This window comes from Bos mutus, chromosome 13, assembly GCF_027580195.1.
Source record: "Bos mutus isolate GX-2022 chromosome 13, NWIPB_WYAK_1.1, whole genome shotgun sequence".
NCBI lineage: Eukaryota > Metazoa > Chordata > Mammalia > Artiodactyla > Bovidae > Bos > Bos mutus.
Window position 1 is genome coordinate 42,470,620 of NC_091629.1, and position 288,358 is coordinate 42,758,977.

At 45.5% G+C, this 288,358-nt stretch overlaps 4 protein-coding genes across 21 annotated transcripts; 2 read left to right on the plus strand and 2 right to left on the minus strand.

Annotated features, from left to right (window-relative positions):
• Positions 1 to 20,522: 20,522 nt before the first annotated feature.
• On the minus strand, positions 20,523 to 73,993 carry RAB22A (RAB22A, member RAS oncogene family). The gene is made up of 7 exons (XM_070381494.1): positions 73,675 to 73,993; positions 72,601 to 72,680; positions 41,267 to 41,348; positions 32,607 to 32,678; positions 32,408 to 32,514; positions 31,751 to 31,860; positions 20,523 to 27,574 (listed from the first exon to the last, which is right to left on the minus strand). Exons 1-7 carry the CDS (start codon positions 73,708 to 73,710, stop codon positions 27,477 to 27,479), a joined length of 585 nt encoding a protein of 194 aa, XP_070237595.1. The 5' UTR covers positions 73,711 to 73,993; the 3' UTR covers positions 20,523 to 27,476.
• A 151-nt stretch (positions 73,994 to 74,144) lies between these two features.
• LOC102274620 (serine/threonine-protein phosphatase 4 regulatory subunit 1-like) lies at positions 74,145 to 148,297 on the plus strand. Of its 18 annotated transcripts, XR_011466556.1 has the most exons (13): positions 74,145 to 74,357; positions 74,638 to 74,848; positions 98,724 to 98,862; positions 106,991 to 107,093; positions 109,393 to 109,535; positions 113,761 to 113,865; positions 115,744 to 115,892; positions 118,770 to 119,150; positions 127,360 to 127,455; positions 131,824 to 131,908; positions 134,947 to 135,140; positions 143,836 to 143,944; positions 147,757 to 148,297. XR_011466556.1 is itself a non-coding variant. In XM_070381498.1 (12 exons), exons 5-7 carry the CDS (start codon positions 109,503 to 109,505, stop codon positions 118,917 to 118,919), a joined length of 288 nt encoding a protein of 95 aa, XP_070237599.1. In that variant the 5' UTR covers positions 74,145 to 74,357; positions 74,638 to 74,848; positions 98,724 to 98,862; positions 106,991 to 107,093; positions 109,393 to 109,502; the 3' UTR covers positions 118,920 to 119,150; positions 127,360 to 127,455; positions 131,824 to 131,908; positions 134,947 to 135,140; positions 143,836 to 143,944; positions 147,757 to 148,297. The 18 variants fall into 18 exon arrangements, 6 of the variants coding, with proteins under 6 accessions (XP_070237599.1, XP_070237596.1, XP_070237597.1 ...); XM_070381498.1 differs by lacking the exon at positions 115,744 to 115,892; XR_011466553.1 differs by lacking the exons at positions 113,761 to 113,865; positions 131,824 to 131,908.
• A 2,551-nt stretch (positions 148,298 to 150,848) lies between these two features.
• ANKRD60 (ankyrin repeat domain 60) lies at positions 150,849 to 161,360 on the plus strand. Its single transcript, XM_005887988.2, has 4 exons — positions 150,849 to 151,281; positions 156,122 to 156,252; positions 157,975 to 158,140; positions 161,059 to 161,360. Exons 1-4 carry the CDS (start codon positions 150,849 to 150,851, stop codon positions 161,358 to 161,360), a joined length of 1,032 nt encoding a protein of 343 aa, XP_005888050.2.
• A 29,552-nt stretch (positions 161,361 to 190,912) lies between these two features.
• Positions 190,913 to 212,664, minus strand: CIMIP1 (ciliary microtubule inner protein 1). The gene is made up of 4 exons (XM_005887981.2): positions 212,449 to 212,664; positions 205,210 to 205,291; positions 203,703 to 203,804; positions 190,913 to 197,356 (listed from the first exon to the last, which is right to left on the minus strand). The coding sequence occupies exons 1-4, from the start codon at positions 212,514 to 212,516 to the stop codon at positions 197,195 to 197,197; spliced, it is 414 nt and encodes a 137-aa protein (XP_005888043.1). The 5' UTR covers positions 212,517 to 212,664; the 3' UTR covers positions 190,913 to 197,194.
• Between the last annotated feature and the right edge of the window lie 75,694 nt (positions 212,665 to 288,358).

Here is a 288,358-nt window from a genome sequence, read left to right on the forward strand (position 1 = left end):
ACCCAGAATTGAGGACCATCATCCTGAAGATTATTTATTTAGGCAGGGCGCATGGGAGGCAGACTTTGTGTTAAGTGCTTTAGTCAATAATTAATAAAAATGAACTTCCACTTCTCCTTGCTAATGTGCCAGGCACTTAGAGATTTTGAATAATAATGAAAGTACGATTTATTCTTATAAACATGATGTTTGTGAGTGAATGATGTGTGTTAGACACGGTGATATGTGGTAAGCAATAAATATAAATTTAGTAAGCTACCAATTATTGCTTGCTTATTTTGTGCCACTCTGCTGAACGCTTCACATAACAACAGCATCGATTATAATAAAGAAAAGCTACCCTACTTTAAATGTTTACTATGTAACAAGCACTGTGCTGAATCCTGTACTGCTAAATGCAACAAATATTTAGAAATACAATGATCAGAAAAATTGACCTGGTTCCTACTTCTCACTAGAGGCGATAGATGAGACAGCCTTTGAATAAATAACCACCCACACAAACAAATACACTTTTTAAAAATTACTGAGAACCTATATCCATTTGGTTTTAAAGTGAACACTCTACCTCATTATCTCATTATTGACATTTAAACTTTACTTCATTATGTAGTGTGTACTACCTGAAATATGTGTTATTAATATTTTCCTTGTCATATATAAAGGAAAATAGCAAATAGCTAACATTGACTCTACATGACAGACATATAGGTATTCTTTGTACTGTTCTTCGACTTCCCAATTTGAAATTTTTCGTAATTTAAAAAAAATGTGTTTTTTTAAAGATAATCTTTGTCTTTTAACTACAGCATTTGGTCCATTTATACTTATTATATTGATGATATATATGGCTGTATTTCTACCATCTTATTTTGTGCCTTCTGTTGGTCACATTTGTTTTTTTCTTTTTCCTTTCCTTTTTGCATTTTTAGAGCTGATTTTTTTCTCATTCCACTTTTCTTCCTCTTATATACTCTATTTTGTTTCAGTGATTACTCTTTACTTTGCTCCCTGAAAATAAAAGGACTTAAGTGTACTTTTAATAGCCCATCCTCTAAATTATATGCCTTAATTATACTATATTTTAAGTTTAATCTTTTCCTTTTTCACCCTGTGAGCCATTACTAAGTTATTTTATACAGTCAATATTAATTTAGACTCAACCACACAGTTCTTTGCTCATCTTTTCTCCCTGCATCTCAGAATTTATAATCAGGATCATTTTCCTCATGCCTGAATCTTTAAATTCTGTTTCAGTAAGTTTGTTGGAGCAAATGCTGTTGGATTTTGTTCTTCTAAAATTGACTTTATTTTTCTCCTGTTCTTGCAAGATATTTTGGCTGGTTTACTAGAGGGACAATGGTTTTCTCTCAGAGCTGTAGGATGCCACCACTGACTTCCAGCTCCCATTGTTACTGCTGAGGTTTCAGATGACAATCTCCTCATTATTCCTTCAGAAATGTTCTGTTTCTTCCCATTGTCCTGGGGTTCTGCAGTTTTATCGCAATGTATCTTCTAATTTATTTGTCTTAGCTCATTCAAGCTGCTTTAGCAAAATACCATATAGACTAGATGGCTTAGATAACAACGTTTATTTCTCACAGTTCTGGGACCTGAAATTTCAAGACTGAAGCACCAGCACATTCTATGCCAGGCGAGAGCCCACTTTCTGGTTCATAGTCAGCTGTTTTCTTGCTCTCTGGAGTCATTTTTATAAGGGCACTAATCCTATTCATGAGGTTTCCCCACACATGACCTTATCACTCCCAAAGACCCCATCTCCTAATACTGTCATTCAGGAATTGGATTTTGGCATATGAATTTTGGGGAGGATACAAATGCTCAGTCTGTAGCATTTATACTGTTTGAATACTCAAGAGTTTCTGAATTTGTTGACTGGAATCTTTCATCATTCTGGAAAATTCTCAGCATTTTGAAATTTTTAAAAATTGTTGTAAAATAGACATATGATTTACCATCTTAATCATTTTAAGTGTATAGTTCAATAATATTGAATACACTTACACTGTTGTGCAACCATGACCACTATCCATCTCCAGAACTCCTTCATATTGCAACTCCATACCCAATAAATAACACCCTCTCTTTATTTTAAAAAAAATTATTTATTTGGCTGCACTGGGGCTTAGTTAAAGCACACATGTGGAATCTAGTTCCCTGACCAGGGATCAAACCCAGGTCCCCTGCTCCCATGCAGTCTTAGCCACTGGATCATCAGAGAAGTCCTAATAGTTATCTCTTTTAAATGTTACCTTAGCTCCATCCTCTCACTCTTTTCTCCTAGATATCTGACTAGTAGTTTATTCAAACTAGATTTTTCAAGCTGTAGGTTGTTTCCCAAAGGTGACTTATAAAATCAATTTGGTAGGTTGTTACCAGCACTGAGAGAGAAAATGAACAGAAAATGAACAGAAAATATCAGAGTGTATTAAATATTTTCATGAAAATTTTGTTTCATTGTGTTCATTAACATGCTACTGCTGCTAAGTCACTTCAGTCGTGTCCAACTCTGTGTGACCCCATAGACGGCAGCCCACCAGGCTCCCCTGTCCCTGGGATTCTCCAGGCAAGAACACTGGAGTGGGTTGCCATTTCCTTCTCCAATGCATGAAAGTGAAAAGTGAAAGTGAAGTCGCTCAGTCGTGTCCGACTCTTTGCAACCCCACAGATTGCAGCCCACCAGGCTCCTCTGTCCATGGGATTTTCCAGGCAAGAGTACTGGAGTGGGGTGCTATTGCCTACATAAAACTGTAGTGAGTTACAGATAAAACCCATTCATTAGACCTTCTCACACCATTCTCCCTCTCTCCTTGCCTCTCTGTCAGGGCTTCATCTCTCATCTCTGTATCCCATATTGTGGGTATGTCTTCAGATCTTTCAGTCTGTAATTGTCCCTGAGGCTGCAGATAAACCTATTCCAGGAGTTTTTCATTTCAGTTATTTTTTTAAGCCTCTACGTTCCATTTGGGCTTCCCTGGTTGCTCAGTTCCTTCATACAACAAAGGATCACACAGGCAGGTCTCTAACACTGGCTCCAGCCACGCCCCACCCCACTGAGGGGTTTTGGTGTTGGTCTCCACTGCTGTCACTTTAGGCAGTGGCCAGGTCATCTTGATGGGGGTAAGTCTGTGTTCTTGGGCCCATGCAGAGCTTCTACACCTGCCTCCAAGGGCACTTTAAAATAAACTCAGCATGTAAGCAATGGCTGAGGGGCCCAGAATGAGTCACCCTGTCCACTGGACTATTACTGAGTCACTGATGCCTAGGTGGGCATTCACAAGGGACACTGTGAACACCTTCACATTGTGCCCATCCCAGGGGGCACCCCCATAACCCTTCCCACATTTCCTTCTCACGAAATTCAATTCTGCTGTATCTGTTCCTAGCCGCCCACTACCGACCGGTCAGTGTACATCTGTGCTTCTGGTCGTCTCTCAGCCAGATAATCATCTGAATGGACGTCTCGAGATTCTGGAAAATCAATGGATTCTCTTTATGTTGTAATTCTGCAACCTGACCAATTAAGTTTGGGGTAAGTGTGCATGCTAAGTCACTTCAATTGTGTTCAACTCTTTGCGACCCCATGGACTGTAGCCTGCCAGGCTCCTCTGTCCATGGGATTCTCCAGCCAAGAATACTGGAGTGGGTTGCCATGCCTTCCTCCAGGGGATCTTCCCAACCCACGGGTCAAACATGAGCCTCTTATATCTCCTGCATTGGCAGGAAGGTTCTTTAACACTTGTGCCACCTGGGAAGAACCAATTTGGGGTACGGTTTTCAGCAAGGTCAAAAACCTATAGCTGCAAGAAAGAAAGGATTATTTTAGGGCTCCATGGAATCCCTCTGGCTTTCCCACTGGGACTTAACTGAATGTTTAGAGAGCTTGTCATTTTCTTTCCATAATAGCTCCAGGGAACTCAGACACAGCTACTACCCCACAGTCCCGGGATCATCATTGCGACATCAGGGCAGTGGCCACAGGATTCTCCCGGGTCCTTGTGGTTGTGGGTGCTACGTCACCCTCAGAGGCAGATGCGAAGGCAAGTAGTAGGTGCCACTGCATATACTTGGAGATTACTTGTAACCCGTGCTCAATGCTAAACTGACTCTCTGGGGTAAAAGTAACTCTGAGCTATAGTTTTTGCAGATTTCTGTGGTGCGAACACTCACCCCATGAGTAATTTTAAGTGACCTGGAGGTCATTGCTGAACACAGAATTAAAAGAGGAGTGCACCATTGGCTCCTGAGAGCTAGTCTGAGCCCACACACCCCTGCCTCTATTCCACTCCCTGTGGACACCTCAGTCAGGCGTGAGAATGTGGACTGGTCAGACTGCATCCTGTCTTTGAGGGTCCATCTCCTGGGACCACTCTTGCTACTACCAGTCCAGGTCCAGCCAGGAAAGCAGAACTTACACCAGTTATTTGTACAAAGATAACTTAGCATGAAGAAATGGTTAATGGGGTGATGGGGAACTGTAAAAGCAAAAAGTCGAAGACACCAAGGTGTCTTGTGGGTAGGGGAGCAGGGGGCGCCAAGAGACACAGGCAAGATATTGGGTCATTAGGACCCAGGAGCTCAGAAGATGGGCTTCTTTCAGGTAGGAGCAGAATTCTTCTTCCTCTTTTTTAATACTTATTTGGCCCATGCTGGGTCTTAGTTGTAGCACGTGAAATCTTAAATGCTGCGTGTGGGATCTAGTTGCCTGACCAGGGATCGAACCCAGGCCCCACCCCTGCACTGGGAGTTCAGAGTCTCAGCCACTGGACCGCCACAGATGTCCCAGATAGGAGCAGATTTCTGAGGAAGGGGTGCAGACTGGCCAGTGCCCAGGCCCCTGAGGGGATGCAGTGAGGCTGCCTCTGGGCTAACCCCCCCAAAAGCTGCAGACTGCTGCCAAGGTGAAGGGTGGCTACTCAGACGACACTGAAAGCAGACGGGAGGAGCAAGACCCCCTTCTTAGTCCTCGGGTCTCCCCCAGTTGCCTAAACTGAGGAAAGTACCTGAGGAGAAAGAAGTAGAGGGAGCCGCAGCCCCCGCACCTCAGGGCAGACAGCAGAGGGTTGATGCAGAGACCAGGGGAAACGGATTCCTAATGCCTTCACCCTCTGTGACTTCTTTAAACACTGAAGGCACACTTCTGTTTCCAGCCTACTCAGTTGCTGAAGTGTGTGCCATTTCGAATTACAGTTCCTGCTGGCTCAGGGCGCACTGTTTCCCTGTGTGTTTTATGATCTATCAACCTATTTAGGGGAATTCTTTGAGGCCTGGTGTTGCCATCACCTATCACCACTAGCTAGTCACTCCAAAGTCCAGTGCTTCAGACATCAACAATTCACATCGTCGGTCTCCCTCAAGGGCATGGGGGTTGCCTGGGCTCTTGTGGGGCAACAGGAGGAGAGTGGCTAGAGCCGGGCAGGGAGTTTAGGTGCCCCCAGCCCCTGAGGGCACCCTCATTTCCAACATCAACAGCTAAGACTCTGCTCTCCCAATGCAGACGGCCCTGGTTCAATCTCTGATCAGGGAACTCAGATAAGAAGAGGCGCTCCTAAAACCACCCTCCAGTGTGACAATTCAATAAGAGGTCTCACAGAACTCATGGAATTGCTATACTCATGGTTTTGGTTTATTACAGGCAAAGGATGCAGATTCACACCAGACAAGGGAAGAAGCACACGGGGAAGACGATTCTAAACACGGAGCTCCCATCACCCTCTCCCTGTGGAGTTGGGATGTATCACTCTTCAAGGTCAGTGTGTGACAGTGTTCGAAGAGGATCACCACCCTCTTCCTTGCAACTTTTTTGTAACTCCAAATCTATTTTAAATTTAAAAGTCTATTTCAAATATTTTTATTGGATTCTCAATCTTCTGAATTGGCATTCTCTGCAGTGCAATCAGTTATTATTACTCTCTGGCATTCAAATTCTGTGATAACCAGGATGCAGGCAGGGGGCTGAACCACATTGAATGGATAAGAAAGCTGTGGTACATATACACAGTGGAATATTACTCAGCTATTAAAAAGAATGCATTTGAATCAGTTCTAATAAGGTGGATGAAACTGGAGCCTATTATACAGAGCTAAGTAAGTCAGAAAGAAAAACACCAATACAGTATATTAACGCATATATATATGGAATTGAGAAAGGTGGTAATGATGACCCTATATGTGAGACAGCAAAAGAGACATAGATGTAAACAACAGACTTTTGGACTCTGTAGGAGAAGGCAAGGGTGGGATGATTTGAGAGAATAGCATTGAAACATGTATATTATCATATGTGAAATAGATTGCCAGTCCAGGTTCAATGCATAAGACAGGGTGCTAAGGGCTGGTGCACTGGGATGACCCTGAGGGGTGGGATGGGGAGGGAGGGGGAGGGAGGGTCAGGATGGGGAACACATGTACACCCATGGCTGATTCATGTCAATGTATGGCAAAAACCACTACAATATTGTAAAGTAGCCTCCAATTAAAATAAATTGTTAAACAATTAAAATTTTAAAAAAAGAAAAGAAAAAATGGGTGGCTTTGTGGAATTGGTGTCTCACCCCTTTTCTCGCTTCAGAAATGCTCCTGGTTGTCCAAATCCCACCCATCCTCCCTGGCATCACTCACTCACTCATTCATTCTCTCTCTCATTCATTCGCTCATCCAAGTGGCATTTCCTAAGGACCTGCTGCATCAGCATCCCACAGTGGATGGATTTAACCCTGGGTCAAAGGACCTTACTGTCTGGTGAGGGGAGTTAAAAAACAACAACAACAACAACAAAACCCACCAAAATTGTTACAATCTGTGATAAACACTAAAATAGATGAGAAGAAAGCTACTAAGAGAGACTTTCCCAATGGTCTAATGGCTAAGACTCTGCACTCCCAATGCAAAGAGCCCTGGTTCAATCTCTGATCAGGGAACTAGGATCCTACGTGCAGCAACTAAGAGCTTGCTGCTGTTGCTGCTGCTGCTAAGTCGCTTCAGTCGTATCCGACTCTGTGAGACCCCATAGACAGCAGCCCACCAGGCTCCACCGTCCCTGGGATTCTCCAGGCAAGAACACTGGAGTGGGTTGCCATTTCCTTCTCCAATGCATGAAACTGAAAAGTGAAAGTGAAGTCGTGCAGTCGTGTCCAACTCTTCGAGACCGCATGGACTGCAGCCTACCAGGCTCCTCCGTCCATGGGATTTTCCAGGCAAGAGTACTGGAGTGGGGTGCCATTGCCTTCTCTGGACAAACAAATAAATAAATATTTAAAAAAGAAAGCTACCAAGAGACAATGAACTTTACTCTGGGGGCTGGAAGAAAACTTAAAAGCTCATATGGTATTAGAGAATAATCTTGGAAAAATAGAAAGATCTTGCCAGACAGAAAAGAGAAGGAAGAGTTCTCCAAGTGGAGGGAAAGCAAATGCAAAGGCCCCAGGGCACATGCCTACTGGGGCTGATCTGGAGGAAAGGCAAGGAGGAATAATACTTTCTCAGGGGATCTCTCTGGAGATCCAGTGGTTAAGATGCTATGCTTCCAAAGCAAGGAGCACAGTTTCGATCCCTGGTTGGGAAGCTAAGATCCAACATCACACAGCACAGCCAAAAAATAAGTAAGTAAAAAATTTTAAAACTTATAATATTTTCTCACATTTATTTAGCTCCTGTTCTGTGTCAGGCAGTAGATTAGCATATGTTTTCATTTGCTATGGTTCTGTAACAAATGACCCACAAAAGTTCTGGAGGTTGAAAGTCTGAAATTGGCTCTTACGAGGCTAAAATCCATCTGCGTTCTGTGGTCTGCAGGCTCCTTGCCTTTTCTAGCTCCTGGAGCTTGGCCAGAGACCTTGGCTCCATGCCCCTTCCTTCATCTACAAAGCCGGCAATATAGCATCTTCGATCTTAATCTCACTTGGACCTCTAATTCCATCATATCAAGTGTATAACTGTGGGCCAGATACTGCACCAAGGGCTTTGTTTATGTTATCTAATTTAATCCTCCCATGTCAAGAGGATCATTTATCCCCACTTTACAGATGAGGAGACCAAGGCTCTGAGAGGTGTACCAGGATGGCCCAGGGGTGATGAGCCTTCTGTTGTGCTATACAGTCTAGCTGTCATGGTTGGATGCCCTTGGTTGTCCTAGAGGACATTCTATTCAGATGAGTAACATCACCAAACGCAGTGGTTCTTTGTGTGTGTGTGTGTGTGTGTGTGTGTGTGTTCTGTTAGTTTGCGTTGTTAAATTTTTTAATTTTTGTTTTTTTAAATGTATTGTGTTTGCTTATTTTTAAATTGAAGGATAGTTGATTTACAATGTTTCAGGTGTACAGCGTAGTGATTCAGTTATACATATCGAACGTACTGTTTTTCAGAAATAGATCCACAGACATAGAAAACAAATTTATGGCTACCAAGGGGGCAAGGGGGGAGGGATAAATTAGGAGTTTGGGATTAACATATACACATTGTTGTTGTCTAGTTGCTAAATTGTGTCCATTTTTTGCTGACCCCATGGACTGTAGCCTGCCAGGCTCCTCTGTCCATTGGATTTCCCAGGCAAGAATACTGGAGTGGGTTGCTATTTCCTTCCCCAGGGGATCTTCCTGACTCAAGGATGGAACCCGAATCTCCTGCACTGGCAAGCACATTCTTTACCACCGAGTCACCAGGGAAACCCCAACATATAGACGTTCAGTTCGGTTCAGTCGTTCAGTCATTTAGTCGTGTCTGCCTCTTTGCGACCCCATGGACTGCAGTACACCAGGCCTCCCTGTCCATCACCAACTCTTGGAGTTTACTCAAACTCATGCCCATTGAGTCAGAGATGCCATCCAACCATCTCATCCTCTGTCATCCCCTTCTCCTCCCGCCTTCAATCTTTCCCAGTGTCAGGGTCTTTTCCAATGAGTCAGCTCTTCGCATCAGGTGGCCAAAGTATGGGAGTTTCAGCTTCAACATCAGTCCTTCCAATGAATATTCAGGACTGATTTCCTTTAGGATGGATCTCCTTGCAGTCCAAGGGACTCTCAAGAATCTTCTCCAACACCACAGTTCAAAGGCATCAATTCTTCAGTGCTCAGCTTTCTTTACAGCCTAATTTTCACACCCATACATGACTACTGGAAAAACCATAGCCTTGACTAGACAGACCTTTGAGGCAAAGTAATGTCTCTGCTTTTTAATATGCTGTTTAGGTTGGTCATAACTTTTTTTCCAAGGAGTAAGCGTCTTTTAATTTCATGGCTACAGTCACCATCTACAGTGATTTTGGAGCCCCCAAAAATAAAGTCTGCCCCTGTTTCCACTGTTTCTCCATCTATTTGCCATGAAGTGATGGGGCTGGATGCCATGATCTTTGTTTTCTGAATGTTGAGCTTTAAGCCAACTTTTTCACACTCCTCTTTCACTTTCATCAAGAGACTCTTTAGTTATTCTTCTCTTTCTGCCATAAGGGTAGTGTCATCTGCATATCTGAGGTTATTGATTACTATACATAAAATAGATAACTAATAAAGACCTACTGTATAACACAGGGAACTATACTCAGTAATAACCTATGAGGGAAAAGAATCTGAAAAAGAATATATTTATGTATGCTGCTAAGTCTCTTCAGTCGTGTCTGACTCTGTGCGACCCCATAGACGGCAGCCCACCAGGCTCCCCCATCCCTGGGATTCTCCAGGCAAGAACACTGGAGTGGGTTGCCATTGCCTTCTCCAATATATTTATGTATACATACATATATATCGGAGAAGGCAATGGCAACCCACTCCAGTACTCTTGCCTGGGAAATCCCATGGACAGAGGAGCCTCGTAGGCTACAGTCCATGGGGTTGCTAAGAGTTGGACACGACTGAGCGACTTCACTTTCACTTTTCACTTTCATTCATTGAAGAAGGAAATGGCAACCCACTCCAGTGTTCTTGCCTGGAGAATCCCAGGGACAGAGGAGCCTGGTGGTGGGGTCGCACAGAATCGGACACGACTGATGCGACTTAGCAGCAGCAGCAGCAGCACACACACACACACACACACACACATATATATATACACCTATATATATATAACTGAATCCCTTTTCTTTACATCTGAAAGTAACACAACATTGTAAGTCTACTATAGTTCAATAAAAAACAAAATAAATAAACAAAACCATTCCAATAATCAGTTCAGTCAGTTCACTCCCTCAGTCATGTCCGACTCTTTGTGACCCCATGGACTGCAGCACGCCAGGCCTCCCTATCCATCACCAGCTCCTGGAACTTGCTCAAACTTATGGCCATCGAGTTGGTGATGCCATCCAACCATCTCATCTCCTCCTGCTTTCAATCTTTCTGACTATTCCAATAGTCAGAAAGCCTTAAAAATACACAAAATGTTTAAAACAAAAAATAAAATGTATTATTTTAAAATAAACTCTTAATCTTGCAACCATTGTAGACTTACAGAGGAGTTACACAAGCGGTCTGGAGGGTTTCTTCTACTTCTTACCCAGTTTTCCCCGTGTTATCATTTTACACAACTGCGGTGGCAACATTGGAACATTATCACTGTAAACTCCAGACTGTTTTCGGATGTCACCAGTGTTTCCACAAATGTCCTTTTTCTTTTCCCGGATCCAGTCCAGGATACCACATTGCATTTAATCAGTTTGCTTTCCACAGAGATGCCCTGGAAGCTGACTGGGGGACAGATTGATGTCAACAACAACCATAGCCTCTGAGAACCAAGTGCCACGTGCCTGGCACCATCCTGAGAAGCACGTGAGTTTCTCTATGCTCTCACAACGATGACAGGTGACATCACTTCCTCCGGCTTGAGGCTGAGAAAACCAAGGCACAGGGAAGTTCAGACACTCACCCAAGAGGAGTGAGAAATCGGAGATGGAGGATGAAGACCTGGATGAAAGGGACCATGGGGTGGGGGAGGGGAGCATCTCAGAAGTGGGGGTCGTGGTGAGGGTTGGGGGTGACCGAAGAATACCAGTGGCCTTTCCCCAGGCCCCTGCAGTGGCTGTTCCTGCTCCTGCAGTGGTCTTCCCAGGGCTACCTGACATCGCCACTGTCATCCGATCACTTCCCGATCACCTGCTGTATGTTGGGCACCTTGCTAAGTCCTGGGCACAAGTGGAGACAGGTGCATACAGGTGAAAAGGAACCTCTGGGGGGTGGTATGAAGAAAACATGGCTAGAAGGCTGTTCCATGAGGCTTCTGGGACGCCAGCTTGTCAGTCAGGCTTTTCCTTCCCAGCACTTTGGCGACGTGCAATCACTTATTTATCTGTGGCCTGTCTCCCCACTTGGAGAAGGCAATGGCAACCCACTTCAGTACTCTTGCCTGGAAAATCCCATGGACGGAGGAACCTGGTAGGCTGCAGTCCATGGGGTCGCAAAGAGTCAGACACGACTAAGCGACTTCACTTTCACTTTTCACTTTCATGCATTGGAGAAGGAAATGGCAACCCACTCCAGTGTTCTTGCCTGGAGAATCCCAGGGATGGGGGAGCCTGGTGGGCTGCCGTCTATGGGGTCGCACAGAGTCAGACACGACTGAAGTGACTTAGCAGCAGTCTCCCCACTAAGACACGAGTTTCATGGATGATCCATCCCTGATTTGAGCTTCTAGCAAAGGCCTGAAGCAATCCGTAGAGGGATGAGTGGAGGAAAGAAGGAAGGAATGGAGGAAGGCAGGGCGAAAGGGAGAGAGAGAGGAAGATCCAGGGTCACCAGGCGTTGAAGTTTCAAAACTAGCTCATACAGGGTTGTTGTTTGGTTGCTAAGTCATGTCCAAATCTTTTGCAACCCATGGACTGTAGCCTACCAGATTCCTCTGTCCATGGGATTTCCCATGCAAGAATACTAGAGTAAGTTGTCATTTCCTTCTCCAGGGGATCTTCCAGACCCAGGGATTGAACCCATGTCTCCTGCATTGGCAGGAGGGTTCTTTACCATTGACCCACTAGGTAGGCCCAGCTCATACATAGGACTTGTTAAAACTCATGTACCTCCAAACTGGCCTGGATGGAGGTAGGGGTCATACTCAGAGTTGCCCCACATCTTTGCAAACAGGAGTATGGCCTAACCCTTATCCAAAGAAGTGGACCCTCCAGGCTTAGGCAGGAGGATTCAGGAGGGGTTGTCTGCTCAGGGAATGGGGTGGTTGTTGGGAGGTGCAGAGGAAGGAAACCAATGTTTTTCTCCCTTTGCCCCCATAAGCAAACTCGCCCCTCCACCCTGAACTCCCTTGGTCTCTCATTCCTAACTGGGAGCAATCAAAGAGGAGATGGATTCATGGTCCCCATCTCTGTGCCTGGCACATAAAAGGTGCTCGTTACATGTTTGATGAATGAATAAAATAATGTAATTAAAAATTTGAAGGGAGGTGGGGGAGAAAGTCTTTTCCATCCTTAGGCCATGTCCCCAAGCACCCAGAAGGCCACATTTGCATACAAATAATTGATATTCTAATTACAAATCATTTGTATTGATTTATTAACAGATCCCCAAAGGATTTCTAGAAGATAATTAGATTCCAAGCTCCTTAGGGGTTAGGAAGGCATATTTACCTCGCTGCTCCCCCTGGGCCGTGCGAGGAGCGGAGCTACCTGATAAATGTTTGATGAGGACAGGAGTAAGCCTGGTCTTCTTGTGGGGAGAGGCAATAGCCGCCCCACAGACAATTTCCAGTGTGTCTGGGGTTCTGTGGCGGGGGGAAGACGATGCATTCACTTGTATGTGTGTGTTCGTCTGTGTGTGTGTGTGCGCTTAAAATGTGCAAAGCTTGCTAGTCTCTAAGCCCCAGTGATTTTTCACTGTGTATGCAGCTTTCCCTCCGGAGTCCTTGCCAGGGGGTGGCAGGGGGCTGGGGGTGTTAGACCTTTCTCATCATCTCTATGGGCCTCTCCCCAAGACACCCCAAATAAATAACATTAGTACATTAAGAAAAAAAAAGCAACTAGCGAAGGAAGGCATCAATAGAAAACTTGACAGTTTTCATTGATCTGATGAAAAACTCTGCTTGCTCTCTGAATGCAGTTTCGAGTCCCCCCCCTCTACTGTCTTGCTGAACCACTGGCCACTCCCCAGGGCCCTCTGAGAACAGAAACTGTGCTGCAGCCCCGGACACCAGGCTCAGAAGAGGAGGATGAGTTCCTGCAGCCTGACTGCCCCCCCTACCCCAGAACGTGGTGGCAAAGCCAGTGGAGCAGGGGCCCCAAGGGGAGGGTCGAGGGAGGCAGAGCTGATGGGGTGGAGGTGTTTGAGATTTGGCTTCTCCATTTTCTTGTTCCTGCGATAGCTCCCAGGAATCCTTAGGGCCATGGATTCTCAAGTGACTGTCATGACTCTGCGTTTTTATCTGGGGGAAAAAAACAAAACAAGTGATTGCAATATGTAAAGCGAATGCAGTGTTCTCAGGAAATCTGAATGGTTGCCATAAATACCATCCTTTCACGCTGGGAAAGGTGTGATCCTATGTGGGGCAGTGGAGCCTGCTACCTAGGCCAGACCCCAGTTGAGCAGCTCTGAGAGGTGCTAGGTGTGTGACCTCTGGCAGGTTCCTAAGCTGTGGGCAATGCCCTCCAGCCAATGCTCCGAGAACACAGCTGTAAAGGAATGCATGCATGAGTGCTCAGTCATGCCTGACCCTTTGTAACTCCATGGACTGAAGCCCACCATGCTCCTCTGTCCATTGAATTTTTCAGGCAAGAATACTGGAGTGGCTTGCCATTTCCTCCTGCAGGGAATGTTCTTGACCCAGAGATTGAACCTGTGTCTCCTGTGTTTCCTGCATTAAAGGTAGATTCTTTACCGCTGAGGCACCTGGGTGGCCACTGTAGAGGAATGAGGTGGGGTTATTACTCTCTGTGGCAGGGAGGAGGGAGCTTGCAGAACACCTGAAGGACTGGAGGAAGTAGGGTTTCGCTCGGGGTTAGATGCCACCTGGCATGCTACAGTCCATGGGGCTGCAGAGTCAGACGCGACTGAGTGACTGAACAACAAAAAAATGCTGCCAGGAAGGGGTGATTCCATGATCTGGTGGGGATCCAGAGGGGGCAGACCAGAGCCAGCCTCCAAGTATGAGCAACTGGCAAAGCAGCAGCCTGCCCACCACTCAGGTTAGCTGCGAGAGGTCAATTTGGGTGGGGTTAGACAGTTTTCTTGTCTGGGCTTAGAATGATGACTGGAGTAGATTCTTGTTATTGTCTGGACTCTCTCTGGTCATGGAGTGGCCTGTGTGATGCTGGTGTCCTGTGGAATTCTGCTCAATAAGAGAGAGAGCATCAGGACCCACTGTGAGTGCCTGGCCAGTTCCTGGCCACCATGAGTGGCTTTTCCTTCCCTGTCCATGCCCCATCTGTAAGGTGTGTGCATGATCAGTTGATCAGTTGCTCAGGCGTGTCTGACTCTTATGAGCCTGCCAGGCTCCTCTGTTCATGGAATTCTTCAGTCAAGAATTCTGGAGTGGGTTGCCATTCCCTTCTCCAGGGGATCTTCCTGACACAGGAATCAAATCTGCGTTGATTTGAACACAGGGCCTTCTGCTTTGCAGGTGGATTCTTTACCATCTGAGCCAATCTGTAAGGTGGGGTACAGTCAGTTTCTCTTGCTAAGGTTTGGGGAGGATGCAATGAATCAGTGCCAGGAAAGTCCTTAGTGCCCTGTGCTGGGCACATGGTAAATCCTCAATGAAGTATATCTATGACCACGAGGGTGGCATTTCAAAGAGCTCCCCTGGTCTCTTGTGTTACATCTGGGAGGCTTGTATGCTGTGTGGGGTTGGGAGCAGTGATGTTCCTGGAGATTTTAGTTATTTCAGGGCGGGTTTGTTTTTTGGTAATTTGTAAAGGAAATGAGCAAATACGTCTCACTCCAAGTACAGCATATCCAGGAAACAGCATGAAAAACCGGCTCTTCACGATCAGTGTGTAACTTGGTGAAGACATCCCCTATCCACCCATCTTTTATTCAACACAAGCAAGCTATTCTTTATTTGCAACAATTAGAAAAGGGGGCATGTAGTAAATGCCTTCTGTTATTTCCTCCCATGGGAAAGGTATCAGAAAGAACCAGCTTTATCTCTTAGAAGATTAATTCCCTCATGGGGTCCTCATGTATTTGTGTTGTGATAACGCATGGTGTGTGATAGGGGTCATAAAACCTTGTGATTTTTCATCTACTTATTCCTCCCTGTCCAAGATGTAGGGCTTTGCAGTGGCAGGAAAGTTTTAACATTGGACGGTATTAGTAACAAATGATGATGGATCAACCTCTGAAAGCTGGTACCTGGGAGGGCAGGGAGTGGCATTTATCTTGCTGTGGCCGTGGGCATCAGTGCCTTTGGGCACAGCCACTTTGTCATTTCAGCTGTTCTTGTCCACTTCCATCTCCTCTGTGCTCCCTCCTCACGGCCTCAAAGCTCTCTGGTCCAAACCCTTCTCATTCTGTGCCGTTCTCCGGAGACTGGGGCTATAAGACCGCTTCTTTTTTTTTCATTTTACTTTGCCATTTAAGTCGTTGGCTTTGCTTCATTTTGTGTGAGCCTGTGTACTCAGAGGCATGTGTGGGTGTGTATTTTTATTTAAACTACAGCATTATGAAAAGCAAAGACAAACTTTTATATTTTTTAGGCTGTAATATAGAAACAAGCAAAGAGTCCCTAAAGGGACCATGGTGGGAAAAAAGCAGGCGCTGACCCTGTGTGGTTTTGTAACAGGCTATCAGATGCCAGAGCTAATAATAGAATTTGTATGTTTATTGTTGATGCAATTAATAATATTGATTTATGGAGCTTGAGTTCTTGCCATCATTAGCTATTCACAGTAGCCCCATGAAGTTGGCATCACTATCATTTAGCAAATAAAATCACACGCTGCCTTGCAGAGGAGGTAGCCAGAGTTGAAGCAGTCACTGAGTTGGCAAAATACTAAATGTCTTCGGGTTGGCCTTGGAACCCCCTTCGAAAAACGAGCCCCGAGTCATTCATCTCAGAGAACAGCTCAAGGAAACGTAATCTTATTCCATGTCTTGAAATGCTCTCTTCAAGATTACTGGATCCCAAAGCCTGCACATCATTTTAATCCAATTAATGCCAAAGAGTCTTTCCAGGTTGTCTTTCCTTCAAGGTGGCCTGAGGTTTCTTTTTTTTGGGGGGGGGGGGCGGGTAATGTGATACACACAACAATCGTCACCGTATTCGTATTCGTACCATAAGAGGCTGTCCTTTCAGCACCTTGAGGTCATTAACAGGCCATCTATAAAAACTGCCATTTGGCTGCCCACGTTCCCATCTCCTGTTACATTCAGAAGCAGATTTGTCTGGCGAGGAGTAATTTAAGACCAGGGAAAAGAAAACCCACAGAGACTCTACTTCTTTAATATGGGGCTATCACAGTGGAAATATCAAACATAAAAATAAAATTAAAAAAATTCAAATACCCTCATTGTTCAGCCACCAAGTCATGTCTGACTCTTTGCAACCCCATGGGCTGTAGCACTCCAGGCCTCCCTGTCCATCACCATCTCCTGGAGTTTGCCCGAGTTCATGTCCACTGAATCAGCAATGCCATGCAACCGTCTCATCCTCTGTCACCCCCTTCTCCTTCTGCCCTCAGTCTTTCCCAGCATCAGGGTCTTTTCCATTGAGTCAGCTCTTTGCATCAGGTGGCCAAAGTACTGGACCTTCAGCTTCAGCATCAGTGCTTCCAGTGAATATTCAGTGTGGATTTCCTTTAGGATTGACTGGTTTGATCTCCTTGCTGTCTCAGGAGCTCTCGAGTCTTCTTAGTGGCATCTTTTATGATTTTATGGCTCCAGGTATTCGTAGCTGGTAATTCAGGCAGGCCTTCTATTGCCTTGCTGGTAAACAGCACCCAGGTCATTGCTATCACATCTGCTTATTTTTCCCTTTTCCATTTTTCCAAAAAATTACGATGTGTTCTCATTTATATGCAAAGAAAGAGGTGACCTGACCTGGTTGCTGGAGTGGGTGACTGAAATTCCAATGTTGATGATGGTATATCGTGGGCACAGATTTTGTGCCCAAATACCAAGCATTATCCTCACATTTTCATTCATGACCCTACAATTTTCTTCTTAAAAGTGACCTTTCTCTAATGGAGTGGAGCCTTGGTAGCTTTCCCGTTATGTTTTCCATATATTTTATTTAACAGAGGCCTGAAGGTAATAATATTCTACACTGAGTCTTAATAAAGAGAATTCTGACCCTCCTGTCCTGTTTCCCACCTCTTTAACAGTGATACCTGTGGTTGGGTCAGCATGACGCACACATCTTAAAAGATGATCTGCATTCTTACACTGTTTCCTGGAAGATGCTGAGAGGTTATACTGAAAATAAAAAACCTGAGTGACCAGAGGTCTGATTAAAATTATTAACACAGTGATTCATTTTGACAAGGTGTTGGCTGTAAAGTCTTTCTTTTTTCCCCTTCTCCCTTACAAGGGCTTCCCTGGTAGCTTAGTTGGTAAAGAATCTGCCTGCAATGCAGGAGACCCCGGTTGGATTCCTGGGTCAGGAAGATCCGCTGGAGAAGGGATAGGCTACCCACTCCAGTATTCTTGGGCTTCCCTTGTGGCTCAGCTGGTAAAGAATCCGCCTGCGATGCGGGAGACCTGGGTTCGATCCCTGGGTTGGGAAGATCCCCTGGAGAAGGGAAAGGCTACCCACTCCAGTATTCCGGCCTGGAGAATTCTACGGACTGTATAGTCCATGGGGTTGCAAAGAATCGGACATGACTGAGTGACTTTCACTTTACTCCCTTTCAAGCTCCAACAGTGGTCTCTCAGAAACAGTATAAAAAGGAGTGGTTGTTTAATATTCCTGGTAAATTCTAGAAGCCTGGTGATGCTTTACTTTTCAACCAACACTGACATTTTCAGTGGAGAATCATGTTTTTGGCTAAGCCAAACAACTGAAAAGTTTTAAAGGTTTTGCATTTTAGATTTATAATTTACCATCTTAATGGAAATGTAGTTCTAAAGTTTTAGTGGGAAAAGAAAAATCTGCAATAAACATTAAAATTGCTTAGAAACCTGGGTCCGTGATTTAGTTCCTATACGTTCTAAGGCAATAGCCAGTTGCTTGTGGAAAAATAAAGCACAGTTGCTTTGTGCATGCGTTCAAAACATCCTTGTTTCGGGTGGGTGCTCATTTGCTGCTTCCCCTTTGGCACGGAGTTTTCTCTTTCTTGCATCTATAAATGAGACTGGCTTGCATAAGGGCACTATTTTGACAGGTGTAACAGCCTAATATGTGGGCTTCCAGGTTGTGCTACTGGTAAAGAACCTGCCTCCTAATGCAGGAGACATGAGACATGGGTTTGATCCCTAGATTGGGAAGATCCCCTGGAGGAGGAAATGGCAACCCATTCCAATATTCTTGCCTGGAAAATCCCATGGACAAAGGAGCTTGGCGGGCTACAGACCATAGGGTATACACGTGTACATGTGTGTAATTTGTTTTATATAGTCATACGCTATACATCCTGCTATTTTTCACTCAGCAATACACACCTTTCCACGTTAATTTGTATGTGACAGTTTATTCCTTTCTGCTCCTTTTCCAGAAACTATGTATAAGGCTGCAAAGACTATTCTATTGTTTGTGTGAATTCTTCCGCAGTATCTCCAGGGGGTGGTGCCTTCAGATGAGGACTGAGGGGTGGGGCATTCTCCTCTAAGAGGCTGGACTGTGTTTCCTTTTCACCAACAGGCCAAACACTAGTTCACCAGCTTGGATGTGCATTAGTGTAGTTTAATACTCTGTAACTTGTTAATTTGCTACTTGTATTTTTGTGTGAATTGTTTTCTCATGTTATGGGTCCTTTCATTTCCCTTTTGGAGGGTGGTTCTTTCTGCATCCTGGACACTCTTCGTTCACTACAGATAGTCATTCATTCTCTCATATATGCAGCAAGCATTCCCCAACCAGGTTCTGGTTCCCCTTTCAACTCCGTCTATTGTCTGTTCTGGTGTATCTGAACAGACTAAGGACCTGTGAGTCGAGCCTGGGTCTGGGGCTCCCCACACATGCAGCTCTAGCTGTGGGTGTAGTATCACCTGCAGCGCTGGAGGATGTGGACTAAAGAACACACATTGAATGCGAAAATGCAAATTCCACTGTAAGATACCACTACTCCCCTGCCAGAATGGCTAAAGTGGAAAAGAACATACCAAGTGTTGGCAAGGATGCTGAGCAACTGGAGCTTCCTGTCTCAAAAAATTGGAAGAAATGAAAAAACCCAAACTAATGACAAACAGCTATTTTAACTGAAACAGATGAAGACGATCAGGGAGATGAATTTTCAAACAAATTACATGCGAGGACGTACTCTTTGTTAACACTGTGCTGAATGCCAGTTATACGAGCATCTCCCCCCAACAGTCAAGTGTGCTTGGCTCCCTTTCACCTTCTCATTTTACGGATGCAGGCCACAAAACTCAGAGAGGGTAGGAACTTTGTCTAAGGCCACATAGCCCAGGAAGGGCTAAGTTGAAGCACAAACTCCAGTCTGTCCATCTGCAGGCTTCTCTGCTCTCTCAGGTTCCCTCAGGTGAACACATCTGCTGTCAACACAAACTCAGCATGAAGCCAACTCTGCTTCTATCTCAGAGGGAGGTCAGAGAGAAAACCAGTGTGTGAAGCTGTGCTTCTGTGGGCACGGCATGGCACCGAGGACATCCAGGCTGAAGTCCACTGTGAATGGCAGTGCTGGCATCTTTGATGAAACCAACCGGATATCAGAAGATGGTATAAAACTTTTTGCTCATGAACCTGAGTTAGTGAGAAAACAGTGTTCCCTCAAAATGCTTGCTGGAGGCTTTGCGGGCCTGCCTCCAGCAAGGTTCCCCCATCTGAACCCTGGAAGGACATGGACAGGAAGGAGGAGGTGACTAACGGAGAGATGCTGGGAGCTGGGTTGATGGATACAAATACCATGCTGCTCACCAGACACCACAGCTACCAAAGTTCTGGTATTTCAGTTTTCAAAAATCATTTTTAAATGACTTCAGGAGATTTAGTTAAGAAAAACACATGATGAAGGACTGGAATGATGCTAAAAAGCTGTAACTCCAGTACTTTGGCCATCTTATGCAAAGAGTTTGACTCACTGGAAAAGACTCTGATGCTGGGAGGGATTGGGGGCAGGAGGAGAAGGGGACGACAGAGGATGAGATGGCTGGATGGCATCACCGACTCAATGGACGTGAGTCTGAGTGAACTCCGGGAGTTGGTGATGGACAGGGAGGCCTGGCATGCTGCAATTCATGGGGTCGCAAAGAGTCGGACACGACTGAGCGACTGAACTGAACTGAAGGACTTCCCTGGTGGTTCAGTGGTTAAGACTCTGTGCTTCCATAGTGGGTGAGATCCCTGGCTGGGGAACTAAAATCACACATGTCCCAAGACACAGTCAAAAAAAAAAAAAAAGGAAAAAGAAAAATGTGTGATGAAGACTATCACAAAGAGAAACCAGTTGAAGGGCAAATATGTTATCTGTAAACATAGCACTTTATTAACAAAATGTTTACACTCGCCTTACAATACAACAAATTTTGTAGTGACTTAGCATGTTATACTCTATAAAAGTTTAGTATAGAATATTCAAGCTGAAACAATACAGTTTAGAAGTATGCCAAATCAACCACCATTTGCAAATGATCTACTACCAGCCTAAACATAAAAAGAAAAATCTTACAACAAAAATCAAAAGATCAAGTTTTCTTTCGTCAGCATCTACAAACAATACAGACACCATGTGGTTTATATATAGACTTAGGTCCAGCCCAAGGTTATGACTGCAAAAATAAAGTCTTCAAACATTCATACAAGCTTGGCAAACCATCATTACAATATTTCATCACAGGTAGTCAAGCAACGCATCATGCAGGGGAGCCATGGCTATGAATCTGGGCTGCTTATAGTGCAACAAGGCGGTCTAAACTGTAAGCAACTTGATTTTTTTTTTTCCCATAATAGACACTATTAGAAAAAGGCACAAATATCTTACTCCTTGCATCAGGTCTTGAAAAGGCATGACATTCTTAGAAGAAATAAGAATTGCTGGTACATCGGCTTAGCTTAATTTTTTAAAATGTCTAGGCTCGTCTATCTCCATATCTCTTTTCAAGACTTTAGGCTTAGGGTTTTCCAAAATTTAACAAATGTTCTAGTACAAACTAAGTGATAGTTCTGACACTTAACCTGCCTTGTTGCCAGCGGTCGAAAACATTGTGTGACGCGGTCATATTGCCACTGTAAACCAGTACCGCCCATCTCCTCTCTGGAAATACTGGACTTTTGCCCCTAAATTAGTCTGTGTGTTGTCCGACATCACTGATTGCCATTGCCTCTTGCTTTTTCCCCCCCGCCGTGGGACAAGGTGGGCAAATCTCATTGCTGTGACCAACTAAGGCAGTACAGGAGGGCACGTCGCACACACTGAGGTGGTGGTGGGTGCCCTGCGTCTTTAAGGGAGAGCCCGCAGCAAAAAGCGAAGGAGAAATAAGGCAAGAATCACGGCCTCGATCACAAGGAAGTCAAGATGCCAACTCTTAAGAAGGTCAGAGGCGTGATGGACCATTGTGTGAGTGACTCGTAACGTGGGATGATGGAGAGACTGAGCTGCTGGAGGAGAGTGAAAGAAAGAAATCTTTCCCAGGGCCATAAAACTCTGTCTACAAGACACAACAAATGGTTTAAAAACAGAGGCACCCATCGGTGGCTCTGACCAACCAGATGCTGGTAACTCTCCCCATGCTGGATTGACCTGACATTACGCGCATAATCCATTATTAAGAAAAAGTGTCCTAAACTGTGTAATAACCTCATGGGCAAAGTAAGCGGAGGTATACAAATTTAAGCCCTGCTTTCAAGGTTTTTCCAGTGGGGGTGTGTGTGTGTGTGTGTGTCAAACTGACAATTCAAGTATAAATTTCATGAAAAATTAATTAATTAAGCGTTAAGCTCCAATGTGAAATCATGGGCTGCTGGGTGCTGACTATTTCTGAAGTAGGAGGGGGAGTGTTGCCTGCAGCCCTGACCTGCCCCATGGCAGCTGGGTGCTCAGTGTGGGCTCTGGCCTTGCCTTGTGGAAGAAGGGGTGGTGGGCTTGTCTCTGTGACCTGAAAGGTGGGCACTTCCTGAACAATTTCAATTCTGAGTGAAGATTACTGGCTCTGTGAGTGAAATGCTGTTTTAAAGATGGATTTCTTCTTTAGTATTGCATTAAACCATTCGCTTCCGGAAACAAGAAGTTCCCAAATCAAGAAGTTGCATCAAACCAGTGTGTTTTGTTTCTTTTGCAGGATTAACTAGATGACTAAGGTCTACACTTTAAAACTGCCAACTTAGAGAAGGCACTTTCAAAAAGCAATCAGTACTATCTGAGGATTTTCCATTAATTAGCTGAATTCTTGGCAATTGAATTCCCGCTCATGGAAAGCTACCCAGAATTTTATTTGTTTCCATTATGAAGCATTTTGATGAGGCACTGGACGCCAGGACCATCCACACTGATGTGAAAATGAACTGGCAATGAATTAAAAAAAAAAAACAACTCGGTTAAATTTGTTAAGATTCCATGGTTTTAACTCTACTATTGATGAAAAATTCTAATCTTGCTATCTACCTAAAATGTTGAAGGTAATAAAAGGAAAAGATGGAAGATTCCAGATTTTTCTTTTTATTAAACTTCTGAATCCTTTTGTTTGGAAGCCACACGTATTCTAACCTATCTAGAATTGATTATGCTCTAAGAGGAAAGAACACAGACATTAGTTATTTCTGATGGTACAGACCAAAAATTAAAGTTGATCTATGACACTGTAAGTCCTTCTAGATTTGGAGGGTAAATCATTTTCCTTATATGCTATGAGAATCCTGAAGGACAAACTGAGAAATAAGGAGATTCTTGGTTCTATTTATTCCCTTTCTTCATTATGTCTATGAAACTTCATCGTAACAGGTCACTCACTTGTCATTCTCTTGGACTGAAAAAGTGGAGGCTCCTGAAAAATGTAACACCTTCCTAATTTTTTTTTTGAACTTTCATTTGCACATAAAACAGGACAAATGCCCCAGAATTTCACTAATGTTTCTTGCAAATCGGATGATCACATTGCCTGGATTTCTATTACTGGAAGTTGAGACAAGTAACCTTGCTGTCAAGAGAAATGGGCAGAGGTCATTTCTTTTAGTTCAAGGTCAGCCAAATTCTACCCCCACCTCCCTCTGCTAAAACCATACAGCATCATGTTTATATCCTGGATAATTCTGTTGCTTGGACTGTTTTTTAATCACAGTACCATAGGAGTTAGAACACATCTCCTAAATATTACTCTGAATCATTGAAACATTTTTGATGGACCACGTGTAAGTGAGAGCAGGTCTACAGTCACTGCCCGACCCCTGAAGGTACATCCTGTTTCTTCTTTTAAAAAATACTAACTTTAAAGAGGGAGACGATCTCCTGCAAACAAACAAGTCATGCTGCTGGTCCCTTTACAACAAATTTAAATAAGGAAGGATTTTCACAGGTTTCCACTCTCCAGCTTATCACTGTCGTTTAACTTTCATTACGGAGATGGGGGAGAACGTTTGCAGCCTAATGAGTTGAGAGAGGAAAGGCAGCCTGAATCTGTGGGCTGTCATTACCCCAAGATGTTCTACAGTGGGTCCCTGGTATAGATGAGAGTGAAAGGAATTCCAGTGACTTTTCCCTAGAAGGAAAAGTTTCCTCACTGCTTATACAGGTTCTTGCAGAGACATCTGAACGTTATGGGGGGTCTCGTCTGTCACATATATAACATGCTGCACACGTTATTTCTTATACACTAAGGGGCCATGAATCATGTTCTCAGCGTGTTCTGGAAAAAAAAAAAAAAAAGAGTGAAAAGATGCTTGTAAGAATTTATATAACCTCTTTTGAAACGTACTCTCAGACCATAAAGGATGCATTTAACAGTGAACAAATGCCTTTTCAAGCTCCGAGGCTGACAGGCCAATTAGCGTACTGCTGTCTCAATTAAACTTGCCCATTTTAACGTGATGCCGTAAAAGTTTGGATACGCTGGTCTGACGTCTCCAGGAAAGCCATGGAATGTCATCTGAGGATGTTTTCATTGCTCTGTCAGGGTTTAATTTAGAAGGTCTTGCAGACCTATGTTCCTTCTTGAGAGCAGAAAAGAAATAAATACAAAAACATAAAGAGAAGTTCTGGAAGTAAATGTGGTTTTCTTTCCCTTTCTACACATTTAGAAATAACAAAAGCTGATAGCCTCAAGAAGGACACCGGCCCACTGAAGAGATGGAGCCTCTGGCACAAAGGGTCCAGTCCTCTCAGATGCAAGGAGGCACCCAGGAAGTGTGTATATAATGGGGGGCAGGCACTTCCCACAATATCATACATGGGTGACAAGGAAGTGAGTTATTTTAAAGGAACCAAACCTTTCTGTTGCAACGTGTAGCACTTGGGCCTGACTGTGGCTGAAGAGCAGGTGATGGAGGTTTCATTTAGAACCAGAAGGACTTGCAGTAGGTACTTCTCCCTAATAACTTCTTAAAAGGAGTTTAAGATGAAGGACACTTAATCATACTCCCCCTTTATGTTCTTTTAATCACCAAATGGTAATTAATGAGTTATCACAGAATCAGAAAAACACTTGTGTGAAAGGAGAGTTCTGGAGATCACTGGTTCCTAGGACTGGACGCCAGCAAAGACCTGATTTTCATTTCTCTGAGAGGAATCAACAGACACTCAGAGCTAATGAACAGCTTTTCTCTTTTCAGTCCCCCAAGTTTTTAAAGATGGCCCTGCGTCATAAGAGAACCGAAAGCAGATTTTTATAGATGGGCTGTGTCTCAATTCCTTCACAGCTTTTTCTCATGATAAGAGGAATAAAGGATGTATGAAACATGTATTAAATCCCTGTTTACTCAGGTGAATAATCCAAAGTGGGCTCAAAATAAAACACTGCTTCTGATGTTAATATCCATCCTTGTGCTTCAGAAGCAAACAAGGTACCGGAAAACATCCTTTCCCCTGTTCTCATCGAGTATGGATTATGGATTCTGAGAGCAAGGTGCAGTTGTTACTGCTGAGTATTAAGAAGACATCATGTGAGGTACAGAGCCACGTTAATTTCTGAGACAGACTGAGGAAAATGAGGGCAAGAGAGGCCCCCAAACTGTGTGGGGAGCATGTGGAGAGGACCACGAGGATCAGGAGAAGGCGGCTGCGGGGGCGGAAGGATGGATCGTGCTGGGCTCTGTGCAGCCCACGTCACAATCGGGTGAGAGGTGTTTGGAGGGGAGGCCTCACCCACCAGAGAGGCATGGAAGCGCTCTGCCCACCCTTCCCTGTGCACCCAGACACCATGAAACCAGCCATGCTGATGGACAGCTGTGGTGGAAAAACTGTGAAGGTCAGAGATCAGATCCGTGTCATCTTTTGCTGAAATAAGGGCCACACACGCCTCACCTCTTGGTAAGTCGAGTGTTTTTATTTTGCTGTCATGGAGACAGAGGCCTAGTGGGGGGAATGTCAGGGACCCACCAGGGCAGTGGCCTGATGGCCAGTCCATTTGGATGTATATGAAGTGAAGCCTACCGACCCTGAAGTGTGAAGTGCCTGGCCCTGGAATCACGCACGCTGTCCAAATCCTGCTAATCTCACACTGGGGAGGAAAGCTTGATGCCAGGGGAGGAGAGCGTCCATGCACACTTTAAACAAAGCAACATGAGAATGTTCACTACCTACATTCCTTCTCTATGATTTCAATAAGAGAATAAACAATTCCAAATGCTCAAGATATACACTATGGGGAAAGGAATTGTTTTTCACTTAATCTGAGTTATAATTTTCCCATTAAAATCGAACCATATCAAGTGGGGGGCATGAAGAAATAACCATTATTTTTAAAAGTTTTGACTGTTCAGTTTAAGGGTAGCTCTGAAAACACAATTTGGTTTGAAATTCAAGCTGTTTCATTTCCTATTTAATCTTGTAAATTTCCTTCCCTTACAATACTCAGGTTGGAAGGGTGCCAGATTAGACCAGGAACAAATTTTCACCAACTTCACTTCAGTGCTTTATTTTTAGATTATATTAAAAAGCTCATTAGGCTCCCTGAGGGAAAAGAGTGTTAACCACTAAGAGAGGTAGGGGAAAATAAGGGAAAGAGACGCGGAATTGTTAACAAGAGAAGCGCTCTTCAAACAGTTGGTCTGAGGCTGCTGTGAAAGCTAGAAGCAGCTTATTTCCAAGACCAGGTAAATGACATGGGCTCAGGAGCTTGGTCTTGTACCCCGAGGCTAGGAGGGACTCGTCAGGCTTCTCCAAGTGGCATCTGTCTGCACGGTGGCTTCCAGATGGGACTGTAGGGGAGGTGTGGTGGGAGGGAAGGCAGAGAAACCCTTGCCAACCCAGAGCCACATGCTCTATGCTTCTGCACCACGTAAAACGTGCTTCAAAGAACTTCCGTGCACGGACTGAGAAACGGGGGGCGCGCGCCAGGCCGGTGCAAGAGTGAATGGAGTGGTAAACAAAACGTAGAATTTATTAATGTATTTACATAATTTATAATCTGTAAGCAGTGGTCTCATAAATATATGACTACAACTTTACATGTGCTAAGCAAGCTGCAGATAACTGTTTCCCCCACCAAGACAGCTCGGTTAAATAAAAAACGGACAGCATTTACTCCACTTTCTGGGCTTCCTCTCTTCTTTTGGAAAACATGGCTAGTCAGTTTAAACTGAATCTGCAATTCAACATGTTCCAGGCAGCCTCTCTACCACCACCATCTCAATCATCAGAGCTTACCTAAAAAGGTGCGAGTGACGTGCCTGGGGACACGCATGCGACAGGGTCCTGGGCTGCTGCGCCCAATGGAAAGTGCGTCAGAGACGGCAGGGGTGGGTGCTTCTCCATCAGCCCCAGAAACAACCCACGTCAGCTTCAGACGATCATAACTGCCATCTCTCCACGGTGGTAAGTGCACACATTCTAAATGCTACCATTCCCTCTAACAGTGGCAACGGGAAACCAAGGGAAGGAATGTCTCCACAAGGCTGTTTTTTTTTTCCTCAAGAACCACGAAAGTGCTAATTTTCCCTTTACAAATGTGACATAGAATCTTGACTACAAAGCTACTCAATGATCTTATCCTACCATCCACACAACTGTACACTCCTTCTCAGCAAGATCAGGAGCCAACAATGCAGTCCCTGTGTACACAGAGATTCTTTACAGGACGGAAGTCCACAGACTGACGTATTATTGCTGCAGTCTCCAAAGAGGAGACGAAACCGGTCAATTCCTGTGAATCCTTGTTGCCCGAAGAAGATCCAAGACTGGCAGGTGACCCCTGGAGGCGGGGCCCAGCCCTCCCGAGACCTGTCAGGACCACCTACTTCATCGGGAAGCCCGGGGGGCCGAGGCCCGGTCAGCAGCAGCTCCGCTTTGGCTCCGAAGGCTGTCTGCGGAGTTTGAAGCCCTTTCCGCCAGAAGGTGGGCTAGCGTCAGTGGATGGAATTCTTCGACCTAAACCGAGAGGACAGGAGGGAGGGCAGTGAGCATTCACTTTCTCAGGCTTCATTCTCATACATGACCATTCTATACCTGCAGTTTGACAGGTCTCACTAAAATTAAGAAAAGGTAATAAACTTCTAACTTTGGGAGACGTTTAGAAGAGCTGCAAAGGTAACATGCTGCAAAGACGTTTAGAAGAGACATACAGAAGAGCTGCAAAGGTAACATGCAGCACTGCTGGGTCCCCTCACCCAGCCTCCCCCGGTTTGGGGACTTCATGGGATGACCGTGGGACTTGGCAAAAATGAAGAACTTGACACTGGAACATCACTATTCACCCAACTCCAGACTTTGGGTTGCCATCAGTTTTCCCACTAATATCCTGTCATTTTTTTTTTTGGTCCCAGGGTCCAAAGAAGAGTATCACCTGGCATTTAGTACACATTTTTTAAATGAAAAAGATTTAACATGTTAAAACTGCATCAGAACGTCCCTATCCTTCTGTCTTGTAGCAGAGGCCACCTTTCAGAGAGAGGTGTGCGCAGACGTGCACAGAACACACACGCACCCGTCCCTGTTCTTAAAACCCAGGCAAAAGCACAGACTGCTCTCACGTCATGCATCCTGGGCACTGCCCAAGCAGAGTTCATCTACAGGCTCTGTGATGCTGCGTCTGTGGATGTCCTGCCATTGATCCCCAATTCACAGATAGTTAGCTTGTTTCCAGTATTCTGATGTCATTAACAACAATGCAAAGACTATCTTGGTGTAGGACAAATGGACCAGCTGGGAAGAGCTGGGTCACGCAGTTCCACTCATGGGTGTTCGTCTGATACAGACACTGTACTCCCAGGGTCTATCCAGCACAAACGCAGGAACGATGTGCAATTTAAATTTTGACAGATGCTGCCAAATTGCTCTCTGAAGAGGCTGCACCACTTTATTCTCCTACCAACAGTGCATGAGAATGAATGGGTTTCACTTTACTGCTCTGTGAAGCATAGTGTCAATTTTGAGAGAAGCCTTAAATCACCCAGTCACCCACCCTCCCTGATAACTTCAGGGCTGCTCCCAGTACCAGGAGCAGTTCCTAACTCTGTCTAGCACCTTGACGCTCACATTAGTCAGGAGCCAGAAGCCCATTATTACATGCTTGTTCAGGCAGCGATCTCCTCTCTCCCTTGAATGGGGCCCCAAGCTCTTGGAGGAAAGCAGCATGTCTCTAGCTTTATGTTTCCAGTGTCCATTCAACACACCACCTGGTGCTGAGATACTTTGAAACCATGGGACGAACTGACACCCACATGTTTGGCAAACTGGGGGGCGGGGTGGGGGGGAGGGCAGCATGGCGTAGCATGGTGCCTACGAGGCAAGGAAGCACCCCTAGTAAGTCCTACAAGCATTTTCAAATGCCTGCATGCACTGTTATGACCACAACACAAATTTACTTATAAGTTCTACTGACTCTTGTCATCATTTATTTCTCAATAAATGGATGCTGAAAACACAGCTGGTATTACAGAGCCATCTCTGAAATACTTTTAGAAGAAAGCAGAGAACACCTTTGTGACCTGGGAATAGGGAAGGATTTCTTAAGCAGGAGCTAACTGCAAGGGAAAGCAAGGACAAAGTGGATACATTAAGATTTAAAGCTCCAGTTCACGGAAGGAGTTGATCCAAAAATGAAAGTCAAGGTGCAGAGCAGAGCTTTCCAACAGACATGATCAACAATGGACTCATAGCCAAAATAAACTATAAACATTAAGACAAAGGCAGATAAATCCAACAGGAAAACAGGCAAAACTACACAGAAGAGGCTATCTAAATATTATAAAAATGTAAACAAATGCCGGCAAGGTGCTTGACTTCATTCACTGTCAAAGTGGCGGGTCACGACCCTGCCGGCCCAACATGGAGTGACTGGGGTTCTCAGATCCCACTGGTGTCCGCGTTGATGGGTGTGACCACCCTGAAGGCTGCTGGGCAGCAAACCTGTACTCAATGTGCGCATACCTGATGACACGGCAAATCATCTCCTGGGTATCAATAGACCCCAACAAAAACGTGCACACGTCGTGCACACTGGACACGAAGCAGAACGCTCACAGAGGTTCTACTTGTCACAGCTCGAAACTGGGGACAACCACCAGATGCCTATCCATGTGGCGGTAACTGCCCCGTGGAGGTGGCCCGCCCTGACACACACTCCACGGCAATGACAATGAGTCACGTGCTCATGGGGACCTATCTACCAGATGTGATGTAGAGTCAAACACACCAGACACACGTGAGCAAATCCAGTTTGTTTTAAAAAGCATAAAGTCTAAAAACAGGTAAAACAAGAAGAGCTGGTCATCAGGATGGGGGCTCCCTGTGGGAGGGGGAGGGGTGAGGTTCTTGTCAAGGCCTCAGGGTCTTGACATGGGTGCTGATCCAGGAGTCTACTCAGTCTGTGAACACCCCTGGAGGTTTATACTTCTGATGGGAGCACTCTGCAGCATGTATATTAGACTTCAATAAAAAGCCAGCAAACCAAGGCCCCATGCTAACTCGATCTTACAATGCCCAGTAAATAATAAACTCAATTTACATCTCTCTAAGTTTTTCTAATCTTTTGGAACATATTTTTTTTTATTCTTCACAGTTAAAATCAGTATGTACAGGCTAGTTTTTATATAGGGATTTTCACTGCTGGTAGGCTTCACTACCTTCCTATTCTTAATACTGCTATAGAACACTTTATAAAAACAGTGATAATTATGATACCACATACCTAGATATTTTAGCTTGAACTAAACTGTGAAAAATTCCCGACTACCTTTACACACTGCCTTTTAGGAATGCATCTGAGTAACTGCTATTTACAATCTAGGAAGACGATAAATATTATTGCTTTTTAATGCTGGAAGGAAGGGGCTGGACTAGGGCTCACACACCAGTGTCCACCAGCTGTTCCAGGCAGCACATGGGCCCAGCAGGCCTGCATGGTACTCTGAAAATATTTCAGGAAGTGGCCAGATTTAAAAAGTGTGACATGTTACATAAAATGCAGATCTCTGAACAAACTAAAAACATCAAAAATTAAAAATAAAACCAAAAGTAACCCCAGTAATGGGGTAGCCAGGTAGCCAGAGGCCTACCTGCCACTGTCGTCCACTTGCTGGAGCTGGGCCTGCCCTGGCCAGTTGTCAGGGTCACCAGGGCTTCCTGCAGCCCCCAGGTCCTGGTGTGCCCCTAGGTCTGCTTCCCTGGGGGCCGTCCCAGCCTGGCCCTGCTGGCCCTTCCTCTACATGCTGGCCAAGCACCCTTCTACTTTCAGATCTCCCCAAAGGGTGGATCTCAGTGTGGCTTTCTCCTGTCCTTCTTGTGCTTGTTCAGTTAACATGAACCTCAGGGCTCTGCACATCTGCTCTGTCAGGGTCTGGCTCTAATAGTGCATCCTCAGAGAAGCCTTCCCTGACCACCTGCACAAACTCTTTCCTTTCAGTCTATCTTATATACTTTGTATTCCTGCTCATCATCAGAAAGGGTCTTGCTTCCCTGTGTGCTGTCTCTCCCCCAGTGGACCGCAGAGGCTGCCCCGTCACGCTTGCTGCTGTCTCCCCCGAGTCTGGAACAGGTCTCAGTGAACATTCTGATGAATTGGAATGAAATGAATGAACAGATACGATCCATGGACGGTCCCAGAGGTATGCAGCAGACTCTCCCATTGAGTGTCATCACTGTAACACTTCTGGAAAGGGAAAGAGGAGGGGAGGGGAGAGTGTCTTAACCTCTCACTGGCAAGAGCCTCATATTAATTTCTGAGGACTTTCTTGTGGGGGAATTACACACACATTTCATGTCCCTTTATTTATCTTATTCACATTCGACGACTTTGGATGACTAACTGAAACACATTTAAAGAGACAGAGGACAATGACAGCTTCCAGGACCCCAAGGCCTTGCACATTACTGATTCAGGAGCAACACTCCTCCTAGAAAGAAGGGCCAGTCATCAGGCAGCAGCTCTCCAGCAATTACAGCCCGATATGAAAACCCGCTGTCACTCTTCAATTCTCAAATCTCATTCCACTGAGAACACCACCAGTCTAGACTGCTCTGTGTAGGGAGGAAGTTCCCCCTGGCCAGATAAAGCTGTACTAAGTTGCTCCGCACAAAAGAAATGCATGAGGTACAAATACTCACTAATTTCTATAAAGAGTTCATTTATGTTTATCGCGTTCTTTGCACTTGTCTCTACAAAGACTGCATGGATGGAGTCGGCGTAGTCCTTGGCATCTCTCTCCATGACCTCTCTGGAAAACAATAAACTGTAGATCACAAACTCTATCTGTCAGGAGCTTAATGTGATCCCCATCTAATCCAGTAATTAACCAGATTTATGATGATCAGAACGGAACCTGGAACCACTAGCAATGCATCTAATGGAATGGTCAGAGAATCACCATGGTTTCTCCCCCCCCCTCCCCCACTACAGCCCTTGCTTGGAGGATCATGGAAGTGGTCCAGAAAAACCGCCAATCAACGTGCTTTCCTTCAAATGTCCTTTCTCCATTCGAGTACCCTGTGCCATGGGAGCTGAGGCTACATCAATCTCAGATCATGTTCAAGTGTGCTGCAACTGACGTTTAAATAAATTACACACCTGTCTCGATACATAGTCTAATGAGGTCCGAGTGTCTGAACTCTCAATTTTAGTTTGAAACTTCAGGACCCCAACCAAACAACAAAAAGGAAGTTTTCAATGTCAGAGATAAAACAGAAGCTAGGTTCTTCTACTGGATACTGCTCTGTTAGAAGAACACACAATCAGCACTGGTATCGCCTGCACTAATAACTTACCTTACATCGATAAGATCACACTTATTTCCTGCAATGGCAACTACAATATTGGGTGGGCCGTGCTGCCGAAGCTCTTTTACCCAATTCTTTAATGTTGAAAATGTCTCCTGTAACACAAAGGAGGAAAGCAACTGGAGACTGAAGCGACCTAAACAGAGTTTTCAGAATAGTCTCAAGAAGATGGTATGTCAGGCCTTACTTCTTTTGTGATGTCGTAAACAATTATAGCTGCAGCCGAGCCTCGGTAGTACATTGGCGCTAAGGCACGAAACTGCAGAGAAGAGGGAAAAATAAACAACAAAATCGGGAAAACTGGTTAAATATGTTTCTTACTAGACTTTGAAGCCCATTATTCCCACACAGAAGGTAATCTTTCTCTTAAGCCAAGAAAGATGACATGATGCTTTAAAGCAAATGAACCAGTAATTACCAAAGGCAAAAACTTCAAATCTAACACTGAAATGCCGCTCAGAAGGTACTTTAGAATACACTTTTATGGGAATTAAATACGTGCTATAAACAATTGTTTCAGTTGAAAAGGCTAATTGCACTCAATGTTATAATTTCCAAATTCATTTGTTCAGTAGTCCTTTAAACTTTCGCTCCCCAAACAAGGAGATAAAAATAATGCTGTAAATAGTTCTCCAGAGAAGTGCCTGCATTTGGGTGTCGTAAAGATAACCTGCAATCTAAATGCTGATTGTGCTACAGAAATGAGTATACATTTACATTCATGGCCTGGATGAGCTTGTAACTCGCTTTTTTGATATCGTCCACATACATGGCAATTCCCCAAAGCGGTACATATCTTATTCCATTTACATGCATTTAACTCTGTGTACAGGGTTTCTTCCCACCAATCCTCCTCCAGCTCTCCCCCTCCCCCCAACACAACAGGGAAGAGAAGGAAGGACAATCTAAATAGTGAGACTGATTTAGCGGGCCATTTGTTTTGATAAGGTGTCAGATGGAAAATGGGATGTGCCCACCCCAGTCAACCCTGGTTTCTGGGCATGTGTGTGTTGGTCAAGCCTCCCGCTCAGTGAATGTGAGGTCAGTGTATGAGACAAGACATTGACTTGTGCTTGATTGATCTCTGTTGTATCCCCTGACTTTGAAACCTGACCCCTACACGCGATGTGAGAAGTACTATGGGACTCCCCTCCTGCTCTCTGTTCTGTGGCTCCCCTTCAAAACACAGGACACTGTTATCAGAAGTGAGTACCTAAGAACTGTTTAGGTGCAGGGTGATGTCAAAATAAGTGCTAGCCTCAAACATCCATCCAGGTTCAGTTCAGTTGCTCAGTTGTACCTGACTCTTTGCGAGCCCATGAACCACAGTATGCCAGGCCCCCCTGTCCATCACCAACTCCTGGAATCTACCCAAACCCATGTCCATCGAGTTGGTGATACCATACAGGTTAAGCGTTACTAGTCTCAGGGAGAAAGATCCCTGCCTCTGGGGTCAAAGTCGGAAAACTTCCAATAAAATGTTAAGTTTTAGAGAGAAAAAAAACTTGTAAGAAACTAAGGAAACCAGATGATTAGGTGGGAAAGACTCTGAATTGCCCTCCCCAGGATGACAGAGAAGCAATCAGATGGCACAAAGGCTATGGTACTAGCTTTCACTTTTGATGCATGATTCCAGCAACTTCCTTTACAAGGCTGTTGGATTTTGTGTGTGTGTGGTATTTAAATTTGTAAAGTAAGATTCATTTAGAGAAGTGCAAAGATTTTAAGGCTGATAAAAGGTCTTAATTTTGATAAAATTACAAATGTGTATATATACATTCATCCTGTCCCATCCCAAGATAGAAAATGTCTTTATCAACATGAAAAGTTCCCCAATGCTATTCTTTTCAAGCCCCTTCTTTATTCTTGATGGTAACCCTTCTCTTCAAGTCTATTTACTGCTATAGATATAAAAACTAGTTTTCTCTTGCTTATGGTCTGCACAGAATATCCACTTCCATTCTCTTATTTTCACATGATCTCTAGGTTTCTGTGTAAGGTAATCCCTTCTATAACCAGCATATTGTTTGATTTTGACTTTTGATCCAATCTGAAAACCTTTGCCTTTTAAGTGGAATATTTAGTTCCTTTACACTAAGATCAGATCAGATCAGTCGCTCAGTCGTGTCCGACTCTTTGCAACCCCATGAATCGCAGCACGCCAGGCCTCCCTATCCATCACCAACTCCCGGAGTTCACTGAGACTCACGCCCATCGAGTCAGTGATGCCATCCAGCCATCTCATCCTCTGTCGTCCCCTTCTCCTCTTGCCCCCAATCCCTCCCAGCATCAGAGTCTTTTCCAATGAGTCAACTCTTCTCATGAGGTGGCCAAAGTACTGGAGTTTCAATTTTAGCACTTAATATACTTCCTGATATATTTGTTTTTTACTGATATTAGGACTATCATTTTGCTACTTGCTTTATATTTTGTTACATTAAAACAAAATAAAACCCTGTTCTTCCCTTCCTCCCTTCTTCTGCATTAACTGTTTTTTACTGTTTACTTTTAATGTAGTAATTAGTCCATTGGTTTTTTAGTTATGCCTCCCTGTATTACTCTTTTAGGTAGCTGCTCTCGTAACTACAATGTGTGTCTCTCATAGCTGACTTAGAGTTTAAAATGCACCACCTTATGTGAAAGATCAGAACCATGCAAGATTTCTTATCCCACTGTCCTCTGTGCCGCTGTCAAATATTTTAAATCTATACGATAATGCACATAATTCAATATTATAATTTTTACATTAAATAGCCAATAATTTTTTTTTTAATAAAAAGAAAAATCCCCAGATTTTTATATTAACTGTTCCAAGTGGTTCTTGTTTCTTCCTTGGATCTCAAATACTATCTGGCGTCATCCCCTCTAGCCTAAGAACCTTTCTGAGACCACTGCTGCTAAATCCTCTCTGCTTTTCTTCTTCTAAACATGTCATGACTTTGAATTCATATCTGAAAGATAATTTGGTAAGTGGGTAATTCTGACTCTTTGAAACGGCTCCATTGTCTTCTGGCCTCCACTGACTATGGAAGCTGCATGTGCCTATGGTATTATCTCTGGCTGCTTTCAAGATTTTCCTCTTTAACTTTGATTTTTAGCAATTTGACCATGATAGACTTAGACACAGACTTCTTAGTATCTGTGAGTCTGCTAAACTTTTGGATTTGTGAGTTAATTCCACCAAAATATGGAAAAATTTCAGCCACTGTTTCTCGAAACATCTTTTCTGTCCGCCCCCCCCCCCCGCTTTTTTTTCTTTTTAACAACTTCTGGGTCTCCAGTCACACATACGTTTGATCATTTGAATTTGTCTCTAGGTACCATGTTCCTGTATTTCTACTCTCTGTTCTTCTGATTTGTTAATTTGTCACTTATCTGGTGGATTTTTCATTTTAGATCTTACAGTTTTCAGTTTTAGCATTTTCATTTATCAGTTGCCATTTTGTGTGAGACTCCCCATCTGTAGTTACATATTTAAAATATCTGGTTTCCGTTATCTTCTCTGAAGTGTTAGAATACTGGCATATCACCCTTAGATGGTTTTACACGTGGTTAGGGTGAGTCTATGTGGGTCTCTACTCCTAAGACATGGCCCTTTGGCAGTTTCTGGGGGATCCTAGGGTATTGATTAAGCCTTACGTAACAGGCAGGACTGGATTCTAAACCCTGCTTATTCTCACGAGCAGCAGCAGGACCTCTGCTCAGTCCCGTCATGGCCTCTCCAGCTGTTGGCTTCTGTTGAAGCCCTTAGTGTCACTCCCGTGCTTTCACAATTTGAGGGTTAAGCAAAGCCAGGAAAGGGATTTATAAGCTGATTTTCAGGGCTTCCTGCCTTGTGGGATTCATCTTTTCTGGGATGTGCCTCCTCTTTTCCCAGCTGCTCTAGCAACCTTGACCTCTGCCCTCAAATACTGTGAGCTATGAAGACAGCCCCCCACTTGAGTTCTGGCTACCCTGTGCTGCATGGTCGTGGGTGTGCCTTCTGGGGGAAAATCCATGAAAACGTGAGTCTCATTTGATGTCATTCCCCTTTCAGTCCCTGACTGTATCTGGCGGCTCCAAAGGACCTTCGGAGTTGTTTTTTAATGCTTTGCCCAGTGTTTATACATAACTGTTATCTGTGTGAGGGTTAGCCTGTTACAAGCTACTCCTCCATGACTGACACTGAAACTCTTTCTATATACCGTACTTGTGGTATAAAAAAAGAAGGCAGCAGCTTACAAAGAGACTCAAAGGATGTGAGCATAGTTCTGCTCCCAATCAGGCCCTAAATCGGGGGATGGACAGCTTTTTCTGGAAGAGGCCAGTGGTAAACACGTTAGGCTTTGTGGATCACGTGATCTCTGCCGCAACTCCTCAACTCTACCATGGAAGCAAGAGAGCAGCCACAGACAGCAAGTTAACAAATAAACACAGCTGTGCTCTGAAAAAACAGGAAGTAAGCTGGATCTGGCCTGAGAGCCACAGTGTGGACCCTGGTCATAGATGTTAAGCGATGTGTACACGTTTTCCTGATTTCAAACTTGAGTATATCCCTTATGTGACTCCTGTGACAACAAATGACTCCAAGTCTTCCTGGCACTCTGACCTCTAGAAATGGTCGTCAGGAGAAACCACATTAAGATTCAGGGACATAAATCTTCAAGACTGGATGCAGTGTCTATTAGACTTCGGTTAAGAACCTTTTTTTTTTACATGATCACACGCAGATGGCAAGTATTTGAAATACTGCTGCTACAGTTACGGAGCACTTCTGACATGGATGTGAGGTACACGTTTGCGCAACAGCTAGGTCTGTCGCTATGCTTCTGGAGGACTCCTTGTTGGTGAAGGAAGATTGGTGGGGAAAGATCATTTTAAATTAATTCATTTAGGGATGAAAAGGTCTGAAAAGGCTCTGTCTTGAGAAAAAAATTATGAAAACAAGTTTTATTTTATCTGATATTAGAAAAAACTTTGGCTTATTATTGCAGCCAGTTTCTTGAATGAACACTGAGTCAAAGTTGATTGATAAATGGACCATGATTCTTCTGATAGGATCATGTTGTTCTTGTTCAGTCACTAAGTCACGTCCGACTCTTTGCAACCCTGTGAACTGGAGCACACCAAGCTCCCGTGAACCACATGCTGGCACAACATGGAATCTATTTTTCATTTCGTGTTTGCCCTTCCTAGTCCTGTCACAGGAAGGGAACTTTTACAAAATATCTGAGGACTCCCATCGGTTTTCCCTAGGCCTTTTGATACACACATCATTATCTTCTGAGGCACTTATGTCATCACTTTGATCAGTAGCTTTCTCTTCACTTAATTTAAGAAGCTCCCTACCATCAATGGCTTCATATAACATCTGTGGAATTCTCCAAATCACTTTCACTGACTTAATGAAATTACTTTGCAATCAGTTGTGACTGGACCATCAAGGATAATCCATCTGTAAAGACGTGAGGGTCAAATGGGAAGGATGTCCGAATGGTCAGTTCATCATGAATGGCTACATCTTAGGATGACTTCTGATTCCATGATAAATCTCATTACAGAGAACTGAATAACAAATACATAGATATTAGAAATGCCTCATTTGAGGCATGCACTGCTCACATGACAAAAGTAGGGGGAGGATCTGGGCCTGCTTCCCTGTGCCAGAGTAGGGCTCGCAATTAAATGACATAAATCCACCGGTATCAGTGCTGAGCACCAGGGGTTGAGCACATAGATGTGAGGACAGCCCCTGCCCCCAAGGAGCTAACAGAAGATAAACAGGCAAGGAGACGGGGTACAACCTGGGGGTTGTGGGCAATCACAAGGATGGTTCAGAATACAAAGAAATACACTGAAGAGTCTACCTGCTAATTGGTCTACCTGATACCAGAGCACCAGGTCAGGCCCTGTGCTAGGCCCTGGGACCATAACCCCGTGGGCCTGGTTCTCAGTTTCTCGTCTGTGGGGAGAGCCTGTCAGGAGAGGTGTGTGGACAGGTAGCTACTTACAACTTGGAATGAGGGTCCTGAGGGAAATGAATAGAGCACATGAGTCTGAGCGAACTCCGGGGGTTGGTGATGGACAGGGAGGCCTGGTGTGCTGTGATTCATGGGGTCGCAAAGAGTCGGACACGACTGAGCGACTGAACTGAACTGATGTACAACGAGCTGGGGTGGTGCTGAGGTGCAGAGGGATGAGGGGAAACAGGAGGGTGTGATGCTGAACCTGGGACGGAAAGGCTGGTAAGGAGCCAGATGGCCATGCCCTGCGTGAAGGGACAGTCTTCTGGTGCAAGGAATGCTATGTGTGAAGGCCGACTCTGGTGTGTCTGAGGACATGAACGGAGGCCCCTGGGCTGGAACTCAGAAGGTGAGGGGAGGCTGGACAGGAGGCCCTGGAGAGCAAGCGGCGCAGGCCATGAGGGCTCCGCACACCCCTGGACAGGGTGCGGCTCCCAGGAGAGGGGCAGCCGGCAGTTCCTGAGGAGCTGAGCAGGAGGGTTAACAGAGTCTGATTCAGGTTTTCATAAGGGAACCCTAGGTCCTGTGAGGAGAACAGACACAGGGTGACGGGGCTGGGAGGAGGGAAGGCAGGGAGACCAGTAATCCAAGAGAGGAACTCTTGGGTGAGAGTGAGAGGTGGCAGGCCACTGATAGTGGACACAGGGAGAAGTGAGTAGACTTAGAAGCTACAGCTGTCAGGACAGCTAAAGGGGAGACAGCACCTCCAGACTCACACCTGAACGAGGTGGGCCTGTGGCAAACTGAGGAAGGCAGGGGTGGTGGGGAAAGCCCCCTGAAAGCAACATGGGATGAGAGTTTTGAAGGCTGAACACGCATTCTCCAGGCTAACGCTGGGAGGGAGGGTGTTCCAAGCAGAGGGAATGACGGGACATGGGTGTGAGGCAGGCACTGGCCTGGTGACGGCAGATCTGAAAGGTTTGGTCGGTCTTGGAGGATGAACTGGTGGGAGGAGGTGACAATGGAGAGTCTGGCGGAGGCTGGCACCATCCAGGCCCAAAAGGCTGTGTCTGGGACAAACAAGCAGGAAAGGCTCACAGAGGCGCCCTGGAGGATTTTCACAGCATTTCTGATTCGCTGTTGATGTTGAGCTCTTCTTAAACCCTATGATTTGGCAACGACCAGCTGGAGTGGGGGTGCACGGCCAGCGTCCCTCTCCTGATAGTCTCCACGGCGCGGGGCTCTGCTGGGCAGGCCTCCTGGGCCCAGCTGCCTCATCTGTATTCCCAGCGCGAGCCTTTGGCTGGCTCAGTGATCGAGCTCCAGGTAGGGGTGAGGGACATTTGCATCTCAGAGCAATGACTCCTGGTGCAGAATCAATTAGAGGTGGGGAAACAAGAGGCAGGCAGACCAGCTAATTACAAAACTTAACAGAATTCTGCTATCATGGCAACAGCAAGAGAGACGCATAAACCCTCGTGTTATTCTTTTTTTACGTTCTGAAAAAAAAAGAGATGTTATACATCACTGTGTCTATGAAGACAGGCTCTGATTCAAGGCATAATGGAATCTATATTATAGTAGGATGCTTTATGATGAGGGCTTTGCTGTCTCATCAAATATATGGGAGGGGTAACTGAGATGTGGGATTCACTGAAAGGGTACATATATTACTGGTATGAAGAGCCATGAGTTTGTGGCTAATAGGCTGGATGCCAGGGCTATGTCTGTGGACATACTCAGGGAGGCTCTGTGGGAGGCGGCCCTTCTGAAGGATGGGCGAGTGATGCTTGGCCAAGGCCCACCCACCTCAGCACACATGGCCCAGACAACGCAGGAGCCATGGGGACTGGAGACCAAGCAGACACATCTCGATGAGGAAGTGGACATAGGTGTGACATCCAGTGGTTTAAAAAAATAACACAGAACAGAAGAAACCAAACAGAACGAACTTGAGATGTGAAATCTGTACGAATGTGCAATGTCTACACCAGGACAAAAGGAACGCCTTGCTGTGCCCTCCTCCATTTGTCTGTGATGATGCTTGTCAGGTTTTACACCATTTGAAGCATCTATGCTGTCTCAGATAAGACTGTGGGGACAGACTATTTCTCCTGATTACTTCCGCTATACTTTTAAGAGCTTTAAGATAGCACAGCGCATCCATCATATGTTCTGTTTTGATAACACTGTTTGAAAACAAAATTAAACAGGAGCTGAATAATGGGGCAGCTGCCAGACACACCTCAACAGGGAACTCAACACAGGGAAGAATGGGGCGGCAGCAGCAGCCAGACCCTTCCCCACTTTCCTGTCCCGTCCCATTTGGGTGGGCTTTGTCAAATCCTCTTCTGCACCGAGGTACCATGGCCCTGGCCCCACTTCTGGCCCAGGCCCTCCCAAGGCAGACAGCCATCCAGGACAACTTTATCATCAGGCGTTTAATAAGCACTATTGCATGGCACAGTGTTAGCTCATCCATTTCACTTAAAGTCTCAAACTTTATATGCTGTTAAAGTTCCCTCTTTAGCTCTTAAAAGGCGGCTATAATGAGATGTGCTTCACTCTCCCTTCCTACCACTAATTCTTTTATATCTCTGCTCAAGGATAGAGCCCCAAAATTACACACCATGCTCTGAGCGGGGTTTCATCAGGCCTGTTAGTCAGCATTTACTTGAAGACACTAAAATATATATAAATGCCCTCAGTGCCCACGGGCACTTTCTCCATCTGTGGACTTCGTGGTTCTAGTTGAGCAGGAAAGGGCTGGCCGCGCAAATGGGAACGTGTGTGTCTCCGGTGCAGAGAAGGGCAGTGAGTGACGTGAAGCGACGGGACCCAGCATTGCACTGGTGCTTTCACCTGGGCCTCAGGAAAACACATAGTGATGCAAAGGGTGACTTACTCGTTCTTGTCCAGCTGTGTCCCAGATGAGGAATTTATGTAGTTCATTTTGGTACTGGACAGTCTTGGTCATAAAAGATGCCCTACAAAGAGAGACCTAAACGATCAGAACACAGGTATTTAAACCACGTCACCAGCCCGAGTTGGAAACATTGCTTAGACCCCACAGTTCTCACACTCCTGCTCCACACTACATTCTGACTGTGGTCCTCTTTGGAGTATGAATGAGACACTCAGATGCTGGCTGCATGCTCTAAGATGGAAGGGTTCTTTGGCTTGTGGCTGCCTAAACTGTGTGACATCAAAAGAACCATGAGATAATTTGATAATCCAGACATTAGCCTCCCTTGTAATATACTCAAGCTGTTCTTCAGAAAGATGGCACCATGGGAAAACTTTTGTGAAAACCTGTGTGTCCAGGAAATGAGTGTACTAGTAATGAGCAGTAGGTCATTTGGCTTTGTCCTCAGCCCATTCCTAAACCAAAGGATCATGTGAAGAGCTAGTGTTAGACTAGGGTTAATAAAACTAAAATACCAACAAGAAGCACAAAGACTCCCAATCACCACCTCTGTGTTTCAGTAACAGATCGGCCCCCCACTGGTTGTCCTGCTAGGCCACCCCAGTCCTGGGTGGAGAAGGAATGCTCCTGTACAGGTTTTCCTGCTCTCTGCGAGGGACTGCTCCATGCAGGGGCCTCTGAAGGCAGGGCCAGGGGCTTGTGCTTTTGGGACAACCTGTGAGGAACTGTGGAACACGTGCCTAGACCCTCTGGAGGCTCCTGGATGAAGATTCTAGAGGCCTGTCCCAGGCCAGCGCTAGCTCCAATGCTACCTTCTACTCTCCCAACCCACCAGAAAGCTCCCTGCTGGGAAGTCCTTTGTCTCCCAGCCTCCTCCGGGCATCCCAGTCTGGCAGAAGAACCCAGGGATGATTATGTCTTCTTTCCCACTGAATAAACCTTATGGGGCTGAGGGTCAAGCTGTGCTCTTGGAATCACACCCTCATCATCCTAATCAGGACAATGAACTCAATGGCTAGACATTTTCACATATTCTGAATCTGAAATATCTTTGAAGAGATTCAAGTAGCAGTTACATAATTTTCAAGAAAGTGCAAGCTGAAATCAATAGAATGACTTTCTGAAGCATTACTGAGCTTAGGTAAGTATCAGAATCCTTAGTTAAAAAACTTTTTACACTTGCCATGGTTAAATCAGGATGTGTACCAGGACTTCTCACTTTAAGGAAGATCTAAGCCTTCACACGGAACACAGCCTTGTCTGACTCAATGAAACTAAGCCATGCTGTGTGGGGCCACCCCAGACAGGTGGGTCATGGTGGAGAGGTCTGACAGAATGTGGTCCTCTGGAGAAGGGAATGGCAAACCACTTCAGTATTCATGCCTTGAGAACCCCATGAACAGTATGAAAAGGCAAGATGATAGGATACTGAAAGAGAAACTCCCCAGGTCAGTAGGTGCCCAATATGCTACTGGAGATCAGTGGAGAAATAACTCCAGAAAGAATGAAGGGATGGAGCCAAAGCAAAAACAATACCCAGTTGTGGATGTGACTGGTAACAGAAGCAAGGTCTGATGCTGTAAAGAGCAATATTGCATAGGAACCTGGAATGTGAGGTCCATGAATCAAGGCAAATTGGAAGTGGTCAAACAAGACATGGCAAGAGTGAAAGTCGACATTCTAGGAATCAGTGAACTAAAATGCACTGGAATGGTTAATTTAACTCAGATGACCATTATATCTACTACTATGGGCAGGAATCCCTTAGAAGAAATGGAGTGGCCATCATGGTCAACAAGCGAGTCTGAAATGCAGTACCTGGATGCAATCTCAAAAATGACAGAATGATCTCTGTTCATTTCCAAGGCAAACCATTCAATATCACAGTAATCCAAGCCGATGCCCCACCCAGTAACGGCGAAGAAGCTGAAGTTGAACGGTTCTATGAAGACCTATAAGACCTTTTAGAACACGCAAAAAAGATGTCCTTTTCATTATAGGGGACTGGAATGTAAAAGTAGGAAGTTAAGAAACACCTGGAGTAACAGGCAAATATGGCCTTGGAATACAGATTGAAGCAGGGCAAAGGCTAATAGAGTTTTGCCAAGAGAATGCGCTGCTCATAGCAAACACCCACTTCCAACAACACAAGAGAAGACTCTATACATGGAAATCACTAGATGGTCAACACTGAAATCAGACTGATTATATTCTTTGCAGCCAAAGATGGAGAAGCTCTATACAGTCAGCAAAAACAAAACCGGGAGCTGACTGTGGCTCAGATCATGAACTCCTTATTGCCAAATTCAGACTTAAATTGAAGAAAGTAGGAAAACCACTAGACCACTCAGGTATGACCTAAATCAAATCCCTTATGATTATACAGTGGAAGTGAGAAATAGATGTAAGGGACTAGATCTGATAGATAGAGTGCCTGATGAACTTGTGACATTGTACAGGAGACAAGAATCAAGACCATCCCCATGGAAAAGAAATGCAAAAAAGCAAAATGGCTGTCTGGGGAGGCCTTACAAATAGCTGTGAAAACAAGAGAAGTCAAAAGCAAAGGAGAAAAGGATATAAGCATCTGAATGCAGAGTTCCAAAGAATAGCAAGGAGAGATAGGAACGCCTTCCTCAGGGATCAATGCAAAGAAATAAGAGGAAAACAACAGAATGGAAAACACTAGAGATCTCTTCAAGAAAATTAGAGATACCAAGGGAACATTTTATGCAAAGATGGGCTCAATAAAGGACAGAAAATGGTATGGACATAACAGAAATAGAAGATATTAAGAAGAGGTGGCAAGAATACACAGAAGAACTGTACAAAAAAGATCTTCACGACCAAGATAATCACGATGGTATGATCACTCACCTAGAGCCAGACATCCTGGAATGTGAAGTCAAGTGGGCCTTAGAAAGCATCACTACGAACATTATTTCAAATCCTGAAAGATGATGCTGTGAAAATGCTGCACTCAATATGCCAGCAAATTTGGAAAACTCAGCAGTGGCCACAGGACTGGAAAAGGTCAGTTTTCATTCCAATACCAAAGAAAGGCAATGCCAAAGAATGTTCAAACTACCGCACAACTGCACTCATCTCACACGCTAGTAAAGTAATGCTCAAAATTTTCCAAGGCAGGCTACAGCAATACGTGAACCATGAACTTCCAGATGTTCAAGTTGGATTTAGAAAAGGCAGAGGAACCTGAGATCAAATTGCCAACATCCGCTGGATCATGGAAAAAGCAAGAGAGTTCCAGAAAAACATCTATTTCTGCTTTATTGACTATGCCAAAGCCCTTGACTGCATGGATCACAATCAATTGTGGAAAATTCTGAAAGAGATGGGAATACCAGACCACCTGATCTGCCTCTTGAGAAACCTGTATGTAGGTCAGGAAGCAACAGTTAGAACTGGACATGGAACAACAGACTGGTTCCAAATAGGAAAAGGAGTACGTCAAGGCTGTATATTGTTACTGTGCTTATTTAACTTATATGCAGAGTACATCATGAGAAACGCAGGGCTGGAAGAAACACAAGCTGGAATCAAGATTGCCAGGAGAAATATCAATAACCTCAGATACGCAGATGACACCACCCTTATGGCAGAAAGTGAAGAAAAAAGTCTCTTGATGAAAGTGAAAGAGGAGACTGAAAAAGTTGGCTTAAAGCTCAACATTCAGAAAACTAAGATCACGGCATCTGGTCCCATCACTTCATGGGAAATAGATGTGGAAACAGTGTCAGACTTTATTTTTTGGGGCACCAAAATCACTGCAGATGGTGACTGCTGCCATGAAATTAAAAGACACTTATTCCTTGGAAGGAACGTTATGACCAACCTAGGGAGCATATTTGGAGAAGGAAACGGTAACCCACTCCAGTGTTCTTGCCTGGAGAATCCCAGGGACAGGGGAGCCTGGTGGGCTGCCGTCTATGGGGTCGCACAGAGTCGGACACGACTGAAGCGACTTAGCAGCAGCAGCAGATAGCATATTAAAAAACAGAGACATTACTTTGCCAACAAAGGTCCATCTAGTCAAGGCTATGGTTTTTCCAGTAGTCATGTATGGATGTGAGAGTTGGACTGTGAAGAAAGCTGAACACCGAAGAATTGATGCTTTTGAACTATGGTGTTGGAGAAGACTCTCAAGAGTCCCTTGGACTGCAAAGAGATCCAACCAGTCCATTCTAAAGGAGACCAGTCCTGGGTGTACTTTGGAAGGACTGATGCTAAAGCTGAAACTCCAATACTCTGGCCACCTCATGCAAAGAGTTGACTCATTGGAAAAGACTCTGATGCTGGGAGGGATTGGGGGCACGAGGAGAAGGGGACGACAGAGGATGAGACGGCTAGATGGCATCACTGACTCAATGGACATGAGTTTGAGTAAACTCCGAGAGCTGGTGATGGACAGGGAGGCCTGGTGTGCTGCGATTCATGGGGTTGCAAAGAGTCAGACACGACTGAGCAACTGAACTGAACTGAAGCCTTCAAAAAGCCTTAGTTATTGTGAAGATGAAATGATATGATATAGTGAAAATGCTCTGCAAATTATAAAGTACTGTCTCTAAACAAGGTATTATTATTGTTATTACTATTAAAGGCAGCACCAGGAAATGTCTTAGTTTAGACTTTGCTATATTAGTCCTAAGCGCTTGCAACTCAGTCCTCCATCAATTATGGCTGTGCTGTCAGAGGTACAACAGGCACCGGGCCTATAAACGGAGCCAGAGCATCCAGCATGCCCAAACTAGCTGCTCAGAGGGCAAGAGGAGAAATATGCTTCACGGAGACAAAAGCTGAGAGAGTTACACGCAACGTTAAAAGGAAGTGTTTCGCTTCTGGGATCAGAATTCACTGAGGTCCAAACTACCTGCCAACCATCTCCCTTTTACTGAGAGTATAGATTCATGACTCAGACAAGTGGCAGCTACTATGAATGTAAGGATCTTATGGGATAAAACCCAACTTCCGGTCTGTGACCTTAGACCACCCATCCCTTCTCTCCCGTGGATGCTCTCAACACAACTCCTTCACAACTCCTTGTCATGCCTCCACATCTATTGGTCTCTTGTCCTTGTATTGCCAGTGTCACTGGCCAAACTGCCAATTCTTTAGGGGTCTTATCTGTCCTGTCTCAACCACCCAGGACAGCCTCTCTCCCTGCTTATTCTGCACACAGGTGGAGTGGCTGTCCCGCTGGACGAAAAGTCCCCAAGCCAGGACTGGTGTGGGGACGATCCTATGTCAGCTGGGCCCACCCCAGGCCTCTTCTTCCACCCAGCAACAATCCCACACTCCTATGACTGACTGTTTTCCAGCCCCCAGCCACTGCCTGCCACCCCTTGTTCCCAGGCCAGCAGCTCGTTTCTTCCTTCTCAGAGAAGACAGAGGTTATAAGCCCAAGCTCCGCAACATAGTCCCCAGTCAACCCTCCCACTTGACAATGAACTCATTTCGTTCACACCAGCTGTAACCCCCACTTTTCTGATTCTGCTTGTCTTTATTCACCTATCACCTCGGCCCTGACCATGAGCCCAGCACAACCCGCCTAGGCCACTGCAGACATCAAGCCGGTCTCCTTCCCCCAGACTTGAATCCTTCTAATTGTTGCTGCTTCTGACTTCACGCTGACGGTTCCTTTTCTGTGAATACTTTCCCCTCTGGCCAAACGCTTCTCAGGCTTTAGGTCTTAGCTCAACTGCCAAGTCACAGAAATGTGTGTGGTCCACCCAAGCCAGGTGGCTTCACATCTCAACTTCACCCTGCAACACACACCATCCCATTTTGTCCTCAGCGTGTCTGCCACAAGGCCTGTACAATGTCTGCCTGGCTTATTTGTCTATTTTTAAATTTATCTGTTAAATGCCAGGAAGTATGGACCTTGCGGTTCAGGTCTTCTTCTGTAACAGGGGCATCTTCCTCACCTCCCTGCTGGCTACCCTGGAATTCTGACAAAACATCTACTATGTTGCTATAAGCCACCTGGCCTTCCATGATGTCCACAGTTTCAGGGAGTCTCAGCCAAGCGCTCCCCGGAGCACACAATGAGAAGTACTTTTGAAGCGCAGAGACAGCTGAGATTAGAGGCAACTCGGGGGGCTCTTGAGCCAGGAGTGTGGCCTCTAGGGGGTGGGGTGGGGTGCCACCAGCAGGGCTGACCACGCCCAGGGACATCCTCACGACCTGCTCCCGCTCAGCCATTAGGCCAGCTCCCAGGCATCTTGCCGGAGATGGGTTCTCAGAACCCTGCTAAGGAAGCGGCAGCGATGCTGGACGGGGCCCAGCGCAAGTGGTGGTGATGGGACAACCAAACCCCTCCTCCCCGCGCCCCCGAAGCCTCTCACTGCAACAGGCATCTCTATGGATTTCTGAGAACCAGAGGGCTTGGCCTGTCACACCAGTAAGGACCACCTCTTCCCCATCGGCACTTGGATTCGGCTGGACTGATCTAGAGTGATGACGCTGGGGCTTGGGGTAGGCATGGGGCGAGAGGCGCACTAGGCAGAAGGCCTCCAGCATGGCCCACGCTTCAGGGTTTCATCTGCGGAGGACATGCTCTCCTGAATCTGACTGACTGCAGCTCTGCTCCACCGTCGGGACACTTCATCCCTGTCCCCACACTAAAGGCAGTGAAGACAGGGCTTAATTTCACTCCACCCTCACAGCAGTCTGTCTCCAGTTCTGAGTTCTCAATCAGAACGTGGTGTCGGCCTTCCATGGAAACATTGGTCTGCAGCTCTTCTTTGTTACTTTCATCCACTCTGAGAGAACTGTCTGGCTCTCCATTTTATATTTAATCTACACTTGAACTTTAGTCCCTGAGGTAAATTCAAAATTGGACCCTCATCTTCAAGCGGGACCACTACAATTTCTCCCTCCCAGCGTCACTCCATCCCAGGATCACTCCTTTAATGCTCAAGTTAAATGACACGGACAGTAGGATAAGTTCATATCTGGCTCTCTGAAAAACAGGCAATGGCTTCCTGCCATCCAAATGACACATTTTTATTTTCCAGCCTGCCATTTACCTGTCTGACACCCTTATTTTTCACTACTAAACCATCTCTCTTCACTCTCTCTAGGCAGATCTTATTACCTCTTTAATCTAAAATCCCTACTAGCATTATTTCCTAAAGCTAGATTGCCTTTCATAAACTTCTCCATTTTTTCCAGACATTCCACATCACCACAATCTTTGGTGGGAGCAGGAGTTCCCAATCGAAGTACTTGCTACAAGGGGTTTTAAAAACGCCTTTCCTTTACCTGCAGTGGACTCGCTGGGCTTCTGCAAAACACAGGTATGACCTGGCTCACAGTCTAGTACCCCTGAGCCCTTTTCTTGGAATGACACACAGATGCTGTCATCCTCATGATGGTGAAAGTGAAAGGTGCTCAGGCGTGTGCCACTCTTTGCAACTCTATGGACTCTACAGCCCATGGAATTCTCCAGGCCAGAATACTGGAGTGGGCAGCCGTTCCCTTCTCTAGGGGATCTTCCCAACCCAGGGATCGAACCCAGGTCTCCTGCATTGCAGGTGGATTATTTACCAGCTAAGCCACCAGGGAAACCCCCTCATAACGGTATGTGGTGCCTTTTAATGAGTGTCCATAACCTCAGCTCTGTATGCAAGTTCCAGAATCTCATGTACCTTTAAACTCTACCGTTTCTCAGACTCACGAGATCTACCATTTCTCAGACTCATGAGGTCTAAGGGCTGACGTGCCATTTCGTACCACCCTGCAGAGGGCCCCCTCCTGGGCAGCTCCACCCACCTGCACCAGAGCTGTGGGTGCACACGAGATGGTTGAATCCGCAGGCTCATTCACGGGTCACCCTGAGCAAATTCTCCAGGACCTTTTACACTGCTGTCATTCTAAGACTGTTTGTGAAAATATTTAAACTCAATGAAGACACTACTCTAAACCTAAAGATAATTAAATTTAACAATGAAGAGTTCAGCATCTCTTTTCCTAAGTTTGTTAAGAATAAGTTAACCCAACAGGAAAACCATTTGCATCACATACAGTAAAATCAACAGTCACAGGAAGGAATGAGCTGCCCCGACTGGGTGGTCATAATGGTGAGTGCTCTTCTCGTCCACCATACGTGTGGCCCCACTGAGTCCTTCATGTGAGCCTCCGGGGCAGATCTGATTTGTCAGCACCAGTTTGTAGACAAGGCGTGGAGGGGACGGAGAAGGACAGCAGCACAGCTAGGACCCTCGTCAGGCAAGACCTCGAGCCTGGTCTTGGAACCATAGCACCACAGGACCGTAGTGCGCCTGGGGGGTGACTCCCTCAAACACATGCGAGCAGGAATCCCAGGCAGGCAGAGTGAGTGCAGCCTCATCCCTGTCCCCAGGAGGCTCACAGGTAAAGCCACACCTGAGTCCCTAGGGCAGCAGTGACTCCAGGTGTGGGAGGCTGGATGACCACCCCACCCCTCCACTCCCACCCTAGAGGATGGCCACATTCCAACCCTAGAACCTGTGAATATGTTACTTCCCACTGCAAAAGGGGCACCTTACAGATACAATTAGGTTAAAAATCTCATGTTGGGGTAAGGATCCTGGATTAATGAGACAGTCCAACATAATCACAACAGTCCTTAGAAGGAGACCAGAAGTTGGAGCCAGAGATGGTGATGGAACATGGAAGGAGAGAGCAGGACTGTGTGCCCTGAAGATGGGTGAAGGGCATCTTCCGGGGTGCTGCTCCCTTCCCCTGTGTTGTGAGGAGCTCTCTTGCACTGGAGCTTGTTCTCCAGAGGGTGCTGGGCCTGAAGTGACCAGGGGCCCACCACCTGGCCTGGTTTCAGGGCCCTGGTGTTGGGGGAGGAGAGCCATGCCCTGCTTCTCCCCCCAGCCTTCTGGTTTGTTACTATTCTGCACTCTTAACACCTGACAATAAACATTGTCCATGCCAACAGAGGCTGGACGACAGGACGCCCCTGGAAGCTGGAGGTCAAGGAAGCCAGTTCCCTCCTCACAACCTCAGGGTAACCAGCTCTGTCAAGACCCCGGCTTTAGCCAGCGAAACTGATTTTGGACTTCCAGAACTGTAAGATGATAAATTTGCTATATTTTGTGACAGCAGCAAACAGAAACTACTACACCAGGGAGGACTTCATGAGAAGGGCTGAAGTTTGAGCTGAACCCAGAAGTTTAAGGGGGGTGTCTGCCCAGCAGAGGCCCAGCAACAAGACCCGAGAGGGGGTGGGGACACATTCTACAAGAGAAAAGGCAGGAAGAGAAGCAGAGAATGATGAAAATGTGCAAGAATGCCAGTGGTTCTGCAGGGCGAGCCTGGTGAGGCAGGGCTGGGGTGGTAACCACATGAAAGGCTCCGGGTAGGGTGGGGGCAGATGGGGGGTGAAGGTCTACAAGATGCTGCACCTTCACACTGATAAGCCTCGGCTCTGTGAGGCCCTGTTTCCTGTTCATCAGGATCTCCCAAAGGCCAGGGTGTCACCATCACCATTTCTGCCATATTCGTGCTCCAGTGCTCTTACTTACTGCTGAATGGTGTAAAAAAATTCATTCTTCTATTTTTTTTTTTAACTTAAACTTGTCTGAGCATTAATACTGGTAAAATTAAAATCCCACAGGATTCAGGGACTAGTTTTGTATTTTCTAACACACAATGAAATACTTCACAGTATAAATTTAAAACTTCCACCTGTGCACTGTGTGGAGTCATCCGAAGGGTGATGTTCTGGGAGAGACAGCTGAGAGTGCGAGGAGCCCCAAGGGGAGGAAGGGATGGTGTCACCAGATCTGTTTGAAAGCTGAATTCTGGAAGTGCGCAACAGATACCTTCCGCCAGATACCAAGCCCTTAATAATCCATGGGTGAGTGAGATGGAAGTCTATTTTTAAAGACCTTACGGGGCAGAAGTGGAGATGGAATTCTAGGCAAAACCCAGGGAAACTGAGCATCGCTGAGTGCTCGAACAAGACGGACAGAAATGGAGGTGAGCTCTGAGGCCATGAGAGGGTCCTGAAGAAAGATGGGGTTGGCTTGATGGGTGTGAAGGGATACCATGAGGCTGACACCCTAAAGCCACAGGTGTGGGCTGCTGAGAGGGACAGTTCTAAGAAGTTTGAGGCAGGCTTCTGGCTTAGGCAGCGGTGTGTGTGATGTGTGATTCAGGTATTTCCAAACCGTAGTCTGCGCCTTGATTTTCAGAACAGGCAACATGCTCACGGGCTTCATGACCCACAGTGCATACAGCGGGTGCGCTGGACTGAACTCTCCTGCACATCCTTCTCTCCAGCCACTCAACTCCTCGCCCTGGAAACTATCTCATCTGCTTCTCAGGTTGCCTTTCTGATACGCCCATGGTTTACACAGAATATGTGTATGCAGTTTCCCCCGCAACCTTCTTTATTAGCACAGATGGTAGAACATAAAACACACTTTTGATTCTTTCATCCTGTGCTACAACCTAGGAGGTCATCCAGTGTAAGTACAAGAGGTTTTCTCAAGCTGGCCTTTCCCCCTGTATCACATTCTATCGAGTGATTATACTACAAATTATATAATCAGATACCTACTAATCAAGTGCTGCAATTACTAACCTTGGACAGTTACTGCCCTTGTTGTCTGAAACTTACGTGAGGAAGTTTATCTGAAGGATAAAGTCCTAGAAGTAGGATTTCTGGGCAAGGATATGAGACAAGAGCATTCTCACTAAGCATGCGGGCTTTTTAGACAGACTACCCGCTCTGCTTATTAGTTTTGCCACCAACTGGGCAAGTCAATTAACCTCTCTTTGCCTCAGTTCTCTCATTTGAAAACTAGGAATAACTTCAGTACCTAAAACACAGGAATTTAAAACGCTTTAAATTTTACCCAAGTAATATTAATGAACAATAACATGCAGTATAGGGTTTGATGTTTCACATTCTCGTGTAACTACTGTCTAAAACAAGATACAGAACATTTCCCTAAGCCCAGAAAGTTTCCTTATGCCCTTTTCTAGCTAAGTCTTATACCTACCTCAGGCAAACCATTTTTGACCTCTACTTCACAGATGATTTTTGATTGGCCTTTGGTTTCCTATAAATGGACTACCAGGGAAGTCCTCTCCTGACCTGACTTTAAATTTAAATTTTATTAGATGAGCTTAGTGGCTAACTGGATGCAGTGGAGGAAGGATCAGTAAATGTGATCACAATTTTGAGGAGTTATCTTGGCTTTCCAGTTCCCCGCCTGGACCCTTTGCCCTGGTTACAGTCACCCAATGTCCAGCGAAGATGGGGACTCCCTCAGAGAGGTTTCTCTGGGCTCGCCTGTGGCCTCAAGTCTCCACAGCTGAGAGCCCACGGGCCCGTCTCCAGCAGCTCCCCCAACTCCTGTCTCTGCAGAGATGGACAGCAGCCAGGGGTCCCTTCTCTCTTATGAGTGGCTTGTCACTGTCTCAAGTTGCATTCATTTAGGTTTCTTTGTGAGCTCAGATGTCTAGTGTGCTTTTAAAAATTAATTTTGCTTGTTTTATTTTTTGGACGAGAATCTTCTGACTTCTTATATCTGAACTGTGAGTGCACAGGGCTGTTTTAAGAGTTAAGTGACCACATGTGAAGAATGGAATATGATACACATTATCACTATTACTTGCGGCATGGAGTGCTTGTACCAATTTCCACTCAGTGGTGGACTCACTGACAAGGCAGCTGAGGCCTCTGGGACGAGAGGGTCGGGAGAGGAGGTCAGAGGCAGACACGTGGTGTCCAGAGTGTGTCTGTAGTGACACAGCAGGGATACACAGTCACTGGAGAAAGGGGATCTTCTTAAAGCTGTGAGTGTGAATGAAGTCACCTGGGAAGACCCAGGACCATGGCAGAAACCCTCCCTGCTTCCACATTTCAGGAGTGGATGCCAAGGCCAAGAAACAGAAAAAAGAGGACCATCCCATGAGGTAGGAAGGAGGAGAATCAGAACTGTATGCCAGGTAACAAGAGGCTCTGCAGTGAAAAAAGTACGCCAAATATTTCTAGAGAGGACAAATACAATAAAATGGCCATTCATGAGTTGATGTTACACTCAGAAACAGTGGTTTCAGTGAAATAACAGGGCAGAAGATGATAAAGAGGAGGATCTGAAATGAATCAGATTGGTAAAGAGAGATGATGGCTGTATTCAACTATAAAAATCTTATAATTAAAGAAAATTTTTTTTTACTGCACAAATAATTAAGGGCTAGGCACTGAGGATACACCAGTGGTTATTTTGGATAAGGTTCCCCTTCTCATAGAACTATGGAGTGGTGGGGTCAGACAACAAGTAAGTAAATAAATAGAAAAATGACTATAGTTTTCAATATTTACTATGAAGATAACAAAACATTGTATCATAACAGTGATTAGTATGGTAATTTCAGCAAAACAAACAAACAAACAAAAGGTACACTAACAAAAAATCAACAGTATTCTAGAACTTTAGAAAAATAATAACTGAAATGAAGAACTTCATAGATAGGTTTAAAATGAGATTAGAATTAGTTGAAAAAGTGATTAATAAACTGGATGAAGGGCCAGGAGAAAATACCTAGTCTAAGGCATGGAGGGAAAAAAAAGGAAAATATAGAAAAGAATGGAAGAGGCACATACACAAATTCTAAACTATATGTAATAGCAGTCTGAGAATGTGAGGAGAGAAAATGGAACAATATTGAAGAGATAATGGTTGAGAATTTTCCAACTTGAAAGGCATCAAACCACAGGTTCAAGACATCCTATGAACCCAAGCAGAATGAATAAAACAAAAATCTCACCTAGGCATATCAAAGATAAGACTGCTGGAACCTAAGGCCAAAAAGGAAATCTCAAAGGCTCCCAAGAAGAAAATGACACGTTAATATTGAGACAGCAACAAGACTAACACCTGACTTCAATCAAAACAGATGAAGTCATATGAAAATGGGATACATTATATTCAAAGGCCTGCGAGGCAATAACTGAAAACCGAGAATTCTGTATCTAATGAAAAGAGGCCTCAAAACATGATTGTAATCTGCCAAAATAGCTAAAATTAAAAACAACTGATGAAAATGTGGAGCCAACGGACTTTTCATGTAGTGCCGGTAGGAACGGAGAAGAGTATGTAAGCACTATGGAAAACAGCAAGTTCTTATAAACATGCCTTAAAACCTACTGCGGTGCCAGCGTTCAAGACGGCCCTACGGGTGCCCGTGGTGCGGATGTCCTTGTGTGTCCCCGCCCACAGCGAGTGAAGCTGTCCCCTGTAACCAGGAGGATATCACGGAAATGAAGGTGAGGTCACAGACATTGTGGCTTCCACCTCGGGCTCCAGTGTTGGGAGGACACTCAGGCAGCCCTATGGAGGGGTCAGTATGGCAAGAGTCAGAATAGCCAGCTAAGCTGCTCCTGATTTCTAACCTTCAAAATGTGAGACAGTACAAATTCATTGTTGTTTTAAGCTGCTAAGCTTAGGGTAATCTGTTATACAATGATAAGAAATATGCTCAAAAGTATATGCTCTTCAGGTATATGCTCAAAAGTAATGTGTACAATGCAAAGAAATAGAGGAAAACAACAGAATGGGAAAGACTAGAGATCTCTTCAAGAAAATCAGAGATACCAAGGGAACATTTCATGCAAAGATGGGCATAATAAAGGACAGAAATGGTATGGACCTAACAGAAGCAGAAGATATTAAGAAGAGGTGGCAAGAATACACAGAAGAACTGTACAAAAAAGATCTTCATGACCAAGATAATCACAATGGTGTTATCACTCACCTAGAGCCAGACATCCTGGAATGCAAAGTCAAGTGGGCCTTAGGAAGCATCACTACAAATAAAGCTAGTGGAGGTGTTGGAATTCCAGTTGAGCTATTTCAAATCCTGAAAGATGATGCTGTGAAAGTGCTGCACTCAATATGTCAGCAAATTTGGAAAACTCAGCAGTGGCCACAGGACTGGAAAAGGTCAGTTTGCATTCCAATCCCAAAGAAAGGCAATGCCAAAGAATGTTCAAACTACCACACAATTGCACTCATCTCACATGCTAGTAAAGTAATGCTCAATATTCTCCAAGGCAGGCTTCAGCAATATGTGAACTGTGAACTTCCAGATGTTCAAGTTGGATTTAGAAAAGGCAGAGGAACCAGAGATCAAATTGCCAACATCTGCTGGATCATGGAAAAAGCAAGAGAGTTCCAGAAAAACATCTATTTCTGCTTTATTGACTATGCCAAAGGCTTTGACTATATGGATCACAATAAACTGTGGAAAATTCTGCAAGAGATGGGAATACCAGACCACCTGACTTGTCTCTTGAGAAACCTGTATGCAGGTCAGGAAGCAACAGTTAGAACTGGACATGGAACAACAGACTGGTTCCAAATAGCAAAAGGAGTACGTCAAGGCTGTATATTGTTACCCTGCTTATTTAACTTATATGTAGAGTACATAAGCCCAGCGTTGGGCTGGATGAAGCACAAGCTGGAATCAAGATTGCTGGGAGAAATATCAATAACCTCAGATATGCAGATGACACCATCCTTATGGCAGAAAGCAAAAAAGAACTACAGAGCCTCTTGAAGAAAGTGAAAGAGGAGAGTGAAAAAGTTGGCTTACAACTCAACATTCAGAAAACGAAGATCATGGCATCTGGGTCCCTTCACTTCATGGCAAATAGATGGAAACAGTGACAGACTTTATTTTGGGGGGCTCCAAAATCACTGCAAATGGTGACTGCAGCCATGAAATTCAAAGAAGCTTTCTCCTTGGAAGAAAAGTTATGACCAACCTAGACAGCATATTAAAAAGCAGAGACATTACTTTGCCAACAAAGGTCTATCTAGTCAAAGCTATGGTTTTTCCAGTGGTCATGTATGGATGTGAGAGTTGGACTGTGAAGAAAGCTGAGTGCTGAAGAATTGATAACTTTTGAACTGTGGTGCTGGAGAAGACTCTTGAGAGTCCCTTGGACTGCAAGGAGATCCAATCAGTCCATCCTAAAAGAAATCAGTCCTGAATATTCATTGGAAGGACTGATGCTGAAGCGGAAACTCCAATACTCTGGCCACCTGATGGGAAGAACTGACTCATTTGAAAAGACTCTGATGCTGGGAAAGATTGAAGGTAGGAGGAGAAAGGACACAAGTCTGAGTAAACTCCAGGAGTTTACTCCACACACACACAAATGTATACAATTATTCAAAGCATCTTTATTTATAAGAGCTTAAAACTGGACTCCATTTAAATGTCCATCAACAGGAGACTGGATAAACAAATTGTGGTATATTCATACAATACAACTGAGCAATAAAAAGGAACAAACTCCCGATACATGCAAAAACATGGATGAATCTCAAAAACAGTATTGTGAGCAAAAGAAGGCAGCACAAATGAGTACATATAGTAAGATTCCATTTATATAAAGTTTAAATATATTTACTCTACCGTGATAGAAGTCAGATGGCAGTTAGGTTGGCGAGGCAAGGGTGGATACAGCAGGAAGGGAGCTTTCTGGGGTAAGAGAAATGTCCTATAGCTTGGTGGCACTTGAACACAACATAAAGACTAGCTAAATTATATTTTATTGTATGTAAATAAAAGCTCAATTTAAAAAAGATGACATAAAGACATTTTCAAACAACAACAACAACAAAACCAGCACCAGAAGAGTACAGTAAAGGAGATATGAAATGGTGTTTCTTCAGAATGAAGTAAATAACCCCAGATGGAAGGCCAGAAATGCAGGCAGGAATGTAAAGCAACAGGAAAAGTAACGTGAAAAAAAGGGACAGGAATGGTGCCTGTGTAGCAATAATAAAGATCCTGCGAGGTCTGGAATTAGCGAGGTAAGAGCATACAACCCAGGAGACAGAGAAATTAGACTTGAGATTCTTGCGTTGTTGGAATGTGGTGAAAGGAACTTACATTAGACTGGGATAAGGCGAGGATACATAAGATGATGGCAAGAGTAAAGAGTTAAAGCACAACTAATGAATGTATTTAGTTGTTCTTTAACAACTAAATGGCATCACCATTTAACAGCATCACTGACTCAATGGACATGAGTCTGAGAAAACTCTGGGAGACCATGAAGGATAGGGACGTCTGGTGTGCTGCAGTCCATGTGGTTGCAAAGAGTCAGACATGACTGAGAGACTGAACAAGAATGTGTAAGTACCAAGATAACTAACAGTTCAGAAACATGGCATTAAAACCAAAACAAAATTCAATCCAAAGAACACAGGACCAGGTAAATAAGAAGCAAAGTGTAAAACTGCTGTATTTAAACACAGATACACCAGTAATTATCTTAAAAGCAAAATTAAATATTCAAATTAAAAGTCAAAGTTGAGAGCTCTGGAGTCCAGACTTGGTGGTGGTACCTGCATGGGGAGGACCCTCCCCAACTGATCAAGCAGAAAACCGCTGGCTGGACGACGGGGTCTGGGGCTACCACTGTGCTGGAGAGGGAGAGGGGGTGCCCTGGGAGGAAGATGCTCCAAAGGGAGCCTCAGATGCACACATCAAATCCGCTCAAATCCAGAGTCACTTTACAACCACTCACACATGGCGGTGGAAGGGGGGGGGGGAGGGGGTGGGCTGCAAGGACAGCAAGAGTGGAATACTGTAAAAGCCAAGCAGAGATTTCAGCGGCTGCCAACTGCAGGACAGGAAGAGTTGGGAGTTTTGATCCTTAGGCCACATTTCAGAAGTAAAGACCGTGCCCCCAGAATAAGGATATGCCATGAGGCTAAATACTCCAATGGAACCATCCTAACAGAGTGTAAAACCAAACCTGAACAAGTTCAAGGGGATACTTAGCACTCCTTAGCAAAAGATAATATAAAATCCCCACAACAACATATCTTTTGCAGCAGTCAGTATACAACAATAATTAAAGAAAAACTACTACAATTGCAAAGAAATGTGATCCAAGGTCAAGAGAAAAAAAAAAGAGTAAACACCAATAGATCATGAGCTGATCCAGATGTTGGCACTAGTAGACATATGCTTTAAAAGCTGTTATAAAGGATTTAAAGAAAAGGAGTCATATTGAGTGAACAGATAAGCTTACAAAATATGAAAAAAAACACCAAATAAAGATTCTAGAATTAAAGACAGTATCTGAAGTGAAAAAAATATACAGGATGTGCTTAAAGGCAGTAGAAGGATCAACTGAACTTAAAGACAGATCAACAGAAATAATGTGATCCTAAGAATAGAGAGAAAAAGATGGAGAAACAGAGTGAAACAAAACCTAGGCCTCAGTCACCTGTTTGAATAATACTGAACGGTTTAACACACAGATAACTGGCATCCTACAGGCAGAGCAAGAGAATGGGGTAGACAAAATATTTAAAGAAATGATGGTTGAAAATGTCCCAAGCCATCGTATTTCTGATCCAAGCAACTCAGTCACCCCAGAGGATAACAAGCACCTAGTACACAACAGTGAACAGCGGGAAGACAAAAGACAGTGAGACCCCAGAGCATACAAAGACCTCTGGAGAGCACAGAGGACTCTGTCCCGTGCTCTCCTATGACCTACATGGGGAAAGAACCTAAAAGAGTGGATCTATGCATAGGTATAACTGATTCACTTTGCTGTAAAGCAGAAAATAACACAACATTATAAATCAACTACACTGCACCAAAAATTAATTTAAAAAAATAGAGATCTTAAAGCAGCCAAGTAATAAAAAGATGTGTTACATACAGAGGAACAATGCTAAGGATGATGACAAGCCACTCAGCACAAACCATGGAGGCCATAACACAGCAGAATACCATTTTCAAAATGCTAGAAGAAAAAAACCTGTACATTACACCTCCAGGACCTATTTATTGTATAACTGGAAGTAGGTACGTCTGACACCTTCACTGACTTCACCCATGTAATATACAGCATGGTGACTACAGCTAATAATACCATACTGTACATTTGGAAGTTGCTGAGTAAACCTTGAATGTTCTCATCCCAAGGAAAAAAAAATTTCTAACAATGTGTGGTGACTGGATGTTAACTAAAGTTATTATGTTACTACTTCACAATACCTTCTAATATCAAATCATTATGCTGTACAAAACAAAATACAAAAAGGGGGAAAATTCCAGAAATCTTTACCTAGCAAAAATATCCTTTAAAAGTGAGGATGCAATACAGATCTTTTCAGAGCAACAAAAACTGAGGGATCTGTTACCAGTAGCCCTGAGAATAACATGAAATGCTGAAACAGTTCTTTAGGCAGAAGGGAAATGACATCAGATGAAAAGTCAACTCTAGAAAGGAATGAAAGGACATGGAAACAGGTAATATGTATGTCAATAAAATGAAATGAGTTTTGCACTTCCTTTTTTTCCCCTACCCTGAATAATTACTCAATCTCAGAGTCACTGTTAGGTGGGCCAAGCAGGGAGGTACATGTGGCCAAGGGGTGGGTTGGCCCAGCCTCATGGAGCCAGCATGAGGGCATCAACAGCTCAATGTTACACTCTTTTATACCAAGCAATCAGTTGTCTTTTAATGACACTAGAGAGATAACAGTTGGTTGTCTCTTAATGCCTTTATTTACAGTAAAATAGCCATCATTAAAAAACACTGAAACAGTCTCTAATTTAGAGAAAAGTTACAAATACAGAATTTACTTATCCTGAGCCATTTGAGAGTAAGTTGCCTCATTACCTCTGAACATTAGTGGACATTTCCTACAAACAAGATTATCTTTCCTACAAACATAAGCAGAATAAGATAATCAAAACTGTGAAATTAACACCAACACATTACTACCATCTAGTCCTCAGAGCCCATTTGAGTTTTATCAGTTGTTTTAATAATATCCTTTGTGGTTCAAAACACATGCTGTATTTAGCTGTCATGACTCTTGAGTCTCCTTCAGTCTGGGTCCACTTTTCAGTCTTTCCTTGACTTTTTAAACTTTGAGACTTTTGAGGATTATACACCTGTCATTCTGAGAACAGTTTCTCAATCTGGATTTGTCTAATGTTTACACATGATATGATTATACAGTAATAATGATTAATGTAAATTAAATTCAATTAATAGGATTCTGGTGTTATAATAAAGTATGTTCATTTTTTTACTTTTGATACTCCTTCAAGACTGGAGCTTAATTCTGTACCCTGTGAGTTTGGAATGGGCTTATTAGTAACTTCCTTCCAAGGGGTCATAAAACTACCTCAGATTCTTCTTTGCTCTCTACTGGGTCACTTGCCTGGGGAAAGTTAGCTGCCCTGCTGTGAAGACACTCATGCAGCCCACTGGAGAGGCCCACATGGTGAAGATCTCAGAAACTGAGGCCTCCAGCCAACAAGCTATGTGAGTGCACCATCTTGGAAGCAGATTCTGAACCCCAGGCCAAGCTTTCAAATGACTGAAGCTCTGATTTGACTGGGACATCTTGACTGCAACACCACAAAAGGCCCTGAGTCAGAACCATGCCAGATAAGCCACTCTGATTCCTGATTCACAGAAAATGTGGATTAAAGTTTGTTGTTTCAAGTGGCTAAGTATTGGGATAATCTAAGTATTGGGATAATTAGTTACTTAGCAATTGATAATGAGCACAGTTATCCACCACATTCACAGAAAAATGGTGGTAAGAAGCCATATCATCATCTAAAAAGATGCAGAAAAGTATTAAGACAAAATTCAAGACCCATTCTTGATTTAAAAACAAACAAACAAACTTTCAGCAAACCAGAAAAAGAAGAAAGTTTTCTTATCTTAACAATGAGCACCCTACAGTGGACATCATACTTAAGGGTATAATGTCAAATGCTTTCTCACTAAGACTGGGAAAAGGCAAGGATATTGCTCACTAGTTTTACTGAACATGGTAGGAGGTTCTAGACAATGCAGCATGGTATTGAAAAAATTAAAAGGAAAAGAAGTCAAACTGACTTTATTCTCAGACAACATAATCATGGATGTAAAAAACTGTAAGGACTCTACAAAACAGTTATCAGAAAAAAGTGAATTTAACAGTATTAAAGTATACAAGGTAAACATGTGAAATTCAATGGTGTTTCTACAAAAAACTGCAGATAAAAATACTACAATTCCATTTACAGTAGTTTAAAAAACATTAATACTGAGGCAAGATTTTTCAACAAGAACATTTTTTTTAAGACTCCTGCATTGAATACAAAATGATGCAGAGACAAACTAAAGGAGACCTAAGTAAATGGAGAAAGACACCATGTTCATGGATCAGAAGACTCAATATTATGATTTATTAAGATGCCAAGGCTACTCAATGGGGATAGAAAGGCTTTCAACAAATGATGCTGGGACAACTGGATAATTACATCAGAAAATAATGAATCTTACCTCTACTTCACAGAATACAGAAAAATTAATCTGAGATGGATCAAAGAACTGAAAGTAAAGCTAAAACTATGATGAAACAGGAGAACATCTTTGAGAACTTACGGCGAGCAGTGCTTGTTTAGAGGACCAAAAAAAGCATGAACCCAGGAAGACCAACTGACAATATGGACTTCGTTAAAATTAAAACTCCTCATTAGAAGACATCAGTAAGAAAATGAAGACAAGCCATGGAATGCAAGAAAATATTCGCAATAAATATATCTGACAAGAGTTCTATTTGTAACATGTAAAGAATTTTTACACGTCTGTAAGAAATAAGGCAAAAACTAAGAAAAAATGGGCAAAAGACTTGAGTAGTGACTTCATAGTGAATGACAAAGAAACACATGCAAAGGTGCTTAATATTACTAGTCATCTGGGAAATGCAGATTAAAGTACAATGAGAGACCACTTTATATCCACCAGAAAAACTGAAGTTAAAAAGACAAGTACTGGTGCGGATGCAGGGCAACTGGACTTCTATACACTGCAGGTGGGAGGGTAAAATGATACAACCAAGTTGGCAAATTCATACTAAGTTATATAAATGCACCTTTCCTATGAACTAGAAATTCTATTCCCAGTTATTTACCCAAAGGAAATGAAAACCTATGACTATAAAGAGAGTTGTAGAAGAATGATCACAGTATCTTTATTCATAATAGCCCCAAACTGGAAACAACCTGGACGTCCATAACCAGGAGAATGGGTAAACAAACAGTTACCTGTTCACATAGAAGAGTATCAGTCACCAATTAAAAAAAAGATTATGATATATACAACAATATGGCTGAATCTCTGAAACATTGTTTTATGGGGAAGAAATAGGACACCAAAGAGTGCTTTTTGTATTATTTCATTTACGTGAAATTCAAGAACAGGCAAATTAATCCACAGTGACTGAAGTCAGCACAGTTGCCACTTATGGGGAGTGGGACTCACAGAAACAAACTTCTGAGATGATGGAAATGTCTGGATCTTGATTAGGGGTAGTTACATGGAATATATATAATATTATCAAATTCAAATCATAAGCTGCTTACAAGAAACCCACCTTAAGTAAAAGATACAGAAAGGTTAAAAAACAAAAAGAGACAAAATACGCCACGCAAATACTGACCACAGGAAATACTGCTGTTATATTAACAGCCACAATTAGACCTCAAGGCAAAGTGCATTGCCAGAGCTAAAGAGGACAGTTCAGATGGCAGAAGGTTTGTATTGTAGTAAGATGTAGGATTCTAGATTTGTTAAGTACTTAATGCAGCTGCAAAACAGATAAAGTATGCCATCTTTTCAAACACATATGAAACACTTACCAAAATCAACATATGCCAGGCAAACTGCAAATTATATCAGTAATAAAGGATTTAAATATGTTCGCTAATTTCAATGTAATTATGCAGTAATCACTAAAAATATTAACTAGAAAATTTCCCTATATTTGGAATTCAACAAACACATCTAAATGATGTTTGGATCAAAGATGAAATCATAATAGAAACTTGAAAATATTCTGAAATGAATGATTGAAATTATATTTTATAAAAACTAGTTTGATCTGGTAAAAGCCATGACTAAAGTTTTAAAACAAGGAATACAACTGAAAATAAGGAGTGAAAATCAATTATATAACTATCTATCTCAAGAAGTTAGAAAAAATTAGCATACTGAACAGGACAGAAACTCTAAAAAATAGGCGCATGGATGGATTAATGAAATAAAGAAGAAAGATTGCAGAGTTCATCAAAGGCAAAACCAGTATCAGAAATGTAAAAGGGGTATGTGTAAAATGTAAACAGAATAAAGTGTTAACATCTTTTTGCCAATAAATTGAGGGAAGTATATGAAAATAATCAAAATCCTTAAACAAACAAACCACAATCTATCAAAATCAATGCAAGAAATGGAAAACCTGAAAATGAACAATCTTACAACTGTGAACGAAATTGACTTCTTAAACCCTATCACACAGGGACAACTCAAAGCCCACATGCATTTTGCTAATCATTTAAAAAAGTCATAGCAGCTTTTTTTTTTTTTTTTACAAACTCTTCCATAAAAGAGCTTCTCAACTATTAATAGTTTCATCTGGGAAGCAAAACTTTCATACCAAACCTGACATGTACATTACAGAAAGGGATACTTTATGACAATCTTACTCATAAACATACATGGAAGTTCTAAAAAAGAGTAAACTAAAGCCAGTGATATGCAAAAAGAATAATATATCACAATATAAGTGGATTTATTCCATGAAAATTCAACAATTTACCACATTAATAGCATAAAAGAATATACAACCAAGGCAATCGAATAAAAATCTCCATCCACACTTCACACTTAAAAAAAACAAAAACAAAAAACTCCAGCATATGATAAAAAAAGACACTCTGTAATATGCTAAGGTGTGTGTACAAAAACCCTACAGCAAACATATTTAGTGGCATAATAGCGAAAGCTTTCCTGCTAAGATTAGAATATCCAGCATGATCATTTCTATTCAAAACTGAACTAGAGATCCTACTCAACTCAATAAAAGATACAACAAGTTTAAGGATTAGAAATAAAGATTTCAAAGCAATACCATTTAGCACAAGAACAGCAGAAAACTACATTGAAACATCAAACCAGCTGGATAAAATCTGACGAAAGATGTACCAGTCCACTAAACAGAAAAGCAGAAAAAATGCTCAGGAAAAATAAAAAAAAAGCCTAACAAATGGAAAAATACATTTCTATATTCACATATTAGAGATGCAATATCATATAGATGTCATTTCTCTCCAAACCAATCTATAAATTCAATGAAACGTCAATCAAAAACACAACAGGAATTAGTGTCTTGGTATGAAAAAAGAGAACGCTAATGTTCACATGGAAATGTAACAGGCCAAGAATAGCCAAGAAGTTATTGAAGAATAACACAGAAGTACTCATGCCACTGGACAGAGAGACTTATTACACAGATAGAGGAATTAAACTGTGACACTGGCACAGGGCCAAAAAAAAAGGACTAATAGTTTCTTTCAAAGATCACTGACTAAGGCAAAAAAACCCCAAAAAACAAAAAAACAACTGTACTATGGATTTTATAAGATGCAGAAGCAAAATATATGACAATAATAACACTACGGATAAGCAAGGAGAAATGAAAGCATACTCCTGTAAGGTTCTTATACTATATGTAAAACTGTCCATTATTTGAAGAAAGAATGATAAAGAAGTATATTGTAAATCAAAGCACAACCACTAAAACAACAGAATAGGTACAGCTAAAAAGCCAGTAGCAGAGATAAAATGGAACCATTAATATAAGGGGTGAGTAGAAAAATACAGCAAGACGGTAGATTTAAGCCAAACAATATTGATAGCTATAAAAAATAAAAATGGTCTAAACCAGTCCTGTACAACAGAGCCTTCTACAAGGAGAACTTGAATGGTAGCTAGTGTGACCAAGGAACTCAAGTTAAAATTTTAACTTAAGTTCAGATAGCCACATGCAGCTACCTACAACTGTATTAGACAGCTGGTGCAACTACTCCAATTAAAACACGAGACCCATAATGCTGTCTGTCTGCAAAAACTCACTTTAGATATAAAGATAGAAATAGGTTAAATGTAAGTGGATGGGAAAAGATATGCAAACACTAATCAACATGGAGCTGAAGAGCATGTATTCATATAAGAGCGAGAAAAATTCAGAATCAGGACTGTTACCAGGGAAAAAGAGGGACATTTCATGGTAGCAAAAGGGTCACGCTATCAAGAATAAAAACAATAAAATGTATTAATAGATATGTTCAATAGTAAGAGCTTCAAAACATATCAACCAAAATTGATTAAACTAAAAACAGAACTAGACAAGTCTTCAATCAGGGTTGGATTTCAAACACTCTTTTCACTGCAAATGAGGGGGAAAAAATCAGTTAAGTATACAGAAGAAAGGAACAGTGCTATTAGTCAAGCTGATTGTTTAACATTTATAGAACACATTTACAGCAGCAGAACATATTCTTTTCTGCTAAACATGGAACATTCATGAAGACCACATGCTAGGCCATAAAATAAGCGTTAAATGTAAAAAGGTCTGAAATATTCAATGAGTTATATCCTTTGATCCAATGGATTTAAACCACAAATCATAGTAGTTGAAAATTTGTGGAAAATCCCCAAATAATTGGAAGTTAGAAAACATACTTCCAAACAACTAATAACTCACAAGGGAAAGAAATACTTTGAACTAAATGAAAATGAAAATACAATCATCAAAATCTCTGATATTTCACCCAAACCAGTACTTACAAATTTATAGTTCTAATTGCATACATGTAAAAAAGCCTTAAAAGTCAATATTCTAAACTTTCACTTTAAAAAACTAAAAAGGAAGAAATTAAGTCCAAATAAAAGGAAGGAAAAAAATGAAGATAAAAGCAAAAATCAATGAAAAAGAAAAGTGGGGAAAAACAGTGAAACATTAATAAAATGAAAAACTGGTTCTTTGAGAAGACCATTAAAATAGCTAGACAGATTCTAATGACATTAAAATGATAGTAGAGGAATATTATGAACAACTTTATGCCAATAAATTAAAAGACCAAAACAATGGACAAATTCTTTGCAATACACAAACTATTCATACCAAAGCTTACTCAGGAAGAAATGAATAGGCGTATAACTATTAAAGGAACTGAAATGGTAGCTAAATTTTGCTGACACAACTCCTTGCTCAGATGGCTTCACTCGTGAATTAAACCAAACCTTTAAGGAAGAAATAATACCAATTTTACATGGAATCTTCCAAAAAACAGAAGATGAAAAAATACTTCCCAACTTATTTTATGAGGTCCTGATACCAAAACTAGAGAAAGGTATTATTACAGAAAACTACAGATCAATATCGGTCATGAACATGGAGGCAAAAACTTTTAGCAAAAATGTTAGTAAATCCAATTCAGTACTGTATTAAAAAAATACATAATAACCAAGTGAAATTTATCTGAGGAATGAAACAGCACTTTGTTATTTTAGTATTGATTGTTATAATTCACTATTTTAAGACTGAAAATGATAGTGTTAAGAACAGTTCAAAAAATAAAAAACCCACCTGGCAAAATTCACACAATCCTTGATAAAAAAAAAATTCTCATGTATTTAGGGATAGAAGAGAATATTCTCAACCTGATAGTGGGCACCTATAAAAAAACCTAAGAGCCTAGACATCCAGCTTAATGGAAACGACCAAATACTTTCCCCTCAAGACTAGGATGGAGAAGGCAATGGCACCCCACTCCAGTACTCTTGCCTGGAAAATCCCATGGACGGAGGAGCCTGGTGGGTGCAGTCCATGGGGTTGCGAAGAGTAGGACACGACTGAGCGACTTCATTTTCACTTTTCACTTTCATGCATTGGAGAAGGAAATGGCAACCCACTCCAGTGTTCTTGCCTGGAGAATCCCAGGGACGGGGGAGCCTGGTAGGCTGCCGTCTATGGGGTTGCACAGAGTCGGACACTACAGAAGCGACTTACCAGCAGCAAGACTAGGAATGAGGGAAGGATTTTGACTGTTACCACTTATCTTAAGTACTGGAGGTCTTAGCTCAGGTGACAGGCCAAGTAAAAGAAATAAAAGGCATGTAGATTGGAAAGAAGGAAAGAAAACTGCCTGTTACAGATGACATGACGGTACACCTAAGAAAATCTCAAGGAATCTATTAGAAAGATGTCTGAACTAATTGAATTTAGCCAAGTCACATGACACAAGGTCAACTTTATGTTTGCACGCGAAGAACAAACAACTGAAACTTTAAATTCCATATAATCTGTAGAGACAGAAAGCTTATCAGTGGTTGCCTGGAGCCTGTGGTAGGGATTGGGATAAATACAGGTTGGGGCAAAAGGGGACAGGCTGGAGTGATGGAAGCGTTCTACATCTGGACTGTAGTGATGAGCTCACGGATGTATACATACAAGTACACGTATGCTGCGTGCTAAGTTGCTTCAGTCGTGTCCAACTCTGTGACCCCATGGACTGTAGCCAGCCAGGCTCCTCTGTCCATGGGATTCTCCAGGCAAAAATACTGGAGTGGGTTGCCATTTCCTTCCCCAATTTGTCAGAATTCATCAAAATGTTCACTAAAAATGGGTGCATTTTATTGTATGTAAACTATACTTTAGTGAGTCAATTAAAAACACAGATCGGGTCTTACCTGGTGGCTCAGCAGCTAAGACTCTGAGAGCCAATGCAGGAGATAAGAGTTCAATCCCTGGTCAGGGAAGAGCCCACATGCCACCCACCAACTAAGCCCGTGTACCACAGCTACTGAGCCTGTGCTCTACAGCCAGGGAACCGCAACTCATGAGCCCAGGTTCTGCAACTACTGAAGCCCGCACACCCCAGAGCCTGTGCTCCACAACAATAGAAGCCACTGCAACGAGAGCCTGTGCATCGCAACTGGAAGAGTAGTCCTTGCCTGCTGGAACTAGAGAAATGCCCAGGCGGCAACGAAGATCCAGCACAGTCAGAAATGAAAACAAATAAATAAAATTATAAAAAAACTAAAACACAGATCAATGGGATACAATAAAAAAAATCCATAAAAAGTGCACTATAAATACAGATGATCAATTTTTGACAATCACAGCTCTCAGTACACAACAGTGAATTATGGATAATCTTAAAAAAAAAGTGAGATGTAAATCTCTGCTGGAATTAAAAAAAAAAGACAATCCCCCACAACTTAATTTTACTTTTCATACAGAAATTAATTCTAGGTAAAAATTAAATCTAAATCTGAGAAGCAAAACAAAATTTCTATAGGATAACAGGAGTGTATTTTCATGATTTTGGTAAATCAAAGTTTATTAAAAGGACATAAAAAGCACTAACATAATATCTTTCATTGAAAGACTGATCAAATGGATATATTAAAAGTAACAACCCTTCATTAAAAGATCCAGAGAGTGAAAAGGATAGTCACAGAGTGCGAGAAAGTATCTGCAATAGTCAGATGCAACAAATGACTACAGAATTTATAATATCCAGAATACATACATCACACCTGTAAGTCAATGAGAATATGACTAACAACTCAATAGAAAAATGAACAAGATTCTCAAACAGGCAACGTATCCAGATGACCAATAAAGATATGAAAATGTGTTCAGTAGCTGTAGTCATATGGGAAACAGGAATTAAAACCAGAATAAGGCAGTACCACCAATCCTCCAACACAGCTAAAATTTGAGACTGATGACATCTAATGTTGTAGGAGATATGAAGCAACCAGAACTCCCAAACACTGCTGGCAGGAACATTAACTGACACAATACTTCAGAAGACATCTACTAGAGTTAAGATACATATTCCTTCTGAGCCAGGAATTTCCCTGCCAATTCCCAAACCCTGACTAGAAACAACCACAATTCCAACAGTAGAATAAACTGTGGTGTATTTATCCAATGGGATACTTATTGTACAGAGATGAAAAAGAATAAACCATCATTACATGAAATGACATAGATGAACCTCACAAAGTATGAATCGAATAAGCAGATACAAAACAATATCTACCAATTCCATTTAAATACAGTTTAAAAAACCTATAGTGTTAGAAGTTTATCAAAAAATATCAGTTGCTAAGAAATAACATATGCTTACCATATGAAAGTACCATTCTAAGTAATTTTTTACGTATTTTAACTTGATTTTCACAACTCTGTAATTAGAGGCAACCAATTATCCCAAATGTGCAAATTTAGTCACAAAGAGGTTAAATACTTTGCTCAAGGCCACAGAGCAACTACGTGTTAGACCTGGGATGTGAAGGCAGCTAGACTGGCTGGAGACCTTGCAGTCTAAACGCTACATTGCCGCTCAGTGGTAGAGCTTTAATGGAAACACAGAGGAGGAGGGCAAATGAAGCAGGGAGAGGTAAGAGAAGCAGGATTAATAAGTTCCCATCTCCCAAGAAAACAAGCACTAGATAATGCCTCAAATTGGGGGATGGGGTGGGGGAGAAGAGAAAGGATCAAGAATTAGCAGTACATGCGTGTTAACGAAAAAATCTGGAGGACAGATCAGAAAAAAACAGCTAAAACCATCACAAAAGTAGAAACCTCTAGGGAGTGAGTCAGAGTGGACCAGGGAACTGTTAATACTTAACTATTAAGAAAAAATACTTAGCTATTACAGAAAAAAACCACACACACATTGCTTTGGTAAAAGTAATTTTGAAAGGTTTTAATAAGATCTAAATATTTTAAAAACGCTATCATGTATTGAGCCCCAGTGTCCCTGGCACTTAGCTGAACATTTGAAAAGGAGTATCTCATATGGAGTTGGTGCCAGTTATTACTACGATTTTGCTGATGGGGAAACAGATTCAGAGTTAACCAGCTGGCAGGTGGCAGTGTCCATGTCTGGACCACCACCAGGGAAGATGAAGGTCTAGAAGTCAACAAAGCAGCAGGGATGAAAGGATATTCAGGAGTCCTGGACAGAAGCAAGTGACTCATGTTGGCTTCAGGGAGAAGGGACAGTAGGAGGGGGATCTGGAATGGATGCCCAGGATTCTGGCTTGAGTACCTGAGGACACGTTGGTCCTTTTCTCTACCACAAGGTCCATGGAAAGAGGAGCAGCGGGCCAGGCCTCTGACAGGGAGCTCCTGAGCTTAGTCACAGATATGCGGAGCTCCAGTATGTTTGGGAAAGGCACAGAGGAGTCAGGCAGGATGCACGAGGAAGACCTATGGGTGTGAACTCAGCAGAGGAGGGGCAGGCAGAAGACTGAAGAGCATGCAAAGACACAGGGAGAGAAAGAACACCCGTGGCCTGGGCCCGCAGCCTGTCCAGCCTCTGGGCCACCCGTCCAACATGCCCTGTCCCCCATGCGACTCACTGCCCTAAACATCGCCAATAGCTCCCTTTCACTCTTCAAAAACTTTTGTCTCTAGACTATCTTCTGAAATATAATCTACTCATTTATCAATATTGAGATGTCAGGGCTTCTAAGTGCCTCATATTTTCACCGTGAGGTACCTTGGGAACTGGCAGAGCCCTGGGCCAGGGTCAGGCCCTGGCTACATGCTCTCACCAGGCCTCCACATTCCTCCTTCGGAGCACAGAAAATGGCCAAAGAACTCATTTTCTGTGCTTTGGTTACACAGTATGTCTCTCTCCGTCTTGGAAGGTACCTGAGGGCAGGAGGGGCTTTTCAACTTTTCCTGAAAAGCTCTAAATAATACTCTGGGCTTTGTGGGCCATGGGGTCTCAGTCACAGCTATACAACTCTGCCCTTGAGCCGGAAAGCAGTGGAGACCACGTATAAATGAACAGGTATGCTGTGTTTCGGTAAGGCTTTACCTTTGAATTGAGAGGTGGACCAAAAGGCCATGGTCTGCTGAGCCCTGCTCCGAATCACCAGCACCCAGGCTAGCATCTGGCATACAGCCGGCACTGGATGAGCAATAATGAAAGGAAACAGCCCTTGGCTTTGTCAGTGAGACGGAAGCAGGTCCTGAGGGAAGGTGATTTCAGCAGAGCAGGGGGGTGGGATGGTTGGCAGAAGGCTGAAGAAGCAGTAAGCTCTTGTTCCAGAGCCCCCAGTTTGCCCAGCAGGCCTGGGGAATGGCCCTGTCTAAGGGGAGCAGGGCTGGGGAAGGAGTTGGGGGTTGCTCCCGAGCTCAGGCGTGTGTGGGGCTGATTGTGAAGGAGGAACACATGTGCCAAGGATAGAGAAACGGGAGGGTGGAGGAGATGACGGGAAAGCCTCAAATCGCTCTTTCTGTGAGACATTCACCCAGACTAAATGGGGAAGACAGCTGGGCTTAGGGACTGGGTGCGCGGCCAAACAGGGAGGCCTGGCCGCCCAGGACAGGGCCACAGACCTCCTTGTCAGCCCCCCTCTTCCCTGGCGAGGCGGCACCTCTAACCGAGCTGGCGGTGGGGCTTGAGGCGCTGACTAGTGTGAGGAGTGTCGCTCCCTGAGGCAGCAGCAGGGCCTACTGGCACTTCCTGTCCCTTCACTTTCCCACGCAGGTAGTGACAGGCAGGCCTAGAGGAAGATGAGTTCACACATCAAACTTGCAGACATGCCCAGTCCTTTCCTGAAGAACATTCAAAGTCACTCGAACTTCAGAGAGTCAGTGGTGGTTTCATCTTAACGCCTTCAAATGTGGACGTGCACGCTGTGAATTATGTCCCCATTAGGCAGAACAGAATTTTTCTTTAAGTGGAAACAACCAATTGGGTGAGGCTTTGCATAGCAGCTACCTAGTTTTATAAGCTTAACAAGAGTATTAAAAGACACAAAACACAACTTCTTACAGAGGAAGTATTAACAGTACGAAGTTTAAACAGCCTGAAAAATTTAGAGTCAAAAACCTATAGCCAGTCAGTTTCACTTTTCCTATGAACCAGGTACCTCCAAAAGGCTTACATTTTGATATTACTCTGTTAATTCATCACAGCTACTGGAATGTGCAGCCATAGTGCTGAAATGTGTAAGAAGGGTTCAGACTTCAAACTATTTTTCAGGAAGAGCTAAAGCCATCTAAAGTATCTTTTAGTTGACATGCCAGAGGAAAAAAGCATTAAGATCTATTTCTTCTGCCTTATTTCAAGGTGAAATCTGCTGTTCCTATTCACAGATTGAAGGCTCTATGTATATTCTAATAAGTAAAACTTTAATTCCATACTTTCACTCTCAAGTTCTCACTCCTCACAAGTTAAAAGATGATTTTCCTAAAACACATCAATCCTTGCTCTACTGTTTCAAGTTCTTCTCGAGATGATGGTAATCACTGTCTCCAAATTCACTAGCTTTTAGAACGGGGATGCCTACCCTTGTAACACACCTTTGTTTGAAAGGACTTATCAGTACACCTTTAGATGCATTTTCAGTAAACATAACCTCTTACCCTATTGTTGGGTTGATGTTCGGATCAAAACTGTCTTCCACGAACCGCCACACAATGCTTGATTTACCCACACCTGTATCCTGAAATACAACGAGAGAGGTGAAGAAGAAGAAGTTACTTGCTGGCACATACCAAAAACTGCCTTGTGCCCCAAGTTCAGGATTTTGGAAAAATCATCCTGGATAGGTGAATTTTAAAGAAACGCAAAGGAGGTTTTCATAAAAATTCAGCGGAGTAATGATAAGATTTCAAAATGTATTGTAGGAGAGGATATCTGAGTTTACAAAAGATGTGAGGATCTTCTGAAAGACCCCAAGTTTCTGCGTAGTGTGCAAAGTGACAAACCCAATTGATCTCTAACAAGTCTACGTTAAGAATGAACTCTTGAACTACTTCTGAGTAATTCCTGATACATCCCAGCCCCACCCAATATGGGAAGGGGTAAGACTAAGTTATTGAAATCTTTCTCAGTCTTTAAAGCGGCAACTCTGGTAAGAGAGCATCAACTTCAGAAAGTATGCTCTGAAATCGCAAAGTTGCCTTGACAAGTTAGGCAGCTGAAGCTTCAAACCAGTTTTGGGGGCTTTTTGATTTGAATGTCCCACTCCCACCCCAGGAAGGTAAATCTGCGTTAAGTATCAGGGATATTCCACAAGTTCAAAAACACCAAGCAGACAGGAAAGCAGACTAATGCTGCTTGTAAAACAAAAGACCTGTTACTAGTCTTACTTTGCAAACCTTGGCCAACTCCTAACTAGTACCTAGGAAAACTATTTAAGACTGCTCTTAACCCAGAAGCAATGGAAGGGCAGGGAGGACTCTTTACCCTTTGGGGGGCAGGAAGAGTCCCTGGGCACCAGGGAGGGGCAAGGGTGAACCCTACCGACAGCAAAATCCTTCAGGAGGGTGCGGCCAGGTGGGCGGGATGGCCCAGGGGGCAGAAGCGAGGCTCCGGACAGGTAGGCGGTGTCCCGCACCCAGTCTGGGGCAAGGGGCGGAGGGGACGTGGGCACGCCCTGGTCTGCGGCCCGCCCGGCCTCCCGCGGCCCTCCCGGTCGGCTCGCCGCCACTCACCCCCAGCAGACACACTTTGAGCTCCCTCAGCGCCATGGCCTGGGAGCCAGGGGCGCGGGCCCGCCGCCGCCCTAAGTTAAGAAGGGAGAGGCCCGGCCCAGCACAAGCATCCCCCGGCGCCGCCGCCGCACGGCCTAGCCCCGGCCGCGGGGCGCGCAGAGGCGGCGGCCGCCCGTTCGCTGGCCCTCGGCCCGGCCCGTCCGTCGCCAGCCGCGCGGGGTCCGTCTCAGCAGCCCGGACGGTGCCGCGGGTTCCCGGGGGCCACCGCAGCCGCCATCTTGAGACGCCGGCCGGGTCACCTGACCTCCCCGCCCACTTCGGCAGCCACCTTCGCCGAGAGGGCGGGGCCGGCCGGCGCAGCGAGGCTTGCGGGGAGGCCCGGGCTCGAGGGCGGGGCTGGCAGTGAGGGGGCGGAACACTAAGCCATATGCCCCGCCCCTATCACTCAGGCCCCGCCCCTCAGGCGCCGGCCCCGCCTCCAGGTCATCCCAAGATGGCGGGTGAATGGGGTCCAGCTCCTGGGGCGCCCCCTCCCCTTCAGCCGGAACAACCCCCGAGGCCCGAGGACCCCCACAACAATCCCTGAGCCCACCTGCCGCAGCCCCCTCGTAACTCCTTGTGTGTCTCTTGGTTTTCAGAGATGTCCCTGTACTTTGTGGACTTGCAGGATGACTTGGACGATTGTAAGTAACAGTTGGGGCATCCCGCCCCTCCCTGGGAACTTCTCGCAGAATTAGGGGTGCACAGAAGGCGGATGTGGGATCTACAGGCTGGGCTCTTCGTGTTGGAACCAGAATAGGGGGACCCCCAATTGCCTTGATCACTTGTGGCGGTCCCTCCTCACTGGGCGGGGGCGGTAGAGGACCGGGAGCCCTCCCCGCAGTGGGGAGGATTTTTGTTGGAAAACTTCTGACTTTCTCTTACTTTCTTTCTCTTCCTCCTCCTCCTGCGGTGGCCCGGGAGAGCTAGTGCTTCGTTCATCCTGGCGATTCCCGGCGGGAGGAGGCGTGGCCCCCTCCGGGGTCGGGGGTCTTCCAGCCAGGGTCTCCAATTGTCCCCCAGGACTTTTCAGAATGCCGGGGAGTTTGGGAGGTCCGGCTCTACGTGTGGCCGGCCACAGACTCGCACAGACTTCTCCAGTGTCTTGGCCACAAGCCCATTGAGGAGCCCACAGGTACCTGCCTTTCTCCGATGGGTCTCCCTCCTGTACCTTCCTGCCCTTTCCTTTAGAATCACTTTAAAGACTGATGGGTGGAGAAGATGTACCTGTTTAGGCAAGTTCGCACTGGTGGTGAATGAAGCATTTCTTTTCCATTCAGCAAACTTTTCTTGAGGACCTCCTGTTTCTGGGCCAGGCCATGTGCCGATCCCAGAACCTACAAAGATGAACCTGAGACTGTGACGGCTCTCACAGGCCTGGAAGAGAGCCAACTTGTAAACAGATAATTACCAAACCCTGGGTGCTTGCTGATGAAGGAAGCCTGTACAAACCATCACAGTAACCAACATCAATGGGGCTTACTGTGTTCTTTCCTTCTGCATCTACAAGTTTCCTACTAACCAGAACTAGGGTTTACTGAAAATACCATAGGTCAGGCACATTTATTTATAGACATATTTCTGAAAGAATACACATTTCCTTGCTGAATACACATATTCTTTCAAAAACATGTGTAATTTATACACTATTTCTTTCAGAAGGCGGCAACTTTATTAAAGTAAAATGACCCTTGAAGGGGCCAGTGGTTGTGGGTTCTGGAGTCAGATGGCCAGAGGGTGAAGTCCTGAGCCACTCTTTACTGGCTGTGTGATCCTGGCCAAGTCACTGTACCTCTCTGAGCTTCATTGGCTTCATCTGTAGAATGGGCATAATAATGGTCCACCTCAGAGGGCTTTAGTAGAGGTTAACTAATAAAAGGTTTAGGAACTTCTTTGGTGGTCCAGAGGCTAAGACTCTGTGCTTCTAATGCAGGGGGCCCAGGTTCAATCCCTGGTGGGGGAACTAGATCTCACATGCCATAACTGAGAGTTTGCATGCCGTAACTCAAGATCCTACATACTGCAGTTAGAAGGTCCTGCATGCCTTGATGACGATCAGAGATCCTGTGTGCTGCAGCTAAGATCTGGCACAGCCAAATAAATATATAAAAAATAAAAGGTTTAGCATGAAGTCTTGTACATAAGAAACAGTAAATATTACCTGCCATTATTATTGATGTGATCATTATTCATAATTATTGAATACTGTGGAGCAAGGTACAATGTGGGCCGTGGGTTTACAAAATGTTTCAGTCAATGGGTGTCTTTAAATGGAAGGAATGTAGCATTGCTCTTGATAAGCAACAGTAAGCTGCTGTTAAGGCACCTCTCATTCATAGATTTAGTATTTGGCCTGTCTGGAAAAGCTGTTTTTTGGCTATTTTTCAGTTATCTAACAAACTACCTGAACACTTAGTGGTTTAAATCAACAGCATAACAATTCTGTGCATTGACTGGGTGATACAGAAGCCTCATGTGTTCTCTGGAACTCTGGGGAGATGGGAGGGTTCAAAATGGCTTTCCTCACCTGACTGTTGGCAAGGAAATCTGCTGGAACTGTAGATCAGGGTCTCAGTTCCACAGTTGCTTCTTCCCCTTGGCTAGCTTGGACTTTCAAAGGGTGGTGGTGGCAGGCAATTGGATCTCTTCTGGCAGGTAACTTCCTTTTGTCTTTTCTGTATATGTATACAGAAAGGAATTAAGAGATTATATAGGAAAATAATTCTGATTTTGGCTCTATTTGTACATATGTTAGGTGACACTTACTGTTTAGGAGACTGCTGAAGACTTGTCCCGGTAAGGAAGGAAACCAGCATCATGGCTCTGAACACACCCAGGCCATGGGTAGGGCCACTCGGGGAGCCTCCCAAGGCTTCCTTATTGCACAGATGTGGAGTCTTCAGGATGCTGTATCTATGAAATTACAATATAATTGGTCTAATTAATAGCCATAATAAGAGGGCCTTTCCCCCCCAGTAACTTATGCTGCCCTGGGTCCCACCTTTACACTTTACTGTGGTAGTATTTGGGAGGCATTATTACACTGTGATTATGGCAAAAACCCTGAGGTCCGGTGACCCACTTCCTGTCTTTAGTTGAGTCAGCGTGAGCCGATCACTCACCTTTGTTCACTTTCTTCATCTGGAAGACCTGACAACTGGAGATGCTTCATAGGACTGATACAAGGATTAGATGAAACAGAAGACACAAAATGTTTTAGGGACTTCTTGGTGGTCCAGTGGCTAAGACTTAACACTCCCAAAGTAGGGGGCCTGGGTTCGATCCTTGGTCAGGGAATTAGATCTCACATTATCCAACCAAGAGTTTGAATGCTGCACCTAAAAAAATCACACATGCCTCATCAAAGATTGAAGATCCCAAAAGCTGTAACTAAGACCCAGCAAATAATTAATTAATAAAGTATTTAAAAAAAGACATCTTAGCCCAGTGCCTGGCATAGAGTATTCCATTCATTGATTATTACTGTTATTATTTTAGCTGTCATCATTACTACTAGGCATTCATGTAAGATTTTCTGTTCCTGTGTTAAGGGTTGCTACTGTGTGGTAGGCGGGATTGTTCCTGTTTTATAAATGATGAAACAGAATCAGAGAGGTTAAGTGACTTATTCAGTATGGCATAGGTCATAAATGATAGAACTAGCAAAACTAGCAATCAGACTAGTTTGACTAGTTCTGACTCTTCCTCTTTTTATTCCATCACAGAGATCAATCTCACAAATATTCTTAAGCTAATGGGAGGGCACAGTTTGTTGGTTTGGGTGGGTTCTGCATCTGTTGTCTTCCTTGGACTTTTTTTTGGTCTAATTGACGGGATAGCCATTTCATCTAGGCTCTAAGTCTCCTTGGCCAGGGACACTGGTCATCCTTTTTATAACCTAGTGTCCTCCCTCCATGATCTAGGTGTTCAGTTAATGTCATTACTGGTAACCAAGATGGATTACGAGGCTTGTCTGATTTACTTTGTGATTTCTTCATTAAATTGGCTCACTTCAAAAAGAAGCCATCAGGAAAGATTGCCGTGTTTTTTCAAAATCATTCAGTCTCCGGGCCATCGGAGCACAAAAAAGACAATTTTAGTGAATTAGCCTGCTGAAGCAACCTAAATTCCTTCTCTTGAGAGCAAAAAGAGTGTGAGATGGCCAGACACAGTGGTCCTGGTGGTAGACTGCACACGGAAGGTGGAGCTGGGTGCATCTCTGCCTCAAGGGCTTATAGGCCTGTCAGCGGCTGGGTTGATTAAAGCTTGTGGGGGCTAAGAGGTGTCACTCCTGGTAAGGCTTGCTTGACCAATTAGAATTTAAATGTGTACTAGTGGTGGGTGGAAAAAAGTGAGGGGACTCTGTTGCAGATATAAAGAGACCTATCAACAAAGTATAATATATGGTCATATGTGGATCCTTAGTTGAACAAATGAGCTATAAAAAGACATTATTGAGACAGTGGGGAAAATTAAACTTGACCCAGGTATTAGGTTATATGAAGAATTATTATTAATCTTGTCAGATGTGATAGTGGTGTCACAGTTTTGTTTGACGGCGAAGGACCTTATTTAACAGAAGCAAATAGGCATTTGTGGGTGAAACAATATGATCTGTGAGGTCTGCTTTTAAAATACTGCAGCAAACAGTAAATAATCAACAAGTTGGAAAGAAAGATGAGTGGGAAAAGTTGGCAGACTATTTGTTGAAACTGGCTGGTTAAGGGTGTGGGGGTTTATTATAGTATTATGTTTTTGCATATGTTTGAAAATTTCCTTAATAAAAAGTTTTTAAAAATGAGATGAAAGTTTCATATATGATCAAACGTCTATATGAAGGGTTTAATGCTGGATTTCAGTTCTGAATTCAGCTGCCATGTTATTGTAAGATATATTTAGCTTCAAAACACAGACTTGGAAAATGTATTAGTATTTGCGGGACAGTGTATTTCTTTCCAAATGTTCAGGTTTCAAGAGGTAGCTATGAAAGAAGTTGGAAAAAGGTATACTTCTATTGATGAAGAAAACTAGGTGCCATCAAATGATGTGTGTTTCTTTGTTAGAAATAGGATTAGCTAAGTTTGAGGACTACAGATAGACTCTTGGAATAGAAGGAGTGGAGTATGTTCAAGCTTGAATAAAAGGCACCCTCCAGAGCAGGAAGCATTCTGTTTCACCTGCCCACTTTGGTCAGGTTTGTAACAATGTTCTGCTCAAGGACCACAACCAGGCGGAGAAACTATATTAATTTGATCCCTAAACCAAACCACTGAAATTTTTCTCTGAACTATTACATAAACTTGAATCAAAGATTGTCAAAAAAATTAAGTAAAAACCTCCCTGTTGAGTGAACTAGTTTGAACAGGAACTTGAGTATATTAACAGTTGGGAAATACAATGAAATCCAGCCATTAGATTGTTCTCTAAATCAGAGATGGGCAATTTTTTTTTTCCCCATAAAGGATCAGACAGTAAACATTTTAGACTTTGCTGGCCCGAAGTCCTAATGCAAGCACTCAAGTCTGCCGTTGTAGTCTAGTAGCGCTCGATGCTGCTGCTGTAGCAGCTAAGTTGCTTCAGTCGTGTCTGACTCTGTGTGACCCCATAGACGGCAGCCCACCAGGCTCCTCTGTCCCTGGGATTCTCCAGGCAAGAATACGGGAGTGGGTTGGCATTTCCTTCTCCAATCCATGTATGCATGCTAAGTCGCTTCAGACGTGTCTGACTCTGTGCGACCCTATGGACAGCAGCCCACCAGGCTCCTCTGTCCATGCGATTCTCTAGGCAAGAATACTGGAGTGGGTTGCTATTTCCTTCTCCAAGTAGCACTCACAGATATACATAAATGAATGGACATAGTTGTTTGCTAATAAAGTTTTATTTACAAACACAGGCAGTGGGCTGGATTTGGCCTTCTGTTCTAAATCAAACTTGATTCTATTTTTACCCCCCTTTTTTGAGGGGGTGGTTTATTTGAAGTGTAATTTACAACATTGTGTTAGGTTCATGTGTACAGCAAAGTGATTCAGTTATATATGTATTATGTATGTATATAAATCTTTTAAATTATGTATTTATTTTTTATATATTATTTTTTCAGATTCTTTCCCATTATAGGCTATTGCAAGATATTGAGTATAGTTCTCTGTGCTATACAATAGATCCTTGTTGGTTGGTTACCTATTTTATATATAGTAGTGTGTATATGTTAATCCCAAGCTCCTAATTTATCTTTCCCCACTTCCCCTTTGATAACCATAAATTTGTTTTCTAGTCCGTGAGTCTGTTTTATAAATAAGTTCGTTTGTGTCATTTTTTAAAGATTCCATCTGTAAGCTATATCACATGATATTTGTCTTTCTCTGAAACTTGATTTTGTCCCATCAGAGCCCCGGTCCATCGATTAGCTGAGCCAGCCCAGAGGCTGCCTTTCCCAAGGTGCTCAGTCCGAAGAGCTGACTTCTGCTGGCACAAGCCCTGCCCTGTTGGGTAGCCCTCGAAAAGCCACTCAGACTTCACGTCTCACTTTTCCTGTTGGTGTTTGGGGATTAGAAGCATGTACCTATCTCCTTCCAACAGGATGAGGGTGGCAAGGAACAGAAGAGTCAGTGTGGTGGGAGCCGAGTCAGCCTTGCTTCCTGTCTGATAATCGTAATGCGTTTTACTCTAGTTGTTCTGTATTTTCCATTTCCTGTGAGAGAAACAGGTGAACACCAGAGATTCCCTGGAATCGTCTCTGTTTAAAAAGAGTTTTATATGGCTTTCTACACCACAAATTAAGATTTTTTTTTTTTAAGCAGAAATTTCTGCAACAAAGTCTAGCTAATGAAAGAGGAAGCAATTCTGAGCTTCAGAACATCACTTAGCCTTAACCTGATTGGAGAAAAAAAAATTAGAGATGAGGGCAGGTGCTCACTTTCCCTGTTTGGAAAATCATCTGGGTAATAGATGTTCTTCCGGTGCCTCCCAGGCACCAGCCTGTGGGAGGTGCTGGGGGAAGAGGGATGAAGAATCCCTGGGCCCCATCCCAGAGCTGCTCCCACCTAGAGGACAGGCGAGAGTAGCAATGGCGCAGATGGGAGGTGCCGGTTGATTTGGCTCAAGCCCAGGAGGGCCATGGGCGAATGACCTCAGTGAGAACTTCTCCTATGAAGCCAAGGAGCAGAAGCCAGGCCAGAATGAGTTGGGAAGGCTGCAGGGGTTGAGGCAGTGTTGCCTGCAGTCCTGTAGCTCAGTGGTCCTGCATTGAGCACCCACTGTATTCCAGATGCTGGCTGGCCTTTGGGCATTTTGAGGAATGGTCACTGCTTTGGGGCGGAGAAGGCAATGGCACCCCACTCCGGTACTCTTGCCTGGGAAATCCCATGGTTGGACGAGCCTGGTAGGCTACAGTCCATGGGGCCTCTAAAAGTCGGATACGACTGAGTGACTTCATTTTCACTTCTCACATTCATGCATTGGAGAAGGAAATGGCAACCCACTCCTCTGTTCTTGCCTGGAGAATCCCGGGGATAGAGGAGCCTGGTGGGCTTCTGTCTATGGGATCTCACAGAGTCGGACACGACTGACTTGACTTAGCAGCACTGCTTTGGGGAGCTCCCAGTCTAGCAGGGAAAACAGACCCTTTCCAGAAGAAGCAGCTTGAGAGGTTGGAGGGGTTGAAATCACTTGCTTTGCTTCTTAGATAGAAGAGCCCAGAACAGATTTGCGTTATTTGTATCTACTCTGAGAACCTTAAAAAAAAAAAAAAAAAAAGATGGACTCAACAGTTCCATGCCTGGTTATTTGCCCAACAAAATGTGAACACATGTTTTCAAAAAGTCATGGTCAGAACTTCCCTGGTGGCCCAATGGCTAAGACTCCGCTCTCCAGATGCAGGGGGTCCCTGTGCAATCCCTAATCAGGGAACTAGATCCCACATGCCACAACTAAGAATTCACATGCTGAAACAAGATTCTACGTGCCAGAATGACCCAGCAGAGCCAATAATGGAAAGAAGACAGGGTCGTAGTTGAAAACTATGTTCTTAATAGTTCTTAACTATTCTTAATCGTTGAAAACTAGAACCCACACACATGTCCTCATTGAGTACAATGGATTATAAAGTGTAGTTATGTTTACACAGTAGAAAACAATGCAGCTCTAAGAGTGAGTGATCTCCAGCTCCACTCAGTAATACAGATGAACATCACATAGTGGTCAGTGAAGGAAGCCATATACAAAAGGTAGAGACTGCGTGACTCTTTACACAGAGCGCAGAAATGGCACGGCAATCTCCGTGATCTGATGAAGAAGGCAGGAGAGTGTGCCCCGACTCCCCCAACACATGTAAGGCAGAAGGTGGGAGGGAGCATGGATGGTGGGGGGCGGGTTTGGAGAAGCTAGAAAGATTCTTTCTTGAGCTGAGTATATTCAGTTTAAAAGTTTGTCATGTGGATCACTTACTATCTATACACTTTTCTGAAAAGCATTGCTTTTTAAGATGGAGGCACAAGGGAGAGCATAGCCATGGGTTGGGGGGACGGGGTCAGTGCAAGAGGAAGATGGTGGAGAGCAAGCGGGGCAGGTGAGGGCAGGGTGGGACGTGTGAGCCGGGCATGGGACTCATGCATCCAAATGCGTGTCCGAACTAGCACATCCTCAGAGGAGTGTGCTTCTTTCCACAAGGAGAAAGGTGACCCTCCTGGCAACGTGGCCAAGGTGATTGTTAGAATAGTGGTGTAATGTCGGCCTGCATTGCTTGATTGCCTCAAGTATCTTGAGCAGCAAGAAAATAGAGCCAAGACTCCGCCTGCCAGTGCAGGAGACAGAAGAGATTTGGGTTGGATCCCTGGATCAGGAAGATCCCCTGGGGGAGGGCGTGGCAACCCGCTCTGGTATTCTTGCCTAGAGAATCCCATGGACAGAGGAGCCTGGTGGGCTGCAGTTCAGAGTCACAAATAGTTGGACACAACTGAAGTGACTCGGCACACACATGCACCCACACATAACACTCACCCCAGCGGCTGTTGGTTTTCTTTTCCAACCTTTTTTCCTTTTCGAATCTTCCTCATGTCTGGGGGGGAAATCACTGCATTTTCTAGCAGAACTCTTGTACTCATTAACGCTGTGTAGACTCAGGCCCCCTCACCCCCACCTCCTCCAGTTCTATCCCCAGCCAGGTGTGTCGGCAGGAAAATTGAGATGTGTAATATCACCGTGGAGCCCATGGCAGCTGGGAGCTAAAGATGGCTTGCCTATCAGGTAACCCGAGTCAGTGTGTCCCCTTGACCGTCAGTATAAAAGTCAGACTCATAAATAATGACCAAGTTTTGGAAGCTGTGATTAAAGCCACAAATCAAAGAGGAATTTCCATGTATGCAAGGTGTAGAAAGGCCAGCGTCTTGTGAGTTGGGTCGGTCTGTTCAGCCAACCCATAGTGCTAGTAGTAACAACCATCAGTAGCCCTCCAAGATTTGTGATAGAGAATATTATGCATCAGACGGATCCGCTCATACAGGAGCTAATAAATCTGTGTGGGTCTTGTTAGAGAATGGCATTTATACAGAGGAAGTTTGCCTGAGCAACTTGCTGTTGAAATTTAGTTAAGTCAACAAGGACCTGCAGCGTTCAGGGGTCGGTCCTTCTCCCTTCTTCCACAAAGCCAGTGAAGAATCAAGAATGCTCTTTCTTTTTCAGATGGGTTGGGTTTGTCTGGTCTAGCTTTTAGAAATAGTTCCAATTTAAGAATTCGCATTAGTATTTATAAGCCTGTTAGCAAGAAGGATGAAGCCACTTTAAATAATACATTAATGGATGGTTTACTCTCATCTCCCCCCAAATCATTTAAGGCCTTGCAGAGACTTAGTTATTGTTCATTGAAGAGTGGCTAATGAGAAGCGCAGGAATTATCAATTATGCAAGTTCTACATTAATACAGTTTTCTCACTCTCTCTCCCCTTTTTTTTAAGTGCACATTTTGCAAATAAGGCTAGACTCCTTGTCGGCTGTCATCAACCAGTCTTCTCATATTTTGAAACGGACACAGACGGGGGCCCATCTGTCATCTTCTCTCAACCAGCGTCCCCGAGTGCTGTGTTAAAGAGTGGAAAATTGAGATTGGGTGGCTAATTGGGCTGGCCCAGGGTGGCCTGTCTTACTGAGTCATAGTGACAAGATGGCATGTTGAACGGAGAACCCTAAATTCCGGGCATGTCTGGAGAAGGAACGCTTAATGAAAACACTTACTGGGGTAGTCATGCTCTAATATCCTGCCTCCATTTCTACCCCTGTTCATGTCTGGGCCAATAAACGTATCTCTCTGGGCATGTTTTACTATGTTTATTTTTTCTCACCTTTCTGCTTCCAACCAGTTCTGTGGTGGCTGCTCAGCCAGGGCTTGGTGGCTTCGTGGGAAGTTTCTGGCTTCCCGAGCCACTCCGAGGCAGCAACAGCCTTTCTTTTTCCCCTGCTGTGCTCTTCCCTTCATCCAGAATGGTCTCTTTCCCTTTCCCAGACCCCCTCTCTCTTCCTCTGTGGTGGACTCCTACTCAATCTTCAAAGTCCAACTCAAATACCCTTCTGTCCTAGGGAAACACCTCCTTTCACCTCCTTCTGTAAGCAGAACCAGTCTCCTCCCTGCTTTGTTTATACCTGAACTCCATGGCTCTTGTCACAGGGGGATTGTGTGTTGTTATGTGTGGGAAGGTCTTTGTTCCCTGGGGGGCCTTGAGTCTGGGGACCATGCCTTTGTCATCTGAATCTCCAGTACTCTGTTGAATTATGGTATACTGTCATCTCCTGAAGTCAACCACGGTGGATAGAGCAGAGGGTGGTTGCCATGAGTCTGCTGTGAACACACCTTCTGTTTTTTTGTAGTGGATCCTCTAATCCTTTTCTTGATGGAAAATGATGTGTAACATTTCTTTTCTTTCCCTCTTTTTATTAGCTTGTTATCTAAGGTGCTTTGAACCTATACATCACATCCACCTAACATTATATTTGAAGTGTTAGTTCATACTCAGCCTGTTTTAAGACAGATTGGTGTCTTATGAAAAGCACTGGTGTGCACACAGATGTCCACTGTGTGTTTTGGCCAGAGCAGCCTCATCCAATGTATTCTTTGCCCCAGCCTGTTTTAAAAGATGAGTATACTGACAGTGTGCATTATTTTTGGTAGATAACCCTTGAGTAACCAGTTAGTATAGAAGAGGCTATCAACCCTTTTTCCCACCCCACCCCCCAGGTTTATAACTTCCAGAAATATAGTTAACAAGAAAAGAGTTTTGTTTGTTATTTCTACTTAGTCACCTAGCATCAGGGTCAAAGGGTAATAGTGCCATTATAATTTGTAAACTGACCGGGACCTCGCTGAAGAGGAGCCAACCTCATCTTTGGTTGTGTGAGCTTAAGACTACTGCTTCATAACCACTCTGGCTTTGGTTGGATGAGCATTGTATCTCTTAGTTGGTCAGCTGGGTTTTTAAACTTGGACGGTTCCACTGGAGGGCAGGTAGCCACCACAGCTACTGGCTGATATGCACCACAGTCATGGGAACATGGACCCTATAGTTCAGGAACTATGTGGACATGGAGATGTGCAGTGGCGGACAGGGTGCTGAGCAGAAGGTGTGGTGCGAGGGGGCCCTCACCCCTACAAGGCAAAGAGCACTTCTTAGCTCTTCAGCCTTTGTCATTATTCGTCATTTTTGGTAAGAAATCAGTGAAGGTGTTAGCCGCTCAGTCGTGTCCAACTCCATGTAACCCCCCATGGACTGTAGCCCACCAGGCTCCTCTGTCCATGGCATTCTGCAGTCAGGAATACTGGAGTGGGTTGCCATTCCCTCCAGGGGATCTTCCTGACCCAGGCATTGAACCTGCGTCTCCTGCATTGCAGGCAGACTCTTTTCCGTCTGAGCCACCAGCAATCAGAGCCCAAGGAGTCAATGTGGTCCTGTGTAGACTTGCCAATGAATCTAACCCGTGGCACAAACTTAGCAGCTGCTGCTTGAAAGTCATTGCATAGATGGCAAATGAAGCCAGTCATGATCAGTATTGTTTTTTAAATGTTTTACATGGGACCAAGAAGCCTTGAAGGTATTAGAGACTATTTTCTTAAGAAGTCTTTGCTTTTCCATAGTATTTTAAGCTTTCATGAATGGGGTAGGTAACTTTTTTTTTTTTTTTTCAAATGTGAGAGAGTATAATGAAAAAATTTGAACAAATTCATACCCGACTTCATATTTCATTTCTAGCTTGAATGCTTGAGATTCCCGATGTTTCTGGGTGACCTGGACTCGTGGGGCTTCAGAATAATCAGTTGCTCCTGGTGTCACCGTGTCCATTAGACCTTTACTCCTTATTCCTGTGAACAGTTGCCAGACAGTTTGCTCTATGGGCAGTGGCTAGAAATGTACATCCTAGAAAATTCTTTCTGAGAGCAGGAGCCATTTTGTGTGTTACTGGCACTGTCAGGAAGGCACAGCAGGCTAGCTCGACAGTTCTTTACCATGTATGCATTCGTTCATTCAGCAGCTTCTACTGATTGCCAGCTGTGTGCCAGGCATATCGAAGAGTCAGTGACAGATTTTTGCCCTGGGTGCAGCGGCGGCGGTGCGGGGGTGGACCCACCGTAAGCAGTAGATGCAGGAGGAGAATGTTCTCCGTGTCAGAAGGTGATCCAGTCCCTGAAAAAAGAGAGAAGTGGATCAGGGTAGGGTGGGGCATAGGCGGGAGGCGTGCAGTTTCAAAATCAGGTGGTCAGGGCGGACCTCAGTGAGAAGATGAGGGAGCAGAGATTTAACTGAGAAGAAGGACGTTATCAAAGAGGATACCTTGGGAAGCAGACCTCTGGGCAGAGGGAAGCCCCGGGTCGTGTAATGACCCCCCCACACCAGGGAAGTGACCAGAGTCCTGGGGGAACAGTGAGGAGCTGCGTGGTTGGAGGACAGGGTGGGTGGGGGGTGGGGGCAGGAGTAGTGGGAGGTGAGGTCTGAGAGGCCAAGGAGGGCCAAGGGGGCATTCCTGCTGACCTGAGGCCCCTTCCTTTATGGGACCATCCGCTCAACCAGGGGCTGCCCAGGTAACGACACCTGCCACGTCTTTCTTTTTCACAGTGGTTCTCAACTAGGGACCCGTGGCAATGTCTGGAGACGTTCTTATTTTCAGAGTGGGGACAGGATGCTCCTGGCCACCTGTGAGTTGAGGCCAGGAAAGCTGCGGGGTGTCCTGTGACATACAGAGCAGCCCCACAACCGAGACTGACCACGCCACTCCTGCCGGGGCTAAGAAACCCTGCTGTTATTACATAGTTCATCGGCTGTTGATTGATTTTGTTTGTCTTTGAAGACTTAAATAAAAAAAAAATTAAAATATCATAGTGACTGGGGTCGCAAAGAGTCGCACACAACTGAGTGACCTCACTTTCACTTTTATGCATTGGAGAAGGAAATGGCAACCCACTCCGGTGTTCTTGCCTGGAGAATCCCAGGGACGGGGGAGCCTGGTGGGCTGCTGTCTATGGGGTCGCACAGAGTCAGACATGACTGGGGTGACTTAGTAGCAGTAGCAGCAGCAGCACTGTAGCCCACCAGGCTCCTCTGTCCATGGAATTCTCCAGGCCAGAATACCGGAGTGGGTAGCCATTCCCTTCTCCAGGGCATCTTCCCAACCCAGGGATCAAACCCAGGTTTCCTGCATTGTAGGCAGATTCTTTACCCTCTGAGCCACCAGGGAAGCCCTAAAATGTCATAGGAAGAAGTTATTAATCCCAGTGTCTGGTCAGAATGCCATCAGAGTTGAACCTGAACCTGCTGGCTATTTTCATTCCCTTTATGGGAAGTGGTTCCACTTCGGCCTTGCATGTTCTTTTCAGTAAACTCTGCTGCTTTTATGGAGTAGTTAAACAATTTTAATACATTATTTACAAGTAAATAGTAATACTCTCATTGATATGGTTTCAAGTAGGATTTTGGAAAGGGCCAGGATGTTGATCCACACAAAGGAAAATGTTCACCTACATTTAGAATTTGGAATAAAAGACACTATTGTTTGCATACGAATGTGATCCTATTAGTGGGAATATTTTCCCTGGATTACACAAATACAGTAATTTTCAGGAGTCGGTCATTTATGTACCACTTTTCTTATTTCTGCTTTATCTATATACCACCTGTAATTGTCTTTATATCAACTAATTTCTTTTGTTTAAAAACATGTTGAGAAACTTGTGGGAGTCCTACACTTTGTGACCCCATGGACTGTAGCCTGCCAGGCTCCTCTGTCCATGGGATTTTCCAGGCAAGAATACTGGAGTGGGTTGCTTTTTCCTTCTCCAGGGGATCTTTCCTACCCAGAGATCAAGCCTGCATCTCCTGCACTGTGGGTAGATTCTTTACAAACTGAGCCATCAGGGAATAAGACAGAAGTAAAATCACATGATAAAATTCTAGATAGACAAAGTTGTCTGGTAAAGATCTGAGTGTGAGATCTGGTCTGTATTCAAAAAGAAGATGAGCCAGTTCAAGAGAGACCAGTGTGAAAGGAAGCTTTCTTTCTTTCTTTTCTTTTTTTAAATTGTTTTTTGCCATATCGTGAGACATGTGGGATCCTAGTTTCCTGACCAGGGATTGAACCTGCACCCCCTGCATTAAGGCACAGTCTTTTTTTTTTTTTTTTTTTGGCCTGATAATCTCTTTATTTCTCTTTCTTTTTTTAAAAAAAGCTTTTTGTTTTATATTGGAGTATAGCCGACTAACAGTGTTGTGATAGTTTCAAGTGGACAGCAAAGGGACTCAGCCATACATATGCATATATCCATTCTCTCGCAAACTCCTCTCCCATCCAGGCTGCCATATAACATTAAGCAGAGTTCCCTGTGCTGTACAGTAGGACCTTCTTGGTTATCCGTTTAAAAGATAGCATTGTGAAAATTGTAAATTCTATGATACCAAGTTATAATGTTTGGTTTGTATTGCTTTTAAACCATCATGTATATTTTGAAGATATTAGGCAGAAGAATAGTTTTTGAAACTTCTACCCATATATATACCGTTCCCAGCTCTCTAGATTCCTTCTGGGTAAAGTTTCCAGGTGATCCCATTCTTTTTCAGCCTACAGAACTTCATCAAGTGTTTCTTGTAGTCTGCGTTAGCTGGCAATGTTTAAGAGGATGTATTAAATAAATTCTTAGTGTGTGTGCTTTTTTCTGTTTCTTGTCTGTTGGTGTCTTTGTTTCATCTTCCTCCCTGAAGGATGTGTCACTGGATGTCGAGTTCTGGATTGATGTTTTCTCTTTTGGTGCCTCAGCGGTTTACTTCCATGGTCTTCTCCCTCCACTGTTTCTGGTTGAGGAGTCAGGAGACACCCCAACCATTACTCCTTGTATGCCATTTTTTGTTTTTTCTTGGCTGCTTTCAAGATTCTCTTTGGTTATCAGCATTTTGACTGTGATGTGTCTAGCTATAGTTTTCTGAGTACAATTGACCCTCAGAGAACTTGGATTGGAGCTGTGCAGGTGCACTTATAGGCAGGTTTTTCTCAGTAGTAAATACTTCAGGGCTCCATGGTCTGTGGCTGGTTGAATCTGTGGATGCAGAGGAACCTCCCATTTGGAGGACAGACTCTTACATTCTATTTGGATTAACCCCGACGTGTTCAGGGGCCAACTGTATTTATCTTCTTGATGTTGCTGAGATCCTTGAATTTATGTCCTTATTTATTTCATTGAATTTGGGGAATTCTTGGACATTATTTAGTCATCTTTATCCTGTTAAGTCTGCTAGTAAATTTTTGAATTTGAGATACTGTTTCAATTTTAGACTTTTATTTGGTGTCTTTTTATAGTAGACATTTCTTTGCTGAGATTTATTGCTTTTTCAGTCATTATAGGCATATTTTCTTCTCATTTGTTAAAAAAATTGTGTTTATTTGGCTGCTTCAGGTCTTAGTGGTTGGACGAGGGCTCATTCTTTAGTTGTGGCATGTGAAATCTAGCTCCCTGACCAGGGATTGAACCTGGTTCTGCTGCGTTGGGAGCCCGAATCTTGACCACTGGACCACCAGGGACATCCTTAAAGGCATATTTTCTTTTACATCCATAAGCGTTTTATAATAGTTGTTTTAAAATCTTTGTCTGTAATTCCAACATTTGGATCCTTTCAACCTGCTTTGACTTTTTTCTCTTTTAGCTAGTTTATGTTTTCATTGTTTATTGAGTAACTTTGGATTGTACCCTGGGTATAGTGAATAGCCTGTACTGTAAAAAAGTCCCTGGATTCTGCTGTATGCCTCCAAAGAGTATTGATTTCTTTGTTTTGTTTTATTTCATTAGGCATTCAGATTGACAGGTCCACCTGTTCCCATTGTCTCTCCAGTAATGGAGAGTACCCCCAATCTCAGTGTGGTTCCCTTAGTCTTAGCTGTGCTGGAGCTTGCCACACAAATGTATGGTTTAGGGGCCAAGCCAGAGTTTAATGCGAGGGCTTCCCCTTTATGACGTTTTCCTTTCTGGTTCTCCCCACCCCCAACTCCCACCACACACACACACTTTCTGGTGGCTGTGGTTGCCCTAAACTGTAGAGGTAGAAGCATAAACAATATCAGTAATATAGTGTGTGCAGTAATTTAGTAATAATAATAGCAGCTGCCATTTTCAAAGTGTGTATGTGTGTCATATGCTATGTAACTGTATCTAACTATCTACTACCGTCTTTTAATCTGCACTGCAACAGTCATCACTGGTAGGCATCCATTTTATTAGAGTAAGAAACTGTGCATCAGACAGGGAGCTGTTTATCTGGAGTATGGACCTTCTAAGAGGCAGAGCTAGGTTTCAGATCAGGTATTTTGACTCATTCTCCTATTGAGCATACATTATGCCTCTGATGTCTATTAAGTGAGAGGCCCAGGATTTAATCTTTAATTTTTTCCTCTGTTTTCTTCGGATGGCTTTCTTGGCCATTGGTGTTCTACATGGCTTCTAAGTAAGGATTTGTTATTAATCATTCAGTTCAGGATCTGTAGTACTTCAAATTGAATATTCCCTTTACCCGTCCCCCCCCCCCCACCCCCCGCAATTCTGGAAGGTTGTTAGCCATTATCTCTTTGATTATTGCCTCTCCCTATTTTCACTAATCTTTCCTGGAATTCCTCTTGGGCTTATCTTAGACCTGAGCATTCCATTCTTCATGTGCCTTAATTGCTGTCCCAGATTTCCAAGTCTTTAGTTCTCTGTGCAGAGTTCTGGGTGATTTGTCAGCTCAATCTTCCAGCTCACTAACTCTCTCTTGAGCTGTGTCTAAACTGCTATTTAAGCCAGCTACTGAATTTTTAATTAAATTGTCTATATTTTTCATCTCCACTTTGTTCTTTTTCAAACGTGCCTGCTCCTCCCACCCCTCACTCTCCTCTTTTATCATTATGATATCTACTTTAAAATCCTGTTCATTCTATGCATAATTATTTTGATAGTCTATTTCAGATTTTTTTCCCTCATATTTCTCATCTTGGGGTGCAAGTTCTCATTCGTTGTATCTGCTCTCTCTTCCTCTGGGTGGTAGTTTGAAGAATTTTTTTTTTATTGCATATTTATCTTCAGCAAGAATCATGTGATGAAGGCACATGCTTACTGGATTGTGAAAGTCTCTTTAGAACAGCTTGGGTGCTTCTGCAGACATGCTTGGAGTTGGAATAATTCTGGACAGTGAGCCTCCCAATTGCTCAGTGAGAGAGGCTCCTGTGCTCTTTAGGCCCAGGTCGGTCTGGTCTCTGCTCCCATGGGTCATGCGAGGCTGTGGTTTTGATTTCTCAGGAGTGACTGTCCTTTACCTTGCTCCCACCTTAACTGTATCCTCTTTCCACAGCTGTCTTCAGGGGGCTTGGCTTCAAATTCACCACCCATCTCTTTTATCCCCAGAAGTCTACTGCCTTAGACCTACCTATGTGTAGGTCTTAAATGTTGACTGTAGGGTGTCAGCTTCTGCTAAGCAGTTGTTTCCTAGCAACGCACAAATAGTTATCGTCCAGGGGGCTGCTTTGCTGGTCTCTGCGGCTTCCTCCCTTCCCCAGCCTCCTCACACTTCCTGCTCGGTGGCTGGGAACCCTCTAGGCAGTCAGCCGCTGCCCCCCTGGGCACAAACGAGGAGAGAGAGATCTTCTCTGAGGTATCCTGGAACTGGGCTGCTTGTTGTCCAGCACCTGAAAACTTTGCTTTGATTGATTCCCCCCACCCCCTGCTTTCTGCTTGTGTTAACCTGGCAGGTCTTTTTACCTTCCTGCTGGAAGCAGTCTTTTCTCTCCTTGCTTCAGTCGCCTCAGAAGCCGTGACCCTTCCCTTTGGCTTTGTTGTTCTGTCAGCCTTCATCTCTGTAGGTTTTTCTGCTCATCTCTTGAAATAACACTGGGCTGGAATGCAAAACATTTAGGTTCTAAGAATCCCAGTTTTTGCTGCTGGCAATGGGGGCCCTGAATCTTAAATGGGGGAATTTATCAAGGCATGTTCTAAGGACCCTTCTTGCTTCTTTATGATTCCATATTGTAACGTTCTTTTTTTTTTTTAATATTTGTTTCATTCAAGTTTCTTTTGGTGTTTCTTAATTTCAGTACTTTTTATTGAGCACCTGTTAGTTGTCAGGTCGCATACTGGGTGCTGGGGTGACAGCCCCTCCATGGAGCGGGCGGAGCTACTGGAGGATGAACACAAGCAGTCACAGAACCTGGTGCCAGCAGCTTTCTTGGGATGAGGGGTCAGGACAGGAGAGCTGCAGCTCCAGGAGGGGCTGCTGCAGGAGATTGGCCTTCCCCTAGAGGCCGGGGTACCCTTGCCTGGAAAATCCCTTGGATGGAGGAGCCTGGTAGGCTGCAGTCCATGGGGTCGCTGAGGGTCAGACACGACTGAGCGACTTCACTTTCACTTTTCACTTTCATTCATTGGAGAAGGAAATGGCAACCCACTCCAGTGTTATTGCCTGGAGAATCCCAGGGACGGGGAAGCCTGGTGGGCTGCCGTCTATGGGGTTGTACAGAGTCGGACACGACTGAAGCGACTTAGCAGCAGCAGCCCAGGCTTGGGTAGGGCGTAGGGATTAAGAAGCAATAGTTTCTCAGGCAGTGGGACAAAATCATTGAGATGAAACCTTTGGTGCATTTGAAGAACTAAGGGAAGGCCTCAGTGGCTGAATCCCAGATAGGGAGGAGGGAGGGTCTTCTTTGAAAATTAAAATTAAGATTTTGGTTTCCTCTCTGGTAGTACAACATAGTGCAGTGTCTAGGGTCTGACTGAGTTCAAATTCTGACTCGGTCACTCTCTACCTGTGTGACTTTTGGCAACTTTTTTAGCCTTGCTGAGCTTCAGTTCCCTTAACAAAACTAATACAGTATTGTCAGTGTTCAGTGAACTACTGCTCTACAGAAAGCTCTTAGCACAGTTCCTGGCTTACAGGAAGTAACCAATAAAATTTAGTTATTATCTGATATTTTGTGGCTTATGGCTTTTACTGATGCATATAATTTGTGTAGTTTTATATAGTTAGTATAGTAGAATCATTAATATTCTCTAATAACTATTCTTTTGTGGAACTAATTGCTAGGTTCTCTAGGTCTCTGATAAATAGAGTTTTCTGAAGAAAGCCGAGATATTGTCTGTTACTTTTAAAACAGGAGTTCTTAACCCATTAAGTACACAATTGGGCCTTAGAGAATCTTTTGAAACCTGATCCTTATGAAAAGTTGTGTTTGAAAAGAGTGTGTGTGTCTGTGAACATCATCCGATCCCAAAGCTTTCTGCTTTAAACTCAGTGTCTTGAATCCCACAGCAGGCCGAGTCCGCAGTGCTCTGTAAACGCCTGTGGGACACAGGCTGGCATGTTTCTCCTGGTCCCTGAAATGCACTGAAAAAAGCTCATGCAAAGCACCTGTGTTTGGGGGGGCTGGTCTTCCCCATCAGGGATCCTGCAGAGAAATGACATAGTTGGTGGTGTCACACACATTATTTCTGCAAACCTGTAATTCTTTAATAGAGTGCTCAGGGTCACTGTTACACAGTGTGAATTTTTAATAGGCTCTAACTACTAGCTTCGGAGAAGGCAATGGCACCCCACTCCAGTACTCTTGCCTAGAAAATCCCATGGACGAAGGAGCCTGGAAGGCTGCAATCCATGGGGTCGCTGAGGGTCGGACATGACTGAGCGACTTCACTTTCACTTTTCAGTTTCATTCATTGGAGAAGGAAATGGCAACCCACTCCAGTGTTCTTGCCTGGAGAATCCCAGGGATGAGGGAGCCTGGTGGGCTGCCGTCTGTGGGGTTGCACAGAGTCGGACACGACTGAAGTGACTTAGCAACTACTAGCCTAAAAGATTTAGTTCAGAAAAAATGTGATTAATGTTTCAAAGAGGGACTTCCCTGGTGGTCCAGTGGTTGGCACTTGGCCTGCCAATGCAGGTTGTGTGAGTTTGATCCCTGGTCAAGGGAGCTAAGATCCCCTGTACCTCCCCGTCAAAAAAGATCAGATCAGATCAGATCAGATCAGTCGCTCAGTCGTGTCCGACTCTTTGCGACCCCATGAATCGCAGCACGCCAGACCTCCCTGTCCATCACCAACTCCTGGAGTTCACTGAGACTCACGTCCATCGAGTCAGTGATGCCATCCAGCCATCTCACCCTCTGTTGTCCCCTTCTCCTCTTGCCCCCAATCCCTCCCAGCATCAGAGTCTTTTCCAATGAGTCAACTCTTCGCATGAGGTGGCCAAAGTACTGGAGTTTCAGCTTTAGCATCATTCCTTCCAAAGAAATCCCAGGGCTGATCTCCTTCAGAATGGACTGTTTGGATCTCCTTGCCGTCCAAGGGACTCTCAAGAGTCTTCTCCAACACCACAGTTCAAAAGCATCAATTCTTCGGTGCTCAGCCTTCTTCACAGTCCAACTCTCACATCCATACACGACCACAGGAAAAACCATAGCCTTGACTAGATGAACCTTTGTTGGCAAAGTAATGTCTCTGCTTTTGAATATGCTATCTAGGTTGGTCATAACTTTCCTTCCAAGGAGTAAGCGTCTTTTAATTTCATGGCTGCAGTCACCATCTGCAGTGATTTTGGAGCCCCCCAAAATAAAGTCTGACACTGTTTCCACTGTTTCCCCATCTATTTCCCATGAAGTGATGGGACCGGATGCCATGATCTTCGTTTTCTGAATGTTAAGCTTTAAGCCAACTTTTTCACTCTCCACTTTCACTTTCATCAAGAGGCTTTTGAGTTCCTCTTCACTTTCTGCCATAAGGGTGGTGTCATCTGCATATCTGAGGTTATTGATATTTCTCCTGGCAATCTTGATTCCAGCTTGTGTTTCTTCCAGTCCAGCGTTTCTCATGATGTACTCTGCATATAAGTTAAATAAACAGGGTGACAATATACAGCCTTGATGTACTCCTTTTCCTATTCGGAACCAGTCTGTTGTTCCATGTCCAGTTCTAACTGTTGCTTCCTGACCTGCATACAGGTTTCTCAAGAGACAAGTCAGGTGGTCTGGTATTCCCATCTCTTTCAGAATTTCCCACAGTTTATTGTGATCCACACAATCAAAGGCTTTGGCATAGTTAATAAGGCAGAAATAGATGTTTTTCTGGAACTCTCTTGCTTTTTCCATGATCCAGCGGATGTTGGCAATTTGATCTCTGGTTCCTCTGCCTTTTCTAAAACCAGCTTGAACATCTGGAAGTTCACAGTTCACGTATTGCTGAAGCCTGGCTTGGAGAATTTTGAGCATTACTTTACTAGCGTGTGAGATGAGTGTAATTGTGTGGTAGTTTGAGCATTCTTTGGCATTGCCTTTCTTTGGGATTGGAATGCAAACTGACCTTTTCCAGTCCTGTGGCCACTGCTGAGTTTTCCAAATTTGCTGGCATATTGAGTGCAGCACTTTCACAGCATCATCTTTCAGGATTTGGAACAGCTCAACTGGAATTCTGTCACTTCCACTAGCTTTGTTCGTAGTGATGCTTTCTAAGGCCCATTTGACTTCACATTCCAGGATGTTTGGCTCTAGGTCAGTGATCACACCATCGTGATTATCTGGGTCATGAAGATCTTTTTTGTACAATTCTTCTGTGTATTCTTGCCACCTCTTCTTAATATCTTCTGCTTCTGTTAGGTCCATACCATTTCTGTCCTTTATCGAGCCTATCTTTGCATGAAATGTTCCTTTGGTATCTCTGATTTTCTTGAAGAGATCTCTAGTCTTTCCCATTCTGTTGTTTTCCTCTATTTCTTTGCATTGATCGCTGAAGAAGGCTTTCTTATCTCTTCTTGCTATTCTTTGGAACTCTGCATTCAGATGTTTATATCTTTCCTTTTCTCCTTTGCTTTTTGCATCTCTTCTTTTCACAGCTATTTGTAAGGCCTCCTCAGACAGCCATTTTGCTGTTTTGCATTTCTTTTCCATGGGGATGGTCTTGATCCCTGTCTCCTGTACAATGTCACAAACCTCATTCCATAGTTCATCAGGCACTCTATCTATCAGATCTAGGCCCTTAAATCTATTTCTCACTTCCACTGTATAATCATAAGGGATTTGATTTAGGTCATACCTGAATGGTCTAGTGGTTTTCCTACTTTCTTCAATTTAAGTCTGAATTTGGCAATAAGGAGTTCATGGTCTGAGCCACAGTCAGCTCCTGGTCTTGTTTTTGCTGACTGTATAGAGCTTCTCCATCTTTGGCTGCAAAGAATATAATCAGTCTGATTTCGGTGTTGACCATCTGGTGATGTCCATGTATAGAGTCTTCTCTTGTGTTGTTGGAAGAGGGTGTTTGTTATGACCAGTGCATTTTCTTGGCAAAACCCTATTAGCCTTTGCCCTGCTTCATTCCGTATTCCAAGGCCAAATTTGCCTGTTACTCCAGGTGTTTCTTGACTTTCTACTTTTGCATTCCAGTCCCCTATAATGAAAAGGACATCTTTTTTGGGTGTTAGTTCTAAAAGGTCTTGTAGGTCTTCATAGAAGCGTTCAACTTCAGCTTCTTCAGTTTTACTGGTTGGGGCATAGACTTGGATTACTGTGATATTGAATGGTTTGCCTTGGAGACGAACAGAGATCATTCTGTCGTTTTTGAGATTGCATCCAGGTACTGCATTTCGGACTCTTCTGTTGACCATGATGGCCACTCCATTTCTTCTGAGGGATTCCTGCCTGCAGTAGTAGATATAATGGTCATCTGAGTTAAATTCACCGATTCCAGTCCATTTCAGTTCGCTGATTCCTAGAATGTCGACTTTCACTCTTGCCATCTCTTGTTTGACCACTTCCAATTTGCCCTGATTTATGGACCTGACATTCCAGGTTCCTATGCAATATTGCTCTTTACAGCATCAGACCTTGCTTCTATCACCAGTCACATCCACAGCTGGGTATTCTTTTTGCTTTGGCTCCATCCCTTCATTCTTTCTGGAGTTATTTCTCCACTGATCTCCAGTAGCATATGGGGCACCTAACTGACCTGGGGAGTTTCTCTTTCAGTATCCTATCATTTTGCCTTTTCATACTGCTCATGGGATTCTCAAGGCAAGAATTCTGAAGTGGTTTGCCATTCCCTTCTCCAGTGGACCACATTCTGTCAGATCTCTCCACCATGACCCACCCATCTTGGGTTGCCCCACGGGCATGGCTTAGTTTCATTGAGTTAGACAAGGCTGTGGTCCTAGTGTGATTAGATTGACTACAGAAATAGTACTGTAACAAATTAAAGACTTTGGAAATGGTCCACATATAAAAATCTTTAAGAAAAAAAAAATGTTTCAAAGAACAGTAAGCACCTAGGCACAAACTTGTCATCTCTTGTTCTCAAGTCTGATCAGTTATTGCCTAAATTAACCATGGTTTCTCTGTCTTCTGGGTAGGAACCCCCTGCTTTTCTGCTCCAATGGTGCTTCTTACTCAGCTGCTGCTGTGCTGGGGAAGGGAAGGAAGCCTTTCCACCCCTGAAGCATGGGTTCGTAGAGGTTGGTAGCCAGGCTCAACGCTGGACCCTGAGGGACCAGATCTCACCATCTTGACACTCATGAACTCACTTGTTCCAGCATCCGGACAGGGCCAGGGTAGGGTGTAACACCCACCCTGCATATTAGAACATGGGAATGTAGACAGGCTGTCACTCTGGTCACACTGCTGATGCATAGTAGTTGGTGGATTCGTTCTGTTCCAGGGACGTTTGGTTCAAGAGCCCCTGAGTTCAGCCACCCTGCTACATTGGAGGGAGGGGGTACCTGCCCTCAGCTGAGGGGACAAGGGGGCGTAGGCTTGAAGAGGAAGAGTCAGCGTGACAGTGGGCTTCTCCTGGAGGAGGGCATGGCAACCCACTTCAGTATTCTTGCCTGGAGAATCCCCATGGACAGAGGAACCTGTCAGGCTACAGTCTATGGGGTCGCAAAGAGTCAGACACAACTGAGTGACTGAGCATGCATGCATAGGCTCCTTTTTGACCAGGGTGAGCTGGAGGCACCGTTGACATCCATGTAAGGGGGTCTGGTTGGGGGCTGCCAGGCCAGGGCTTGCTTGATGGGGATCGATGTCACGGGGTGGGAAAAGCTGAGTGGTGGGACATTCAGACCGAGAGAAGATATGGTGCTGTGGACTTGCTGTCAGATTCTTGCTTAGGTGTCAGACTTCTTTCTCTTTTGACTGTTTTAAACCATCATGTTTGTGTAGAGCTCCATGGCCAGTTTTCACAGGGGCGAGTACTTTGTGAATGAACATCCTCTGCATCCCAGATGGCAGGGAGGGTCCCCTCCACGGTGGTGACAGGCGACTTGACATCAGACCCACAGCCCAGAGGGGTGGCGTCCGGCTCTGCGCCATGGCTGTGGTCTCACCACCTTCTTCTGGGTTAGACACCTGCCCATGTCATCCCCCACGAATTGTCAGTGGCTTCAGCTGGAAAGACCCGCGAGAGCAGAAGGCATGTGAGTGGCCACATCTTACCCAGGTGTGACCCGTCCAGTCATGCGAACTTACAGTGCAGTCCCCTTCTTCCCCTCCAGATGGATTTGAGGACTATGGCCCTCAAAAACTGCAATGGCATGAGGGTGACAGCCTTCTTGGACACTCCAGGCCAGGACAACCTGCCTTCCCTCGCTCGTCTGCAGAAGTATGCTTTTTCAGCAGTCACATCTTCAACTGGTAAGCTGTGCCCAGCCTCCGCACGGTTAGGTGGCCACAGGCGGCATGTGTCTGGGACAGCCTCACGGGAGCATGTGGAGGAAGAGGGCTATAGGCTGTTCCCTGGATGCTGGGACTCTTGTTATTAGGCTTTCCCATTATTCTTGTCTCTGTCTTACTGACCACCTGGTAAGCCAGGAAAGGAGATAGTGATGAAACGTAATGGGGTTTAAACAACCAGGAAGGGGGAAGCATCGGTGGGCATGCCGCTCACCTGCCTCGTGTCCTGACGGCACCAGGCTTCTGGGACCCTTGTGCTGCTTGTCCTGCACACTCCACTGTCACTCCTCACGGTGCTGGCAGGACCCTCCCCCGGGCTCAGCCCATGCCTCTTCCCTTCAGCAGCTGACCCTGACTGTTGTATCAGAAAGCTGAGACATGGCTTGTCAGTTCACCATCCGCCCAAACCTGCGTCTCCCAGCACTGCCCCCACCTCAGAGGAGGGTGTGCTCAGGTTCCTGGCATCAGCTCTGTGCCCCGGCTCCTGTCTCCTCCTTCTCACCCTCCTACCAGCCCTTTCCTTCCACTTCTCTCACTCGGAACAGTCCTCTGGGTCCACCTGGGCCTCCCGCATCTTCCCTGAAGGACAGGTTCTGTCAAGACTGGTTCCTACTCAGTTCACTGAGTGTCTTTTCTTACTTCCGCTACTCTTTAAAAAATTATATTCTCTGCTTTTACATCTATTAAATGATAGAAGGCTCGCAGCAATTGCCACAATTATTATCCCAATTTTACAGATGAGAAAATGAGGGTAGTCTGAGCCTTGTCTTTGATGAGCCGCTCTTCATTGAAATGTGGTCCACGATTCAACAGCTTTTTCTTTTAGCGTTGCTGCTCTTCACATCCCGTGTAAGGCACTAACGTATTTTCTCACCCTGTCTTCCTGAAATTTTATCGTTTCCCTTTCACCACCGGATCCACCGTCCACCTTTAGTTGCTCTTCTTGTTCCTGTCTGATTCGAGGAGGGAGCCAAGTTTCATTTCCCTCTACAGTCTCCGGTTAATCCAGTGCCCTTTCTTGAAAGTGCCTTGCTCACTGAGCCCTGCTGCTTGCCCCCTTTGCCTTCCGTCAGGTGTCCCTTTCTGGACTCCCTCGTCAGTTGCATTGGGCCGTTTATCTGTGCTCACAGCAGGAGCACGCTGTCTTCATCACTGCAGCTTTGTCATCCCAGTCTTGGTATCAGGTAGAGGAAGTCCTTCATGGAAGGACAAGATTGTCCTGACTGCTCTTGGCCCTTTGCATTTCCAAATGTATCTTAGTACCAGTTTGTCAATTTTAGAAAACAAAACAAAAAATGTGCTGCAATTTTCATCTCATTGCATTGCATCTGTAGATCAATATGTAGAGAATTAACATCTTTACCATACTTAGTTTTCTATTTCTTCCATTTTTTAAGATTTTCTTCAATTTCTCTTTGTGTGTATGCATACATGTATATACACATATGTATAACACATACACATAAGTAACTATAAAACTATAATATATAGTTTTCTGTTATAGAGATCTTTCATATCTTGTTCAATAGGTGTTTGATCTTTTATGCTAATGTAAATTGTATCATTTCTTAGAAGTTATAATTCTTGCTGACCTATGAAAATGGAGTTGATTTTTATATTTTGATTTTGTCTCCATTGATTATGCTAAGTTCACTTATTAACTTTGAGAACTTCCCTGTGGATTCTCTGGGTTTTTTACATATTACAGTGCTGTTTGTGAAAAATGATGGTTTTATTTCTTCCTTTCCTATCTTGTTTTATTTCTTTATTAGCTGCCTTTCATCAGCGTAAGAACATTTGTATTTCTGATTTGTGTCTCTTTATATTCCTGTTTTGCCAGGAGATTATTTTTAAAGTTTTAAAGATAACCTCACACTTTTAGGAAAGTTTCACGAACAGTAGAAAGAATTCTTGTGTAACTTTTACCCAGATTTGTCATCTGTTAACACTTGGCCACATTTGATTCATATCTCTGTCTTTCCTTTCTGTCTCTCAGCTGTGTAAGAATAAGTTGTACACTTTGTGCTGCTTCTCCTTTAAATCCTTCAGTCTGCATTTTTCCAACAAGGACATTCATCACTCACTTACATAATCCTAGTACAGTTATCAAAATCAGAAAATTTAAGTTTGATATAGTACTGTCTTCTAGTGAGTAGACAAAGGAGTTTTTCGTGTGTTCTGGATTTCAGCCCTCTCTCACTCATGTACGGCAGACATCTTCGTGCATTCTGTGACTTCCGTTATGGTGTTCTTTTGGTGACCAGAAGTTATTCCTTTTAATGTAGTTAAATTTATCGTTTTCTTTTATCCTTAATGCACTTTGACGTGTCCTTAAAATGTCTTCCTTTACCCGAAGATCATAAGCATGTTCTTTCATATTGCTTAAAAGTCTCTAGTTTTTTTTTTTCTTTTCTTTCACATTTAGGTCTGAAAATGTGAAAGAGTCTCATTTTCCTAATTGTCACAATTTATTGTTTTTCAGTCCCTGAGTTGTGTCTGACTCTTTTTTGACCCCATGGACTATAGCTCTCCAGGCTTCCCTGTCCTTCACTGTCTCCCAGAGTTTGCTCAAACTCATGTGCTTTGAGTTGGTGATGCCATACAACCATCTTAGCCTCTGTCGTCCCCTTCTCTTAAATCTTTCCCAGCATCAGGGTCTTTTCCAATGAGTTGGCTCTTTGCATCAGGTGGCCAAAGTATTGGAGCTTCAGCTTCAGCATCAGTCCTTCCAGTGAATACTCAGGGTTGATTTCCTTTAGGATTGACTGATTTGATCTCCTTGCAGTCCAAGGGACCCTTGAGAGTCTTCTCCAGCACCACAGTTCGAAAGCATCAATTGTTTTGTGACTTCTTTTCAGTCCACCTCTCATATCTGTATATGACTACTGGAAAAACCATAGCTTTGACTATATACTTTTGTCAGCAAAGTGATATCTCTGCTTTTTAATACACTTTTAAGGTTTGTTATAGCTTTCCTTCCAATGAGTAGCATCTTTTAATTTTATGGCTGCAATCACCGTCTGTGGTGATTCTGGAGCCGGAGAAAATAAAGTCTGTCACTGTTTATACTTTTCCCCCTTCTGTTTGCCATGAAGTGATGGCACCAGATGCCATGATCTTTAGTTTTTGAAAGTTGAGTTTTAAGCCAGCTTTTTCACTCTCCTCTTTCATCCTCCTCACGAAGCTCTTTGGTTCGTCTTAACTTGTCACAGTACCACTTTATACTTCCTCTCCCCAGTGCCACCTGTTATGATCCAGTGTCTGTTCATGACTGTCTGGACTGTCTCCTTTCCCAGTGGTCCATTTGTCTCCCCTGCAACCAGAACCACACCGTCTTGATTACTATAGATTTGTAGTAAGTCTTTATATTTGATAGAGAAAGAATTCTCACCTTGTCTTTCTTCTTTGACATAACTTGTTAATCTTGGTCCTTTGCATTTCCAAAATCAGCTCATCAGTTTCTAATAGAGCAAAACAAAAATAACACCTATTAGACTTTTGATTGGGTTCACATTGAATCTTTGTTGATTTGGGGAGAATTGCCCTCAATACAGTACAATATTTAGACTTCCAATCCATAAACATGTTATATCTTTCCATTTACTTAGGTTTGCTGTAAAAATTTGATCATTTTTCTGTAGAACTTTTATGTTCTTTTGCTAGTGGTTTAGTTACTATGCAGTGTCTGACTCTTGGGATTCCATGTATGGTAGCCCACCAGGCTCCTCTGTCCTTGGAATTTTTCAGTGTATTTTAAAGCAAATCTAAGATATTATATAATTTTATCCAATTAAAGATATAAATTTAACTTCAATATCATTATCTATCATTATCACAGTCCACAAAATTAACAATAATGCATCCCAATTTCCCCTGACTGTCTCAAAACGCCTTTTAATGGTTGGTTGATTTGAATCCTGATCCAAATAAAGTCCACACATTTCATTACATAGATGTCGTCTCTCAAGTCTTTTTTTTTTGTTTATAGTTTTTTTTTTCTTTTGATATTAAATCTCTTTTACCCTCTCATTGATTCTCCCTCTCATCTTCCCCCTACATCACTTATTTGTTGAAGGGATTATTGGTCTTGCAGAATTTTTCACATTCTGGATTTGTGATCATTATTCTCATGGTGTAATTTAACGTGTTCCTTTGTTTTCTGTATTTTCTGTAAACCGAAAATTAAACCTGGAGACTTGATTAGATTCTGCTTCAATTTTTTTTTTTTAAACAATACTGCGTATGTTTTTTTGTGTATATCTTATTAGAAAACACCGTGAGACGGGGCCCCACTCTCAGAGCTGTTAATATTGAGCAGTGGGTGCAGGTGTTCTTTGTTACAAAATTCCCCACCAACCTTTCTTCTAATGATTTCAGTGGTCACAGATAATCATTGCTTACATCTGTTATTTCATTGTCTGTTGGAAATTGGTAATTTTCTTTCTATTGTCTACGAAATCTGTAGTATAGCCCCATTTTCCATCCTGTTGTTGGCTCTTGTTGCCTTTTCTCTTTGCTTTTCCCAGATAATTCTTTCCAGAGGATTATCCATTTTATTAGTTGTTTTTAAGAATCAACTTTTGCCTTTGAATTTCTCTGTTGTATGTTCATTTTCTAGTTTTGTAATTTTTGCTCTAATCTGTGTTATTTTCTTCCTTGGAGTTTTTTTTTGATGGGGATTTAACTGCCATTCTTTTTCTTACTTCGTCTGAGGGATGCTTAACATTTTGCTTTTATGGTCTTTCTTTTATAGCATTTGCATTTTACATTAAGTACTGTATTAAGTATTATGAATACTTAAGTATTGTATTAATTGTGTCCTCAAGTTCTTATAATATTTTCATTTCCTTTCAGTATAAAGTATTTTTAACATCCATAATGATTTCTCCTTTGACCAATGAGTTATTTAGAAATATGTGGATTAATTTTGAAATATTTGAGAATTTTTCAGGCGTCTTTCTGTTACTTGATTCTGAGTGTAAGTCTTTTGTGGTCAGAGAACAAACTTTGTGTGATTTCTGTTCTTTAAAACTGTTGAGACTTGTTTTATGGTTCAGTGTCTACTCTTACTTGTTGAATCCTTCACATGTGCCTGAAAAGAATGTGCAATATTTTGAGGTAGAGTTATCCTATCAACGTCAACTGGGAAAGTTTGTTGAAAAGATTATTCAGGTCTTATATATCCTTATCTATTTTTGTTTTCTTGTCCTGTCAGTTACTGAGAGGGATCTTGGGATCTGTGACTTCCTGACGTTTCCTAAATGAGCGTATGTGTATGTGAGTGTTTTTGTGTACATGTGTTGTACATCTGGTGAATCCCATGGACAGAGGAGCCTGGTAGGCTACATTCCATGGGATCACAAAGAGCTGGACAAGACTGAGTGACTAACACATACACACACACACATTGCACATTGATGTATAAACATTTTTTTGTTAATAAATGGGTTCATACTATATGTTATGAAAATAATATAGTTCATACTATATTATTTTTCTTGTTTTTTCTTTTTATATATCATGGGCAGCTTTCTAACTCAGTGCATTTCTATAGGTACCTTTAATAATGATTGTATAGTATGCCAGTGTATAGCCACATCCTAATTTATTTTAGCTTCCCTCTTCTGATAGGCACTTTGATTGCAATTCTTTGCTATATAATACTGATTGATGGCTGACTTGCTAGAGGGCTCAGCGAAAGCCAAATGCCAGACTGAGCTTCATGGACACAATCTCAAGATTTCATTTAAGCTTCCTCACACTTTTCTGAGGCACACAATTGTCCTGTGTTCTTTCAGGTCATCAGCACAACAAGCAGTGAGAAGTCTTGAGGTTTATGCCCATCCACTGTGACCTCGCTAGGTCATTCCAATATCAAGCAGCCAGGTTCTCCAAAGTGCTGGTGCCAGAGCACCGGTCTGTTTGTGTCTTTACTCACTCACATTCTGTATTCACCGCAAGGTCTGTGTCTCTGCTCCAGGGCCCTCTCTTACTGCTTTCCTGGCTCCCCTTAAGAGGGCAGGGCCCCTGGGACCACTTAAGGCTGGAGGCACTGCTGTATATCCATTCGGTGGCCCTACAAGCAGATTGGCGATCTTAGCTGCTTAATTTCCCAGGGGAGGCTGCCATCAATGTGGTCCAGTGGAATGTAATCAGGGGCTTGACTGTCTGTTTCGGCTTCCCCAAAAGTCCCAGCTGCCAGATCTTGGCCTTGCATCCTGGGGGCGGGGGATTGTGGGGGTGCTGTACACCTCTCCCTGGACAGGCCTATTCAGGTGAAATTTCCTCCCGGACTGCCTCTTTGCATTCCACATTTCCATCATCTTTTTCTGAATATTCTGGTAGGTTTTTGACTTTCCCTGTTCTCCAGTGCATGGCCGGAAATGAATCAGAGACAAGTATTATTTCTAGGCTGTCAGGGACCCAGAGGAGCAGGCAGAGACTCCTTTCCATTTGCTCAAAGACACCTCACAGGGAGTCCAGGCCCTCCTCTCAGGCATCCCATGGCCTCCGGGCCACCATTAGCCACTGCTGATTGCATTGACTTCTCTCATCAGTGTCTTTCTTTAAAATGCCTTTATCAAGGCATACTTTTCATGCAATAGAACCCACTCACTTAAAGCGTCCCCTGCAGTGAGTTTGGGGTAAATGTGTGCACTCACGTCGTGCGCACCCATGGTCAAGGGTGAATATTTCCATCCTCCTTGTGTCCTTGTTTGTTTCTGCTATCCATCTCCCCTGTCTCACCACCGCTGACCCAAGCAACCACTGATCTGATTTTTGATGCTAAGGTTTTGCCAGGTTTTGCCTTTTTAAGAATTTCCTGTAAATGGAATCACATGGTATGTAGTCTTCTCTGTCTGGCTTCTTTCACTTAACAGAATGCATTTGAGATTCTTTCTTGTTGTCCCCAGTAGTTCTCTCCTTTTTTTTACTGAGTTGTGTTCCATCGAATGGATACTCTGTGTTTTGACGGACATGGAGATTTTTTCATTCTGTGACTATTGTGAATGCTGCTAATGTGAACACTGGCATACAAGTCTTTGTGTGGACATATGTTTTCATTTCATTTGGGTAAATACCTAAGAGGGAATCTCTGTGTTGAATGATAAGTGTGTATTTAACTTTTTGAGAAACTGCCAGATTGTTTTCTGAATAACCTGTGCTGTTTTGCATTCCCACCAAATCTGTTTCTATGGTCCCTATCTTTGCCCAGCACTAGGTATTATTATTATAATTTTAGTTCTTCTCGAGGGAGTATTGTTACCTCATTGTTACCTCATTGCGGCTTTTTCTGGTCTTTGTGTTTTGTCTTTAAACCTTCTTGTGAAGTAAGTTTAGATTCATAGGATTGTTGTCAACGTCATAGAGAGCCAGCATCCTTTAAGACGGTGGTTCTCAAACCAGGGTGGGATTTTGCCCCCGATAGGCATTTGACAATATCTAGATGCTGATGCTGGGAAAGACTGAGGGCAGGAGGGAGAAGGGGACAGCAGAGGATGAGATGGTTGGATGGCATCACCAAGTCAATGGACATGAGTTTGAGCAAACTCTGGGAGAAGATGAAGGACCGGGGGGCCTCATGTGCTGCAGTTCATGGGGTTGCAGAGTCAGACATGACTGAGAGAGTGAACAACAGCAACAATAGCCATTTTTGATTGTCACATCCTGGGGAGGGGCAGCCAGGGGGCAGTACTGACACTCAGGGGGAGGCCATTTGAGATTGAGGTGGCTATCAGATGTCCCTTTGGACCTTTTCCTTCTGCATTTGCTGGTCACCTAATTCCCTCCTGCTGTCATGGGACCTCTTTTCCAAGTCTATCTAGGCCTGAAGAATCTGTTGGAGAAGGAGAAAAAGGTTTTCTTTTGTGCCCGTGGACAGTTTTGACCTCCAGAGACTGCCGGCCTGGAGGATATGGGTCCCCTTGCTAGAGGATGTGGACCCATGTTGAATGACCGCCTTCAGACATCCCTTGATGGGGTTTTCTCCCTCTGGATGTAGGTGCACCCTGATTGCTTTACCTGCTCGGAATACATGCCGGAGTGAGCACATGTAACTGTGTGGACCCTTTCTCATCTCCACTGACAGGTTATGGCCCAAGGGCTCCTTGATATCTTCATGGACTTCAGTAACAATGAAGAAGACTTCCTAACAGTAATGGGGATCATGGTCAGATTGTCAGAAGACTCAGGTTTGTACAAGGACTGGATGCGTCTACTTTTACCATGTGCTTTTCCAAGAAATTGTGTATGAGTTTTGGTAGCTAATTTAAAGTAAAACCTGTTTATTAATTGGGAAACTATACACAATGTCTAACCATGAGTAGATTTTTGTCACGAAGAATGGCCTCTTAGTTGGCATCAGATTATCCTTATTTTTAGAAAATCAGAATGACTAAGGACATGGAACAACAGACTGGTTCCAAATCAGGAAAGGAGTATGTAAGGCTGTATATTGTCACCCTGCTTATTTAACTTATATGCAGAGTACATCACGCAAAATGCCAGGCTGGATGAAGCACAAGCTGGAATCAGGATTGCTGGGAGAAATATCAGTAACCTCAGACTTGCAGATGACACCACCCTTATGGCAGAAAGTGAAGAACTTAAGAGCCTCCTGATGAAAGTGAAAGATGAGAGTGAAAAAGTTGGCTTAAAACTCAACATTCAGAAAACTAAGATCATGGCATCCAGTCCCATCACTTCATGGTAAATAGATGGAGAAACAGTGGAAAGAGTGGCAGACTTTATTTTTGGGGGCTCAAAATCTCTGCAGATGGTGACTGCAGCCATGAAATTAAAAGACACTTGCTCCTTGGAAAAAAAGCTATGACCAACCTAGACAGCATATTAAAAAGCAGAGACATTACTTTGCCAACAAAGGTCTGTCTAGTCAAAGATATGGTTTTTCCAGTGGTCATGTATGGATGTGAGAGTTGGACTATAAAGAAAGCTGAGCACTGAAGAATTGATGCTTTTGAACTGTGGTGTTGGAGAAGACTCTTGAGAGTCCCTTGGACTGCAAGGAGATCCAACCAGTCCATCCTAAAGGAAATCAGTCCTGAATATTCATTGGAAGGACTGATGCTGAAGCTGAAACTCCAGTACTTTGGCCACCTGATGGGAAGAACTAGCTCATTTGAAAAGACTCTGACGCTGGGAAAGATTGAAGGCGGAGGAGAAGGGGATGACAGAGGATGAGATGGTTGGATGGCATCACTGACTCGATGGGCATGAGTTTGAGCAAGCTCTGGGAGTTGGTGATGGACAGGGAAGCCTGGGGTGCTGCAGTCCATGGGTCGCAAAGAGTCGGACACGACTGAGCGACTGAACTGAACTGAATTGAACTAAAGGACTCTGAATGCTGTTTATCCTGGCAGTTAGGACTTACTGTATTTTGTGAGTTTTGCCAGACTACCGGTTGCTAAGAAATACCAAGTCAAAAGAGGTCCTTTGGATTAGAACAATCCGAATCATTAGTTTCCCTCACGATCTTTGTAGGCTAATCTTGATTTTTCTTTCTCTTTGTACCTCTCCATAATTGCTAGCTTGGAAGAAAAGCACACTGCCTTATGGTAGATACTAACATTGTCCATCTACCCCGCCCCCCACCCCACCGTCTCAAACACACAGAGTTGCGATTAGTAAAATGAGCGACTAGTAGTAAGATGAGCGACTAGTGGAGTTCTAGTCGCTCATCTTACTGCCAGTACTGACGGCTGTTCTGTACCCCCACTTGTCCTCTGAATGGATAATGACCGGTGAACAGCTTCAGAAAGTTTCCAAAATCTTAGGCTTGCTCTAGATTTTGATCCTTTTACTAGAAAATAGAAAAATAAGCCTTTCATATAGTTCTCATATTAGTTTAAAATATTCATATATTTTAATGTGATACAATGCTTTTAAAAAGGCCCAAGTGGATGTTTTGAGTCCTTAAATGGATTCTCTTTGTAAATGAGTCACCATTTACAGTGCTGAAGCAATTATACATTTGTGTTAAATTTAATGTGTTATATTGGAGCTGGAGCTGCTCTTTTGTTTAATGCTGTGCCGCCGAAGTAATTGGGATGCGTGGATTGTGGGGGAGCACATTTATGAAAGGATTGTTTATAATGTATACATTCTGGCTAGAATTTAAATAAGCACAACCCATAGGTCTGGCATATATGCCATTAGTTGTAATGGGTTTTGGACGCTGGCCCGGCACGCAGACCTCCTGTTCCCACCTCGATTTATATACGGCTTGTTATAATAGAGTTGTCATTCTCTCTTTTTATGTTTTTATATCGCCCTATAGCTTACTAGCTTTTTAAGCTTGTCTGTAGCATAAGCACTCTAAATGGGAAGTGATTTTTAAACTGCATTTGTCTAATTTCCTTGATGAAGTATTTTAGTAAGAAAAGCTTAGAAACTATCAGTATATACTGTATAAGATGCTTGGCTTATTCTTATATAATTCTTTTGCTCATTTTTTTTTTTTTATTGCTGCAGAGCCCACAGTGCGGACTGAGCTGATGGAGCAGATTCCTCCTCTTGCCATTTTTCTATAAGAAAACAGATCAGATTTTCCAGTTGTGCTCTCTGAATGCCTCATACCCATCATGGTGCGGTACCTCACAGATCCAGACAATCAGGTGTGAAAAATTACAACCTGAAGGTCTCTGCAGCAAATTCTCTTTCGTCTTACTTTAGCTGATATTCATAACTCAGAAAACAGCTACTTAGGATTTAGTGACTCTGGAACAAAAGGTCTGTTTTTGCTCAGTTTCTTTAATCACATAGGAAAATAGAAGGCATGCATTCTTATTATCATGAGCTATTTCTCTTTAAAAAAAAACAAAAACTTTTTATTATGGAAAATTTCAACCACATCCAGTAGTCCGAGAGGTATTAAAATGAATGTCCACGTACTCTCCACCCAGCTCCAAATGTCATTAACATTTGACCAATTTTTCTTCATTTTTCTTACCCAGATAAAAGCAGTCCCCAGACGTTTCAACTATACATGCATTAGTATTGCTCCCTAAGAAATACAGACACTTAAAAAACTCCCATAATGACAGCAGCATTATCACAAGTATAAAAATTTTCAGTGGTTCCTTAATAATATCATCTAATATCTAGTCCTGTTCAGATTTTCCCAGTTTTCTCCTACAGCTGCTTTTTGCAGATATTCTGTTCAAATCGGAATCAGAAGTTTCATGTGCTGTTGTTGTGTCTTTCAAATCTCCTTTAATCCGTAGTGGTTCTTCCTCCCCTGCTGTTTATTTGTTTAGGATACTAGGTTATCAGTCCTATAGGGTTTCCTGCATTTGGGATCTGGCTGATTGCATTTCCAGTGCCATTTGAGAAGTTCCTATATTCCCAGTGTTCCCTCCAAATTGGTGAAGTCTAGAGGCTCAGTCAGACTCAGATTTTTGTATAGGGTAGTGAGAACACTTTTTAGATGTTGCTGTGTTTTCTTGCTGCGTCAAATCAGGAAGCACAAAAGCCATGTGGTCACTGGATTAGGTTCTGTCAGCCTTAGCTGTTTATTATAAAGTTCCTCATCAGCCTCTAAGCAGCCACTAGTGAGCCTTGCCCAGATCTAGGATTCTGTTAGAGGTTGCAAAATTGCGATGCTCTAATTCCATCATTCCTTCTTTTATTTTTAATTTTTATTGAAGTCCAGTTGATTTACAATGTTGTGTTAGTTTCAGGCGTACAGCCAAGCGATTCGGTTATACGTGCATGTGTATATATATAAATGCACTATATATTCTTTTTCAGATTCTTTTCCCCTATAGGTTATTGCAGAATGTTGTGCGCAGTTCCCTGTGCTATACAGTAGGTCCTTGTTGGTTATCTATTTTATATATAGTACTGTGTATCTGTTACTATCATTCCTTCTTAATTTAATAGCTGGAATACTTCTGTAACGAACTTCCCCGCAGCTATTTGGTAACCCTAAAGAACTGTCTAGGGGAGACAAGTTAAATGCATCACTCTCCCCCTTTATCTGCCAGTTTTTAGAAGAATTAGTTGGTGTTCTTATAACCTTCAAGGTTACCAATTAGGTTTTGAAAATTTATTTTGAGCATTATTATGAACTCCTGTACCTTAACATATTGCTGCTGCTGCTGCTGCTAAGTTGCTTCAGTCATGTCCGACTCTGTGTGACCCCATAGATGGCAGCCCACCAGGCTCCCCCGTCCCTGGGATTCTCCAGGCAAGAATACTGGAGTGGGTTGCCATTTCCTTCTCCAATGCATGAAAGTGAAAAGTGAAAGTGAAGTCGCTCAGTCGTGTCTGACTCTGAGCGACCCCATGGACTGCAGCCTACCAGGCTTCTCTGTCTATGGGATTTTTCCAGGCAAGAGTACTGGAGTGGGGTGCCATTGCCTTCTCCATCTTAACGTATTAGGTATGTCTTAATCCACCGTATTTGTTATTCTTTTTGATAATCAAATTGTCTTAGTTTGACCAGTGGTGGAACCCTTCCAGGTGGCTCCTGAATCTTCTTAATGTGACCCAGTAGACTTTGCTACTAGCTCACTTCTACCTGGAATCAGCCATTTCTCCAAGGAACCCTGGTTCCTTTATGAGGGAAATGATAATACGAAGCCAGAATGCGGATACCAGAGGTACTCGCTATTACAAGATTGGTCATGGCTTTTAGTGACAGGGCGATTTATATTCTTAAAAAATAAAAATTCCTCATGAGTTTATATTGATATTTCCTACTCAAATTTAGGATTATAGGGCTTTTGTACATGTGTGCTAAGTTGCTTCAGTCATGTCCAACTCTTTGTGACCCCACGGACTGTAGCCTTCCAGGCTCCTCTGTCCATGGGATTCTCCAGGCAAGAATGCTGTGCTATGCCCTCCTCCAGGGGATCTTCTCGACCCAGGTATCGAACCTGGGTCTCCTCCATCTTCTGCATTGCAGTCAGATTCTTTACCACTAAGCCACCGAGGAAGCCCTATAAGAGCTTTTACTTACTTAATTTTATATTTGTATTTTTTTATTTGATTGTTTTTTTTACACAATATAAATCTGTCTTCTTAATGGTATTTATGTGTATATGGTGTATGTGTATCTAAAATAAAAATAGCAGCATTATTACTAACAGCCTGGTAGAATTACCGAGTATAGTTTATGATTTCTTTGCAGTTCTTTTTGCTTTCAGGCTCTTTCCTGCTGGAGATGCACAGGCATATCAGCGTGCTTTAAAGTCACTTGCACTAACACTTCTTTTTGTGGTTAAGCTGCCATCTTGATACACAGTTAGGCTCATTTGTTTTCATTTATTTTTCATTTTTAGGGATTGCTTTGGCTTTTACATGTTGATTTAATTTAGATGTGTAATTATTTAAAATGTTTTTACATGATTCTAAAGTCAAAACTGTAAAAGAAAGTACATTTAGAGAAATCTGATTTCCACTCCTGCCTCCCTCACCATCCCCTCTCTCTCTCCCTGCCACGGACGGCCATTTTTATTAGGTTTTGGTTTATCCTCGCCTTTAAAAAAATTACCCCCCCACACAGCTCATAGCAAACGCGCATGCGTCCATGTGCCCTGTGCCGCCTCGCTCCTTTCTTAGGCGTGAGCAGGGTACTGTGCCTGGCACTCTGCCCATGGCCTTCCCCATTGTCGTGGGGTCCCGAGGTTAGCCCGGGGTCGGCTGGGGAAGGCGTCCCAACGCTTTCTCGTCATCACAGGGCTCCACTGTGCTTTACCCTAGACCTGCTGCTGCGCCTGCCCTTTGACATGTTAAAATTGTTGCAGCAAGTAACTTTGTGTCATTTCTATTTCTGTCAGTTTATTTGGGGGATGGATTTCCACAAAGGCTAAATGTATTTGCAGTTTTTTACATGCCAAGTTTTTTTTTTTTTGGTTACTGTCATCGCCAAGAAATTATGCATTAAAAAAAAAATTGGTTTTATTTATTTTATCTGGCTGCGCTGGGCATTCATTGCGGCCCATGGGCTTCTCCAGCTGCAAGGGTAGTGCTGAGTTGCCCTGAGGCACGTGGGATCTTAGTTCCCCGACCAGGGATCAAACCATGTCCCCTGCACTGTGGATTCTTAACCACTGGACCACCATCGAAGTCCCAAGAAATTCTGCAGTTTTGACTTGTATTTCTTCCTTTGATCCAAGCATTTTTAAAGAGCAAATAGTCCCCTCTAACTATTAGACAATGTGCTAGGATTAGGCATAGTTTTTAAATAAGTAAAGAAGTCATCCTGCCTGCACTCTCCTAACATCAGTATTTTGATTATTTTTGCATTTTCTCCTCCAAGGGCTTACTTTTTTTTTTTTAATCCTCCTGCATGGGTCTAATCATAATGGGATGCAGTTTCCTCCATCCGTTCATTTGTTCAGACAGCTTCTGAGTGCCTATTATGCGCCAAGCCTGGCGCTGCGTGCTGGGGATGAAGAGATGAGCAGGACAGGTTTTCTACCTGAGGAAGCTCATCTGCGTGTCACAGACATTATATGTCTTCATCATCTCCATATTTTTAATTTTGTTTTGAATGCTTAGCTTTCTTTCAGCTTTTTTCTTGTCCTGTAGATGCAGTGAGCCTCATAAAAGGTGCAGTTTCATTTTTCTCTTGTTTTCCCTTTGGATGCATTCTTAAAAATGAGGTTCTGCTGGGTTGGGGGGAGTTTGACAGTCTTGTTGGCCTTTATTCCGTGTCATGGTCACATATTTGACTCCAGAGCAGGGAGTCAGGGACTGTGTTTCGGTTGTTTTTTTTTTAAGATATTTATTTATTTTTGGCTGTGCTGGGCCTTCTCCAGTGCGGGCGAGCAGGGGCTGCTTTCTAGTTGCGGTGTATAGGCTTTTTGCAGAGTGCCTTTTCTCTTGTTGCAGAACATGGACTCTAGAGCGCAGGATCAGTGGCACAGGCTTATTCACCCCATGGTATGTGGGATCTTCCCGGACCAGGGGTCGAACCAGTGTTCCCTGCATTGGCAGGTGGGTTCTTAACGACTGGACCACCAGGGAAGCCCAGGGACTGTAGTTTTGATCCTAGGCTCGAGTGTGGTTCCTGACACTCAGCCTGTGTCTCCTGAGGAGTCATGTCCCTGGCCAAGAGTGAGCACTACTTGCTGTCAGCCTGTGCTGCTCATACACCCCCACTGCCCTGGGTCACTGCCCCCGCCCTGCCCCAGGGGCCCCACAACTGCCTTCCCAAATGGAGATGCCATCCACTCTCTCACTGTGACTTCCCACCACCCTGAGCTTGCCCGCCCTGGAGACCTCTGTCTCCCGACTCCCTCCAACCCTGCCTTTACTTCCTGTTGTTCCTCAGCTGCTCCCTCTCTCAGCCCACCTGCCCTTTCGGCCTGTCTCCACCATCACTCTCCATTTTTTCCCTGTGGGCTCTGCTCCCATGCTCGCAGCTCTGCCCGCCCCTCCCCAGCCCGTTGCTTCTTCCATCCCGGTTGCCGATGGTGCGTTGATTGGTGCCATTGCAAATATATGGGCTCCAGTTGGCACTGCAATTGCGGTGCTGCCCAGCAGCCTGCTTGTCCCTCCTCAGCTGCTTTCCACATCACTGTGGCAGCTCTTTCAGACCTTCACCACTTCCATCAAGCCTCCTCCACTCGCCCTGCCTCACCCCTGGCCCCTGACCTTGCCTTCCCCTTCCCAGAGAAGACAGTGGCCTGTGGTCTTCATCTGCTTTCGTGAGGAAGGGAACCACTGTCCACTTTATTCAGTCCCCTAGAACCACACCTGGGGATCGTCCACATCCTTCCTCCTCTCTCCTCCCAGGTCTAGTCGGACCCAAGTCTCCTTTGTTTCTGTGACAAATACAAAACCCCGTGAGGACACTCCTCTGCTCCCGCCTGTCATCTTTAAACACAGAAATGAGATGCAGTCACAACTTACTAAATAGTCTTCAGCCTCCTTACAGCTCTGAGGCACAACCCCGCCTCCTCCATGGGCCGTCCATCCCCAGCACACTGTGGACACCGCAGGCAGCCAGTCCCCCACTTCTGCTCATGCTGACCTCCCTGCTCCTTCCACACCCCTCTCTGCTCCCCACAGCAGATACTACTCCCCGCCCCATGCCACAGCCACCCCGTGGGCAGGCCCGCAGGTCCCTGAGGAGGCAAAGACGCAGGTTTTGCTGCATGCGTCAGGGGGCATGCCAGCTCCCATCCGGCCTCTGCGTTTTGGGCCTGCCTGCGGTTCTCTGTTCCTCATCAGGTACTTTTCATGGCCACTGAACATGCAGTGACTCCTGTGAGGTATGAAATTCACAAAATTGGGCATGATAGCAGTATTATCACCATGACTGCTGCGATTGCCAAGAGCTTCAATTTCTTGAGCTCTCACCGTGTGATGTACACGGTCTGGTTTCCCCTTCCTACCCACCCCAGGGAGAACGGGCCCTCTGGGAGTTCATCCTCGCTTTAGAGGTGAGGAGGCCAGGGTGCTGAAGTGTGCACTCATGTGTGTTGGGAGTCTGGGCTCCTGAGGCCCATCTGGTGGAGGACGACTCTGGGATCTCCCATGGTACTGGATATCCTAACCAGTAGTTTCTTTCCCCGGAGAAGGCAATGGCACCCCACTCCAGTACTCTTGCCTGGAAAATCCCGTAGACAGAGGAGCCTGGTAGGCTGCAGCCCATGGGGTCGTTAAGAGTCGGACACGACTGAGCGACTTCACTTTCACTTTTCACTTTCATGCATTGGAGAAGGAAATGGCAACCCACTCCAGTGTTCTTGCCTGGAGAATCCCAGGGACGGGGAGCCTGTTGGGCTGCCGTCTATGGGGTCGCACAGAGTTGGACACGACTGAAGCGACTTAGCAGCAGCAGTAGCAGCAGTTTCTCTCCCATCCTAGGCTCTGAGCCCCTGATACCAGCATCTGGATCATCTTTATCTCTGTGACTGGGCACAGGGCCTGATAGCTGGTGGATTTTCAGAACTGTGTTGGCTACGAACTCTCCCTTTGGTGATGTAGCTGTCCTGGGCTACTTGTCTCTGCTCACGGTAAGAGACGACCCACCCCCCTTTCCGGTCTGATGTCTTCCTTCCCCTCTTTGGTCCCGTCTCTTGTTCATAGCTTTTCAGTCTCTCCCGTTGACTTTTCTCTTCTGCTTATAATCATGCTTAAGGCTCCCTCCTTTTTGTGGTCTTGACTCCCGAGTGGGTGCACCATCACTCCTTTTCCAAGCGTCTGTGCTGCAGCCGGGCCCCCCAAGGGGGCTCCTGTTTAAGGCTCTGCTCTGTGGCTGGTGGTGCCTAAGCCAGTGAGAGGTCTCTTCCCATGGACTCAATGAATCTCATTCTGAAATCTAAGGTTTTTACTTTATTTCAAAAACAGTTTTAATTTTTTTTTAATGTTATAAAATATTTTAATCATGTGGGAGGATTACGTTGTAAACACCCATATACTCACTGCTCATATTCAGCAAATGTTAACATTTTGGAGTTTTGCTTTAGACCTTTTTGTTTTTGTTATAGGTCACAGATATGGTGAGAACCACAGTGGGCCCTCCTTCACCCCGGTCTCCCTCTAATGTAGGAGACGCTGCCCTGGCTTGGGGTGTCCCTCCCACGCAGGGCGTTATGGTCGCACCGCACGTGTCAGAATCCCTGAATAAGAGAGTGCATGTGGACACCTGGACGCTGCTTATCAGCAGGTCCCTGACCTTGCCCTTCCCAAGCTCAGTGACTGGCTTTCCCTAGACGTGCCCCGTACAATGTGGAACTCAAATGCTCCAGCGCCCAAACCTATTCTCTTCACCTTCGGTCTTATCTCTCCTGTTTTCTCCATCTTGGGCAGAGAGCCTGAGTCCTCTTTGGGTTTCTGGGACCACGTGCATACAGGGGCACCTTCTCCTCTCTGTCCACCACCCCTGAGTCCAGGCCTGGTCAGAGTTAGAAGCGTCACTGCCCAGCAGCCCCTCACCTGCTCTCAGCATCTAGAACCCTTGGGGTTTCTGCACTTTCACCCTCACTGAGGCTGAGAGGATCTTGTCACGCCTCTGCTTTTCCTCCCTGGACTCCCTGCCACACCTGAGTGACCACCACAAATACCAGTGGGACCCTGGAAACCTTACCCATCTGATTTCCCTGGCCCTTCAGCCTTCGCTTTGCCATCCGGCCGCCGCCCCCGTGCTGTTCTCCGGGACTTCTCTGCCGGGCTCATTTCTGCACATGAGTGTGCTGTCCTCCCCCCCTCTTCTTGCTTGATGGTTTCCTGGGGCTACCTGAGGACTGTGTTGCAGACTGGGTGGCTTAGAACAACAGAAGTTTATCCTCTCATAGTCCTGGAGGCCAGAGACCAAGATCCTGGTGTGGTCCAGGTCATGCCTGCTCCGGAGGCTCCAGGGGCTCCATTTCTGCCTCTTCCAGCCCCCTGGCAGCTGCTGGCTTTCTTGGCTTGTGGCCGAGTCACTCCAGGCTTGGACTCCATCTTCACACAGCCTCTCTCCTCTTGCGTCTCTCTCCTCCCATCTTTCTCTTCTGGAAACACTTGCGGTTCAGGTGATGACATGCCCACCCTGATGACCTTGGGTGACAGCGGGATCATCAGCTTAGTCACATCAACAAAGAGCCTTTCCCCAAAGGTCACCTTCAGAGATTCCAAGGTTTGATAGGGACAGAACCTTGGGGGCATCACCCTTCACCCTGCCACTCTGGCAGGCTTCTCAGTGCCTTTGACGTGTGGCTCCACCCTTGCTTGGGGCCTCCCCCTGAGACCCCGGCTGCTGCCTCTGGCCTCTCTGCTGCCATGTGGGACTGTGGCGGGTCGGGTACTTCTGCTTTGTGGTCTCTCCTGTCCCCACTCTTGGCAGGTGCTAGACACTCAGTAACTGTGTGACACCTCAGAGTGATTGACGGCTTTCCGTGCCTGTAGTCAGATACTGAGTACTGTCACGGGTGCTGAGTAATACTGCTGGGGGTTCCCTCCCCGCCCCCACCCACTCCCCCTGGCTTGTTGCAGTGGCCGCCTTGCTGACCTTCCCGCCCCAGCCTTTCATCGCCGCCACTGCTGGAATGATGTTTCTAAAACACTGTTTTCATCCTGTCACCTGCTCAGGAACTTGGATGTTGCAGCCTCCGGGGCTTCAGTCTCTCAGGCTTGCCCCGAACCCCCACCTTATAATCACCTGCGACTCTGCCTGGCACGTTTCTGGGTCCCGTTGCTGTTTTCCTGCTCTCTATCACTGCAATGAGCTGCCTGTTTCATTACTTGCTTCACAAATTGGAGCTTCCTGTGCTTTCACGTCTCCAAAAAATTCTCTCTCCAGCTTCTTAGGAACCCTCTGAGCTCTGGTGTCTGCTCACCTGGTGCAGAGGACAAGGGGCAGGTAGCACCCCCCCCCCGCACCCCAGGTTTCCCTTCTCTGGCCTGAGGAGCCTTTATGCTTGTGTCCTGCCCCAAGGGGCAGATCCTCCTGGCCCTCGCTTTACAGAGTGTCTGGGGATGGTGCTGCCTTTCCACCCCCTTGCCTGCATGGTACCCACCCCCAACCTACCCACTACTGGTTCACTCTCTGTAGTGGGAAGACAGGCAGCAACGTGTCATCGTACAGGGAAAATGCGTGTGTGCGTGTGTGTAGAACTCTTGTGTAGGAGATGTGAAGGCGGAGTGGGGCCTGGTTAGGCCATTAGAGTACAGCTGGGGAACCTGACCCACACGGGGAGGTGACATGTGACCTGAGCACTGAGGAGCAGCAGGCTGCCAATTAGTTGGCAGCCTAATTAATCTAAGGCCTCAGGGAGGAAGGGGGACCGAAGGAGACCTGCGAGCTGCAGGGGAGCAAGAAGGGGCCGGCTCGGCACTCGGTTTAGGGAATCTGGTCTTGATCCTGGAAGCGCTTGGGCTCACACTGTGCTGCTCCTTTTCATCTCTTCCAGGTTAGAAAGTCAAGGCAGGAGGTGCTGTTGATGCTGCTGGAGCAAGGGCTCATCTTTCACGACATTGAAAGCAAAGCGTGCCCAGTGCTGCTGGTGCTGTTGGCCCCTAGTGGTAACGATGAGTACAAAGCAGAAGGCCATGAACGTTAGTCTGTGTGGGAACAGCAGCCCCATGTCTCTGCCAACTGTCCCAGAACTTGGCGTGAGTGTGACTTAGAGTGCCCTGTGCATACAGTGGTGACCAGCACTGTTCCCATAAACAAGGAAGCTGGCAACGCGGACTTCGTCAGAGAAAGTTCACAGTTCAGATCCAAGTGATTATCCTTATACCCAGTTGTTTCACGAAGGCAAAATTTGGGACTCAGCGTGATTCTGGCAGAGGTAGGCAGCTGGCTAGGTGCTGAGGTTTCTAGGTAAATCCTTAAGCCACCTGGGATCATGGGCCCCTTTTCCCAAAGTGAGGACCCGAGGTGGTATGGGAGATGCTTTTAGGTGCTACTTGGACAATTTTTAAAAATGGAATAGACGTGGATATCTGTTTTATAAAGTAAGATGAGATTGAACTGGGCATGTCAGCAAATAAGAAAGAGTCTGGAGAAGGCAGGGTCCTGTTCATCTCAGTTTGGGAAACACCGTGATATCTGTGCTTTTACCAGTAAAGGTATACAATGAAAGGATGAGTATAAGCACTGACCGTCTTCTGCTTTTAGTAGCGAAGTTTATGGTATCCTTGGGTTTGTAGGATTCTATACCCATTATGAAGTGATTATATAAGCAAGGACTTTCTCCTTGCTTCCAGAGCCCTTATTCACAAATGAGCTGCTGAGGAGGCAGTGCTGGCCTTCACTGGCCACCCTTGGACTAAGAGCCCAGCTTGTCCCTGCGCTTATCCTTCACAGCTCAGGGGAAGGTCATCCAAGACCACCATGTGTTCTGTAGCTGCTGCTCCCTCCCCAGGGACTCTGGTAGGTGGTGCTGCACAGTCCACCCCTTTCTGTTGGCATCACAGAACTAAGGGTGGTGCTAGAGATAAAGAACCCACTTGCCAGTGCAGGAGAATCAAGAGATGTGGGTTCAGTCCCTGTGTTGGGAAGATCGCCTGGAAGAAAGCATGGCAACCCACTCCAATACTCTTGCCTGGAGCCCGGCGGGCTACAGTCCATAGGGTTGCAAAGAGTGGGACACAACTGAAGCATATACACACAGCATAGAAGTAAATAGCTCCAGGATTATTCCAGCATTTTGAGGGAAATGCACAAGGATTTTAAAAAATCTTAAGCCTTAATTATGAGTACAATAAGATACAGTTGTTTCCTTGGTGGCAAAAGAATGATGTTCAAGAAAGGAATTCTGGTGTGGAAACATTACACATCATGGAGCTAAAAATTTGTAATACAGCATCAGAACATTCGATCATTATTCTTCATTTATGTAAAAGTTGTTCTCAACTATGAGTTAAAGGTCCGGCTTTTTAAACTAATTTAATTTTTTGCATAATCCATATGTTTATAAGATGAATCAGGCTGAAGAATAATTGATTATTAAAATTCAAATTCTCCACGGTTCTTTTATAAATTTCAAGTTTCCCTGTAAGAAATTAAATTTATTTTGCAAAGTGAACCTAGATAATATCATTTAGTTGGGATATCTGGCAGCTGAGTGGTGAACTTTGCCAATTAGATCTTCGTTTTCGTTTGAAAGTTGGCTAGGCGAGTTTCCAAGGCTACAACTGACAACCAAATACCATATCCCTAAAGACTGATAATAGCATGACAAATAATTCTAAAGGCATTTTTGCATGATTTTTATTTTGTTTTGTTTCCAGCCACTCCATTCTTGTCAGCAGTATTCTTCTATTTTTTTTTATTTTTGGCGAAAATATTTGGAAAATATAATGTCTTCAAAAAGCTCTCTTCACATGTCACTTGCACAACAAATAGTTCACATAAATTGTATTTTTCATTCAAAGTGGGTTGCCGATTTCATAACTTGAAATGTGCAGGCTTTTAAACGTGGCTGCAAAAAGCAAAAATGATCTTGACCTGTGCCCAGGTGGAGGCATATCTGCATTTTAGAGGACTTCTGGAAGGCTACCCCTTCTCTTCCCTTGGAGCCCAAGGAAAGCAGGACTTGGGGTGCCTTGCCTGGCCTGTGTATACTCGGGTTGGACTCAGAAGCTCCCTCCCTTGTTCCTTGGAGGCCAAGAGTCTAGGAGCAGTCTCACTCCTTGGGACCCCAGAGCCCTGGAGCACAGAGATGCTGTTCTCTCTTTAGCGAGGAAATAACAGTAGGATAGGAGTGGATTTCATTCTTCAAGGAACAGAGACCACGTGTGTGATTGGCAGAGCTCCCTCGGGAAGACAGGTTCTCATTTAGCCAGTCTGAGTGACACCTTGAACACCGTGGCTATCGATGTGTATTTGTGAGGAGGTGATAGGAGAGAAAAGAAGCAAATTGCAGTGCTCCGATGTTCTTGTGTTTTGGGCTTTCTTTGCAGCCACGTGGTGTGAATATTGCTACATCCGCATGTTCACAAACACATGCACTCTTGGAACAGTGCTGTTTTGAAAAGATTGCTTCTGCTCCGAGGCACCTGCACGCCTCCATAGACAAAGGCGTGTGTCTATTCATTAGACTTTACATTCTCTCTGGAAGTTACAATCAGTTGATTCTGATGCCAGCAACCGTAGTGTACACATGACTGGGGGTATTAGAGCTCGCCAACAGGCCGCGTCCTGGGCATTTAAAACTGAGTTATGCAGTGCAGATTATGTGTACTGTGCGGTGGTTTCCTATGTCCTGGTTTCTCGCATAAACGCGGTTGTTTTGTGAAGTCTGTCTAATATGCCAAGTGACTTTAGCTACTCCCTCCTTCACAGTCAGAAGACTGGGTTCCTATCTGTCTTGTGTCATTTAGCAATCGAATCGTAAACGTCATTTGTTTGTTTATTTCTCCTTCGAAATGGTGCACTTTAAACACAGGTAGCTTTCTATCACTGGCACCCAGCACAGTGCCAGGCCCAGAGTCAGCACTAAATAAATGTTAGTTGTTGAATGAATGAATTGGTAAAACCTGGAAGCGCCGTATCCTGTAATTATATCTCGACAGCATAAACAGGCCACCGGAGACCAATTACAATTCCTCTTGTTTGCAGGAAGGCCATTAGCATTCTGAGATTATAACTAATTGTCAGAAGCCTATTTTTCTCTCCCAACACGTTTTTGCATTAAGGCTTCCTCATTTTTTGTTGTCATTCCTATTTTTAAGCTCATTTTTATTTGTGCATTCATTTAAAAGGAACGTTGTGGTTCCCTACTGTAAAGAATAGCTGGGTCCCAGCAAAAACGTGAAGGTGGTCATTCCACACATGTGGTTCCCAGGGCCAAGGGAATGTCATGGCTCGTCACGCGGTGTGCTGACTTTCTAATGATTGTGAATTTGTTTTGTATGGGCAGTAATAAGGTCCTGTGGGTGTGGCCAATGGAGAGAGTGGATGGAGATGCCGGCCTGTTGCCCGTTACCCTGGATACGGAGCCTCGTGTCTCATTTCTGTGGCTGTCACTCCGTGCAGCTCTGCCGAGCACCAGATCAGCAATACGTGTCTCCTCAGTCCTGAAGACACAGCCTTCTCCTTATTTGAGTTGTGGGGCGAGTTCCCTCTCCCCGCCTCCCTCCACCCCATTTGCTTCTCTTTTCCCTCTTGTCTGCTGGGTGCAGATTCCAAATAGAATAGCTGGTGAACTGCTAACCAGGAGCTTGCTTGGCTGTAAAATACATAAATAAATAAAGGCAGTGCTGTGCAGTGGGCAGAGCAAATGAGTGATGGGAAGCCCTTCCTTCTTTCTTCTTCCCCTTTTCTTTTCTTCTTTTATTTTGAGGAGGATGGGGGAGTTCTTTAAACATTTTTTGGAATAATTTTTCATTCTGTCTTAATTTCAAACTTGTAGAAGAGCTGCAGGAGTGAACTGCTGTATACCCTTTGTCCTACTTCACCCGTGGTTTATATTTATCTCTGTTTGTTTAATCACATCCTCTTTCTTTACACATGTGCACACACACACATCTCTCTCTCTCTATATATATGTATATATATATATACATATATACATGCGCATATGTGTGTATATTTTTCTGAGCCACTTGAGAGTAAATTGGAGACACTGTTGCCCCTTTACTCCTAAATACTTAAGTGGATATTTCCTAAAAACAAGGAAATTTTCTCTTAAACATCCACAGTACATCGATCAAAATCAGGCAGTTTAACCCTGATGCAATACTAATACGTCATCCACGGTTCATGTTCCAGTGTTGCCGTTTGTCCAGGATCACCCCTGGTACTGAATGGCTGCACGTCCTTTGTCTCCTTGGGCCTGGGATGGATGTGGAGTCCTTCTCTGAATTTTGTAACATGAACATGTGGGAAAGGGACAGGGCAGTGCTTCCAGTGAAAGAAGAAAAAGTGAAAGTGTTAGTCGCTCAGTGATGTCTTGACTCTTTGCAACCCTATGGACTGTAGCCCGCTGGGCTCCTTTGTTCATGGGATTTTCCAGGCAAGAATACTGGAGTGGGTAGCCATTTCCTTCTCCAGGGAATCTGCCTGGCCCAGGGATCGAACCTGCATCACTCACGTTGCAGGCAGATTCTTTACCATCTGAGCCACCAGTCTCGCAGTTTAGGCTCATCTGACATTTCCTGGTGACTGTGGAGTCCAGCTCAGCGTTCCTGGTGGGAAATGGAGGGTTGTGCTCTTGTGTATCACATCAGGGGGCCCAGGACTTCGGTTTGACCTGATACTGGCGGTGTGAACTCTGGTGACTTAGACGGAGGTGGTGTCTGCCCAGCTCCTCTGCGCTTCTTTTCCCCTCTGAATATAATAAGGGGAGTTACTTTGCAGCCACACGAGTTTGTTGTTCATCAGACTTTTACCGACTCCTGTTAGCGCCCATCGATAATTCCAGCTAACATTGCTGTGAAGTGTCCTGTCTCCATTATTTGCTAACATTTTGTTGAGATTTTCACATCTATATTCAAGAAGACTATTGTAGGCAATTTTCTTTTCCCATTATGTTTTTGTCAGGTTTTAAAATCAGGGTTATTCCAGCTTCAAAAAAATGAGTTGGGAAGTATTCCCTGCTCTTCTATTTTCTGAAAGATTTTGTTTAAGATTGGTGTTATTTTTCCCTTAAATATTTGTTAGAATCCCCCCAGTAAAACTTCTGGCTCTAAGGTTTTCTGAGATGGTTTTTGATGACAGATTCAACACAAATATGGCCTGTTCACATCTGTTATTTCATCTGTGTCACTGGGTAAGTTGTGTATTTTCAGGAACTTATTAATTTCATCTGAGTTGTTAATTTATTGGGATAAAGTTGCTTACAATATTCCCTTATTCCTTTACTCCCTGGGAAGATCTGCAGAATTATCCCTTCCATTTATGATAGTGGTAATTTCTGATGTTTATTATTTCCTTCCTTCTACTTACCTGAGTTCAGTTTGCTTGTAGTTTTCCGGTTTCTTAAGGATAAAGCTTAATTTTTCTCAATCTAGCTTCTTTTCTACTTTAAGGGTTTAAACCTACACATTTAACATTAGTGTCTTTGTCATGTATTGGCTTTTACTAAAAAGTGACTTTCTCTATCACTGGTAGTAATCTGTATCTTGCAGTCCACTGAGATAGTACGATTAATAAATATAACCACTCCAGCATTCTCGTGCTTACTGCCCATCACAGTATATCAGTTTACATCTGTTTACTCATATGTCTGTATATGTCTTTACATTGAAAATGTTCTTCCTTTAGTTGGCACAGAGTTTGGTCTTGCTTTTATATCCAATCTGATAGTTTCTGCCTTTTAATTGGCATGTTTATTGCACTTATGTTTAATGGAATTATTGATATATTTGAATTTAATTCTGCCACTTTGTTTGTTTTCTATTGGTCTCATTTGTTCTTCTGTTAATTTTTTCCTGCCTTCCTTGGGCTAATTGACTATTTTTGTAGTATTGCATTTTAATTTCTCTATTGAGAATTTTCAAAAAATATAGTACCTTGCTGCAACACAGTTCCCTCAGCCCCCTCCTCTGTGCTGCTGTTTTCACATACATTATGACGTGTACATTACATGACAATCCCGGTAATATGACATTACAATTTTTGATTTGAACAATTCTAAGTTTTAGAGCAAGTAAAAAAAAGAGAAAAAAAATGAATCTCCTTTTATACCCACATTTTTACCATTTTTGATGCTTTTGTTTCCTTTCCTTGGTCTGAGTGTCCATCTAATGTCATTTCCCTTCAGCCTGAAGAACTTACTTTAGTACTGTTTTTAGTTTGGTTGGCTGCTGATGCAATCTCTGTTTTCATCTGAAAATGTCTTTTTTTTTTTTTGCCTTCAATTTTGAATGATGCTTTACTGGATATAGAATTGAGGTTTGTTCTTGTTTTTCCTTGCAGCACTTTAAAGATAGCATCCTGCTGTCTTCTGGAGAGGTCAGCTGTCATTCATATCATAGCGCTGTGTAGAATATCCTCTTTCCTCTGTCAGCTCTTGAGATTGTTCTCTGTGTCTTTGTAGAGTGGGTGTTTTTCCTGCTTTCTGTTTCTTAAACTCCTTGGATTTGTGTGTTGATGCCCTTCAGTTAATTTGGGCAGTTTTTGGCTGTTGTTCCTTTAAGTGCTTTTTAAAATCTCTTTTTTCTTTCAGTCCAGGACTTGGATTACATAAAATTGGAACCCTTGATATTGTCCCGTTAGGTGTTTGGGTTTCTATTTTTGTTTATTTTTTTAAAGTAATTTTTCTGATGCTCAGATTTGGTGATTTTAATTGCTTTTTTTTAAGTTCAGTGACTTTTTGTCACCTCCAGTCTGCTGTTAGGCCTCTCCATTGCATTTTTTTTTTAACCAGAGTTATTATGGTTTTTAGTGCTGGAGCTTCCATTTTTTACCTTTTTTGTAGTTGACATATCTCTATGATGTAGATTCCCTGTATGTTCTTTATGCTTATATTTTATTTTAATCCTTGAATATATTTATAAAAGCTCCCTGAAAGTCCTTGTCTGGTGCTTGCAACATTTGGATCATCTTGGTGTTGATTTTTGTTGACTGTTTTTTTCTTTACTATGGGTCCCTTTTTCCTGTTAACACATAATTAGTTTTAATTGAATGTTGTTGTTGTTGTCTGACCAAGCTACTGTGTCTTGGTCAAAAGTCTTGATTCTTCTGACCAAGCTACTGTGTCTTGGTCAGAAGTCTTGATTCTTTTTTATAGTTCCTATTTCTTTGATGAGATTTCCTATCTCTTCATTTGTTATGAGTATTTTTCTTTTAGTTAATAGCTCTTTAAAGTCCTTTTAAAGTTCACTACTTCTAACATCTGGATCTTCTGTGGATTTGTTTCTACTGACTGAGGTTTTCCTTGAATGTAAGTCACATTTCCCCATTTGTTCTCATGTCTATAAATTTTTATTATCTAATGTGTCTTCTTGACGAAACAGTGCAGAAACTCTGGACTCTGTGTTTTTCCTCTGAAGAGTGTTGACTTTGTTCTAGAGTCTGCTCTCTCTTCAGCCCTCAGCAGCTGAAACCACACAGCTCCTTCTGCCTTCCAGCTATTGCTTCACTCTGTGAACCTTACCCCCTCTCCAGTGCCCACATGGTGCCGAGATCAGCTGAGAGTTAGAGTAAGGTTTAATCTCAGGCAGGTGGGGGCTTTCCCTTGTCTAGCTCTCTTCCAGGATTTCTTCCTCACTTTCCAGCTGCTCTGGTCACCTCTGTCTCTGTCCTCTGACTTCTCAAGCCAGTAAAACAGTAGCTTTTACTTTAAGTTCAGCTACCCTGCATGCTGGTGCAGAATAAGGGGTGCCCTGGGCAGAAAGACAGCAGCAGGGCATGTTGTATCCAAGGTCTGCTCCCTTTTAGTCTTGCCAGTGTTTGGTAAGTCTTTGGTGATGGCCTGCAAGCCAGCTATTCCTATATATCCCACTTCACCAATATTTGGTTTGGGTAACAGGAGTTCCCCTCTTTGAGTGTTAGTTTCCTCATCTGGAAAAATGAAGATGAATGATACTTATGTCGTAGGTTTTGAGGAACATGAAAGAGGGGATGTTCATAAGTGCTTCATGCATGTGTCGGGCACACAGTAGGCATCTGGTAAGTGGTAACTCTCAGGCTTTAGACCTGATCATGTCTGTGCTCAGTCGTGTCCAACTCTTTGCGACCCTGTGGACTGTAGCCCACCAGGCTCCTCCGTCCATGGGATTCTCCAGGCAAGAATACTGGAGTGGGTTGCTATTTCCTTCTCCACGGGATCGTCCCAACCCAGGGATCGAACCCAGGTCTCCCGTGTTGCAGGCAGACGCTTTAACCTCTCAGCCACCAGGGAAGCCCTTCTGAGTAAGATGAAAACTGTTGGCCTTCTATTGATATAACTTGACAAAATGCAAAAGAAGGTGTTCTCTGTTTTGACTCCTGGGGTGTTCTGGCAATATTTTGAATATTAGCTTTCAGAATCTAGTTAGTGATCCATGTGAGATCTGTGCTGTGGTATCTCAAGTGACCTGGGTTTTTTCTTGTTATTTGTAATCTGCAAGCTGTCATCAGTGCTGAGCAAGAGCACAGTTGAACGCCTGCTGTTCCCTCGATTCTGTGAACTGTGTGGCTACGGGAAGCTCTTTCAAGTTCAGAAGGTGGGATCATGTGGTTTCAAAACTCAGAAAGTTAAAACATTCAAGATCGATTCCTTTAAAGTGCCTGGATTTCCTCAGTAGACACAGTCTGGATGAAAAAGTGCGGCCAGAGTAAACTGTGTAAGACCCAGTGAATACCGCTGCCCTTTCTCCCTGCCACTCAGGCCGTGGCGATTCGGGGAGGCACAGGAGGGAGGGACCTGCTGAGACCTGTTGGCTTGTGCTTAGACACCGGGCCAGGTGTGCAGGGCCTCTCACTGTGTGGGCTGAGGGGCTCTAGGACCCTCTTAGCTTTGCCGTCCGTTCTGACTGCACTCCCTGCTCTGCCCTCCCCTTTTATGGCTGGTCACTTGGCTGTCAGAGTCTTCCTTCTGAAGGCCATTGCCTCCCCACCCCCTCCCCGTCCCCAGCAGCCTCCCCCTCTGCCTTGCTGTGCAACTGCTCATCTTCTCTATGGCCTCTCCTCATGACACGATGTGGAGCCAAGTAGACAGGGCTCATTTACCATGCAGAGAATATTAAGGGTCTCTTTTGCTCTATTGCTAACCAAATGCATTATGTATTGAGACAATTAGGAGCCAGAACGTCCTAGCATGTGGTGCTCAGCTGTAAATCTTCTGTTTCCAATGCAGCAAAGGCACCTGGGTGGTGCTGAGTGGGCGCCGGACTCAGTAAGTGCTTGTTAGCTGCCTGACCAGTGGAGTAATTGCTCTCAAGCTTCCTGCTTGTTGGTTTTCACAATTTGTTAAGACAAAAAGAAATCTGAGAATAATGAGCATGCGTTTTGCCTCTTTAAGGTGCGTGCTACAAATTTTGGTGATATTTGTCACGCTGTCAGACAAGAAGGCCCTGAACAATTTTTGGTACATGACATTTTGCAAATTGTAATTGCCGACGCACATCTTTTGAAATTAGTGGTAAAGTTTTGTCTTTATGAGCCTGTTACTTTGGAACGGCAGCTCAATTTTGCATTCATCAGTTTCAGGTTTCTTGACTCCAGGAGCTGAGGTTTCTCTTAAGCACCAGGTGGCTGGTTGCGGGGTTGAGCAGGAGCAGCCCCCGCCTCTTTCCTGGGGGCTCCTGCTGTAGCTTCCTCCCTGGTCACTTCCCCCAGTCTCTTCTTGTTGTCTAAGCCACCCGCTCTGTTCCTTCATGACTGCTCTTTCTGTAACACTGTTCCACCACCTCACTGCTGGGCTTCAGTACCTGTGGGACTTTTCTTGGTTTACAGATTAAAATCCAGACTCCCATTTGCTCCTCCTCTGCCCGGGTCCCTTCACAGGTGCCTTTCCTGTCTCACCTCCACCACCTCCCTCAGGTCTGATTGCTGCTCTAACCATTGGTCATGCATGTGAATCACGGGGAAGGCGAAAGGGGGTATTTTTGATAAAGTCCCTGGTGATTCTTGGCACAGCAGGGTGGAGAACCATGTCACCCTTTGGCTGGGGGGCTTTTCAGGGCCTCAAGGCTTTCTGCTCTTGCATACCGCCTCTCTCCCCGACTTCCCTGCTCATTAGTACCCACCTCCCTCTAGAGGCTTCCCTGCCTGGGGGGACCCTGCTCACAGTTCACACCCAGCTTGCAGGTGCGTTTGCTTTCTCCCTGTCCGGACTCACCTGCCGCTGTGTCAGAGTTAGTTTCTCCCTTCTTGGCCTTCTGTAGCATTCTGTTCAGGGTGTGTCCCTCACACTTGTGTGTCCCTCACATGCCTCTTTACAGTGTCACTGATGGGGGACCTTCACCTAGTCATGTTGGTCTGCTTCTCCACTGCCCACTGAGCACCAGGTCCCCAGAGAACTGTGCTGAGTAAGCACTTGCCACTTTTATGTGACAGGGCGTAATACCTGGATGGTTTGAATTAACCTCAAAAAGTATCATCTTTAAGTTGATTTTTAAATTTAAGTTTAGAAGCTCATTTTGTTCTATTTAAACTGTAGCCATTCAACATAATTCTGAAATAATTTTTAGTGGGCTGTTGCCATGAACACACAACGTTATCTCCTATAGCAGACAGGAGAAGAGCAGTGACCAACATACTAATCCTTCTGTAAGTGGAAATTTCCACGATCGTATGTTTCTATTTGTGAAGCATTTTGGCTAATTATTTTACCTAAGGATATTAAAAACAAAGCCTTATTTTTAAAGGGTAAATTTAAAAAGAGGTCATAATCATGACCGCCATACAGATATAAGATGAACACAGGTCAGAGCGTTTATTGACTACATCGATTAGTGAAGGAACCAGTAAGATCCAACAACTAGCTTAACTGAAGTGCCATATATTCACAGTCACACTGAGGAGGACCGACGTGAACTTGTAAATTGACTCACCACCATCCATATCCAGGGTGATGATAACCCATTGCATTCCATCACTCCCAGCTTGCCTTCTATGAACAGGAACAGTTTGCATTACTATCAGGTTTTAACAGTCTGCCCTCTATGACTAAAAGGAAGACTGTGGCTCAGACATAAAAAAAAAAAAAAAAAAAAAAAAACCTGCCTGCAATGCAGGTAAACCCGGGTTTGATCCTTGGGTGGGGAAGATCCCCTGGAGAAGGGAATGGCAACCCACTCCAGTATTCTTGCCTGTAAAATTCCATGGACAGAGGAGCCTGGTGGGCTATAGTCTATGGGGGTTGCAAGGAGTCGGACGTGACTGAGCGACTAACACTTTCACTTATGACTAAAACATCCCCAAAGACCATCTTACCTTGGTGGATGTGCTGCTTGGGGAATCCAGAACTTCAAAGCCATCCACAATTGTTCTCTATAATTCATATAACAGATACCAGTCATTCAGCCTTTGGGAGCTTTTCTGTATTTATCTTGTTGGATTTAACCAGGTCATTTGCTAGAATTAAGGGGTAAAGGAAGTTACTTCTCATTATTTCTGTTTGTTTCCGATGCTTCCTTTTGGACTCATATCTGGTTCCCTTTTCTGCACCCTTAACTTACAGCTCTGCCTCCACGGCATCACTGAGTCAGGCCTGCCCTTGCTCAGGATGGCTGAGTCAGAGCAGCACGGTTCTGTTGGCTTTGGTAGCTCCCGAAGTTTTTTGAGCTCTGCACGGACAGCATGTGGGGGATGCGCAAAGCCTGTGCTGAGTGCTTCCTGGCTGTGGCCCACAACACGTCCCCTGAGGTCTGCAGGTCCAGACTCTGGCCCCTTTTCATCACACTGATCAGTGACCCCTGCCGATGGGTGAGTGTGGCCACTCTGAGGCCTCAGCATGGCCTCTGGACTTGTCACTGTGTCCTGTGTCTTTTCAGTAATGGACCAGCTTATTTAGACTTTGTGAGGATTATTAGGGTACCTGACATCTCAGAAGGCTGGAGTGTTGGTAGCAAACAAATATTCCAGAAATGAAAATGAGGAGAAAACTGTAACCGCCAAGTTACCTTTTCTGTTACAGTCATAAACATGCCCACAGTGATTAATAAGTGCTGTTCACATGCTTTACAAAGTCTGGAATTATTTGATATGGAATTAATATTCTGGAAGCATACAAACTGCATGATGGTACGACAGTTTTCCTGATTTTCTATTGAAAAATAGTTTATTTGGAACTGAGGGACTGCTTTTAGAAAGCAAAACACCTGCTGAGACATGATTTGGTGGACAGCGAGTTGTCTGGTGGTTAGCCATCTGTCCCACCTGGAATCAAGTGAATCAGACCCCGTACCCGCTGAGCCCTCTCTGGCTGCAGGTGCTCCAGGCTGCCTTCCAGTCCCTGGGCCCCTTCATGTCCACTTTGCCAAACAGCCCTCCAGGGCTGGCCTCTATATTCAGGAAGATGGTACCTTGAACATCTGACCACTGGCTCCAGGTTCGGACTCAGACATCAGCCTGGGCTACCAGGTGCAGGCGGCTGTGGGGACACAGCCTCCGCCTGGTGAGTTTCAGCTGGATAATTATCAGGGTCCCCGATTCACCTCAAGCGTCCACCTAAAATTCTAGCAATTATCTCGTCTGGAGTTTTAGTAACAGTGACCTTCTGGGCAAGATGGAATATTAGAGCTTTAATTATGTAAAGAAGCAAAAAGTAATTGCAATAATGATTTTGAAACATGACTACTGGGTTATAAATAATGAAGCTACTGTCTCCTAAATTTAGATAAAATATTCATTGAGAGTAGTGATTAAATAACCTATAAAGAAAATTTTCTTTTACCATTTGATTAATGAAGTTCTTTGGACAATTCACACAGGGAAAATGTGAAGTCTCCCAAATAGACTTTTGTGCCATAGGATTTTACATGCACATGAAGGGGACATTCCTGACCCTCTGTTTGTCGGCCCTACACTGTATTTCTTGTATATTCTAGTGATTGATCTTGGGTTTTTTTTTTGTCTTCCCTCTGAAGATGATGGATACACTCTAAGCAGACCATTCGAGATGGTTCACAAGCATCTCTCCAGTGTTAATGTTACTCAGCAGTGTGAGAGGAGGTAACTCACATCTCAGGTAGTATGGATGCTCTGTAGGGATGGTGGATCCTTCCTTCCACCTTTCTTCACCAAGATTCACTGAGTTCTTGCTGAAGGTCAGGCCTGGGGCGCCATGTCTTCCTCATCAAGACTTTCCAACTGGCTCATGAGTAGCCAGGTCTTACCAGCTCCCACACCTTTTATTTTCTAACGCCTGCCCCCTGGTGGAGGGACTGATGAGCAGTAAGTGCAAGAAGTCTTGCCATGCCAAGGGGTGCCAGCGCACCGAAGCCAGGGCTCATGCACCACTTGGGCACGGTGGAGGGGTTGGCTGCACCTTCCTGTGCCTTTTTCAGTGCACAAAGTACCCCCCGTGGGTCCGAGGGTACTGACTGGGCCTCTTGTTCTCTGTGAGGTTAGTATCTTCTGGCCCCAGGAGACCTGAGAGGTTGGGTTTCCAGGTAGATGGGAGGACTGGCTTGTGAGGACGTGGGCCTCACCTTTTCCCAATTTCCTTCCAGTCTGTTGTTGTTTGTTGTTCAGTTGCTCAGTCGTGTCCAATTCTTCGCGTCCCCATGGACTGCAGTGCACCAGGCTTCCCTGTCCCTCACTATCTCCCAGAGCTTGCTTAAACTCATGTCCATTAAGTCGATGATGCCATCCAACCATCTCATCCTCTGTCACCCCCTTCTCCTCATGCCCTCAATCTCCAGTCTGTTGTACGGCGCTAAAAACTTGCTTCCCTCAATTTAACGTACTTCAGCACAGCCAGGCCAGACAGAGCCAGCTCTGCCCAGAGAACTCTGTCTTTGCCTGTCCACAGACACCAACACCTTCCCACGTGTCAGTAGCTCCTCTGGTGGCCTGGTGGAGAACTCTGTCTTGGCTGGAGCCGAGCTGACCAGTCTTCCCCCAGAGGCCACAAAGCTCCCCAGTGTTAACAACCTCCCCATCCATGGCCCTCCTCGACCGGATTCCTGGGCCTACCCAGAGTGTCCTGAAGATGCTTTCAATAATTTCCTTTTATTGGCAAACTCCTCTCCCTGACACAAGCAAGGACTTAGAGCTGCTGCTGAGTGAGGCTGGCCACGGGAGGAAGGTGGGATTTCACCCGGGGCCATGCACAGGGGCTATGTGGCCAGGAGCGGAATCCAGAGAGTTCTGGATAGCTTGCAAGAGCACATGATGCATGATCCAGGCATTCAAGATAACTGTTGTCCATCGTGATGAGAGAAAACTGCATCTTTCTCTGTTTGTGCGTTCCCTTATGTCCCCCCCGGGGAGGGTAGTGCAGGGGGAGCCTGGCTCAGTCTTTCCTCACTGCCGTCACCCCGGGGATCCCACTGTGCAGGTCCCAGCAGGGGTTTCACCTCCTTGCTTTTCAGCCATGCCTGCAAAACTGGAGCCGGCTTTCAGGTAAAAGCAGGCAGTTCTCAGGCACGTCCTAAGCAGTGGAAATTTCATTAGCTCCTTGGACCCGGTTCTGTCACTTCCTGTGTGACAATGCCCTTTCTAGTTATGAACAGCTAAGGACAGTGCCCCTTTCAGAGCCTGTTAACTCAGCCCTCCCCTAAAGCTGAAGATGTTTGCCTTTGTGCAGCCAGGAAAAGTACAACTTCTTCTCTGGGGTATTTTTCATGCCGTGACTAGTGTTCCCACAGAGTGTCTGATCTGGGAGCCAGGCCCTGCGGTCCATATCCATCATCACGCCTCTTCTTTCTCTAAACACGGCTAGATTTGTATTCTTCCCTGAGTTGGGGAAACTGGAAAAAAAAAACAACACTTGCTGCTGTTGCCAGGCAAAGATTTGTGAAGCCTTTCGGGAAAGGAAATGTGAAAATCCAGTTAGCCCTGTGATTATTCTGTGTCTTTAAATTCATAAAGGAAATTAACTCAGCGTTTGCTGAAGGATCAAGCACATGTAACATATCGCTCCTAATAGTTATAGACAAAGGTCTGTTCTTGGAAAATGCATTTCTAAAGCTGAGTTATTCAGTGCCTGGACCTGGACTGGGTGCTGAGGCTGTGATGACAGACACACAAGGCCCTTATGGCCTGGTTGAGGGGATTGTGGATACAATCCCCTGCATAGGGAGTGTCAGGGGCTGGGGCAGGGGCGGGTGCACAGGCCAGGAAGCCATCCCTCCTGGGGGCAGAGGAAGGGTCTGGGAGAAGACCTGGCAGAGCAGCTGACATGTGAGGCGGGCTGTAGGCAATGGCCAGGAGTCTATCATCTCGAGAAGTCAGGGATGAGTTCAGAGGTTTCCTCCAGTTTCCCCAAAGCATTTGTGAAATCCTGCATGCAGATGCGGACTTAATCTCTTTGTGAGAAAGGACCCACAACTTTCATCAGTGCTCAAAGGGATCTGGGACCCCAAAGATTCAGAAAGAAACCCCACGTTGAGGATTCGTGCTCTAGCCATGGCGGGGTGTGGTCTTTGCAAGCTCCAAATATTTCATTGACTGTCTGGGATTTCACTGGTGGAAAACAGGATGCAGGGAGTGCTATGTGTGTGGAGCCGGGGCCTTGGAAACATGAGTTGGTTTTTATAGAAAGGCACGTGAAATATGTCATCTTCACTGTTAGGATAGCCTCAAGTTGTCAAGTCGAGGATAGAAAGAGCGAGTAGCCCTGGGGGCTTGGGAGCGAGGTCTTCAGCCATCCATGAAGATCGCCTCAGCTCATGCATGTGCATGTGTGTGTGGCAGGGCCAGCAGCTGTCCACTTTATAAATGGGGGACCCCCGCCCACTGTGCTTCTGGGCCTCCCAGACAGCGGTGTTCAGGACACTGTGTTGTCTTTCTGTGAAAGATGATGAAGTTAAACTCTGATTTTCCCAGTTGAGGCTTTTCGACTTCAGGTTTGATGCTCTGTGCATGGCTGGTGTTTAGCTGGAATAAAGTTAATGTCTGTAAACCTCAGCATCTCAGCGAGAGCTCGTGCGGGGGCCGGGAGGCGGGATGGGGGTGCTGTGCTTGTGCAGCACGTTTGCATCCAGCCTGTCTTATTGTAAAGCCAAATCCAGTTATTAAAATTCTCGAAACTTCTCTTCCTGCAGCTCAAGTTCAGGGATTATCAGCTGCACAGAGAGCTGCCCAGCCTGACTCTGTGAACAAGGCCTAGCACCAGCCAAGAGAAGGGCCAAGTGAAGTGTCCATGACAGGTCCCATCCCTGCCCCTGACAGCCAGGGCCCCCAGCTGACCTCACCACCGTGGGGCGAGCTTTCCGCAGCCAGGATATTAGCAAGCACGGTAAGTCTCTGCTCTGTCCCTCTGTCACTGAGGATGTGACAGAAATCACAAAGCCGCATTTTCTTTTATTAATATATCCTGGCAGAGATGATAAATGGCAAATTTAATTTTATTCTTAAGGTCATGTGTTGGATAACTAGACAACCAATCAATGGGGTGATTGATAACACTGACTCTCCTCCACAAAACAGAGGTGGGAGACCAAAAAGCGCCTTCCCCCCTCCCCAGAGATGACGAGACCTGCTTCTTTGGGGGGAATTAAATGTCTAAAGGCTCCATCTCACCGCTGACCGACATTCACATCTTTCAGTGATGAGAGGAAGTTGAGTTCATGCAGCTCCTAGAATGTAAAGTTGACAGCGGCCTTCAAGCTGTGTGTCACCTCCAGCCTGTCCTGTGGGCCTCCTTTCACACCTGGCTGCTCAGGATGGGTGGTGGATGCTGTTTCTTGGGGGAGAGATTTTGAAAAGCCAGTAGCTCATCACTTTTTCTCCTCTAGTCTGAAGCCAGCCCAGGTGAGACCTGGACTCCACGTCTAGGGCAAGGAGGAAGCCCAGCACTTCTTTCTTTAAAAAAAAAAAAAAAAATTATTGGCCTGGTAGCTCAGGTGGTAAAGAATCTGCCTGCAATGCAGGAGACCCAGGTTCGATTCCTGGGTTGTGAAGATCCCCTGGAGAAGGCAACCTACTCCAGTATTCTTGCCTAGAGAATTCCATGGACAGAGGAGTCTGGTGGGCTACAGTCCATGAGGGTCACAAAGAGTAGGAAATGAATGAGCAGCTAACATAGTTGCTGTGCAGTGTGTTAGTTTCAGATGTACAGCAAAGTGAAGCGGTTTCACATATAGGCATATCCGCTAGTTTTTAGATTCTTTTCCCACGTAGGCCATTAGAGAGTACTGAGTCGAGCTCCCTGAGTTACACAGCGGATCGTCGCTAGTTACCTATAGTAGTGTGTCTATATCAACCCCAGTCTCCCAGTTTACCCCTCCCCCTGCCTTGTCTCCTGGCCACCCTATGTTTGTTTTCTACATCCATGACTCTACTTCCGTTTTGTAAAGAGGTTCATTTGTACCTTTTTGTTTAAATTCTACACATAAACTATATCATATGATTTGGCGTTTATTTCTCACCTTAAGTTTCTCCAGCCTTCCAGCTTGCTTGTGGTTCGAGGCTCTGATGCCTTCCTAATTCCTACTAAGCTTGCACGCGGACCCCCTTGAGCTGGGGCCCTTCCCAGGTAATGGTAAGCCTATCGAATTAAAATCAGCGAGGAATCTGTGCTCATAAAGTCATGGCGTGTTGGTACTCTTTCATGTGTATGGGCTGTGATGGGCAATCTTCAAAATTGTGGTCTCCAGGGCCAGAGTACCAATTGTTTGTCCATTCTCACAGTTTATATTTTGGTTTTCATGATTAAACTAACTTACCACCTCCCTTTACCCCCATTGGTTCACTCCAGTAAAGCAAAACAAAAGACGAATGACAACAGTCCAAATCCTAAATGTTTAAGAATTCGTTAAGGTTGCCTTTGACTAGTAAGGGATGAGATGATATCCTGTTTTGCTGATTGGTTTCAAAAAATAGGCAAGAAAGCTCATATTGTTACCCTTGTTGCCTGGAGTATAAAAACCATCTGTGTTAAGTGGAAAGGTGTGGTCATGTATATCTTGGTGGGAGACGTGGTACTCTTTGGGCTTCTTTGTCATACATGGGCATGAAAACAGAAACGAAAGAACAGACACTTCCAAGCTGGTGTTCTTGAGTGATGGATCTTGAAGGGTCTGCATAGCTGGGCTTTTGGTTTATCCTGAGGTATGTCAGGCAGCTTGAACTTGACCCTTGGTTTCCTAAGGGGTCAGTCAGGATGCTTCTAGTTGCAAAAGAAGAAAAAACAAACAAACAAAAAACCTCAAAGAGCTTAAGTAATGAGGCAGAAGAGGAGGTGAAGCTGGGAGACTGGTTCCCTCAGCCCTTGTGTTGACCCTGGTCCAGCTCCCCTTTCTACCATCTTTGTGCACCGACTCAATCCAGAGCTGTCCCGGGGAAAGAGGGTCTTGTTCTTCCCACTTGTCTCTTTTGACTGCCTGGTGATTTTCTGGGGAAATGACCTCCCAGCTCCTTCTGGGGTTGCTTTGACTTGGAGTGGTTTACTTAAACCTTAACTTGGCTCCAGGAGTAAGTTCTGTGTGTAATGATGGCACTGAAGACTTGGGAATAAAATTAATTCCTGGAGGAAGAGAAATGATCTATTATTTATTAATCTCTGTGAATTTATTAACTTGGAGAAATTGAGGTCTTAGGTTATCACATCAAAATATTTTCTGTTTTATCATGTCCCTCTATTAAGATGAGCGGTACATTTCAGTGAAAACCTTGGGAATTGAAGGTTCTGGTAGTATGCCTCAGAGCAAGCGAAGCATCTATCGGTGTATTAATCGACTTTCCCGGATCATATATTGAGCTGATTTGTCAGAATCCATTAAGCTAGTCGACAGTATGACATTTCAAGTGCAAGTAGGAAAATCCATGTTATGGTTGAAGGAGAAGGTCAGGTCCATCTCAGTTAATCAATGATCAGAGACCAATATGTCACCGCCGGACGGTCCTGCTCATTTTAATTGTTAACCTAATGTAAAGGTTCATCAGCAAACATTAGAGGTGTTTGTACATGTGAAAATTGAGAACAGTTTCCTAAGTAAATACTCTTTTATCAGCCGTGTCTTTTCACTCAGATTAAATGGGTCCTCCCCTTCACTGTCCACGCTCTCTCTCTGGAGTCCAGCCGGGAGGCACTCTCCCATTCCTGAGAAACGCTGGGGGTACTGATCACCATTTCCTACAAACCTTGTTCTGCCTTCTGGAGTGGTCTATGCTTTAAACGTGTGACTGTTGATCAGTTAGCCATCCCGGGGATCCTGGGGCTTAAAGAAGGGTGAATGCAGACTCAGGTTGTTGGTACCCACCAACGGGAGCCTGTCTTTTGTAAGAGCCTCAAGCAGCCTTGAATGTAAGATGCACCTTCAGTGAGTGACCTGTGCGATATCAAATATGAGCTTGCAAATGTATTTTTTTGCATCTAGAGACATGCCACTGACTTCAGGGGGAGCTCTGGCCTTGGTTTGCAGAAGTCATTTCTGGCCTTGAAAGAGGGTTCTTTGAAGGGGCAGCAGTAGGGCGGCTTCCTCCTTTGGACTGTGTTGCTAACCTGCCCACTCTGTCTGCAGGGTCCAGGCAGACCTGGCAGTGGGGTGATGGGCCCCAGTCCCTTCGAAGAGAATAAATCTAAATTACAGGTTTGTTCCTTGACAAGAAAAGCAACTCAAAATTTTACATTATCTGGAAGTTAAATTTAAGAATGGCTGTTGGAGCCAAATGTTTTTCTTCCATCAATATTAATGACATATCTTAGTTCATAATCTCTGTTGCTAATATTTCCTCTCCAACTGAAAAAAAAGTAAATTCTCAAGTAGTGTTTAAAGTATTCTGAACAATCTAGAATGGTATCTTAATAAAACAAAATGAAGTATGAGAAAAGAATTTGACACGTATACATTAATGTTTAATGTCTATTTATGCAAACCATTTAAGTCCTTTTTTTTTCGGTCTGAAAACTTTTTGACAACTTCCTTTGTTGAACCATGTTTGGTTTTGTTCTACCTCATGGCTAGTTTCTTGTGCTATGGAAGTTCTCTTAAAGGTTTGTAATCACTGAATCCCATTGTCCTTATAGAGAAAAGGTGAGTGGGTAATGTCTTAAGAAGGCAGCGTTCCATCCATTGGAAAAAGGTAGTAGTGAGCAGAGTGAGGGCCTCGAGCCATAGAGGCTGGGGCAGTTATAGGAGAAGAGGAGAGGGTTTGCATTCTCCGGAGCTTCCTGGACCAGTCTAACCAGACGTGGATGTTTTCGACTGTGCTCTGTGACATGGTGCTGGACCAGTTTGGAAACGACCCTGCTTTAACTTGCGTCCAGGTTGAAAACTCACCCCCCTGCAAAACCAGAAGTCGGTCCAGGCCTCTCCTCCCTCTTACGTCTCTGCTTGGCTGTTTTCACATTTAAGTTCCAACCACCTTGTCTTTCGTGAGTATTCTCCCTCTCTCCTACAAGCACGATGGTTTCCTTTCTCTCCCATTTCCCAGGACATAAAACCTCAGCCCCTGCTAGATCAGTGTGTGTCCATGACCGACCCAGCAGCACAGACCGTCAATACCAACATAGCCTAACACTGCTCCTGCAGCCTGCCTGGGGGTGGCGCTCACCCTGGGCCGGCAGAACTGGCACTGCCTGAAAGGTACATATAAGACGCTGGCCTCCGACGTGCAGGTAAAAGGAGCCTTTGCAGAGGCTGGCACAGAACAGCTAATTAGGAGACGGGGAAGCTGCGGCCAGGCCCACTGACCTGTGCTTTTTGTGGCCGACGTTGGCGTGTTTACTGGCCTCTGATGAAATAGAGCCTTAAGTGGTCAGCACTTGGCAGTATCAGTTTTGCTCCAGAAATGCCACCTACTCTCTTGATAACACTGAGTTCTGCTTGCCTTCTGTGGTCCACCCCGTGGAAAGTCCAGTGCACCCTGGCCTTCTCTTTCCACGAGCTTGCTGTGATCTTTGGGGATCAGTTAACAGCAGCCCACCTGCTACCCGTCTTCAATGGATTTCTAAAGGACCTGGATGAAGTATGAATAGGAGTCCTCAAACACCTGTATGATTTTCTAAAGGTAGGGAGAAGGGTTAAAACAATAAACAAACCTCCCCTCTTCAATACAATTTTTTAAAACCCTGGGTAGGTATAGATTCAGTTAAAAAAAAAAAAAAGCAGCTGTCTGGGTTTCTTCAGTTGAAACGTATCATCCACAGTCTTAAAGTGGGCATTCTTTCAGTGGTGGGTAAATATTTTTCTGTCTTTCCTCCTAATCCCCCTGTCCCTTAGAGTTCTAATGCCATAGAGAATTACACTCCGGGAAAGGAGAAGCTGGGCTGCCGGGGCGTGTGCCTTGCCCGGGGTCATCTAAGGGAAGAGCCCGGCTGAAATCCAATCTCAGTTCTGCATGAAGAGGTTTTTCTTGCAAGATGGTGCTGATTGCCTCCTTGCCTTTTTTTTTCTCCCCTCCTAAAGGAATGATGAGTGTAAAACTGAGAGTTTAAAAATGACCTCAAGAAACTAATTAGTCGCATCCAGACGACCGGGAGCTGCCCTTGACAGAGCTGGGCGCCTGCTGCTTGGCTGGTGTGGGCACAGAGCGCGCGAGCAGCGCCTCCTCCCTGGGAAGCAGCGTGGCATTATCTCCCGAGCACACACAGGCCTGGGTTTTTTGTTGTTGTTTTTTTTCTTCCAGGCTGGAAATTGTGAAAGATGGAAGAGTGGAGGGCGTGTAGAAACACACAAGCACATACACGAAACGGGGGGGAAAGGTTGGAAGCAGTCAGGGAGGCACTGTCCGTGTGTTCACAGCAAAGCTAATTCACAGCCACTCTGGGTAATGGAGACACAGGCGTCAGGGAGACATACGGCTATGGCCAGGGACAGATGTATAACCTGAAGTTTATAAGAAAACAGAGTATTGGGGGGCATTCTGGAGGATTATATATTCTTATTTATATGTAAATTTTTAAAAACTAGTTGCTTCATGAAGACAAGAGGAGAGAATATCTTTATCAGCTTCAAGAATTTGTAGTGACCGATAACAACAGGAATTGGAGGTTTCCATATGAACTAGCAGAGTAAGTAAAACCTGTTCGGGGATATGAGAAGGCAAATTAGATGGAATAATTCTTAATTTCCCTACCTTATAATTGATTTCTAAAGTAGCAGTAAGAGTCTTCTTCTGGATAAAGAGATTATGTTTTTATTAAGGGATAAACTGAATTCCAAAGCTCTAAGTTACAAATACCACAGTCTCCGGGGAGACATTCATTTTCAGAGGCAGACAGGGCGAGAGTCACTTTGGAATTAGAGTGTTCTGCTGTTCTATAAGGCAATTTATTCGAACCAAATAAAAGATGAATCACTCGCTCTTCAATATTCTCCTATTAATCGGAGCAGTTTTTGCCAAAGCTTTCTTGAACATTCTGAGTGTAACCCTCTGTTTAAGGACACAGCGTGGTTTATACACTTCAGCTCCTAAAGAAAATTATGCTACAGTGAGAGAGATGAGAAAGTCTAACCCAGATGAGGTGATTATTGAATAAAAACGTCCCCCAAGGTGGCTCATTTTGTGTGTGAAGGAGTTATTTAACTCCATTGTGTGCCGGCAAGAAGAATGTTCAAGGTCTTGGTGATTGCAGAAGAGTGAAATTGTCCCCTTAAATAATTCTCCTTCCTGGGGTGTAGAATGTGCTTTCCGCAGTATTGAGTAGATTTGTTTGTGGTGGTGTTGTTTGGGTGTTAGTTTTCACCTCCTCAAGATTTATTTCTGTAATCTCTTGTTTTCATTTTTCTTGCCCTCAACTAGAAATCTCTCAAATAATTGTCTTCCCTGTAGAAATCCATCAGGATTTTGCAGCTCTTCGGGATAAGATTTGGCCGATGCCAGGGGCAAACGAAAAGATTTTCTCTTCGCTGTGATCCTTAATCATTATGCTTAATTTGAGAGATTGAGGTTTGAGTCATTATGCCTTGTTCCCGGCGCATTTTCTGAGAAAAACAGGCCCACGTTTTTTTCCGTGAAGGCATCGCGCCCTCTAGCGGCCGATGCGGAAACTCGGCGCGGCCCGCCTCAGGCTGGGCTGAACCGTCTCCCCCGGGTCGGGGGCGCCGATGGGGATGCGAGGACCGAGACCCCGGGTGGGGTTGGGGCCCGAGGCCGGCAGGAACCGGGAACGGGGGGCCGGAGACCAAGGATGGAGTCGGGACGAGGGACCGGCTGATCCACCTCCCGGGGCCGGCGATCCAGGGAGGGCACGGTGTGGACCCGGTGCTGGTGCCGGTGCTGGCTGCGAGGACCCGTTTCCCGGGCCGGGCCGAGCCGACTAGCCTCGCCCGACGGCGTTATTGCCAACATCTGTGCGGTGGTTATTGAAGCCGAAGCCCACCGATATAAATTGTGTGTTCCGTGCCCACGATACTGGTATCATTTTTCTGAAAACAGTGCTTTTTTTTTTTTTTTTTGATATGAAAGTATTCATCGGCACCCCTGGCTTCTGGTTCTAACTTCCACGCAATCACTCTTTAATTTCGTTTCCTTTGCCAGGGTGGAAATCATGCCGTTTGTTTCTGTTCCCCTCTCCCCTTCCCCACTTGGAGAGAGCTCTCTGGCGGTGGCTTGTTCCCGCCGGCGGGTGATGGATTTTCCCGGGAGCGCGGAGCCCGGCTCGGTTCTCCCAAAGCGGACCTCGTGCGAGCGCTCGAGCCGAGAGCTCAGGCAGAGCAGTTAGTCTGCAGCGTCGGGGCTGCGGCGACCGGGAAACCTCGTTTGGTTTCCCCTTGATCTGCTGATCTTCGGGAACTTCAGCGTCCTGGCTATTTTTATGTTATCTGATATTTAAAAGTTTTATGTGTTTTCGAAATGATAACCTAAAGTTGAAAGATTAAAGCCCTTATTCATAAATTTCTCAACCTCTGTTTTACAAAGTCTAACTTATTTTCTTTTGGTTTGATTTGTGTGCGTGAGAGAGATGAAGAATTAAGATTTCTTTGTTTTTCTTCACTTTTCTTTGCGTAGCCATTTTCCCTCAGCTTCCGTTGATCTCACGCCCGGCTATTTTTGTCTGTAAGATGAAATGAGAGTAAAGAGATAAATAATGTTTTTCACATTTCATAATTTATTTTCTTTTTAATTTCAGACAGTTGATACTGATTTTGGAACTCCATAATCCCAATTATGTTTATGATCATTTAATGCACATTGCCTTAAAGTTGTGTGCAGATAAAGTTTCTGAGGTTCAGTGAATCTCCTTCAAATTAGTCAGGAATCATGGCCTTTTTTGTTTATGATTTTTAGAAAAAGGAATATTTATGTTTCTTCCATTTTAACTCCTGTATTTTATCTGGGCTTAATTTGTCCATTTACTCATGAAAGCAGCTTTTATTTTAAAATTAGAAACTGTATTATAGTTTTATTAATATAAAGTTAGCTCTTTGGTTTAACTGTGTGCCTGAGTATGAAAATCGTAGGTAAATTACTTTATGTATCACACCCTTTAAACAGTGGCTTAGTGTTTTCTTCTAAACATAGATTGGGTTGATTCTCTAACACGGTTTTATTAAAAAAAGTAGTTAGTAAGTAGATTCCAGCGAAGAAAAGATGAGCCTGTTTTATGTGAGCTTATACCAGCTGAACACTGAGAAAAAAAAAAACCCACTTGAAAATATCGATTTACTAAGGTACTCTGATGGTGTTAAAATGTTATAAAAATGACATGTTCTGAAAGGTAATGATTTAGTTAGCAAGGGGACATTTTCTCAGATTTGGAATCTTAAGATTAATAATGTATTTTTCTAATGCCATTCCCTTTTTAAAATTCTGTTTTTTATGAAGGGTTTTATGTGTGTGTGTGTGTGTAAAATGCCATATATTTAAACATCTTTTTTCCTCTGTATTCTAATGATCACTGTGACAAAAATTACTTTCTCCCGTGCTTATAAATTCATTTTAAAAGTGGAACGGTGCATAAAAATGTCTCGTTTCCGTGTAGAGTAGTATTCATAATTCAAGTAGATGGCAGCATTTTAAATTTGCTCTTCTAATATTTTTCACAGGTTGTGGCAATTCTGCAGAAGTTCTGTTCAAACAGTGGAAGTGCACTGGGATTCAGTTTCATCGTGAACTCATCCCACGGTTCCGGCACTGTTCTAAGTGGGTCGGAAGGCAAGCATTTGCTTTCATTTGTCAGGTTGGCAGGGGCCCCAGGGGAGCATCCAGCACGAGCATACGTTTCCTGTGTGACGTCAACGCACAGCACCAGGCGAAGGATCCCAGCCCTGGAGGACTGGCCAGAAGCTTGGGGATCAGCGGACCAGGCCCCCTCACGCCACAGCCTGGTCAGGCAAAGAACCTGCCCAGGGTTCTGCAGCCCCTCTGTGCAGTCCTCTGTGGGTAGCAGCCGGGCACCTGCTGTGTGCCCGGCGTGCTGATGCCGTAGCAGGGTGGGAACCACCTCCTGCTCTCCTGGCACCTGCTGCCCAGTGCGTGGGGGCTAGGTCCAGACCCTGCTCCGGTCATGTCCGGTCCTGCTTCTGGGGAAGTGGGGGGTGGGGGCAGTGAGGAACAGAGTAGTGGGGCAGAGACAGCTTCATCTCTTTAAGGTGAAGTTCAGGTCCCCAGGGAGCCCTCTCTAATTGTTGCTCAGTCGTGTCATATTCTTTGCGACCCCATGGACTGTAGCCCACCAGGCTCCTCTGTCCATGGGATTCTCCAGGCAAGAGTACTGGAGTGGGTTCCCATTTCCTCCTCCAGAGGATATTCCCGACCCAGGGATGGAGCCCTCATCTCTGGCATCTCCTGCGTTGGCAGGCAGGTTCTTTACCACTGTGCCACGTGGGAAGCCCACCCTCTCTACCCAGCATCTCAGAAACACGGGCATGATTGTGTTTGGCTAGGGACAGTGGCTGCCACTTTTGATCGCCTGTGTGTGTCAGGCCTCTCATCCCACATCTAATGCCAACGCTTCTGATGCTGACAGGAAGGTCCCCCCGGTGTGGAGCTCGGTGTGCCCATACACTTCCAGTTTGTTTTTAGTTGGAGGAATTGAAGCCCAAAGAGGTTAAGTAACTTGCTCAGGATCACATAGGAAGTATAAAACCATGATTTTGTTTGTTTGTTTGTTTTCTGCTAAAGTGCTATTTTAACAGTTTTAACTTTTCCTCAGGCACATACCCTGTGGCACACAGGGAGCGGGAGGAGCATAGTGAACTCCTGTGTGCCTGTCACCCAGCTTTGCCAACAGTGTAGTAAAAGCTGGGATTGGCTTCCGCCTGACCCTGGCCCCAGACCCCCCTTTCTGTCTCTGGGAACCAGCCCCGCCTTCCCCACTGAAGAACTCACGAGGGGCTGCCGCAGGCCTGCAGGGGTTATCACAGGGGAACCATGGCCATTTACTTGTAGAAGGGCAAACTTGGGGCAGAGTTAGTGCCAAATTCACCAACCACAGGCCTGGTACTGCAGGCTTTTATCAAGAAGATAAGATAAAAAGATAAAATCCTATTTTGTGGAGAAAGGGTAAAAGAGAGACATTTGCTTTTATTTTAAAATTCTTTTTTTTTTTTTTTCTGAGATTCAGACAGTCCACAATGAAATAAAGGGAAAAGGGACCAACTAATTTTGTCTAAGAAAAATCAATTTTCTTGTGTGTGCTTTCATTAAAGATTTAGAAAACCCTACAATAACACATACAGAAGGACAGAGGACTCAGCCAAGAGAACCTCCCAAGGGTCATGTGGATTATCATTTAAAGGTGGGGAGGGAGCATAACCTGGAGGTTAGCGGGGCCACCTTTGGAGTCAAAACCGGTTAGTCTGAAGGCCGAGTCTCCTGTCTCCCTGCCGAGTGGTCTTGGGCAAAGCCCCCTCTCTGCCTCTGCGCTGCCTCTCTGCCTTCTGTGAGACGGGGCTTCGGTGGCAGGGGTCTGCCTCCTGGCATGGTCCTGAGGCTTCAATGAGCAGATGCGCCCGCGTTACCCAGCAGAGCTCCAGGCACCTGGAAGGCACTCGTAGATGTCAGCTGCTATTGCTCCCCTGTAGGCGGAGGAACTTCAGGATTTAGAACCCATTTTCCTGGTTTAGAACCCCCACCTCACTCCTGGTTGCGGATTAGGAACCTTTGGGTGTCACCGTCACAGTGGACTCACCTGTAAAACTAGGCTTGCTCTGATTTCCACCACTGGCTATGAGAACGAGTTGGGAGCATACACGTGAGACTCTTTGTAAGCAGAGCAGCGGTGAATGCTGGTGGTTATCACGGAAGCTGCATTTGTTACCTATGCACAGATGGCCGGGCGCTGGATTGGGGTCTGGGGTTTGATTGTCACGTGACAGGCGTGGCCCCTGTCCTCAGAGCCTGAGGCCTGGTGAATGCCGGGCGTGAAGGTTCCTCACCCTTACTTTGGCGCCATGCTAGACTCCTCAAGGATGTCTGCATTCTCGTTGCTGCTGCATTGTACAGATGAGGAAACTGAGGCCCAGAAAGGTAAAACCACTTACTCATGGCCACGAAGCCAGTAAGTGATCAGACTGGGTTTTGAACCAGGACTTATCTGACTCCAAAGCCTTTGCCTTCTCCACCAGATGTTACGGGCAGTTGGACCCCAGTGCTTGGCAGTGAATTATAAAGTGGTAATAACCAAATTCAGTGGTTGAGATTTTGAAATTCACACACATACTTCTCAGACCAAACGATCCTGAAATTACTTCTTTGGAATCACAGAAGTGTATGTTTTTAGAAAAAGCATGCTGACCCCTAGTGAAAAATGTCCACTTTTTGGCTGTGACTTTCTTTTCATCAGAGGCAGTAGTGAGCAAAGAGTGTATCCCCATGGACCAGTCTGTCGAACACATACTGCCCAGCCTTTTAAGCCTCATATCAAATCCTGTGCCAAACGAGAGGGTTTTGCTTGCCAAAGCTCTGAGGCAGATACTATTGGAAAAGGGTACTTGGGCCAGTTTTCTGAGCTTACAGATTTTAAATTTCATCAGACAGCAGCTGGTTTTCCTCTTTCAGGAACTGTGGCAAATTGTGTGATATGGCATACTTCAGATTTATTATACAAATTGTTATGTCTTATGCATGTGTATGTGTCATATCCCACTCTTTGTAACCCCACGGACTGTAGCCTGCCAGGTTCCTCCGTCCATGGGGTTCGCCAGGTGAGAATTCTAGAGTGGGTGGCCATTTCCCACTCCAGGGAATCTTCCTGACCCAGGGATCAAACCCAAATTTTCTGCGTTTCCTGCATTGCAGGCAGATTCTTTACCTGCTGAGCCATCAGGGAAGCCCTACTTTATGCATAAAACGTTACTTATAAAATGGCTAGTAAAATTCGATAGCTATTTTATATTTAATAAACATATGCTAAAACACAAAACATTACATAGTCTTCTAGAAACGAGAGAAACTTTTATGAGTTTTAAGCTCTGACATAGAGATTATGAAAGGAAGTCAATTTAAGCATTAACTATGATTGGGTTTTAATGATACTAATTTTGTCGTCAGTCAGAAATAGTTTATATCCCAACCTAGTCAGTTATTTTAAGCCTGAACAGGGCCTAACATAAGATAGTTCAATTCTGCACCAGGGGTACAGGCAAATGTCTTAAATCCTGCCCTGCATATACCCGTCTTGCCTCTTCTCTCCCATCCTGTACCCTAGCTTGCCAGCAACCTGACCCCCACTTCCTGTGTTCTAAGTTGCCGATTCTTTTGTATTGGAGGGAAGAAAAGATAATATTAAAAGATTTTTAGTCATAGTTTTAAAAATATGCCTACCTATTCTAAAAAGTTTGTGTTTACAAGTTAGGAGATACTCTTTGATTAAAGCAATTTTACTACTTTAAAGGGCTTTATGAAACACGGTGTATTGTCCTGAGACGTGGTTTTAAAAAAGAGAAAACCCAGCCCAAACCAGCGTGTGTTTTAGGACACAGTACATGGCCCCTGTGATTCAGTTTCGTGTCTTGTTTTTTTAGCTTATTTTAGAAATGCTGGTAACCCTCATCTTGGAGTTTCTGAAGAGACTGTCCTGGCTTTGCTGTCCGACCAGAACCAAGATCTTACCTTTTTTGCTGCCCTAGAACCAAAGCGGGGGAATGTTACAGACCCTCGGCATGCTGCAAGAACAGAACTAACCCATCTGTGATCACTGCAAGCCAGTCACTTTGAGCTTGGCACGTGCTGCTTACCGTAACTTGAAGGGGAGCTGACGGTGTCATACCTGCCTGGGGAGGAAAAGTTTCTGAGACTTTGATATTGTGTCCTCCAGGGACCCCTTTTCCATCTGCAGTCACAGGGACTGCTCCTGGGACAGGCAGTGGCAGGCACTGAGTTGCTTCTGTGCCCCTACATGCCAGATCAGGAAGTCTGTGCAAAGGTTGTAGAACCAGGTGGCTCCCTGAGTGTGGGAGCCTCCATGACATCAGACTGTCTGGTAGCAGTTTGTTTTGTCTATTACTGATGATATTATTTGACCCCCAGTTACCCCCTCTCCAAAAATAAAGTACTTTACTAGAAGCTTTTACGTCTTCAATAGATTTGCGTATTTGGCTTCCGTCATGCTTTCCCATAAAATATAGTTTATGGTTTTATATTTTATTTTTAACTGAAATATTGTGCATATGTAAATAACTCTTGACGGGAAGAAAATATATTAATGTAAGATTAGTCTCCTATCAGTGAACAGAACAAATACATCATTTAAATTTATGTTCTACTTGGAGTTGGTGCAAATATAGCCCCATTTTTTTTTTACTTGTGAGAGATGTGATAGTTAAAGAAATCTACTAAAGCATGATTTATGGCACTCTTTCTAATATTGTACTTTTGTTATAAATTGTACTCTGACCTTTTTCTCAGGCACTCACGCCTCCCCTTCTTGCAGGAACCGTTTCCATAAAGAGATATATTGGCTTTTGATAGAGACATAAAGCAGAAAGATTTTCATTCTTTTTTTTTTATTTTCATTCTTATATGGCTATATTATCATTTGTTTAAGAGATGGGAGGGAAATTGATCACTGAGATGCATGGATTTGAACTTTATATCTGATGCTTTAGAATCTTAAAAATAGGAAAGCACAGTTCTGATCAATCTATATAGTTGGCCACAAACACCAGTGATGTAGGGGCTTAAGTTATGATACACTTCAAATCTAAGTACATAAGACTTAAGAGTTTGTGCTTTTAAAATCTAGACCAAGAGAAAGATGCTCTAGAATTTAAAAGGTTTTTGATTAATTAATAACTCAAGGTTCTAGAAACATCTGATTAAGTTTTGCATGCATGTATGCTGATGTTATTTTTCTTTTTTCTATTTTTATCTTCTCAAAGGCCAACAGGCAGGGAGGAAGGAGCAGCCTGTTTGGGGTCCGAGAGCGGGCTGCAAAGGGCACATGAGTTATTTCCATTCTTCCCTGGGATCTTTTTCTTATCTTTCTTTTCTTTTTTTTAAATAAAATTTCTTGAGCTAATATTGAGTTTCTGATGCTTTCCCCTCCCCCAAATTCCACTGGGCTGACTCTAAAAAGTAAGGAAGGAATCCATACCGTGCCAAAGAAAATAAGGCACATGTATGAGAACTTCAAATTGTATTGCTAACCCAGGAGATAGCATTTTGGCAACTTCAGGAAAGAGTGATTTAATACATTGGAGACTACATATTAAGAGAAAAAAAAATTATCTCATATTCAGTGCTTGCTTAGAGTAAATAGATGGAGCTATTGTTTTGCTTCGGTAACAAGCAAATTTTAATTTTTTTATTGCTTAGAAATTGAGATTGTCGTGTTGTTGAAATCTGTTGATCCAGCAGCAATGTAGACTTATTCAGCTGGAATCTTGTATTCTGTGCAGAGCTTCACTTTCCATTAAAGAAAACAAATTAAGTTTGTGTTGTGATGGGTAGGATTTGCCTGCTGAATCATCTATGCTGGTAGAGACTGGTCAAGACTCTTTGATGAATAACCTAACCTTTAAATTTTCAGTTTATAAGTGTTAAAATTTTCTATAGGCATTCTATATGAATGCCTTTCCAGTGCAAAGTTTTTTTTTTTTTTTTTAATGACTGTCACTTCTCTGCAAAAAGTTATGTTTAAAGCTCACATTTTATTCTTCTTTTGTAACAACTGAGATTTTTTTCTAAAATTGTTCATGTTGCCCTTGCTGTTCTCTCCTGTAGGTTTCTCATCAGTTTAGGTCTTTACATGTTAGTTCATAGATGCAGCGTTTAGTGTCTGTGATCTGACTTGCACTCGCCTCTGGCAATATAATGGAAAAGCACAAGCTGGTTTCTCACCAATAGGGCTGCTTTGAAAGGCATCTCAGCAACAGAACCGTCTCAGACTGTCCCTAAGTGGACGTGTCCTTCACTGTCCTTCTCATAGTGTTTTCTTTGGCACTTTCTCACTCCAAGAATCCCAGAGCGTTTTCAGCACTGATGGATTTCAGTGCAGATTTGCAAATTTTTGGGAAGGTCCATCTCCCACTTCCGGGGTAGCCCAGTATCTCCCCTCCCCTCCCCCGCCCCCCCCTCACCCCCCTCCTCACTGTCAGGTTGGATCCAGATCTGCTTGAAAGGAGTCATATTTCTGCAATGTTGCCTTTTTCATTTATGCTCGAAATACGATTTTAAAGCATGACTAAAGACTGCACTTTACAGCTCTCCATAGAGGATGCATGCAGAGATGATTTAGAGCGTTATTCAGGCATAATTCCTACAGGTAGTTGGCCCCGAATTGTGCAATGACTGTATTTTAAACAGACAAGAAGAGGCCACAGTTTTCCCGCTTAAATGACCTGACGTTCAGCTGGGAAGGGGAGTTGGGGGTGTGGTGCGGGGGCGCACGCCTCGTGGTGATGCCTCTGTATTGATCGCAGTAAATCTCCCCACTGTTTTAGAAGCGCCCGTGCCCATTCCCTTATTCAAGAAGCTGCACCAGGTCCACGTGAAGCCCGCTTTGGTTAACTGCGGCCCATCGGCCCACCGCGGATAGGCGGGGCGGGTGGGGGGGTCACCTGTCCGGAGGAGGGGCGGGGGCGCCGGTGACGCGCGACCACTTCTTGGAGCGGGGATGACGCGCAAGACGGGTCAAGCGGCTGCAGTGATGCGCGCAAGACGGGGTAAAGCGGCTGGGGCCGGGCTGCGGGCCATGAGGAGGGGGGCGGCGGAGGCAGCGACGCCGCCGGGGGGCACCATTCGCCGCGACCCCTCTGCGGCCTGGCCGCCCACGCCGGGGGCGGACTCTGCCGGCCCGCGGCCCCACTCCCCACAGCTGCGGTCCCGCACCCGCGGCTGGAACCACGTCGGGGACCCGCAGGCCGTGAACCAGGCGACTGACGTAGTCCCGGATGTCTTCGCCATGCGAGTGCTGCTGGAAGATTCCGGGGAGATGTTCCGCGTAACAAACTGCCGCAGCAACATGACGGTGCGGGAGCTCAAAGAGGAGCTGGACCTGACAGCCGGCATTCCCTTCAACCTGCAGCGGCTGCAGTACCTGGACCAAGGTGGCCCCTGCCCGACCCCTTTCCTGGCCACGTGCACTCCTCTCCACCCCGCTGCCAAGTCCCCTCTGAACCTACAATGGGGCAAGGGAAGCCCGCCCAGACCAGGACCCCCAGATGGGTCAAAACAAATCCCACACCATGAAACTCCAGGTGGAAAAGCCAATCCTGGCCACCTAGGGACTTCCCAATTCCAGAAAAGCTGGGTTCCTGTTAGACCTCAGATCTCCAGGCAAACCCTGTCCACAGCAAGACCCTGATCTGTAGCAAATCCTCCAGTCTCAAAGCCAGCTGTCTAGTCCATGCTGTCAACCCAGTCCAGGTCAGAGCCCCCAATCCCAAACCAGACGCTGCCCACCCCCCTAGGACCCTCAGACACCCAGACTCTCAGACTCCCATGTCTCTCTTCATCAGGGACCCAAGTCCCAAAGCCACACAAGACCTCAAACCTGAAATATTTGTCCTCAACAGACCCCACAAACCTGCTTATGTCAGGCTTATGTCAGGCCCACAGCGTAGCACAGTGGGACACCAGGACCCCCAATCCACCATTCAGTTGTATCCACACAAGGACCCCAAGCCCAGAACAAGCCTGCCTAAAACTTACCCCAAATCTCCAAGGTTACCGTGACTACTTCAGAACCCTGGATTCTTTGGCAAAGTGTCCACACACAGACACTAGAGCTTGGAACAAGCCCTGCTCATTTCAGGGCCCTCAAGCCAAGAACCAATCTGCCCAAGACTGAACCCCCTAATCCCTAGACTAAACCAAGTGACCATGAGAACCCTGAATCCTCCAGCAACCAAGTAGACTCCAGGACACTAGAGCCTTAAACAAACTCTGTGAGCCTCAGAACCCACATCTCTCCGCAAACCATACTCATGTTTGAACCTCAAATACAATCCCCAAGTGACCCCCTGCTCACAACAGAAACCTGAATCCCAGAGCAGATGGGCTCAATTCTGAGTCCCTCATCTCTGCCTAACCAATCACTCATCTGAACCCCATTCCATCAGCCGTCTCTGTCTACATAAGGATGTCAGACCCCAAAATGAACTCTGCCCACATCTGACAACTCAACTGTGACCACACCAGAAGCCCAGGCCAAGAGTCTTCAGAAGAGCTCTAAAGCATAAGACAGAGTCCGCCCACAATAGAACCCCAAAACTCAAGTCCAGTGTACTCATATCTGAACCCCAAACCTCCATGGAAATCATGTTTGCCCTCCGAGGTTTAAGCCAGCCATATGCGTGTAAGGAAGCCAAAGCTCAAAACAAGCCTTGCCTACATGAGGACCACCCCCCCCACCAGACTCAAAGCAAACTCTGCTTGTGTTTGAAACCCAAATCCCACATCAGCCTCAGTCACATTTAAACCCCAAGTTCAAGACCAAACCCTGCCTATATCAGGACTCTGAATCTCATAGCAGAACCTGTTGCCACTGAATCCAGGGCAGACCTATCCGATTCCTCATCCCTATGCTATCCAGGACCCCCAAATGCCAAAACAAATCCTTCCCACAGAAGGACTCTACATCCCAGAACAGATCCTTCCCACACCAGGACCCCAAGGCAGAGTGCAAACCTTGCCTCCATCAGAATCCCAAATCTCAAAACAAACCCTGTCCACATTTGAACCCCAAATACTGGACACTGACCCAGTCCATATCAGGACCTCAAATCTCAAGCTGCCTCCTTGTCCATGTCAGGAGCTCAAAGCTAGCCCAACCGGAATCAGAACCCAGCACTCAAAGCTCCCTGTGACTGACTCAGGACCCCAAAGTCCCCTGTCCAGATAAACCCCACATAGGAGACATCCAGTGGACCCAGAGCACATCCTCTCCCCCTAGGGTCTCCTTCCTTCACCCCGTGGGTCTGGCTGTCCCCATCCCATCCCTATGATATGCAGAATATGAGAGCAGGATCAAAGCCCCCCAGCCTCTACCATCTCCCCACCTGCTTGAAATCAGCACAAAAACAAGAAAACAAAGGTAAAAAATAACTCTCTGGGCTGCTGCACAGAGAAAGTGAACAGCCGGTGGCGCAGAGAGACTGCAGTTATACTGCAGGGGCCGTGAAGCGATAGAGATGAAGACTTGAAGCAGCCTGTCTCCCCGAGCTCCAAGCTCCCAGACATTGCCCTTCTGGGGCTCAGTATCCTGATTTGTAAACCACAGCCCCATTAGCTCCGGAATCCTCAGTGCCGTTTCCTCCTTTAGGCAGAAACGACTCCAGAAACACAGAATGCATACTGAAGAGCAAAGTCCTTTCCTTTACCCTCTTGGAAATCAGTTAAGCATTTTTCATGATGTATTTGCTTTGCTAGAGCAGTATTTGGAAGAATGCTTAAGAGCATTTTCGAGATTTTATGTGGAAAGAAATGTACCTGGATTTAATGTGTTAAAAGTGAAGTGAGCTATGGAAGTGCTTAGAGTTCCAAAGCAAGTAATTTAAGAATTATGTGTCTTGAACTGCAGATGTCTGACACCCCTCCTGTTAATTTATTTTCACCCATGAGCTATGCCGAGCGATAGATTCAAGAAAGCTAAGAGGGAAAGAAAGAGACGAAGTGACTTAACACTGATGTCACAATCCTGTTAGTCAGCAAGCACTTAGCAACTGTTAGAAGCTTGACCTCTCTTGTGGTTGCCATCCTTACTGTTGACGGCAAACAAGAAAGAAGGTATACCACGATGATGGAAGAAATTTGGGCTTCTTCCAGTAAATAATCAGTCTGACACCTCTTTACCCACCTCAAAGGTTGCCAGAGAGGATCAAATGAGATAATGTGTGTGAAAACCCTGAAAGACTTAACTCTAAAAGGGGGTGAAGCATTCTCCTGGAGGCGGGTCCCCTTCCCATGTTTGTTGTCAACTCTAATAATTTATTTAGGTGGTGATAATTAGTATTTGTCCAAGCCGAAGGCAGTTGCTGCCTGCCTGTAAAAGGAGAATGTGCTCTGATTTTCTCTAAGAGCTGTTTGCTGCTGCTGCTGCTGCTAAGTCGCTTCAGTCGTGTCCGACTCTGTGCGACCCTATAGACGGCAGCCCACCAAGGCTCCCTTGTCCCTGGGATTCTCCAGGCAAGAACACTGGAGTGGGTTGCCATGTCCTTCTCCTCTAAGAGCTGTTTAGCTGGTGTGAATCGTGCTCTTGTCTTTCTCGGAGAAACACCACCTTGCTCCAGTTTTTTCAAAGTTGTTAGGAAGTCATCAAGTTGTCTTATTTAGACTAATTACTGATTATCCTCAGTGTGAGAACCACAAATAAGACCCTAATTAACAGATTTGCTAATCACTGTTCCATGTTTCCATCCACCAACTGGAGTTGCTGGGAACCAAAGGATGCCAACAAAGTCTAGAGTGAGTGGGCAGGGCATCGAGGAGAGGCAGGGCTGGTTGGAGTCCTGGTGTTGCTGTTCACTGGTCATGTGAGCCTCGGTCTGCTTCTGTGGCAAATGGACCAGCCAAACCTGGCTTGTCGTGAGGATTAAAGAATGTGGGTGCTGAGTACTGGCACTTAGTAATCACTCAATCATGAAACCAAAAATGTTCACAAATTCTACTCGGAATAAATGATAATCCAACCTGGGCAGAGTTGAGACATTCCATTCCTAGGTCTGCTTATTGGAAAAGGCCGATTAATCCTTCAGCTAGATTACAGGTGGCCAGGTAGGAAGATGTGTGTGTGTATTTCCAAAGGTAAACTGAAATCAACTTCATTTTCTTAAAATGTTCTACAATCCTCTTCTACTAATTCTGACCATCTTCCCCCAAGGGTATGAGTAAGGGGCAGTTTTGGGTGATGACACATAGACAGGATGTTCTTCCATACCAAGTCCAAATTATGGTGGGGGTCGACATGGAGATGCTCATATTACCATAGGGTCTCCACTGGGGCAGTTTTGTCCCCCTGGAGGCCATCTGGCAAAGTCTAGAGACATTTCAGTGGTCACACCTAGCTGAGCAGGCTGCCGCCACCTTGGGGGTAGAGGCCAGGAATTCTATAAAGACCCTGCAATGTCCAGGAAGACCACACAGCAGATAGTCATTCGGCCCCAAGGGTCACGAGTGCAGAGGTTGAGAAATGCTGCCATAGACTATAATTTGAAAGATCCAACATTTTTTTCTCATTATTACCTCTTTAAGCTAACTGATGACAACATTAACCAGAATCAGTATTTTAGTTAGGGGTATATGACTTGTATAACCACTTTATTACCTGTCTGTAATTTACAGTTACTTCAAGTAGTTCTACTTAGAGTTGGCCTCCTGAAATGACTTTTGTTCACTTCATGTATTTTTTGTGTGTGATGGGTTAAATTATAATTGGGGCTTCCCAGTTGGCACTAGTGGTAAAGAACCTGCCTGTCAATGCAAGAGACATAAGAGGTGTGGTATGATCCCTGGGTTGGGAAGATCCCCTTGCAGAAGGGCATGGCAATCCACTCCAGCATTCTTGCCTGGAGAATCCCATGGACAGAGGAGCCTGGCAGGCTACAGTCCATAGGGTGGCAAGAAGTTGGACATTACTGAAGCGACTTAGCATGCACACACGCAAGTTATACTTACAGAATTTTATGATTTATTGCTTTTTTTTTTTTTTTTTTGGTGGGGAAAGGTTTGGCTTCTCTTTGAGTTAAGCCAAATTCATTTTCTAAAAAATATCAGCTACTACAAACAGACATACGTGGTTTTATCAAATGATACTAGTGCTCAAGTGTCTCAAAGTATTTTTGTGATACCCAAATATCACAAATAAGATAATCTCTTCACTAAACCAGGGTAACAATTTATCTTTAATGCCTGATTTTTCTTTTTAAAGATAAAAATTGTTCCCCATAGGAATTTTGATGGATGATGCTACGCTGAAGTTCCACGACGTTATTCCTGGTGGAATTATTTCATTATGTATCTGGCACTATGATGGATGGACGGAACTGGTTTTGGCGGCTGTGGAAGGGGATTCCAGTAAGGTGTTTTCATGCTTCTTTAAATGGATATTATACTTTATGAAGCAACTGTAGATTGTGTGTGGGTATGTGTGTAGGGGGAAGTTGCTTGTTCTTTAATGTGAATATTTATTGAAAGTTGCAGAGTAGAGAGAATAACAATGACTTGTCATCATGATCAAATCGTGTGTTTCCATTTACTGTTTGGCTTTGCGGTTTCTCCCTGTCCACGGACTTGTGATTTGTAACCCAGTCACTCTACCCCGAAAGGAACCAGGGCAGCCCTTTTTCTTTTCACGTGTATATTTGCATGCATTCTAAGTCTCTTCAGTCGTGTCCGACTCTTTGCCACCCCATGGAGTAGCCCACCAGGCTCCTCTGTCCATGGGATTCTCCAGGCAACAATACTGGAGTGGGTTGCCTTTCTTTTCTCCAAGGGAGCTTCCCGACACAGGGATCAAACCTGGGTCTCCTGCATTGCAAGCAAATTCTTTACCACTAGCAACCACAAGTATATTTGGTAAAGTTGAAAACCTGATTTAACAGCCGAGGACGCCAGATAAGTTGGAACTGTGCAGTCCAGAGCGTTCGTCGCTGCAAAAAAACCAAAAAAAGTCCCAGGGGTCTGCCCCTACCTGACAGGTAGAGGCTTGGAAACACAGAAGCCCTGACCCTTGGCCAGGCCTTGAGCAGGGCTCTGGTGTGGGGCGGGGGTGGGGGCAGGCGGGGGCGGGAGTGAGACTGGAGGAGGAAATGTCTACCCAACAGTGAAGGTGAATCGCTCAGACACAGGGGGCAAGTGCAAGTTCTTTGTGGAAAATAAATTCGATGACAAGCGAGGAACTTGTGGAGGAGACAGTTCACTTCTGGCTGGGATGCGGATCATGGGGAGGGGGGAGGTTGGGATGGGGTTCTGGGGAGCGGCGGTGGTTCTAGGACGTCAGGGCAGGGACCCAGCAACCCTGCTGCCCTGGAGCAAGAGCCTTAGAGCCCATCCCCCCAATATTTGCACAACTCTCTGGTTCCTTCTCTGCGTTTCTCCCCCTCCTCTGCCTTCCCTGGATTCCTCTCGGGCTGTGTCCATTCTGGGTTCTCTGACTCTTGCTTTGAATGTGGGGTGGGTCTCCCCCAACTCATCTTGGGCCAGAACTGTCATCACCCCCCTGCATCAGGAACTGGGCTCGTCTCCGTTGGAGCCGTAGCCTTCCTCCAGGGCTCAGATCTTTAATTCTCCATAAGAAGATTCTGTCCCAGGGCTGTTATTCACCTGACAGCAGAGTTCAGAGTGTCCCAAACGTTAACGGAGACAATGGGCCTAAGAATAGACCGGAAGGCCAAGGTTCATCAACTCTCCCTAGGAGTGCGTGCTCCCTTGGAGGTGGGGGGGTGTTCGGTGTTGGCGGGGGTCTTCCTTCAGGGCTGCAGCCCCCTTCCTCTGGACACCCAGAAAAGCTATTTTTCTCTCTTCAAAACATGGACAGGAAGAATTTCCTGCCTCCCAAGCCTGTCTGGTGGTAAATTTGTGTTTCCTGGACGTGCAGAGAGAGATACCCCTGGCTGGTTTCCAGCTTCTCCCTCCCCTAGGGGCTGCTACCACCACCCCCCAACCCGGCCTGTCCCATCCACCTCCTGCACGTGGCGTTCAAGCTGACTTCCCCGCCAGGGTGTCCCGGGACCCACCAGCCAGGTGCCTCTGTGTTCCCGAGGTCACTGAGACTCACGCATGTAACTGTGTGTCTCATCCAGCTGGCTTGCCTCGGCGTTGCCGAAGACACTTTCTACCGAACTGCAAATTCGGGGCGTTTTGACGACAGGCAGTGGAAGAAGTGGATTTCCCAGAGAGCGTTCGTGGCCTTGTATGTTGCCTCACACAGGGGCCACTCAGAGGCTGTGCAATACCTTCTAGAACACGGTAAATCTCATAGCGGCTGGGTATGTTCACGTGGCTGGTGTTCAGTCACTGAGTCATGTCTGACTCTGCAACCTCATGGACTGCAGCATGCCACGCTTCCCTGTCCTTCACCATCTCCCAGAATCAGCTCAAACTCATGTCCATTGAGGGGCTTTCCTGGTGGCTCAGACAGTAAAGCGTCTGTCTGCAATACGGGAGACCTGGGTTCAATCCCTGAGTCGGGAAGATCCCCTGGAGAAGGAAATGGCAACCCACTCCAGTATTCTAGCCTGGAAAATCCCATGGACGGAGGAGCCTGGTAGACAACAGTCTATGGGGTCACAAAGAATCAGACACGACTGAGTGGATCAGTTTCTTCTTCATGTCCACTGAGTATGTTCAAGAGTAGGGTCTTTTGCAGGCAAGGGGGTCACAGTGGCTTGTCCTCCTGGTTCGCTCAGTAGTGGTTTCCTGGACCTAAGTTTGTCAACCACCAATTAAGGTCCCCACTGGGCCACTCGTTCACTGTCTGAGGGGGCTGAGGACATGCTAACTGAGGCCAAGAGAGGCAATACAGCCTCTCTTGGCCAGGGCTCAGGAAGACAGAATTTTTCAGGACACCACGTCACAGGGCTTCCTGGTTCATAGTGTCCAACCAGACCCCGCTGGGGATATTCCCAGACCATCCTGTTATTTCCTTCCCACCTGGGGTCCCTTTTCTGCCCAAGGAGTCTAGCCCCATGCTGACATCCCTCCCTTGGTGGCTGGCAAGCTGGCCAGTCTCCTTTCTCCAAGCCTTTGAATTATTTGTCCCACACCCTTGTTTTCATCTCTCCTCCACCAAAGGGCAATTACTCTCTCTGTCCACAGACACAGAAGCCTTAGCCTGGCTTGTCTCCCAATTAAAGGGCTTTGCCTGAGGTTCTTTGAGAGTATGTTTTATCTTTCCTGAATGTAGAGCGTTTGGGGGAAAAGAGGCCTGGGACTGAGGTGCAGACCATTCAAAAACATGAGAAGACTGTGTCAGACATCCCAGGCCACCAGCTTCCTCCAGAAAAAGCACAGAGTATTTGATCACTGGTTTCCCAGGTGGTTCAATGATAAAAGAACCTGCCTGCCAATGCAGGAGGTGCCTGTTTGATCCTTGGGTCAGGAAGATCCCCTGGAGAAGGGAATGGCAACCCACTCCAGTATTCTTGTCTGGAGACTCCCAAGGACAGAGGAGCCTGGTAGATTACAATCCATGGGGTTGCAAAGAGTCAGACATGACTGGGCATGCACACACTCTTGGGGCTCAGGAGGGGGCTTCATCTGAGGATCTCCCACATCAACTTGGCTCCAGATTAGACCCCCTCTTCCCAGCCTTTGGCCTTGATCCCAGGCTCTCTGTGCTATTTCCCCCACTTTCACCAACCAAGCTGGGAAAACATCTCCGATGCTTGGGCAGAATGACAGGCCGTGTGTCTGTGATGGGTAGGGGTTTTTGTAACAGTCCTCCCCTCTTTCTGCACTTCTCCTGTTGTAGGATGAAATATGGGCTTTTCACGGCCCAGCAGTCCTTTAAGCTCATAAAAAGTCATTTTCACTCTGATGGAACTGTGATGTATTTGAAAGCACCAGTTAAAGAATTACAGCCAGCTTGGCAAAGTTTTCTGTCCTTTGCAGACAGCAGCTGTAAAGAGGTACTGGGGCCAAGGCAGGGTGTTGTGAGAACCCATTTAAAACTTTACCTCACTGACCAGTCATAGCTCATAAAAACTGGCTACCAAAATGTCAGCTGCGTATAATTGAATTGCCTTGTTCTCTCTGTCATGGTATTTGTTACCCAGAATTTGATTCAATTCAACAAGTCTATATTGGACACCTGTCATTAGCCCACCCATCTGTGGGAGGCAGTGAGGGATTCAATCCAAGTGAAGTCCGTCCATGAGTCAGGCTGCTCAGCCTCTGACATCTTCCAGGGGCCTGTCTTCTCCAGGCATCACCCAGGCTACGTGCCGGGGATGAAAACAGCAATGATCAAAACAAGCATGTTTTCTGCCCATGTGGAGTTTATGAAGGCAAGTCAGCAAATTATTACAAATAATTAATTCCATGGTCAGTCATGCGTGGAATGTTCTGGAGACACAGAAGATCTACTGAACAAAATGCAGGGGCTCCCCAGATGGCTCAGTGGTAAAGAACCCTCTTACCAACACAGGTAGATGTGAGAGATGTGGGTTCAATCGTTGGGGTGGGAAGATCCCCTGGAGGAGGGCATGGCAACCCACTCCAGTATTCTTGCCTGGAGAATCCCATGGACAGCGGAGCCTGGCGGGGTGCAGTCTGTGGGGTCACAAAGAGTCAGACATGACTAAACTATGCACAGGGGGATTCTTGGGGAGGAGGACTAAGGAGCGTTTTCCTGAGGAAGTGAATGAAACCTCAAGAAACATAAGGTTATCCCAAGGGAGGGGCGGAAGGATGAGAGTGTTTTTAGCAAAGGAAACAGCATGTGCAAAGATCCTGAGGCAAGGTAAGGGAGCAGGTGTGTTGAAAGGATAAAGCTAGAAGGCTGGTTAAGTGAAGCATGGAATGGTAGGGGAGGAAGATCGCTGAGTCGGGGGGTGGGTAATGCTAGAGTGATAAGGCGAGGTGGGTAGGACAGAGCGGTGAAGACTGAGAACATTGCCCCAAGGATTTGAGTGAGGACTGTAGAAAGGTCTTTGTCTGCCACAAGAGGAGCCTGAGGGTGAAGCAGGGCTGGATGCTGGGTCGGGGGGATACAGGAGTGATCCCTTCGTGGCACTGGTACCAGGGTGGGGAGCAGTTATTCATTCTCCAAAGCATTCCTTTCCAAACCTCGGCCCCTCCCTGTGAGTTTCTTCTTGAACAGGTTTCTGAAGGTTGGCTCTGGCCAGCAGGGTGGCCCTCCCTGAGCCGACTCTTTTATTTCCCAGGTGCCAACTGTCAGGGAAGATCCCCTGTGGGCAGGACGCCCCTGCATGTGGCTGCAGCCATGAGCCGGCTGGACTGTATCAGCCTCCTGCTCAACTATGGGGCCTCCATCAACGACAAGGATGCCAAGGGGGAGACGCCCATGTCCGTCGCCCGCCGCCTGAACCGTACCCAGAGCGAGCGACGGATGTTCCTCTTCTACTGGCTGGTGAAGATGGGGACTAAGGACCCGCTGGACCCTGTGGTGAACAAGGCTTTTCAGAGAGTCAAGTCCGGGTTCGGCACCAAGGACAGCAAAGTGTAGGAACGTTTGCATGTTGACACCGACTCGGGGTAACTTTCCTGAGTTCAGGTCCACGGTGAACAGTGGCCGTGGTGAGCAGAAATTCAGGGAAACATGGCAATTAATCTGAATCAGACACAAAATGATCTGTCCTGTTTGCAAATGACGTGGGGAGAATATTGATAGAAGTGGGTGACTTTGTGTTCATTTCCTAACCCATTATGGATCTAACAGACTCCCACGCCAGCCTTTAATTTCGAGCTATTTGTTCATCATACCCAGGAACGCTGCTTGGGGTGATGGGGACCAATTACCTCCTCTCCCATCTGGACACCATCTAATGCATCCGCATAGCAGGGGTAATGGACACAATGAGAGTAGCTCTTGTTATGGTACAAAACCAGGGCGGGCGGTTGTCGCCGGCTGGTGGGCAGTGTCACCTGTGAATTCCAGCTCGTTAAATTCATGGAACAAGATGCTCCCTGAGCTCGCAATGTTCCAGAAGTTTTCCTGAGCCTTCCTGGAGGGGTCTGCTGTCTGAGTCAGAGGTAGGGTTGGGGTGGGAAGCGAGGCTGGCCAGAAGACATCCGAGCTTGGTTGCCCACAAGGGGCCCCTGGTTACTCTTGGTGAAAAGGGGTGAGTTGACATTGGATTTAAAGGAGACCAGTGCAAAAGATGACGATAGCTCGTAAAGGAGAGAGTTTGAACTGGCAGCTTCTTATTGTCCTCTTGTCCCATCCCCAAAGGTCCAGCACTCTCCTCCCCGACACTAGCTTTCTCCTGTCCTTCTAGAACTGGGGGAGCTCCAGCATCCTTACTAGGGGGCAGCGTCTATGCTGGGCTCTGGGCTCGACAGCCCATGAAAGCTGCCATGTGAGTGATGAGCTGAGTGTAGGAGACCAGACGGAGGGGTGAGGACTGGAGCAGACTGACGTGTACCCCGCCCACACCTTGCCTGAAGAAGATGCTGCCACTCAGCAGTAAGTGAGCCAAAGGCAGCTAGAGCTTTCCAGAGCCAGGAACCTGGCTTTTTAATCTAAATCTTGATTTTTAAGTGTTGGCTTGAATTGTCCCCTGGAGAAGGGAAAGGCTACCCACTCCAGTATCCTGGCCTAGAGAGTTCCATGGACTGTATAATCCATGGGGTTGCAAAGAGTCGGACACGACTGAGCGACTTGCACTTTCTTTTCTTTTGAATTATTTTAAGACCAGCATATGATACAAAAGGAGAAGATTTGGGGCACACGGATGGGCCTGCCAAACATCATCAAACTAACTTGTTTCACCTGGGAGATGATGGGCACACTCTAGGACTCCTCGGACTGCTCCCTGGCTCCGAAACCTCAGGGTGGGAATGGCCGTGGTTGTTCCTGGGCGATGCTGTCCAACCTCGCCCCCACAGCCACACGTGTTTCTCTGAAGCCCTTCCAGGGCTAGTCTGTGTGGCAGTGGTCCCTCTACTGGTGCAGATTCTTTTTTTCTTTTTTTTTGGTCTCAGACCTGAACTTAGTCATTTTCCAAGGAACCCTGGTTCTGAAGTTCTGATTTTTAAGGAGCTGGAAAATGGCACTGCATCCCAGCTGCCCTTCTCTCCAACTTAGATCCCAAGAACTGGAACTGGATTCAGCTTTTACATCAATGGGCCGCATTTCCTGCTGTCTTTGCAAGGAAGATCCGCGTTGATGATGTGGCTTTATGCTTGGTGGACGTGGCTGGACCCAGCTCAGCAATCTGTTTGACAAATAATAGTCGGGGAAAAAGAAAATACAGCTCGGCATCAACTATGTCAAAACAGAGATCTTGTTTTTGGCAGATGTTCCCCAAAGTCAATAGGCAGATATTAAATAGCCTCACCCAGTGGGGTCAGTTCATTTAGCTGATGAGGTGTGTTGGCAGGGGGACCTGGGCACCCTTTTAACTTAACAAGTGGTGTGACTCACAGTCATGGGTTTTCTGGGAGTTCTGCTCTCCTGTCTTTATTGTTAGGAGAGTCACCTGCCTGACACTTGTCCCCAAAACTTTGGAGGGAAGCCCTCTGTCTTCATCACCCCCAGTTCAGCTAAACACTTGGCCAGGAACTGAACAAGTTCCAAACTGTGATGACATTTTGCTTGGTCTGTGGCAGGGTCATTAAAACCCTCCTGTAGGTCCTGGGGACTCTTCCTTTCAGACAATCTTAACATCCGAGTTGTTCTAGTCAAATAACCTTGCATTGCCTTGTCAATAAAATTTGTCCACAGCTTCAGAAGAGTTGATTTGCAATTGGTTGCAATCATGTTATGCTTTGCAGATAATTTTATTCAACATTTGAAGTTTTGTGGGGTCATACTTTGGAGCCAACAGAATTTTTTTTTTTTAAAGGGGTTGATCTCAAACATTTGTATAGGATCCTGAAATCCTTTTAGGCCTAAGGTATTGAGGGTGGTCTTTAGTGGTGGTCTGCTTTTGCCCAGGTGGGCCTCACCTCTGTGTGGAGAGTGACTGGCTTCCTCGGAGTTACGGTCAATCGTCTGGGTATAATATCCGTCTCCCTGCTCTGTATTTCGTATCTCCTGAGAGGCTGAACTCGATTGCCAGAGTGGGACTGCTACCAGGGTAGTGTGGATGTAAGGGCTGGGTCAGAGTGGACCCCAGGTTGCATCTTGGTGGCTCTGCCCTATGGCCTTGGGGTACTGGAGGATGGAGGGTGGTTATGGTGTCTGGGCCCCCAGGTTGTTGGGAGGGGGCACCCAGTACATGCCGGCTCTTGTCAGCTGAGAGCTTGGTGCAGACTGGCTAAAGTGGGCTCCATTATTGATGATCGAGGAAGGGGAAGAGAGGAGAAACATTTAAGACCATTTAGAACCCTTTCTTGGGCTCTCAAGTTCTGATCAGCAAGAGACAGATGATCTCTGAGCTCAGGAGTCCACAGAAGAGCTGTCCAATGTCCTCGGATCCTTCAGCGCCTCCTGGCCATCGGGGGCCCTGCTCACCAGGGTGCCTTATGTCAGCCAGGAAAAAGCCGTTGGAACCAGGGGAGCCTCTCTGGAGAGGTGGATGGCTCACGCTAAGCACAGCTGTGCCCCCACCACATGGCCACTCACCTTGGCCACCCCTCTGGACCCCTGGCCGCCGGGTCACTGCCCAGGTCTTGGGCATGTGGCCATCTCTCTCCAAAGACTCGGCTGAGAGGCTGCATGCTTGAGTTCTGCCCATCGGGTCCTCCCTCCATCTCTGGTCTGAACGCTCCCTTCTCTGCAGCATAGACACTGACTAGACCTTCCCAGAGAAGCGGAAGGGCACCCACTGGTGGCGCCTCGCTGCAGTGAGTGCGATCAAAACACAGGGTGAGAAAGTTATTCCCTTTTCAAATTGCTCTCAATCCTTTAAATTCTGACAAGAGGAAAGTCTCCCCTTGGTGTTAGAGGGTCAGGTCCCCCCGCCGACCCCCCAAATACCCTTTTTATAAGATACACAAACAGGGCCACCTTCTGCAGGTAGCACTAGGATTTAATGACATCGTCTGTTTTCAGTGTATCTGTGAGCCGGGATTCTGTTTTTATTTCCACTCCTAACTAGTGCATGACCTCAGGGCAGACTGTCAACTCTCCAGGGACCCTCATCATCTCCATCCCAACCTAGTCAAGATGACCAATGTGGGTGGTCCTCAGAAAGGGCCTGGGCCGGCGGGCTACCCTGCAGGTCCCACTTAGGATTTCCCTCTGCCATTGGATGGGTGGCCTTGGGCCAGGCAACTGCATGTCTCAGAGCCTCTGCTGCTTCTTCCATAGCGTTCGGGAAATAAAACCTGCCCCCGCCATCATGGGAGGGGTGCAATGCCTGACACAGAGCAGATGCTTGAAAAATAGTATCCATTATTATTAATATTGCTACCACGACTTAATTTGCTTAAAATGTTTACTCACTGGGGAATCAATACACTTCCCATGTGCAGAAAGCTTCATAAATTTTCAGCAAACCTTATACCATGAGAGTCTCTATCCAGAACTAATCATTCCCAGGGTGGGAGAGATCATTTCTCTCCAACTTTGCTGATTTTAGTACTAAGTACAAGGCTTCCGCAGCAACTTCTAGAAAATCTTTCTGAACTTAAAACTTCAGGGCCAGTTCTGCAGGAGAGAGAGAGAGAGGAAAAAAAAAAAAAAAAAGCGCTCTAGCGCGAGAGGAAAATTCCAGCCTCTCAGCTCAGCCTCCGCAGTGCGTCCTGACTAAGCCAGCACCCAGCAGAGGGCACAGAAGCCCATTAACATTTAGAAAAACGTGGCTGTTTGTGCTCATCGGAAATGTCAGAGCTGCGGCAGCCTGTGCCCCACTGGAAACTTGAGAGTGGGGCTCAGCCACGGGGACTCTCAGATGGCTTCTCAGCCTGAACCCCTGAAATTGCCCATCAAACACACATTTTCTGAGAACATTCATTGTGTCCAGCGAGGGTCCGTGGATCCCCCAAACCTGGGCGCGTAACAAGGGAGGCCAGCAGCAGAGGCCCCAGTTGTCGAGTCAAATCAGTACCTCCATGCAACATCCTTTCTACCCCTTGGGTGGGTGCGCACTGCCAATTTGCAATTTGGAAAAAATTATAAAACACTGGTCCCATCTGGTGGTGCCGTGTGCGTGTGCCCCGCGTGTATGCCAGTGTTTGGGTCACAGCTCCCTCTAGTGTTGCAGAGGGGAACTTGCAGCGTCCCACAGCCCTGCCAGATTGCAAGGTAGGTATTCAGAAGGCCCATCTACCCCACTGGGTAAATCTCCCCTACAGAGACGAGAAGACCCTGATGGTGGGCAAGATTGAGGGAAGGAGGAGAAGGGGGCAATAGAGAATGAGATGGCTGGATGGCATCACTGACTTGATGGAGACGAGTTTGAGCAAACTCTGAGAGATGGTGAAGGACAGGGAAGCCTGGTGTGTTGCAGTCCATGGGGATGCAAAGAGTTGGACACGACTGAGCAACTGAATACCGACATAGACGAAGCCCCCCCGGCCATGATGAGATGCGTGTGTCAATGTTCATGGCAGCTGTTTCTGGTGGTGAGTGCCTGGAAACCCTCCAGGTACCCACCACGGGGGAAGGATGGTGCCACATTTTGCAGCTATTAAAAAAAACAACAACAAATGATTTGATGTCCAGGCCAAGGCGTGGCCATGAGGGTTGTCTGTGACGTGTCATTACGTGAAAAGCAGCAAGTTGCCCAGGAGATGTGTATGAGCTCATGGACTTAGAATCCTAAAAAGGAGGCGAATCCAATAAACGTGGACATAAGTTTATTTGAGCAAAAAGGATGATGTCAAAGGTCCTTAAACTCTTAGCATTGCTTACTTCGGGGTCGCAGGGTTGCTCTGCACAACTCTGAAGGATCACAGCAGGCCTGTCTTGTCTTCTTTTATGGTGGCAAAAGACACATAATATAAAACTTGCCATTAATGATTAGGGCATTCACTGTGTTGTGTAACCGTCACTCCTATCCAGTTCCAGAACATTTTCATCAACCCTAAAAAAAAACAAACAACAAAACCCAGACCCAGTAACAGTCCCCACCCCTCGACAAACACTAATCCATTTTCTGGCTCTGTGGATCTGCCCATTTTTGGATAGTGCACACAAACAGAATCCTACAATGTGTGACGTTAGGTGGTCGCTTCTCTGAAATGTTTTCAGGGTTCACCCGTGTTGCAGCGTGGACCAGTGGTCTCTTCCTTTTTGTGGCTGAATAATATCCTATCGTGAATCCATTAGTCAGTTGATGAACATTTGGGTTGTTTCCATCTTTTGACCATTGTGAATAATGCTGCTATGAACATGGGTGTATAAGATTTGTTTGAATACCTGTTTCTTTTGAGTATATACCCGGGAGGGGAAATCTCTGGGTCATAAGATAATTCTATGTTTAACAGAATATGTTACATCTGTAACTAAAAAAATATGAAAAAGGAAAAGAAGAGAACCCCCTTCCACCTGAACTCTCCAAACTTTGAGGACCACAGTAGTCATTTATTGAGCAATTATCCTGGGCCAGACATTCCACATGGCTTCCCTGGTGGCTCCAACGGTAAAGAATCTGACTTCAATGCAGGAGACCCGAGGTCGATTCCTGGGTGGGGAAGATCCCCCGGTGAAGGAAATGGCTACCCACTCCAGTATCCTTGCCTGGAGAATTTCATGAACAGAGGAGCCTGGCAGGCTACAGTCCATGGGGTTGCAAAGAGTCAGACATGATTGAGTGACCAACAGACATTCTGAATGCTTTGTCTCATTTAGCGGTTTCAGAGATGCTGAGAGTCACAGGTTCTCAACCCTGAGTGCAAATTGGTCCTAGGAAGGGCTTGTTAAGACACAGATTGCTGGGCTTCCCTTTTTGATCTGGATTCAGTACATCAGGAGCAGAGCCTGAGATTTCTAACAGATTCCCAGGGATGCTAGTGCTGAGCAGCACTGAGCATGATCTAGTCCATCCAGGCCTGGTTTTCATTGAGGAAACTGAAGCTCAGAGAAGTCAGCAAGTTGCCCAGAGTCACACAGCACGTAAATGGCAGAGTGAGGATGTCTGACTTTAAACCACGGTTCTAGCAAGCACGGGCCAGTACTGAACTGTGCCTGATCACAGACCATGATCCTTCTCCAGGCGTGAACCAGCCGGTCTGGGAGGACTTCCCAGCTGAGAGCTCGGTCACCTCTCTAAGGGCCTCTTTCCCTGCTTGTGAAATGCATAAAATACTAGCATCTCTCAAAGGGGTGCCTACCCAGAGCCTTCTTGCCAGGACAGACCCCTGGGCTGGGCACCACCAGGCAGTGCAGAACACAGAATGGAGAGCAGGTAATCACACCCCACTGACACCTTCTTGTATCAGAGCCAGAGCAGGACAGGCCAACGGGGCCCCTGACCATTTTCTTCCTATCTCAGCCTTGAATTCAGGGAAAAGACCCTTCCCAAGTCTCCCGGGGTCAACTCGAGGCTGCCCACCAGGTGGCGCTGCTGAGCACTGCTGCCGCTGATGGCCACCAGGTGGCGCAGCGAGACCGCAGATGGGCTGCTGCTGCTGCTAAGTCACTTCAGTCGTGTCCGACTCTGTGTGACCCCATAGATGGCAGCCACCAGGCTCCCCCTTCCCTGAGATTCTCCAGGCAAGAACACTGGAGTGGGTTGCCATCCCAAAATGTCCCTCCAGACGTCTGGAACCAGCTGTACAGGATGTAGACCCTGTTGCGTTTAATTTCTTCCTCTCCCTTCGTTTATTCATTTTATTTTTAAAATTTATTTTAAATTGGCGGATAATTGATTTACAGTATGTGTTGGTTTCTGCCATACATCAACATGAATGTATACATTCCCTCTCTCTTGAACCTTCCTCCCACCTCCCACCCCGTCCCACCCCTCTAGGTTGTCCCAGAGTAATAGGTGGAGCCCCCTGTGGTGTTCAGCGAGTTCCCACTGGCTGTCTCACATATGGTAATGTATATTTTTCAGTGTACTCTCTCAATTTGCCTCACTCTCTCCTTCCCCACTCTGTGTCCACAAGTCTGTTCCCTACGTCTGTGTCTCCATCGCTGCCCTCTCCTCTCCCTTCAGATGTTATACCCCCAAGGACTTTCCATTCTATTATTTCATGCTGTTTTGATCTTTGCATAGCATAGGGGCTTCCCTGGTGGCTCAGGTGGTAAAGAATCTGCCTGCCAATGTAAAAGACCCAGATTCCCTGGAGGAGGGAATTGCATAGTATAGAATATCTTTTAAACTATCTAACTTTATGTGGATCTTTTCACATAAAATTAATGGGACAAGACTTGTAAAAAGAAATATGGGCTTCCAAAGATTCTTCCTCCAGGGGATCACCAATGGTCTTAGGATGAGGAATAAAAGCCAGCAGCTTTAGAAATCAGAGAAGGCAATGGCACCCCACTCCAGTGTTCTTGCCTGGAGAATCTCAGGGACGGGGGAGCCTGGTGGGCTGCCGTCTATGGGGTCGCACAGAGTTGGACACGACTGAAGCGACTTAGCAGCAGCAGCAGCAGCTTTAGAAATAAACTTTATTTAAACCCCCCACCCCAAAGGGAGGAAAAGTCTAGGACCTTCCTTGCAACTCTCATGAATGTTTAAATTAATGTCTTATCACCCGGGAGGGTCTGCAACAAAAAAAGCAAAGAATTTTGCTAGGTAGATCCTACATATTTTTCCCAAGCAAAGTATTGATATAGCACATGGAGAAGGGCTGAGATTAAAAATAAGCACACATCAGAATTGCTATTTTTTTTTTTTTTAACCAAATTACACCTTCAAAGAACTTCGTGATTTATCTCCACCCTTCAGCAGACTGAAGTACATTTCATACCTGGTTCTTCTCATGCATGGTTTAGGAATTCTATTTAAATGATGAAAAAAATGTATATGATCTGCATTTGCCAGCGCTATCAAGTATCTTATTTCTGTCTTGTAAAGACCCCATGATGTCTTATTCCTGGCTCACAGTGGCAGAGGCTTGGGGAGCAAATCCACTTCCTTTGAAAAGAAATGAATGGGTCCCCTGAAGCTCGGAGCCCTGGACTTTTAGATGGACAAACGTACTGACGATGAGCTGAGGCGTCAGAGCTGCTACCCACCCTACATCCCACGGATGCTGGGACTGAGCCTCACAGGTGACAGAGTTCTGCCAGGCTCCCGGCTCCTCGGACTGGGGGCTGTTGGGAACTGTCTCATGGATGCTCCATAGTCGCCCTGCACGCCCACCCTTTTTGGCCTCCTCTTCCTGCCTCAGGGAGTTACTAGATTCTTCAGCTGTCTTTTGCAAATCTTAAGAAGTCCAGCCTGGCCCCAGTAGAAATGCCATCTCCTCCACTGTCGCTCCCCTATCTCAGGGCTGGCCCAGGCAGGCTGGTGGTCCTGTGGCTCCAGCCCCCACGTTCTGCCACCCATGGCTTGGCACTGGCCCAGCTGTTCCTGTGTCTCCGGGGTGGGCCCGGGATGCTGGGGGAGTGAGAAAGGCTGCATGGCCCCCTGGCCCCCAAAGACCCTCCATCAGGGGGAGCCAGGCACTTGTGGGTTTGGGGGACCCCCACGTGACCTCTCGCAGTGGCGAACCTGCCCCCTGGCCTCTGTGCTCTTGGGGACGAGGAGACTGCACCTGCACCCCACCCCCACCCGCCTCCCGGCCTGCCTTCTGTGTGTCCACTTGGCCTGCTGGAAGAGGGTCCTTGCCTTTGTCCTTCGGGGGCAGGAATGGGACCATCCGATCACTGGAGGCCTGGCTGGTGGCCGGAGCCCACGCTGACGGCTGGGAGGGTGGCATGGATGTGAGATGCAGGCATGGGAGAAGGGGTGTGGAGACCCTTTCCCCAAGTAAGGTCACGTTCACAGGCCCCACCCAGGTGGACACGTCTTTTTGCGGGCACCGTTTCACCTCTCCAGTGGTTTTGTTCGAGGTGTCCACACACCTGAGTGGGACGGGTTCACAGGAGTGGGACTCACCCGACACATGGTGAGTGTGGCAGTTGTCAGCAAGTGGGTGGAATCAGAGGGTGCCAGGACGGGGAGGGGAGGGTGGAACAGAGGAGGCGGCCGGGACTGAGCCCTGAGGCTCGCCTGTATTTAGAGTTCAGGTCAAGGGGGTCTGGCAGGTCAGGAGAGAAGGGGCGCGGGGGTGGGGGACGGAGGGAAACGCTGAGGTGCTGGTGGGCGTGGCTATGAGAACTGGAAGCTGCTGAGCAGCCAGCCGGCTATGGATGGAGAGACCAGTTTCAGTGATCTCTTCTCACTTGTCTCCTGCCCCTGCCTTCCTGTGAACTGTGACCTCGAGGGGTCAGCTTCAGGCTGGTCCCACCATCAGGAGGAGAGACTCAAGCCTGGGTTGAGGTCCTGCTCTGCCCCTCACTGGGAAGTTAGTTCTGCTTCCTCCTGTGGACTAGCAAGTAATTTTGAGATGACCCTCTCACCCTGTGAACACCCGGTCCCTGGCTACCTTTTTTTGTTTGTTTGTTTTTTATGGTAAAGCAAGCAAAACACGGAAGTTACCATTTGGACTGTTTTCAAGTGTGTAGTTCAGTGGAATTCAGCACATTCACACTGTAACCGTCAGCCTCATCCAACTCCATAACGTTTTCATCTTCCCAGACTGGAACTCTGTCCCCAAGAAACTCCCATTTTCTCCTCCCCCAGCTCCTAGCAACCACCATTCCTTTTTCTGTTGCTATGAACTTGACTCCTCTACGTCTCTCAGGTGAGTGGAATCACCCCAAATTTGTCCTCCCATCTGCCTTTGCAAAAAGCAGCTTTACTGAGATTGAGTTTTAATTCACAACCTGTACACTTCACCCGTGTAAAGGAAGGATGCAATTCAACGGTCTTCAGTATGCTATTATTCAGTATATAACCACCTTTTCTGTGTAGTTCCAAAGCATCATCATCACTCCCAAGGGAGACCCCATGTCCATGAAATACTCTCTTCCCATCCCCGGTCACCCCAGGCCCTGACAACCGCTAATCTTTCTGTTGCTATGGATTTATCTGTTCTGGACGTTTCATATTCATGGAATCAATACACAGCTCTTTGTGTCTGGCTTCTTAGCATGACCTCAGTTGTCAAGGTTCATTCATGTAGCTCCCTGTGCTGTACACTGGGACCTTGTTCTTAATCCATCCTGTATATGGTAGTTTGCACCTGCTAATCCCAAACTCCTAATCCATCCCCCTTGGCAACCGACCTCCACGCCGGTAAGCCTGTCTCTGTCTTCTAAGTAGATTCACTTATGTCATCTTTTAGATCCCACGTGTAGGTGGTATCATATGGGATTCGTCTTTCTCTTTCTGACTTATTTCACTTAGTCTGGGGCCATCCATGTTGCTGCAAATAGCATTATTTCATTCGCTTTTAATGGCCGGAGACTCACATTTTAACATGGCGATTTTTGTGTGTTTTCAGTTACCCTCAATTCCAAGGTGTGCAATTCTGGTCAATGTATGGGGAGCGCCTGTGAGTTGGCCTTGACTCTCTGACCAGCACTCAGGCCTGTGGGCAAATCCCTGTGATTTGGCCAGTGGATTCTGGGTCTTTAGCACCTTCTAGGAAGTACTTTTGTTGTTTTTTCTTTTTTGTTGTTTTGGCTATACTACCTGGCATGTGTGATCTTAGTTCCCGGACCAGGGATTACACTGGTGCCCCAGAAATGGAAGCACAGAGTCTTAACCACTGGACCACCAGGGAGGTCCCCTTTAGCACCATCTAGAACTTTCCTATTCTATTTGATAGCACAGTCCCTGGACGAGCCTCACTGGCCTCGCCTTGGAGTTTGTTAGGAATGCAGAACTCAGTCTCCACTCCACACGTATGGGATCAGCATGTGCATTTTAACAAGGTCCCGGGGAGTTTGCAGGGTGTTCTTCCTGAGGTCTCCATCATGTTGGCACCAAGGTAGCCCCACCCTCAGAAAGCCTCAGCACGGAAGGGTGGGTGTCTGGTCCAAGCCCTCCAGCTCCCTGAGACAGAGAAGTAACTTTCTTTTGCATCTCTTCCCTGGGGCATTTGTGGTGTGCCTGAGCGTCAGGGCTGGGCGTCTGGCCTCCGCTGGGACGTTTGGTCCTGCCTGACCCTCAGACTCTGGTCTGTGCAGTGTCTGCCCAATCCTTCCTTGTGATGTCTGCAGGGTTGTGCCTGTCCCTGCTCTCCCTTAGCCACTTTCTTCTGTTCCCAGGGACAGAGGGTGCAGGGAGCTGCTCTCACAGCACTGGGGGTGACTTGGGGGTCCACCCTGCTACTCCCCTGACATCCTGGGGTTCCAGCTCCCCTCTGCTGTCCCTTCTTCTGCCCCAGCAGCATGTCCTCTCTACCCGGGTACCCTGGGCAGCCGTAGCTTCATGGGGAGCTTGTCCCCTCCAAGGGGGCTCTTCCTGGAAAGATTCCCCCCTCTCACATACCAACTTGGAGAGAGACTCTGCCTGTCTCAGGGACGGATGAGGTGGGAGGGCATGTTTTCTAAGAAGCTTTTCTCTCCTTTGTCCTGCTCCCAGCTTCATTCTCCCCGAGTTCTTGCCCTGCTTTATGGATGAGACTTTTGAAATAAAAGCAGAGTTTTTGTTTGGTTTTCTTCTGTTTCCTGGAGCATCCTTCTTGTTCAAAGAAAGTGGCACCAAATGCTTGGTTCCCACACTGGGAAAAGGGTCATGAGAGAGCAAGAAGAGGGACAAATATGATTTTATGCAAATTTAATTGGGACCCAGGGCTTTGTCCCTTTGGGGCTGGTGGTAAATTGAGCTTTGGTCAGTCTTACGGGTTCTGCCGCTCTCGGGGGTGGGACTGTAGTCATTGATCCTAGTACGCTTGGTCCTTCCATGGCCTAATGGTGAAGGATGTATATACCTATTTGTGGGGCAAGGCCAAGAACCCTCGTGTCTGCAGCTTCTATTCCCAGGCAGTGACTGATGGGCTTGGCGTGGCAGCTGCCACCTTCCTGACTTTACCCGGTGCCTATCACTCCCTACTGCCTCCGTCACCCAGCAGTGCCACCCATTTACACGATTGCCAGGCCCCTAAAGGCATTTAGTGCTAAATGAACGATTCTCCCTGATTACAGCCGTTTCTTGCCCAGTCAGCTTAAACAGAGGGGAAGTGAAAATGTGAGCATGTCAAATAACTTCATATTTCAATAAGTACAGCTGTCGTGACCTGCCAGTGATTTATTCTGAGAAAGGCTATAGGTTGAGTGAGCCCTCCTGCTGCCCCCCTCCAGGAAGTTTAGAATTAGAACCAGAGGATATGATTCTATTGAACTTTTGCCAGAGCAAGTTCAAGAGGGGAGAACTTGACCTCATATATTTGGTTTCAGACCCCATGACCCTCCTTTTGGAAGGGAAAAAGTCCTTCTGGCATCTTTTTCCATTTTTTTTGAGCAAAAGTTTTGCTAAATCCTTGGGAACTAGAAACCCCAACATCCTGTTGTTATATGTCCAGAGTGAAAGATAAGGATCTAATTTAAACCCTGATCCTATCTCAATAAGACCCAATTCATGCAGAGCACGTATGCTCCCATTCCCAGAGTCTGTTTCTGCCCAGATTAACGCAAAACCTTCGTAGTTTGTGAAACACTTCCCCCCAAGGGAGTCCTGAGGTCAGGGCCCGCCCAGGGCAGTTAGGGAGCAGGACTGCAGGGCCCTTTGAGCAGGGAGAGGGTGTCTATGGCATCTGGGGGTCTGATAGATCTCACGTTGGTTATCTGGATGCTCGTGCTGGTTTGCCCTGTGGTGGGGCAGGCCCACCCGTTTGGGGTTTGTGGGGCACCGTGGTGTAGGAGCAGGAGTGGCTGCATGCATATACCAAACACCCTTGAGGGCTGATCCCCACCTGTATTGATTGAATCAAGCCCTGATAATACATTTGGGTAGAAGATCATTTGGGAATTAAAGCAGGCACAAGATGTGCTGGTTACAGAAAACATGGAGGTTTGACACATGGGCCGAGAGCAGAGCATCATTTCACAGTGGTGCCCGTTTGCTGAGGACATGAAATGGCCAGGTGGCTGCTGCCTGGAGGAGTGGGCTGGATGCATTTTCAATTACCTGGCAGCGCAGAGGGGCTGGTGAGCAGCCTATGAAAGTTTATTGCCAAGCTGTGTTAGATAGTGAGGTTGGGGCCTGAAAGTCACTGGCTACTTTGGCCAAGAATTACGTGGGATAGTGATCCAATGGTGCCTAGCCCTGGATGCCCCACCAGTTGCTGCAGTTCCACCTGCCCCAACTCAGGATGGAGCCCCAGGCACCCCTTCCTCTCTCCCACTCCTGTGTCCAGCCTGCCTCTGAGGTCTGTGGCAAATTATCTCCCTCTTCCATCGCAGAGCCTCACCTATCCCTGCCTTCAGAACCAACTTGCAAATCAAAAGTGTGATGACGTCTCTCCTCTGCTTGGAACTTTCAACGGCTCCCCATTGCCTTTCAGATAAAGTTAAAGCCCCTGACCGGAGGTTTCTAGGCTCCCCACTCCTTATGACTTCATGTGGATCTCACTGTAAGCCCTATTCCTTCCTGTGGGTCTCCAGGCACGTGCCTTTCTATTATTTCCTTCCTGGAGCAGGGCATTTGCACATGCTAAGTCACTTCAGTCATGTCCGACTCTTTATGACCCCATGGACTGTTGCCTTCCAGGCTCCTCTGTCCATGGGGATTCTCCAGGCAAGAATACTGGAGTGTGTTGCCATGCCCTCCTCCAGGGGATCTTCCCCACTCAGGGATCTAACCTGCATCTCCTATGTCTCCTGCATTGGCAAGAGGGTTCTTCACCACTAGCACCAGCTGGGCCCAGGGTACTTTTCTGGCCTCTGCTCGTCTGGCTACTCCCACCCACCCTGCTGGGAGTAGCAGTAGGAGTTTGGCAGCCTCATTGCTATGTCCCTGGCCTGTTCCTGCTCACTGGCCCGGAGCTCACAGTCCTTGGGGCACCCCTGAGCTCTCCTTATCAACATGGTAATGAATGATCTGGGCTATCCTTACTGTTCTGATCTGCCTCCTTCATAGAGGGGAGCTGCCTGAGGGCAGACACCAGAGCTTATCTGGCTTAATACCATGTCCTCGTGGGCGGTCTGAAAGGCAGAGCCTCAAAAACATGTTGCTGAGTGAAACATGGTCCCCAAGGGCCACGTCCTGTAGGAGTCCACTGACACGAAATGTCCAGCCTAGACCAGTCTACAGAAGACAGAGTCCTGGAGGCTTAGGGCCATGACCAATGAAGACTGACTACAGATGGAGTTTCCTTTTGGGGTGATGAAAATATTCTAGGATGGGATGATGGTTGCGACGGGTAATTCTGTAAAAAGACTCAAAATTATTGAACTGTGTACTTTCTATGGGTGATCTTCATGGTATATGAATTTATCTCAATGAAGCTGTAAACTTTTTAAAAATGTTTTTTTGGAGTATGGTTGCTTTACAGTGCTGTTGGTTTCTACTGAATGAAGCTGTATATTTTCAAGGCACCCAGCAGATATTTAACAGGTGAAAGTTTGTGAAGTTCAAGAGAAGCAGAGTCTCTTCTGTAGAAAAGCAGTCGACTTAATCTGTGAGCGTCTAGGACAACGAGCTCCTCACTCATCTGCTGACCTGGCAGGAGGGAGGAGGAGGCGAGAGGAGGACGCTGGTGATGGGTGAACGGGTGCTGATGATGCGGTGGGCATGTCGGGCGTGGTGGGTGGGCAGCAGTGGGTGGCGTGGGAGGGTGGGGGGCCGAGCGCCTTGTGTATCCGCTGAGTCTCAGGCCAGGGGGACATGGGGGAGGTGGCACCCACGTGGGGTCTCCGAGGCCTGGGGATTTGGGGACCTCAGGAAATCCTGAAGGGAGCCTGGAGGGTGAGGAGGAAAGGGCCAAGGAGAGACATGAAGAAGCAGGCTGGGGAAGGAGGCGGAGAGAAGAGCTGGGGGCAGGGTGTTGAAGCCTTTCCCCACGGGGTGGCAAGGGTCACTCTTCCCGGCTGTGGAGCGCTCTTGCTTGGGGGGCATTGAGTTCTACTGTCAACCGTTCAGGCATCTTCTTGGGAAAGCCCGTGTGCCCTCCACCTCCGAGTTTCCGGGGGACTCCAGGTTGATACCCAAGTACTCTTGAGCTGGTCTGTCTGTGGGTCATCACTGCCCTCTGCTGGTGTCCCTGGGCGCTGCCACAGCACCAGCAGGTCTGGGCTGCAGCGGAGGGACAAGACCCTGACCCCTGCGTTGATGTTGGGCCAGGGCCGGGGATGGGGGTCCCCATCGGTGCTGATGGGCCCCATGTCTCCCCATTTCTGCTTTGACTGTACAGCTCCCTGGCTCCTTTCTCTGACTCAGACATGGTGCTCCTTTCTCACTATTCCAGCAACTTGGGACCCCTCCTCGATCCTGGCCACGTGCTGTGCTATGACTGTTTAGTTCAACACTTCAGGCAGGGCTCATGCCCCCTCCCTGACAAGGGCAGCCCTGCCATCTCCACTGGGTGCAGGGAAGCTCGGGGGCTAGGGGAGGAGCTGGGGTCTGGACCCTGAATGTCTAGCACACCCAGAGTGGCTGAAGCCTGGTCCCTTCCACTCGGGGCCCCAGTCCCCTCACACACTTGCTAGGCCGCGGAGACCCTCAGACACTCTCTTCACCTCCGGCCTGCTTTCTCCTTACGCCTCCTCATCCTCCACACCCCTCTGCTGTGTGTCTGTGTGTGAATGTATGTGCAGGCGTGCGTCTCAGGGTGTGTGTGTGTGTATCTGTGACTCCGTGTGTGTGCACATGTCCACATGTGCATGTCTATGATTGAACATGTGTCTGTGCATGCCTGTGTCTGTACGTTTCTGTGAATGTACTGTGTGTGCACACCTGTGTGCAAGTGCATGTGTCTGTGTATTTGTGTCTCCATTTGTGTGCATGTCGGTATGTGCATGTGTGTTTACCTGTGGTGGTGTGTGTGTCTGCTTGTGGGCATGTGTCTGTATTTGTTACCTCTGGTGAGACTGCAGTGGGGCTGGCACCCTCCCGGGAAGGTTTTCTGTGTGGGACCCTGCATAATGTGGTCCTGGGCCTCCGGTCTGCATGCCTCCCATGCATCCTCTTGGGAGACGCTGAGCAGTCAGGCCTTGAGGGGTGGGGTGTGGTGAGAACGTGGCTCCCTCCACACATTGTTTCAGGGGCTTGTCTGCACCCCCTCCACCCTAGCCTCTGTGCAGCGAGGAAAGTGTTTATCTCTGCACAGGAGGAAGCAGAGGCTTCCCTCCAGAGACGTGAGTGACAATGTTTATTTCCCCCAGAGGAGCTGGTATCCGTGATGACTTTAGAACTCAAAAAAGAAACCCTCTGAAACAATAGCAGAGAGTTCAGGAGCTGTGGTCATTTCTGGGTCATTTCTGGGGGAGGGTACCCAAGTTCCCCACTGGGGGGCCCTCCTTGGCACATGCCCTGAAAACCCCAGTTTCTCCTTGGTGGCCCTCATCACCCTGTCAGGGACCAACTCTCTGGGCCAGTCTGTATAATGGCTGCTGTCTCTGCTCAACTCTCAAGATTGGGACAGTGTCTTTTGTGTTTGGTCAAGTGAGTGAATGAATGACTGAATGGCAGAAATTCTCTGTATCACTCAGGACATTTTTGGGTGTAAAGGATAGAAAATCAACCCAAACTGCATACGCTAAATTGGACATTGTTGGGCTCATGAAACCCAGTGGGCTCAACCACTGGGTCGAGGGGCTCCAGGGATCAAATGATCCCACCAGGTTCTCTCTCTTCCTCTCACATCCACTAAGCTCTGCTTTTTTTCCTCACATGCCCCTCTCTTTTCTTGCAGTTGGGTCCCTCCGTGCATCAGGGGACAATGGTGCCAGGAATCTCCAGCTTATGTGGTCTTCAGGGCTTGAGAAGGAATTTCCTCCCTTAGCATAAAGTCCCAGGGAAGACCCTGATTGGTCTGTTTGGGTCACATGCTCAGTAGAATGGAGCCTTCTTATTGGCCAGCCTGATTCAAGGCTCAGAACATCTCTTGGGGGTGGGGTACCATGACTGACACTTGATTGTGGACTCACAGATCGCAGGAGTGTGAGATGCAGTTTGCGGAAACAAAGAATGTTGAGCAGAAAGAATACATTTTTCTATTCAATACATTCTTTGATAATTAAACAAAGGCAACATCCTCTTTTTCCCCTAGATTGACCTAGTTTGGAAACCAAACTTCATGTGTGGATTTTATGTAACTTTGAGAAGTTTCAGAGCTCTTGTGATACATGGAACTTAAAACTAAAGCAAAAAAAAGAAAAAAGTAGAGTTTGATAGTAATCTTCTAGCTGCTGCATTTTTGCTTTTAGCTGTCCATCCACTAAATGAGTATATATCATTAACTCAAAATGTGGCCCCCAAATGGGTTCTCCCTACCATTATAGTCTGAGAATTAGGTTCAGGACACATTACCCCAGATCTCACTGGGGACAGTGAATGAGCAAGATCCATTCCCCTATGGGCTGGTGAGTAGAAATGCATGGCTGGTTATTAGAAGCATTCGTTCAGCATATTTTTTTTCCATTAACATGACTGAAATTGTACTGAAAGCCAAGGCATTATGTTTGGGAGGGGAGGGAGTATCCGGCAGGAATTGGGGAAGAGTCATCAGTTTAGCATGCAAAGTGGAAAATCTGTGGGAGGCAGGTAGGGGGGTCTTGGCCTCGTTGCCTGTGACCACCTAGGATCCCAATGGAGTCACTGGGGACCAGTGTGAGCCAGGCCTGGCCAGAGGGAGGGCTGGGAGCTTCCCTGTTGTGCAAGGACGGTCTGGGTGGCAGGAGCTCTGAGCTGAGATGGGGAAGGGGGACTGGACAGGGGGATCTGAGTCCTACCCCCTCTCTCTTCCTCTCTCCTCCCCCTTCCTAGGCCCCTCCCCCTCCCCATTTAGGGTCCAGCTTGATAATCCAGGATCATTTCCCCATTTTAAGATTCTTAATTTAATCACACCCACAAAATCCCTTTTGTCCGATAAGGGTACAGAGACACAGGTTCTGGGACTAGGAGCTTCACTCTTTGGGAGCCATCCTGCAGCCCCAGAGCTGCCCACAACTCCTCCTGCCCACCCCTTCCGTGCACACACCCCTCCTCCCATCCACGGCGGGGTGCTTACCCGCCCTTGAACCAGGGCTGGCCCTGGTCTGCTCTGATTGGCAGGATGCGATGGCTGTGACACTGCCTCAGTCTGGGGCCTGGCTGTGACAGGTTATACCCTCTTGGGTTCTTTGAGTGGGTGTGTCAAGAAACACTTCCATGAGACGTGTTTGTACCCGATGCCAGCTCAGGGGCACCTGGCCTGCCCTGTGAGTTGTCATTCTCCAGGTTCTTGTCTCAGTCAGGGTTCAACCAGAGAGTGAACCAGCTTCAGATGAATGTCAGGGAGGGGAGTTGGCTTAGGTGCCCGTGGGGTTGGCTGGGCTGGCCTGGAATCATGGGATGTGTCTTCAGGAAGGGCTGAAACTCCCAGGCACCGACTCAGGCTGCTGTTCACGGGCAGGATTTCCTCTTCCCCAGGGAACCCCGGTCCTGCTCTTACGACCTTTCAACTGATGGGACCAGGCCCACCCAGGTTGTCTGGGACAATCCCCCTTGCTTCAAGACGACTAACTATGGGCTAAGACCACATCTGCAAAGTACCTTATCAGCAACACATGAATCACTGCTTGACTGAATCACTGGGGACAGTAGCCTAGCCAAGCTGACACAGCAAACTGCCTGCCCTTGACAGTCTTTCTTTGAAAATGTGCTCTTAATTCTGGGAGATTGAAAGAGGTGTGAAAAAAATATAAATATGTGTATCTATATATGTATACACACATACATATATGTATTTATGTGAGCATGTATGTATATATAAATGTGCGTCTGTGTCTGTATAATTTAGATATATAAAATCTATATATTAGATGGGCCCACTGACTCTCTTTTCTTTGGGAATCAGCCCTGCACAAATGATTGAGATATAATTTATATGTTCCCCTAAGTGACAAGGATTTGCTCATATAATTAGCAATAATGATAAATAAAAATAAAATGTGGCTTATATATGGCCAATTATACATCATAAAGCTATCATTCCATCTGTAGGGATCATAAACCACCAAGAGCATGTGGGGAGTCCCGTGAGGTTGGTTCCTGATGCTAGGAATTATATGAAATGACAGCTGACCATGGGAAAAATAGTGGGATGAATCTCACATTTCAATGATGTGGTGGTGCTTGGTGGTGCAGGGAGTGGTGGGGGAACTGAGCTACCAAGGAGGAGAGAGGCCTGGACTCAGTTCTCCCACCAGTTCCCCTAGGGTCATTCTCCTCCTGCGGGCAGTCGGGGCAGCAGGACAGCCCCTCTATGGGCCAGGCAGAGAGTGCAACTTTCTATGTGCATCATGCCACTTAATCTCACCAATGAACATGTCATGTGGTCATAGTCATCACTCCATTTCACAGACCAGGTAACTGAGGCTGGGAGATGTGAGGTCATGTGTCCAAGGGCACAGGTCTGCCCTGACCCATACTCTCTTCCAGCACTGTCAGTTACGATTCTTCTGCTGAAGGTAATACTAGTTAGTACATATCATAGTGCCAAGGACTCTTCAAACGCTTGTTCCTGGGACCTTAGGGGACACGACCAGCATTCCCATTGGACAAAGGAGGTAACAGAGGGTCCAAGAATGAATGTCATTGTCCCAGGAGTCCCAGTGAGGGAGGGTGGAGCCAGGGGTGGTCTTTGGACTCTTGCCTCCCTGAGGCCAGGTACTGGGGGATTTGGAAGGGACAGGTGTTCAGAAAGGATGCATGGTTAGTGACTTGTTGCGAAAGGCAGCAGTGTTTTGCCCAGGGCTTTGCTCCTCCGTAAGCATCCTTGGTAAGAGGAACGTTAGTCCTTCTGCTAATAGGCTGCGCGTATACATCCCTCTAAATCACTGCTGGGTTCTGAATCATGTACTGTAGAAACAAAGGCTGTCACAGGCCTTTGTGAAAACGCTGGCTCAAGGTTCACTGCTGCACGCCCGAGAGTAGCTCATTGAATCCTCCCAACAACCTGTGTTGCAGCAACAACTGTGATCCTCTGTAGCAGATGAGGAAGCTGAGGATCAGAGAGGTTGAGCTGTTTACCCCAAGTGGCCCAGATGATAAGCCACATGGGACTCCACCAGGTCTGCCTGCAGGGCCCAAGGACAGGGGCCACAGGGCCCAGGAGCTGGGGGAGAGCCATGCATGGCCGGGAATAGGGTGAGCCAAGTGCTGCATTCACCTCTGGGGCAAAATTCAAGGAGATGCCAGAAACAGTAAACGAGATATATGGTATTTTCATGCAATTTGCAAAAAATCAAAATTAATACAGAAATCCATGATGAACAAAATATCAAAGCTTTAAAGAGGAAGAAGTAACAGGGTTGTTCTGAGCCACATTGGTGCCTGAAGCAAAGGAAAAAATCAGAAATAATGCTTCTGTTTTCACTTTAAAATTTCCATTCTTTTTATCATGGAAATTTTGAATTTTTAAAATAGTATTTATCTTGAACACTGTGTTTTGGGGATGTCTCGTTAAAATTTGCACCCCATTTGCCCCACTTGTGGCCTTGGGGGAGCAGCTCCCAGAGGCCAGTTACCATGAAAGGACGGCATTTCTGGGGACCCATTGGGCGGGCCTGTTCAACCCAGGTACCACTTATACTGTATAATCATAAGGGATCTGATTTAGGTCACACTTGAATGGTCTAGTGGTTTTACCTACTTTTTCAATTTAAGTCTGAATTTGACAATAAGGAGTTCATGATCTGAGCCACAGTCAGCTCCTGGTTTTGTTTTTGCTGACTGTATAGAGCTTCTCCATCTTTGGCTACAAAGAATATAATCAATATGATTTCGGTGTTGACCATCTGGTGATGTCCATGTGTAGAGTCTTCTCTTGTGTTGTTGGAAGAGGGTGTTTGCTATGACCAGTGTGTTCTCTTGGCAAAACTCTATTAGCCTTTGCCCTGCTTCATTCTGTATTCCAAGGCCAGATTTGCCTGTTACTCCAGGTGTTTCTTGACTTCCTACTTTTGCATTCCAGTCCCCTATAATGAATATACAGTGGAAGTGAGAAATAGATTTAAGGGACTAGATCTTAGATCTGATATATAGAGTGCCTGATGAACCATGAACGGAGGTTCGTGACATTGTACAGGAGATAGGGATCAAGACCATCCCCATGGAAAAGAAATGCAAAAAAGCAAAATGGCTGTCTGAGGAGGCTTTACAAATAGCTGTGAAAAGAAGGGAAGCAAAAAGCAAAGGAGAAGAGGAAAGATACAAGCATCTGAATGCAGAGTTCCAAAGAATAGCAAGGAGAGATAAGAAAGCCTTCCTCAGTGATCAATGCAAAGAAATAGAGGAAAACAACAGAATGGGGAAGACTAGAGATCTCTTCAAGAAAATTAGCAATACCAAGGGAACACTTCATGCAAAGATGGGCTCGATAAAGGACAGAAATGGTATGGGCCTAACAGAAGCAGAAGGTATTAAGAAGAGGTGGCAGGAATACACAGAAGAACTATACAAAAAAGATCTTCATGACCCAGATAATCACGATGGTGTGATCACTCACCTAGAGCCAGACATCCTGGAGTGTGAAGTCAAGTGGGCCTTAGGAAGCATCACTACGAACAAAACTAGTGGAGGTGAGGGAATTCCAGTTGAGCTATTTCAAATCCTGAAAGATGATGCTGTGAAAGTGCTGCACTCAATATGTCAGCAAATTTGGAAAACTCAGCAGTGGCCACAGGACTGGAAAAGGTCAGTTTGCATTCCAATCCCAAAGAAAGGCAATGCCAAAGAATGCTCAAACTACTCACAGTTAATTGCACTCATCTCACACGCTAGTAAAGTAATGCTCAAAATTCTCCAAGCCAGCCTTCAGCAGTACGTGAACCGTGAACTTCCAGATGTTCAAGCTGGTTTTAGAAAAGGCAGAGGAACCTGAGATCAAATTGCCAACATCCTTTGGATCATCAAAAAAGCAAGAGAGTTCCAGAAAAACATCTATTTCTGCTTTATTGACTATGCCAAAGCTTTTGACTGTGTGGATCACAATAACCTGTGGAAAATTCTGAAAGAGATGGGAATACCAGACCACCTGACCTGCCTCTTGAGAAATTTGTATGCAGGTCAGGAAGCAACAGTTAGAACTGGACATGGAACAATAGACTGGTTCCAAATAGGAAAAGGAGTACGTCAAGGCTGTATATCGTAACCCTGCTTATTTAACTTCTATACAGAGTACATCATGAGAAACGCTGGGCTGGAAGAAGCACAAACTGGAATCAAGATTGCCGGGAGAAATATCAATAACCTCAGATATGCAGATGACACCACCCTTATGGCAGAAAGTGAAGGGGAACTCAAAAGCCTCTTGATGAAAGTGAAAGAGGAGAGTGAAAAAGTTGGCTTAAAGCTCAACATTCAGAAAACTAAAATCATGGCATCCAGTCTCATCACTTCATGGGAAATAGTTGGGGAAACAGTGGAAACAGTATCAGACTTTATTTTTATGGGCTCCAAAATCACTGCAGATGGTGATTGCAGCCATGAAATTAAGACGTTTACTCCTTGGCAGGAAACTTATGACCAACCTAGATAGCATATTCAAAAGCAGAGACATTACTTTGCCAACAAAGGTCCGTCTAGTCAAGGCTATGGTTTTTCCAGTGGTCATGTATGGATGTGAGAGTTGGACTGTGAAGAAAGCTAAGCACTGAAGAACTGATGCTTTTGAACTGTGGTGTTGGAGAAGACTCTTGAGAGTCCCTTGGACTGCAAGGAGATCCAACGTCCATTCTAAAGGAGATCAGTCCTGGGTGTTCTTTGGAAGGACTGATGCTAAAGCTGAAACTCCAGTACTTTGGCCACCTCATGCGAAGAGTTGACTCATTGGAAAAGACTCTGATGCTGGGAGGGATTGGGGGCAGGAGAAGGGGACGACAGAGGATGAGATGGCTGGATGGCATCACCGACTCGATGGACGTGAGTTTGAGTGAATTCCACGAGTTGGTGATGGACAGGGAGGCCTGGTGTGCTGCAATTCATGGGGTCGCAAAGAGTCGGACACGACTGAGCGACTGAACTGACCACCTGTACTCATTTCTGACTTGGGGCGATCCTTTGCCAGGATCCCTTCCCTCAGCGCTCCCCAGCCAGTCAGCCCCTCCCTCTCTTCTTTAAGGCATTAGTTGCCCCTAAAGAGAACCCAGAGCTCCGCAGGGTAGGCGCTTGGGACTCCAGCTCTGCAGCTTCATTCCTCAGGGATCCCAGGAGCCTTCAGCCTTGGGCTCTCTGCTCTTGCAACTCCACATCTGCCCAGAAGGGGGCGGCATGGGCACGTGCATTCCCAGCCTGAGACCTGGGGGCGTTTTTTTTTTTTTCTTCCCACTTTTAGAGCTTTTCCTTCTTGGTGCAAACAGTCCCCAGTAACAGCACCCGAAAAGGCTGCTCTTTAATCCCTTGCTGACAGTCCCTCTCCCAGGTAAGGATGGTGAAAGGGAGGAACTTCTTTTGAGTTCTGTTTTGGTGAACAGCGTTTTCCCCCTTGGATTTGAACTGAAAAGAAATCTACACGTTCAGACAGACAAAATAAGTATGAATGCTGACTATGTGCCAGACTCTTCTCTCCCTGACTGCACAGCAGCCCCAAGAGGCGGTCACTACTGTAATCCCCTCTTTGGAGATGTGCAGGCTACCCGGGCTTAGTGGGGCTTAGAGATCTCCCTGTGGCTCCAGCTGGGTGTCCTGTCCGCTCCCTCTCAGCACTCACCAAGTGCCGAGGAGCTCATGGCCGCCCAGAGCAGCCCCCAGCCAAGGCAGTGGGAGTGGAGGATGAACACCCAGCTCTCTGTCTGCAGGTGAGACGAGCAGTGGATGCTGGGTGGCCCTCCCCTAGTTTTTAGGTGGGCTTGAGTGGGACTCCCTGGTGGTTGTTGGCCTTGATAACACCACCCTTGTCCATCATATGGCCACCAGAAATAACATTATTGGTGCTGTTAATTGAGCACTTAATGTATGCCAGGAGCTGTGTCGAGGGCTCTTGCAGAGTTTGACTTATTTGTTCCTTTGGCAGACCCATTTTATGGATGAAGAAAGGTCCCAGGTCCCAGGGTCACAGGATTCAGACCCAGGTGTGATGGCCTTAGCTAGCCGCATGAACCAGAGAGTGAAGCAATGGCAGGTGGAGTTTTTCCGGGTGTGAAGAATGAATGGATGCTCCCAGGACAGTCACTTTGGATGGCTCCAGGAAGCCTGATGTCTCGGGCGTTGGTGTGTCTGCAGGAAGCTGGGACGCATCCCAGGCTCTGAGAGTCACACCTGGAGCTGGAGGATTCCACCCCCACTCCATGCCAACTGTGGTGGAGGGACTTTTGTTCATCTTTCTGCATTTTTTCTGCATTTACTTTTTTTTTTTTTAACCATAGGTGAGTAGGCATTGTTTCTCATAATTTGAAAAGAAAACCATAAAAAATCAAGACTTTCAGATGAGAGCACATTTAGAGATATATTAACTGAGAAAATGTAGCTAAAATGAGCTCTTAGCAGGATGCTTGGTCAAAAGTGGTTTCTGAGATGAAGACAAGTGGATGGCTGAGGGGTTGGATCTGGTTGATCAGTGCCTGCCCACTGTCCCCTCCAAAGGGCAGAGTGCGTTGCTCCCCTCTGAAAAGTCACCCCCTCAAGGACCCAATAGTTACTGACATACTGTGCTGATCACATGTTATTAATCCTTTTACTTCCCACAGTAACCCCATAAGGCAGGTATTACTATTATTCCCATTTCTCATCAAGATGGAGGCCCAGAGGAGTTAAGTAATTTGCCAAAGGTCACACAGCACAAAGGAGTGGATCAGGATTCTAGCACCAGAATTTGGCCCCAGAGGCAGCTCCCGACCCCTTGGGGAAGGTGCCCCCTCTGGCTGCCTGACACCCCCCTCGATTGGTTCTCCAGCATGATCAGCACAAAAAGCAGACATTTCCAGAGTTGATAAATTCCCTGTGGGCCAATCAGAGACTTTGAGGTCCACAGAGAGAGCATGATGTCCTCCAAAGCAAGGGCTCAGGGTCAGCAGACCCAGGTGTGTGAGACATTGCTGCTCTACCCCTGCCTCTACCTGCAGCCTCGGATGGGGAAACTGGGGCACAGAGGTGCCAAGCTCTTGTCTAGAGCCAGCTGCCAAGGGGCAGGCCTCCTGCACCTGCTGGATGTGGACCCCGGGCCCACAGGTGAGTGCTCCGTGGCCAGCCTCTGAGTTATGGGAACAGGAGCTGGCAGGGGTGCTGGCAAGCTCCCGGCTCTCTGGAGCACCCACCCAAGCCCCACTTCCACCCCCTCCCTCTGCCCCAGTCCCTCTCTCCTGGCCAAACTCCCGGCGTCGCTGTGACCTTCTCAGGTGTCTCAGAGCCCTGGTCCCAACTGGCTAGTTCTCCCTCTGGATCCGTGGCTGTTGGGGTGACATCTTCACGAGACGATCAACCCCAAGGGGCTAGGATGCCTGGCCTGGCTCAGTGCAGCCCTGGCACAGAGCAAGTGCTCAGCCAAGTACGTGCTGATGAATGAAGAAAAAGAGAACAAATGAATGTGGTGAGCCCTCGGCCTGGAGGTGTCACAGGGTGGCTGAGGGGTAGGGAGGCAGAGTCGTCAGCTGCAGCCAGGATTTGGTTCCATTTTCTCATAGAAGGCGGAGAAGGCAATGGCACCCCACTCCAGTACTCTTGCCTGGAAAATCCAATGGACGGAGGAGCCTGGTAGGCTGCAGTCCATGGGGTCGCTAGGAGTCGGACATGACTGAGCGACTTGACTCACTCACTTCACTTCTCATAGAAGGAAAACAAAGAATGCGTGCTGATCACGGAAGAGGCTTTTGGATTTCTCTCCCCAGGAAAAGCGGCTGATTCCTTATATTCAGCTGTCCTGGCCCACAGGTCTGTCTGGGAGAAGAACTTTCCTCCCCCTGGTGGGTGGGGGGCTGGCTGTGACGCCTTGTCTTGGACAACCTCTGTCCCTCCCTCGACCTGAAGCACTGGGGAGGGGTTGGTGGCGGTTTAGTTGCTAAGTTGTGTCTGACTCTCACGACCCCATGGACTGTAGCCTGCCAGGCTCCTGTGGCCATGCAGGCAGATTTGTTACTGACTGAGCCACCAGGGAAGCCGGATGGGGGAATGGTGGGGGTTGCAATCCAGTCTCTCAGCCCTGAGCCCCGCACTTTGAACAGTGTGGCCAAGTGGCTGAGGCTCACAGACTGCCTGAATGGAGCCAGGCTTGTGACAGCTGCTCTCCATTTCTGTGGCGAAGGGAGGAAGTAGCACGGATCTGCAGTTGCTGTGCTTTCATGAACAATTTCCTCCTCAGGGCGTGGGGCTATCACCTGGCTCAGGGGCCCCAGCATCTCCAGGTGAAGGGAAAGAGCCTCGTAGGGAAGCCCACCCGTCTGACCCCAGGGGCTTCCTGGTCCTCAGGAGAGGGCACAAGCGTTTTTTGCTGCCACCTCCAGAGGCTGTTGCGGGGAAGGGCAGAAGTCAAGAGGGTGATGATCCTGGCAGGTGGGGGCCCTGGCTGGTGCCCTCCCGCCTGTGCCGGGCTCTACAAGCCAGACAGGTGGGGGAGGACACGGAGGTGGAGAAAGATGATGGGTGGCAGGGGGTCCCCAGATGGGTGGCAGTAGCGGCTGGCTTTTCTGTGCGTGTCTGGCTGGTGACCTTTCTGAGGAGTGGATTCAGAAGCGACTGCTGTTTGTCGAGGCCCAATTCAGAAACATCCTCAGTGTTAAATGTCAGGCCCCCACTGTCACCAGGAAGCAGGAGGTGCCTCTTAGTAGGAGGCAGACTGGCTGACACCAACAGGGTGAACGGACGCCCCCCGCTCTGCCAGCCCAGGGCTGGGGATTTGAGGTGCTCCTTGGGGATTGGAGCAGAGCGTGGGTTGCAAGCATCTGGAGTGTCTAGGAATCGGCAGGCTCCCCGCCCTGCTCTGTGGGAGGCTGCCCACCTGGTGTGTGTGTGTGCGTGCGTGTGGATGCGCGCAGTGCCTCCAAGCGTAACCTGATAATTGCCTCTCCCCCAACCCTGAGGGCACCCACTCTGCATGTCACCCCTCATGCTGACAGGGCCTGGGCTGAAGTGGTAAGATCTCTTCACAGGGTCAGGCGTGCTGGGCCTCACTTGGGGTTGACAAGGGGCATCTGAAAGGCCATTTTGGGGGGCCAGTCCCTGGTGCCTGCAAGCCTAAGGAGGGGAGGTGGGGGCCAGCAGCTTCTCCAAGGACTTAGTAACAGTCCTATGCATTTGGATTCTTTCCGAAGAAATTAGAGAAGTGTTTGCCCTCTGTGAGTCCACGTTTAGTTTCCTAACTCTAAGCCCAGGAATAGTTTGGTCTGGGATGGTAACGTCCCAGTCCCCCGCTTCATATCCCACATCTCAGGGTCCGTGAGAGTGGCTTTGGACCCTCTGCTCCCTGTGCTGGGTGGGGCTGAAGTGATAAATTGCAGGCACTTAGCTCTTAATCTCCAGAGGGGACCCTGAGCTTCTTGGCCTTCTGGCTAAGATTAAGTGCAGAGAGGACCCTGAGCAGGGGATAAGACACACTCCTGTTTGCACAAGAGAGAAGTTGTAATAAGCATTTTCCATCCACCTCCTGAGTGTTGATTTCCTTAAATGGCATCTGAACAGCATCCCAGGGCCTGGAGGACTGGAGCCACAAACCTGCCCATCTTGGAGCTTGCCACCTGAAGCCAAGCCCCTGGCCAGTGTTTCAAAAGTTTGGCAGGAAATTAAATGTATCTCCTAAATGAATCTCCTAAATGTATCCAATGGATTTATGCATTTATTATTTACTTTTAAACTTTTTAATACTGAAGTCTATCATAATACATTCTTCCCTGGTGGGTCAGATGGTAGAGAATCTGCCCGCAGTGTGGGAGACCTGGGTTTGATCCCTGGGTTGGGAAGATCCCCTGGCGAAGGGAATGGATACCCACTCCAGTATTCTTGCCTGGAGAATCCCATGGACAGAGGAGTCTGATGGGAATATGCATGCATCATAAGTGCTCAGCCTGATGTGTTTTCACCAACAGAACATGCCTGTGTCACTGGCATCCAGACTGAGACCTGGAATGTGACCACCCCCTCCCGTTGCCTGTCCCAGCCCCAAAAAGATGCTACCATGCTGACTTCTCTCAGCATCCATTCGGTTTGTCTGTTTTTGCACTTTATATAAATGGAATCATACAACACGTTCTCTTCTGTATCTGGCTTCTCTGGCCCAGCATCCTGCAGATTTATTTTTATCTCTGATCCCACCAGAACTGTTTTCCTGAGGCTGGGAAAGATCCCACTAAACAGGTCCATGGGGCGGAGATGGCCAACAGAGGCAGTGACCACATGGCCTCCATGAATGACTGAGATCTGACGTGGCAAACTGGTGGCTTGAGGGCTGGTTGTACTCAGCTTGCCCTCTGCAGTGGGAAATATATGTCTCTGTGTTATCTATGTCGGGTATATAAAAAAATATACATAAAAGAGTAATTTCATGCACATTACCCAGAATTGACAACTTAATATAACTTTCAGTCATTTTAAGAAAAATTGAGCTGAACTCACATTACGTAAAAAGAACCATTTTAAAGATATAGCTCAGTGTTGTTTCATGGATTCACCATGTTGTACAATCATTGCCTCTGTCTAGTCCCAAAGCTTCTTTATTGCCCCAAGAGGAAACCCTGTACCCATTAGCTGGCGATCCTCAAGCCCCCTTCCTCCAGACCCTGGTAGCCACAGATCTACTTTCTGTCCCTGTTTATTTGCCTAATCTGGACGTTTTGTGCAAATGGGAGCATATAATGGGCGATCTACGTTTGGCTTTTTTCACTTGCATCACATGTCTGAAGTTCTTCCATGTTGTAGTACGTCTCAGTAACTTCTTCCTTTTTATGTCACTTTTGCTCAAACTCACTTTTTTCTGTATTTTTAACTGAAGGATAATTGTGTTGGTTTCTGCCATACACAAACATGACCGAGTCATTTTTTTTTAAAGCAGAGGAAACAGCTTTTATTGATGAGTTATTTCCAAAAACCACACAAATGGTGTTAGCTTCTGCTGTGTAACAAATTACCCTCAAACTGAGCGGCTTAAAACACCATTTGTGGCCTCCCAGCTTCTGGGGGCCAGGAGCCTGGGTGCAGCCTGTCTGGGTCCCCTGGGTCGGGGTCTCTCGCAGGCTGTGGCCATCGCAAAGCTCCATAGGGAAGGATCGGGTTCAGGCTTGTTCATGGGATCACTGGCAGGATTCAGTTCCTCATGGGCCATAGGGTCAAGGCCGTATGAGCTGTTGGACAGTGGTTTCCCTCAGTTTCTTGGCATGTGAGCATCTCCACCAGGCATCTCATGACATGGCAGCCAGCCTCATCAGGGGGAGAGAGAGAGAGAGAGAGAGAGAGAGAGAGAAAAGAAACAGGAGGGAGACGGAGAGGAGAACACAGCTGGGCCTGGAGTCATAGCCTGTTGTAACCTCATCTGGGAAGTGGTGACAATATTTTATGTCCAAGACAGATGACTTACCAATTCCAAACTCCAAAACACTTCCAGGTCCAGAAATACTCATTTGACAGCAAAGTTCATTTGGTAGCAAAATCTGAACCAAGAATCTTTAGAGTCTTGATTCCTTTCAGTGTGAGCATTCATACATTTTACAACAAAAATACAAATGGATTTCATTTGGAGGGGCTGCCCTAGATCATACCAGAAAGTCAAAGTGAAAGAGTTAGTCGCTCAGTCGTGTCTGACTCTTTGTGAACCCATGGACTATAGCCCGCCAGGCTCCTCAGTCCATGTTATTCTCCAGGCAAGAATACTGGAGTGGGCTGTCATTTCCTTCTCCAGGGGATCTTCCCAACCCAGGGATCAAACTTGGGTCTCCCACTTCGCAGATGGATTCTTTACTGTCTGAGCCATCAGGGAAGCCCCAGACCTTAGCAGAAGGGTTATGTAATACATAATATATGCACCATCTAAAATCTACAAAGCTCTAAATTCTCAGACACCTCTGGTCCCATGCTGTGGATGCTGAAAGCCCAGGGTCCATTGGGTGGGTACTCTGGTGTGTTTGAACACGTAAGAGCAAGAGATGTGTTTTCCACTAGCTTTACTTCCTTCGATCATGTCATTTTCTTGAAACTCAAGCATCAGAGTTTCTAATTTGTCTTGGATGAGCTGTGCTTGTGACAGCATCCATTCCGAGTCCTTGGCCCGATTATGTTTTGCTTCATTTCCGAGGTCTCTCATTTAGACTGAGGCCGTCTGGATGGTCATTGCTGTGATGTATTTCAGCATCTTGTATCCAGGTTCGCCAGCCTCGTCTTGACCTTGGAAATGTGGTGACATTTATGAGGTCATTTGGACACCCACAAGGAGGTTGATTTCCATAGATTAAATGTCAAGTTTGAGACGGTCCAGGGTGATGGACTCCTTGATGCTGTCCACTCCCATTCTCAGATGTCCTTTGGCTGGACATTTCTGCTCCATTACAAGCCCATGAGTGCCAACCAAATTACTCAGGTCGTCTGAATCCGGGGGGTTGGGGTGGGGAGGCTCCGGGCAGTGTCAAGTGAGACGGGCAGGAACGTTGTCTCATTTTTATTTTTCAAATAAAACGTATATGTGGTTAGTTGGTGAATATATTACTGGAGGCAGGAAAAAAAAATCCTACCAACTGAGGTTTCTGAGATGTTAGTTCGTTTACAAAACCTAACTACCTGTGTATTGACCAGCACAAAAGGGTAAAAAAGAATCTCTGTACATCAATGTTTTAAGTAGAAGTAGTTTTATGGGGTGTTAGACACATGGACATAAATTGGAGTAAGCATTATCTAAATTAAGTAGCAAAGAGTGTTAAATAGTCTTCTGGAAATTTAAATGTGTTTGTGTTCTCATTGTCTGGAGGACGTGTGTCTTCAGATTTTGATTTGAGTCTCTCCCTCTCTTTAAAGAAATCTTAGAGTTTATGGTCACCATGCTGAATGTTACATACAATTGTGCATGCCGTACGATTCATCTACCTTATAACTGAAAGTTTGTACGTTTGACCTCCTTCACCCATTTTCACCACCCCCCACGTCTGACAACCATCAATCTGTGCTCTGTCTCTAAGAGACTGCATTTTTTTTTAAGATTTCACATAGAAGTGAAATCATACAGCATTTGTCTTTCTCTGAGTTAGCATCGTGTTCTCTGTCTATCTGTGTTGTTGCAAATGCAGGGTTTCCTTCCTTTTGATGGTGAATGGCATTTCTTTGTATATACACACACCACATTTTCTTGTGTTCATCCATCGATGGGCACTTAGCTTGTTTCCAAACCTAGACCCTGTGCAAAATGCTACAGTGAACACGGAGGTGTAGATATTTCTTCCAAATAGAGATTTCATATCCTTCAGATAAATGCCCAAACGTGGAACTGCTGGATCATATGACAGTTCTATTTTAAACTTTTAGAGGAATCTTCATGACTGTTTCCTATAGCAGCATGTCAATTTACATTCCCACCGACAGCACATAGGGTTGATCCGAATCTCTTGAATTTCTATTCCCTCAAGGAACTGAAGTCCACCAGATCTAAGTATGGATGCGCCCATTTCCTCTGCTGGTACACAGTGGGCACCAGGGCCAGGAGAGCCCTGAAAACCTTTAGAACCCAGACTTCTGGTCTTTCTGAAGGTCCAGCTGTTCAGCCACGGCGTGGTCTGCTCTACTCCTCCAGATCATTTCCTTTGACAGTACTGACCAGTCTCCCTACAGCCTGGCTACTGATTAACACAGACCAACGAATTAAAGTGAGAATTAAAGTTTTAGAAGAAGGATGTCCCTGGTGATACAGAGGATAAGAATCTGTCTGCTAATACAGGGGGCACAGGTTCAATCCCTGGTCTGGGAGGATCTCACATGCTGCAGGGCAGCTAAGCCCATATGCCGCGACTATGGAAGCCCATGTGCCTTAGAGCCTGTGCTCTGAAATAAGAGAAACCACTGCAATGAGAACCCCACACACTGCAGTGAAAAGCAGCCCCCGCTCGCCACAACTAGAGAGGAGTGAAGGAGTGAAAGGTGCTCAGTCGTGTCCAACTCTGACGTTATGGACTGTTGCCTGCCAGGCTCCTCTATCCATGGAATTCTCAAGGCAAGAATACAGGTGGGTAGCCATTCCCTTCTGCAGGGGATCCTTCCAATCAGGGATCAAATCCAGGTCTCCCACACTGTGGGTAGATTCTTTACTGTCTAAGCCACCAGGGAAGCCCACAACTAGAGTAGCCTGTGTAAAGCAACAAAGACTCAGCACAGCCAAAAAAAAGTTTCAGAAGAGTCAAACCAGATATATTGAATTGGGGTCCAGACAAAAGGGAGCCCATCCATTTTGCTAGACATTTTTGTTGACAAACTGTCATGGAAGATGGCTCTCAGATTCATTTTATGATCAGAAATTAGAACAAAAAGAAAAATCAGAATCACATTTGGGCCGCAGGGATGTGCTGTGTCACGCACAGCAGTCAGACGGGAATGTGGTCCTGGTGGGGTCGAGACGAAGCTGGCAGACACAAGAGTCTGGCTGCTCCGCTCGACTGCAGCGGCATCTGATCACAACAAGGGACATGGGTTTCTTCAAGGGTAGATGCCTTGCCTGCAGCAATGACCGAGATGCCAAAACATTAGGATTTAAGTGGGGAGGACTTGGCCGAGCATCCTGGTGTTTAGTCTACATCGGGCTCAACATCTGGGTGATTGGAGACATCTTTGGAGGTGAATGAGCCACATGACCTGGTCTCATGTGAACACAGCCTGGATCAAGAGCAGTGAAAGACAAATGCTCCGAAGACAGTGTTTTCTGAGCAGGGAGAGGAGGCAGTGAAATCTACTCCAGACTCTGCCTGGCTCCGGCATGGCTGTAACCAAGGACTACAAGCCGGGTGACTTAAGCAACAGGAGTTGGTCCTCTCCCAGGGCAATCCAGGTGTGGGTGGAATCCTGCCTTGTCTATTCCCAGCTTCTGGTGATTTGCTGGCGATTCTCAGCATCCTTGGCTTATAGATTGCTGCTGTTTAATCACTCAGTCATGTCTGACTCTTTGCGACCCCACGAACTCTAACCCACCAGGTTCCTCTGTCCATGGGATTATCCAGGCAAGAACACTGGAGTGGGTTGCCATTTCCTCCTCCAGGGAATCTTCCTGACCTAGGGATTGAACCTACGTCTCCTGCGTTGGCAAGCAGATTCTTTATCATCAAGCCACCAGGGAAGCTTGTGGATACATCACTCCAATTTCTGCCTCATCACATGGCTTCTTCCCCATGTGTCTGTGTCTCCACCTGGCCGTCTCCTCCCTGTGTCTCTGCTCTTCTTACAAGGACACCAGTCATATTGGATTAAGTCTCCCCGCCCCAACTCCAGTATGACTTCATCCTAATTTAACTAATTCCCTCTGCAATGACCCTGTTTCTAAATCAGGCCACATTCACAAGTGCTGGAGGTTAGAACTACGACAGATCTTTCTTGGGGAGTACACGGTTCATCCCGTAATACCTTGGCCGTCTGTTTCTCAGGACCTGAAGAGCTGTGGCATCTCTCCTTTGTATGTGTGGCCCCTGGGATATCAGCAGGATGACTGAGGGATTTCCTGGCGGCCGTGGTCCATGTGATCCACGCGGCAGGCGATAAGGGCAGGCACCATGCTCAGAGGGAATGACCAGGCATCTTGAAGGGCTGATTCTCTTGTGTTCTGGCTCTTTCAGGCCAGGTAGCCTGTGAGAGCCCGAGTTTCCTTCTCTGGTTTGGAGGCAAGCCTTGAGGGGCAGAGAACCATCGAGAAGGCTGGGAGGAGGCTCTGTGCTGTGCCTCTGTTCTCAGTGTCTGATCAACTGGCTCCGCAGCTGTCTGCAGCCAGGCCCCATCCCCCACCCCCGGGGTAGTAGGGAGACCGATCCCTCAGGGAACATCCTGCAGACTTTATAGAGAACCACTCCCCGAACAAGAGCAATTCTCCCCCAGGGCCTGTGGGGTTCCGACACTGAGCCCAGAACTTGGAGGGGATGGTGGCCCAGACTCAGCAATAATCCTCTCCCCCTAGCACTGGGTGCCCCAGAGTCACAGAGCCCCTTTAGAAGTGTGCTAGTTGAGGCCTAGCATGCTAGGGTCAGGGGACGTTTCTAGATGAGGGAATCTTGGGTTGGTAAAGCATACCCACCACACCTGGACAGGAAGGTGAGCAGGAGGATGGGTGGGCCTCGCAGGTGGGTTCCACCAGGTACAAGTGCTTGCAGCCCACCTCGGTCAAGCAAACACAGGGAGGAACCCACCCCATCAACAGTGACACTGGGACCACCAAGAGGAGGAAGGAGCGTGACGTCATGGAGGGCAGGTAACTGATGTTGCTGCCCTGCCCTGCCCACCCCGGGGCTGAAGGAGACACCATCCTCTGCTACTCAGAAACGAAACACAGGCCTCCACAGGCCACGTGTAAACTCTCCCCTCTCCGGCTCCCTGGGGTCCAGCTGGTGGGGCCCAAGGGCCTGTTGGCTGCTCCTCTTGGTCCTCTTGCACCAACTGGATGCCCCACTCCCCACGTCCACCCCCATTTGTAGGAACTGGAGCCAAGCCTCAGAGACGGCAGTGGACTCAAATGCTGACCACAGGGTGGATGTCAAAGGCCCCCAGGGGAAGGACGCTGGCCAGCTCAGCTGCTGTCTTTGCTGTAGTGGGTGGGAGGGTGGTTGGGTGGGGGGCAGACCAGGTCAGGATGGGGTTTCTAGGGAGCACTGGGAAACCCATCCTTCCTGGAAATCTGTGCTCACTGCTAATTTTGTGCTTGTTTCTGCTTTAAAGCTGTTGACATATTGCCGATATCCTGGGGAATGACTGTGGAGGGGTCCTCAGAGCACGTTATTCCTCCTGAAAAGCAGGCCCAGGGGTGCTGAGGTACAGAAACACCTGGCCAACCACCTCATCTTAACAAGGATGGTGAGAAAGGGGATGGAAGACGACAATAAGGATTTAGACAAATATTTAAAAATGAGATCACATTGTGTCTTTTAAAGCTATCCCTGAAATTTCTCAAGGTATGAAAAAACATTCAGGGAGTCTATTTTGCCTTATTCATTGCATTAGCCAAGAATGAATGCATTACAAGAATGTTCCAGAAGGGAAGAACTGATGAAAATGTCTAAGGACTGTTTTGTGTTCTTTGCAACAGCATCCCATGAACACGTGTTGGGGGGAACTCTGACCTCAGGGGGAGGTCTGGAGCTTGTCCTTTCCTGGGCACGGGCACTGGGGCTGACGGTCTGCCCTTCCTTGCCCCAGGGGCCGGGGTCTCCATCTGGACTCAGTGTATGCCTTGTTTCGGCCAGTTTAGCTCCTTGGCATATGCCCCTTTGCAGCTTCTGATCTCATAGTCGTGCTCCAGACACTTGTTCAGGCCTGGCACCCCGGACCGCCAGCCGATGAAGCCCTGTGTGGTCTTCGGGACTGGGGGGGAGGGAAGCACCTGCAATAGAAGGACAGAGGATGAGTTGCCTTGGGCCACAGCCACAGGAGGTGTGTCTCCAGACGCATCAGGATCGGCGTGTGAGACCTGGTGTGGAGAAGACAGAAAGAACCCTGGTATAGACCACCAACAGACACATGGGTCAATGGAATAGAACAGAGAGCCCAGAAATGAACTTGCACTTCTATGGGGCCTTAATCCACCTGAAAGGAGGCAGGATATATAATGGGGAAAAGACATCCTCTGGGAAACATGGTGTTGGGAAAACTGGACAGCTACCCAATGGCTCAATGTGTAAAGAATCTGCCTGCAGTGGAGAAGACATGGGATACCCAGGTTTGATCCTTGGGTGGGGAAGATCCCCTGGAGGAGGAAGTGGCAACCCACAGTTCAGTATTCTTGCCTGGATAATCCCACGGACAGAGGAGCCAGGCGGGCTACAGTCCATGGGGTCACAAGAGTCGGACATGACTTGGCAACGAAACAACAACATGGGAAAGAAGCAAACTGGTCTACTTCTCACATCATGCACAGAAATGAACTCAAATGGATTAAAGACTTAAAGCTAAGATCTGAAATAATAAAACTTCCAGAAGAAAACATTGGCAGCACACTTTCTGATGTTGGTCTTAGCAATAATTTTTTGGATATGTCTCCTAAGGCAAACGTAAACAAGTGGGTACTACATCAAACTAAATGGAAACAATCAATAGGACAAAAAAGGCCGCCTATTGAACGGGGGAAGATATTTGCAAACGTATCCGATTAAGGGTTAATATCCAAAATGTACAAAGAACTCGTATAACTCAGCATCACAGAAACAAACAACTTGATTGAAAGGTAGGCAGAGCACCCTAGTAGACATTTTCCCAAGGAAGATATACAGGCAGTTAATAGTCACACGAAAATGTTCAGTGTCACCAAACATCACACCTGTCAGAGTGGCCATCATCAAAAAGACAACAAGTAATGTGTTGGCAATGATGTGGAGGAAAGGGAACCCTCATGCACTGTTGCTGCTGCTGCTGCTAAGTCATTTCAGTCATGTCCGACTCTGTGTGACCCCATAGACAGCAGCCCACCAGGCTCTGCCGTCCCTGGGATTCTCCAGGCAAGAACACTGGAGTGGGTTGCCATTTCCTTCTCCAATGCATGAAAGTGAAAAGTGAAAGTGAAGTCGCTCAGTCGTGTCCGACTCTTAGCGACCCCATGGACTGCAGCCTACCAGGCTTCTCCGTCCATGGGATTTTCCAGGCAAAAGTACTGGAGTGGGGTGCCATTGTTGGTGGGATGTAAACTGGTGCAGTCACTGTGGAAAACAGTTTGTTAGAAAAGTAAAAATAGAACTATTGTAGGATCTAACAATTCCACTCCTGGATATTTATCTAAAGTAAATGAAAGCAGTAATTCAAAAAGATATATGCAACTCTATGTTAATTGAACATGTTAAAGAAAGCTGAGTGCCAAAGTGTTGATGCTTTTGAACTGTGGTGTTAGAGAAGACTCTTGAGAGTCCCTTGGGCTGCAAGGAGGTCAAACCAGTCAATCCTAAAGGAAATCAACCCTGAATATTCATTGGAAGGACTGATGCTGAAGCTGAAGCTCCAATCCTTTGGCCACCTGATGCGAAGAGCCGATTCACTGGAAAAGACCCTGATGCTAGGAAAGATTGAGGGCAGGAGGAGAAGGGGATGACACAGGATGAGATGGTTGGATGGCATCACCAACTCAATGGACATGAGTTTGAGTAAACTGTGGGATATAGTGGAGGACAGAGGAGCCTGGTGTGCTGCAGTTCATGTGGTCACAAAGAGTTGGACATGACAACGACTAAATGACAATAAATGTTAACTGAACCATTATTTGCAATAGCCAAGATAAGGAAGCAATCTAAATGCCCATCAATAGGTGAATGAATAAAGATGTGGTCTGTACACACAACGGGATATTACTCAGCAATAAAACTAATGAAATCTTCCCACTGGTGACAACATAGGTGGGCCTAGAAGAATTCTTAGCAGTGAAATAAGTCAGACAGAGAAAGACAAATACTGCATGATTTCACTTACATATGGATTCTTAAAAAACAAATGAACAACAGAAACAGAGTCACAGAAACAGAGAGCACACAGGTAGTCGCCAGAGGGGAGGTGGAGGAGGAGAGAAATAGGTGGAGATTAGGAGGTACAGACTTCCAGCTACAAAATAAATGAGTCACGGTATGAAACGTAGTGTGGGGAATATAGTCAGTAATTATGTAATATCTTTGTATGGTGACAGATCATAACTAGACTTGTGATCATTTTGAAATGTTTAGAAACACTGAGTCACTATGCTGTATAACAGAAACCAACAGCATTGTAGGTCAATTATACTTCTAAAACAAACTCATAGGAAAAGAGATCAGTTTTGAGGTTACCAGAGGAAAGGCCGGAGAGGAGGGGGATAGGATGAAGGTGGTCAAAAGGTACAAGCTTCGAGTTATAAGATAAAAAATACCAGGGATATAATGTACAACATGATAAATATAATGAATGCTGCTCTATGTTATATACAAAAACAGTTACGATTAAGAGAATAAATCCTAAGAATTCTCATCACAAGGAGGAATGTTTCTCTAGTTCTTAAATTTTGTATCTGTATGAGATGATATGCTAAGTCGCACCCCACTCCAGTACTTTTGCCTGGAAAATCCCATGGATGGAGAAGCCTGGTAGGCTGCAGTCCATGGGGTCGCTAAGAGTTGGACACGACTGAGCGACTTCACTTTCACTTTTCACTGTCATGCATTGGTGAAGGAAATGGCAACCCACTCCGGTGTTCTTGCCTGGAGAATCCCAGGGACAGGGGGAGCCTGGTGGGCTGCCGTCTATGGGGTCACACAGAGTCGGACATGACTGAAGTGACTGATGGATCTTCACTAATCCTAGCGTGATAATCATTTCATGATGTACGTAAGTCAACTTCTGATGCTGTGTATTTTATACTTACTCAGTAATGTATGTCAATTATAGGTCAATAAAGTGAAGAAAAAAGTCAGAAAAGACAGAAAGAAGAGCCAGTGTCCCTAAGTAAGTTTCACTGAATGTAAGTACGCACCAACCCGCTGGACTCAGAGATCACATGTTCCCTGAAAATAATGATCAATCATCAAACATGTCTTTTTATCTCATAACGTTTAACATATTTAATTCATGACCTCCAGTAAAATAACTTTCATTTGGTAAAAGAGCAAAAAAGAGAAACAAAAGCAAGGTGCAGATATAGAGACTATTATAGTTCATAGTTGTTCAGTTGCTAAGTCGTGTCTGGCTCTTTGAGACCCCATGGACTGTAACCCGCCAGGCTCCTCTGTCCGTGGGATTCTCCAGGCAAGAATACTCGAGTGGGTTGCCATTTCCTTCGCCAGGGGAGATTCCTGACCCAGGGATCAAACCTGTATCTCCTGTGTCTCCTGCATTGGCAGGCAGGTTCACTACCACTGAGGCACCAGGGGAGCCACAGTTTATAGTGCCCTTTATAAAATATATGGCAATATTGTCAGATGGTATCCTGGCAGTTATAGACCTTCCAGATTTGATTAGAAGGCTTTATGATACGTGTGTAAACACACACACACACACCAAACCATAGATACCACAGGAGTGAAAGAAATTGATTTTAATTAAAAACCAAAAAGGAAATGGGATTCTATCTGAAATGAAAAAACACAATTTCATTTGTCAATTCCTTGAAATTTGAAAAATTTTTGGAAAATGTGGGTGAATGCTTATGCAGGGTTTGCCTTTCTATTTGAAATAACCTTCTGTTCTGCTCTTATGGGGGGATTTGAACCAAGACAGCAGTGAGGAATATTCGTTCAAGCAGAAGAACTGAGATGAAGAGGTTTAATATGCTTGGGGTTATGAGTTCACGCTTAGCTCAAAGGATCTTTGAATGAGGCGGTGGCGAGAGGGGACAGTCCTGGTGGGCCAGCTGCCACTGGTGGCAGAAGCCCCTTAACATATGTTCTTGATGAACTATTAACATTAATCTCCTGAGAGGCCCCATGCAGGGAGGGTCATGAACAGATGCTGGCGGGGCCAGTTTCCTCCAGCCAGCAAGTTCTCCACAATGCTGGTCCAGACTGGCTGTCAGGCACACAGACTAGCTTTCAAGTCCAGCTTGTAAGAGAAATGCAGTCAGAATCCACCCCGGGAGCTCACACTTCACCCATCAGACTGGCAAAGAGATGAAGACACCACCGTCAACAAAGGTCTAGAGGGAAAATCTGTGAAGGGCAACATTACCGCCATCTATGAAAAAGGAAAACACAAACATGTTTTGACCTGACAATCCACCTCTCAGCATTTATCGTAAGACATCCAAATACCTGCATGTGCACGCACCAAGATTATTGTGGGAGGCTGACTGCAGCCCTGTGTGTCACAGCAGGCGCCTGGACAGCCCACATGTCCATCCCCTGAAGACCCATTCAGTCACAGCCCCTCCACACCACGGAAAACTATACAGCAATGTAAAAGATGGAGGCAGCTGTGTGTTCTGAGATGGGATGACTTGGAAGATAAACTGCTAAGAGAAAAACGATGTATAAAATGTGTAAAATATGGTATAAATTGTGTATATTAGCTGCTCAGTTGTGTCCGACTCTTTGTGACCCATTGAACTAGAGCCACCAGGCTCCTCTGTCAATGGGATTTCCCAGGCAAGATTACTGGAGTGGATAGCCATTCCCTTCTCCAGGGGATCTTCCTGACCCAGGGATTGAAACCGGGTCTCCTGCATTGCATTCGTTACCAGCTGAGCCACCAGGGAAGCCCGTCCAGGGTTAAGGGAAGAGTTATATAAATTATGGTCAATTCGTACAATTAAGAAAAATGCAGTCATTAATATATTAATGATTCAGAATGCTATGGGTGACTGCATGGAAAGATAAATAGGCTATATTGTTGAATGAAAAAAGATTACAAAGCAGTCTGTGGAATTTTATTTTTAAATATGTATATATGCATGTATGAGTTTGTGTGTGTGTGTGTTGAAGGAGTAGCTGAGGATAGCACTTAAGAGCAGGGCTCTGAAATCAGATACACTTGACCTTGGAAAAGTTGTTCAGTCTTTGTCAGCTTCGGTTTCCTCAACTGCAAAATGGGTTTGATGGCAGTTATATCCATTCTCCAGGGATGTTGTGGAAATAAGATAATCATGTAAAGCACTCAGTATGGGGAGCAACTAAAGGGCAATAATAAAAGAATATGAGCCAGCATTTATTGGTGGTACATGAGGCGTAGAAGGCATCTGGAAGAACTCCCCCAAATGCTAACCATGGGTCAGTGTATGTATATGGATATTTTAATTTATGATTTATATTTTGCTGCATTTCTAGAAAAGTCAGCAAGTCTCTCTTGCTGTATAATCAGCAGAGGAAACCTCTCAATATCTCAGTGGAATGCATTCTTTCATTCATTCAGCTAATAGGTCGTACCCACTGAGCACCTAACTCAAACAAGCTGGCCATCCCATCTGACCCTGAGGGTGTCAGAGAAAGAAAATCCAGAATCGAACTCACCCATCCCTGGCCTCCTTCATCCTGAGTTTTCATCCCCCCTCCCCACATCGGGACACGGAAGTGCCTGCTCCATAGGTGGATGGAGAGCAGAACCCAGGATTAAAATGACAGAGAAGGCATGAGAAGGGCTTTCCTGGTGGCTCAGACCATAAAGAATCTGCCTGCAAGGCAGGAGACCTGTGTTCGATCCCTGGGTTGGAAAGATCCCCTGAAAGAGGAAATGGGTACCGACTCCAGTATTCTTGACTGGAGAATGTTATGGACAGAGGAGCTTGGTGGGCTACAGTTTATGGGGTCGCAAAGAGTCAGACATGATTAAGCCACTAACACTTTCACTTTCCCCATGAGAGAAGACCAGGGATATACAGAGCTCAGCAACTTCTAGAGGCATCTACCCCACATCCACATCTGACTGGTCTTTGGTAGGAATACTATCTATGTCTTCTCCCCTCTGGATGACCCAGTCACTCACTCAGCAACAAGAGTGACATTTTAAGAAGGCAATTCTCAATATTCCGCAGCCCTGCTTCCCTCTGCAAATCAGGCTCAGATCCCAGTTCCTTCCTCTGGACTCTAAGGTCCTGCACATATAAAGACCAATAACCTGCTGTGTCTCCCATGTGTGGGCCTAGGAAGGACTGGAAACCCATGTCCCTGTGGCCTGGGCACTGCTGTGTCCTTACCTGTGCCCAAGGCTTGGCCCACCTGAAGCAACACCGTTTCTGGTGGGGTGGAGATTTCTTACTTAGGAAAACAAGTACTTAAAAAGATTTTGCGAACCTTGATGTATTTCTCCACTGGGGTCACCGGCCGGATGCGGAACCGCTCAGGAAGCTCGATTTTGGGCTTTGGGGTGGCTGGTTCTTCTTCACACTTGATCAGCTGAAACACAATCCCCAGAGGCAGGGCCCCACTGGTTGAGCCTTCGGGAGCTTCCTTTCGCAGTCCCCCCAGAACAAGACTCTTCTCAGGTGACAAAGGCGGGACTCAGGTCAATGTTAGAAAGGGGCAGAGTGGGGACCTGCCGGCAGCCCAACTCAGGCCCAGGCTCTCCCAGACTGCCCATTTACTGCCCTGCCCATGATGTGAGAACATGTTACAGCTTATGGACTCAAACTAAAAACCTGCCAGCAAGGTTCAGGACCAGCCTCTAAACTAGGAGGATAGCCTCCAACCCCCCAACTTTTAATTTTTAAAGCAATTTTGAGCTCTTCAAAATCCTGATTTAATTACACATGAAGACTATTAATACAGATTCCTTTATGCATATCATATTAATAAGGACTCATTTTATGCATAAAATTTCAAATTGTGTAACTCTCCAAGTATTAAGAAAGCTCATTAAGAATGGCATAATTTCAGAGCCAGTGGGACAGGGTGAATTACAAAGGGGGTTTATATGGTCTAGAATCAAGTACGTTTTGAATTATGCGGCCCTTGAGTGATTCTGCCTCACCTCTAGAGAAACGTGGTTTCCTCATGTTGTGTCCTAGGGATATCATGGAAGGTTGCAAACCGCTGGCCACCATGCTGGTGAAGTCCACACAAGCCCACATATATGTGGGTCTTTATATGGTGTTTTATAAATGGAGCCACTATTCTAGACTCAGACATTTTCATTAAAGCATCTGAATTTCCAGACTCTCTTGAACAATCAGAAAATGCAGCTGAGTCTGTCTTGCCTGTGAGCCCTCAGCAAGGCTGATCTTGGTGCCTCTGGCTGGGGTTAGAGGTCTCTGCTGATGTCCCCAACACTCCCTATTTATTATCTCTGGTCCCTTCCCTCATTTCTGGTGTAGGAAATACCAAGAGTTATTTTCCTAATAATCTTGCAGATATTCACTTGGCCTCTCCTTTCTTTCCCTCTGAACCTCACAGTCACCCAATGAGGCAGTGAGGACTATCACCCCATTTTACAGATGGCAAGTCCAAGGCTGAGTAGCCCTGGAATCAACCAGACCAGCATCTTCCTTTGGTGCCTTTCTTAGCTGTGTAACTTTGTACTTTTTAGAGCTCAAATTCCTCATTTGTAAAATGGGCCTCAAATAGCATCCTTCTCTGCACAGGGCTTGTCTTATGGATTCAACAAGCTGGTTTGGATGAAGCACCTAGAATGTGCCTGGCATGTAGTAAAACTCAATAAATTTTTAAATCAAAGGAACTTTCAGGTGTCAGCCATCTTCAACATGCTCTATAAATTTATTCCTTTGAATTAAACACTTCATAACCACTTATTCTTGGAAATGATTGGGTCTATAACCTCCAGGGTCATCAACTTTACATTTACCTCCTCGAAGGGTGTTGATAAAAATCCCCAATTCTGGGCCCAGTTTTGCCGTGCTTCGTTTTCAGCCTTCAGGCGATATTTCCTAGGGGGAGGCGGGGGGAAGAGTTCTTAAGTGATGTACAACATTTGAAAAGGGTTGACATAGCAAACCCTAAAAGGTGCCCTGGGGAGAATTTGACCTTCATTGATGCACCTGGACTGAGTGATGATTCCCAAACAGGGAGAGAGTGGGAGGCCCTGTCACTGGGGGATTGTCATTCATGAAAGGGAGACACGTGTCTTAGAACCAGAGATGCTGGTTGGATAGTACATCAAGGACCAGACAAGACTAGGGCTGCCTCTGCCCTAGGGGTCATCTCGATACTGGATCCCTTATTTTAGGGGCCCTTGGACCTGCAGTAATGGGGGAGTGTTAAATCCTGATGGAGGTATAAGTAAAGTTCCTTTGTTTCCAGAGCAAGGACCAGGGCAGAGTGAGGTACTAGGGTGCAAAATTTAAGGAGGCACCCATTCCCAGTTCTTGCAAGGGCAGAGCCAGAACCTGCATGACCGTGACAGGGAGCCCTCCTTAAACACTGCACCCCAGGCCCCTCGTTTGTTCCACCCTAATCCTGGCCCTGCTTTTGCTGCACACGTGATATAATTTATACATAACTACCCACGAGCTGAGGTGAGTTTCAGTTGAAGTGCAGGTGTGTCTTTTACCAAAAAACTGATTAAACATTTATTCATTTGGATTTTCAAGTTTCCTTTCCTCTTTTGGAACCAGTGTCTGCACCCCAAGCCCCCTTTAATGTCTCAACAGTTTCTGAGGCCCAAGCTATTTCCCCGGGGGGGAGGGGCTGAGCACCTAAATCAGTTAAACCACTCAGTCATGTCCGATTCTTTGCGACCTCATGGATTGCATCATGCCAGGCTTCCCTGTCCATCACCAACACCTGGAGTTTGCTCAAACTCATGTCCATTGAGTTAGTGATGCCATCCAACCATCTCATCCTCTGTCGTCCCCTTCTTCTCCCACCTTCAATCTTTCCCAGCATCAGGGTCTTTCCCAATGAGTCAGTTCTTCACATCAGTAGCCAAAGTATTGGAGTTTCAGCTTCAGCATCAGTCCTTCCAAGGAATATTCAGGACTGATTTACTTTAGGATTGACTGGTTTGATCTCCTTGCAGTCCAAGGGAACTCTCAAGAGTCTTCTCCAACACCACAGTTCAAAAGCATCATTTCTTCAGTGCTCAGCTTTCTCTATGGTCCAACTCTCACAATCATACATGACTACTGGAAAAACCATAGCTTTGACTAGATGGACCTTTGTTGGAAAAATTATGTCTCTGTGATTCAATATGCTGTCTAGGTTGGCCATAGCTTTTCTTCCAACGAGCAAGCGTCTTTTAATTTCACGGCTGCAGTCACCATCTGCAATGATTTTGGAGCCCAGAAAAATAAAGTCTGATCTCACTGTTTCCATTGTTTCTCCATCTATTTGCCATGAAGTGATGGGACTGGATGTCATGATCTTAGTTTTCTGAATGTTGAGTTTTAAGCCAACTTTTTCACTCTCCTCTTTCACTTTCATCAAGAAAGTGATGAAAGCTCTTTAGTTCTTCTTCGCTTTCCTCCATAAGGGTGGTATCATCTGTATATCTGAGGTTATTGATATTTCTTCCAGTGATCTTGATTCCAGCTTGTGCTTCATCCAGCCCAGCATTTCGCATGATGTACTCTGCATATAAGTTAAATAAGCAGGGTGACAATATACAGCCTTGACGTACTCCTTTTCCTATTTGGAACCAGTCTGTTGTTCCATGTTGAGTTCTAATTGTTGCTTCTTGACCTGCATACAGATTTCTCAGGAAGCAGGTCAGGTGGTCTGGTATTCCCAGAAATTCTGGTATCTCTTTCAGAATTTTCCACAGTTTGTTGTGATCCACCCAGTCAAAGGCTTTGGTATAGTCAATAAAACAGAAGTAGATGTTTTTCAGGAACTCTCTCGCTTTTTCAATGATCCAACGGATGTTGGCAATTTGATCTCTGGCTCCTCTGCCTTTTCTAAAACCAGCTTGAAAATCTGAAAGTTCACAGTTCATGTAACTGTTGAAGCCTGGCTTGGAGAATTTTGAGCGTTACTTTGCTAACATATGAGATGAGTGCAATTGTTCAGTAGTTTGAACATTCTTTGGCACTGCCTTTCTTTGGGATTGGAATGAAAACTGACCTTTTCCAGTCCTGTGGCCACTGCTGAGTTTTCCAAATTTGCTGGCATATTGAGTGCAGCACTTTCACAGCATCATCTTTCAGGATTTGAAATAGCTCAACTGGAATTCTGTCCTCTCCACTAGCTTTGTTTGTAGTGATGCTTCCTAAGGCCCACTTGACTTTGCATTCCAGGATGTCTGGCTCTAGGTGAGTGATCACACCATCATGGTTATCTGGGTTATGAAGATCTTTTTGTATAGTTCTTCTGTGTGTTCTTGACACCTCTTCTTTATATCTTCTGCTTCTGTTAGGTCCATACCATTTCTGTCCTTTATTGTGCCCGTCTTTGCGTGAAATGTTCTCTTGGTATCTCTAATTTTCTTCAAGAGATCTCTAGTCTTTCACATTCTATTGTTTTTCTTTATTTCTTTGCATCAATCACTGAGGAAGGCTTTCTTATCTCTCCTGCTGTTCTTTGGAACTCTGCATTCAAACGGGTTTATCTTTCCTTTTCTCCTTTGCCTTTCACTTCTTTTCTTTTCTCAGCTGTTTGTAAGGCCTCCTCAGATAACCATTTTGTCTTTCTGCATTTCTTTTTCTTGGAGATGGTGTTGATTACTGCCTCCTGTACAATGTCACGAACCTCTGTCTACAGTTCTTCAGGTACTTGGTCTATCAGATACAACCCCTTGAAGCTATTTGTCACTTCTACTGTATAATTGTAAGGGATTTGATTTAGATCATGGTAAAGTATCTGTCTACAATGCAGGAGACCTGGGTTCAATCCCTGGGTCAGGAAGATTCCCTGGAGAAGGAAATGGCAACCCAATCCAGTACTCTTGCCTAGAAAATCCTATGGATGGAGGAGCCTGGTGTCCATGGGGTCACAAAGAGTCAGACACGACTAAGAGACTTCACTTTCACTTTCTTTTCATACCTGAATGGTCTAGTGGTTTTCCCTACTTTCTTCAATTTTAGCCGGAATTTGGCAATAAGGAGTTCATGATCTGAGCCACAGTCAGCTCCGGTCTTGTTTTTGCTGACTGTATAGAGCTTCTCCTTTGGCTGCAAAGAATATAATCTATCTGATTTTGGTATTGACCATCTGGTGATGTCCATATGTAGAGTTTTCTCTTATGTTGTTGTAAGAGGGTGTTGCTATGACCAGTGCATTCTCTTAGCAAAAACTCTGTTAGCCTTTGCCCTGCTTCATTTTGAACTCCAAGGCCAAATTTGCCTGTTACTCCAGGTATCTCTTAATTTCCTATTTTTGCATTTCATTCCCCTATAATGAAAAGGACATCTTTTTTGGATGAGCATGGACCTGCCCATCAGAACAAGACCCAGTTTTCCCTACAGTCAGTCTCTCCCAACAGGAAACTTCCATAAGCCTCTTATCCTTATCCCTCAGAGGGAAGACAGAATGAAAACCACAATCACAGGAAACTAACCAAACTGATCACATGGACCACAGCCTTGTCTAACTCAATAAAACTATGAGCCATGCCATGTAGAGATATCCAAGATGGGTGGGTCATGGTGGAGAGTTCTGACAAAATATGGTCCACTGGAGAGGGAACGGCAAACCACTTCAGTATTCTTGAGAATACCATGAACAGTATGAAAAGGCAAAAAGATAGGACACTGAAAGATGAACTCCCCAGGTCAGTAGGTGCCCAATATGCTACTGGAGAAGAGTGGAGAAATAACTCCAGAAAGAATGAAGAGACAGAGCCAAAACAAAAGCAACGCCCAGTTATGGATGTGACTGGTGATGGAAGTAAAGTCCAATGCTGTAAAGAACAATATTGCATAGGAACCTGGAATGTTAAGTCCACGAATCAAGGTAAATCAGAAGTGGTCAAACAGGAGATGGCAAGAGTGAACACTGACATTTTAGGAATCATTGAGCACCTAAAGCTGAGTCTATTTCCAAAGAAAGTGTAACATGAGACAGAAAGATGAGCCATATATGTACTTAAAATATTCTAGAGCCACATTTTTAAAAAAGCGAAAATAAACAGGTAAATTTAATTCTGGTGTCACTTTTTAGGGGCATGAAGTTTTTGAAATCTAGTGTTTTATATTTATGCTGCTGCTACTGCTAAGTCGCTTCAGTTGTATCCGACTCTGTGCGACCCCATAGACGGCAGCCCACCAGGCTTCCCTGTCCCTGGGATTCTCCAGTCAAGAACACTGCAGTGGGTTGCCATTTCCCTCTCCAATGCACGAAAGTGAAAAGTGAAAGTGAAGTCGCTCAGTTGTGTCTGACTCCAGCGACCCCATGGACTGCAGCCTACCAGGCTCCTCCATGCATGGGATTCTCCAGGCAAAAGTACTGGAGTGGGGTGCCATTATAGCTCATTCCAATTTGGAATAGTTACCTATCCAGTGCTCAACAGCCACTGTGACATGGGGCAGAACAGTCTAAGGGCTTAACTGGCTCTGTTCACCAACGAGGGGCCCTCTGATTTGGGTCTTGAAGGATAAGTAGGAGTTTGTTTGGTGGGGGAAGAGAGAAAAGGGCATTCTAAGCAGAGGAAACAGACCCTGCTATGGTAGTATAATATTTCCTACTGTGGGTACCTGGATAAAAATAAAGATTAAAAAAATAATAATAGCCTGTATTTATTGCAAATAACACTGGCTTTCCATTTTCAAGAGTGATATAAAGTTTTCTATAAAAAGAAGTTTATTAGGTCAAACAAAGCTAATTTAAAGAAAAATATGAAGTGACTATTACAGGATTTTCAAGGAAATGGTATAAGTCTTAAGAGATGAAAATAAGATAACTGAAGTTTAAGAGGTTAGCAATGATGGTTTGTTGTTGCTAAATATCCCCTGGTGAAGGGAAATGACTACCCAGTCAAGTATTCTTGCCTGGAGAATTACATGGACAGAGGAGCCTGGCAGATTACAGTCCACGGGGTTGCAAAGAGTTGGACACTACTGAGTGACTAACACTGCATTTATTTATTTGTATCTAAATTAGTAACTTTCCATATTGGTTAAAACTTCAAAGAGATGGGATATTACCTAGCAATGGGACAGAAAGGCAAATAGAAACATCCATTATAGATGTTTACTGAATATGAATTTTTTAGAAAATGAATTTAATTCTTTAAAACTCGTTGAAAAACCAGGATAAGCAAGAGTAAATATAAAGTGCTCTCTTTCGAACTGAACAAATACTCAGTTCAGTTCAGTCACTCAGTTGTGTCTGACTCTTTGTGACCCCATGAATCACAGCACGCCAGGCCTCCCTGTCCATCACCAACTTCCAGAGTTCACCCAAACTCATGTGCATCGAGTCGGTGAGGCCATCCAGCCATCTCATCCTCTGTCATCCCCTTCTCCTCCTGCCCCCAATCCCTCCCAGCATCAGGGTCTTTTCCAATGAGTCAGCTCTTCACATGAGGTGGCCAAAGTATTGGAGTTTCAGCCTCAACATCAGTCCTTCCAATGAACACCCAGGACTGGTCTCCTTTAGGATGGACTGGTTGGATCTCCTTGCAGTCCAAGGGACTCTCAAGAGTCTTCAACACCACAGTTCAAAAGCATCAATTCTTCGGCGCTCAGCTTTCTTTATAGTCCAACTCTCACATCCATACATGACCACTGGAAAAACCATAGCCTTGACTAGACAGACCTTTGTTGGCAAAGTAATATCTCTGCTTTTTAATATGCTGTCTAGGTTGGGCATAACTTTCCTTCTAAGGAGTAAGCATCTTTTAATTTCATGGCTGCAATCGCCATCTGCAGTGATTTTGGAGCCCCCAAAAATAAAGTCAGCCACTGTTTCCCCATCTATCTACCATGAAGTGATGGGACCGGATGCCATGATCTTAGTTATCTGAATGTTGAGCTTTAAGCCAAAATTTTCACTTTCCTCTCTCACTTTCATCAAGAGGCTTTTTAGTTCCTCTTCACTTTCTGCCATAAGGGTGGTGTCATCTGCATATCTGAGGTTATTGATATTTCTCCCGGCAATCTTGATTCCAGCTTGTGCTTCTTCCAGCCCAGCGTTTCTCATGATGTATTCTGCATATAAGTTAAATAAGCAGGGTGACAACATACAGCCTTGACGTACTCCTTTTCCTATTTGGAACCAGTCTGTTGTTCCATGTCCATTTCTAACTGTTGCTTCCTGACCTGCATATAAGTTTCTCAAGAGGCAGGTCAGGTGGTCTGGTATTCCCACCTCTTTCAGAATTTTCCACAGTTGATTGTGATCCACATGGTCAAAGGCTTTGGCATAGTCAATAAAGCAGAAATAGATGTTTTTCTTGAACTCTCTTGCTTTTTTGATGATCCAGAGGATGTTGGCAATTTGATCTCTGGTTCCTCTGCCTTTTCTAAAACCAGGACGAAGCTAGTGGAGGTGATGGAATTCCAGTTGAGCTATTTCAAACCCTGAAAGATGATGCTGTGAAAGTGCTGCACTCAATATGCCAGCAAATTTGGAAAACTCAGCAGTGGCCACAGGACTGGAAAAGGTCAGTTTTCATTCCAATCCCAAAGAAAGGCAATGGCAAAGAATGCTCAAACTACCACACAATTGCACTCATCTCACACGGTAGTAAAGTAATGCTCAAAATTCTCCAAGCTAGGCTTCAGCAGTACGTGAACCATGAACTTCCAGATATTCAAGCTGGTTTTAGAAAAGGCAGAGGAACCAGAGATCAAATTGCCAACATCCACTGGATCATGGAAAAAGCAAGAGAGTTCCAGAACAAATATTAAGATTTTTTAAAACATTGGGTAAATCTTAAAAATAAGCACTCAACCGTCGGCTCTCAACAAGCAAAGCTTTGCGGAGGACTGTAGGGCCAGATGCAAAATGTTTCACGCCTCTGTGGTGGGCCAAAGAAGAGAAAGAGAAAGGCTCTTTCCGCAAGGCACCCCCACCACCTCCAGCACACACTCCTAGCGCCCAGAAGTCGACCACTTCCAGGACTTGGTGGGAAAACTGAGGCTGCCAGGTGCGCACACTTTGGGTGGGAACGGTCCAGCCCACTGGGTTACTGAGTCCCCGGCCTTACCAGATCTCATCCTGGGCCACGAGGTTCATGCGCTCGGCCGCAGCCGTGCTGATCGGTTTCTGCGCCATGGGGCCTGGGGTCTTGGCACGCCCCCGCGCGCTCAGGCCTCGGGCTCAGCGTCTCAAGTCTCCTTGGAGACCGGTTGCTGAGCAACGCGGGACGCGGAGGCGGAGCCGGGGCCGCACCTGGAGAGATTGGGGCAGCCGGGCTCTCCTCTCCAGGCGTCAGGGCGCCTACTGACAACCTCGGTCCACAGTCACGCTCTTCGCGCGCCTCCCTGCCCACCTGCTTTGTCCGGGGCTGCCACAGCCCTCCTCCTCTGGGGAAAACCTTGGGGAAACCTCAAGACCTTACACGCCCTCCTCCTTTTAGACCTGTCACGCAAGTATACTCGCCAGGTGTACCAAGCCTAAGTGTACCGAGCTTAATGGATTCTGTCATAGAGACTCCTGTAACCACCTCCTGGATTACGAAATAGGTCACCCCAGCCCACCTCTTTTGTCAACTTCTCTTAGCATCCTGGTGTCGTTTTTCTCTGGCTTCCTTGTTCCAGTGTTACGTTTGACAGGTTCAGCCGTATTGCCGCGAGTACCCAGGGTGTGGTCACTTCCATGCAGACGGCACTGGGGCCAATCTTTGGGGCCTCCACGAAAGTGCTGCTGTGAATTTCAGCGCACGTGACTTTTGGCTACACATGCATGTGGCTATACATGCATTTCTTTGGCATCCACTCTTTATAATTATCTCCAAATGCAGCTCAAAGATAATACTGCCTTCCGACCCCACACCCCAACCTCTCTTTCATGCCCATCAACACTAATCCCTCATCACTGGGATGCTCATGGGGTGTTTGTTGACTGACCTATTGACCTCCCTGCCCTAGCTTCCATCCTACCATGTTGTCATTGGCCTGGTACTGAAAATGTGTCTAAAACAACAGAACATGCATCCACTTCCTAGGGCAGGGGAAGGTTCCTCTGCTTGAGCAGCCGCAGGGTACAGAGGTGTCCAGAGCCTAGTGGTGCTGAGAGAAGGAGGCAACAAGCTTCACTGACTGATAGATTGTCTCCAGGTGACTGAGAGCCTGTGAGTGCTTTCATCTCCTCACTGGAGATGGGGGATTCTCCCTGGCAGATAAGTCTCCCTCCCTCCCTATCCCTGACCTCCTGGGGTATTCACAGATTTGAGCATTTATCACAGTGTTTGGATGATGTATCTTCCCCTCTTGATGATGTTCCCCACAGTCAGCTGTGTGATGCTCCTCTCTGCTGCTGGAAATGCTGGGTGGAGGCCCAGGATTGGGTGGTCCCTACTGCTGCTTCAAATAAAATACTGAGGGGGCCAGGCAGGGGCTGGAATCAGAGCTCTGGGGATTCACCAGCTAATGGTTAGCACCCCATGGCCACAGCTGAGCGATCCAGCCCGACAGGCTGAATTGCTGCAGGTGGACAGGGATGCAGGTGGGCCTAGAGTTTCCTGCCTAGCCTTGTCTCTGAGATCGCCATTCCTACGACGGGAGAGAAGGTGTCCTGGGAAGAACTGTGAATGGTGGATACTAGGAAGAGAAGAGGATCTGTTGTATAGGGGACAAAGTCTGCTACTCTCTTGGGAAGTTTCTAAGAGGATTTTGTTACAATGATTAATTAAGAATAAATTTGTTTGCTAAATGTCTGTATGCCAGACACCAAGGGTTCATTCATTCTTCAAATGTTTGCTGACAGCCTCCATGTGCCTGGGGATCCAGGAAGGAAAAAGGCTGACAAAGTCATTGCCCTCCTGGGGCTGACTTGTCTGGAAGGAAGACACACAATGAAGCAAGTGAAGACGGATCAACAAATGTACTGTCACCCCAGACAGAGATGTGTGTTGCCAAGAAAGTTAAATCAGGGAAGAGGGCTCGAGGTGACAGGTCCAGTGAAGGGCCTATTCTAAGTGGGTGGTCAGGAAAGGCCTGTCCGAGGAAAGGATGACTGAGCACAGAACTGGGGAGGGAGGCCCCCATGCAAAGGGGTCAGAAGACCACGTTGTCCTTTCCATGGAGGACAGAGGTGCAAGACAAAGGTCTTGAGGCAGAACAAGCCCAGGGTGTTTGAAGGCCACTGTGGAGGCCAGTGCACCTGGAGGGCTTCCTGGAAAACGTGGCCAGGTGCAGAAATGAGAAAACAAGCACAATGTCTTCCAGTTTTACTAAGTAAGCACACAGATGTGAATGCAGCCACGTGAGAATGAAGCCTGATAGATGAAATACCAATAAGAGGAGAGCACCCCAGATGAGGCAGGAAAGTATAGAGGAGGTGATGAGTGAGTGGGGTTTTGAAGGATGAATAAGAGTTTGCCAGTCTTGCCCATTCTCACCAGAGCGAGCCTTCTATTGGTAGGGTTGCATGTGGAAATACACAACACAACATAATTTCATGAAGCACAGCTATACTATACTATATACTAAGACATGTATTTATTAAATATAGCTGGGCATCCATATCTTATATAACCACCCTACCCTTGGTGAGTTTCTTCACCAGTGTACCTACCACACTCAAACAAATACATGTGCATATATGAAATTCTATTTATTTTTTACTTCTGGTGGCCTGTGTTTCTTTGTTTTATACACATCCGCCTTCTCTCCTGGTTCAAGGGGTTGAAATCTCCTCCTTAGGATATTTGAAACAAAAGATTCACGGACCTCTGACAGACATAATTTATTCACCTATTGCTTTTATTTTATTGGAAAACGTGTTTTGCAGCACAGATTTTGAAGGGAGAGCTGAGAGATAAAAAGGCCATATTTGTTGATTAGATGTGGGAAATGGAGACAGTGTTTATAGCTTGCAGAGGCTTTGCCATGTTCCTGTATATCAATATTTTGGCCCTCTCTCAGCATTTCAGGATGGTTGATTTCTGATTTTTTATTTTTTTCATCTTGCTGTTGCTTTATAAAACATCCCAACAACTGGAGCCAACTGCTTCTTTTAGTGTTTTAAGCTTAAACAGTTTTCTTTTTTATTGTATGATTTTTTTTTTTAACCAAAGAAGGCTTTGTGCGGGGAGCGGTCCCTGCCAGCCAGTGTGCCGTTTTTCTCAGCATGGCTGATTATTATCTCGACTGTACAACAAAGACGCGGAGGCTTGAACTGAAGGTGCCAATTTGCACGGAATGTACTTGATGGCTTACCGGAGCTTCAGCTTAAGGATCTTGAAAGTTCTCGCCTTCACACACCCATTATGCTCTCTTTAGTCCCAGCAGAAAGAACTCTTGTCTTCCTTCACAAATAGTCTACACTCCACACACCTAAAGTAGCAATTATTGTCATTCTCTGTGCCTTGTGGCGGAAGAAAAAAGCTGAGTTCCCCTTGCCACCCCCGCAGCACCCTAGAAGCCTCCCTCTGGAGCCTGTTCACCATCCGGCTTAATTATCAATTATTGCTCCAATTAGAGACCCCACCGCAGGTGAGGGTTCCATGTGTCCTGCTCTTTCTCCCCTGCCTCTCTTGTCACAGCCCTTATGATGTGAGAAAAGCCCAAGCCCTGTGTGAAAAGGAAAGTGAATTTGGATGTAAAGAAAAGAAACTAACTTTGATTTCCAGGTGTGAATGTGGCTGGAGGATCTGGGTCATTTAGTGTGGTAGGTGCCTGGACCCCCACCTTCTTCTGGTGGCTCTTAGGATTGGAAAGAGAAGGTATTTGTGCATTTGCAATGAAGGGCTTGGCAAGAATACAGCTTGGAGATGCATATGCTCTGAGGACAGGGGTGTCACCTCTGAAGGGTTTAGGCGTAGCTTCAAGTCACAAAAACTGAACTTGCATGGCACTGTAAGTACAGTAATTATCTATTATCCCAGAGGTATTTTATGGAGCTGGACTGGCCATGCAGAGGGCTCAGATCCCAGAGAGGACCTGCTGCCCTGTGTTCTGTTGACAGAGGGTCAAATGGGGTTTCTTTGTTTGTTTTATTTAACAATTTCATTCTTTTTAAAAAATTGTTATTTGGCTTCACCGGGTCTTAGTTGCAGCATGCAGGATCTAGTTCCCTGGCCAGGGATCGAAGCTGGGGCCCCTGACTTCGTAGCTTGGAGTCTTAGCCACTAGACCACCAGGGAAGTCCCCAGACAGAGGCTTTTTATGGGAAAATGGATCACTGGGCAAGGAGGTGAGGAGGGAGCTGGTTTCCAGGCTCTATTCCCTAAGATTACAAACATAGGCATTTACCCACCAGGTGGCACCGGGCAAACTTCTCCCCTCCTCCACTGGTTGACGCTTAAGGCCAGATGACTTTGAATGACCACTCATTCATTCAACCAACTAATATCTAGTCATTTCTATGTGCTAGGCTTCCCTGGTGGCTCAGATGGTAAAGAATCTGCCTGCGGTGCAGGAGACCTGGGTTCGATCCCTGGGTCAGGAAGATCCCCTGGAAAAGGGAATGGCTGCCCACTCCAGTATTCTTGCCTGGAGAACCCCATGGACAGAGGAGCCTGGCAGGCTACAGTCCATAGCGTCACAAGGTCGGACATGACTGAGTGACTAACATTTTCACTTTGGGTTTCCCTGGTGGCTCAGACTTGGGGTGGGGAGTTTGGACCTTATTCTGACAAAGGTCCTGAGTGCCTTTGGGTTGCTCTATCCAGCTAAACACACAGGCCTTCCTGTAGGAATGATGTTCATTGTTATTTTGCAGAAGCAGACACAGAATCAGAGAAGTTAGGTCACTTGTCCATGTCACACAGCTGTGAAGATAGAAAGCCAAGATCTAGGCGCCCTTCATCGTCAGTGTGGCAAATGCAAGAAGAGAGATCACCTGAAACACCTGTTCAGGCCTCTTAGATGGATAATCTTCAGGAATATGTCATTTCCCATGTTATAGTCTGGACAATCTTAACACCTATATAGGAAACCAACAGCATTGTGCATTTCTGCGTCTGCCCCCCACCACTCCCTACCCCTTGTTGAGTCCTGCCCCAGGCCGCAAGCGTGAGACCTTGCATGAAAGCCACAGAAGTGGAGCTGAAAACCAAGTTCACCTCCGAAGCTGACTGAGTCCCTTTGTAACCTTGCCAAAAGCCCCCTGATAGTCACTAACAAGCTTCCTGACTCCCAGTTAAGCAAAGAGGCCCACTCCAGTGAACACCCTATAGCGCCCCAACGAACCAGCTAACACCAACCTTCCAGCAGGAGTTTTTTATGTCTTGAGGCTAAAATTGGCTTTTAACTCATGAAAACTGTCGGCTTTCCCTGGTCTGTCAGGAGGTGGGCCCACTGTGCTCGCAGTGCCACATTATCTCTGCTCTTTGTTCTTAATAAACTCCCTCCCTTCTGAAATGCTTTGTGTCTGGAAATTCTTTTCCAGCCCACACTCAGACTGCCTCAACACCCCTTATCGCTACAACCCAGGCTTGAGTGGAGGCCCTCCCCATGAGCACCTGCAGGGCATTTATGGGGAACCCAGCACGTGCCAAGCTCTGGGTGTGGGTGGTTAGGACTTAAGTCTCATTTCTCCCTCCAGACCCAGCCACTGTTGGGGCCCAGCACACAGTAGGCCCTCAGCAGACTCTTGATTGGTTGCATGAAGTCTGTTCCAGCCATCCGCAGTTAGAAGTCTCACCCAGGGCATGAAACGACAACACGAAAGGCTAAGAAATGTGTCAAGGAGAGGCCTTTCTTGTCATGGACATGGAGGCAGGACCCACTGGGATTTTTCAAATTTGATCTGAAAGGCAAGTTGATTTTGTGCATTGATCTCTCTTTGCATCCTTCATGCTGATGTCTGGGGAGGCATCTCATGGAGGCGACTATTGTTCATGTTCAGATAACTTCATATAAAGTGGATTTTAAATGAAGGCTTGGGGGCTCTATGAAATCTGGAAGGCTAAGTTGGGAATATCTATCATTTCAGAGATTTGCTACCACTGTGATTCCTGAGGGGCTATGTGCATGCCAGGTCTTTTAAAGCTGGTTAATAAGAATAGCAGCTGCGGTGGCCCCCAGTTACTGCCCATCTATCTGATCACTGAAGAGGCTTAAAAAGGGAGCATTCGGATGGGGATCCAGGGAGACCACCGTCTACAGTGGCACACAGCTGAGGAAGCCACCGTCTATAGTCAGCCCCACCATCCTTCATTTCTTTTTCTGTGATTGAGGGACAGGGAGAGAGAGAGGACAAAAGAATCAGAGAAGACAAAAGATGGAGTTCATGAAGATTTTGTGGCCTTCTGATGCTGTACATTGTGGAGGGGAGATCTTAGGCTCTGAAATATGGGAATCTCCCAAACTCACTGGGGAACCTGAGGGTCCCCTTGGATGAGAGAGAGCTTGGAGCTTCCAAGAAAAAATAGAAACCCACTTCTGGAGACCCCTAAAGCCCAACTGACAAGTACAAGACACTCACATGCCCTGTAATCATCTTGGACTTTGTCCTAGGTTTTGTCCAGGGAAGAGCACACTGTGCCCGATATTGTTCAGGTTGCTCTGGTCTGGAGAATGGACTGTATAGCAACCTTGGAGGCCAGGGGGCCAGTTGGGAGGTTGATAATGATACCTAGACAAGTGGTGATAAGGCCTGAGCCCTGAGAGTTGGCATTTGGGGTGGGGAGAAAGAGTTAGATATGGTGGGATGGGGGGAAATTAGGAGGATGTATTAGCCAGGACTTTTGCATGAGTAAAAAAGGGGGATTGTTTAGTTTCTGTATTTGAAGAGTTGAGAAGCTTCAGGTAAGTCTGTATCCAGGAGCTAGAGTGATGCCCTCAGGACCTGGTCTCCTCCACCTCTGGGCTCAGCACATCCACCTGCTGGTTCATCTTGGGTAGGCTCTTGTGTCAGTGTTCATCAGAAGCTCCAGGCTCCCAGTGGATGGAGGCTGCTTCTTTCCCCGTGGCTCCTGCATCAGACTCAGCATTGTAACTGGACTGTCACAGGCATTTGCCCATCTCTGACTGGATCACCATGGCCAGCAGACAGAATGAGATAAATAACAGGCTGGAGCTACATGTCTACTTTAGCATCTGGATGGGCAGGGAGGCATGTTGGTTCCCGGAGAAAAGGTCAAGGTACAGGTAGGTAATCCTGGCAGTGGTCCCTGCACAGGGCGTGGAGGCCCGGTGGATGTTGGGAGGAAGTGGACGTCATAGTTGACTCTGAGCATCATGCTGACCAGGGGCTGGCGCTGGGTCCCGTGAACTGAGCCCGCTGACAAGGGGGTAGGGGAGCGACAAAGACAACAGTGACACTGGAACCAAATTAAAGCAAGATAACCCTCTGGCTCTGGACTTCCCTGGCGGCTCAGTGGTGAAGAACCCATGCACCTGCCAGTGCAGGAGACTCGGGTCCCATCCCTGGGTCGGGAAGATCCCCTGGAGAAGGAAATGGCAACCCACTGCAGTATTCTTGCCTGGCAAATCCCATGGACAGAGCAGCCTGGCGGGCTGTGGTCCATGGAGTCGCAAAAGAGTCAGATATGACTTAGTAGCTAAACAAAACAAGCAAGCTGTTAAAAACAACCCTCTGCCTCAACCCAACTAAGGTGTCCCTGATGTATAAATTTGTGACTTTGTTTGCTGGTAACTCAACTGTCATTTTCACTTTATCTCTCAGTTAAGATCTTGTCACCCTACAATATGTTTACTGTCCTTTGTTCAGGAAAAAAGGATGAACCAATACAATTTTGCTTTTTTATCTCCAAGAACGATCGGTTTATCACAATGATGATAATCAGGATGAGTGTTATAGGAAAAGCATATATTTGGGTCCAATACAAAGAACATTTTGCAAACAGGTCTATTGGGGAGGACTGTTGGAGCCTGGGTTCAGGGGTTTCTTCAGGTGTGTTGGGGGGCTCTAGCTGTGTGGTTAAACTGTTAGGCTCGCTCCCCACCCAGCTTGGGGGGCTCCAATCCGCCTTTGGCCTTTTCCTTAGGCTGCAGGGTCTTCTCCCATCCTTGTGCTTCTTGCACAGAACTGTTGCAGAGGGGAGCTCACACAGGTTGCTGAGATATCAGGCCTCTCTGAGGATCTTCCCTGAAATGTCTACCTGAAATGTTAATGTTTCCATGTACCTGCGCAGCTGGGTACAGGAAACATCTCAAATTGCTCCTGGCTTTGTTGTGTAATTCATTTGACTTATAATATGGCTACACATTGGGCTTCCCAGGTGGCGCTAGTGGTAAAGAATCTGCAGGCAAATACGGAAGACACAAGAGACTCGGGATCTATTCTTAGGTTGGGAAGATCCCCTGAAGGAGGAAATGGCAACCCACTCCAGTATTCCTGCCTGGGAAATCCCATGGACAGAGGAACCTGGCGGGCTACAGTCCATGGGGTCGCAAAGAGTCAGACACGACTGAGCACCACCACCACCACCATGGCTACATATTAGCCCTCTTTAGAACTTTCCCAGGAAACAGGGATTTCAGGAAAATTTTGGAGAAGGACTGGGGAAAAAAAATAAAACTGACTTTTTCTAGATGTGATTGCAAATTTTAATCAATGCTTCCAAAGTTATAAAAGAGCTACATTATCTTCATAAGAGGTTGTCAGTGTTTATCAGGCACTTTACTATATGCTGGTATTGTGCACAGATAATACTATACTGAGCTTCTGCATTCATCCTGAAAGATAGATATTGTTATCCCATTGTGCAGATAAGAAAACTAAGGCTCAGAGTGGCTATACTACCAGCCCAGGTCAGCTGACTGTTACCAAGTCCAAGTTCCTATTGTTCTCTGCATGACAGGCCTGTAAACCAAGAGACAGGTTGTTAGGACAAGGAATAGCAACTTTATTAGGAAAGCCAGCAGACTGAGATGATGCTAGGCTAAATACCCAAAAGAACCATCTTAGCCCAGTTAGAATTCAGGCTTCTTTAATACTAAAAGGGCAGGGGATGTCATTGGTTGTTGAAACTTGGCGTCAGAATCCTTTGTTATTGCGGCCCTCCATGTAGGTCAGGTCACAATATTCCCATAAACCTTCCAGACAAACATTATTTTCTGTTCTGCAAGTTTTAATCTCTATATGAATGGGAAAGTGGTGTACCCTTAAAGGTCAGAGTCTTGGGAATGGACTCTCATATATTTCAGGCTCTAGGCAACATTCTTAACTTGTAGCAAAAGCAACAGAACAGCAAAATATAAAGTAAAAGAAATATCGGATACGATGTCAGATTTGTTCTTCTCTGTTACACTGAGGGCAGGAGGAGATGGGCACAACAGAGGATGAGATGGTTGGATGGCCTCACTAACTCAATGGATGCAAGTCTGAGCAAGCTCCAGGAGATAATGAAGGACAGGGAAGCCTGAAGTGCTACAGTCCATGGGGTTGCAAAGAGTCAGACACGACTAAGCGACTGAACAACATTTCATAACTACTGTATGTAATGAAATCTAAAACGCCTTTGATTGTTAGATGCCCTGTTATTTCATGTGCCATAAACACACATACAGTCTAATTTGCTGCTGAGAGACTGAGCCCAGAAGTAGCTGAGCGTGCTCGGTTCCTGAGCTCTAGCTGTCGCCTGGAAGATGTGTTTGGCTCGCTGTGGATGGATGGGGTATAGCTCAGTAAAATCCTGGGCAGAAGGATTCTGTCCTTGTCATGCTCTTCCCACGGACAGGGGTAGAGACCAGGGAAGAACATCCGACAGCTATCGGAGGCCTCACTGGAAACAGACAGCCTCCAGAGCCTCGCAGCTGGATCGTCCTGCTCTTCACAAAGGAAACTCAGACCTGCAGGGCCAGCTCCTTGGTTAGCTCTCAAAAGAGGGAGAGATCAAACCGCCAGCACCCTCTGGGTGTCACTTCTCTCTGCCCATTAAGTCTGACATCCATCAAACATAAGTTGTGCCTCAGTTTCAAAGATGTTAACATGTGAAATAATGTACATTTAGAATCAGCAAAAAACAGGGCCTCGAGCCCAGGTTTGGTAAGAACAGAGCGCGCGTCCAGCATGAAGAGCCCAGATGGGTAATGCCCCTCTTCAGCCCTGTGCCTGGCCTTTCCTCCAGACCACACTCTGCGTTTGCACAGGGCTCTACTGCTGCTTCCTTCCAGGTCATGCACAGGGTGTATTTCATCTCTGTCTTCATGAGGAGCTAGTACTGATAGGGACTTTCAAGGTGTTAGCGGCAGGGGCATGGGGACAGGAGATGAAATGTCCCTGCCAAAGATTTGCTGAAACTCTGGACACTCAGGGACTTGGGCCATGAGATGAGAGGGGGATGTGTTCCTGGTTGCGGGGTTGGCGGGGGGGTCGGGGGGCAGGTAATCTCAGGTGGCTGATGACATAGCAGTTACCCGATGACATAGCAGTTGCCTAGAATCTCAGCTTTTTATCAGAGAAGTGACAGAAATCCATGCTGTCATCAATTTCGGAAGACTTCAAAGTTCCTGACCACGTGGTTTGTCCAGTTTAGTTCAGTTGGTGCGGAAATTCACTCAACAGAAGTTTACAAGTGTCCTGTGTGCGGATGGTGAGGAGGGCAAGGCTGTGTGGTCCCTACCTTCCTGTGACCCCTGCTTGGGGGCAGGCCTGTGGTGGATGAGGGCGGGCAGTGGTGAGTAAACCCCAAGCATTCAGGAGCCCCTGGCCTGCAGGGTGGATGGCAGAGGGGAGGGTCCAGTCCTTGGGACAGTGAGGGCAGGAGTGCAGGGCTTCACTGGGCACCTGGCACAGCATGGTCATGGCACGTCCTACCACGGCTGAGTCACCAGGGAATGAGAGGAATGAGCAGGTGGGGACCAGGAGGAGGAACCGCTGACTCAGCACTGGGGTGGGAAGTGGCATGTTCATGCCCCCCCAGCCATGGCCCCCTCTGGTCTCGCCTAATCAGCCCCCAGCAGGCCCCTCCCACTCCTCTCTACCGGCAGCCACAGTGGGCTGGACTCTCACAGACTGGCTGTGGTCCCCCTCCCTCCCTACATTAAACCCTGGTGGCTCCCTCATTCCCAGTGGTGATGTTGCAGTGTGGTGAGGCATGGACTGCTGAGCGAGGCTCCCCAGGTTCAAATCCTCTTCTGTTTACTGGTTGAGCAGATTCTTTCTTCATCTGTAGAATGGAGATCATGATGACACCCACCTAGACCACTGTTCTGAGGAAGGAATGAATGAACACCACCCTGAAAGTCCCCACGTGTGCAGAGGACAATGAAAGTCCCTGCTTTTAGGGCCAGTTTGAGGCTTTTCATGATGGACACAGGCCCTGCCTGGACTGACCTGTTACCTCGACCTTCACCTCCACTCTCTCTCAACTCCTCCCCACAATCTGTGCTCCTGCCACATCATCCTGGTTTCCCTCTAGGAAACCCTTGCAGGCAAATTCCTACCTCAGGGCCTTTGCACTTGCTGTTCCCGGGCCTGGCATGCACCTTCCCTCTCCTCCTCTTCCCTTAGAACATATCTCTGCTGTCACTTAGTCCAGGAAGACTTCTCAGACCAGGCCAGATGGTCTCCCCACCCTTTCATAGCTTCATGTCCTTTCTCAAGTGTGGTCCCCATTGTTTCTATAGTTGAGTTTTGCTCAACACTGAGCTGGCACAGTGGTAAAGAATCTGCCTGCCAGGGCAGGAGATGTGGGTTCTATCCCTGTGTTGGGAAGATCCCCTGGAGTAGGAAATGGCAACCCACTCCAGTGTTGTTGCCTGAAAAATCACATGGACAGAGGAGCCTGGTGGTCCATAGGGTTGCAAAACTGTCAAATTGACTGAGCACGCACAGCACAGAACTCTCAGGATCTAGGATGGTGGTGGCTCTTGGTTGACAATGAATATTTGTTAAATAGATGATTGGGATGATGATAAGAGGATATCCATCCACTGTTCTTAGCACACACTCACACCAGCTGGCTCCAAAGACCAATCAGGTTGATGAGTGTTTGCAGAAATCAGGAAAAAGCAGGAGCAAACCAAGATTGTCTTTGCCCTTCTGTCTTCCTCCTTCCTTTGGGGTTCCATGTGCCCAGCTCTGAGCACTGCAGGTGCCCAGCTCTGAGCACCAGAGAAGGTGCACATCTTGTTGGGTTTCCCCATGCCCCCACTGAGCCACTCTCGTCTCTGCCAGGCACACTGGGGCAGAAGTCCCAAGGCCCAACCTGAGTTCCTTGGCTCCTGTGGGTTTAAGTCAAGCTCTTAGTGTAATTTTAAAGTAAGTTGCTTTTTTTCTTTTCCTTTTGGGTATATTTTATAGAGAGTGTGTTTCAAATCAAAGAGAGAGAACATTTTCCTCTCTTCTTCTCGTGAAAGGCAGGGGGTCTAAGACATTTTAATAGCTTTCATATTCCTTGCTCCAAATATATTATTTCAGCACAATAGTTTCTTTGCGGGAGAATTGCTTAAATGATTCAAAATGGATTTAAAAATATATTTCAAGTTTTAATTTTATGCACAGAACATTAATGAGCGGAGTGCCTTAGAGACTGCCTGTCAGTTTAACGTATTCACAATATTCTCAACACAGATGTTATTCCATCTAAATCCTTTTAGAGGAAAGAAACCAGTAATTTTTTTTTCCTTGGGGGATGTCAGAAAATACATTATTTTTGAAGTTGTATTTTGATCCCAGAATTCTGCACAAAATATCATTGTTAGGGTCTGGGTTTGTCAAGGCACTTGGACGCCAAACTTTTAAAAAGTCAAGAAAGGAGTAGCAGCTGAGAAATTTTTATTTATGTTATTTGTGTTCTCTCATGAGGACTTTGAGCATTGACAAATGAAGGTGAAATATTGACGATATTACTGAGCTGTGCATTTGAAAGTTTCGACACCCTGTAAGCAATGGCAAGGGGTTGAACAGATATTGGGTTTGAGGCAAAAACACTTAGAGTGATTCTCTCTCTTTTTTTTTGGTCTACTCGAAGATGCTGGCTTCCAGCATCAATAATGCTGTATCTCTTTGCTTCTCATTCGCCTCCAGATATGAGCATGTGCTTGAAAGGCCCTGAAAACAAGTCAGGTTTTGTGCAGGGAGCAGAAAGTGCCTTTATGACTCAGATGGTATCTGCAGAAAAAGCCGATGGCATAGTTCAGTTATCAGGAGGCAGGACTGACCCACTGACAAGTAGGAGTAAAAGAAAATGAACCCAGTCGACCACCACATACAGAAATAAATTCTAGAAGGATTAACAATGTGCAAGTAATAAATTAATAGTATACTACTGCAGGAAATTTATGGTACTATATGCAACAATCTAGGGTCTGAGGAGACCTTCTTAACCAAGACCTAGGAGCTATAAAGAAGAGATTGATTTTTTTTAATCTATAAAATTAACAAGTTTTTCATGCCAAAGATATCACAAAGACACTATCCACATGACCATTCTGGAAAAAAAAAATGTTTGCAAATGAGATGTTAGATCAAAGGGTTAATTTCTAGGCAACAGAAAAGTTCCAAACAACCCACATATGTTTAAAGTAAAAAAATGAATGTTTTTCCTCTGCCCCTATACCCTTTCCCTAGGGGGAATCGCTTTTAACAGTTTAGTGAATTTCCTTCTGGCCGCTCTTTCTCCTCCGTCACCCTGCAAAGGGAATTAATTTCAGTTTTTGTTGGAGCCGCAGCGATGGGAAAGCAGGAGACTCAAGTTGGATTTTCTTTTTATTGATTGTACTCTGTCCCAGACCTGTCATTGGCACCCCACCTACCACATCTGTGCTATTATTTACTTAATCTTTTACATTTTTACACACTTTTGAGAACATACAATTATTCACAACGGAAACTTTAAATCATTACCATCCACAGAAAACCAGTATTATTTGCCACATGTAGAAGGCAGTCATAAAAGTAACGTAAGCCGATGTTATTAAATTCCAGTTTGATGCTGTAGCTGCTCACTCTTTATTAAAAAGGGTGGTGGCACCATTCGGGATGTATTAAATATTGGCCGGTCCCCTGGTGGAGGCTGTCCTTGGTCCAGCCAGGAGGATTACAAAGGAATAAGTTTGTCAGTGCGTGTTTCTGTGCTTTGTGAAACCACTTTACCTCCAAAGTTACCTTGTGAGCTCCCTTTGGGATGTGTCCCCTCCGGGCACTGCAAATTTGGTGGCACCAGGTGGAAGGAGATGGCAGGGCTCCTTGAAATCAGCACAGCCTACAATTCAGTCTTCTGTTTTCCAAATACAACAACTTATACTTACAAAGAGCGTGTCTTCACAGGAGGCCTCACGTGGAAGGAAAACTCGCATAGTCTTACCAGTGCATTTTCAATCTCCCAGTGCAGACTTTGATGACTTGAACTTGTCTGTGCAGTATTCTGAGCTGCAGTGAAATATTTAGAGAAATTTTGTTGTAGCCAAGGACAACTAAATACCCTTGCCTTTCTTTTTTTTTTTTTTTCCTTTTAATACAGGAAGGAATAATCATTTGGTGACGTTTTCAAAGTGGTTGCCAGTCACTGCTGGAAAAGATATCATTTGGTTCTGGCAAGTCAGAAGAGAACGAAGAAACTGATCTTGAGATTTTTTTTTTTCTTTTTCATGTCTGTACTTTTCTTCCTGACACCGAAAGGTTTGTCTTTTTGACAAGTTAATGTAGAAAGCAGCACATCTGTGACCCAAGGAGGAACTGGAAAATATGCCTAATTACAGAGAGTTCAGATATTGCTGCTTTCATGTGGATTTCAGAAGTGAACTCCCTAAAAGATGCCACTTCTGAGCGTATCCTGTGGCCGACTCGAAGGTGGACACTAAGGGACCAGAAGATGCAGTCTGTGAATAAGAAGAATATTTGAGCCCACCACTGGCTATGGTGAAGAACAGTTGATTTCAAACAGAATATTTTTAAAAAGCAGAGTTTAACTCTCGTCTGAAAGGTGTGTTCCCATTCGCTGTCTTCCAAAGAACTCCAGAGGGAAGGCAGTATTCCAAAGTACTATTTCTTCCTGGCATTCTTTGCGCCCTGTAATTACATGTTTCTCTGTGTTACTATTTGTTAATGCCTGTGTTCCCAGCTGCTCTCCATAAATGCAGCCCTCATCTCCTGCCCCTGGTATCTTGCTCACTGCCGGGCATAAAAAGGCAGAACTAAAGAAAATGGAAATGAAGGTTTACATCCCAAGATATAAATAGATACAACAAGTGAGCATGTTCTGAGCATCAGACCATCCTCTGGTCTCCTGAGGAGTGTTCAGTATCTGAAAATCTCCCAGCATTTTCAAAAGCAAGTGGCCTAATTAAGTTAATTCAACTCAAGCAAAGAAGGGAGGAGAATAAGACGGCTTCAGTTTGTTGGGAAGGAATCAAGGAGGATGAAAATAAGGCAAGAATTCACTAGAGGGACAAAACTGCAAACCCATCCTAACAAGGTTCTCATTTGCTCGTACAGGCTTGCCCCTGAGAGGCCAAGTTCAAAGCCATCAGCAAAACGATTCCTTAGCATTCACTGGACAGATCAGAGAAGACTGGGAGTGGGGCGAGGGAAATGGAGGAAAGTGAATTGACATCAGTGCCCACTCACCCACCCACCCACTCTATTTGACAAGCCCAGAAGGATTTGACTTCCTGGTATGAAGCTGTAGAGGAAGAAAGTTGAGAAAGCCTTCAAAAATGTTCAGAAATTGCCCTAAGCCTGAATTTTAAATATTGCTTTTAATTTTCACAAGATGCAGCATCTTATAGTTTCAGTCCATGCCAGTCATTCTTCCTGCTTCCTGGGGGCTCCCCCCAGATCTCAGCTTGCACTGGGTTTCACCTTTTATTTATCAGTGGAGGGATTCTGGTTATGTTCTCTTCCCATTTGGGCCTCAGTATGCTCAGCTGTACAATGGTGATGTGAGAGCCCTAGCTTTCCTGGCTCTTGCAGGATTCGGTGAGTGATGCTACAAAGCCCTTAACAGAGCCTGGGATCTGCCATTCCTGAGCCGGGACGACTGCAGCAGCCTGAAACTTCTGGTGATTGATACACATTGACCTCTCAGAGGATGTGACTGAGGAGGGGGGCTCCAGAGAAACAGAAAGTGAAAAATACTCTGATTTTCTGTTGTCAATTATAGCACTAATGTGTGTATGCTAGTTGCTCAGTCGTGTCCAACTCTTTGTAACACCATGGACTGGAGCCCGTTGGGCTCCTCTGTCCATGAGATTTCCCAGGTTAGAATACTGCACTGGGTAGCCATTCCCTTCTCCAGGGCATCTTCCTGACCCAGGGATTGAACCCGGGTCTCCTGAATTGCAGGCAAATTCTTTATCCTCTGAGCCACCAGGGAATCCCACTAATAGGTCATATCTATTCTCTGCCTCATATTACAAAGGGCTATGACCCATGATCTCAGGCATGTCTGTGTACTCATTCCCACTTTATACACCACAGCACTCAGGCTCAGAGAGGTTAAGTTTCTTGCCTGAGGCCCTATAGCTAGTGAGCTGTAAAAAGAGTAGCCTGGACCAGCTTTCCTGGCATGAATTCCTGCAGACCTCAGGCTGTTCCTTATGAGGATGGTGGTCCAGTTTCCTGAAGATGAGAGCTCAGAGGGGAATTTCATTTGCTTTAAAGAAAAGAAAAGGAAACTGATAGTTTGGGGGCCCCAGAATTTGTGGCTGCCAATTTATATTTGATACACAAGCCTGTAGGCGACTGGCTTACATATCCAGGGAGCACTTATGGATGATCTACAGAGCGAAAGGACAAAGATCTCAGGGCCCGCACCGCGGAGCTCTGTGTGGGTGCGGGGAGGAGAAGGGTGTGGTCATGGAGGCAACAGGGGAGCCAGGTGAGGAGCCAATAGATCACTTTGAGAATGCAGCTGGGTGATAAGTGCCAGTGTGAACTCAAGGAGGACAGGCTTTCTGCTGCTGGGGGCACAGGTCTGAAATGGGCAGCGTGACAACATGAAGTTAGAGAGGGAGGGCGGGGCTGGGGGTGGAGAGGGAAGAGGTGGACATGTCTGTGTGGGCTGCAGTCTCTCCACTTACTTTTGGCTGGCTTCTGAAGTTCCATGGCAACCTTAAAGTCTGCACATGATCCCCTGTGAGTGCAGCAGAAAAACTTACAGAACTTTTGGCTCCCTTGAAATCCTTACTAACAGCTCAAAAGTCAAAACTTGAGTTGGAGAGAGGTTGAAGGGAAGAGCTGTACTTTTATTTTTTGTTTTTAGAGATGCACTTTTGTTTTCTTTAAAAAATTTAAAAAAATTTTATTGAAGTATAATTGCTTTACAATGTTGTGTTAGTTTCTACTGTACAACAGAGCAAATCAGCTATATGTATACATATATCGCCTTCCTCCCGCCATCTGACCCCACTCCTCTAGGTCATCACAGAGCACTGAGCTGAGCTCCCTGTGCTATACAGCACCTTCCCACAAGCTCTCTATTTTATACATGGTCATGTATATATGTCAATGCTATTCTCCCAATTCACCTCACCCTCCCCTTCCCCCACTGTGTCCACATGTTCATTTTCTACTTCTGCATCTCTTTTAAAGTCACTTGCACTTACCCTGCATTTCTAGTGATGGAATGTGGAGGCAGTTGGGGTAATTTTGACCTGACACTGTGGGAAAACAGGCTTGCCTGTCAACCAAACATGTCACCAATATTGAAGCTGGAGCTCGAAAGAGGAGCAATCTTGACAACAGGGTTGATGGAGTGGAGTGTTTTTTGGTGGGAATCCATGACTTTTGGTTCCCGCCAATTAAACGGAAAAGAAAAATTTTGAGCAGGTTCCAACCCTTGGCTCAATGCAGCTGCTCCGTCAATGGATGGAGACACTCAGTATTGAGGCCATTCTGCTGTAACATGGGAGTAGAATTTTGGGGGTACCCACTTGCTTTGATTATTTTGCTTTTAAAGACAAGAATGGGTTTCTCTTTAAAATAATTTTTTTAAACTTTTGGCTGCTTTGGGTCTCCATTGCTGTGTGGAATTTCTCTAGTTATGGTGGGGTGGTCTCTGGCTGTGACTTCTCATTTTGGTGGCTTCTCATGTTGCAGAGCACAGGCTCTAGGCCATGTGTGCTTCAGAAGTTGCAGCATGTAGGTTCAGTGGTTGTGGCACACGGGCTTAGCTGATCTGTGGCATGTGGCATCTTCTTGGACCAGGGATCAAACCTGTGTCCCCTGCACTGAAAGGCAGATTCTTAAGCACTGGACCACCAAGGAAGCCCAAGAGTGGATTTCATGGCGGCGGGTCTGCCCTAGCTTTTCTAGAAAGTATTACATTTACGAGGTGGCCTTGAATTGGACCCAGGTTGGGCAGGTCTGATCACTGACTGGCCCTGGACTGATGTGTACCTGGCAAGGCACACATGTACACAGGGAAGGAGAGGACTCACTAAAGGGGCGGGTGTACCCATGAGGGGGTGGCTATGCAGAAATGCAACATGTGAAGGCTGAAGACATGTATGTTCAGCCAAGAAGGGTATGGATGACGAAATGGGGGTGACCATGAAGAGATGGGTCCTCTGGAGTGTGCCCACTTGTGGATGTGCTAAAGCAGAGGAAACCCTCTCAAGTTGGGGGACACCAAGAAGGACCCACATCTGGCTGTACCCTGGTTATCTGATTGCCAGTTCCCTCTGAGACTTAACCTCTAAGCACTGCAGATTCCTTGTAGACCTTGTGAGGGCTTTGGTACAGGCTTCCTTAGGGAAGTTCCAGAGTAGGCCCTACTCTGTGGTGTGGTTCTTCCTCTTGAGAATCATGAGATGTCTCAGCTGGAAGCCAGGTGTGTTAATGAGATGTTAGTAAGATCTTCTCATGATGGTGAGGGCCAGAACTATATCTCCAGTACTGTTCAACCTCTCATATGCCTATACCTTTTTAGTATAGCAGCCACTGCCTAGTAGAACTCAGATGGTCTACAGCTTATCCTCAAATAAGGAGGGGTCCCCAACATGGACCTGTGGGGCCCTTTGTTGGCACAGTTGCTGTAATTCTGATACCCTAATACAGTGGTACTCTTTTCTATGTACTGGATTGCATCTCCCCTTCCTAACTCCATGTGTTGAAGCCCTAAAACTCAGTATCACTGTATTGGGGTCAAGGCCTTATAAGGAGATGAGAGAAGTTAAATAAGGTCATAGTAAGGTTGTCACCCTGCTTATTTAACTTATATGCAGGATATATCATGAGAAACGCTGGGCTGGAAGAAGCACAAACTGGAATCAAGATTGCCGGGAGAACTATCAATAACCTCAGATATGCAGATGACACCACCCTTATGGCAGAAAGTGAAGAGGAACTAAAAAGCCTCTTGATGAAAGTGAAAGAGGAGAGTGAAAAAGTTGGCTTAAAGCTCAACATCCAGAAAACTAAGATCATGGCATCTGGTCCCATCACTTCATGGCAAATAGATGGGGAAACAGTGGAAACAGTGTCAGACTTTATTTTTCTGGGCTCCAAAATCACTGCAAATGGCGATTGCAGCCACAAAATTAAAAGACGCTTACTCCTTGGAAGGAAAGTTATGACCAACCTAGATAGCATATTCAAAAGCAGAGACATTACTTTGCCAACAATCCGTCTAGTCAAGGCTATGGTTTTTCCAGTGGTCATGTATGGATGTGAGAGTTGGACTGTGAAGAAAGCTGAGTGCTGAAGAATTGATGCTTTTGAACTGTGGTGTTGGAGAAGACTCTTGAGAGTCCCTTGGACTGCAAGGAGATCCAACCAGTCCATTCTAAAGGAGACCAGTCCTGGGTGTTCTTTGGAAGGAATGATGCTAAAGCTGAAACTCCAGTACTTTGGCCACCTCATGTGAAGAGTTGACTCATTGGAAAAGACCCTGATGCTGGGAGGGATTGGGGGCAGGAGGAGAAGGGGATGACAGAGGATGAGATGGCTGGATGGCATCACTGACTCGATGGACGTGAGTTTGAGTGAACTCCTGGAGTTGGTGATGGACAGGAAGGCCTGGTGTGCTGCAGTTCATGGGGTCGCAAAGAGTTGGACACGAGTGAACGACTGCACTGAACTGCACTTAACTGAACTGGAGGTCCACCAGGATTAGTGTTCTTGTAAGAAGAGACATCAGAAGGGCTTCTCATGCTCTCTCTGTGCTAATACAGCAAAGAAAGGCCATGTGAGGACAAAATGGCCATCTGCAAGCCAGGAAGAGGGCCCTCACCCAAAACCAAATTGGTTAGAGCCTTGATCTTGGACTTCCCAAACTCCAGAATGGTGCAAAAATAGATGTCTGTTATTTAAGCCACCCATGTGGTGGCATTTTGTTGTGGCAGTCTGAGCAAACTAAGAAATGATTTTTACTTTAGACAGTTACCTTTACGTTTGAGTACAAATATGAAAAATAAAAGATTTTATTTTCATTTACATCTCCTCTGATGCTTTTTCCTTTTAAAAAAATGTACATTAAAATTTTGGGGGAACTTTTATGGTGGTCCAGGGATTAAGACTCTGCACTTTCAATGTGAGGGACTTGGGTTTGATCCCTGGTCAAGGAACCAGCATCCTTCATGCTGCATGGTACAGTCAAAAATTTAAAAAAAAAAAAAATTGACCTTTATTCTTTTCATTTTGCCTGAGACAATCTCCCAACATTTCTTGCAGAGCACATCTACAAACAATATTTTCCCTTAGGTTTTACTTGTCTGAGAAAGTCTTTATTTCTCTTTTATTTTGAAGGATAATTTATCTGGAGATAGAATTCTAAGTTGGTCCTATTGTTTTTGTGATTCAATATTTTAAAATATTTCACTCCACCCGTCTTGGTTGCACAATTTCTGATGGGAATTCTGCCGTAATTCTTATCTTTGTTCCTTTAGAGGTGAGGTTTTTTTCATCCCCTCTGGCTTCATTCAAAAACTTATCTTTATTTTTGGTTTTCTGTAGTTTGAGTGGGATATGCCCCCAAGTGCAGCTTTTTGGTATTCTGAGACTTCTGGATCTGTAGTTTGATATCTGTCATTAATTTGGGAGAGTTTTCAGCCATCATTTCTCCAAATATTTTTCTCCATTCTCTTTCTCCTCCTTTTGGCATTCTAATAACGCCAGAACACCCCATACTTCTTGGGTGTTCTGTTTTTATCATTCTTTTTTCTCGTTGCTTTTCAGTTTGGGATGTTTCTATTGATGTATCCTGAAGCTCACTAATTCTTTCCTCAGTCATGTCCAACCTGCTGACGAGCCCATCAAAGGCATTCTTCCTTTCTGTTAGAATGTTTTTGATCTCTAGGATTTCCTTTTGATTATTTCTTAGAATTTTTATTTTTCTGGTTTTATTACCCACCAGTATTGCATGTTTTTCCATGCACATCCTTAATATATTAATCATAGTTACTTTAAACTCTCTGTCTGATGATTTCAACATCTGTGTCATATCTGAGTCTGGTTCTGATGCTTGCTTTGTCTCTTCAGACTCCTTTTCCCCCTTTCAGTATGCTTTGTAATTTTTGTTGCAAGCCAAACGTGTTATCAAGTAATGTGCTTTCAGCTGTAATCCCCTGCTATTATACTGGAGTCCTGTTGGTGTAGTGGTCAGCAGTGGGAAAAGGGGAGTGCTCTATAATCTTTAGATTGAAACTGTCTTTTAGTGGGCCTGTGGATCTTGTTTGTGACCTTCACCAGTGTCTCAATAAAACTTTATTTGTGGACCCTAAAATCTGAATTTTCTTTAGTTTCCGCACCTCACTCAATAATAGTCTTCTTTAGGAAAAGTCTATTTATCTCTATTAAAAAATGTTAAAACTGTTTATAGTTCAACAGGTGTACCAAACAGGTGGCAAGCAGAGGATCTGGCCCACAGGCTGTAGCTTGCCTTTAGTGTCACAGACAGTACCAGGTTTAGGATGGGGGGCTGAGGGCTGCGTTTGAAGGGACAGCGTAAGCTTTAAAAGTATCTTTTACACTAGTCACAAAGACATGGTGCTGCTGCTAGGTTTTGAAGAGACACACAAGTGATAAGTCCTTTACATACATTTGCTCCCTCAGTTCTCTCTTTGCCCTAAGACGTAGCCATTATTTTTATACCCATTTCACAGATGAGAAGGGGCTTCACTGGTGATTCAGTGACACCAAATCCACCTGCCAATGCAGGAGACACAGGGTCAATCCCTGGGTCAGGAAGACCCCCTGAAGAAGGAAATGACAACCCACCCCAGTATTCTTGCCTGGGGAATCCCATGGACAGAGGAGCCTGGCGGGCTGCAGTCCATGGGGTCGCAAAAGAGTTGGACACAGCACAGCAATTAAATAACAACAGATGAGAAAGTTGAAGCTCAGAGTGGCAAACTTACCAAGCAAGAGAGTGGACAGTCAGGCTGTTCTAATGGCTCTAGTCAGTTCCATGCTGGGTGGGGTGAGTTGGGGATTAACTGGTGTATGAAATCTGAGGCTTATCTCTGGTTCAGGAGATGGGACAACCCCATTTTTCAGGTTTCATGGACTCCTCTTTCCCTGGTGACTCCAGGGCTTTGTGAATCATACCACTCACCATCCCCAAGGTGGTCCGTTCTCTCTGAGTGACCCCTCCTGGACCACCACATTGGATATTTTCCTTAGACATGTGTTGGTGTAAGAGGCACATTGTGATCTCTGGACATCGCTATGAACTTTGGCATGACCATGCCTTATTACTCTGAAATGATGGTTAAGTTGACAGAGCAGGCGGATGTATCATTTAACCTATAACATAATTTAATGAAAGCCTGCCTCTCGGTACCTTAGCCTGTGGAACAGCTTTGTGCCTTTGTACAAGGCACTTTGCACATTAAAGTAATTGCAAAAACTTATGAGGACGACAGGAAAGTTTACTCTTCCTCTTTATGGAGAAAACAAATGTGTTTTTCTGCAGACTCTGCCAAGGCTGAGTTTTAATGATTTAGCAGATGGAGCCAGCACATGTGAGCCTGCCGGGCGCAGCTGTCTGCTTTTTCCAGTCTGAGGGGTTTGTGGCTGCACCCGTAGAACAGACGTGGGCAAAAGAGCATCTCTCTGGGCAGCTCCACTCTGCTAACCTGCGATATCACTTAAGGTGTGGGTGGGGACCTATTGGGAGACTAGGGTAAAAGCAAGGGCAGAATCTTAGCAATTGGAAACATTGGCTGATTGCATTCATTGTTTTACCTGCATTAGGACTGAAGCCTCTTGGTATCTTCTGCTCCTGCTGGGATGGGTGGCCCTGGATGGCCATGAACTAGAAGCTCAAGGCAGAACTACTGCATTTTTCCAAAAGCCCTGATGTTTTGCTAACACAACCTACATCAAATAAACCATCTGAGTGTGAGATACAGCAAGAGGAAGGATTGGGGAATTTGCTTTTGAAGATTCATGTGGTTGTGAGGCTTCAAACTACTTTGACAAATGTGAAACCATTCTTTCCATTAATTGCTTCTTGTTTGGAATTCAACTACAATTCAGAACCCAGGTGCATCCTTTGATTGACTCATCTTCCATATGAATAGTTGAGGGGAAAAAGAAACAAGAATTTAAACAAGTTCAGGGGCTGGGTTTAGGAAGAGTACACTAATCGAAGTTGTATTGCTTTCCTACTGCTGCTTTACAGATTAATATAAATTCAGTGACTTTAAATGACATACATTTATTATAGTTCTAGAGGTCAATCAAGGTGTTAGCAAGGCTGCTCTCCTGGGGCCTCTGGGGGAGAATCCATTTCCTTGCCTTTCCCAGCTTCTTAGAGGTACCTGGCATTCCTTGGCTTGTGGCCCCTTCCTTCATCTTTGAAGCTAACAGCAGAGCATCTTCCAATCTGTCTGGCTCTTCTGTTTCCCTTTTCCCCTTACGAAACCTTTGTGATTATATTGGGTTGACTTCAGCAATTCAAAATAATTCAGGATAGTCTCCCCATCTCCAGAATTTTAAGGTAATCACCTCACAAAACCCCTTTGCAAAAGGGATACCTAAAGAGAACCTACTATATAGCACAGGGGATTCTACTCAATGTTCTGTGTGTGTGTGTTAGTCGCTCAGTTGTGTCTGACTCTTTGCGACCCCGTGGATTCTACCTGCCAGGCTCCTCTGTCCATGGAATTCTTCAGGCAAGAATACTGGAGTGGGTTGCCATTCCATTTTCCAGGGGCTCTTCCTGACCCAGGGATTAAACCCAGGTATCCTGCATTGATGGTGGATTCTTTACCATCTGAACCACCAGGGGAGCTCCTCAAAATACTGGAGTGGGTTGCCATGCTCTCTTCTATGGGATCTTCCCAACCTGGGGGTTGAACCCACATCTCTTTTGTCTCCTGCATTGCCAGGTGGATTCTTTACCACTAGGGCCACCTGGGAAGCCCACTCGGTGCTCTGTGGTGACATAAATAGGAAGTAAGTCTAAAAGAGAGAGGATATATGTACAAGTATGGCTGATTCACCTTGCTGTAGAGCAGAAACTGACATAGCAGTGTAAAGCAATTGTACTCCAATTGAAAAAAAGCAAGCGGGAACTTGATTAAGATGATAGATTAAAAACTCAGAATTTTTGACCATGCTGATTGTTTTCTCCCTTTCATTTTTATGTTTATTTTTTAATTAAGACATATACATAGATGCAAAAAAAAAATCCCTTTGCCATACACGGGAGCATACTTACAGGTCTCGTGGAGTAGGATGTGGCTATCTTGGGAGGCCATTATTCTGTCTACCACAGAAGTGTTTTGCATTAAATGTCTCTTTTCTAATGGGCTAAGGACATTCATAGGAATAAGGTCTCTGGGTCGTGGTCAGAATCATGAAACCAAATTATGTGGTTAAGGCTGCTTTGGTTGAAAGTAAGTTTAGCATGAGAATTGTTCCCGTTCAGTTGCTAAGTCGTGTCCAACTCTGTGACCCCATAGACTGCAGCCTGCCAGACTCCTCTGTCCTTCACTATCTCCCAGATTTTGCTCAAACTCATGCCATCCAACCATCTCATCCTCTGTCACCCCCTTCTCCTCCTGATTTCAATCTTTCCCAGCATCAGGATCTTTAGCAAGAGAGAGGAATTTGTTATTCCTGAGATCTGAAGGCCAGTAGTAGAGTCAAGTCCCATGAAACTCTGTCTCTCTCCCTGGAATCCATGACTCCCAGCTCTGCCTCACCTTCAGGCTCCTCTTCTCTGCTGACCAGTTACCATCATCAGCTCTGGCCACCAAAGCAAAAGACCACAGACTGAGAAGCATAGAAGAGAAATGAATTTCCTTCCAGTTCTGGAGACTAGAAATTTCAGATCACGTGTGGGTAGGGTTGGTTTCTCCTGCGGCCTCTCTGCGTGGCTTGCAGATGGCTGTCTTTTCCTTGTCTTCACACAGTCTTTCCTCCGTGCACGTCTGTGCTCTAGATCTCCTTTTCTAATGAGAACAGTGATCGTATTGGATTGTTATTTGTTGTTTAATTGCTCAGTCGTGTTTCAACTCTTTTGACACCCCATGGGCTGTAGCCCGCTGGACTGCTCTGTCCATGTATTTTTCCAGGCAAGAATACTGGAGTGGGTTGCCATTTCCTTCTCCAGGGGATCTTCCCAACCAAGGGATCGAACCTATGTCTCCTGAATTGGCAAGAGGATTCTTTACACTGAGCCACCAGGGAAGCTGTACTGGATTAGGGCCACCTTATCGAACTTATTCCAACTTGGTTACCTCTGGAAGGGCTCTATCTTCTAATATAGTTGCATTCTCAGGTACTGGGGGTCAGGATTTCCACATAAGCATTTGGGACACAACTCAGCCCTAACACCAGCTTTCTCCTCCCTTCTGAGCCCCGGACCACCTGATGGCTCCGACTCAGACTTATCTTCAAGTGGCCAGTGGAAACTATTTAGGGCCCTGAGCACTGAATCCAAACTCCTTGGAGAGGAAGTCTGCTCCTGCTGCTGCTGCTAAGTCACTTCAGTCACGTCCGACTCTGTGCAACCTCATAGATGGCAGCCCACCAGGCTTCCCCATCCCTGGGATTCTCCAGGCAAGAACACTGGAGTGGGTTGCCATTTCCTTCTCCAATGCATGAAAGTGAAAAGTTAAAGTGAAGTCACTCAGTCGTGTCCGACTCCATTGACGCCATGGACTGCAGCCCACCAGGCTCCTCCGTCCATGGGATTTTCTAGGCAAGAGTACTGGAGTGGGGTGCCATTGCCTTCTCTGAGAGGAAGTCTGGTGGGTCTAATTGAGTGGTATAATCACCCTCATGCCAGGTGCTGCTGGCTACAAAGGCAAGAGTCCCCTGGGGTATCAGTCAGAATTGGCCAAATATTGTGACAAAACCCACAAATCTCACTGGCTACACGTTATCAGAATGGGTCCTGGTTCATGGCATAGCCCAGTGTGGGTGGTGAGGAGGCTGCTCCACACCATCACTCAGGGACCCAGGCTCTCCCAGCAGTTCTGTGAAGATACCTGGGAGACTGGACAGGCTCTGAAGGGACAGGTTTGCTCAGCTTAGATTCCACAAAGTGAAGGTCAGAAGAAGTGAAGTCTGACCTTGAGTCTGAGTGGCATGGTCCCCATTGTGGCCACGATTACTCCTCAAAGGGTCTTGTCCCTTTTCAAACTCACAGACTTCCATGTGGACATGGCCAGATGACTTACTGAGTGTCTCTTTGTTTGGGTGACCAACTGTCCTGTTTTTCCTGGTCTCGAGGACTCTGTGGGATGCAGGACTTTCAGTTTTAAAACTGGGACTCCCTAGGCAAACTGGGACGAGTTGGTTACTTTGTTTGTTCAAATACACCCTGGAATTAATGAGAAACATAGGAATCCTACACAGAGTCACAACCAGCCATGCTGCTGACAAATGCCTGTTTTCCAAATCTCACTGATCGAGGCCTTTTGTTTCATATCCGGCCTGGGGCAGAATCCAGTCTGAGACCCACTCAGCATCTCTCCAAATTCTTTCTTTCTTTATTGTTTGGCCATGCCAGGCAGCATGCAGGGTCTCAGTTTCCTGACCAGGGATTGAACCCAGGCCCCCTACGGTGGAAGCTCTGAGTCCTAACCACTGGACCACCAGGGAGTCCCCAAATCCTTTTTTAAAACTGTGAATTGTTCACATTTTTAAAATCCAAATCATTGTGGAAGATTTGGATTTTAAATACAGGTATTTAATTTCTGTTGAAAAATCAAGAGGTCTGGGGACTGTATTCTCATGCTATGTGGAGGGGTCAAGTGAGATGGGTCCAGCTTCCCGGCTTCCACAACTGTCCCCATTCTCTGATCTCTTCTGTCCACAGACTGTGAGGTCAGTGGCTAGCTGCTCAAGCAGTTGGGTTTGTCACAGGTGCTGCTTTGTTTCTTGACATTAAGCCAATCAATCTTGGAAGACGAAATCTCAGTCTAGATTTCTTCTTGTGAAACTCTAATCTCTTCAGAATAGTTGTAAACTCCAAACTTCAACCCCCATCTCAGTTGCTAGGATATCTGTTACTTTCATGAGGAGAGAGAGGTCGGGAGAAAGGCAGCTGGCTGGGTACAGGTTTAGAAACTCTTTTTCCTGGAGTGATTTGGAGTCAATCAAGCCCACTGCCTGCATCTGCCCGCATCCTGACATCCCCTTAGTAACACCCAGACATGCAGCCAGCCCTGAGAGGGGTGCTCAGGATGTGGGGGAGCTCAAAGCAGAGCCCTTCACCTGCCATTTTTTCTTAGCAACGGGGCCTCCCCTGCCTTTTGGGCTTGTCTGAGAGAGTCAGGAGTTTCTATTTACCAGCCAAAAAGGAGCCTGAAGGTTTTGACTCTTGCTTTGAAATCGGTACCTGGGGTTTGGATTGCGCTCTAAGTCAGCTAGTGTGTCTCCCTTTCTCTCTGAATCAAAAGCAAGAGGAAAAAAGGGTAGACTGGAAGAACACACACTGGTGAGATTCAGAAAATGCTGTCCTAGTTTATGTCTAAAGGATATGAACTCAGTCCTTCCGAGAGTGCAGAAATTCACCGCAACCATTCCTAGCTCCAACGGACCCTTAAGAAATTAGGGGACAAGGGTGGTCAAGGGAGCTTTGAGACGTATTTATTCACTGGGCATGGGTGTTGGGTAGGACAAAGTAGGGGAGGGAGGGAACACCTGATAGCAGCAACTCCTCAACCGGCCTGGGATTTAGTGTGCTCAGAACGGCTACCAATGGCTTCCAGAAAGAATCCAAAAGCTGAGATTAATTCCTCTTTTCCAATGAAATTTCAGAGAAGGCAATGGCACCCCACTCCAGTACTCTTGCCTGGAAAATCCCATGGATGGAGGAGCCTGGTGGGCTACAGTCCATGGGATCACTACGAGTCGGACACGACTGAGTGGCTTCACTTTCACTTTTCACTTTCATGCATTGAGGAAGGAAATGGCAACCCACTCCAGTGTTCTTGCCTGGAGCATCCCAGGGACGGGGGAGCCTGGTGGGCTGCCGTCTATGGAGTCACACAGAGTCGGACACGACTGAAGCAACTTAGCAGCAGCAGCAGCAGCAGTGAAATTTACCTGGACTGGTGCTCCAATGCTCCCCAGAAGGTTCCCTCCAATACAGAGAAGGTGAAAATTCCTGGAAGGGAAAGAGAGGGCCGGAAAGAAACAGAGGCAGTCCCATGAGAAAACTCTTCCTTTCTTTTCTTGAAGACTTGAGGCTGGAGCTCCTATCCTGTGGCTGTGGCCATGCCAGAGGGTCAGAGATGCCTGGATAATACTGTGTCCCTCCCTTCCTTTCCTCCTTGCTCTCCCCTTCCACCATCCCTCTTTTTCCTATCATCTGCCTTCACTTCCTCCTTTCCTGCCTTCTTTCCAAACATCTACCACGCACCTATGGGCCCCCATGCTCTGTGCTGGGCATTTGGTTACTGTTGGACTTTCTTATTCATGGGTTTTCATGTCCGTAGATTCAAACAACCAAGGATTGAAAATATTCAGGGGAAAAATTCCAGGAGGTTTCAAAAGGCAAAATTTGCATTTGCTATACAAAGGAAACTATTTACGTGCATTCCCATTGTGTTAACTATTATGAGTCATCTAGGGATAATTTAAAATATATGGGAAAATAATGCAATTTATTAAGTTGTTGTTGTTGTGGTCCAGTGGCTAAATCATGTCAGACTCTGAGACGCCATGGACTGTAGCCCGCCAGGCTCCTCTGTCCATGGGCTTTTCCAGGCAAGAATACTGGAGTGGGTGGCCATCCCCTCCTCCAGGAGATCTTTCCAGACTAGGAATTGAACCCGAGTCTCCTGCATTGGCAGGTAGATTCTTTACCACTGAGCCACCAGGGAAGCCCATATAATTTACACAATACTGTATAATTATATGGTGTATATATTTAAAGTATTTTCGTAGGTTATATGCAAATACTACTCCATTTTGTATAAGCGACTCGAACATCCGCAGACTTTGATGTCTGTGGGGGTTTCTGGAACCAAACCCCTATGGATGCCAAGGGATGCCTGTAATTCCCAGGCAAACAAGACAAGACCCAATTTCTCGTGGGGAGACAGACTGTCCCCCACTGAAGGCCAAGCAATGTGCTCTAAGAGATGTATATATGAGGTCGCCTGGAAAACAGATCAACACCTGCCTCTTGTTCTGTGCTGGCTGCCTGGCGGGTTTTGTTCCAAATGACACTGTGTGTGTACCCGTCTCCCTTGAACATTTGAACGGTTCCAATAAAATCCGATTCATCTAACTGCCAGTTGATGAAAATTCATCAATTAAAGCGGATTCAGATGGTGCACCGTGCAGCCAACGTGTTGGCCGCAGGTTGAGGCGTCCTCTGCCACCTTCTGGGGTGAGAGCTTGTTCTGTCTCTCTCCCGATGTGCTCCACTGCTAGCCAGCAGGGCGCTATGCTTCAGAGGAACACAGGCTTTGGCATCGTGCTCTGAAGCGGCCCCCAACATGGTCTGAACAAAAGTCCTCATTGTCTGGCAGTAGCTGGGGCTGCCCGGGGATATGCTTAGCACTGTCAGGGGCAACTGTGAACCTTCTTGCTGTACCTGGTGGGGACAGTGGCTGCTGCTGTTCTGGCTGAGGTCAATGAAGATGGCAAGTGGTCTCTCCTACCTAGGGCCCCGGATGGGCTCTTGTCACTGTCCACGTGGGCTGCCCATCAGGAGGGGGCTGTGGAGCAGGGACTACTTTCATGGAAGCTGGTGGGATATTAGAATAGCATTACCCAAACTGCTCTGAGTTTTGTTCTTTTAAGTGAAACTCAGTGAAAGATGATCTGTCCCAAGGCCTAATGTCACACGTTGCATTTCTCTTCTAGGGGAAGTGAACGCTGCTGGGCATCTCCTGTAATTCACACCCCTTATTTACCTGCCTAAACACACCTGGATTCTCCTTGGAGTCCCTGTGGTCATGGTGGAGTTGACATCACCCATCTATCTGCAGGGGTGGCAGGAGACTACAGTCCAAATCCATCAGCCTGGATCCATTACTTTGCCTACTGTGATTGGCTCAGGGGTGTACATGTGACCAGGTTCTGGCCAATGAGAGCTTAGAAATGAACTTTCTAAGTTAGAACTTTCTAAATTCAGCTTAGAAACCTGAACTTTCACGGGTTGGGAAAGAAATATTCTTTCCTCTGGGCACCAGACATTAGAATGTTTCTTTTCTCTCTAAGCATCATGGAATTCATATTTCACAACTCTTGATGTGTCAATCAAATATGGATTAAAAAACCTCCCTTGAATTCCCTGTTCTCAGTAATTTCTAAGTGGGCAGTCAATGACTTTCCATTCTCGGCTGCCATGACCCCTCTCAATCTTTTCTCATGTGTCATAAGTGCTCTCGCCCCATTCTTTTGGTCTCCATCTGCTAAAAAACATGTAGTCGTTTGAGCACCTTCTTCAATTTCTTGGCTTCTTCAATCACCACGGGTTGTCTAAGTTCATCAACTACAGCACCAGCAGCCACATCACCCCCTCCTGGTCTGGTGTCCACTGATGATCTCCAACTGTCTTTGACCCTGGAGTGTGAACTTGCTTGTGAACACTGCCTGCTGTGCACCAGGTGGTACCACCCCAGCCCCTTTGTTTGTGTCGATGCCAATGTCCTGAGCATCTTTGGTATCAATACTTAACTATTTGTCCTCCAAATCAGTCCTTACGTCCTTCAGAGGATCACATCATCTTTTTCTACTTTGCTTCTGCCCCAACTTTAATAATTATCTTTCTTCTCTGGCCCTGTAGTGACAGCTACAGCTTCACACTTCAAAGCATTAGAACTCAGACATCTGCCCCGAATTTTAAGTCTTTGGCATAAGTCCAAGTGTTGGGGGCAGGGAACGGATGGTGGCCGCATCTGATGAAGAATTGTGGGTGGTCAAAGCATTTTGTGGGGAGGCCGGCTGGGTGTTGGTGTGGCCAGCAGCCTGTGAGGAGGAGAGACAGAGCTCAGGGTGCCCAGGACAATAAGTCCCTGTCCAGCCACTCCTCCATCCCCCACTCCTGAGCCACATACATGGAGCCCCACCCTCCTTTTCATCCAGATTCCCTCATTATCCTACTTTTCAAAACTTTTTATTTTCCTGTACATTCGCTTTCCTAGGAAAACTTTATGATACTTGTCAAAACCTGCCTCTCTCTGACCCCTTGTGATTGAAATTATATTAAATTCACTTATTAATTCAGGAAGGACTGCTACGTTTACAAATATTGCATCTCCTCTTCCAGAAGCACCGTTTGTTTCTCTGTGTATTTAGATCTTCTAGAAAGTTCTTTAGTAAGATGTTGGGGTTTTCTGATTTTCTTCCTATTGATTTTGCAGAGCTATTCCTTAATTTACTCCTAGATATTTTATAGTTTTTTTTTCCAGAAAGCAATTGTGAGGAGTCTATATCTTGATGTTTATATGTTGAGTTTTCCAAATGCATGTTGACTTTATTTGCCTTCCAAAGAACACATTCTTGAATATGTATATAAAGTCTATGTTTTGTTATGTGTTCTAATTTCTTAACTTTTATTTTATCTTTATTAATTCCCTCCTTCTGCTCTTCTTAGCTTTGTTTGTTCTTTTTTTTAGTTCCTTGCTTTGACTGCTTTCTTCATTTAGTTTAGTTATTTCTTGTTCAAATATGAAAACATTTCAATCTCTCATTTTTTCCCTTTGAGTGCAGACTTGGCCACCTCCCATACATTTTTTATGTGGATTGTTGCTTGTATCATATTTTATAAATAACTTCTAATTTCAGTTTTTATTTCCTCCTTGACTGGAGTCATTTCATATTTAATTTCTGACAAGTTGGAATTTTCTGTTTGTTTATTTTTATTTATCCTTTTGCTATCAGGTCAGAGTTATCTGTACAGAGTCTACATTTTGAGGTTTATTAAAGTTTTATTTTTGTTTATCCTTTTGCTATCAGATCAGAGTTATCCGTACAGCTTTTACATTTTGAGGTTTATTAAAGTTTTCTTTTGGCTGAATGTATATAATGGACTTTTATAAAAATCCATCAACTGGGAGAGTGGAATATGTCACTAGCCGGTGAGCATCAGGCTGAACATTGAAGTCCTAGAGCAAGAGAGACAGTCTGAGACCACCTCTACCCTCCACTACCCCCACCCAGGGGTAATGCTACCCCCACTGGGCTTAAACGCTAGTGGAGTGGGGGAGGGGCAGTTAAACAAGTAATTGCAAACACTGACCATAAAGGTTGTGATGAGACAAGTGTTCTAGAGAGATCTTGAGGTTACCCTTGAAGATTTTCTGCAGGAAAAAATATAAGCTTAATGATGTCTTAAATCCATTTGCTTCATATATTTTAGCACATTGTTTTTTCATGCATAAAGGTCATGACTGTTACATCAGCCTTGTGGAAGTTAGCATATATATGTAACAAAAATTATATATGTGTGTGTGTATTTATACATCCAAACTAAACCTCTTTGTCATGTTTTATGCCTTGAATTCTATTGCTAATATTTCCAACAGTCCTTTTTGTGGTTGTTTCTTTGGGTTTGGTGTATATATATATATATACACACACACACATACACAAACATACATCATATACATTTGTATATGTATATACATATTTGCATATCTTTTTTGCATATTGGGGGGGTGTGATTTGTTTTTAAGTGTATCTCTTATAAGCTGTGTTTGAGCAGATGGTTTTTGACCCCAAGTAAAATAATCTTAAATGTCCTTGACTGATGTTCATTATAGGAAAAAAGAGGGCTTGGACCATTTGCATGACTACTTAAAAAAGTCATTAATTGTGAAGAGCTATTGCATCCACCGCCTTGTGTTGGTCAGTTCTGAGCGATGTATATACATCAGATCAGCTGATCCCAGAAGCATCCCTCTGAGGTGGGAACCTTCTAACGTCCACTTTGTGAAGGAAGAAGCCAAGGCACAGAGAAGCAGGGGGCTGCCAGTCCTGCGTCCCGCAGCTCTGAGGTGGGCAGCGGGGACCTGGCCCCAGCAAGCATGCCTGTCAACTCTGCTCCCACTGACTGGACAGGAGGCCTAAGCACTCAGGAAGTGGGAGCCACCTGGTAGGGTGGCTGAGGGCTCGGTTGAGACTCTTAACCCCCCCCAGGGCTGAGGGGGCTCTGGGTGGCGGAGGAGGGACTTTAAATGTTAAAACTGTCACTCTGAAGTGGGGACTCTGCCTCTGGCCTGGTGCTCTCTCCCCACTGGCCTTGGACCTCCACCTCCTCCTTCCTTCTGCCTGCAGAGTCCGGTAAAGACAGTGGGACGTGGAGGAGGAGAAATATGGGGAACTGTCTGGAATCTAGGGGACATGCGATGACTGATAGCAAACGAAGGGACTAGTCAGTTCATAGCCCCTTTGATGATGCCCTCTGCTTTCTCCCCAAACAAAGAAGTCCTGTGAGCCTCAGACTACAATAGGGCCCTTCAAGGGGGGAGAAAGGGCCCTTTTATGCCTCTGCTGGGACTTCGGACCTTTAAGGGACCCTCCTTGTCCTGGGGGTCGGGCCATGGGAGGATCAGAGCTGTGACGAGAACAGGGTTGGGGTGGCCATCAGGACTGCCTGTGTCTGAAACTGGGATTGTGGGGTCCCTGTGGGGAGTGAAGTGGGGGCCATCCCAGGAGGCTGCCCACCCAGGCAGTACCCACCTGAAAGCAGGTTATAGGGGCAGGAGGGGAAGCACCTTGTCCCCAGTGACCCCCTGCTGGATGGACCCTTTCTGCCTTTCTTCCAGGTAGAACCGCCCCCACCTTCTTTGAGGCTATCCCCTCAAAACTTGGCGGGGAGGGGGCGGTCCTGTCACCCCACCCAAGGGAGGGCTACGGGAACCTTAATTGTGTTTGTCTACCAGACTGCGAGCAGAAAGCTGGCTCAGCCCCTCCCTCTCCTCTCCTCCTTTCCTTGAGAAGATTGAAACAGTTTAACTGTGACCGGTGACCCAAGGACTAGCCAACTGCAGCCGAGGTATAACCTAGCTGACCAGCTCTCTGGTCCCGTAGGGTAATGGAGCGTCACTCCTTTGGGAAGGGGTTGGGGAGGAGACCTCTCTGCTGTTTCTCCTGGGCTGTTCCCCAGGTCCTTCTGCCCGTGCCTGGGAGGGTGTGTCTGATGCTGGCTGATAGCAAGGCTGGGGTGACAGGCCCACTCCAGGGACCTGATCAGCTGGCGATCCAGTGGTCAGGACAGCCCCTCTTCTAGCTTGTTTGTCTCTCTCCTCACCCACTTTCTGGGACAACTTCCTGTAGGGGGGCCTTGCACCCCCTTTTCCTTGAACCTCCTGCTCCTCCCTCACAAATTGTAAATCTTATCATATGATGTCTTGTGTCTGGTAAGCTTTCACAGCCTCGGCTGCTCTGGGAAAGTAAAACCTGTCTTTTAACCTGGAGTTTCTGCTGCTGGAGGCAGAGGTCATGTCTCACGAGAGGGGGAAAGTTTGGGCGGCTGGGGTACAGCCTCACCAAAACCTCAGGGCTGCACCTGGCTTGCCTCGGTCCTGATGATGGCACCTGCCCCCTTCTAAATTCTTGGGTTTCTTTCTTCTCCATTTGGGGGCTGATTTCCTCAAAGATGGTACTAGTGGCCAATGCAGGAGACTTGGGTTCGGTCCTTGGTCTGGGAAGATGCCCTGGAGCAGGGCATGGCAACCCACTCCAGTATCCTTGCCTGGAGAATCCCATGAACAGAAGAGCCAGGCAGGCTACAGTCCATGGTGTCACAGAGAGTTGGACACAACTGAGCATGCACGCGTGCACACACACACACACACACACACCCCGGGAGTTAGGACTGAATGCATGAACAGCTGGAGCAGGCCAGGCAGGGTGGGGCTGCCTTCCCTCTGTCAGAGGAGAGAGGACATTGTGAGTTTTCCTCAATAGCCAGGGCTCCCCAGCTTCAGCAATGAGTTCCCTCCACCTCAAAGCTGGGGTGACCTCTCGCTGGGCATGTTCTGAGACATTCAGCACCCTGCTCTTCAAGCTTGGCTAGTTCTCAGAATCGCAAAGCAGCTGGGACTGAACCCAGAGGCTGAATCAATCTGTCTGGGTGCAGCCGGGGGCTGATATTTCTAGGAAATTTCCCAGCCAGGTCTGGAAACCAGTGCCTTAGTGTAAAATGATGGCTCTATCAGACTAGGGTTGTCAGGAAAAACACAGGATTCCCAGTTAAGTCTGCATTTCAGATGAACAATAAATACGTTTCTGGTACAAATATGTCCCAAATATTGCAGAGGACATACTTATACTAGAAGAGCTAGTAATTGTTTATTTGAATTTGAAATATTCGAAATTCAAATTAAACTGGTATATTTACTTTTTTTTCCCCCTGAAATGTGCAATCCTATACTAGATGGTGTTTTGAATTTCTTCTAACTTGAAGAGTCCTGGAAGCGTCAAGAGTTTATTGAGCACTTACTGTGTTCCAAGCAATGCTCTGGGGCAGGGGGAAAGCAGAAGTGAGGGACCCTGGCCCTCAAAGACCCCACATTCCAGTTGGAGGAAGAGAGTGGGGGCAGAGCTGACAAAATCAGGTAAATCCACAAACCAACTGTAGCTGGCAAAGGAGCCAAAAGGAAAATAAGACTGAGGAATGGAGAGTGAGGAGAGTAGGCGGGAATATGGGGCTAGAGTGGGTGGAGATACGAACTGCAGTGGTCAGGGCAACACAAGCCAGATATGGAAGGTGGCTTTTTTTGTTGTTGTTGTTAACTTTTATTTTTCAAAATTATGGAAGTATGATAACACACTTACAGGAGACTTGAAAAATACAGAACAAAGTTACAAGCTCAGTCGCTTCAGTTGTATCCGACTCTTTTGAGACCCTATGGACTGTAGCCCATCAGGCTCCTCTGTCCATGGGGATTCTCCAGGCAAGAATACTGGAGTGGGTTGCCATGCCCTCCTCTAGGGGATCTTCCCCACCCAGGGATCGAACCCACGTCTCCTGTGTCTCTTGCACTGCTGGTGGATTTTTTTTACCTGCTGAGCTACCTGGGAAGCCCAAGGTTATATATAGTTTCACTATACATGGAGGAGGAAATGGCAACCCACTCCAGTGTTCTTGCCTGGAGAATCCCAGGGACGGGGGAGCCTGGTGGGCTGCTGTCTATGGGGTTGTTAAGTCGGACTGAAGTGACTTAGCAGCAGCAGCAGCAGCAGCAGCATACATTATAATTATTTTTTTAAGTAGATAAATTAGGATTTTTGGCTGAAGTTTCAATATCAAGCTCTCAAAAATTCACAGAATGAATATACAGAGAATATTAATATAGTAGACCTGAAAAGCACTGTAAGCCCATTCAGCATAATTAAGATTTATACAATTTTCATGCAATGGTAGGATACAAATTCTTTTCAAGTTCCCATAGACTATAAACCAGGGGAAAGTAGAACATATCCAGGGACATAAAACAGGTACAAAAATTTCATGGTCTAAAGGTATTGAAATCATACAGAGTTTGTTCTCTTATCAAAGTGGAATTATGTTAGAAATCAGTATCAAAAGATATTGAAAATAACTCACCTATTTACAATGTGACATTTTACCAAGAGAGATGTCCAACTTAGCCATCAAAAGTCTCAATAAATTTAGACTGTAAAAGACACAGAGGGGGCTTGCGGAGAAGAAAGCATTTAAATGAGAAATTAGTACCAAAATGAGAAATTAATATTAAAGATACTTTAAGCAAAATCTCATGTATTTGTAAATTAAATGTCCACTTTTAAATGGTCTGTGTTTCTACGAGGCCATAACAAGGAAAATTAGAAGATCTTTGTCATAGAATAAAAATGAAGAGATAATTTACCAGAATTTTTTGCACACAGCTAAAGCTGCTCAATGAAATTAAATACAATGTGGAGTCTTGTATAAGATATGAAAACAAATAATGAACACTAGCATAAAACTTAGTTAAATTTGAACAAAATCTGTACTTTAGTAACCAATACTGTGTCACTTGTTAACTTCCATTTTTTTTCTTTTTTTTTAAAACAAAATAGTATTTCCTTATATTCTCAAAGCTGGATTAGAAGATTCAAGCTTCATTCAAATTTTTTTTTAAATCACAAGATAATAAAGTTTCTAGACTTTTAGCAATACTACTAGATGCCAAAATACCTGGAACTATACCAAAGTTTTGAGTGAATATAAATTATATATCTAGCATTCTATTCATACTAAGTCAAACAAGTGGAATCAAAATGTCATAATTCTTTTTTTTAGCTTGACTGAGACCTGTAGGAGGTGGAGCCACCAGTCCTGCAAAGGCGGTGCAGGCACAGGGGAGAGTAAGCTGGAAGGCTGGAGGGCTAGAGTGACCCCCTTGCATCCCAGGAAAAGAAAGGAGGCCAGTGAAGCCGGAGAAGAATGAACAAAGGTGACCGAAGGCAGGAGTCAGGCTACCTAGGGAAGCGTGAACTCAGACACCTGAATTTTCTGTGCAGTGGAAGCCACAGGGCTTTGGCAAGGGAGAAAAATCAGGTCTGAGTTATGCAAAGGTCACTGTGGCTTCTGCGGCGGGGGGAGTGGTGGGGTGGGAAGCAGGGCCGAATGTCCTGCGTCTACCTGCAGATGAGCTCTTCCTGTAGGTAAGCATGGCTGGTGCAGGAGAGGCAGAGCTCCTGAGAAGCTGGAAGTCTCAGCGGATGTTTTTGGGTATAATGGGCAGGACTGATATTGAATTGGCTGCAGGGGACAAAGGAAACAGCGCTCGGGAACAACTTCTGGGTGGTGGATGCTAGTGCCAATTACTGTGATGGAGGGCTGGAGAGGGGAGGATTTGGGATTGGGGTGGGGGTCAAGAATTCTGTACCTACAGCCTAGCACAGCTAAGTGGAGTAAGGAGGACAAGGGCACCCTGGCTGATGTGTCCAGGAAATTGTGACCATCATGCAGGGCAGGTTCGAGTGTGTGCAAACTAAGGAGATGGGAGAGATGTGGCTGCTCTTTGGGACACGCCAACCCTTTTTACCCTGAAGTATGAAAACAGTAAAATTACTTCAACATGCCACCCCACCCCCAATCCTCATCCCAGCTCTAGGAATTTTGCAGCTCATGTGGCTTGGCCAACCACCATGACTTTTTAATAATAATAAACAAAAACCCTGAGCAAAAGCTGATGAGCCCGTCACTAGGGGTAGATGGGAATCGGGGACCCCGTAGCTTCCCAGAATTCTTTTCTAGGGTCACTGAGTCTGCTGTGTGTTTTCAATCAGGGATCTTGGTGAGGGGAGGCTGAGAACATGTTATTTAATTGCCCTGATAGCTTCCTGCAGGCTGACCCAATGCAGGCCATGGGAAGGAAGAAAAATATCTAGACTGTTAGATTTCCTTTTGATAAAAGATCTCTTCTTTTTAGTAGTTAGTTCACTGTCTGGACAAACAGACAAGCCCACCCTTCCCATCTGGCTTGAACCTAGCCCCAGGAGGGAAGGGCTACTCTCAGTGAAGTCTCTGAGATGAGAGGTGGTACTTGTGGTTCATGCAAAGCAAATCAATGAAGGATACATTCAGCTGCAGGTTGCATAAAATCCATCTGCCCAGAGTTCCTTGTAAACAAGGAGTGGGTTAGTGGGTTGTTGGTTCTGGGCTCAACTGTCAACTGTGACCTCAGGGATTCAGCCTTTTCTAGTTTTCTGTTTCACCATTCCTAGCATGTTGACTATCTTCCTTATGCTTTTGCCTCATGGTCACAAAAGGTGGCTGTAGCTCCAGGTATTGCATTTCAGTTTTAGGCAAGAAGAAAGGATAAAGGTGTTGCAAGCTACATGACTCATTTATCGGGAAAAGAAAAGCTTTCCCAGAAAATCCATCATCAAACTGCCACTTGGAACAAAGCCACATGACCACTCCTAGCTGCAAGGGAGGCCGGAAAAGTAAGAAGGTGGATTTCTGAATCACCTTTGATGTTTCATGATCCACAGCTGGCTGCTGATGCCCAGGTCCATCCTGGGATCTGTTCACAAAGAAGAGGGTGGAAGTTGGGCAGGGATCTGACAGTGTCATACATGGCATTGTCCTCGACACTGACCTGCCACTGTTCAGGAAAACAGAGATGACTGCTGTGAACCTTCCTGTGAACAGGATGGAATCTGTGTGCATGCGTGCTAAGTTGCTTCAGTCATGTCCAATTCTTTGCAACTCTATGAACTGTAGCCTGCCAGTCTCTTCTGCCCATGGGGATTCTCCAGGTGAGAATACTGGAGTGGGTTGCTGTGCCCTCCTCCAGCAGATCTTTCCCACCAGGGACTGAACCCGTGTCTCCTGCATCTCCTGCATTGCAGCTGGATCTTTTACCTCTGAGCTACTGGGGAAAACCAGAATGGAATCTACCTGCACATAAATTCCTATCGGTCAGTTGTGAAGGGTTTAGACCCAGCTTCAATCACTGTGCACACACATAAATGAAACAGGGTGTGCATTTAAGTTTACTATATGCCCAGTACTAGATGTTAAAAATACAATTTTATTTTCTATTCTCAAGTGCCCTATGAAAAGGGCACAACTATTATTTTCATTATGCAAATGAGGAAACCCAGACTTTTCACAGTAATTTGTCCAAGATCAAATAATTTTCAAAGGCAGAGTGAGGCCCCAAATCGCTTGTTTCCTGAATGTGGGCCCTGAACCACTTGGTACTGACCTCTCCTGAGAAGAGGTCAGAAGTCTGGTCACACTTTAGTATCCTTGAGTCTGAGAGGACATCATGGAGCACAGGACATCATGACTCAGGGCCATGATGACGTCAATGGCTTTCTGTACCAGACGGCGGGCTTCACAGCCCGTGATCAACGAGTGTGTTCATTTCTGGGATTATTGATAAGTGTCTGTTTTCCCCACTAACATGTTCACTCATGGATACAGGGAATACGTCTGCCCCATTCACCGTGGTATCTGCTGACACAAACAGAACTTTCCAAAAGTGAACCCCAAACCTGAAGTTACAACAGCAAATACGTCAAAATGCAGAGGTTAGTTTTCAGTCAAGCTGCATCATACATGGGCAACTCTAAGTAGCAGTATCAGGGTGAAAAGTAGCAGGGACTTTTAAGCGAAGTAACGAAGTGTAATAATTTACTGGAGCGACCTTGTGCTGGCCACCTAGGAATGAAATCAGACTGTAAGTAAGAAAATCGTGCCTGGTTGCCTGGTTGAAATTCCGAGGCTGGGCCACGAGGGGGCAGCACTTGAGAGATGATGCTCACAGGCCTGCCGTTGCTTTCTTCCCTGGGGGCTTTGCAATCACACTCTTTAATTTGGCTGATTTTCTTCTGTCTGAGAACAGCTAACACCAGAATTCTTAGAATTAGTCCTCACTGCAGGAAGGTGAGGGAGGGAGAGTTGGTGTTCAGCTAGAAATAGTCCCGGAAGGCTACCTGGAAAAAGTGGATCCTGGTCTGGATAGATCAAGGCCTCTGGCACCACATCTCAGCAATTCAATTCATTAGGGTGGCCATACACTGTCCGTGGTGAAGCAGCCAAGACAGGGGCCTCAGATGGAGCCCGCAGGAAGAGTACAGTTTATCTGGGGAGCCAAAAGGATGCTCTCATAACTATAATGTAAGACAGAAGTTGGCAACAAAGAAAAAGTTCAGATTTATCCTGACTAATGGGAACTGGGGAAGCATCAAGAAAAGGTGGCATTGGAGTTGAACCTTGAGGAAGGGGTGGCATTGATCAGGATGACTTATGGGTCTTATCTTGAGCTTTCTCCACTTGCATTAAAGGAACCATTTACAACATGGGGAGTGTGTTTGTGTGTGTGAGTGCACATGAGCCTCACAGAGCAGTTAAGAATGAAAATTTTACTATTGAGCAAATTCGAGTTCAAGTCTTGGCTTGGTCATTTACTAACCTGTGTCACCCTGAAACTACTTAATCTTTTTGAGTTTACATTTTCTCTCCTACAATGTGGGCATAATGCGTGTGCTTGCCCCATGGTTGTTCTGTAGATTAATTATATAAGCAGTAAAAAAATTCATATCTGGGGACTGAGATTTCAAATCATTTAAAACCTGGGAAGAGAGAGAGAGACAAAGGAATAATTTATTTATTTACAGATGTTTTAAAGCATCTACAATGTACCAGGCACTATGCCAGGCCCTTGATATATAACAGACTGAAAAAAATAAATATTCTTGCCCTCTTGGAGCCAGTGTGAAAGCACAGTAAACAAAACAACTCAATCTATGGCAGGCCAGTTGGCCATAAGTTTTACAGGGGAATCGATCATGGGGGAGGGTAGAAAGTACCAGTTTGCAAGGGGAGAGTCTTATATATAGTTTGCTCAAAGAAGTTGCCCGGGGGCTTGCTTTGGCAGGGTCGTGGAGGTGGTAAGAAATGAATATTTAAGAAATTTTGTTACCAATAAAGAAATAGAGGTTTAAATATGTTTGGTAAAATTTTTAAAGGCAAACAATAGTCAGATTTCTAAAGTCCAAGAGGAAAAGGTCTGTGCTTAGTCACTCAGTCGTGTCTGATTTTTTGCTATCCCATGGAATGTAAGGAGAACAAGAAAACCTCATCTGATGAATTCAGCAAAACTCAAGAAAGGAAAAAAATGTGGTAAACACAAAACAAAATTAGATGGCAAATATATATTATCAAACAAGCCGAGATACAAAGACTCAGGTTTGGTTTGAAATGCAAAAACCAACTATAAACTCTTTTATAAAAATTTTAAAATATGCATATCTTTAATTGCTAATGAAGTGCAGATGTCCAAGTGCTAATTTGATATTCTCATTTCTTTTTTGTTTAGTTGCTTCACTATTTTTATTGAGATAGTTGTCTTTTTTTTTTTTACTGACCTGTAAGAGATCTGTGAATATTGAGATGTTGCAATTTGGACTGCAAATTTGTCATTTGACTTTTAATTCTTTATTTTCTTGGGCTCCAAAATCACTGCAGCTGGTGACTGCAGCCACGAAATTAAAAGACGCTTGCTCCTTGGAAGAAAAGCTATGACAAACCTAGACAGCATATTAAAAAGCAGAGACATTACTTTGCTGGTAAAGGTCCATCTAGTCAAAGCTATCGTTTTTCCAGTAGTCATATATGGATGTGAGAGTTGGACCATAAAGAAGGCTGAGCACCGAAGAATTGATGCTTTTGAACTGTGGTGTTGGAGAAGACTCTTGAGAGTCCCTTGGACTGCAAGGAGATCCAACCAGTCCCTCCTAAAGGAAATCAGTCCTGAATATTCTCTGGAAGGACTGATGCTGAAGCTGAAGCTCCAATACTTTGGCCACCTGATGTGAAGAGCCAACTCATTAGAAAAGCCCCTGATGCTGGGAAAGATGCTGAAAGTAAGAGGAGAAGGGGATGACAGAGGATGAGATGGTTGGATGGCATCACTGACTCAATGGCCATGAGTTTGAGCAAGCTCCGAGATTTGGTGATGGACAGGGCATGTTGCAGTCCATGGGGTTGCAAAGAGTCGGACATGACTGAGTGACTGAACTGAACTGATAGTGATTTTTAAATTAAACTAAGAGTCGGACCGAAGAAGGCAATGGCACCCCACTCCAGTACTCTCGCCTGGAAAATCCCATGGGTGGAGGAGCCTGGTGGGCTGCAGTCCATGGGGTTACTAAGAGTCGGACATGACTGAGTGATTTCACTTTCACTTTTCACTTTCATGCATTGGAGAAGGAAATGGCAACCCACTCCAGTGTTCTTGCCAGGAGAATCCCAGGGACGGGGGAGCCTGGTGGGCTGCCGTCTATGGGGTCGCACAGAGTCGGACACGACTGAAGCGACTTAGCAGCAGCAGTAGCAGTAAGAGTCAGACACGACTCAGCGACTTCACTTTCACTTTTCACTTTCATGCATTGCAGAAGGAAATGGCAACCCACTCCAGTGTTCTTGCCTGGAGAATCCCAGGGACAGGGGAGCCTGGTGGGCTGCCATCTATGGGGTCGCACTGAGTCAGACACGACTGAAGGGACTTAGCAGCAGCAGCAAATGTCATATAATTATTTTGGTTTTATGTATACAATTTTTGTCAAGAATGTATCAATGTATCATTTTGTAGTTTCAAGCTTTTGCATCATCGTTAATGGGATTCCCTGGTGGCTCATAAAGAACCTGCCTGCCAATGCAGAAGACTCAGGTTTGATCCCTGGGTCAAGAAGATCCCCTGGAGAAGGAAATGGCAACCCACTCCAGCATTCTTGCCTGGGAAATCCCATGGACAGAGAAGCCTGGTGGGCTACGGTCCATGGGGTCACAAAGATTCTGTTAGGACTTAGTGAGTAAACAACAACAACAGCAACATTGGATTGTAGAAGTACCTGAACTTCCTCATAGTAGTCTGAGGGTTTAATTTGTTTTTTTAACATGATAATCTTTGATCCATCTGGGATTTATTTTTGAATAAAGAGAAAGATAATTCAGATTTATCGCCTAGACATATACTTCAAACAAAACGATCCTCAAAGTTTAGTGGTAAAGAGGTGAACCAGGATATACTGGGCAGCACATAGGGAAAACCAAGGCTAGGGTGGAAATATTCATATCAGATGAGGTAGGACTGAAGGCCAAAGGCAGTAAACAGGAAAAAAGAGAAGTAGTTTGTACTGATAAAATCTGTAATCCATCAAGAAGACATAACAGGAATGAACTTTAATCCACCACCTGGGCACAGGCTCCTAGTACAAGATCTTTACAAAACCACGGTTACAGTGGCAGATTTCAGCATTCCCCTCTCGTGATTAGACAGACCACCTGGACCAAAAGGCAGATAAAGAATTGGAGCAACACAGTTAACAGGCTTGGCTTAATATTTATTAATACAACTTGGTTCCATCGGCCCATGGAGCACTCTCAGTGCTTAGTCATGGACTTGGCTTCCTGGTGGAGCTCTTGGCTTCAATGTGTAAAAACCCAGGCTCCAACAGGTTTTTTTGTGTTTTTTGTTTTTAAGCAAGGAAGAAAAGTGTGAGCCCACATCCCAGGAGTCTGGGAAAGGTGGGCTATTTCAAAGACCAGGGTAGGAGCCTCCTGTTCCCACCCAGTGGGAAAGGGGAAGAAACTTTTTTTCTTTCCGTGGAATAAAAGTCCCACCCTTTACTCATATTTGGGCTAACTGATGTCAGATGACTGCCCTCAAATCCAGAAAGTTTTGCCAGGAGAGCACACAGATTGGTGTAAGCCTGGAACCTCGAGCAAGAGGGATGGGTTCATCCTGATGTTGGAGACCACTCATAGCTTACTCTCCAGCTGGGAGGGGTCAGCTTCCTTACTGACTGCAGTGCAGAGGGAGCAACATCAGCCTTATGGTGGGAGGAGGAAGGGGAGAAGGATTCAAGTAGGAGTCAACAGAGTCCGTTACTCTGGCCAAGAAGAAAAGGTTAACAACTTCCAGAAAGGAGATAGTCTACTAGCCACATTCTCTGACAATAATGTTTTATCATATTTTTAAGAAAACTAGTCTTTTCTCCTTTTTAAAACAATAACAGTGTCTCTTGCATACCATAAAGTGCACAAAAGTTAAGTATACACCTTAATTTTTACGCATGTAAAACCATGGAGAACCTTCTAAAGATTCCTCCGCACTGCTTGTGGTCAGTGTGCTAAGGCGCTCCTGTCATGTCCGACTCTCTGCAACCCTATGGACCCTCCAGGTTCCTCTGTCCATGGGATTCTCCAGGCAAGAACACTGGAGAGGATCTTCCCACCCAGGGACAGAACCCATGACTCTTACATCTCCCGCATTGGCAGGCGGGTTCTTTACCACTAGCGCCACCTGGGAAGCCCCCCTTTCCAGAGGCTTTTCTAACCACTATTCTAACTCCAGTCACATAGGTTAGGTTTGTCTGTTTTGAATCTTATACAAATGTAATGATATAGAATATAGTCTTCTGTGTCTGCTTCTTTTGTTCAAAGTGTTTTTGACATTCATGCATACTGCTGTGTATATCAGTCTCATTCATTGCTGTGCAGTATTTCTTTGTGTGAACTTACTACCATGTAACAATCCTTTCCCTGTATGTGCTCAGCCTCTGAGTCATATCCAACTCTCTGCAACCCCATGGACTGCAGCCTGCTACGCTCCTCCATCCATGGGATTTTTCAGGCAAGAATACTAGAGTGGGTTGCCATTTCCTCTTCCAGAAGATCTTCCTAACCCAGGAATTGAACCCATGTCTCTTATGTCTCCTGCACTGGCAGGTGGGTTCTTCACCACTAGCGCCACCATCCTTTTCCTTCAATTCAGTTCAATCACTCAGTCGTGTCCGACTCTTTGCGACCCCATGAATCGCAGCACGCCAGGCCTCCTTGTCCATCACCAGCTCCCGCAGTTCACTCACAATCACGTCCATCGAGTCAGTGATGCCATCCAGCCATCTCATCCTCTGTCATCCCCTTCTCCTCCTGCCCCCAATCCCTCCCAGCATCAGAGTCTTTTCCAATGAGTCAACTCTTCGCATGAGGTGGCCAAAGTACTGGAGTTTCGGCTTTAGCATCATTCCCTCCAAAGAAATCCCAGGGCTGATCTCCTTCAGAATGGACTGGTTGGATCTCCTTGCAGTCCAAGGGACTCTCAAGAGTCTTCTCCAACACCACAGTTCAAAAGCATCAATTCTTCGGTGCTCAGCTTTCTTCACAGTCCAACTCTCACATCCATACATGACCACTGGAAAAACCATAACCTTGACTAGTCGGACCTTTGTTGGCAAAGTAATGTCTCTGCTTTTGAATATGCTATCTAGGTTGGTCATAACTTTCCTTCCAAGGAGTAAACGTCTTTTAATTTCATGGCTGCAGTCACCATCTGCAGTGATTTTGGAGCCCAGAAAAATAAAGTCTGACACTGTTTCCCCTGTTTCCCCATCTATTTCCCATGAAGTGATGGGATCAGATGCCATGATCTTAGTTTTCTGAATGATGAGCTTTAAGTCAACTTTTTCACTCTCCACTTTCACTTTCATCAAGAGGCTTTTTAGTTCCTCTTCACTTTCTGCCATAAGGGTGGTGTCATCTGCATATCTGAGGTTACTGATATTTCTCCCGCAATCTTGATTCCAGTTTGTGCTTCTTCCAGCCCAGCATTTCTCATGATGTACTCTGCATAGAAGTTAAATAAGCATGGTGACAATATACAGCCTTGACGTACTCCTTTTCCTATTTGGAACCAGTCTGTTGTTCCATGACCAGTTCTAACTGTTGCTTCCTGACCTGCATACAGGTTTCTCAAGAGGCAGGTCAGGTACTTTTCCACAGTTTATTGTGATCTACACAGTCAAAGGCTTTGGCATAGTCAATAAAGCAGAAATAGATATTTTTCCTTATTGATAGATAATTTCCCTGGGAAGGTTTAAAGCACACTCTTCTAAATAGTTTTCAGATCAAGGAGGAAATGAAAACTTAAATGTTAGTTCTTTTAGACATTATTATATTGAAGCAATCCCTCGGATGTAGCCAAGGCTGTATTCAGAGGGAAATCCATAGCCTAAACTATTTTTATTATTAAAAAAAAAAGAATTAGTGGATATAAATGAACTAATAATTTAAATGATATAAAAAGGAAACAGTATGAACAAATCAGAAAACAAAAAGTTATTAAAGCCTAAAGTCAATAAATGGTTTATTTTAAAAGATTAATAACATAGACACCTCATAAACTTGTATCTTAAAAAGAGTAAAACAAATATTTGCAACATAAAAATAGAGAAAGGATATAGGATCACAGATTTTTTAAATTAGAAGAGAATATTTTAAAATTACAAGAGGATATTTAAGAGTTGAGGGAAGCAATAAGATGACTTTCTTGAGTAATACCAGTGTATAAAATTGACACAGGAAGACTTTAAAAGAAACAACCACAGAAAAAATTTAAGGGACACAGAAGATATTTAAAAGTTTATAAAAAATCAATAACTAAAAAATAAATGACTTTGACTTTATGTGAGTTCAAGATCATCTTCAGAGAAGTGGAAATTCCATTTCAACCTTATCAGATGATGAAAAAGAGCAAAATCTCGTCAGTTAATTTTATGAGGCTGGAAAACTCTGGGCTCCCAACTTTGACATTGGCTCACAAACAGAACCACACTGGGCAAAGGAGGACCACTTGGCACTGGGCTCTGGCATAGGCATCACCACTTGGAAATATGGGCTCAGATTGGCAGGATCTGGTTTTTCAAAGAAGGCCAAGAATTGAATGTTTGTGTGTAATTTTCCAATTTTTCTGTGCTGGCGACCAAAGCATTTTTTAAAAAAACATGCTACATGGACTAAATCAAATTTGCTGACTGGATTTGACTACTATTTTGCAACCTTTATTAAAATGGAGTTGAGGGGACTTCCCTGGTGGTCCAATGGTTAAGACTCTGTACTTCCAATGCAGGGGGTGTGGGTTCAATCCCTGGTTTGGGAATTAAGATCCCACATGCCTTGGGCCAACTTAGGCCTTGTGCCACAATTACTGAGCCTGAGAGCCTCAATTAGAGAGAAGTTTACACATTGCAGCAAAAGACCCCACAAGCTTCAACAAAGATCCTGTGTGCTGCAAGCAAGACCCGATGCAGCCAAAAGAAATAAACATATATATGCATAAACACAAAATGGAGTTGGACCCATGATCTGAAATAAGGAACCAAAGAAGGAAGGACATCTTCTTGAACCTAGAGACTTTTATACAGAGTGAAGTAAGTCAGAAAGAGAAAAACAAATGATGTATATTAATGCATATATATAGAATCTAGAGAGATGGAACTGATGAACCTATATGCAGGGCAACAATGGAGACGCAGACATAGGGAACAGATGTGTGGATACAGTAGGGGAAGGAAAGGGTGGGACAAAATGAGAGAGTAGCGTGGAAACATGTACATTGCCATATGTAAAATAGACAGCCAGTAGTAATTTGCTGTATGACGCAGGGAGCTCAAACCCAGTGCTCTGTGACAAGCTGGAGAGGTGGGATGGAGTGGGGGGTGGGAAAGAGGTTCAAGAGAGAGGGGACATATGTACACCTATGGCTGATTCATGTAGATGTATGGCAGAAGACAACATGATATTGTAAAACAATTATCTGCCAATTCAGTTCAGTTCAGTTCAGTCGCTCAGTCGTGTCTGACTCTTTGCGACCCCATGAATCACAGCATGCCAGGCCTCCCTGTCCATCACCAACTCCTGCAGTTCACTCAGACTCACATCCATCGAGTCAGTGATGCCATCCAGCCATCTCATCCTCTGTCGTCCCCTTCTCCTCCTGCCCCCAATCCCTCCCAGCATCAGAGTCTTTTCCAATGAGTCAACTCTTCGCATGAGGTGGCCAAAGTACTGGAGCTTCAGCTTCAGCATCATTCCTTCCAAAGAAATCCCAGGGCTGATCTCCTTCAGAATGGACTGGTTGGATCTCCTTGCAATCCAAGGGACTCTCAAGAGTCTTCTCCAATACCAATTAAAGATACATAAATCATTAAAAAAAAGTCTAATTCTGCATTATTAGTAGGAATATAATGTGAGCCACATATGTAATTTAAAATTTTCTAGTAAAAAGTTAGAAACATGCTAAAAAAGAAACAGAAGAAATTCATTTTAAAATATATTTTATGTAGTATATCAAAATATTATTTCAACATGTGATAATACAAAATTATTAATGAGCTGTTTTACATTCTTTTTGTATTAATAGATTGTTTTAAATATTTGAAATCTAGTGTGTATGTTTTACATCTTCAGTACATTTCAATTTAGCCACTGTTTTCATCAGAAATACTTGATTTGTATTTAGATTTTGCAAAGCTTACAGTTGGAAAAGTAGACATTGCCTACATCCAGATTGTTCCAAACACAGAAAAGTTTTCCAGTAATTGAATTGTGCACAAAAAAATAATTTTCCTTTAATAGTTGCATCTTCACTGACAAGATTGGTGCATCTTTTTTAGAAATGATTTGACTCTGAAGTAAAAGTGTATTAACTTTAAAACTAGCTTAAATTCATGAACTCTTGTGCTAAACTCAGTATTATTAACATTGACAGCAATTGAGGCATCTTATAATTTGAAAAGAAACTCTAAATTTATCATCAACAAATCATTCTTCAAATTTTTAAAATAGTTTTTGTGGTCAATTTATATAACATTGTCAACTGCAATTAAAATCTTCTGCATATTGAATCATGTTGGAAAAAATGTGAAAGTCATATTATTGATTTGTATTACGAAAAGTTTAAATTTCAATATGAATTCTCCTACCTGTCTAGCTAGGTCATAGTAAGCTTTTCTTTTCTTTGGAGCTTCAAATTTAGGTCTTTCATCTGGTGTGTAATAATAATGAGAAAACTTTAAATCAAACCAGCATTTTTTGTCTTTGATTAAGGAAAATATGGCAAGTATAACTTTTGTGTCAAATAAATCTTGTATTGGAATTAACACTACAGCAAATCTGTAAAAACTCTTTTCATGATTCAACTAATGGGCAAAGAAAATAAGATCATTAAATTCATTGTCTTCTATTCTCAGGAGTTCTATAAATTGATGATGATTCATACCATTTGTACATAAATACTAAATGGTTTTAACTGTTGTATTCATGACACTATTCAGAGACTGCGCCAGAAAAATGGAATGCAAATATTTTATATGTATCATAGAGTGGAACAAAACTTCCAGGAAGCATCAGCCTCTTGTTTTAAAATCCCAGTATGATTGAGCTAACGTAGATGAAGTATCATCCGTCGTCATAGAAACTAATCTTCTCATTTCTAGCTGAAATTCTTCTTTGACAGATGTAGAAGATTCAAAATTATCTATGCCATGAGTTCTATTTTTTAAATTATGATATACCTTTTTAGCGGAGAAGGCAATGGAAGCCCACTCCAGTACTCTTGCCTGGAAAATCCCATGGGCGGAGGAGCCTGGTAGGCTGCAGTCCATGGGGGAAGAGTCAGACACGACTGAGTGACTGCACTCTCACTTTTCACTTTCATGCATTGGAGAAGGAAATGGCAAGCCACTCCAGTGTTCTTGCCTGGAGAATCCCAGGGACGGGGGAGCCTGGTGGGCTGCCATCTATGAAGTCGTATGGAATCGGACATGACTGAAGTGACTTAGCAGCAGCAGCAGCATACTTTTTTAGAGCAGTTTTAAGTTCATAGAAAAATTGAGGGGAAGGTATAGAGAAGTCCCATACACTCCTGCCACTCCAAATTCCCCTATTATGCATAGTGGTGCATTTTGTTACAATTTGTGAGCTGACACTGACCCCTCATAGTCATCCAAGTCTGGAATTACAGTACGGTCCACTCTCTGGATTTGGACGAACGTATGATGGAGAAGGGAGAAGGGAATGGCAAACCACTTCAGTATTCTTGCCTTGAGAACCCCATGAACACTATGAAAAGGCAAAATGATAGGATACTGAAAGAGAAACTCCCCAGGTCAGTAGGTGCCCAATATGCTACTGGAGATCAGTGGAGAAATAACTCCAGAAAGAATGAAGAGATGGAGCCAAAGCAAAAAGAATACCCAGTGTGGATGTGACTGGTGATAGAAGCAACATCTGATGCTGTAAAGAGCAATATTGCATAGGAACCTGGGATGTCAGGTCCATGAATCAAAGCAAATTGGAAGTGGTCAAACAAGAGATGGCAAAAAGTGAACTTCGACATTCTAGGAATCAGCGAACTAAAATGGATGGGAATGGGTGAATTTAACTCAGATGACCATTATATCTACTACTGTGGGCAGGAATCCCTTAGAAGAAATGGAGTAGCCATCATGGTCAACAAACAGTCTGAAATGCAGTACTTTTGATGCAATCTCAAAAATGACAGAATGATCTCTGTTCGTTTCCAAGGCAAACCATTCAATATCACAGTAATCCAAGTCTATGCCCCAACCAGTAATGCTAAAGAAGCTGAAGTTGAACGGTTCTATGAAGACCTACAAGACCTTTTAGAACTAACACCCAAAGAAGATGTCCTTTTCATTATAGTGGACTGGAATGCAAAAGTAGGAAGTCAAGAAACACCTGGAGTAACAGGCAAATTTGGCCTTGGAAAATGGGATGAAGCAGGGCAAAGACTAATAGAGTTTTGCCAAGAAAACGCACTGGTCATAGCAAACACCCTCTTCCAACAACACAAGAGAAGACTCTATACATGGACATCACCAGATGGTCAACACCAAAATCAGATTGATTATATTCTTTGCAGCCAAAGATGGAGAAGCTCTATACAGTCAGCAAAAACAAAACTGGGAGCTGACTGTGGCTCAGATCATGAACTCCTTATTGCCAAATTCAGACTTAAATTGAAGAAAGTAGGGAAAACCACTAGACCATTCAGGTATGACCTAAATCAAATCCCTTATGATTAAATAGTGGAAGTGAGAAATAGATTTAAGGGACTAGATCTGATAGATAGAGTGCCTGATGAACTATGGATGGAGGTTTGTGACATTGCACAGGAGACAGGGATCAAGACCTTCCCCATGGAAAAGAAATGCAAAAAAGCAAAACGGCTGTCTGGGGAGGCCTTACAAATAGCTGTGAAAAGAAGAGAAGTGAAAAGCAAAGGAGAAAAGGAAAGATATAAGCCTCTGAATGCAGAGTTCCAAAGAATATCAAGAAGAGATAAGAAAGCCTTCCTCAGTGATCAATGCAAAGAAATAGAGGAAAACAACAGAATGGGAAAGACTAGAGATCTCTTCAAGAAAATTAGCAATACCAAGGGAACATTTCATGCAAAGATGGGCTCGATAAAGGACAGAAATGGTATGGACCTAACAGAAGCAGAAGGTATTAAGAAGAGGTGGCAGGAATACACAGAAGAACTGTACAAAAAAGATCTTCATGACCCAGATAATCACGATGGTGTGATCACTCACCTAGAGCCAGACATCCTGGAATGTGAAGTCAAGTGGGCCTTAGAAAGCATCACTATGAACAAAGCTAGTGGAGGTGATGGAATTCCAGTTGAGCTCTTTCAAATCCTGAAAGATGATGCTGTGAAAGTGCTGCACTCAATATGCCAGCAAATTTGGAAAACTCAGCAGTGGCCACAGGACTGGAAAAGGTCAGTTTGCATTCCAATCCCAAAGAAAGGCAATGCCAAAGAATGCTCAAACTACCGCACAATTGCACTCATCTCACACGCTAGTAAAGTAATGCTCAAAATTCTCCAAGCCAGGCTTCAGCAATACATGAACCGTGAACTTCCAAATGTTCAAGCTGGTTTTAGAAAAGGCAGAGGAACCAGAGATCAAATTGCCAACATCCGCTGGATCATCGAAAAAGCAAGAGAGTTCCAGAAAAACATCTATTTCTGCTTTATTGACTATGCCAAAGCCTTTGACTGTGTGGATCACAATAAACTGTGGAAAATTCTGAAAGAGATGGGAATACCAGACCACCTGACCTGCCTCTTGAGAAACCTGTATGCAGGTCAGGAAGCAACAGTTAGAACTGGACATGGGACAACAGACTGGTTCCAAACAGGAAAAGGAGTACGTCAAGGCTGTATATTGTCATCATGCTTATTTAACTTCTATGCAGAGTACATCATGAGAAATGCTGGGCTGGAAGAAGCACAAGCTGGAATTAAGATTGCCAGGAGAAATATCAATAACCTCAGATATGCAGATGACACCACCCTTATGGCAGAAAGTGAAGAGGAACTAAAAAGCCTCTTGATGAAAGTGAAAGAGGAGAGTGAAAAAGTTGGCTTAAAGCTCAACATCCAGAAAACTAAGATCATGGCATCTGGTCCCATCACTTCATGGCAAATAGATGGGGAAACAGTGGAAACAGTGTCAGACTTTATCTTTTTGGGCTCCAAAATCACTGCAGATGGTGATTGCAGCCATGAAATTAAAGGACGCTTACTCCTTGGAAGGAAAGTTATGACCAACCTAGATAGCATATTCAAAAGCAGAGACATTACTTTGTCAACAAATGTCTGACTAGTCAAGGCTATGGTTTTTCCAGTGGTCATGTATGGATGTGAGAGTTGGACTGTGAAGAAAGCTGAGCACCGAAGAATTGATGCTTTTGAACTATGGTGTTGGAGAAGACTCTTAAGGGTCCCTTGGACTGCAAGGAGATCCAACCAGTCCATCCTAAAAGAGATCAGCCCTGGGATTTCTTTGGAAGGAATGATGCTAAAGCTGAAACTCCAGTACTTTGGCCACCTCATGCGAAGAGCTGACTCATTGGAAAAGACTCTGATGCTGGGAGGGATTGGGGGCAGGAGGAGAAGGGGATGATAGAGGATGAAATGGCTGGATGGCATCACTGACTCGATGGACGTGAGTCTGAGTGAACTCCGGGAGTTGGTGATGGACAGGGAGGCCTGGCGTGCTGCAGTTCATGGGATTGCAAAGAGTCGGACATGACTGAGTGACTGAACTGAACTGAACTGATGATGGAGAAGGCAATGGCAACCCACTCCAGTACTCTTGCCTGGAAAATCTCATGGATGGAGGAGCCTGGTAGGCTGCAGTCCATGGGGTCACTAAGAGTCGGACACGACTGAGTGACTTCACTCTCACTTTTCACTTTCATGTAATGCACTGGAGAAAGAAATGGCAACCCACTCCAGTGTTCTTGCCTGGAGAATCCCAGGGACGGGGGAGCCTGGTGGGCTGCTGTCTATGGGGCTGCACAGAGTCGGACACGACTGAAGCGACTTAGCAGCAGCAGCAGCAGCATGACAGGTATACATTGCTCCTTGGAAGGAAATCTACAACAATCCTAGACAGCTGGGATCGATCCTATGTCCCCTGCATTGGCAGGCAGATTCTTACCCACTGTACCACCAGGGAAATCCACAAAAGTTTTAAATTTTTAATGAAGTCTAGCTTATTGGTTACTTTTTTCATGTAATGTGCATTTGATATTGTATCTAAAAAGTCATATCCATACCCAAGGTCCTCTGGGTGTTCTACATTATCTTCCAGGTAGTTTTATAGTTTTGCATTTAAGTTTGGGTCTATGATCTATTTTGAGTTAATTTTTGTGAAGAGTGTAAGATCTGTGTCTAGATTCCTTTTTTTTTAATGTGGATGTCTGGTAGTTTCAATACTGTTTGTTGAGTTCTATCTTTGCTTCATGCTATGGCTTTTGTTATTTTATCAAAGATCAGTTGACTGTACTTATGTGGGTCTGTTTCTGGGCTCTCTAGTTTGTTCCATTGATCTGTTTTTCTATTCTTTTTCCAATATCACTATCTTGATTACTGTAGCTCTATAGTATGTCTTGAAATCAGGTAGTGCTAGTCTTCCAACTTTATTCTCCTTCGATAATATGTTGGCTATTCTGGGTCTTTTACTCTATAAACTTTAGAATCAGTTTGTAAATAATCACAAAAGGTCAATAAGTTGCTAGGATTTTAATTAGGATTGTATTGAATCTATAGCTCAAGTTGGAAGGAACTCACATCTTGACAATATTGAATTTTCTTAACCATCAATATGGAATGCCTCTCTACTTAGTTCTTGTTTGATTTTGTACATCAGAATTTTGTCATTTTCCTTGATAGGTTTTATACATATTTTATCAAGTTTATACCTAGGTATTTTATTAGGGGGATGTGAGTGAGTGTATATAGAACTGTGTTTTTAATTTCAAATTCCACATGTTCATTACTGATACATGGGAAAGGAGTTGACTTTGGTATGTTAACCTTGTATTCTGTAGCCTTGCTGTAATTGATTCTTACTTTCAGATTTCTTTTATTTAATTATTTCAGATTTTTGACATAGATGATCATGTCATCTGTGGACAAAGACAATTCTTTTTTTCCCAAACTGCATACCCTTTGATTCCTCTTTTTCTCTTATTGCATTAACTAGGATTTCCAGTCTTTTGGCATTTTTAGAGAGGTTTTGAATTCTTAACAGTCAGTGGTTTGCTGGCTTAATTGAAAATTTTATACTGTTTGTGAAATGTCTTTTTAAATCTTTTCCTTATATTCTAATAAACTTTTTATAACTGATGTTATCGTTAAAAACTCTCCATCTAAAAATGATTCCTCTTTGCTCTGTGAGAATTTGAGTTATTTTATAGCTGGCCAGAGTTACAGGCTCAGCTCTTACTAAAACTCATTAAAATTTTTTATTGGATATTTCATCCTGATTCTCATTGACTTATTTTGTTGATTCTTTGTTGATGGTTGAAGGAAATATCTTTTCAAATTCATTATGTATTTGATAGAAGTATATGTTATTATTGTTCATTTTATTATCTTTTACCAAGCAAATAAAAAGCTTTAAATTTTTTCCTGCTGAAACAAATGGCAATTGTTTCCTTGTGAAATTTGTGATGTTTCAGGTTTCCTTTACTGTTCTGCGTGTCTACTTGATTTTTGTTTGTTGTTTAGTTGCTAAGTCGTGTCCCACTCTTTTGAGACCCCATGGACTGTAACCCACTAGGCTCCTCTGTCCATGGGATTTTTCCAGGCAAGAATACTGGAGTGGATTGCCATTTCCTTCTTCAGGAGATCTTCCCAACCCAGGGATGGAACCTCCTGAATTGGCAGGCGGATTCTTTACCACTAAGCCACCAGGGAAGCCCCTACTCAATTTTGCATCAGTAAAATTCCTACATTTATGAAATCTAAAAGTCTTTCCATAATTTTTTAAACTTGAAAAATAATTATATTAAAATAATAATTTCAATTTCATTGTATAGATATCATAATAACTTGTACTCTCAGGCTAAGACTGAAAATAAATACACCTAAGACTGAAAAAAATGCTACATGAGTGCACAGGAAATAATCACCCCAACTGGATCAGTCCACTCATACCAACCAGGTTATGTTTGCGCCTAATACTAGAAGCAGTGTGCTCACTCAGCACATACACAGCAATACTACAGTGGTGGCTGGCAGGGTGGAAAGGTGTGAACTGCAGTGTGGTTAACTGAATAACGATGTCCCAGATGTCCACATCCTAAGCCCTGGAACCTGTGAATATGTCACCCTACATGGCAAAGATAATTAAGGATGCAGATAGAATTAATTGGGTGGTCTTGAAATGAGGAGATTATCCTGGATTATCCTGGGCCTCCCTGGTGGCCCAGAATCCGCCTACCAATGCAGGTGTCCCAGGTTTGATCCCTTTGTTGGGAAGATCACCTGGCGAAGGAAATGCAACCCATTCCGGTATTCTTGCCTGGGAAATCCCATGGATAGAGGAGCCTCTTGGGTTATAGGCCATGGGGTGCAAGGAGCTGGACACAATTTAGTGACTAAGTAACAACAATCCTGGATTATCATGGTGGGCCCAATGAAATCATGATAATCCTTAAAAGCAGACAATCTTTTTCAATAGTACTTAGAGGGAGCTGTAACATGGAAGACTAGTCAGACTCAACGATACTGCCTTTGAAGATGGAAGAAAGGGACCATGAACCAAGGAACGCAGATGCCTCTAGAAGCTGGACCACCTGATGCGTAGAGCCCATACATTGGAAAAGATCTTGATGTTGGAAAAGATTGAGGGCAAGAGGAGAAGGGGGAGAGAGAGGACGAGATTGTTAGATGGTTGTACTCAATGAACAAGAGTTGGAGCAAACTCCAGGAGATAGTGAAGGATAGGGAAGCCTGGCATGCTGCAGTCCATGGGGTCGCAAAGAGTCAGACTCAATTTAGCAATTGAACAATTTGAAGCTGAAAGGAAACGGATTCTCCCCCAGAGAGAGATTCTTCCTTCAGTAAGAAATTCAGCTCTGCAGACATTTTGATTTTAGCCTGTAAGACCCATTTCAGACTTCTGAGGTCCAGAAGAGTAAGAGAATAACAATTGTATTGTTTCAAGCTAGAAAATTTCTAGTAACTTATCATGGCTGCAATAGGAAATGAGTACAGTAGTTCTATAGAACAATTAAGTTGTCTGTTAGAAAAATAATTTTTACTGTATAGTTTTAACATTCATGTTTATTAAACTGAATAAAATTAAAAAATTCAGTCCCCAGTTGCACGATCCACATACAGATGCTCTGTGACCAGGTGTTCCTAATGGCTAGCAGGCCAGGTTTGGTTACACTCTTGTGTCTCTTGGTGGCTGGAAGCAATAAGAGGGACAGGCGGGTGGTAACATACTTGGCATTGCCTATAAGCTCTTTGGGGGCACTGGGTCTGTGCTTTGACTGCACAAGTTTTGAGAATGCGATTTAAATTTCAAGTACTGTTTTAGGATTGTTTTTGGAGGCCCCTGTGTGTGGGAGGGGGTACTTGCTGGTCAAGGGGAGGAGAGCCTCTTAAAAGAAACTTACATCTTTGTTTTTTGGGACTCAGACCCAAGATACAGCTTGTGGTTGCTGAATAAGCATTTGCTCCCAGGATTTCCCATGAACTTTTCAGAGGTCTGACTCTGTTCCAAGCAGGATGTCTGGAAAGGCTGGCGAACCACACTATTTATCAGTTTTGATTTCAATCTCTTAGGGCATAACTGGCTAGAGATGAACCCCATCTCCAGCCGCTTTCTTACCCTGGGCTACCCCAGTCCAAGCTCCAGCATGGAGTGGAGTTTGGGGAGGTTTTTGAGTTGAGACAGCTGCAGGGTTCATAGAAACCAGCCAAAAATGAGCACCAGGGGCTCAGGGGCAGGAACAGGGAGGGGAGAGGGAGTGAGTCAGTGCCAGCTGTGGAGTTTCCTGCAGGGTTCACTTGATCAAAGAAAACACCCAGGGGCCTCCTTCAAGCTTGCCCTTGAGGGAATGGGGTTTGATGTTTGGCAGGGGTGGGGGCTGGGCCAGGGTCTTTGGAAGTTTGTGGAGGAAACATTAACTCCAATGCTCCTTTTGGAGTCTTTCCCAGCAAAAAGTGCAGCATCACGGGAGTCTTTGTCTTCCTCTCTTCCCTTCCATCTCTCCTTCCCTCCCCTTCCCAGCTGTCCTCCCTGCTGCTTCCCTCCCCCTTCTTAACTGTTTCTGTCTCACCGCCCCACTTACCACCCCTCTCCTCTCTGCTTTTCTTCCCTTCTTTTTTCCTTTCCCAGTTCTACTCTCTCTTTTCTTTCTTGACTAGGCTTTGCCACATATTGATATGGCACCAAACCAAGCCATGAGTGGGGATTCCACTCACTTCTACTTTTTATTTAATATTGGAATGATTTGTCTATTTTCATCATGCGTGTGTGCTAAGTTGCTTCAGTTATGTCTGATTCTTTGTGACCCTATGGTCTGTAGCCTGCCAGGCTCCTCTGTCCATGAGATTCTCCAGGCAAGGATACTGGAGTGGGTTTCCATGCCCTCCTCCAGGGATCTTCCTAACCCAGGGATCAAATCTGCCTCTCTGATGTCTCCTGAATTGGCAGGAGGATTGTTTACCCACCTGGGAAGCCCATTTTCACCATGAAGCAGCATCTATTTATTGAAAATATCTGAAAAATAAAATAAAGCCTAAAAAAGAAAATGAAAGCCATCTGTAATTGCTCTCATTAGAAAAAATGTTATGAAAATTGTGGTATAAGTCTTTGACATCGTTGTCCTGTATACATGCGTGTGTATATGTGTATGTGTGTGTGCAGTTGGGAAGTGTGTTTATAAAAATGGAGATCTTTGGGTAGTTTTAAATTCCATTTTTCCTCATGTGACATTGTATCATAGACACTTTCTCACATTAGTAAGAATTTTCCTAAAATCTGGATTGTTAATGGCTGCATAATTTCCTATTGTATGAATGTACCATCATTTACTTGTTTATGTGGCTTCCAATTGGGCCTCTTCCCACAGAGATTGTTAGTTGCCTCCCCAAGATGCATCTTCATGCTCCTTCTTTAGTAAAATAACAGATTTTATTGTGGATGGCGACATGCCTGTATAAAGGACTACATTTCCCAACCTGTTTTGCAGCCACAGTGACCAGTGAAAAGTAGCTAGAAGTTGTTTGGTTGTTCTTCTGGGAAGGTGCATTAGCAGGATCTCTCCTTTTTTCCTGCCTGGACTGCAGATAATGTGGCTGGAGCACCAGCAGCCACCTTGGATCATGAGATGACCTTAAGGAAGAAAGCTTTTCATGAGGACAGAGGGACATAAGGAGAGAGAAGGTTCCTGGATCCCAGGGGACAATGTATGGTTGCCACACCAGCCCTGGCCCAACTGCTTTGGGATTTTTTTTTTTTTTTTAATGTATAAGAGACACAACATCCCATAAATTGCTTGCTTTCCATGTCTTATTAGTAGCTGAATGTAATTCCTACAGCAGATTAATTCACTGTGTTTGAAATACAATGATAATTTATCGAATGACTACTGTGTACCAGCTCCCACTAATTGGAGAACTATACCAGTGAACAAAACATAGAAAAATCCCTGTCATTCGTGGAGCAGACATTCTGATGAGGAAGATAGATGATAAATAAAGAAGACAAAGAAAATAGTATGTTAGATCATAAGTACGATGGGGAAAATTAAAGTAGGATGGGGGCATGTTATGTTTTGGGGATGGGGATGATGTTGAAATTCTGGATGGTAACTTAGGGAAAACCTCACTAAGATAACTTGTCTGCTCTATGAATTCAAAATGGCAGCTTTTTTTTTTTTCCCCCCACAATAGCACTTTTCACTTTTTTTTTTTTTTTTTCATGAATGGGACCTGGTGGCTGATTGGGTTTGTAGAAGACAATGACTAAGCTTTTCTCATAGGGATTATCTTCGATACTCAATCAACTGAGCATCTTTCATTGCAGGTGAAAGAAACTCAAATAAGCTGAAGGAAACCAGGGAACATTCTGACTCACAAAATGAAAATATTCAGGGGGTGGTCCAGGCAGGGCTGAATCCAGGTGCTCAGAAGTGCTCAGAAACGTTGCCAGGAATCTGTCCTCCCCACTTCCCTCTCCTGCTTGTCTTTGCGTTGGTATCATTCTCCACCCCCTCCCCCCACCCCCCAGCCCTCACCCACCTTGGGAGGGAGAGAGCAGCAGACTAATGGTCCAACAAGGAGGGGAGGGGTGTATCTTTTACAATAGTTGCAGCAAATATCCCAGGACTCACTCATTGGATGGAGTTGGGTCATGTGCCCATTCCTGAACCAACTGATAGGCAGACTGGAGTCAGACAAGCTGGTGGGTGGAGCCTGTGCCATAGGATTCCTTCTGAAGCTGGAGGAGTGGGCCAACCTCAAGACTTAGAACTGGGGCTACTTCCAGGGGAACTGCAGGACCTCCAACCTAGGGGGCCAAAGATGCTGAGGAGGCTCTTCCCTGGGCATCATGCCTCACTCTTGGAGGCCCCTCAGCCCTTGAGGAAAGTCAAATCTGTTTCTTCTCAAGGTTTCTTTTTTTTCCTCTGGTGATTGTTTTCTCCCATTTTACAAATGAACAACCAAATGCATAAAGATCATAAATTATAAACGAGCGTTCAAATGAGGCGACTGATGGCGATGAGTGAAATCTAATTAAGCAGTTGGAGATCTAAGTGATATTGTTATTAAAGTGCCATGTTAACAGAGCATTTGATCAGCTCTCTAATCTGTTATGTGAGTTAGTTGGAGGCGAACTCCGTCCTGATTGACATCGAGATCAATTCATTCTGTTTGAGGAGATAAAGTGCAGTCCTGTTGAAGGAGTGGAATTCCTGATGAGGGTTTGCCATTTTGAGCTACCACCCTGGCCCTGGCTTGTCTCAGAGAGACATTGTTCACCTCAGGGTTGGGGCTGAAGAATTTGGGAATACCACGTTTAGAAAGCATGAACACCCACTTTTGAAGAGTTTAGCCTTGACACTCACTTATTCATAAACTCGAAGTATTTATCCAGTGCATTCTGTGTGCCAGACACTGTGCAAACTGCTGGCAGCTCACCCTATTTCCAAATCAAGTCTCCTTCTGAGGTTCTGGCAGATATGCATTTGCGGAGGATACCATTTAACCCACCACAATGCCCCGCGGGACTTTTGGGAAGTATTGGCATAATCTCTGTCTGCTTTTTTTTTTTTTTTTAATCTGCTATTCAGAGTGAAAAAGACAGTTAGTTGGAATCTTGAGTGGATTTGAAATCTCCCTCTTTCCACACAAGACTTGGCTGAGTTGGAATTTCAGCTGCAGGATTGTATTTAATGGCTGTGGATGAGGAAGGGCAACCTGGAGGTCAAGTCTCATTAAATACTGGTATTTGGTAATCATCTAGTTTGCAGAACTGCCCCAGTGATCGCAGAAGCTGAGGCTACTCTTTCTCCACTGCTGCTGATACAAAGCACATGGTGAAGTCATTCTCTGAGCAAAGTCTTGAGAGACTGAGGTCTTGTGGGCATATTTCCAGGGTCCCAAGCCTGCCATGGTGGCCACCATCATCTTAACTTGGAGATAATCTGAGCCCAGCAGGTAGAGGGTGGGACCAGGGTGTACCCTTGTCTTCTGGTGGTATTTCATCTTTCCACATCTCAGTTCACATCATTGCTAAAATGGGAATTAATTTTGTCAACAGCCATGGATCACATGCTATTATGTGCCACAGTGGGATTTAGTGGTGAGGTAGACTGACATGGTTTCTGTACTCACAAAGCCCTCTTTTAAATAACAGAGATATTAACAAATAGACTATAAGCAAATACATACCGTGTGATGAGCTGTTAGTTGGGAGAGGTGCTATAAAGGAAGGCAAGTGAGTGGAGAGTCTGTTGGTCACGCAGTTGTTTTTACCTGAGCAATCAAGGAAGACTGCTTGGAGGAGGCTGCATTTGAGTAGGGATGGAAGAAAGCAAGGGAGAGTACCTTGGGACTATCTGGGGGAAGAGCAATCCAGACAAAGGGCACCTCAGGTGCAAGAGCCCTTGTTGAGAGAGCAGAGTTGGTGAGGGGAAGGGGGCTGAGCAGTGAGAACTGCCAGGCTGGGGACAGATCACAGGGGTGAGCATCAGGCCCAGGAGAGGAAGGATCCTGCATCTTGTCCTACATGGGATGAGAAGCCTCTAAAGGTTTGGGGTCTGTCTGGAGACAGGCTCAGGTTCCCGTTTTAAAAGCATCACTTCTGCTGTCAGGAGAATGGGCAGTGGTATTGAGGGGAGAAGCAGGGAGGCCAGGTGAGGGGACAGTGGGGACAGTGGTCTGGGCTAGGGTGGTGGCAGTGGAGGTGGGTTGTGGGGGGAGAAGTTTTGCCTCATGTGGGATATTGTTGGTTGGTTGCTAAGTCATGTCTGACTCTGCGACACCATGAACTGTAGCCCAACAGGCCCCCTTGTCCATGGGATTTCCCAGGCAAGAATACTGGAGTGGGTTGCCATTTCTTTCTCCAGGGGATCTTCCCAGCTCAAGGATCAAACCTGCATCTCCTGCATTGGCAGGCGGATTCTTTACCCCTGTGCCATCTAGGAAAATGCACAGGAAACCCAGGAGCAGTGCCGATTTCTCAGGGGTGAAGTGAACATTTGTTCCATGAAGGCCTTTTCCAATGAGATCCCTTTGGAAAGTGCCCCCTTTCCAACCCAGCACCTCCAGAATCACTTGGCAAAGTAGCTGCAGCACTGCGATGTCTCAGTTTCCCGGCCTGTGTCTGCTCTCCAGGAGACTCTCTCCTAACAGAGAACATGAGGAAGAACAAAGTAGCTCATTCGCTCGTCCATTCCTTCATTTGTTCAGTGTTTATTGGGCTCTTGCAGGGACAGTGCTAAACAGAAGCAGAGCAGCCCTGCCTGCTGATGCTCACAGTCCAGTGCAGCCAGGAGGCTTCAAGTTCAATCCACTATGTGAGTGAAAATATCCCCATAAGAGGAGTTGGAAATGAAGAATAGATGAAATGCTGAAAACCAAGCAGACAAATCGGTGGACAGATGTACTTCATTGATCATAAATCTGACTGCTGTCTGCCCATCCCTCAGCATCCATCCCCCAGCCTCGCCTCCCCCATCCCCAGCAGAGAGGTTGGTGGAGCCAGAGGTGGGCTGCCATTGACCCAATTCCCAAATCTCTTCTCACTGTCAGGGGAGTCTGACTGCTAAGGGACTTTTGATCTCCTTAATGGAGGGATCTGCCCCTGATAGGGTGTCTGTGCACCCAGGAGGGCTGGAGAGCAGTTTTGCATGAGCCAAACAGAGCAAGCACCCAGTGAGCTGTGTCCTGGAGAGGGGAACTGTGGCTCATGAGCCTTGCAGAAGCCACCGGCGACAGAAACTCTCCAGAGCCTTTCTGGAAAGTCCAGTGGACACCCACTGTGGTGTGGTGCTGAGAGTGGGTGGTCAGGGAGGACCTTGGAAACCAGACAGAGGTCAGAGGTGACGGTGCCCTGGAGCTGAGATAGGCCTGTTCCCCTTCCTTCTGGTGTGAGCACCCCAATTCTGTTCTTAGGCCCTGCTCTTCCCTCACAAGTGCTCTGGGCTGGACCAGAGTGGGAAGAATTAGGAGCCGAGGAGACCAGTTTTGAGACCTTCTGGGGGTAGAAGTGCTTTCAGGGAGGGGGCAGCAGGAACACCAAGTGGGATGGAACATTTGTGCTGGAGAAAGCAGACAGCTCCTCCTCTGAAGTCATTTAGGCTTTTACATTTTCACTATCGCCAGCCCATCAGTCAGGGGCTGCTGCTGGGTTGTGTTATTATTTTTATCCTTATAAAGGTCAGCAACTTGCTGCGACTGACTATGTCCCTGGACTGTGCAGACAGGCAGACCCACTCGCCGACTTCTCCATATCACCCAGCTCTGAGGGACACAGAATTTCACTCAGACCCGTCCATCACTCGCTCGCAGCTGGCACTTGGAAATGAAAGAGACTCGTTCCATATTCCCAATCAATGTCCGCCTGCCATCTCTGTCGATAACTGCCGGGTGGTCCAATCTTTCCCCTGACAGAAAGGCACCCGAGGGTCAGCCTGAAGATGCTCTGGAGGGAAAAGGCGGCTGTTTGATTCAGAGCCTCTTTGTGGGGCTGGAATGAAGTTGACTCTTTCTCTAATGAAACTGACTCCAAGGGTCCCTGCATGCCAGCGATTCGATGGCTCTCCAGAGAAGCAATGATGAGCGATAATATTAAAGCCGTGCACACATGCAGCCTCGCATTCCTAACCATGCTGAGGATGCTTTCAAAGTGCTCCCAGCCCCTCAGGAAGCAGAGGTTGCCTGGCTGAACGTGCAGTAGGGCTTCAGTAAATGCTGCAGGAATAGCCCTGGCCTCTGCCCTTCCCGTTCCCCTGACAGAGATATTAAGGCATTAAGAGGCTTAGAAACTCACTCGTGGCTCCAGTGTTACTTTCCACGGTCCTCAGGTTTGCAAGCAGCAGAGGTCAACCTCCAAAGTGAAATCTACCAGAAGTGTTAGGGCTTTCCCACTGGGCAAAGCTCCATGCTGGAGTCTTGAGTCCCAGTTCCACATAGCTAAGAGAGATTCTGATTCATCTAGCCATGGGCAGGTGTCCATTCCAGTCTGATCAGCTGTAACGGGGGCTTTTGGGGCTAAGTAAAGGAAAAATGCCACCCCGTGTGTCTGGGGAGGGGAGGGGGTGGTCTGCTGAGAATGGGGGTGTCTCCTGGGCCACCCTACTTTAATATCACAAAGTAAATCTTAGATTTGGGGGCTGAATCCCTTGAGGCTGGGTAAAGATTTAATTCAGATTTGCAGATCAGGGAGGCTGGGAGTGAGCAGATAGCCATCAGAAATGGAGTCAGAAAAGACTCACTGGAAGGAAGGATGCAGGGACTCGCTTTCTCCGAGAAGAGTAAAGGGAGAGGAGCTTAGTGGAGCTGGCAAAGAGCCCTCTTGGCATCCATGGGTGGGAGGGTCCTGCTCAGAGACCAAGGGTGTGTGTCAGCAGCCCTGCTGTCTGCCCTGGACAGGGAGTGGGGGGAACTCTTAGTCCACTCTGTGTTCCCGAACTCCAAGCCTGTCTGTATGCTTATGCCTTGGTGACTCCTCACACTCCCCTAGGGGCTCAGCCCCCACCCCAGAAGGTGTCTGTCCTTTGGAATCATGCCCCCGCTTCTCAGGTGCGATGATCTCCTGGAAGTTGTCTGGGATCCTCCATCAGAATGAATCCTCTCCTTGGGCCAGCATCCTCTGCTACCCTGGCCTCCTTTCCTAACAGTTACTTATAGCTTGTCTTATCCTCCGTGTCCCCATGTCTTGGGGGCCTCAAACTCCACCCAGCCTGGTAGAAGGGAGGAGATAAGCTTCAAATTGAACATGAGATTGGACTTTTAAACTGGACTTCCCTAACTGTGACTGGAAAGAAATGGGATTTGCTTGAGGTGTTATTACAGGGCTCAGATGGTAAAGTGTCTGCCTGCAATGCGGGAGACCTGGGTTCGATCCTTGGGTGGGGAAGATCCCCTGGAGAAGGAAATGGCAATCCACTCCAGCACTCTTGCCTGGAAAATCCCATGGACGGAGGAGCCTGATAGGCTACAGTCCATGGGGTTGCAGTCTGACACGACTGAGTGACTTCACTTCACTTCTGGTTTGCATGCATTCTGGTTCGTGCTGTGCTGTGCTGTGCTTAGTTGCTCAGTTGTGTCCGACTCTTTGTGACCCTGAGGACTGTAGCCTGCCAGGCTTCTTTGTCCATGGGATTCTCCAGGCAAGAATACTGGAGTGGATTGTCATGTCTTCCTCCAGGGGATCTTCCCAACCCAGAGATCAAACCCAGGCCCTGCCACATTGCAGGCAGATTCTTTACTGTCTGAGCCACCAGGGAAGCCCAAGACTACTGGAGTGGGTAGCCTAACACTTCTCCAGGGGATCGTCCTGATCCAGGAATCCAACTGGGGTCTCCTGCACTGCAGGCAGATTCTTTACCAGCTGAACTACCGGGGAAGCCTGTGTTCTGGTTTGGCACCCACAAAGAACACTGGCTAAAAGAAGACAGAAGTTGATTTTTCTTTCTTCTAAAAGATATCTAGAGATGGGAATCCATGGCTGATGTCGTAGCTCTGCTCCATGAAGTTACCAGGTTTCTACTCCATCATCCTTAGACTGTGACCTTGTCCTGATGGTCCAGTGTGGCTGCTAATGCTCCAGTCATCACAGCAATGTTCTAAGAGGTAGGATGGAAGGAGGGAAGATTCTCTTTCAGGTAGTATTCACAGGTATACCCCACAACACTCTTATATTTTATTGGCCAGTATTTATGAACTTAACTATTAATTTAAGGAATGTTCAGGAGCATAGTCTTTCAGCTGAATGGCAGTAGGCAAGGGGATTCTGTTATTAAAGAAAAAGTAAAGTTTGGTTTTGGGGGAAAGCCAGTGGTCTCTGTTTCAGATAGGGAAAGGAGACTCGCAAGAGTTTTGTGGAAAGTAGTGATCAGAACAGTACACCTGTCTTACGTTTATTCTCAGTGGAGACTGGTCAGGGGATTTAATCTATTTGGGGAGGCTATGAGTAGGGCTGTCAGGTAAAATAAAGAGGTCCACCTGACAAATAAACGTTTGGATGCTAGGGTGGGCCTGGGAAAGTCTTGAGGCAGACTTGCTGCAGTGCTGGGTCCTGCTCCCATCCATTGCTCTGGTCTCCTCACTGGTGCTACTGCACCAGTAGTCTGTTAAGAATCCTCATAATTTTTCCCCTCGTCAGAAAACTCAGAGGCAGCCGTGTTTATCATGCTGTGCTGAAAAATTACATATGCAAGTCCATTTACTTGGGATTTATGTCCTGTTCCCTTCCCCAAATGATTTGCCAAAATTTCAGACTCTGTTGAAGAATTACATCTATAGTTACATTTGCCTAAGATTTATGCTTCTTCCAGTTTCTTATATTTTATAAAAGTTCATCCCAAGGAAAAGTAACAGGACAATTAAAAAGGAAACAGCAGAACAAAAGCCACTTAGAAGAAGCAGAGTCATTGATGTCAGGTCATGTGGAATGATCTCTTCACAGATACATGTGATTTGGCAGTGGGTGGTGACCAGTGTTGACACTGGGCACATGGGTCTTGACTCAGTGCCTGGAATTGAGTTTCTACAAAAGATAAATCAGGGCGTTATGATGTGCTTTTAAAAAGTGATCCTGGGGTTTCCCTGGTGGCTCAGTGGTGAAGAATCCGCCTGCCAGTGCAGGAGACACGGGTTCGATCCCTGGTCTCAGAAGATCCAACATGCCACAGAGCAACTAAACCTGTGAGCCACTACTACTGAGCCTGTGCTCTAGAGCCCATGAGCTGCAACTACTGAGCCCATTTGCTGCAATGACTGAAGCCCGGGCACCGACAGCCCACAAGAGAAACTACTGCAGTGAAAAGCCCACGCTCTGCAACTCGAGAGTAGCCCCGCTCACCTCAACCAGAGAAAAGCCTGCACAGCAATGAAGATCCAGAACAGCCAAAAATAAAATAAATAAATAAGTGAAAAGTGATCTTGCAGGTTCAAAATCTGTGTGGGTTTTCACTGCCTCCTGAATTCTCCTTGGGGACGGTGGTCACAAAATGACAAGCCTGAGAAAGCCAGTCTATCTGATGTGTTGGGGGAGGGTCTTGAGAATCACTCAAGAAGTTTTCAAACCTCAGGAATCCTGGACCATGACCTCAGAACCTGTGGGGGAAGGACCCAGATGCCAGAATGTGTGTTACCCAATGCCTGAAAACAGGTGCTTTGCATAGAAGTCTGGTTCTAAGCTGTCTGTGATGAGAGGGTAAGTCTACTTTCCTTACACCAGGAATGGCTGAATCTGGGGCTCTGGTTTCCTGTGTTTCTGTAGAGTCCATCAAAGCTGTGGGTTTGGAGCGACGGGTGTACTGAAGTCTGAGTTCACCCTACCATCTTCCCTGAAATCCATGGCAGCTGTCTAAGAGAAGGAGCTTCTCAGAGATGTTAGTTGAAGGATATTTAACTACACAAAAGGACTCTTTCTGACTTCTGGTGCCCGTCCTTTCCTGTTATTTCCAAGGGCCTTTGTGTTACTAGGGTCACTTGGTCCCAAGAGGGGATGAGGTCACTGTCACTGAATCATGAAACCCATCTTTCATTCACCTTGCTCTTGCTTTTTGGAAGGAAAGCTATTACAAACCTAGACAGTGTATTAAAAAACAAAGACGTCACTTTGTCTACAAAGGTCTGTAAAGTCAAATCTATGGGTTTTCCAGGAGTCATATAGGGATGTGAGAGTTGGACCATAGAAAAGGCTGAGCGCCAAAGAATTGATGCCTTCAAACTGTGGTGCTAGAGAAGACTCTTGAGAGTCCCCTGGACAGCAGGGAGATCAAAGTAGTCATTCTTAAAGGAAATCAACACTGAATATTCATTGGAAGAACTGATGCTGAAGCTGAAGCTCCAGTACTTTGGCCACCTGATGTGAAGAACAAACTCATTGGAAAAGACGCTGATGCTGGGAAAGACCGAGGGCAGGAAGAGAAGGGGATAACAGAGGATGAGATGGTTGGGTGGCATCACTGGCTCAACAGACATGAGTTTGAGCAAACTCCGGGAGATAGTGGAGGACACGAAAGCCTGGCATGCCGCAGTCCACGGGGTCTCAGAGTCAGACACGACTGAGTAACTGAACAACAACAGAAAAACAAAAGTCTTCTGTAACACAAGGATCCATTTTCCTCCTGGAATCACCATCCTCAGGGCGACTGAAGTCACTGGACTTAAGTGCTGGTCTCTGTCCAGCAGTGCGCTCTCAGACAGGTTCCCAGAATGAGAGGTGAGGAAGAGCCTTTGCCTCAGGAGGCTAAACCAGCTGATCCATGAAACGGTGTCTGGCGCACAGTGAGCGCCCCCTAGCAGTGGCTCTTAGGATTGTATCAGCTGGATTGCTGTTACTGTTATTTGTGGTTATTCCTGTTGATAGTTTAGGGCTTCCCAGGTGGCGCTAATGGTAAAGAACCCGCCTGCCAATGCAGGAGACGTAAGAGACGTGGGTTCAGTTTCTGGATTGAGAAGATCCTCTCATGAGAAATAGATGGAGAAACAGTGGAAACAGTGTCAGACTTTATTTTTCTGGGCTCCAAAATCACTACAGATGGTGACTGCAGCCATGAAATTAAAAGACGCTTACTCCTTGGAAGGAAAGGTATGACCAACATAGCATATTCAAAAGCAAAGACATTACTTTGCCAACAAAGGTTCGTCTAGTCAAGGCTATGGTTTTTCCTGTGGTCGTGTATGGATGTGAGAGTTGGACTGTGGAGAAGGCTGAGCGCTGAAGAATTGATGCCTTTGAAGTGTGGTGTTGGAGAAGACTCTTGAGAGTCCCTTGGACTGCAAGGAGATCCAACCAGTCCATTCTGAAGGAGATCAGCCTTGGGATTTCTTTGGAAGGAATGATGCTAAAGCTGAAACTCTAGTACTTTGGCCACCTCATGCAAAGAGTTGACTCATTGGAAAAGACTCTGATGCTGGGAGGGATTGGGGGCAGGAGGAGAAGGGGACGACAGAGGATGAGATGGCTGGATGGCATCACTGACTCGATGGATGTGAGTCTGAGTGAACTGCAGGAGTTGGTGATGGACAGGGAAGCCTGGCGTGCTGCGATTCATGGGGTCACAAAGAGTCAGACACGACTGAGCGACTGATCTGATCTGATCTGATCTGGAGGAGGGCATGGCAACCCATTCCAGTATTCTTGCCTGGAGAATCCCATGGACAGAGGAGCCTCGTGGGTTACAGTCCATGGGATAGTAAAGAGTCAGACACATCTGAAGCAACTTAGTGGACATGCACTATTGATTTAACAAGGTCATGCACAAACCACAGAGTGCAGGGCACAGCGTACTTCATAAATGGTCATCATCCTCATTATGACTGTTCTTATTATCTGCAGTGAGTGTGAGGCCAGACACTACCATGTGGATCTAAGGGGCTGACCTGATCACAGAAGCTTGAATAACCAGCTTCACCCATGGATGAGGTCAACATAGGAAATGGAAAGTTCCACCAGGAAGAGCCAGAATTGGAATGGGCAGCTTGAGGTCACTCTGTTTCCCTGGAGCTAGCCCAGCCCTTGGAGCCCCTGCCCTCTCCCTCCTGGGCCTACTTTCTCATTGCAGCCCCAGGCTGTAGACCTGCCTCTCCCGTCATTTCTTGCCCTCCGTCATCACACATGCGCAGGATGGGTGCTGGGCTGTGTTAGGAGTCCTCAGCCTGGGGGGACCTGGGCTTATTTAATCAGAGGCCTGAGGCAGCCTCAGGAAGATTGTCTCCCTGGAAGGTGGTCCAGGAGCTGAGCCTAGAGTGTTACCCTGTCCCAAAGATCCCCATGCCTCCCCTGGAGCAAACCCACTTCTCAGTCCAGCCCCCATGGGTGCCCTTCCCAGACAGCTCTCAATGGCAGCTCACAGCTTCTGCTCCTTTCCTGCCTCTCCAGGCAGTGACTGGCCACTCCTCCTCTGTGTGTCCACCATGGCACTTTCTGTGCTACCTGGAGGGCTTGGCCAATTCCCAGTGGATCCTCCCTGGGCTGTGGGCTTCCGGAGGCTGGGATTGCCAAGGCAGGGTCTCCACTGGGCCAGAGCAAAGGCTCTAGTGTCCAGGTGGAATCCTAGTTCAGTTCCTCAGTCAGTTCCCCCTTGGCAAGTTCTGCCCAGATCCAGGGTTTTTCCTCTCTCTATAGAATGGGGATGATATATCACTCTCCCTCATGGAGTTGTGGGGAGAATTAAGGAGCTTGATATGGAGAAAGGGCTTAGAGTATTGCCTGACACAGAACAAGTGCTCGATAAATGCTGGCTGTTACTGCTACTGCTGTGGCTGCCATTCCCATCTGTGCCCTCCAGGCACAGGGCAGAAGTGTGATGTGTTAGTGAATTTGTGCCTTCTCGCAGGCACCTTCGGATGATTAGACGGCCTCTGGGTGGAGTTAGTGGGTATTAGAGCCAGGTTCCTGGGAGGTTTGGGTTGTGTCTTGTCAGGTATCCCTGTTCCCCAGGTCCCAAGGGCATCTGTTTTCTCCTTTTCTCTCCCTCCACCCCTCTCTTCTTTCTTCTATTTCTCCCCTCCCCTCCTTTCTTTCTGATATGAGTGGCCGAGCAGCGCTGTGGTCACACATCCTTGTGGGCATTTCTGCTTCCATCTTTGGTCCTGATCCTTGAATAAAACCAACTAATTGCTCTTAAGACAAGAAGCCCTTCATGGTGCTGGTGGTCTGGGGATGCTTGCCTACTCACTGTGCAGTGCCTTTATCCTTCTGTTTAACATGGCATGCTCTCAGGGCTCCAAATCCCAAATCTGCCCTATGAACCCATCCCCTGGGCTTTCCTGGAGGCTCAGATGGTAAAGAATCTGCCTGCAATGCAGGATACCCAGGTTCAATCCTTGGGTTGGGAAGATCCCCTGGAGAAGGAAATGGCAGCCCACTCCAGTATTCTTGCCTGGAGAATCCCATGGACAAAGGAGCCTGGTGGGCTACAGTCCATGGGGTTGCAAAGAGTTGGACACAGCTGAGCAACTAACACTTTGACTTCCAACCTGTCCCTTATTGTAACTTGGGAAGTCTTCTTTCAGGAACACCAGTGACAGCCCGAAGGCCCTGTCCTCAGCAGACAAACAAGCCATTTGGTGATGCGATGGGCGGGTGAGTCCTATGAGTCATGCAGAATCCAAAAGAGCTGCCCCAGGAGGGGCCCCGCAGGGGGTGATGTCAGGAGTGGCCAAATGTCAGGAGACTGGGTGGCCTCCGATGGCAAGCTTTGGCTTTTCATTCTCTTTTGTTTCTAAAACTTGGAAACCTTCAAAAGCATTCAACAAGAGCTGGCCTGGAAGACTTGACAGGCATAAATGGGCTTTGAAAACAGCCCAAGACCCAAGCATGGCTCCCCTTGTATGGAGATGCTTAGAGCTGGGTGTGAGGCTGTTGAGATGAAGCCAGAACAGCTCTGGGAGAAGCCCGACCTTTACCTTGGTGTTGACATCTATTTCTGGCATCACTAGCTGGCCACTGACCTGGATCCTTATCAGGTAGCCAAGAACACAGGCTCTGAAGCCAGTTGGTGCTGGGTTTGACTGGGACTTTACCACCCATTGGACAGAGTGACTTTGACCAAGTCTGAGCTTCAGTCTCCTCCTTTGCATGTGAAATAATGACAGCATTTTCCTCCTGGGCTTCCCTGGTGGCTCAGTGGTAAAGAATCTACCTGCCAATGCAGGAGACATAGGAAACTCAGGTTCAATCCCTAGGGTGGGAAGATCCCTTGGTGAAGGAAAAGGCAACCCACTCCAGTATTCTTGCCTGGGAAATCCCATAGACAGAGGAGCCTGATGGGCTATAGTCCATGGGATTGCAAAGAGTCAGACACGACTGAGCACACACATATGGTTCTATACTTTCCTCCTATGATGATGTTGAGGGCTGACACATAGTAAGCACAATATGTATCATTATTATTTCCACTGTCATTCTAACTTTAAGACCAATCTAGCTACTTAATGCATATTTTTAGCAGGAAACTGAATTCAAACATTATATTCCTTCAACTAATGGCCTAGATACAAACCAGCTGCTCTTTCCAATTTCCTTGGCCTAGGCAGGGTTTCCTCTGAGTCAGCCTGGAAACCAACTGCATCCTAATTAACCCTCATTATTCAATCACTCAGAGAACATTGAGTCAGGGGCAGCCACTTGTTCCCACTCCCACAAATATCTGTTCTCTCATCACCAGAATTCTGGCTGGTTACACAGCCACTCTAAGACTACATTTCCCAGAAGACCTTGCTCCTGGGTGTGGCCATGTGACTCTGTGTTAGCCAATAGGAATGAGAGATGATTTGGCTTGTGTGCTGGTTATACCCTTAAGGGGATGGGACCTGCCCTTCACTCCTTTTTTCCCTCCAACAGAGACAAGGAGGCTAGTTGCTTGGGGCCTTGTAGACAAGGACTACTACTTAGGGAAGGTGGAGAAATAAGTGAAGAAGGAATCCTGTTGCTCAACATGTCTTGCTCTTGTTTTCTTAGATTTGTCCCTGAAAGGTTGTTGTTGAATCACGCGAATACACCGGGATTCTTGGCCCCCGAAGGAGAAGAATTCAATCCGGGGCCAGAGACGAGGCTTGATCGCTCAGAGCTTTTGTGTAGTAAAGTTTTATTAAAGTATAAAGGAGATAGAGAAAGCTTCTGACATAGGCATCAGAAGGGGGCAGAAAGAGTACCCCCTTGCTAGTGTTAACAATGAAGTTATATACTCTCCAGTGAATCCAAAGAATGTCTGGAGGTTGTAAAGACCTCATCAGACCTACTCCCATAATTTACATTTTAAGATAACACTGTCCTCAGGCAAGATACATCCTTGTAAAGACCAGGTCTACTCCCATAATTAACATTTTAAGATAACAGAAGGTTTAATCCAAAGACTGTCCTTAGGCAGGATACATTATTGGTATATAATCCTAAGGAATGTGGAGAAAGAAAAAAGTTTGTCCTTTCTTCCTCCTTGAGAATTCCAGACCCCTCTCTCTTTGGGGACCCCTAGACTCCTTATCAACCTGCCTAGGAAATGACTCTCTCATCCCTAAGCATTGCATTCATTTGATACTATTATAAGTGGTATTGCATTCTTAATTTCACTTTTGAATTATTTCTAATATGTACAAAAGGAGTAGATTTTTGTATATTGATCTTGTATCCTGTAAATTATCTGCACTTGTTTTTTTAACTCTAATAGTTTATTTGTGGATTCCTTAGGATTTTCTGTATCCAAGGTCATGCCCTCTTCCATAGAGATGGTTTTATCCTTTCTCTTTAGATGCCTTTTATTTCCTTTTGCTTAATTGACTGGATAGAACCTCTAGTACAATGCTGAGTAGGAACAGTGAGAGTAAACATCTATCTTTGTCTTCTTCCTGGTCTTGGGGAGAAAAACCAGCGTTTCACCATTAAGTACAATGTTAACTGAGTTTTTCATAGGTGCCGTCTATCAGGTGGAGGAAGTGCCTCTCCTAGTCTGTTGAGTGTTTCTGTCATAAAAATTTATGGATTTTGCCAGATTCTTTTCTAGCATCTGTTGAGATGATCAAGTGGTTTTGCCTTTAATTCTATTAATATAGTATATTATATTGTTTTTCCACATGTGGCCAGCGAAGTCTCTGCCCAGTTAGCTTGCTGATAAGTTTATTATTAGACAGAGACTGCCTTATCCTTGGAACTAAGAAGTCTCCCAGTTTTTGTTGGGTAACTGTGTGTATGTTGGGGCACCTCTTTGGCACTTGGCCAGGATGTTGACAACTCTGCCTTAGTCGTCACTTCCTGTTTGTGCAAACCCTCAAGGTCAAACAGAGGTGAGAGCTTGGAGTCTTTCCTGACCTGCACATGCACATGGTTTTCTAGATTCTCAGAAATATGTTAGAACTTTTCAAATCCCTGTGGACATCTCATTCTCCAGGTTTTTATTTTAAGCTTTTTGATTAGCCTATAGTTTGCCCCAAGAGTTATTCACCACCTCAGGCACCCAGGAAGCTAATCAATTACTTCTAATAGTTTTTGATAAATGCCCAGGGTTTTCATATTGAGCGAGGTTAGAGTAAAGTCAAAAACAAAGACAGATCTGCATGTAGAGTCATCCAGGGATCCACCGGACCATTTAATACTGACACTTCTGTGGGAATGAGGCTTTGTTCAACCCCTTCCAGTGGTTACTGGGCCGCTAGTCTTCACCATGATCGAAAGATCTCGGGCTGTTGTTTTCCAAGGCTATATCAAAGCTGAACGGGAGGGGATGGATGGGGTACAAATTAAAATGCCACAAAGCTCACTGTTCTCACTGAGAATCAGCCATTTTCCTTGAATAAATGCTTTTCAGATTGCTTTCAGCCTCTGGTTAATTTTCAGAGTTCTGAAAAAGTCGATTCTGACTTTTTGCCAGTTTTTGTCTTGACTTTTCACGGAATAGAGGATTGTATGAGATCCTTGCTCTGCCATTTTTGCTGAATCTGCTCTTGTTGTTGTTCGGTCACTAAGTTGTGTCCGACTCTTTGCGACCGCTTGGACTGCAGCATGCCAGGCTTCCCTGTCCTTCAATGTCTCCCAGAGTTTGCTCAAATTCATGTCCATTGAATCCCCTATGGTTTTCTTTTATTCATGGTAAATGAATCTGAGTATCTACCTGATGATGATATAAAGTTTCCCCTTTAAATAAATTTATTGAGGTAAAAAAATGAGTTGAGGAAGCCAGAAGGCTACATACTGTATGATTCTAACTGTATAGCATTCTAGAGAAGGCAAAACTAAAGGACCAATAAAAAGATAAAGGTTACCAGAGGTTCACAGGGAGGAAATAGGAATCAATAGGTGGTGCACAGGACAAGTTTTTTTTTTTTTTTTAAATGAAGTATAGTTGATTCACAATATTGCGTTAGTTTCAGGTATACAGCAAAGTGATTCAGTTACACACAGCTTTTTTTCTCAGGTTCTTTTTCATTGTAAGTTATTACAAGATATTGCATGTAGTTCCCTGTGTGTGTATATGCTTAGTTGCTCAGTCGTGCACAACTCTTTTGGGACCCCATGGACTGTAGCCTGCCAGGCTCCTCTGTCCATGGGATTTTCCAGGCAAGAATACTGGAGTGGGTTGCAATTTCCCTCTCCAGGGGGATCTTCCTGACCCAGGGATCAAACCCACATCTCTTGTGTCTCCTACATTGGCACCACCTGGGAAACCCATAGTTTTCTGAGCTATATAGTAAACCCTTGTTGTTTATTTTATATCTAGTAGTGTGTATCTGTTAATCCCATACTTGTATTTCATAGCCTCCCTTTCCCCTTTGATAACCATAAGTTTGTTTAATATGGTTATGAATCTATTTCTGTTTTGTAAATAGATTCATTTGTATTATTTTTCAGAT

Bases quoted from the DNA above. Each gene is read 5' to 3' on its own strand.
- RAB22A (XM_070381494.1), bottom strand. From the start codon at position 73,710: ATGGCGCTGAGGGAGCTCAAAGTGTGTCTGCTGGGG. The intron at 72,681-73,674 runs GTGAGTGGCGGC...GTTGTATTTCAG, and splicing joins TCAAAGTGTGTCTGCTGGGG to GATACAGGTGTGGGTAAATC. The intron at 32,515-32,606 runs GTAAGGCCTGAC...TTTGTGTTACAG, and splicing joins TTTACGACATCACAAAAGAA to GAGACATTTTCAACATTAAA.
- LOC102274620 (XM_070381495.1), top strand. The intron at 74,849-98,723 runs GTACCTGCCTTT...CTTCCCCTCCAG, and splicing joins GCCCATTGAGGAGCCCACAG to ATGGATTTGAGGACTATGGC. The intron at 98,863-106,990 runs GTAAGCTGTGCC...CTCCACTGACAG, and splicing joins AGCAGTCACATCTTCAACTG to GTTATGGCCCAAGGGCTCCT.
- ANKRD60 (XM_005887988.2), top strand. From the start codon at position 150,849: ATGACGCGCAAGACGGGTCAAGCGGCTGCAGTGATGCGCGCAAGACGG. The intron at 156,253-157,974 runs GTGTTTTCATGC...TGTCTCATCCAG, and splicing joins TGGAAGGGGATTCCAGTAAG to CTGGCTTGCCTCGGCGTTGC. The intron at 158,141-161,058 runs GTAAATCTCATA...TTTATTTCCCAG, and splicing joins GCAATACCTTCTAGAACACG to GTGCCAACTGTCAGGGAAGA.
- CIMIP1 (XM_005887981.2), bottom strand. From the start codon at position 212,516: ATGGCGCAGAAACCGATCAGCACGGCTGCGGCCGAGCGCATGAACCTC. The intron at 205,292-212,448 runs GTAAGGCCGGGG...GCCTCCCCCTAG, and splicing joins GTGGCCCAGGATGAGATCTG to GAAATATCGCCTGAAGGCTG. The intron at 203,805-205,209 runs GTAAATGTAAAG...ATTGTGTTTCAG, and splicing joins TATCAACACCCTTCGAGGAG to CTGATCAAGTGTGAAGAAGA.